The sequence below is a fragment of the Choloepus didactylus genome, chromosome 2 (assembly GCF_015220235.1).
Source record: "Choloepus didactylus isolate mChoDid1 chromosome 2, mChoDid1.pri, whole genome shotgun sequence".
NCBI lineage: Eukaryota > Metazoa > Chordata > Mammalia > Pilosa > Megalonychidae > Choloepus > Choloepus didactylus.
Genome location: NC_051308.1, coordinates 56,991,056 through 57,279,413, shown reverse-complemented (window position 1 = coordinate 57,279,413; position 288,358 = coordinate 56,991,056). Strand labels below are relative to the sequence as shown.

General features: G+C 45.8%; 4 protein-coding genes and 3 long non-coding RNA genes across 12 annotated transcripts; 4 read left to right on the top strand and 3 right to left on the bottom strand.

Annotated features, from left to right (window-relative positions):
* Window positions 1-36,370: 36,370 nt before the first annotated feature.
* On the bottom strand, window positions 36,371-40,140 carry LOC119526123. The gene is made up of 3 exons (XR_005215119.1): window positions 40,057-40,140; window positions 37,009-37,148; window positions 36,371-36,732 (listed from the first exon to the last, which is right to left on the bottom strand). It is a non-coding gene; the product is annotated as an uncharacterized LOC119526123 (long non-coding RNA).
* Window positions 40,141-40,323: 183 nt separating this feature from the next.
* Window positions 40,324-44,457, top strand: BTG2 (BTG anti-proliferation factor 2). Its single transcript, XM_037825011.1, has 2 exons — window positions 40,324-40,619; window positions 41,970-44,457. Exons 1-2 carry the CDS (start codon window positions 40,466-40,468, stop codon window positions 42,302-42,304), a joined length of 489 nt encoding a protein of 162 aa, XP_037680939.1. The 5' UTR covers window positions 40,324-40,465; the 3' UTR covers window positions 42,305-44,457.
* A 21,266-nt stretch (window positions 44,458-65,723) lies between these two features.
* Window positions 65,724-77,256, bottom strand: FMOD (fibromodulin). 2 transcript variants are annotated; one of them, XM_037825008.1, is made up of 3 exons: window positions 77,123-77,256; window positions 73,646-74,633; window positions 65,724-68,874 (listed from the first exon to the last, which is right to left on the bottom strand). In XM_037825008.1, exons 2-3 carry the CDS (start codon window positions 74,622-74,624, stop codon window positions 68,723-68,725), a joined length of 1,131 nt encoding a protein of 376 aa, XP_037680936.1. In that variant the 5' UTR covers window positions 74,625-74,633; window positions 77,123-77,256; the 3' UTR covers window positions 65,724-68,722. The 2 variants fall into 2 exon arrangements, with proteins under 2 accessions (XP_037680936.1, XP_037680937.1); XM_037825009.1 differs by lacking the exon at window positions 77,123-77,256 and having other exon boundaries at window positions 73,646-74,642.
* Window positions 69,910-180,985, top strand: LOC119526119. Of its 3 annotated transcripts, XR_005215116.1 has the most exons (6): window positions 69,912-69,946; window positions 92,783-92,855; window positions 108,188-108,356; window positions 131,954-132,043; window positions 162,653-162,743; window positions 180,581-180,985. It is a non-coding gene; the product is annotated as an uncharacterized LOC119526119 (long non-coding RNA). The 3 variants fall into 3 exon arrangements; XR_005215115.1 differs by lacking the exon at window positions 180,581-180,985 and having other exon boundaries at window positions 162,653-163,122; XR_005215117.1 differs by lacking the exons at window positions 92,783-92,855; window positions 180,581-180,985 and having other exon boundaries at window positions 69,910-69,946; window positions 162,653-163,122.
* LOC119526120 lies at window positions 173,870-236,972 on the bottom strand. The gene is made up of 3 exons (XR_005215118.1): window positions 236,940-236,972; window positions 234,907-234,989; window positions 173,870-173,914 (listed from the first exon to the last, which is right to left on the bottom strand). It is a non-coding gene; the product is annotated as an uncharacterized LOC119526120 (long non-coding RNA).
* Window positions 202,416-218,939, top strand: LOC119526116 (proline and arginine rich end leucine rich repeat protein). Of its 3 annotated transcripts, none has more exons than XM_037825006.1 (3): window positions 202,416-202,560; window positions 211,230-212,215; window positions 216,269-218,939. In XM_037825006.1, exons 2-3 carry the CDS (start codon window positions 211,246-211,248, stop codon window positions 216,442-216,444), a joined length of 1,146 nt encoding a protein of 381 aa, XP_037680934.1. In that variant the 5' UTR covers window positions 202,416-202,560; window positions 211,230-211,245; the 3' UTR covers window positions 216,445-218,939. The 3 variants fall into 3 exon arrangements, with proteins under 3 accessions (XP_037680934.1, XP_037680933.1, XP_037680935.1); XM_037825005.1 differs by having other exon boundaries at window positions 202,416-202,570; XM_037825007.1 differs by lacking the exon at window positions 202,416-202,560 and adding an exon at window positions 211,199-211,229 and having other exon boundaries at window positions 211,436-212,215.
* On the top strand, window positions 221,534-230,152 carry OPTC (opticin). The gene is made up of 8 exons (XM_037825010.1): window positions 221,534-221,626; window positions 222,889-223,126; window positions 223,914-224,034; window positions 225,620-225,778; window positions 226,575-226,777; window positions 228,176-228,271; window positions 228,802-228,995; window positions 229,927-230,152. Exons 1-7 carry the CDS (start codon window positions 221,535-221,537, stop codon window positions 228,970-228,972), a joined length of 1,080 nt encoding a protein of 359 aa, XP_037680938.1. The 5' UTR covers window position 221,534; the 3' UTR covers window positions 228,973-228,995; window positions 229,927-230,152.
* Window positions 236,973-288,358: the final 51,386 nt, after the last annotated feature.

Here is a 288,358-nt window from a genome sequence, read left to right as displayed (position 1 = left end):
AAAATAGTTAATCATTCCTTAGATAACAACCCTTCCCTTTTCAAAATATTGTGTGGTTTTTTTTCCTAATTGATCCTGCCTGATACATAACCCCTAACTCAGAGGCAAGGGCAAGTTGTAGGGACATTTCTTGGTTTCTCTACTCAAAATGGAAAGAACCAGTGAAATCTTGATGCTATGAGCTCCTCTGGGTATTGTACCAGGTTCTGGAATCCACTGAGAGCAAGAATAGCAGAATTACAGCTTGCTGGAAAGGGTATTACCTAAGGTGAGGTCACAGCAGGTGTCACAACAGGGCAGTTAAACCAATTGGGAAATGTGATTTCAGCATTCCATGAAAACTCTGTCTCCCTCCTGACTTCCGCCCCTGTGTCAGTGGGGTCCATCGTTCTCTTAGATCCTTGGCTGGAGATCATACTTCTGCTTTCCTCTTTGCTGACCTGCCTACCCTCCCTTGGCCACCCTTGCTGCCAGCGCCCTTGCCCAGGTCCTGATTACCTAGCCTAGGGTAGTGGCTTCTCCTCAGGTACTATCTTCCTTCACTCTATCGCTTCCTGACTGCTGGCTCAACCCTCACGTTCTTGGAGGCCCTCCCTGACCAGCTTGACTCAAGGCTTGCTCCTATTGTCAGTGCAACTCTTAAGGCACTTTCCTGTATGCTTCTCTTCCAGTGACTGATCTTTACCCCCTACCTAGGCTGCTTTAATGAAACCAGGTTCACAGTAGCTGAGGAAAAATGCTTATTTGTAAAGAAATGGCGCCCTCTCTTGGTAAATTTATATAATAGCTGAAATTTTTTCATCAGCTAAGGACCCCTCATTTAACCCCCCCAAGCAGAGAGTATCAGTGATATCCATGAAAACTTAGCTTTCTCTCTGCTCATCCCATTTTCTTAATATATAAAATTCAATCGACTGACCAACCATATTCAATCCATATTTCCACTGCCATCATACTAAGAGGTTCCTGATGCTCACGTCTTATGGATAATAACAATCTCTAACATTTATTGAACACTCACTATATGTATGCCAGGCACTATATTAATCTCTTTACCCACATCATATAATTTAATTCTTACAGCAACTTTATGAGGCAGATACTTGAGTCAGGTTCCCTGAAAGCAGAGCCTGGGACAGAGAATTGAGCGCATGTGATCTATTGAGCAAGTACCCTCAGGAGAAAGAGAAGGAGAAAGAACTACACAAGACCGTGGTCTCAGCTGCAGATGAGCATCAGCCTGATCCCATGGGGAGCTCTGTGGCATGAATTGCACCAGAGTCAGTCCTGTTGTGAAGTAAGGGGTTTGGCTTTTTGTGACCCCTGTGTCAGGCAATCCTTGGATGCAGGTCCCCAAGCAAGGCATCTCCCGTTCAGCCAAGGGAATTCTTTCGAGAAGGGGAGAGTTGTGAGCTGGGAGCAGCTGGGGGCTGGAAGCACCAGCCCAGGAAAGGAGATTTGGTCGGGACACCAATGGTGTCAACCACAGTACTGTTATTTCCACCTTACAAATGTGGAATCATGATCCTTCCCATTTGTAGATACTTTATAAATTTCACATTCATTGTTTCATTCAATGCTCACAATAACCCTGAGAGTCAGTGATTATAATCCCCATTTTATGAACAAGAGTTAGTGGATAGGGGACTTTCTCACACTAACCCAGCCAATAGTATGTCTTCTCTGTTTGTAAATGGCATCCTCCCAGATACGCAGCCAGCTGCTGTGGGACAGTGCAGCCTCTCCTCAAGGATGGGCTGTCTCTGATAATTCACTAGTGGGATCTTACAGTCCTTTTAACTCAGACTAAATCCCACACAGCCCTGATGCTGGCAACCTCCTCTTCTGAGATTAGGTAAGGGAAAAATATATCTCCTTATCAGGAGTCCCACGGCTTGCCTATCTGACATTTTTCTGGGTTCACAAAGCTCCCGCAAAACTCCCCCATGGAAAGAGGATAGGGCACCTTCAGCCTGTTTCAGTGGGTTTCCTTAGCTAGGGGACTCCACTCTAGAGGTGGCCCAGCAAACCAGAATGTGTTAGAGGAGTCCCAGGGCTACCTGCGTGCTGCCTTCACCCACCTTGAAGTGTGGATGTGTGGTGAGTCCTGTGACAAAAGGCTGGAGTGTCCTGGACTTAAGGGAGGTAGGGCGAGAACTTCTTCCTAGCCCCACCATGTCATTTCCAGCACCCTGTCAGGATCCTGGGCTTTGGCCGCCAAACTGTCTCCAGATACAGCTAAGGCCCCTGAGCAGTCCTTGGAATGAATAGGAAGAGTTGCATGGAACAAACTCCTCCTGCCCTTCTCCAACCCCCATCCCCATCCCCATCATAGTACCCAGCAAGGCTTCACACCTAAGAGCTGTGGAAGGACAGCAGGCGCACAAACAGGCAGCCTAGAAACACCACACTGTAGGGAAAAGACATGGGTTTAACATCTCACTGACGCAGGTTCAAATCCCTACTCCATCACTTAACTAGCTGTATCAGTTAGTAAGGGTGCAAATGAAAGTAACAGAAAACCCACAACAATGGTGGCCAAAATAAGGTAGAAGTTTGTTTTCCTCTCACATAAAGCCCAGAGATAGGGGTTGGTATGTGTCCCAGTCCCTTCCAGCTTACTGCCCTGCCGTTCCTAGTGGATGGCCCCCATCCTCATGGTCAAAAATGGCCTGCCTACAAAGAACAACATGGAGGGAGGGACAAAAAGAAAGATATAGAAATCTTAAGCACACCTCTCTCTTAAGGAAGGTGCCCAGAAACTGCTACATAACCCTTCTGTTTACATCTCATTGGCCAGAATTTGGTCACATGACCATAATCTGAGTGCAAAGGAGGCTGGGAAATGTAGTCTTCACTCTGAACAGCCATGTTTCTAGCTAAAACTTCTCTTACTATGATCAAGTAGTAAAAAGTTATGGAAGAACCAGTAGAGGCTTCTAATATACTAGATATGTGGCTTTGGACAAGTCACGCGATCTCTCTGGATATGGAGATAATGCTGCCATAGAAAAGTTGTGGTATTGACTGAAACTTCATAACAAAGCATGAAGCCCAGAACCTGCAACGTAGTATGCATAACCTCTCCTCCTTCTCTTCCCCTTCCCAAATAGTCTGGAATGTGCAGTGTTAGCCCTCATGCTAGCAAACGTGCCCGCAGTTCCTGCAGCCGGTTTCTGAGTCCTGTTCCCAGGCAAATTTCCAGAGTCAGCCCTGTCCCTGAAACCTGGTCCTCAGAGTAGCAGAGTAAGCCACAGTGACTGGACCACCACGCTGGAATCTGGGAAAACAGAATTGCTCAAGCCTGCAGAAGGAGCATGCTGTGTCCTGAATTCCCTAGGGAAGGGTCATTTTGCTGGGAGAGTAAATAGGAAATGCATCTGAAGATTGCAATCCAGAGCCCAGAGGGGCCCATACATTACTAGAGAAAAAAGAACCTTCACTCACCCACCCTATCTTTCTGATACTGCTAGTAAATTTGCGTGAGGGAAACACTAACAAGCCCCCACTGGAGCCCAGACCTGACTCTTGTCCTGATGCTAGAGGCTGAAGCTTAGGAGTACTGGAGTTTACACAGGGAAAGATCTTGGGTGCTCAAAAAAAGAGGGAAAAAAAAAAAGAGCAGCTCCATTGAAGAGGGCTCACAATGAGTCAGGCAAGTGTCAGCTCTTCACATACATCAGACTTGCTCAGGCTCTTCTATCAAAAGACTCCCAAAGGCAGAGTGACCCTTAATGGGTAACCTCTGTCCCCTGAGTTTCGAGTGAACCCAAAGCAAGTGACCATAAGTAAAAACATTTCTTCAAGTCTTGTCTTTCTTCTTAAAATTTCATTCAACGTTTACATTTTGCCTGTTTACTTCAAAATACATTTCTCTAATTTTTCTAGTAAACTAACATTCCAGCAAGATATAACATGTTTATCCTTTATCTTTACTTGCCCTTGGCACCATGTTCACGCTCCCTCAGAGTCACTGCATTATCCTATTTCATTCCTACACAGCCCCAATTGACAGATTTGGAAGCTGAGGTTCAGAGAAGTTAAGCAGATTGCCCAAGGTAACCCAGATAGTAACTGGTTGAACTGGGATTCAGATCCCAGCCCATGTAACTCCAAATCCTTGCCCTGTAATCATCATGTTACAGGAAATGGGTGTTTCTCTGGATGTGGTTTCCCCTTCTAATGGAGTTGAGCTGTAATTACCCACTGCCTAGTCATGGAACCTAAAGGATCTTGATCACATAGGGGAAACGTGGAGGAGGTGGCACCCTTAAGGAAGCTCTCTCAGTGAGGAGATTGAGCTTTTGGGACTGTTGGCCACTGAGTCCAGTGGTCATCAGGAGATCAGCCTAGCAAGGTGCCTAGAGACTGAGGGGGTCAAACGGCTATTAGCATAGGGCCAGGCTTGGGACTTGCCTTCATGCTCTTTCTCATATGGTCCTGGCAGCCAGGGTAGAGAGCCAGGACCAGATGTGAGTGGGGAGAGCCACCTGGTCCCTGGCCAGCAAACTCTGAGAAGAAAATGCTCCTTTGTGAGCTGCAGACAGTCCAGGAGAACTGAGACCACAGAGGCTGGGGGCCAAGAAAACTGGGACATGGACATTGTCACAAACTCTATGTTCTCTAGGAGAGAGAAAAGGGGACCCCTACTAGCAGGACAAGCAGGTGGCCCTAATAAACATGGAGATGCAGGATATGCAGGGAAGAGTGATACCAGAGACTCCTGATAAGGAAACTATGATCTGAGGACTGGATCCTGGCTCCCTGCCAGAGAAACCCAGCCTGGCCCCAGCTTCTAGAGTCTCCAACCTTTGCCCTTGGGGCTGCTTATAAATTCCACTTATAAATTCAGAGCTGTTCCCTGCCGGAAGGCAGGGATGTGACTTCTTGGTGGTCTCATCTGGCCTGTCTCCCTCTGCAGTGGGAGCTCTCCAATGGGAAGGCTGTTGCAGGCTTCTTCTCCTGAACCCCCAGTTCCTACAACCGCACCCCACACCCACCAGGCACTCATGGCACAGGTGTGGGCGCCCGCCTTGCCCCACAGTGTCTCTCTGACTGAGTATCCACTGAACCCCAGTGATTCCGTTAGTCCACAGTGCTCACTGAATGGGCCCCCAGTGGAGAAATGGATCCTTGTTCTTCAAAGGAGCTTCCAGCATCACGTGGTCACCTGAGGGCTGAATCCGTACCACAGAACCCGAGGACTGCTGTGCAGATGGGTCACATGCAGTCAGATGGTGTCAACGGTCCAGTGTTAGCCACTGTCGGAGACCGTGGTGGGGCGGGAGGCATGGGGCCTCGCTGCTCTTGGCCTAATGGAGATGAAAAGATGCAGATAAGGTCTCCCCGCACGGGTCCGGGAGGGCCTGGGAACACACAGTGGGCTCGTTGCCTCCTGACTGGTTCTACAGTGAAGGAGGCCAAGTCAGTGCTGGCTCCAATTTGCTGTGTGATCCTGGGCAGTCACTTAAACTCTCTGAGTCTTGTCTTTCCTCCCACAGCACAGGAAAATGAATCTTGCCTTTAGGGAAATGAACTGAAGTAAATCACTCGGCTTCCCTGGAAGAAAAGGAGAGAGAGGGAAAACACGAACTGTTTCTCATTCATTCGTGTGTCCCAACTGGATCCAGTACAGAGGAGGCCACAGTGCCCCCTACCTCCCGTTTATTTGCAGCCTCCCGTCCCGGCATGGGTCCCCAACTCACCAGCAGGGGGAGCCAGGCCTCTGTTCTGCCCGTGGGCTGCCCCGGCTGGGAGCTGGGCGAGTCCCATCTCAACAGGTGTGTTGCTCCGGGCAAGGTGTGTCTAGCAGCCCAGAAAAGGCAACCAGTTCCCAGAGGTCTGAAACAGCTGACTGTGTTTATTTAAAGCCAGTCACGATTTCCCACTCCGTTTGACTTCCTCTGGGTGTGTGTGTATGGGAGTACTTGTCTGCAAATTACTGTGTGTGTCTGATTGTGTCCATGTACAAGGTGGTACCGGAGTGTGCCGAGCAGCAGGTGGGCGCTGCCCCTGTCAGCCCATGTGCTGGGCTCCAGGCAGTGGTCAGGCAGTACGCTACCCGTGGAGAGGGTGCTTCTGGTGCTGGGGAAGGATCAGGAACCACTCGCTCCTGTGGTCCAGTCCAGAAAGCAGTCACTGTGTGTGCCCTGGAGTCTCCAGGGGCAGCCTCAGCCCCGGTGATCCCCGCAGCAACCCTTTTTCTGTGCTCCTGCTTTCTAGGTCAGTGTGGGGTCTGTGACCCAGGAAATCCTGGTAGCTTCTCTGGTCAGAAGAGAGGGGCCAAGGGGTTGTAAGAGCTCTTAGCTCTCCAACCAAGAAAGCAAAACAAAACAAAAGGCCTAGTCTTACTCAGAAGCAAGTATTTGCTCAAGACAAGTCAGTCAGCCTTGAGCTCTGGCCCCTACTGAGCCCCAGAAATGGACCCTGCCCACGGAAGCTGGTTCTGAGGCAGTAATTAGGGGAAGCCTGGCCTCTGTCTGAGAGGGAGATTCTGTCCTCACCCTCAGGAAACTGCAGAGAGAACAGGGTGCAAGATGAGATCAGGATGGTAAGAGAGAGAGGCTGGCAGCCTGCAGCCAGATGGAGCAGAGAAGATGAACTCAAATTGTGAAGTAGCTAAAGCTTGCTGAGGCCCTTCCCATCTGCCCCGATAGCCTCCCCCTTCTATCTTCTCCCTTTCCTAAACGTTTACTGAGGGGCCACCTTGTGATCATCCTTCTCAGGTTAGCGGTAGAGACACAGGAGTTTCTGGGGCAGAGAGGGGGCTGCACAATTTCCAGAGAGCACCAAACCTGAAGAAGGGCTCCTGACTGGGAGAGGGGCAGGGGTGGGGCAGGTACAGAGGCCTCCCAAGGCCTGAAGGAAGAGACTCCCACTGAGTCTTTAGGATCAAGAGAAGTTGTCTAGGCAGATGACAGGAGAAGGGCCCCACTGTAATCCCTGCCCTCCAGGGACTCCAGTGGTGCAGGCAGTCACACACACAGGCTGTGATAACTCAAAGCAGACTAGTTTACCAAGTTCTTTCACCTTATTCTGCATGGTAGATAAGAAAATGAAGGTCAGAGAAGTTAAGTAACTTTCCACAGGACACACAGCAGGACTTCTGAGTCCACACACCAACTTCTAGCCATAACTGGCTCTTGGTGTGCCCTCTGCCCCTCCCACCATCCCAACACCCTGAGGCAGAACCTTGGCGGAAACAACAGGGACTGTCTCAGCTTGCCAGGTCCGGATCTTGTTTTTGTTTTATTTTTCAGGTCACCCAGCATTGGCTAACATCTAGAGGCCCGGCTCCGCCAACCAAACACAGGATGTGGATGGGCAAGTAGAATACAAGCATGTTAATTTACAGTGAGTGCATATTTGCTGATTAGACTTGTGCTGGAAATTTGCTCCAGCTGTCCATTTCCTCCTGGTGATGTCCAGCGAGCATAGGGAGAGAATGAAAGGAGCGAGACTTTCCTGAAAGATTTCCCAATCTGTCCCACTAGGCTAAAGAGACCCTGTCACGTGCTGGGAAGTGTCAGGCAAAAGAGTGGCTCTGGAGTCACCTGGTTGGAATCTTAGCTCCATCAGCTCCTATCACTGTGTCTGTGGCAGATTACTTCAGCCTCAGTTTCTTTATCTGATAAATGGAAATAATCATAGAGCAACCCAGACAATTGTTGCGAGGAGCAAAAGAGCTGATGTCTGTATAATGACTAAGAGTCAGGACAAATATGAAATAAACTATAGCTCCTACTGCTTGTGACTGGCTGGAAAATTCCCTTTCTCTCCAGAAGGGATATTTACAATGATAGCTCTCTGGAAGCAGAGCTCTCTCTCCCCAGGTAAGCACTGGACCCACACTAATTCTGGCTATTTCCCTGCACCCTTCTCTTATCAAAGCGTCCCTCCAGACAGTCAGGTGCCCCAATAATTCATTGGACTATGACTTTATTTAGTGACATTGTTTTCCTGAGGATACTTGCTGTTCAACTTGAAGGATACATTCTCTGGTCTCTGGGTAGACTTGAAGACACTTTACCTTGCTTTCCTCAACCACACACCCTTGAGCCCTCCCTTGAGAGGCAGTTACCTAAGAACACAGCTTCCCAGTCCTTGAGACCCAGGGACAGCTTGGCCCTGCCACTCGCCAGTGGTATAGGACCGCAGGCAAGTGGAACCCCAGTTTCCTTGCCTGTCCATTGGGGCACACCCACTGTTAGCGTTGTTGAGTCAATTAGACTTGAAGTGTATAAACTGCAGCATCTTGCCCAGCACATGGAGGGCTCAATAGACAATAACTCTTCTGATATGTGGTTTTCACAAGCTTCAAATTCAGAGCCCTTGTCTATGAATTTGGGGCTCTGTGGTATAACTATGGTGTCTTGATGACAAGAGTTTTAAATGGATTGCTGTAAGAGTCCATGAGAGGGAAAGATAAACTTCACAAATGAGGGAGATGGGGGGAGTTCTCCTGCAGACAACTGGACCAGGCCTGCTATGTCACTTCCCCTCCGTGGCATGCACCCTTGGATCCCCCTGAGCCAGTGTCCATGAATCCATCTGGGGTGTGGGCTGCTCTGCTATGCCCCACTCTTCCCTTTTTCTGAGTGTGCACTCTAGGCAGAGTGTGGAAACTGGGAACAGGTTGAGAGAAGAGGACACACCTGCAGAGTGATATACTTCTCCCCATCCCCAGAACGTTTTCTTGCCTAGGGATCTGAAGGGCTGAGTGAGGCCTATGATGCCCAAGAAGAGTCTGAAGATGTTGGGCTGGTGGTGGGGTGGGGGGAGAAAGGCTGTCAGGTTGGGCAGGGAGGACAGACCTTTCTGAAAAGCCTTTCTTCTCTGATGACTGCTTCCAGCCGCTACTCCCACCCTACACTCTCTGTTCATAAACCCCCAAGGGAAAGAGGCTGTACCAAAACAGATCTTCTTGGGACATCCCAATTCACGCATGCCCTCCAAGAAAGCACAGTGAAGACTGCTCCATCTTGGAGCCAACTGGGTGCAATGAAAACATCAACCAGCTTTGAGCAGATAGGACAATCATTACCTTAATTTGCTAAGGCTGCTATAACAAAGTACCACAGATTAGTTAGCTTAAACAACAGGAATTTATTGTCTCACAGTTTGGGAGACTAGAAGTCCAAAATCAAGATCTTGACAGAGCCATGCTTTCTCTGCAGTCTGTAGCATTCTGGTCATTACTTGCCAGCAATCCATAACTCATACTCTACCTCTGACACACGGCAATCTGTCTCCTATTTCTGTCTCCTCATTGTGTCCAAATTTCCACTGCTTATAAGGATTCCGGTCATATTGGATTAAGGCCCTCTTTGACTCAGTTTGGCCACATCTTAACTAATAATATGTTCAAAGATCCTATTTCAAATAACGTGTTCAAAGATCCCTTTACAAATGGGTTCATATCCACAGGTGGTGTTAGGACTTAAATAAGTCTTTATGGGGGATATAATTCAATCTCTAACAGTCTATCCTCTGGATCACCAAAAGTCATGTCTTTTCAACATTTGAAATGCGTTCACTCCATCCCAACATGCCAAAAGCCTTAAGCCATTTCAGTAACAACTCCAAGTCCAAAATCTTATCTACATCAGTCATGGGTGTGGTCCATCTTTGGGCAAAATTCCTCTCCATCTGTGAAACCTAGAAAACAAGTTACAGGCTTCCAAAATACAATGGTTGGATAGGCATAGGATAGACATTCCTGTCCCAGAAGAGGGAAATTGAGAGGGAAAAAAGGGGCCATGAGTCCCAAGCAAGTCAGAAACCCAGCAGGGTGATTTCCATTTGCTTTCAAGGCCTGGGAGTAACCTGTGGCTCCAGGCTTGCGGGAGCAGCAGTCCCACCCTCTCTGAGCACAGAGCAGTGGCCTCACCCTCTCTGAACACTGGGGTGGGCCTGCTCACTACACACACCTGGGCTATGGTCCCTCTCTCTTGGCCTGAGGAGGTTCCTTCAGCTCAGAACTCTGCCTCCATGGTTCCATCCTTACGATCCTTCTTCTTTCATCATCCTGTCTGTCCCTTCAGTCCAGGTCAGCAATGTTTCTGCTGACACAAAATTCTTAAAAACCTTGTCAGTTGTGGTAGTTGAATTATGTACCCCTTCTAGACATGCTCTTAATCTTAATCCATGCCCCTGTGACTGTGAGCTCATTGTAAATAGGACCTTTTGAAGAAGTTATTTTTAGTTAAGCCTTGGAGAACCGAAGCAGGGTGGACCTTAAGCAAGATTACTGGAGACCTTATAAAGAGAAAGTCACAGAAAGAAGCTAGAAGCAGGAACTTGGAAGAGAAAGGAGAGGACATTGCCATATGTTTTAGTTTCCTAGGCTGCTGGAAGCAGATACCATGAAATGGGTTGGCTTAACAACAGGAATTTATTAGCTTACAGTTTTGAGGCTGAGAAAAACGTCCAAATCAAGGCATCATCAAGGCAATGCTTTCTTCCCAAAGACCAGCTGCTGGTGATCCTTGGCTCCTCTGTCACATGGCAAAGCACATTGTGGTGTCTGCTGGTGTTTTCCTTCTCTTTGGGGTTTTGTTGCTTTCAGCTTCTTGCTTCCCTGTCTTTCTCCCTCTCTCTGTCTGTATTCATTCCATTTATAAAGGACTCCAGTAATAGGATTAACACCATCCTGAATGAGGTGGGTCACACCTTAACTGAAGTACCCTCATCAAAAGATCCTATTACAATAGGTCCACACCCATAGGAACTGATTACATTTAAGAACATGTCTTTTCTGGGCTACATACAGGTTCAAACCACCACAACATATGACGGCTGGATGCAGAGATATAAGCCAAGGAACCCAAGGTTCGCCAAGAAGCTGGCACCAAAATACTACAGTCTTTGGGGAGAAAGCAGGCCTTTTAGTCCCCCAAAATGTGAGCTAATAAATTACTGTTTTTTAGGCTTATGTGCAGTATTTATCATAGCAACCTGGCAATGGTCTAAGACATTGGTCTTCTGTGCAATTTCTGGGGGTCCAAGCCATTAGACAAAAGGGTCTTTCCACAGATCTTCCCTCAAAAATTGCACTTTCATTCCTCATGCCCTCTGAGACAGTTGATTGGATCTATTAGTCTTATACCTAATCTCTTTAGCAAATGGTTCTTCAGCTACATCCTTGTGTAAAGCCCTGTCCTCTGGGAACTCATCTCACAGGAATGCGGGGAGGGCTCTGTTAGGGCTACTTCTGGCCCAGGCGCACAGCTCACCATCTGGATAGGCTGAGAATTTTCCAATTCATCAAATACTGGTTCCTTTTTGTTTAATAGTTCAGTCCTCAATTTATCTCTGTCCTGTTGCATTTTACTACAAGCAGTAAGGAGAAACCAAACTGTACCTTCCACACTTTGCTTGGAAATCTCATCAGCTAAATATCCAAGTTTATTGCTCATAAGTTTCACTGTTAATCCAACACTAGGTCATAATTTGCCTTTCCTCTAGTTTCCAATAACATATTTATAATTTCCTTCTAAGGCCTCACCAGTCCATATTTCTACCAACAGTCTCTTCAAAGAAATCTAGGCTTCTTCTATCATGCACCCCAAAAGTCTTCCAGCCTCTACCCATTAACCAGTTCCAAAGCCCTTCCACATTTTTAGGCATTTGTTACAATAACATCCCATATCACAGTACCAAAAACTATCTCAGTTTGCCAGGGCTGCTCTGTCAAAATACCACAGATGAGTTGGCTCAACATGAATTTATTTTCTTACAGTTTTGGAGGCTTTAAGTCCAAAATCAAGGTCTTGGCAGGGCCAAGCTTTCTCTGCAGTCTGTAGTGCTCTGGTGGTGCTTGTCTGCAATTCTCTACAATCTCTGCTTCTGTCACATGGCCATGTTTCTCTCCATCTGTCTCTTACTATCTCCTTCTTATGTCCAAATTTCCTCTGCCTATAAGGTCCCCAGTCACAGTGAATTAAGGCTCACCTAGATTCAGTTTGGTCTCACCTTAACTAATAACATTTTCAAAAATCCTATTTACAAATGAGTTCACACCCACAGGACCGGGGTTAGGACTTGAACATGTCTTTGTGAGGGCATAATTCAATTCATAATAATCATGAATTTTGTAAACAACAGTTTACAAAATTATTTCCTAGCTAGATCTTAATCCCTACTCATAACAGTCCAGTGGGGTAAACAGAGCAAATGTCTTTATCCCCATTTTACAGATGAGGAAACTGGGGCCCAAGAAGGAAGGGACCTTCTGAGATCACGTAATCCATATTCCTCACTCAAAGGACATTTGGAGAACAGAACATAGTTGTCTCCCAAGGCAGGTGAGGGCTCAGCCTGTCCCAGATTACTTGGATGGCTTCACTGACACATGGGCTCATTGTAGCTGCCTGGTGAGATGGTCCAAGGCCCAGAACTCCTGAGAGGAGGAGGGCACTCATTTCACTGGAAACCACACCTTGGTCCTCCCCCATCCAGGCCCTGCCCCACTGGGACAGGTCTCAGGCTCAGGAAGAGCTGCTGGAAACCTGGATTCTCCCCTGACCCAGAACAGAAGAGGTTATTAAGCTCTTACAGAGGGACGCTCCCTCTGTATGTGCCTGTGAGATGGAGTTTTTGAGTTTTCCCTATGTTTCACTGTCCCTCTGTTTTTTGCTTTTTTTTTTTTTTTTTAATTTTACTTCTTTTTATTGTTTGTTTGTTTTTCTCTAGGGCTGACAAAAAGGGAATTAAGCTGGCACAAATTTCTGAGCTGGGGATATGGAAAGAGACCTGGGCTGGGCTCTGTTGCTCATCAACAGAAATCCTTTGTAAACATTTTTAGCAGGTCTCCCCTTGCTGGGGCCTTGAAAATTGTTGTGTTCTGAACCCATACCTGGTGGCTCTGTGTTTAGATTTCTATATCTGTATATCTGTCTGTCTGTCTGTCTCTTTCTCTGACTCTGTGTTTGTCTCTGCCTCCCCCTCTCTATGGCTGTCTCCTATCTCTCTCTTGAGATCTAGATCTAGATCTACATAGCTGTATCTACATAACTATATCATCTATATCTATATCTCTGTCTATATCTATATCATCTATATCTGTATCTAATTTCTGTCTTGTCTCAGTCAGTGTCTCTCTTGGCCTTCAGCTCTTTCTCTCTCTACTAATCTGAAAGATCATGAAGCTGGACAGGACAAGGGTCATCATCTCATCCTTCTGCTGCCTCTGACTGGGTTGGTCTGTAAACCACTGGATGTGGATCAGGTCTTCAAACGAACTCCCCCTTCTCACCCCACTGGGAGTCAGTTCACGCTCAGCTTGCCTTTAACTATTCCACATTTCACCCTTTGGCCTCACTCATATCTTTCCTGCTGCAGTTCAGACAGTTTCTTTGGTATCCTGGGGGAATAATAATAAAAACAGAGGTCGTGGTCCTGGCCATGCCTTCTAAGTGGTGACCTTTGGTGTTTGATGGGACTGAACCTCGCTGGGAGGAGGAGGGGAGGGAGCACAGGCAGTCCAGGGAGTGTGGACAGGATGTCGTCATGGCCTGTGTGAGACTCCAGCCAAGTGCTGTTTATGAGTATATTTATAGATGTCCACACACACATACATGCATGGGGAAAGTACTGTTTGTTTCCTGGAATTGAGAACCTGTTCTCTTGGACTTGCCAGATTTCCCAAGGAGCATCATCCCCAAACATGGAAAACTATAGCTTTTCTCCCTTGCACTGTCCTCTACAAAAGCAGAAGACTTTGGAAAACACAGATCTGCTCGCTTCACTCCTTCCAGAGTTCCCACTATCCTCAGGGTAAGCTGTTTCCCAGACATACCTGCCCACCCTGCCAACTTCTCCATCTCATCTCCTGCCTCCCAGGTCTTCCCCCTCCCCCCACACTCCTCCCAAACCAAACCCTATACTTGCAATTCTCTGAGTATACCATGCCCTGTACACCTCTTTCCCTTTGCACGCATGGTTCCTACTGCCAGGAATGCTTTTCCATCCTTCTTCTTCTAGCAAAATCCTTCTCAGACTTCAAGACCCAGCCCCATCATCACTTCCTCTGAGGCGTCTTCTCTCACGCATCCTCCCTTGGGCACGGTTACCCACTTCTGGTGTGCCCAGGACTTGGTGCACTTATCTCACTCTTGTTATTTCTATTTACATCTGTCTCCTCCTCCAAACCATACGTTCTTCAAGGGTCAAGAACTGCCTCTTACTCATCTTTGCACCCCCAACAGCTGGCCCAGTGCCTGGCACAGACTAGGTACAGTTATTGAATAAATGGATGAGATTTCTAAGATGTAGCACCTAAGAGCTCAGGGCCTGCTTTTAGTCGAAGATTTTGTTTAACTACCAGGTCTGCCACTTGCTAGCTAGTGAATTTGCAAGCTACTTAGACTTTCCAAGTCTCAGTTTCCTAATCTGGAAAGTGGAATATAATAAAGGAACAGAACCTGTGTGATTATTGAGAAATTTTAATGATACTGCACATAGAGGGGTTTATACAGTGCCGGGCATATGTGCATATTTTTTTTCTCACAACCCATGTTTTGTCTATGAGCAAATCCTGTAGCCTCTTTCTTTAAAATATATTCAGAATTCAACCACTTTTTATCCTCCTACAGCTAATGCTCCAGTCCAAACCACAATCATCTCCCACCTGACATATTTCAGAAGCCACATAAATGTTCTTCCTGCCTCCACTCTGGTTCCATTTCATTTATTTTCAGCACAGCAGCCAGAGGCAATCCCTTAAAAATATAAGTCAACTCACATCACTCCTCTGCCAGATCCTCCTTTGGCTCCCCTATCTCACTCAGAGTAAAGCTCATTATGTCTGACAAGACCCTATACAGTCATGACCTAGTTACCTTGGACCCCACATCCTCATTCTCACCCTTGCTCTCCCTGCTCCAGCCATACTGACCTCTTTGCTGTAACTCAGCATGCCACACACAGTCCTGAATTCTGTTCCCCTAGAAATATTCTGTTGAGTCAATACATCATATCCAAGAAGTTCTGCTGGGGTCCATTTCCCCTCTTAGGTGCCCTGAGACCATGCAGATGAGAGCTCAGATTGCTGTAAAAGACAGGAACAGCAACATCCCAAATATCAGGGCTGGGCTCGGGCCACTCCTCACAGCCCCTGGGCAGTCAGACCTGACTCAGGAGGCAGAACCCCAAGCCATACTTCTGTCCTCAGACTGGATTTTCCCCTCCTTCCAGCCTGACCCAGCTCTTTCAGGTGGAGGGTTTGGCCGGGAACTCCAAGCTCATCCTTTTTTCTGAGAAGGATGGGCATTGGGCCTAGGCCTTGGGAAGAGGGAGGGGCGGGGAAAATGCCCGTAGCTAGAAGGCTGGTGAAACTGCTCATAGCTGCCCTTTATCTACTTTTCTTGGGATTCCCACAGGGCCTTCTATGGGTCAGTCAGTTTAATCCTTCTTAGATTTGGTTTCCCAAGAGAAAAATGCCCCTCAAAGGGGTTTGTAGTCTCACATTTCTGGGCCTGCCCCAGACATGCAATGTGAGACTGTCTGAGGGAGGGCTGGGCACCTGCATTTTATGGGTCCAGCGGGAATTCTTAGATATACTGAAGTGAGAACTGCACATCAGATGGTGACCTCCTTGGAGAAGGGATTGTTCTAAAATCATTCTAGAAGATCTCCCTGTCTAAAATCCCACTCCCTTCCCTGCTTTGCTTTCTTACTCAGCATTTAATCTAACATACCATATGCAATTGATCCTCTTTATATACAGATTCCATATTTGTGAATTTACTTACTTGCTAAGATTTATTTGTAACCCCAGCAGCACTTTTGTGGTCACTCACAGACCTGCGCAGAGGTACAAAAAATTTGGGCCACCTGACCTGTGTGTTCCCAGATGAGGTCGAACAAGGAGATGCTCTGCCTTCTTGTTTCAGCTTCCATACTCTAAACAAGTGTCCTTTGTGTCACAGTTAGTGCCATATGCTTTCATACTTTTTGTTGGTGATTTTGCTGTTTAAAATGACCCCCAGGTGTAGTAACGAAGCTGTCTAGTGTTCCTAAGTGTAGGAAAACTGTGATGTGCCTTACAGAGAAAATACGTGTGTTAAAGAAGCTTTGTTCAGGTATGTGTGAGTTCAATGACAATTCAATCACCAATATACATTAAATAAGGTGTCTTTAAACAGAAACACACATAAAACAAGGCTATGTATTGATCAGCGGATGAAGATGTTGTGACCAGAGGCTTTCAGGACCTAACCCTGCATTTTACCCAGGAGCAGTCGTTCAGTATTTAAGTCAGTGTTCGCAGAAATTTTATAGAACATAACATGAATAATAAGAATTGACCATATTTTACTTATTTAGCCTGTTTATTATCTGACTTGTCTGCTAGAAGGTAAGCTCCCTGAGGGCCTGGATTTTCATCTGTTTTGTTCACTGCTGTGTCCAGTGCCTGGAGCAATGCCTGGTACATAGTAAGTGCTTCATAAATAGTTGTTGAATGAGTGAATCCTTATCCCAAAGCTCTCTTTGGTAAGAGATCATTAGTGAGGGCATTTAGTGTGCAGAGGGAGCTATTGATCTCCTTACAGTGATACAGTCTCTGCCTTCAGGAGACTCACAGAGGCCCCAGACAGAGCAAGACACCAAAATTCCACATGAACTGATGATGTGCTACCCTACACATCTTCCATTTAGAAGGTGGGTATCTTCCCACACTCTTCCGCCAACTGATCTGAATATTGGACCACTTTGCACAGAATAAGGATGCATTTTGATGGTGCCCAACACAAGCCACATACTTGCCCTCCTCCCAAGGCTTGCTCCCTTTTGCCTTTACAATTCCCACCCATCATTCCGGGCTCCTTCTGCTGCAAGAACTTCCAGGACCTCTCCAGCCCAGTGTTCTCTCCTCTGGCTTCCAAAGAGCACCTGGGGTCAGTGCCTCATTTTAGCACATGACAGCCAGTGAGGCTGCTGCACTGTCAGTGGACCCTTTCAGAGGTGTCCTTCTTGCCTCCCCAAGCAGACTGTGAGTTTGCTGACAGTACAGACTCTTTTTCACCTTCGTTTTGCCTGCACCTAGAGCATGTCAGTTGCTCAATAAGTCCTTGGATTTACGAAGTAAAAGAACATGGAATCCAGTTATGTTTGGGGCTTGGTATATGCTCAGACCCAGAGAGCGCTCACTAGTGGGGTTTTCTTTACTACAGAGTACATGGCGATTAACCGCACCTGGGGGTCTGCATGCCTTGACTGATGTAGTCTCGGGGCCACAAGCCTCTGGTAAAAATAGCTAACATTTATTGAGTGTTTGCTGTTTGCGAAGCACTGTTCAAAGCACTTTGCATGGATTATCTCATTTAATTCTCATAACATTTTTATGTCATTACGATTATCCAATTAGCACACGTGTATCAGAGTCCATGTTATTATGGGGGCAAAGGCTATGAAGTAGTTGGTGGGGAGACCAAGCACGTAAGTTGGGGAGTAAAGGAAGAGATCAGAAAGAGGGGATGTCATCAGCATGGAGACCCCAGTGGCACACGAGGTAGCACGCATTTTTCAGAGCAGAAAGTCCTTTCTCTATCGTGCCTTCAATCCTGATTCCATTGACAGCAGGCTCCATGGGGTCACAGGAAAGCCCTTGGGGATTTCCCAGCCTCTAGATTTTCAACTCTCAAAACCCCAACCTAGGAGTCAAGGGTCCCAGCTTCATAAACATTTGCCTGAGATGCTGGCCACTTGTGGTCCATTCAAACCAGCTTTATTCCCACTTGAACTAGGAGTAAAATTATTATGAACTCACCCCTCCCACCCTCTGCCTGTAGAAGTCATTTTAGGAAAGGATCCTTCCCTCCTTCACTTTGACTCCCATCAGACAGGGGCAAGGCCATGTCAATCCAACTCACTGGGACTTCACTGCCCCTCTCCTGCCCCTCTCTCACACCTGATCTGCCAACTCTGTGGCCAGGAACCTCTCTTACCCAACTTGCCTTGGTGGTGAGCCCTCTGCCTTGCTCCCAAGCCTTTCCCTCTGTCCCAGAAACACTCTCTCCAGGGCTCTGAGCTGTGAGTGACACACCAGGAGACAGGGACACCGGGGTGCTCCTGGATCGAGAAAAGGTGAGAGTAAGGAATTGTGATAGGGTGTGAGAATGTCACAGAGTGGGAGATTCTGGCGGAAGACAGCAAGTCCATTTGCCTCCCTCCCAGCCTGGAAGGCTGGGCCATTAGACAAGGTCTGTAAATAACATCTGAGGGGCCTCCAGTGCTGTGTTTGAACTGTGACGTTCTGATCCCCAAATAGTCCTTGACTATCTGCTCCAGGCATTCTGTGGGCCCTGGGGGAAGGAGTGAGAACCTGTCCCTCCTCTCAGAAGACTCTAGAGCCAGGACCCGCGATAGGGACCCCCAGCTCAAGGATTCTGCTGGAGGTATAAGTGTGACCTTTGTGACACGCCTTTGTCCCTGGAATTCTCAAAGTCCCAGCTTTCAACAATTCATAAGAAAGATAAATAATGCTGTGTTTTCTCTCACTAAAAATCAGCAAAGATCCACGTGCTCAGTGCACACCAGAGTGGGCTCAAAGGAAATCTGTGTTTGCATCCACAGACATTTACCCCCTCACCCCACTGTGTTTTGGGTTTCCCAGGAGACTCTGAGAGAGTTTGCAGTGGGCAGACCCGAGTGGGAAGGTACAGAGGTGGAGAAGCTGGCCGGACCCGATACAAATGTGCAGTTGGGCTTTTGTCCCCGGTTATAAGTGTGCTTGCCCCCACCCCTCTCTGTTTCTTCCCACCCCTTCCACTCCAATAATCCCCTTCTCTCAGCAGACTAGAGGACTGACTCTGGCGGGTCTGCCATCTGCCACCTCCCTGCTGCCCCAGGGCCCTCGGCTGGGGTAATCTAAGCGGCTTGGGTAACCGAGATAAGATCCTTGCTGCCATTAAACATTAACAAGCCAGAGTGTGGGGCCAGAGTGCTCATTTGCAGAGAAACTCCCTGGCAAGTCCTTTGGGAAGCCGTTGGGAAGCAGGGAGACCACAGCAGCTGGGCCATTAAAAATGGATGGAAACCACCCTCTCTATGAAGGGGCTATACCTCTTAAAGTGGCAGTTCTCCTATGGGCCAGAGGGAGGAGGGGCCAGGACTCAGCAAAGGCCAGCAGGGTCCAGACCCTGAGAGGTTTTCAAAGTCTGAGCTATTTGTGCCCTTCACATTCTGTTAGTTGGGTGGAAAGACCACAAGCTCTTGAGTCAGGTGGACTTGAATTTGAGTCTTAGCTCCACCCTAGAGTATAGCTTTCAGCAACCTGAACCTTAGCTTGTTCATCTGCAGAATGGGCTTAATACTTGATAGGATGAAATGAAATAATATATACAAGCTATCTAGCACCGTGATGGCCAATAACTAAAGGTTAATTTACTCCTCTCTTTCCCCTAGAAGGGAGAATCTTTGGGAGCCTGGTAGGATCTTTTCCCTGCCCCAAGGGGCCTCCAGAGACCCTGGCATCATTATCTGTTCACTTTGTTTTTACCCCACCAGCCTGGGAGCACCTGGAGACAGGTATATCAGGCAGCATGGATTTTCTAGTACTCAGCTCAGTGACAGGTACATACTAGTTGCTCGAGGAATGTTGAATGGAACTAAATTGAAAGAAACCTTTAAAAGGACTCAAATGAGACCAAAAAATTGGAGGCAAACAATCGAAGGTAGAAGGAATTAGGGTCATTTTGCACAGAGATGATCATCATAGGCTGCCCAAGATCACAGAGACCTTAGAAAGGCTAATCCAACATCCTTACTTTATGATGAAAAAGACTAAAGCTAACTAATTAGTGGCAGAACCAGAGAGTTCACCAGGCTCATGACTCCCAGCACCACACTGGAGAGCTGGGGCTGGGACTGAGGGAGCAGGGCAGACTGATGTTCCCTGGCCAGGTGCCTGGGGAGGGTACGTGACTTACCCCCAGTCAGGTCAGGGTGAACCTGGACCCAGGCAGGTCTCATGACTTCCAGGCCAGCGTCACTGCCCCCAGGACACCTGGAATTTCCTGTTTGCCAGCTGGAAGTTTCTTAGATCTGCAAATTTTGGTTCTAGAAATAGTGTCAAGTACTTCCTTGACTCTGGGAGGTCAAGGATTAAGATGTGGGCGTGTTTGCAGAGGGATGAGGATGAGCCAAGGCTGACACCTGTCAGCCCTTTCCCTGCACAGTATCTGACCCACTGAATCAACCTGTTACTAAGTCCCCTGTTATTATGGGACCCTGGACTTCTCCCCCACAGAGCTGCCTCATGGCTTCCTCAGTGGAGTGGCCCAGGAACCAAGATGGGTGGGACCCTCCTCACCCCTGAGTGGGCCTCACCCCTGAACAGGGAGTCAGGAGGTAGGAGATTGGGTTCCCTATCTGGCTTTCTGATAATATCTTTACACCTGATTCCATAGGATCATTGTGGAGACTAAAATAACATGGTAAATGTGAAAGTTCTGGGAGATAAACATTATCATTTTAATAAATATTTGGCAGGCGAGGGAATGAATAAATCAATTAAGGGATACCTTGGCCAGGCAGGTTTCTTACATGGAAAAGGTTCTCAGCCACCCAGAGTGGCTGTATCATCCCTTGCTGTTGTTGAAGGTCTTATGTGGTCTTCATCGTCCATAGGCACCGTCTCCTTTTGCTGAGCCTGGAGTTCAGAGGCTGAAAGAAACATGAAACAGGGAGGATAGGAATTGAACAGGACAGGAGGCCCTTTAACATAAAAACTGGCCTGATTCAAAGGTTTCAGAATCAGGGAGAGAACTTCTTAGTGGTAGAGAAATAGACTAGAAGGCCTCTTAAGAAAAGTCCTTCGAATGACTAACAGCATTTATTGAGCACTAGGGGTTATGTATGTATTATCTCATTATTCACAAACAATTCTGTGTGATAGATAGTATTATAATTCTCACTTTACAATGAGGAAACTGAGGCACAGAGAATATTAGGTAACTTGTTCAAGATAAGATTTGAACAGAAGCAGTTTGACATAGCAGCCCCAAACCCCAACACTTGTTACACTATTCTGTCTCCGTCAAGAGAAGGCCACTCTGGGGGCTATTTGAATGAGGAAGAACTCTTGTCAGCCCTAGGGAAATTTCTCTGGACATTTGGAGGGAGATTCAAAACCCCTTCCCCAGTCCAGTCCTAGGTTTGTTTGATAAGCCAGGAATAAAGCTACCCGTGGCTCTTGGAAACTTCTGGTTTCCCAGCAGCAGGGCATTTGTTTGGCCAGGGCTTCCCACCTCAGAGGCTCATCTGCCCCAGCAACACGGACCGGCCCGACAGCGGGCAGCGCCCGTGAGCCAGTCAGACGGGAAGCTGCTAGGCATGTTTGCCCTCTGCCTCCTCTGAGAGGCGTGGGTGGGGCTGGGGAGGGACAGACTCAGCCTGCTGGGAACTGGATCCTTTACAACTCTCCAGCGGGCTGCCCTTTCTCTAAAAGGAGGGATTTCCCCACTCAGAAAGCCCCAGCCCCTCTCCTCAGGGCATGGCTCTGTTGGGTTCTGAGTTCCTCCTGCAGGCAGCTGCCTTTCATTACTCATCACTGAATCCTGCTGAATCCAAAATGGGCTTGATTTTCAAGGGACAAACATGCGAAAACCCTCTATGGCCAGAAAGCAATTTGTCTAGGAAGCCCTATGAGGTTGAAATAAGGCCTTGCCCCAAGGAGCGGTCTGGCTGAGTGCTCCCCCGAAACACACAATTCAATTCGGTGCCCTTAGTGAAATCCTGTGCTGGGGGAACAAAGAGGTACCAGCCATGGGTCGGTCATTGAGGAACAAGCAGGAACAAGGGGGCAGGAGCAGATAAGACAGGCACACAAACAATGGAAAAAAACTAGAGGATATTTTCCACATCCCCCCCAAAAATAGGTGTGCTTTTCTGTCAGTGCAATCTGAGAAAGTAAGCCCTGAGGAGACGGGGTGGAAGGGGCTCAGCTGCCCAAGGAGGGGCGTCTTTATTTGGGTTTGAGGGGTGGCAGGCAGAAATAACAACACGTGTGTATGTGGCAGCACCGTTTCCAATGTGCTCTCACGACCACACCACACAGATCCTCACAGCCACCCTGCCAGCAGGCTTCCGCCATCCTCGTTTTTCAGGAGAGAAAATGGAGGCTTGTGGCCTTGAATTCAGGGCTTCTGACTCACAGGCTGCAGTCTGCCTGAGGCAAAGTCATGCTAGATTCCCCTGAGGCAGGTCAACCCCACAGAAGTGAAACCTTGACTTCTATGGGGGCAGCCCCCTCCCTGCTTAGCGCAAGGCCCACTTCAGACACAAAGTTGTTGTGATAAGAAGTGTGGGTGGAGGGGGCTGCAGTGATGACTAGGCACTGATTGGCGGCCAGGCAGCAGGGCTTCAGGGACAGTAGCGGGAGCAGCCAGGGGCACTCTGGGGTCAGTGACCATGGGTGAGGCTCAGTGGCAGGAAAAGAGCTCCCAGGGCAGGAGGCGGGGACCTGGGGGAGGCCAGGGGGGCTGCTGCCAGGGAGGAGGGTCTAGGCTTGAGTGAAGCCTGATTGTGCCAAGGTCTTTCGTCATCAGAGGTAAGGGCGAGATAAAGCCACAGTCTGTTTTTAAACCAATCAACGAGGGCACAGCTGTTCTTTGTTTCCACTAAGCACAGCAGAAGAGGAAATGGGTTGCCTGTGGGGTGGGAGAGAGAAAGGGTGGGGATTTAGGTTAGTGCTTTAGTTGTGAGGAAGTGGAACTTGTTACCAAAGGACTTCCCTTTTTAGCCAGAAAGTTTGCTTTATTTCACTAAGAATGCCGTGGCTCTTTGGCAAGGACCAATGGACTACAGGGCTTTCGGAGGTTTCTCCCAGCCCTGGGAATTTAGAGTAAAACAAGTTAGCATAAGGTCACCCCAAGGAGATGATTATTTTGGGTTTTCTATGATGAGGCCAGCAGGAATCTGTGAGTCCTAACAATGCAGGACAGCCCCCTCTCTTCCTCCTCGCCTCCTTCTGTCTTCTGCTTCCCAATTTCTCTGTCCCAAAAGACAGAAGCCTATTTTCTCAAATTCTGTGGGGGCCACCAGCAGAATTCTGCCTCCATCACTGGGATTTGCTGATAGGCAAAAGGTAACTAACTTTTATCAAGCTCCTACTACGTGCCCTGCCCTGGGCTTGGCAGTGGGGTCACAAAGGTGAACAAGACATGTTTTCTGTCCTGAGGGGTTGTCTATTAGGGCAGTCAGAATTCAACAGTCGCCACAATTGTGAGGTAAAGATAAAGCCACCAATAGAACTGTGAACAAAGTACCCTGAGAAACTAAAAAGGGGAGCCTCACTATGCCTAAGAACATGGAGGAAGACTTGGGGCGGGGCTCGGAGCTGGGTGCTGAGGGAGAGAAGGGAGTGTTCACCAAGGGCAGGACGGGTGGACAGGGCAAGTTTTCAACGTGTTTTTACAATCTTTTAATTTCTTAATTCTCACAAGAAGGGAAGCCAGCCAGGAGGTATTCTCCCTATTTTAGTGATAAGGAAATTGAGGCTCGGAAGGGTTAAATGGCACATGTAAGGGCAAAACCAGATGTAAACATCTGTGCTCTTTCCTCAAGGCCAGGCTGGGATCAGGATGAAGGAAGAGTTAGCTGAGGTGATGAGGTACCTGAAGGAGAAGAAAGTTGAGAGGCAGGGGACCCCCAAAGCCAAACCTGGAATACCCCATGATTCTGGCTAACTGCTGTAGTCTCTCCAAGAGGACTTCTGTGGTTACTACTATTACAAATAATAGTAATAACAACTACCATTTAGTAGGTGTTTACTATGTGCCAGGCACATAGATATCATGGAAGGAATTAATACAGATGCAAAATGCTTTATCAACATTTTCTCTTTTACTCCTCAAAAAGAACAAATAAGGTAAGTACTTTTGTTTCTATTTTTCAGACAAGGAAATTGAGGTTTGGAAAGATTAGGAACTTGCCCAAGACCTTACAGTGAGTGGCAGAGCTAAGGTTCCATTTGGCTCCAAAGCCCACACACTCTACTGAGTACTGCCAGGACACAAACACCACTCCATCGCTTTTATTCTTCAACACCTTTGGCCAACGTCCACATTGTGTCTACGATGCTGGCTCCCAGGAAGGCCTCAGCTCTTCAGCCTCTTAAACTTTCAGGCTTATAACCATTTTGACCAGCCACCCATTGCAGCCTAAGCCTCAGGGATGGTGTCCATAGCCAAGGCAAAGTTGTCACATCCTTGGGAGATTCCCTGCTAAGGATGGTCACTCCCTCTTCCACATCCTCCATCTCTGCTCTACCAAAGTCCAGAGAACTTGGAGGTGGGGTGAGGTTTCCACTCAGACAATTCTCTACCAGGGAGAGACCCTGCTCTAGGGGAAGTAGAGAGAGAGGAAGTGGGGAGGAGAGTAGGTGGGTAAGCACTGTGGGGGCGAAGGGAGGGTTCAGGAGGCTCTGGGGACTTTCCCCTAAGCCCAAGCTCCTCCCTGAGGCAGAGCCAGCCAAGTTCCCTAACACATCACCCTGTCTGTGAGCCCTTCATTGGGTTTCAGATTCTTCCCATGCAGGCCATATTCATCTCACTGCCCTCTCTGCAATGCACCCTTTCCCTTCATCTTAGAACCCTTTTACAACATGCCCCCCCCTCCCCCCATAATTTCAGGTGAGACAAGGCAGAAGGCAGGTATCAGCACTACAACAGGCTTCATCGCAGGACAGCTGGACTCAGGGCACCATCCCTCCCCCATCAATCACCCCCCTCCCCTTTTGAAGACTCTATGAGGAAACATGGTCTAAATGTGAGCCCTGAGCTCTTCTCATTGTAGTTCTCTTGTTTCCTGGCCTCTGCCTAAGCACTAGGCCTCCAGAAACCCTCCTTTTTGAGGCTTCTTGGGATAGTCCACACCTCTTGTATTTGACTTGGCTGGGGCAGGGGTAGGGAGGTGGCTTCATAAATTGGATACTGTCCTTTACAGCAGGGCCTCTAATAATACTTTTGGGGGGTCTATGAGACACAAATGTCTTTTTTTTTTTTTTTTTAAACCAATAAAAAGACTGCGTTTCAATGAGATGTGAATGTCTTTCAACAGTCCAAGGCACAAGTTTTCGTCTCCAGAGTGAAAATACACATACATACACACACACACAACAGATGTACATGAAATCTACTTCCATGACACCCGGACACAAATACACAGGCTTCTAAACACACACGGACGCCCAAAGATGAAACACCCCAAAACACAAACACCCGTGCCCACACAAAAAGTGAGTTCGTGCGCATGCGGCCCGCGGGAACAGCCCTTCACAATCCCCCCCACGCACGACTATAAACAGAGCCCAAAGACGAGCCCACGCTGCCGGCCGCACTCCGGCCCCAGGTTGGGCCGCCCAGGCAGGGGTTAACGCGGCGGCCGGGCGGGCGCGGCAGGCTCCGTCCCCGCGCGCGGCGTCATTTGTTTACGTGCCGCGGCGCCCGCTCCTCCCGGCCGGCCGCTGACGTGGACCGCGGCGCGTCAGAGCCTCCGCTGACGGGAAGCGCCTTCCTTATAAGGGCTCAGACTCCGGCGCGGCCAGGGGGCGGATCCGGGGCAAGCAGGGGCCACAGCGGCGGGTTGGCCGTAGCAAGCTTTCCTCTTTCAAACAGTTCCCAAGAGGGCACCAGTTTGGAGGAAGGACGCTGGGTTTCCCATCTCCTGAAAGCTGGAGAGCCCAGGTGGGCAACCTTCCTGGAAGTTATCTCCCTGCATCCTCCCTCTCTGGGTTTCTCCAGAGATGTTCAGGGCTAGAAGGATGTGCAGATGACGAACTGGCCTTTAATAGATGCACTAAGATAGACCCTTAATGCTCGAGTCCCTAAAGGCCAAGGCCAGACTCCCCTAAAAGGCTGTCACGCGGAGGCCAGTGTGGGTAGTGGAAAGGGCATCTTTTCCTCTGCTCCTCTGTGGTGTGACCTTAAGCATGTCTCTCTGGGCCTCAGTTTCCTCATCCATAAAATAGCAAAGACACTTGCCTTACAGGGTAATTGTGAGGTTCATATGAGTGTTACAGTTTGTAAACTGTGAAGTGCTGTACAGAATTACTGGTGGTCACTTGCTGCAGAGGAGGAACCTGCTCAGCTGCCCCTTCTGAGGAAGGGAGTAGCAGAGACTCAGACGCTGGCATGGCTTTCAGAACCTGCTTTCCTGGGGCCTCCCCCAGCTGCAGTGGGAGTGCCTTTTGACACTGCTGAAAAGCTAAGTCTTTGTAAACAAAGTCATCTGGTGTTTATCTGCCTGCAATCCCACGGCTGTAGATGGCTGTTTGTTTTGGGCCTCTGTTAGTAAGCAAGTGGTGAGCATGCTCCAGATCACCCTCCCAATTAAACCAGGGAAGGAAGCCAGGAGAACTGCCGAAAGTCAGCGGGTGAGCAGGCGTTGTGTGAACGCCTTATGCAGTACCAATACTAGACATTGTAGGGGACCTGCCTGTCTTCTGCCCTGGTAATAAGACCTCCCTTCTTCCAAACCCAGCTCTGAACAACCCATCTCAACAGAGACGCTGCCTTCTGGCGCCTTCGTTCTAACCCCCTTCACTAACTGAGCATTGCTCCCCTGCCCATGGTTCTCTCTCTGATGGCTGGTTTCCTTCTGGATACTTTTCCCTCCTCAGGAACTTGGAGTTTTCTGAGCGCAGAAACCATTTCTCTCCAAACCAGAGTGCGGAGCTCCGCCCCCTGTACCCCTGTAAGCGGGAACCAAGTCTCCTCCTTCCTTTGATCTCTCTTGGACAAGGAGGACAAAAGGTGTTCAGATCGTGGGGACAAGTGATTGATTTATGACCCATATGTAAATGACAGTGAGTCACAGTGAGAGCCAGGTAGGGTAAATCTCTGCAGGACTCATTCTCTCACTCTTGCTCCCCACCCCTCACTTCCAGTGATCCCACCCAAACCCCTTGTCTGGGAGGGCTGTGCTAGGTCGTTAAAAAGCAGACTGCACAGTGGGCAGGCAGGTACCCTCTCTCTGGAGGTGGGCGTCCTCATTAAAAATTAAGGTACCTGAGGGTGACACCTAATTCCTTGCTCCCAATGGGTAGGTAAGCTGTGTGTCAGCAGGGGCCAGCTGCTCCTTAGGTACTGGAGAAAATTGGGTCAAGGCTTCATTCTGAGATCTATGGGAGAACCAATACTCAAACTCAAAATATTCCAAATTCCCCTGCGAGTGGGGATGGAGGCTGGGGAGGACTTGGATTCTTATCATTGCCTCTGCCTTTAAGCTCTTATTAGTTCGGTTTGGGACTTGTCTTGCTAACCTGTGAGTGCGCTTCCTGTTATGAAGATCTCAGCCCTTTTTCTTGCTTTCTACAAATGCATCATAGACTTTACTGAAGGTTGGATCTGTAGAGGGGATTTATACAGCAAAATGCAAACAACTTAAAAATTGAGTGTTGTGTTTTAGAAGCAAAATTAGTCCTTAAACTGGCAATTTCAAAAGTGATTCTGTGTAGTGCTAATAACCTTGCTAGTACATTTAAATGTTACATTATTCAAATTGTACACAATGCTTGCTACTGTTTTCCAGTGTTGGAATATTCTATATACTTGTGCTGTCCAACATAGTAGCCACTAGCCACGTGTGGCTGTTGAACACTTGAAATATGGCCAGTCTGAATTGAGGTATGCTAGATTTTGTAAAATTATTATGAAGAAAAAGATGTAAAATATCTCATTAATAGTTTTTAATATTGGTTATCTGTTGAAATGATAGCATTTTGAATGTATTAATTTAAATAAAATATAGCATTATATATTTTTAATTGTGTTGGGTATTTCTATTCTTGAAAATTCCCTTGGTTTTCTCTATAACATTGGCTTCAGCTCCCCACCTCACAACCCTTTATTGCACCCCAATATCTTAGCTCTCTCTTCTACCATTTCTCTTTTTTTGCTCCTCCCACTCATGAGCAAAATAATAGATTCCAATAATTTGGCTCTTTCTAACCCTCACCCACAACTCTGAACCGTTCTAAAAATTCGGTCACAAAGGTCCAAAACTTTTGCCTGTTTGTGTTCTTATTCAAAGAGCCCTTCCTCCTCAGCCTGGCAGGTCAGGCTGGAGGGTGGTGGTAGTGGTCTTCCTGAGTTAATACAAAGCTCTTTACATATAAGGATGCTTACAAAAGATTCCTCTTTGAACTCAGAATCTGGGGAGCAGGGGGTTAACTTTCTAGGAGCTTACCCATTCCCACTAAGATCATCATTCTGTTCCAAACTGAGGGCTTAATCTTCCCAAAACCCTCTTAGGCATGTCTCACAGCATCTCTCTCTCCATTGACTTCATGAGCTTTTGCCATGGGATCCACTTTGAGGACGCTGAGAACATCTGGAGCCACTTAACTATTTGTCTGACTCAGCGGGACCCAACCCCTGACCTCAAGGGAGTTCCTTAGTCAAGAGGAAGGGAAGGAAGCCCCAAGCTGAGGATAGAGGGAAACATGGAGATGATGCTGATTGTTATTATCCCAGCCATTATCCTGACCCTGATTACTCCCATTGTCATTATGGGCTCTTATTAAACACAGGCCCAGTTGAAGATGACACTACATACCAACTGATAATGACTTCAAATTCCTTGACTCCAATATTCCTACACTGAGATTCACACCATAAATTCCACCTTGAATTCAGTATGTGTGCTGGGGTGATGGGGTGGGATATTTTTCCAGGCTAACTTGAATGCTTTCTTATATTTTACAATGAGAACTATATAATGCATATATTTCCCTTTTTGCCTTGGCTTCCTGGAAGCTCAAAGATAAATTTAGGGGCCAATTGAGTAACTAACTCAAACCAGATAGCAAATACATACCTTTCTCTCTATCTCCTTCCTCTTACTAATTGGTTTAATACACACACATGTAATTATCCTCTTTTATATGTTCAGTATTTTAAACAGCTTCAAATTTTTGTTGGAAGTAGGCAAGGTATAAAATATAAGTAATAATAGGTAACATGTATTGACCACTACATGAGCTAGGCACTAGTCGAAGTACCATAAACTCATTTAATCCTCCCGACAACTCTGTGAGGTAAGTACTACTATTAACTTCATTTTACAGATAAGGAAAGTAGGGCACAGTAAGGTTTAATAACTTGCTTAAGATGGCACAGCTAGTAAAGGGAGAAGCTGGGACTTGAACCTGCTCAGTATGGCTCCAAGGCATGTGCTCTAACCACCACACTAGAGTAAATAAATTACAAGTTAGTTCAAAATCTTAATTATGAGCCATCAGGGTCAATTATCATCAGAACTGTGTTTGGACAAAGGGCAATTCAATGAGCAGCTCAGACCACCCATTTTAATCTAAAGAGAGACTCCTCCCCTGCCAACCTTATTCTTAGTGGAAGGAATGGAGGAAAAAGGATTTAGACTCCTTTCCCACTCTTCCCCTACCCTCTCCACCCCATCACCCCAGCCCTTTTTAGTGTCTTTCCTGACATATCCATTATCCTATCTCTGCCTTACTTTTTCCTTCAGTAAAAAGGAAGAATATTTCTTTCTTTCTGTACTACTTGCATGGAGATAAATAGTTCAACCAAATCAATAAAAATTCACCAAGTACCTACTGATGCTGAGGGCCAAAGTATTGTCCTAGGCACTAAAGTACAAGTGTGTAATCCCGTCTCGGTCTTCAAGGAATCACAGTCTCACAGGTCTATGCAATGAACTGTAACATAGGAATATTAGCCTATAGAGTTATAAACAAAGGTCTCTGAGAGCACAGAGGAGGAAATGATTAATTCAAATGGGGTAGCTTGGGGGTGGTGGTGAATCTGGGACTGCTTCCCAGAGGAGGTGATATAGAAGCCAGATCTTGAAGGATGAGTAGGCTTTTTAATGGACAAAGAAGTAGACAAAGGGAATTCCAGGCAGAGCAGATAACATGAACCAAGGCACAATGATATCAAATGCAGTGTGTTTGAGAAACACTGAAAATGGAGCTTAGAGTTTGGACCAGATTGTAAAGGCCTTGAAGGCCAAACTAAGAATTTGATCTTCTTCCTGCAGGCAACAGAAACCCTCCAAAGGATTTTAAGCAGGGGAGACACAAGATAAATCCATGAGTTAGAAGGATTAGAGGATGGACTGAGGAAAGGGCATGAAGGGGAGCATTTCAGGCAGAGAGACCATTTAGGAGACTGTTGTGTCCAAGGAAGATCTAATGGCCAGTAGCTTTAGCGACGATGATAGAAGATATTTCAAAAAGATGATTGACAGGATTTGGCCCCGAATTGGATATGGGGTATCAGCTCAGGAAGTAGGCCTCCTGTATATCTGTCACTGGATCAGGAGATTTCTCTCTTACTGGCAGGTGATCACATATGCCACGGGTGCCCAAGGAGCCGACAGTATAGGCCATAGATCACAGATTAAGGAAGAGAGGGTGAATCTCCTGCTCCAACACTCTCTTGTTACACATAAGCAAACTGAGGTCAGAGAGGTGGAGCAACAGGACTCGGGACTCCTAGTCCGATCATCTCTCCTCTGCTGCAAGCCCCTTGCATTGAACTGCAGGGATCAAAGGCACAGCCTCCCCTGGGTCTGCTCCCAAAGTGCAGCCAAGAAATAGTCTGGGCCCTGGGCTGCAGCTGGTTTCCCTCAGGCCAGTGCTGACCAGGAGGCCAGAGGTGGGAAGCTGCAGACTCTTCTTCAGCCTCTTCCCCATGTCCCCCTTTCTCCCCACTTCAGCCAGGTCCCGTCCCCCTGCAAGGCTGGGGCTGTCACAGCTGTGTTGCCAGCTTCCTGCCTGTCCCCAGACACTCAGCCCCAGGAGGCCCAGCCCCATTAGGCTCTGCCAAAACAACATCTGGGGAAGCTCCAACAGTCTCAGGGCCTCTTTTCTTGTTTTGTGTCTGGAGATGAAGGGGTTTATCCTTGGCCCCCGGGAGTGAGGATGAGGAGGGTTTACAACATGTCTGTCTTCTAAGTTTGGAAAAGAGGCAATAAATTCTGCTTCAGAACTGCTGCTGTCCCCAAGTCCATGTGTTCTCCTGGTAAGTTTCCGGCACTTTCGGTCACACCTTCTAGTACCACTGGAGAAGGCCCAGAGGGTGAAGGTGTGGGAGGTTACATTCTTGGGGGCCTCCAGGGTAAAAGACTTTAAACAAAAAGTTTCTATCCTTTTGCTCCTATGATAGACCTAGGGATTCACAGAAGCAAAAACACCTCACTGGGGACCTTTCCAGCCAAATACCAGTCTGGCCATCTGTCCCATGCCTCTCTCCCCTCCCTCAGCCCCTACCTCATCTCTTATTTACTCTCTGCCTCACTTATACCCTCAGCCATCCTTCTTTCCTGTCCTTCCCCTACCACAGGCCTGGCTGGCAAAGGAAAGTAAGGAGACCCAGAACATTCCTCTGCTCATAGACACTAGTGGGTCAGTAGGGCACGGCAGCTGAGAAGCACCCCTCAGGGAAATAGATGTCTTTGGGGGAGCAAATTCCCTCCCTAGCATGGTGCCTGGCATACAGTCAGCCTCAGGTACAAGCTTGATGAATTAAGAAGACTTTCCAGCCCTCCTTCCCAGGGGCAGGACAGTGAGTCTGTCTGAGCCAACACAATGCAGGTGACGTGCAGGGGATGAAGAGTTAGTATGAGGCACACAACAGGCCTTCAGAGCCGGAGCCCAGGAACCTCCCAAACCACGGAGGTCACGCAGGGTCTCCAAGGCAGTGGCTGGCCCCTGAGGGCAAAAGCGGCAGTTCCCTGGAGATTCTCTTCCTTCACCCTGCCCAGCACTCTAGGTCTCACATTTCAGTAGCCAACTCTCTCTCCTGGAAACCTGGGTTTAGCTGTCTTCTTTCAAGACCCAGTCAGGACAAAATCCTAAGTCTCTCTGTTTACATGGGTCACTGTATGAAGGGCAGGAACTCTCCTCCCCATTCTGCTGTGTACACGCTCTCCACTAGTCTGCTTCCCACCAGTTCCCTTCAGACCCTTTCACTGGGTCTTCTGTGCCCAGCAAAGTCCCTTCCAAATGCTTTCTCCACCTCCTGGCCTTAACTGAGACCTGGCTGTCCCCCAAGAGCCTTCTCAAGGGGAGGCTCTTTTTCTGTCACGTTCACATACACCTCAGGTTCAGGTAGGGGGAGGCCAAGTCTTCCCTGCTCTGCAAGACTTCTTCCTGAAGCTCGTGTTGTCCGGTTACACCATTATCTTTGGTCCTCCTGATGGTTCCTTCTCATTAACTGAAGATGTTGCCCCTATAAGGCCAAGGCTCACAGACTTTTTCTCCTCCCCAAACTCCTGCCACCATCTAAAGAAGCATCAACACCTGTGGGAGCAACGGAGCTCATTCTACCCCCTGGGCTCTCAGTCCCCTGGTGCCACGTCTCCAGCAACCATCCTCTCCACTCAGCCTCTAACACCCACTCACAGGCGAACACTCTGGATGCTGATACCAGCTCCAATGCTCACCACTGAATCTCCAGAGCCTGACACACAGAGATACTCAGTAAACATTCCCAGGTAAGTGAATGAACAAGGCTAATGTCACAACATGGGATCTGGCATAATGGAAAGAGCACCAGACTGGATGGAAGATCTCGGTTCTAATCCCAGCCCTGCCACTAAACAGCTGTGTGACCCTTGGAATCCTTTCCCACCTCATGGCTTCCATTTCCTCATCCTAAAAATTAAAGTTTATATGTAGATGATTTCTGAAAACCCTGATTCTGACAGTTGACAATAATTAGAACTTTGATTTATTAAGCATCTGTGATATTTAGAGACAGTGGTGAGCGCACTCTATATATTACTTCTTCCATACTCAATAACCCTGTGAAGAATTTACTCTCCTATTTTAAAGATGAGAAAATTGAGGATAAGAGAGATTAAAGATTTGCCTTGTCATATAGATAGCTGGTGGTATATCAGGATTAGAATCCAGGCTGGTCAACCCCCAAACATGTATGTCTAAATGAGTCTCATGTCTTGAGATAAAACAAGTCTCATGTTTACAGGAACTACTGTTTGCTCTTTTAATCTAGGCCTCTGGCTAGTGAAGGTCTCTTTGAGCTGGTGGGGCTTGCCTTTGGAAATCTGGCTGGTTCCACTCTTTGCATGGGTCTGCTCCCCACCCATTCAGCTCAGCAAACAGTTACACGGCAGGTGCTGCAGCAGGGGAGGTTGGAGGGGGGATCATTATAGGGGATAGACTGACAGGACTCTGCCCTCAAGTGATTGGTGGTCTGTGGGCAGATACATCACTTAACTCTGGGCCTGGTTTCTAAATGTGCCTCTAAGGCCAGATATGCTGAGTGGAGTACAGAAGCCACTGCATGAGAATTGCCTGGATTCTCATTACGAATGCAGGTGTCTGGACTCCACTGCAAACTACTGAATCAGAATCTCAGCGAGAGACTGCTCAGTCTGAATATTTACCATGTTCTCCAAGGGATTTTCAGGGTCTCTAAAGTTTATGAATTACTGTCCTAAGAAGTCACACAGCACATAGGGACTTGAATGCCAGTTAAGGGATTTTTAACTAATGCTGTATGCAGTGGTAAGCTACTGAAGGTTTTTAAAGCAAAGGAGAGACACGATTAGGTTATTGTTTAAGCAAAATTACTCTGGCAGGCAGTCTTCAGCGTGGGCTGAAGTGAGGAGAGACTAAAAGACAGAATACCAACCAGTTGGCTACGGCAACAGTCTAGACGGAAGGTAAGGACAAGGCCGGGAGGGCAATGCCCATGGGCAAGAGGGCAAAACCGGGAAAGGTGCTGCAAATGTAGACTCCATGGAACTTGTTAACTGATTATCAAGGGTAGGGTCAAAGATGCCTTCTGGATTGGGAGCTTGGTGACTAGAAAAAAAAAAGTAATGCTATTGAGAGAAATATAGAATTCAGAAGGGGAAAAGAAGGAAGGACATTATTTTGACTTGTTACATGTTAAGTTTAAAATACCAGAAAAATAATTTAAAGATATACAGTTCTCACTTGGGAAAAAATGGTTCAGAGCTCAGTAATAAAGTTGGGGCTAGAGATGATGCTCTGAGATTTATTCTATATCAGACATTGCAAATTCAAATACCTACAGGGGCAAGGCAGGTAATATAAATGAGAATTAAGTATAATTAAAAACTAAAAAACCCATGATAAATGGCAACCACCACTTGGTCTCAGCAGGGATCCATAGGGAATGCTGAGGACTATGGTAAACTAGAGGGCACACCTCCTGTCTTAGGGGCCTGTCACTGCCAAGGAGGAATGTGGGACAAGCATTAACAGATAACCCTGGTTTTCAAGATAAATCATAAGTTATACATTTTATATATTTTAAACATGATACTTCCTAATAGTTAAATGCTGACAACTTATTTTTAAAATGCTTAAGCACTATGGAGGCCAAACAATGCAAATTTGTGGTCAGCCCTGCCCCTCTTCCCCCCACACTTGCAGTTTGTGACTTCTGAGCTACCTGGAGGAGAGCACTGCAGCCATAGATGGGTAAATTAAGGCGAGAGTATTGAGCAAGCTGAGAAGAAAGACAGGGACCGAACTTGGAGAACCATGATCCTCCCAGGCCCCCAAGCTTGCCTGCAGGTGAACCCAGGGCTTAGAAAGGCCCTGATCGTTTTAGCCACTAGTGTCTGGTAGGCTTCCATGTTGGTGGCAACAAGTGAAGCCTACATCTTGTTCAGCTGTATCTGCTTAATCACCTGGAAATGGTGGGCAGCCACTGAGGTGCTAAGGCTTTCCAGGTTAAATGGCAGCTTGGGGAGGAGCCCGCAGGCTTCATGCACCACCCTCTTTGGCTCTCTTCATCCCCTCCTGCGATGCGCTGTACCTAGGAGTGTGTCCTGGCTACAGCAGGCATTTTGCTCACTAGATGCTCACTTTCCTATCTGGAAGTTCTTCCGTTGCCTAATTTAGGTGCTTTTTGTACAACTGAACCTTCTCTTTGCTTCTATCTTCAAGGAAAATGGAGAAATATGTTACTTTTTAGCTTTCAGATCATCTCCAGCCTTCAACAGGTTCTCAAAAAGGATCCTAGGGACTTGAAAGTCATTGTGATTTGCAATTAGAAAGCCCCTTGCTTATTTATATTTTACCAAGCCTTCTTTTAGTCCAGGTGGACTTCCTTTAGTCCACTTACTCTCAACCCTAACAATCTTTGCATTATCTATTTCTGTCCTTGTTCTCAGTTCACTTTGGGGTGGGGGAGGGGGATTAAAGACAAATTTTTAAAATAGCTAACACCCCACTTGCCTGCAATCCTCCTTTAAAAGTTTGAGGGACCATGGCACTTTCTTTGGTCCTTGATTCCTGTTCCTGATTCTTTTTTTTTTTTTTATTTTTTTATTTTTTTAATATTCATTTTATTGAGATATATTCACATACCACACAGTCATATAAAACAAATCATACATTCGATTGTTCACAGTACTGTTACATAGTTGTACATTCATCACCAAAATCAATCCCCAACACCCTCATTACCACACGCACAAAAATAACCAGAATAATAATTAAAGTGAAAAAGTGTGCTTCAGGTTTTAAAGCAGGGAAGGATAGTGAGGCATTTACCTTGGGCCCCAAATTTAAGGGGCACCAAAAAACTCAGGAAATAGTATTTGAATGCAAGGTTTTAAAAAATCAAAAGGAATGCAAAAAGTCCATGGTGAACAAAATATCAAAATTTCAGATACAGATAACATTGGTAATGGTGCCATGCCAAGCCATTTAAGAGCATGATGCAAAGGTAGAATATCAACAATACTAATTTTTTTTTTTTAGAGATAACAGTAAAAATAATGTTTATTGTTTATTTTCTGATTACAACACAAATATATGCTCCTTGAATAAAATTTGGAAAACATATAAAAGTTTCAATGAGAAAAAGTAAAAATTACATATAACCCAACTTTTTAAAGTAACCAAATTTCTTATTATATTTCACTGAGTTTTTTTTAATCTTCATTTTATTGAGATATATTCACATACCACGCAGTCATACAAAACAAATTGTACTTTCGATTGTTTACAGTACCATTACATAGTTGTACATTCATCACCTAAATCAATCCCTGACACTTTCATTAGCACACACACAAAAATAACAAGAATAATAATTAGAGTGAAAAAGAACAATTGAAGTGAAAAAGAACACTGGGTACCTTTGCCTGTTTGTTTCCTTCCCCTATTTTTCTACTCATCCATCCATAAACTAGACAAAGTGGAGTGTGGTCCTTATGGCTTTCCCAATCCCATTGTCACCCCCTCATAAGCTACATTTTTATACAACTGTCTTCGAGATTCATGGGTTCTGGGTTGTAGTTTGATAGTTTCAGGTATCCACCACCAGCTACCCCAATTCTTTGGAACCTAAAAAGGGTTGTCTAAAGTGTGCGTAAGAGTGCCCACCAGAGTGACCTCTCGGCTCCTTTTGGAATCTCTCTGCCACTGAAGCTTATTTCATTTCCTTTCACATCCCCCTTTTGGTCAAGAAGATGTTCTCCTGTTCCTGATTCTAAAGAATAAATCCCAGACTAGCTGGCCTGGAGCTGATCTTAAAATTAAAATGTACAACTTTAAGAGAAGATGATAGGGAACCACAAAAGAGGGCCTGGACATTACCCAAAGATGTTTGCAAAGTTATGAATATATTTAGCAGTATCTCCACTCTGATTAGGAAGTGAGGAAGAGGCATCTGGTCTTCCCTGGGTGATGTTTCTTATCAGCTCTGGGCAGCAGAGCAGGGTTGTCACCACTGAGGTCTGAGAAGAGGAAAGATCAAATTAGCATCTGCACCAGCCACACACAGACATAACTTGCCAAAATGTGTTCTCCCTGCCAAAATATGCATCCCAACAAAACACCCACACTCCAAACATTCTCCAATACATACCTTTATATTAAAAAATCCATATTTTCTCCCATCTACAAATATCCAAGCACACATACACATATCAGCACTTACACGCACTCAAATACAATGCCCTTCCTACTCACTCTGACACACACAAAGACCTTCAAAAAAATACACATCTCACAGTGTAGGAGTGAGCTGATGTCATCCTCCTGGAATAACTCAGCCCAGCCTCTGCCTGCAGATCGGCTTCACTCAGCCTCAGGTTTCTATGTGTGGTCAGAAACTGAGAGGTAACCTTGGCAACCAAGGCCTTGCAGGCACCTGTTAGGGAGACGGGAAAGAAAAAAGTCGTGTAAAATGATCTGGATGCTCCTGACTGGGGAGTGGAGGGCAAGGCCTGTGTGATGAGCCCACAGACAGGGCCAGAGCAGAGGTCTGGGCAAGGGATCCAGTTCTGGGGAGGATCTGGTCTGATGAGGGCAGCTTTGGATGCCTTGGGTCACTCTAGAATGGGACACACAGGCAGGCCATGCAAGTGGGTGAGATTGGCAACCACGACCAGAGAAACCAGTGGGTCTGGGGTCATGTGCCACAGAAGAAGCTTCTGATCCAGGCAAGGCATAAACTGAATTCCACCCTCACCACCACTACTACCATATCCATTCTTCAGTGGGTGCAGTCACAGTGTCAGGGCATATGTTCAAAATTCAGTTCAAGGTCTTTGGCCAGGGGGGACGAGAGGAGGAAGGGAATTAGAAGAAGAAGAAGACGGAGGAGGAGGAGAAGGAGTAGGTGGAGGAGAAGGAGGGGGAGGAAAAAAACAAGGAAGGAGGAGAAGAAGGAAAAGGAAAAGATAGGAGAGAAGGAGAAGGAGGGAAGAGAGGAAGCGCAGGAGTAGTTTTAGGAATTTTCAAAAGTTATTTGAACTATAATATATTTGGTCTAATAAGAAACTGACTTGAGAACCCAAATTCTAACTTGGGTACAACTCATTACTTGGGAAGTTTTAATGTGGGGTAAATTAAGCTGCTTCTCCTTAGGCTTGCATGTAGAAAGAAAAGAGGATGAGAAAGTGGGGAAGCAGCCCTCTGGTTCTTACGGATTATCAATGCTCCATATAAGGTTCTACATAATCACCAATTATGAGACTAGACAGACTCTGGATAACAAGGAAGCATGGTAAGAGTTCCCTGCTCCTATCCCAGCAAATGCAGACGGTTTCCCCCCATTCATTGCATCATCATCTGGAATACCAGCTCTGTGGGACCATGGGCCATGGGAACATCACCGGGGCTCCACAGTCTAATGGAAAGGACACTATAGTTCAAGTCGGAAGACCCGGTCCCATTTATGGCTCTGTAGAGAACTAGCTGTGTGACTTGGTGAATGGTACAAAAATGTACCCAAAGTCAGAGTCATATTTTCTAAGGAAAAAGCAGGTGATGATCTGTCAGAAGATTCTTTTCATCCATTTTGCTTGCAGGAGTTGTAGGGCCCAGAACACCAGAACTTGTCAAAGGCAAACCCAGGAAGATGTACAGTGTTTTCACCTACCTATACCTTGACCTGTTTCCCTGACTTTGTAAGTGGCTGACCTTGATCAATTCTGGTCTTGCTGATACTTGGCCTTTATGTTCTAATGCACCTCTAGGCTATCATGCTTCCAGTATCAGCCCTGTTTCCTGTAATATATCTTTTCCTCCTCATTGAGCAGAAGAGTCTCATCTGGCCTGATCCCAGCTTCTAGGAAGAGCCAACAAAGAGGCCAACTAGAAAATGTGTTTAATGCCAAAATTTTATAATTCCAGGGCATTCTGATGAGTTATATGAACATGTAGGACATATGAGCAGTACTTTAGGAATGGTTATCTATGAATAGTGGAAAGAGTGGTTTGGGAATGGGATTGGACAGAGCCCACTGCAATCATCTAGTTACAAAGAAGCAACAGGTCTTGGGACTGGATCTGAGGAGCAAAGTACAAGAAGCCAAAAGTGAGTCGGAGTTTTCTGGCTGCAGTGGCTGGGAAATGATGGTTTCTCTGACGGAAATGGAGACAAGGAGGGGAGATGGCTTTGGAGAAGACATTGAGTTTAGACTGACAGTGAGGTGGTGGCAGGACTTCCAATGGGAGGAACAGAGTAGGTGTGGGAGGAACAGGCTGAAAGGACACAGGGACAGACTGTCCAGATTTGAAAGTCAATTGTACAAAAGTAAAAATCAAAATGGACAAGCTGAATTGGCTTTCTCTGAGGAAAGAAAGTGGAGAGAAAAGAGAACAGGACTAAGGGCTTGGGGATAGGAAGGCATCCAGGGGAGCCACAGCCAGGGAAGGAGGCAGAGATTGCAGTGCATACTGTCAAAGAAACCGAGGGGGAGATGGCAATCAGAAGAAGGTGATCAGCAGGGCCAAACAGTACCTGCCCAGAGTACAAGGAAACTTTACAGAGGCCATGGGATTTGATTCATTTAACAAACATGTTATGGGGCATTTATGTATGCCAGGCCTTGTGCTAGGCTCTAAAATGCTGGTTAGGAAGTTATCTTCCATTCATCAGACACCTAAGGCATGCAGGCGATGGTGCCAGGCCCTGAGAACAGTCCTGTGTGGGGAAGAGGGAGGCTGAGGCTGCCTGGGTCCTATTCCTTGAACAAGCTTTGATCCTCTATGATGAAGGAAGGACAGCTGCAGGGAGGAGGGGGAAGAGGAGGGTATGTAAAAATGTGTACAGTTGAGTGCAGACCAGTTATTCAAAAATTTTGTCATTTAAAGGAAAGAGAGAACCAGAAAAATAGATTGAGGGGACGGAAAGATCTTGGCACACTCCCCTTACTTCCACCCCACCAGATAGATGAGACTGGGATGCTTCTAAACAAGAGAAAAAGAATTGCTGGAAAAGAAAAGCAGAACTTGTTGGAGGAGGTGGGGCTATTATAAAAGTAAATAGAAAATTCAGTACTCATTTCCGAAGAGCCAAGAGGAACCCACTCGGACCGGTTAAGAAATGGCCAAGTGGTGAGATAGTGACAAAGAGTCTGGGAGAGTGGTTCTGACGGTGCGTGGTTGGAAAACGCTGTGTGAGTCAGAAAAGGGAACCACTTGGGACAGGTAGTGTCGGTGAAGGCTTCCTGGAGGAGGTGGCCCCTAACCTGAGCCTTAAAGGATGGTCGGATTTGGAACGGCAACAGGTGAGGACATGCCCAGCGTAGAGCAAATTGGGAGCCATTTACCTCTACTGAGAGCTTTCGGCCCCCTCCCGGGCCCTTCTTTCTGCACCCGCCAACCTCAGCTCCAGAGCCCAGCTCGGATTCCCAGCACTGACGTCAGCGGGCGATGACCTCAGCGCCGACGAGGCCGCGGGGGCTGGGGCGGAGGCGGGCGCGAGTGGCTGCGCGCGGGGCGGGGCGTCGGGCCTGGCCCCCATCCGCTCGCGGCGGCCAATGGGCTCCGCCGACGGCTCCCCCGCCTCCGCGGACAGTATGAAAGGCGCGGCCCGCGGAAAGTCCGGGCAGAGCCGGAGCAGCGGCGGGGCGAGCGGGTCCTTCTGCGCGGTGCGTCCGAACCCTTCCACCTAGCCGCGCGTCCCAACCGGAGCTCTCGCACTGCGCCACACCGCCCGTGCCCCCTGAGTCGCCGGACATGAGCCAGGCCTGCTGGACCGGGAAGAGAACCGATATGCTGCCGGAGATTGCCGCCGCGGTGGGCTTCCTCTCTAGCCTCCTGAGGACCCGAGGCTGCGTGAGCGAGCAAAGACTTAAGGTTTTCAGCGGGGCTCTCCAGGAGGCACTAACAGGTGAGCGCAAGCCGAGGGAGCCTGCGGCCACCCGGCCTCGGCCCCCCTCCTTGCCTGGGGCGCCTTTCCTCTCCTAGTGCAGGGTTACCCACGCCAGTAGCTCCGGGCCTCGGTTTCCCTCTTCCGGCTCCTGGGGCGGCCCGCAGACCCCATCCCCAAGGGCCGGTCTCTCTTCCCCAGACCTGCGCTCTCGGGTCTCTGTTCTGATTGGGCTCCCTTCTCCGTTATCTGGGCAGCAAACCCTTGTTGGGTGCGATCCCGAGTCCCCGGCTTATGCCCGAAGAGGGGGTGCCTGCGGGTCACAGTGCGGACTCATCTCTCTCATTGCACCTTTGAGACCTTAAAAAACACTTGAGGTACGCTGAGGGCGACAGAGCCCGGCCGCCCGAAGTGTTCCTTGTGGGAGAAGTCTCAGTTGAGCTGTTTGAACAACTTAAGAGATCCTGCCGTGGTTCTTCCCGGCGGTGCGGTGCTGCTCTGTGCCTGGGCTAGTCTCCCGGTTACTGACTCGCTTGAAGTTGGCATCTGACCCCCTTTGAATTCTCTTTGGTTCCCCTTAGCCATCTGTCTCCTATTATGGTATCCAAGGGAGCCTCGGAGCTAGTAACTCTCAGTAACCACGCTCCACAGGGCATGTGTTGGAGTTGTGTGAAAAGAGGGAGGTGGACAACAGATAAGCAGTCCTCCCACTGGGAAAGACCTCTTTCTCCCAGCTGTTTCTAGCTGTTTGGCTGTGTTGTTGCCTGGTGGTACCCAACTGCAGTAACCAATTCTGAACATGCCTACAACATATCCTCTCTTCTGAGGAACAACAACCCATTTTTGATTCACTTAGCCACTGCTAAGGTTTTCTGATTCTGGGGCACACAGTGGGAGACCCAGTGACTTGCTGTTGACCCTGACAATGTTGAAGCCTTCGTGGCCTAGGTCCAGCCCCACATACCAGACCCTGTCACACCCCTCCCTCCTTAAATTGAAGATATGCCAAAAGCAATACACTGGCCACTACCGAGAGATCCAGTATACACACACACACACACACACACACACACACTGGCCACTATCAAGAGACCCAGTACACACACACACACACCCTACCGAGAGACCCAGTACACACACACACCCTGTCCTGGAAAGGAGATCTCTCTAGCTCTCATGAAGTTTTCTCTGCTAGAGTGGCAGGAGGATTTCCAGGAGGGTCCTGTAGCTCAGGAGAAACCACCTTGTTTATTTAACCTCACTGGGCCCCTTTCTCTCCTCCTGTCCCCCCATCCTGACCCCCATCTTGTAGAAGCACTCATGGCCCAGTTGCTCTAACCAGAGTTTCTCCCTCTTGTCCCCTCTCCACAGAGCACTACAAACACCACTGGTTTCCTGAAAAGCCGTCCAAGGGCTCTGGCTACCGCTGCATCCGCATCAACCACAAGATGGACCCCATTATCAGCAAGGTGGCCAGCCAGATTGGACTCAGCCAGCCCCAGCTGCACCAGCTGCTCCCCAGTGAGCTGACCCTGTGGGTGGACCCCTATGAGGTGTCTTACCGCATCGGGGAGGATGGTTCCATCTGTGTCCTGTACGAGGAGGCCCCGGTAGCCGCCTCCTATGGGCTTCTCACCTGCAAGAACCAAATGATGCTGGGCAGGAGCAGCCCCTCGAAGAACTACGTGATGGCGGTCTCCAGTTAGATCCCCCTTGCCCCCACCTCGGCACTCTACTGTGCTCATTCTGCTGTGACAACAGGCCGCTGCATACCTCAACCTGGGGAACTGTATTTTTAAATGAAGAGCTATTTATATATGTAATTTTTTTTTTTAAGAAAAGAGAAAAAAAACCAAAAGATTTTTTTAAGAAAAAAGTCCTTAAAGGGAGCTGCTTCGAAGTGGCCTCCCCAGGTGCCTTTGGAGAGAACTGTCATGCACTTGAGTCTGGGAGCCAGTGTGTGCCTATGGGAGGGGGAATGGTTGGGGGTGGGCCTGGCCCAAATGAGATGAGAGAAACTTGGCCAGCACCCCAAGAAGATGAGAGAGAGAGTAACCAAGGTTAGCAACTGTGAATGAGAAAGGTCAGGATATGCCTTGGTGCAGGAAGAGAGGCTCAGTTCAAACCTCTCCCTCTCCCAACCTGGACACCTGCATCCCTGAGCCTGCTCTTACTCAGGAGCATTCAAGCCTGGACTTAGCTAATACTATATTGCCTATTTTTCTTTTCTTTTTCTGATGAGATCCTGGGCAGAGAGTGAAAAGACCTCTCCTTATTTCTTCTGTTCTAAGCAACTTTTCTTGAAACCATGGCTTGTTTCTCCTTCTAACCTCAGGGGCCTGCAGATGTTGCTCCCCAGCCATCAGTCTAAAGCCTTTTGTTTTGGGGTTTGGGGGAGTAAGGCAGAGGTTGGAGTTCTTTTGGGGGTGGGATGGAAGGGAACTTTGCTTTGCTATATGCTGCTCTGTGTGTATGTGTGGCAAATAATTTGGGGGGTGATTTGCAATGCAATTTTGGGATCCAAAGAGTATCCACTGGAGATGTTTGTTGGCCAAAGCCCTTTTTGGAACCATACAAAAGTCCTGATGTTGCTGCTATTATCCCTTTGAGAGGTGACTCAAAAGCTACAGGGAACTTTAGGTCCTTTATTACTGCCTTCTTTTCAAAAGCACAACACTTCTTACCTCCTCTAAGCCTTTCTTTTTCCTTTCCCCTTCTGGTTTGGTCATGGAGCTACCCTCTTTTCTGGGATGAGAGTTCTCAGTCAGTGTGCAATATGGCCTTCTGGATCCCAGGAGAGTCTGGAGGAGAACTGGCTCTGAGAACCTCCTCCTGGTGCCCTGGTGGACTTTGGGAACCATCTCTCTCACTATCCTTGGGATTACGGCTGGCTGATCTGCCCTGCATGTACTCTTTGGCTAAGTGGGAGAGTGCCCCAAATTCTGCAGGACTCCCTGGTATTCCTGTAGGGCTGACACTAAAAGCCAAACCTGGGGCATTGTTTTATCTACCTGGTGCTCAGAGCGCCTGTGATAGAGGTTGCTGTCTTTCCCAGTACCATCCCAATTTTTCTGTAGACTTGTGCAATATTTACTGTTCTGGGTTGGAGAAAAATGGTAAGTTACACTGGGAAGAAGTCCTCTTCCTGCAGTTTCTCAGTGATGTCGAAGAGGGGTTCTCAGAAGGCCTTGAGTTTCCCAAACCTAATCACCTTAAGAAGGATGTAGCTAGAGCATCCGGTCAACTTGACTATCCTGCCGTTGGCCCTTAGTGAGGAAGCTTCCCCCCCTCACCTCCAGGCTCCCCTTCCCACTGCCAGGCCCCATTCTTGGGTTTCTTTACCAATTCTGACTCAAAAAGGTGCTATTTACTAAACACTCTCCTTCCCCATTCCTGCCAGTTATGCCTCCTGTTCAACTCTCCAGATTCTGTGATGCCTTCCCAAACCCTGCTTCCAGTTTTTATTGCTTTAAAGTTAATTTCGGGCCCCCAGGTCTGAGAGCTCATTTTCTGGCCTGTGGGTTGAAACAAAGCTGTGAATCACTGCAGATTGTGTTCTTGCCTCTTGTCTGCAAACAGGTCCCTGCTTTTTTAGAAGCAGTCTCACGGTCTCATGCTTAATCTTTTCTCTCTTCTCTTCTTTTTGATGTTCACTTTAAAAACCCCAGAGCTGGACTGTTGAGCAGGCCTGTCTCTCCTATTAAGTAAAAATAAATAATGGTAGTGTGTTTGTAAGCTATTCTGACAGAAAGGAAAAAGGTTACTAATTGTAAAATAGTGTTTTTATATGGAAGTATGTACAGCTTTATGGACAAGTGTACTTTTTTTTTGTTACTTTAATAAAAATGTAGCAGATGAAGTCTTGTGTGTAGAAGGTTAATTCCCATATCACTAATTTGCATTTCCCTCTCAGTTACAAACGCTTCCTTTGTTTCTCATAGTATTTCTCTTCAGTAGCACTCAGGAGACCAATAACATATGGCTGGTATAAAAGAAAAATCTAGTTGTGGCTGAGCTCTTTCCAAGCACCTCCTAACTTTCCTCCTTGGTTGCATATAGTAACAGGTCCTTAGGAAAATGCTAAAACGGACAGGGCTCTACTCTGAGCATTGCCTAGCCTGGCCACCCTGTTCTTGCTAGGCCTTAGTTTCACTCACTCATTTATTTACTCAACAAGCATGTATTGTCAGTAAATACAAGGCACTAAGAATTTTTAAAATAATCCAAACTCAATATGTTTCTCACAGACTGGGGGTGCTGAGCAGGTGACACCCAACTCCTTCCAGGCTTGGATAGGGTTGTTTGGTGAAATTCCTGTGAAGGTTCTCACCATCTTGGGCTGCCATTCACTACCTGCCATTCTTATCTTATTTAGATGAGAATAATTGGGCCTTGGGAGGTATGCACTGGAGCTGTATGTGTAGCTGAATGATTTCATAAGTTAGCTAAAAATCAGCAACTTCTGGCAGCAAACACTTGTATGAGAGCCAAAGGTTCGTTACCAATTTATAACTTCCTTTGGCTATATGGATAGAATCTATACAAAGGAAATAAGAACAGCCTTTACCATCGCCACTCTGGCTTCTTTCCATGAGGTTTTAACACAGGCTTCCCCACCCCAACCCCATCTGCTCGCTCAGCAGTTCCCACTGGAGGTCACAAGTACATTTTTGTCCTGGGCAAATTTTTCTTGGCCATAAGTGGGCTGTATTTAAACTAAATTTTAGACATGTTGACTCTTGAACAGTGGTAACTCCCCTCCCCTTCATTTCATTTCCTACTTCCATGACTTTCATCAACAAACATGCAGTTTGTCTTAGGTATGGAGGGTCAGATGTAAGTCAGGGAGCTGTGTATGGTATGTTTATATGAGGCAGGGGTGGGGATGAGATGGGCATGGGGAAAGCAAGGCTAGCTCATCTGTATCTAGAATTGGTTATTGGTGCTCACTTGTGTCAAAGGATTGTTATTTAAAGTAATGTCCCATTTTCGTTTGTAGCCTCTAATACAAATGTCCTAGGAAATCATTTATAAGGACCCTCTTTTATTGGATGTAAGGACAGGGTTAGGGTTGAAACATTTTATTCCTCCCGGAATGCTATTCTCTTTTGAGTATTTAGTACAAAGTCAACATCTATCTTCTTGGTTGCTGAAGGCCCCACTCATGAAGGATATTTCATTGTTTAATGGAAAGCCTGAAATTCAGGAGAGGTTGCCTGGAGGCTGAGAGAACATCCCTACCCCACTTCTATTTCTCCAAACCAGGGAAACCACAGAATGACAGATTCATCTTGAAGATGCTCTTGGCTCTAATTTTCCCTTAATTTACATGGGAGGTTCTGTGATTAAGCAATCCATTATTTATTTTAGAACTGGCCAGTTTCAAGAGGAATGGGGAGGATGCCTTGGCCTGGCTGGGGCTACAGGGGCTTTGGCCAGGAACTGCTTAAGGAGTTGCAGTTGGCTTTCATGTGTTCAGGAACCAGGTATTGGTTGGTCCACGCTGCTTCCAGCTTCCCCACTTGATAAACAGTGTCAGCCAGGGAGACCTGTGCTCTGTCAGCTATTTTTGGATGATAATGCACCTCCTAGAGAGTGTAGGCAAGGCCCTGGGAGCTGCAGATTAGGAGCTCATCCTAGCTCCTGATAAGGAGGTTTGGGTGGGGAAGTCCTTGATGCTGCAACAAACAAGCCCCAAGAGGAGGAAATCCACTTCTGTGGGGACTGACATCTGCTCCTATAGCAGCCTTTGGTAAGAAAAGAGTGAAAGACTCACGTGTCCTGACTTCCAGGCCAGTAACCACATCCCTGGCCCAACAAAACATGGTGCTCAAGAAAGAGAACTGGGCTGGGAGTGAGAATATATGGATTGTTCTTCTTGCTAACTGGCTGTGTAAATTTGGGCAAGCCTCTCAGCTTTTCCTGCCTTAGAAATTAGAGAGTTGGATTAAATGATCTCGGTTGCTTCCTTCAGCTTTTGATTCTAAGTCACTGGAAGGCAATTAGCACAATTATTATCATTATTTTCAGTTAGTTGAATTGAAGGGTCATTTGGGCTGGGAAGCGGAATAAGTAATAATTCCACTAATAATAAGTAATAATCTTCCCTTGCTTAGGTCAGACTCCTGCATGGTGAGGCACTGCACAGAGTGGTTAGGAGCTCAGGCTCTAGTGTCAGGCTGACTGGTGGGTTCTAAGCTTTAACCATCTATCTAGCTGCTAGCTGTGCAACCTAGGGCAAGTTACTTAACCAACTGGGCCTCAGTTTCCTCCTTTGTAAAAAGGGATTGAGAATAGAAGCCATGTCAAAGAGTTCTGAGGGTTAAATGAAATCGAGCAATTATCTGGAAAAGTACCTGGCACATTTAAGTATTCAATAAGTGAGAATTGTTCCAAGTGGACGTTAACCTCATTTCTTTGAGGGCTCAGAATTCATTCTGAGATCAAGGACGCTCCAGCATACTGCTAACTGTAAGGAAACCATTATTAAAGTAATAGTACCTATTAGTACCTCCAAGTACAGCCGCAGTTAACACAACCAAGCAGGCTATGACCTCTCCCTTAGAAAGAAGATTCTTCTTCCTCTGTTTGAGAGCCCTTCTTAGTGTCATATGCAGCCCATAGTAGGCAGTCTATAAACATCTGCTTAATGAATGTTTAGCTGAATCGATTTATGCCTGACTTCCATCATTCTTGCTGAAATGTACCGTGTCCTTGCTAGGCATCTGAATTCATTTGCTTCAGGGCAACTTTGATCTGATGGCTCCACTGGTTTGCTTGTGGATTAGTATCAAACTGGGCTACGTGTTCATTTGCACAAAAAGTGGGTGGGGAAAGGGATTTTCCAATAGCAACTTTGTTTACTTCTATTCTCCCCACCTGTGGAATTATACCCCAGTACTCCCCCTTCCCAGATGAGAAATAAATGGGGAAGCTTAATAAGGTCAATGAGTTCTGGAGAGCTTTGGCTTTCTCTTTGTGCCATTTCTTTGCAGAGCTGGCAAGAAAAAACATTTATGCTCAGTCTAAAAGGCTAGCAGGCACTGGATAATGATCTTATGCAAACAAGTATGCCCTGGACCTAGGTGAAGCCAGGCCTTTCCCTGTACTGATGGGAAACCTGGTTCTCTGGCCCCCAGCAACTCAAGTCATTTTGTTGCCAGCTGGATCCTGGCTCTCCCTGGCTCTACTACCCTCCACCCCCATTCCCGTAAACAAGGGCAGGCTTTAATTTAACTCCTGTCAGTAAAGCTGACAGGCTGCCCAGAGCTCATCAGATAAGAGGAGGTTGTAGTTGGGTGGGTTGGAGCAAGGACTACTTTATCAGCACCAGCAGGATGGGGACATTTAAAATTTGGCATTTAAAATTCAGAGGGCACCAGCGGAATGAGGGCGAGGCCAAGCAGTAAATGAGTGTGGAGGGCTGGACAGGAGTTGCAGTGAGTTTGGAGAACTCAAGCCTTGTCTGAAAGGGGCCTCTGCTCCTTAGCTCTAGCTCATCATGTAAGACAATAACATATATATATATATATTTTATATAATAAATATATATATAATAATAGATATTATAATTTCTTAAGAGATGCCCAAAATGTAGACTTTTATTTAAAATCTCCTTAAATTCTAATGATGGCAACTAAGTTTAAAAAATCTTAAACACTGTTTTTAAAAAACTGCATAGGCCACAGTTTATGACCTCTGATGATGTACCTGGGACCACCTGGGAGTGAGGATATAGGGGTTTCACACTCTCAGCAGCCATCCTGGGAGTTGAGGCTCTGCACTGGGCATCAATGGCTGGCTATCACCATGGCCATGGTCTCAAGGAAGAGGCAGTCCTACATGTTCCTGATAGAACAGAGAACACACACTGGACCTCTGCTTCCCCACAAGGATTATGCTAGAAACAGTTCTGTTTGGGACTGTGGCCTCTGTCCCTTTGCACAAGGAATGCCCTGCCCACCTCCTGCCCACCCACATTTGTCTGGTTAACTCTTGTCTCTCAAGATTCGGACCATCCAGGCGATTTTTAAGTGGCGCTTTCCCGTCCCAGTCTGGGAAATCCCCTTATTCCTGTGATACTCAGTTCCTACTTCTGTCCTAGCCCTTACAGCCTGAATTAAGGGGTCTCATTACAGCTAGACTATATACCAGGGACCTTGCCTGAACAGTGTCCGATGCTTGGTATGTGTTAGCGAATATTGGTTGAATGAACGAAAGTCAAAATTGCCAGAATATAGAGTGGATGCTAATGGATAAAAGGGTTTTAGATTGGAGTGGGAGAAAAATAATCAAGACATTCCAGGTCAGCTAGTGAGGGGTCTCAGCTCAAAATAGACTACCTGCCATTGCACCATCTTAAGAAAACTTAGTCCTTGGATTTTATAGGCTCTTAGGTGTGTAAGCACCTGCTATTGAAATGTAAATATCACAGAGAGGGGTGGACACACTTTAAATCATAATCTGAGAGAACTTTAGTTATCAATTAACTCCCTAAGTAGGTTTACCCAGAAGGTTATCACCTGGAGCTAAAAAGGCTGGGCTGCCATCAGGAAAGGGGCTCTGACCTGGGCAGCAGGGGAGGGAGAATACATGACTTCACAACTACTTGAACACTGATCCTGTCCTCCTCCCCAGTGTCCACTTGGAGGCCAGGGGCTGAATGGTGGAAATAGCACTGGACTTAGGAGTTGGGTCCTAGCTTCAGGTCTGACAATAACTAGTAATAGATGTCTTTCACAACTTGGACTAGTCCCTTCCATGGCAGAACCTCAGTTTTCTCATCTGTAAAATGAGTCACTTGTGCCAAATCTCTGTTTCTCCCATTCTGTTTTATTTCTGGCAAGCACATAGTCCAGGTCCCGTCACACTCAAAATACAGCAGGCTTCTCCCTGCCCTCTCTGCCCCACTACCAGACCGGGCCTGCAGCCTGGGACAACCACAAACTCCATTTTCATCATGCCGTTCCCTCCTGCTGCCTTTCTTTGCCATTCTAAATAACTAAAATGGGAATTCAAGGCTCTCACAATTTTTCCGACCCCAAATACCCTGTGCAACAGGCAGTCCATGCTAGGATGGTCAGTTCTCTCCTGCTCACCTTTACTTGCAGCCCTGCCCACATTTGCAAGTTTCTCAACAATTTATATGGTTCAAAACCACTTTCTTTCGGGACCTGAGCACCTACTGTGTGCTGGACACCCACTATTGCTGCGCTCCCTGCCTGGTGCTGTTATACACAGTAATTCTAACATAATCTCCACAAGGATATTATGAGATACTATTAACTCAAATTTACAGATAAAGGGAGCAAAGCACAGGTAGCTAGAAGGGTGTGTGTGTGTGTGTGTGTGTGTGTGTGTGTGTGTGTGTAAACAGGTTTAAAACCCAGGTAGTCTGTCTCTAGATCCATTCTTTTTCCCTTCACCTGCTGCCTCTTTGGGATGCCTTTCCTGAATAATTCCTTTTGATACGTGTTCTTACCTCAGGGCTTTTCAACATTTATACCTACGGTTTAAAACTCTTCATGCTTTTTAACACATTTCTTATCCCAGAGCCTCTTAACGATTTATATACACGGTTTATTACTGTTCACACTTTTATAACAAATACAGTCAGCATGTCTTCATGTATTGCTTTTGGTTGATGTCTGGTGGTTTTGCAAGCTTATGTCCCCTACACAGTTGTTATGTTACCATATGCAACTTCAAAGCAAGAACCTTCTCTTCTATCTCTTTTTATTCCCATGTGCTTGTCTAAGATTTGGAGTGGAGCAGGCCAAAGTACACTTGGCTGTTTAACGTAAAGATACGGGTGAGTAAATTGTAGTGTGCCCACAGGTGACTGTGGGGCAAGTACCCCTTCCTCACTGCTCTCCCCACCCACCCACTCATGACCTGAAAGGAAAATACCCTGTTTGGGAGTTTTCTAAAAGGCTGTAAGGGAACCATGTGGGCTAAGCCTGTCTGCATACGCAGTTCCCAGATATTGTCTACGCCCCAGCAAACGTGTTCTTTGGTGGATGCTGCTGGCAGGGCTTTGTTTGATCTTCTCTGTTAAGTCTGTTCAACCCTCAACCATAACAACTTGAAATAATAAGTAGTGAATAGTCAGGGAAGGAACACAGATATGGATGTAGATCTAGATAAATAAGTTTGGAAATAAATGGTGTCTTATCTTTGGAACGAACTTTCACACAACAGACAGATGCATTAGTTAAGGAGTCTGTCTGCTTGCCTGGACCATGAGTTTAAATTTACATGCTTTGAAGAGGCTCTGAACCTCTGGTTGGGGGAGGGGAGGATGACAGGGAGGAAAAGAGAGGGTTGGAGGTAAAAGCCCTCTGAGGAGACTTTCTTTTACAATTGTTCCTGTCCTGGCTCTAGGAACCTATGATAGAAGAGGGATGGACCCTTTACTGCGTGCATGTGGGGGTGGGGGTGGGTAGGTGTGATGGTGCATTTGAGCAACTCAGCTGTTAGTTCTCAGCAGCTGGTGGGTGCCAAGAGAATTACAATTAAGTGTCTGACCCCCTCCCCCTGCTTCTCCCTGGCTTAACTCCTCTCACAAACCCTTTCTTTTTGTGTGCAGTGTTCCCTTGCCAGCGGCCGGCTCCTCCAGGTGTTTCCTGTCCTCTTTGTTTGCAGGCTTGGTGGCTGAGGGCGGGGAGAGGGAGTCTGTTTTAGCTTCCTGTTAGCCAATGGCAGCCAGGGTGGGGGAAGCGGGTGCTCCTGTATCTGTGTAGAACCGACCAAAGGCAGCAGCTGCCTCCCAACACCTGCCTTTCTGGGATCCTATAAGCAGTAACAGGTCCAAGGAGCAAGAAGGTTTCCTGAGCAGGGCAGTGACTTCTGAAGGATCAGTGGGAGCCGTGTGGTCATCTCACAAGCAGAGTGTCCAGAAGCTCCCAACTCTAGTTTTCCTTTCCCTGGAGGATAGGGGTAAGGTCAGGGCCTGAAGTGTGGGTCACCCCAAGACCTCAGGGCAAAGCCTGGCTGCTCTGGAGTCTAATCCTTACTTGATATGCCCTGTTGCTGCTGGGTCACTCTCCACCATTCACCTGACATGAAGTGAATGGCATGACCAGGAGCTCCTGAGGCAAAGGCCAAAAATGGAAAAGGGCCATCTTGGTAGAGACTCCATTTTTTTACCTCAGACCTGAAACCGCTATATGCTTCCCATCTTCACCAAGCTTCCCCAACCCCAGCCTGCGTGGTTCAGAGACAACCACTGTCTTGGGTTTCTCCCCAGCCACTCTTCCCATGAAGGCAGTGCAGCATTTGCAGTTTAGTTTTCCCCATCTCAGTTGAAATGATACAATCATCTGTGCAATTATTTTATTTGTGTCTGTCTCCCTGCTAGGCGGCTGGCTCCAGAGAAGCATGGTTTGTGTATATTTTTGATGCCTTCTTGTATCCCCACCTGGTAGGTTTCTCAACAATATTTTAAATGAATGAATGGGATGTTAGCTCTTTAATCCTTTTCTGTCTTTGTGCTTGTGGTGGGCTAACAGAACAACACAATAATAAATAGCATTAGGGAACAGTCATCATGTATATAATCTTGTTACATCCTTGGAACAGCTCTGTGGGGTTGGTATTATTTACGTCTACCCTATAGGAGAGGAATCGAAGGCTCAGAGGAGGTTAAGCAAATTTCCTATGGGTACAGTGTTACTAAGTGGCAGAGACAGGATCAAATCCAGGACTGACTGAATAAACTGAGAGGAAACAAGAAAAATTAAGGCAGAATTGGACTCAGGATTTCTTCTATTGCTCCCTGTCACAGATAGCCCTCTGGTCTTTTGGTTTCCAAGAACCTTTATACCAAGCCATAGTTCACTTTGCAGATATCTATAGAAGATAAGAAATTTGGATCCTCAATCTTGCACATCTTTTATGCCTAAGCTAACATTTCCTTTGTGAAATCTTTGCCATTTATCCAAATCCTAAGTGTTTTTTAAGAAAACTTTCTGGGCTCTTATAGCAAGAAATCACAGCTCCACCTCTCATTCATGTATATGGCAGTGGTGTGTATGCGTGTGTGTGTCTTCCATGGATTTCTTTTTGTTTATATGTCATATTTCAACTTGAATATAAGCTCCTAGAAATCACCTCTGATATTGCTCAATATCCACCACAGCCTCTAACACAGTAGCTGGGTATGAAACTGACAGCAAGAAGGACTGGAGCACCAGGGGATCTAGACATTTCAGTGGGGTTTTTCTCTTTTTCTCTTCCCTTTACCCTTTGCCTCTTTCCATTTGGAGAAATCCCAGCAGACTGACCAGCCAGATGAAAAGCTTCACCCTAATGAGGAATTTCAGCTGCTGATTTCCCAGCCCTGGTGCAAAACACAGGAACTCCTTGTGTTCATTGTGACCCACTTCCTTTCTTGCCCAGCCCTTCTCAGGGTGGAGGCTTAGGTCTCAGTGACTTCTCTTGTTTTCATGAAAGAAAAATAATCTCCCAATCACAGTTACTACTTGACCAATAGGCTTCATCCATGGTACCTCCCAGAGGGGTAAAATGGAGCACTGATTTATCCTAGGAGATTCAAAGATAGCAAGGAAGATAGAACAGGATGTACAAGCACTTGTTAGAATTATAGTGCTATTTAATGTGATTATTATTATTGCTAGAGAGAGGATGTGGATCAATGCCGACCTTGAAATCCAGGGGTTGTATCTAGGGTCTGACACAGGGCTGATTTGCTAATGGCGGTTTGAAAGACATTTTTATGATTTTGAGTTTTCAGCCTTTTGTCTGACAGGCAGGCAGGCAGGCAATGAGTGTCCTGGAGTAAGAGATAAGTCCTCGTGGGAAGCATAGGGTGGGGGCAGGACAGAGGAGGTATGTGTCCTCAGGGTGTTGCCTGTTCAAAGGAGGTGATAGGATAATTACATATGAAAGTACATAAAACACTGACTACATGGGATTAAAAGCAAACTAAGGAATGATATGCTATACATAAGTAAGGGCTCAGATGTTTGCCAGAAAAATGGGATAATCACAGCTGGGTGAGGTTAGCTGAGCAAGGACTGGGAAAAAGAACTGTTTCAAGATATGCCTTTGGACTAACACATCTTTACTGCCTAATTCTAGACTGAAGAAACCCAAACCAGCTCTGAGTACTGGCAGCTTGGCCAATGCAAATGTCAGGTCAGGAGGTCAGGAGGCTGGACAGAAAAGCAGGGCTTGAGGCCAATGTTCCCTCTGCAGCCCCTGTCATCACCCCCATAACTTTGCATATGTTTTAAGATATAGGGAATAGTTCCTTTTTAATCTGAATTAATTTAGGTGTTTTAGCACCTTAATCCAGAGTTCTCCTTAATCCTCCCAAGTCAGGCTGGAGGAGAAGGGAGACAAAAATCTGAGATTCAGGAAGCTGGGGGCAGATTTCACCCTTACTCTCTAAAAAAAAAAAAAAAGATCTACCTTAGATCTTTCTAGTCTCAGTTGCCTCATGAAATAATAGATGTGAAGTAGTGGAAAAATGTTTAAAGTACCATACTCACTTCACCTCCTGGGAGGGTAGGTGTTTTTACCCCCAATTTACAGAGAGGAAACTGGGTCTCAGACAGCCTAGATGACTTGCCCAGAGTTAAACAACAGGCAGATGGTGAGCTGAGACTGGAAGCTAAGCCTTCTGACTCAAGTCCTCTTCTTTCCACCCAGCTTCCTAATGTTTGAAGGCATACATGGACATTTTGATGAAATCCCATTCTGAAAAAACTCAAACTTTATTATGTAGTGACAGAGCACCCAAATCCCACTCCTTTCCACCTGTCCCAGAGGCCTTGGATTTTCCATTTAACCCTATTTCTGAAGCGGTGAAGGTGAAGCAACGTCAGCCTGGTCAGGGGATTTTGCATAACGAAAACTTCAAAGCACAAAGCCCCAAACTACTGTAGCTTAGTGTTGCTGCCCTCAAATCAAGGTCTCTCTTCCCAGGGGCCCTGGCTCTATACAGAGCTGGCCAGAAGCCGAGGAGGAGCATGGGGATAGAGCCTTCCTGAAAGAGGACAGATGGGCAGGCTGGTCCCAGTGCTGGAGCTTTGAACAACCTTTTTGTTTTCCAGCAAAACATCCAGCGTTACTTCCCCTCTCACCTACTGCTCCTAGGCAGCCTCCCCACCCCCATCCTGGCTTTGGGCTGGCTCTGAGGGGCCGATGGATCTGGAGGGATGGGGGCCGTTCTCCTTTATTACTGGGAAACGATGAAAGGAGGCTTGCAACTGGTGTGGGGCAACTGTTGCCATCTGTCTGGTGGAACGTCACCAGGGAGGGTCTCTTGGATTCACTCCTTCATGCACCGCTGGGCTTGGGCCTTTTGTTTGGTTGGCTGGGGAGGGAAGCGGAGAGAGGGGGAGTGAGAGAAGCAGCTGCTTTGTGTCTGGACCAAATTTCAGTGGCCCTCTAGGGTAATTTGCATGAGGAAGCTGCCCCTGCCCCAAACCTCTCAAGTGATTGACAACTCTGACCCCCTCCCCTCTTCACAACCCCTCTCCTCCCCCTTTGGTCCGGGGTTAGGAGGAGTGGCCCCAGCACCTCCTCTGAGACTGGGAACTGGAAAAGCCACTCCTGTCCTCTCCCCACCCTCTGCTTCCATCCCTTTTCTAGTGTGAGGTGGATCTGGCTGGTATCTTCCTCCCACTTGCCTCCCACCTCCTTAACCCCAGCCTGAGAGAAATGAAATCCTAGTCTTGCTTCCTCCCCACCTCCATCAGGCCTTTACAGCTTTTTTCTTTTTGTTTGGTTTCTGCGGACTAGGCTTGGCAGGCAGAGGGGCCAAGGCAGGAGAAAAGGCCCATTAGCCGCTCCGCAGCTGAGCAGGAAAAGAAAGGAGCTGAATAGAGGCGGTGTGGTTGGCAGCCTTCCAGCCCAGCTCTAGGTCTTTGAATAACACCCTAGACCAGGGGCTGGGGGATCAGTGTGGGGGAGGCTTTGGGCCATTTAATTATTTAAAGGTCTCAATAAAAGCAGCTAAGTCCCTGGGGAAGGGGGAGGACAGGCAGATGGTGTGCCCAAGGAACAGGGAAATGGGTGTAGGGTGGGCGAAGATGGGGGTAGGGGGAATAGGAAACAAGAGGCAAGGGCTCAGAGTGTAAGGGGATGGGAAAACGGGAAGTGGATTGCCCTCTACACCCAAGCAGCACCCTGCAGATAGCCATTCCCTACACCTCAGCCTCTCCTTGCTGTACCTCTGCCCACCACTCTGCAACATCAACATTAGTGTCTACTCCAAGTAAGTGAAATACACAGCAAAGCTGCAAAGTTTGGGGATAACCACTTCACGTCTCTACTGGCACTTAGAGAAACTCCAGACTGATTTGGGTGACCAGAAGTGGACATATATGGGTGGGAGGATTTTGTGTGTGTGTGTGTTCTTTTTTAAATTTACTATTTTTTTTATTGTCGTAAAATTCACATAGCATAAAATTATCATTTTATCTGGCTTCATTTTATATGGTGAGACTATACAGTGAATCTTTTGGGAGCATTAAGTCAGGTAATCAAGATTCTGCTATTGGGGGCATGCACAGCTTCAAAAGGCAACCCAGCTAGCCTGCTTCTTTGACAGTACTGCAGGAAGGGCTATGTCTTGGAGAACAAGGTCAGAAAGGGCTCCCAGGTAGAAACACACTATCTAAATTTGAATCCAGCTCTGCCATTTACTAGCTCTGTGACCTCAGGCATATTACCTAACTTCTCAATGCCTCCATTCTATCATCTGTAAAATGAGGACAAACATAGTTTCCACTCACAAGATTAGTGGAAGGCTTGATTAACATACCTAGAGCACTTAGAAGAGTGCCTGGCTCACAGTAACCACGCAATAAATGTTATTAAATTATCATTATTATTACCATTACCAGATCAGGAGGCATCGCGACAGCTATGCAATGGAAACTGAGAGAAACCAGAGAATTTGGGAATTGGGTGAGGCCAAAAGAAAGTTTGGCCAGGGTGTAGATTTGTCCCCTCCCTTGCTCCCATTTGTAATGAGTTGTAGTTGGAGATGTGGTATTTTTCCTAAAATAATAGTCCCATTGCAGCCCTCTTTCCCACCTGCATCCCAGTCCACCTTGACCGGACTGAGCCAACAACCCTACGTCCTTGGGCTCTGAGACCTTCTGGCCCAGACTCCTGCTCTGCAGCACTTAGGCATTGCTGTTAGCCTATTTTACAGAGGGAAGGACCCGATCGAATGGTGGGGGACTTGAAATCGGAGTCTCCTGCTTCCCGGGGCCCTTTTCACTCTCTTCAGCCCCAGCCGGCCCGCGAGGTCACCCGGCATGAAGCGGTCCCTCGGCCGCTCCGCGGGCACACACTCGAGACAGCATCTTCCTTAGCCGTCTTTAGTTCACAGGTCTGGTCAGCCCCAAACATGAGCTGGGTTTGTTTTTAGAACCTTCCGGTGGAGGCAGTTCCTTCTTCCTCAATATGCCTTGGGGGGCAACGGAGGTGCCTTTCAACCCGGCCCGTCGCAGTTTAGGTGATTTCCCCAGTGGGTGCTGGAATGAGACCTGCCCAGCCCGGGTGGAGCCGCCCGGAAGAGGAGGCGAGGGTAGGCTGTGGAAGAGAGGGCAGGCAGGTGTCTGGCTCCCTCCCTTCCGGATACGGGCCGAGGGAGGAGCCCTCAGCCACCCACCCACGTCCCTTGATCGCCACAGGGCAGCTGGCTGGGACCTCGAAACACGACCCAACAGGCCCGCAAATCCGCTCTCCTCGCTCGGCAACAGCTTCGGCGACACCACGTTCGCGGGCTCTCAGGAAGCCCTGCCTTGGCAACAAGCTGCTGATTGGCTGGACCGGGAGCTGAGCGGGCCAATCAAGGCCCTCCCTATCGCGGGCCAATCAAGGCCCTCCCTATCGCGGGCCAATCAAGGCCCTCCCTATCGCTTGTGAGTTTGGCAAAGAATTAAAAAGAACGGGTGGGGAGAGGCGTACTAGGTGGTTTCGGAACCAAGTTGCTTTCCTGGTTGGCTGTGGAGGAACCCGGCCTTTGAGAAAGAGCGGGGAAGGCTGTTGTGCCTGTAGCACCCTCCCGCCACTCCCGCTTGCTGAAGGGCCCAAGGTCCCTAAAACCTCGGACTTTTCTTCATTTCTCAGGTCTCCTCGCAGCTTGACTGACTGCAGGTCCCGACCTAAATAATTCTAAAAGTTCTGGGTTTCTGAATCTCCCTCTAAAGTCTCTCTGGATTTGGGCATTTCCCCAAGTTTGATACTCGGGCCTTCCTCATTTTCTTTTTTTGTTTCTGTGTGCGCTCACTCCCTCCTATGGTCCAGTTACTTGAACTCTCCACTCATATTACCAATCATCCACCCTCTAAGGCCACATTCACCATCCGCTTCATTATATTGTAGCGATTGGCACGAGCCCCTCATCTTGGTAACAGATTATAGATTTTCTGAGAACATAAATTATATAAACTTTGCAAAAGAAAGTATCTTGAATAATTTTGCCCTCTCTGTACCTAGACTCTAAGAACCCAGCACAGAAGCACAGGTTTTAAGGCTCTAGCAACTGGTGATCAGGGTTTGACTCCAGCCTCTGCCACTTACTGGCTGTGTGACATTAAGCAACTATCTAACCTCTCTGAGCCGGAGTTTCCACCTACAAAAAAATGCTGTTGATGATAATAATGTCTATCTCCTAGCATTATTGTGACAAAAGCCCTGGCACATAAATGCCCAATAAATGATATTATTTTAGGTATTGATAACAAAGGAATGACTGTTTATTTCCTACATTTAATCTCAGCTTCCCATTCTTGGTTTAGGTGTTAAGGATAACCCTAGATTCTAGAAATTTAAAATTTTTATAAGTAAAAGACTAGATGACTTTTGCTTTTAGCTCATGGATTTGACCAAGGGAGAGGTCTCTTGACAACACTAGATTCCTCTTTTCCTCAAGTACTTTTCCTCAGATGCATCCCTTTCAAATATTTTAGAACAGCAGCAGCTTACAATAATTCCCATTGTAACAGGATTTAACATTTGCCTTTTTTCATGGAATCAGACCTGCATGGAGTGCCATACATGGTCTCTCCATATATCTATGTTAACATCAAGATGTGGTTGCAAAGTTTTCCCAAATGCCCTCTCCTGAAGTCCTTTCTGGTTGCCTGGAGACGCACTTCTTCTGCCTTCTCTTGCCTCCTACCTTCCCTCAAATATACACACTGGTGAGTGGATTTTCTTCAGTAAACAGAGACTGGTGCTTTAGTGCTCACAGACCCCTGGTGGCCATCCATTCCCACCACCTGCTGGACTCTCTTGATGTCAGAGTGGCCCTTGTGTTTTGCATTGCCAGGAACAAAAGCAACGATGTGCCTGGGGCACCTTGGTGGTACAGGATGGTGGGGACAGGGGAGAGGCCAGGGAGCACAAGGCCATGAGGTGTATAACTCAATGGGAGCCAGTATACCTGGGTTTCAGTGTTGAATGCATGCTTTTAGGGGCAAGTCAATTAAACATGCTAGGTCTCAATTATTCTACCATCAAAGCGGGATGAATCATACCTGTCTCCTTGCTATATAAATATTTTAGGAAGGGAAATGGGGACATAGAACTGAAAGTACTTTATATTCTTTGAAAGAAATAATTGGAAGTGGGAGCTATTAAATTCATTTCTTGCCACTGTTTTCAATAGGGCCCAAAAATATGATCCAACAGGTATTAAAAACTATGAATTTCGCTCTATGCTAACTATTGTAGGTTATATGGAGAAATTATATGGCATGATCTCTACCTTTGATGAACTTACAATCTAACCAGGACATTCACCTAACACATGAAACAATTGATAGATATGTGGTACTGACTGTGGGTTTATAGGGATGTTTCTCCAAACTATCCTATTTTGTCCTCCAGGGAAAGGATCATATGATGATGTGACAATGGAGCCAGTATGTGGAAGTGCCTCACCTACCCAGCATAACTGCTGGCCTCTTACCTCCCACTTTCTGTCACCAGTGGAGCATGGAGTCTTACAAACCATCCTTGCTGCTGCCTTTACTCCTGCTCACGAGTCATGGCCTGATTCTTGTGTCCTGGGCTTGGGGAGATGCCAGTACATGCATTGGGTTTTCTCTCCATCCCACCTTTGATGTTTGTTGCCCTTCATATCTGGTCATGTTGGTACCTGTTCCTGATGCTTGCTCGCATGCACCCTGCACTGCTGCTGCTCACAGAAGCCATCACAACCTTGTAGCTGCAGCCCGCTGTTCTGGAGTGGATCTTGGGTGGGACACTGGGGTGCTGCTCTTCCAACTACACCTGTCCTAGGAAAGATAGGTCACCTTTCCTCCTCCTTCCATAAGAGGCAGAAGAATGCTAGCATACCCCTTCTAATTTCTGCATTTGCCCTCCAGGCCTGATAGACTAGAAAAGATGCAAGATGCTCACTCCTGGGGCTGTGCCCCATTTAGGGAGACTCTCCTCTACACCCCTACCCCCCAGAGTTGAGACCTTCTTGGTGGAGGGAGCCAGTCTGAGATGGGGTGGAGGATTAGTTCTGTTGTTGTCCCCAACTGGGTTTTTGCTTGCTCAGCAGGCAGATTCCAGCTCCAGATTTACAGTTTTGGGCTCATGGACTTAGCTCCTTTCCTTCTTTGGGAAATGCCAACAAAGATTCAGCATAACTTCTGAGAAGGACTAGATCAATGTAATTGCTACCATCTTTGAAAATAAAAGATGAGACATGTAAATTCAAATAAAAATCAAATACCACCGTACACCTATCAGACTAACAAAGTGTTTAAAGTCTGAAACAAATTCGGTATTGTGAGAATGTGGGGAAATGAGGGTTCTCATATACAGTCGGTGTGAGTGTATATTTGCACCACCACTTTGGAGAGGAGTTTGGCAGAATCTAGTAAAGGCAAGTTGCTCACATTTTAGCACTCATCAGTTCTCTCTTAGGCATATATGATGGCTCATAGCTGCTGGTGATTTTGCCCCCCAGGGAACATTTGGCAATGCCTGCAGACATTTTTGATTGTTTTGCCTGGGGTTGCTACTGGCATCTATTTGGTAGAGGACATTGTTGCTGCTAAACATCCTGGATGTGCAGCCCTCCTTTCCCCTTCCTCAGCTCCACAAAAAATTATCCAGCCCTAAATGCCATTAGTACCTCTGTTGAAAACCTCTGGTGTATATACCTTAGGGAGACTTTCATAAGCAGACTCAAAGAGACATGTAAAAGGATGTTCATTGCATTATTTCTAGCACTAAAGTATTGAAAACCATCTAAGTGTCCCTCAAAAGGAGAATGGAGAAATAAATTTAGGTGTATTCATACAATGGAAAGTTACACAGTAGTTAGAATTTATGAACTGGAACTAAAAGAATCAGTATGCATAAATCTTGAGTGAAAAAACTGTGTTACGTAAAGTATGATGCCGTCGTGTAAAGTTTAAAGACCAAAATAACTCTCTGTTTAGTTTATGGATACATAAATATGTTAACAAGAGTATAAAAACACACCAACCTCAGAAGAGAATTTACCTCTGAAGAGGAAGGGGGAGAAATGGGATTTGGAAGAGGTAGAAGGGGACTTAAAATGTAGTTGTGACTTAATTTTCTTAGCTAAAGCATATATGTCAGAATGTTAACATTTGTTAAATCTGCATGGTAAATAAATGGGCCTTTGCTATATGTTGCTTTCTGTTCATTGTTGTAGCTTTGAAATATTTCATAAGTAATTTTAAAAAATGAAAGATTTAGACGCAGGGATATATGTGAGCTGTCTTCTGTCTGTACTGCCCCAGAAGGACATCTCCCTCCATTTTCTCTGTTGTTTGGTTTGGTGAATGCGTGATGCCTACCTTGGTCTATTTCTGCCGTTTCCAGGGCATCATCAACAGAGGGCAGGACCAGCATCATAGATGGGTCCTCTACAGTGCCTGGAGCTTGGGGCTTGGGCGATCTTCCATCTCCAAGCCCCTGGAAACAACTGTCAGACATCCGGGATGAAACTCTTTTAGTCTGCCTTGGGGGAGCCCCCTTTAGGTTGTGTAGAGGGGTGAAGTAGCCCCCAAATTCATGTCCACCTAGAACCTCAGAATGTGACCTTATTTGGAAATAGGGTCTTTGCAGGTGTAATTAGTTAAGGATCGAGATGACATAGGCCCCAAATCCAGTGACTGGTGTTCTTATCAGAAGTGGAGAGCATACAGAGAGACACAGGAGAGGGCCATGTGCAAAGAGAGGCAGCGATTGTCATGCTGCCACAAGCCAAGGAAGCTGGAAGAAGCAGTTCCCTAGAGCCTCCAGAAGGAACAGGACCATGCCAATACCTAGATTTCAGATGTCTGGGCTCCAGAACTGTTAGAGAATAAATTTCTGTTGTTTTAAGCCACCTGTTTGTGGTACTTTGCTACTGTGGCCCTGGGAAACTGGTACAGATGATTCCACAGATTTGAAACCCGACTCAAAACAGTGTTCCTTTCAGCAGAATGAAGGAATTCTAGAATAAGAAGAAGGAGGCATTTTCATGTGGTGGCCCTAATTTATATAATGACAGCCTATCCCCCCGTTGTGTCTTTGTGACCCAGCTCCACAAAGCTGTCATTGTGGCAGGTGTGGGGATTTCTGCAGCTCACAAAGTCCCTTCCATAGATTCCTCAAAAGGAAACTCTGCCGTTTGTTTGGTTGCCCAGCATCTGAGCTCTTATATTTCTTATGGGTAATTCCCCACCACATAAGACAGAAACTGACTCCTACCATGGAAGATGAGATTGTCGGATACTTGCTTTCCCAGTCTCACTTACACTAGAGCACTGGTGTATGACTAGGTTCTGCCAATTTGACTTTGAATTGAAAGTTGGTGGCATGTAAGAGCAGAGGCCTTGAGGAATCCACTCTGGTGAGGGTGGGGTAGTGATGGCAGCTACATCCAGATTCCACAACAGTGGTTCTCATGAGGCATCTGTTATCCAGTATTGGTGTGATCGATGCCAGTTCCAGTGTCTGGCCCAGGGCTGGTGGCCATGGTGTCTTCATGGACTGACCTTGGGCATTGTTTCTGACCACATGCCCTTCAAGTCTGGTTCCAGAGTCTCCCAGAGATCCTGTAAGCTACCCAATATCTGTCCTCCCCTATAAACAAACACAAATGAATGAATTTCCTTTATGCTTAAGTCAGCTAAATTCAGTTTCTGTTACTTGCATCCTAAGAACTCTGATTGACACAACCCTTCCTACCATCTGGTGGGTTGACTCCAAATGGTCCTTGGTTGTGTTGATTGCATGTCTTGGACTTCCCAGGGCACAATTTTCTTAAAATATTATTTTTTGTTCCCATGGATACATGTGTATTTATTGAAATGTGTTATAATTTTTGGTTCAGAAAATATGATTATTGAGGCCAACGAGAGATGTTTGTCATCCTTTAAAATGCCTATGGTTTGAGAGTCTTTGCATGTGAGGGTGGACCAATAAATACCAACCAACATGACAGCAGCATTAGTCAAAAGTCAAAAGGGTGTACTGGGCCCACTACCATGTTGCCATAATGATCCCCACTGATCTTGACTCACCTTTACTTCTAGGCTTGGAACTCATACCCCTGATACCATGGCCACATATCTAGTTCTACTTTGGGATTTTAGTGTTCTAACTTCTTCTTTGGAGTAACTCTCCCCACATCTTGTGCAAACTGCCATTTTTGGTCCTGGTATCTGTCAGATCTACCTCCCAAACTGCCTAAAAATGCTGACATCTGTTATTGTGTCAGCCTGTCTGAAAATCCTGTTTTGCCAAGACGTGTGGCTCAGTGTGACACCTGTGGAGGAGATGTGGGTGTTGTTGGGCAGAATGCAAGGCCAAGGCTGCTGGTTCTCTGCTTCTGGTGGGTTCAAGAGGGTTCGAGATTGAACCCATCTGCTTTCTAATACTTTGCTTATCTAGGAGGTCTTCTTATTTCCTCTTGAAACTCTGACCCATTTCCTGTTATTATTTCCTAAACTGGGTCAAATGTAATTTTGTCCTTTCTCCTCCAAGTGTAGCTGGCAACCTGGGGTCATGGGTGGGAATAGCTCATTCATCTTTAGTGTTTGCAGTTCCTGTTGGAACCCAGCATGATTCAACAGCGTCTGCTTTGGTCCTTTTGTCCATTTCAGCCTTTCTGCTCCAGTTTCCCCCCTTATTCTGTTTTCTGCATTGTGTGGTGCAGCCAACAACAAAGTTCGGTCTATTGTGTTGGCCCTTCTCACACCATATGTGGGTTCTGTCCCCAGGGTGTGGCCTAGTTTCCAGGAAGGATTGCTACTCTGGAAACTTGGGTTACCCCGGGGTTGAGCAATGTGTTTGCTCCATTGGGCACAACATCTTGACCTGGATCACCCAGAGGCTTAGCTAGTAGTGAGGGGCCATGTCTACCAGCCTCTGTCTGCCTGGTTGAGGCCTAGAACTTTCTGGGGGACTTTGAAAAGGACTACAAGGGATCCTGAGTCTCCTGATGACATATGTCAGTTGCGGACCCTGAACCTGAGTGCTTGGTGCAATGAATGGTTGAGCTAGTGAATAAAGTGGCTTGCCAGTCCCCCAGAGAGAGTGTACTCAGGGCTGCTCCTCTAATCTTTTCTGGCCATTCCAGCCCTCATCATTTCTCCCTTTTTTAAAAAAATGAAACTATATTTTGTCCATACATTTGGCACCTACATTGACTGTCTCATGAGTTCATAAATGAACTGTCTTTTAAATTATTATGGCAAATAATTGTTAGTCATCTTTATATCCATCAAACTACATAGCAAGTACCTTGAAAGCTTTATGTTAATTCCTTCATATTAAATGTACCAACCACTGACACATTATCTGGCTCCAGGTTTTGCATCTAGTAAACATTTGTTGAGTGGTTGAGCTGTGTTCACAGAGAGAAAAGACCATGATTTTTCCTTTTCTTTTTGCCTTCTCACTATGATCCATGTTTCTGCTTGTGTTTTCATGACTTAATTTGGATGGGAAAACATTATATCTGTATTTTTCATATATCTAACTGAACTTAGCAATCCCTTCGGTTATGAATTTAGGCCACAAACCACAGCAATATTAGCACTATCTGAAGCTTTGTCATCAACTGAAATCACTGATATTTTTATATCATATTGTTAATGAAAATACATCAAAATGCCATTTACACTCATTATTAGACCTGTTGCTAGATCTTGTTAGTTGATGCATTAATAAAAAGCATATGTATTACTAGATCACAAGTTTATATTATATTATTTTGATGACTGTATTTCAATGTAATTGGTTTCCTTTGTAAACTTAAGTACTTTATGCCTTTAAGAACAGGGTCCACGAGACTCAGTGATGAAGACCTCCTGGTCACATGTGCCTTCTGGTGCCCTGGCTGTTAGAGTCGAAAGGGGCTGGGGCTGACCAGAGCAGACTGGGAGAAAGTGGGCCTGGACGGAATCCTTCAAGCAAGGTTTCAGAAACGGCTCCGATGGTGCGAGGTGAGATGCTGCCCACTAGTGGCTGGAAGCAGAATTGTGAGATTGCGCAGTGTAGGACAGGCCCTTGGACTTGAGGGTTTGGGGTAGTGGTAGTTAAGTTTCTTGGTGCTTGTGTCTGAAATAAGAGAATAAAGGCAGTAGGTGGTTTGGCCCCTGCCTACCGTCCCAGCCTCATTGCTTGAACTCTCTCGCCTGTTCTCTGTGCTTCAGCCGTTTTCCCCTTTCTTTCGGTGCCTCCGACTTTCCGGCTTGCGGCTTCCTCCCGCGTTGGGGCATTTACACTGCAGTTACCTCTATCTGGCCGGCTCCTCCCACCCCTCCACCAGACAGCGACACCGCCCCTCTGGATCTTGGAGTATCCATCCCGGAACCTCCAGTCTAGGTCAGGCTCCTCGAATTATCCTCACGGGGACCTGTGCTCACATCCTTCAAAGTCCCTTCTCGCTGTGTAACTACCATCTTAGTGTGTTTTTGTTCAGTGTCTGTTACCACACTGGACTACAAAGCCTCCAAGGGAGGGACTGTTTGTTTTCTTTCTCCACGGTATCCCCAGTGCCTGCCCAGTAGCACTCAGTAAACACAGATTGATGAAGAGTGAATTTTAATTGGAAAATCATTTAGGACTGTGAATGCTAGCAGAATGCATTTAGGCCCACCAAAAAGAGGTAAAATGGTCTCTTTCCACTTACTCCTACCATACACCTAGTAATCCTGCTTAAAGCAGTAACACAGGGATCTCCAGGTTAGCATAGTAGAAATGGTAAAGCAAATTTGACAAGCTGGGGTCAAATCCTGGTCCTGATGTTTCATTACTGGGTGACCTGAGCTCTTAGTGCCTCTGTTTCCTCATCTATAAAACAGCAAAAGTGTTAGTTCTTATGGCATAGAATTATTAGGAATACTAAATGAGATAACATAAGAAAAGCACCTAGCACATAATAAGTACTAAACAAAGCCTGAGAGATGGTCCATTGTGGCTCTTTTCTTTGTAAACAATTGGATTTAGAAAGGAGGGAAGCCTTGTAGCAGGGCTGGGTGCTGTTCAGAAGCAAAACTGAGAGGCAGGGGATTGCTCCTTGAAGCTTGGACATACCCTCCGTATGTGTCTGGTTCTTGCCTCCTCTGCTTAGCGTTTCTCTGTACTTGGGCACTGAGGCTAGATGTGCTTAATTTGCTGTCCTTAAAGAGAGGCCTATGGTTAAAATTATGATTTCTTGCTGATCTTTTCATAAGCTCACATTTCCGCCTAACTTTTGCTCCAGAGACTTATAGCCAAATTAGTTTATTTTGCTTTAAGATGGAGTTGTGATACTTGCAACATGTTTGGTACAGAATTTGGCATGTATGAGTGCTCAGTAAATATCAGTTGTTATTTCCCAATAGAAAATGGATTGCTTGAAAGCACAAGCCTGAGGTGCACTCCTAACTTAAATGACATTTGCTCAGCACCTAGTACAACATCTGGGATTTAAAGGCTTTTAAGAAATGTGCATTGGGAGGATGAATGAAATAATGGGTGTGTGGTTGAATGCTTATTTCCCTCTTCCTGGCTCAACTGGGTTATGCTGTGCCTGGAAGCCCTCAGTTCTGCACAGTTACCGCTAGAGGGCAGGAGCAGTTCAGACAATATCCAGGACCAGGGCGATTTGGAATTACTGGGATGAAGAGAGAATGGTTGAAGGAGAAAAATGTTAGAAAGACTGGAAAAAAATAGTTGTTCTTTTCTCTTGGAGACTAAATGGAAGGGAATGTGTAGCTAATGGAATTGAAGTTAGACTTAAAGAAGAACTTCCAGAATATAAAGTTTGTTAAATGTTAGTTTGATGAAAAAGGATGATGAACTGACTGCCTCAAAAGCTTTTTTTATAGGTTACTTTCTATTTTTTTTTCTTTTTAACCCCTTAGCTAAAATGAGAAAGAGGGCTTTTCAAGTCCCAGGCCTATGAGACCCTACTAGATCTCCTACAACAATCTTCCTGTAGTCTGCCTTAAATAACTCCATTATTGCAGATGCAGTTGTAAAATAACTTTATTGTCTGGTTAGCTACCACTCATGCTTTTCCTGTAATAAGGATCCTTTATAGAGGCATGATGGTGTTCACATGCAGATGCTTTCTGAAGAGCCCTGGGGCAGGGGGCAGCCTTACCCCTTACATCAGAGCTCATTTGTTGAAATGAGCTGGTTTGGCTTTTGTGGATTTCAGGGTCTGGAACCAAGACCATAGTCCAAGGATCCCCTCCTTCCTTCTCAGTGAAGCCATTTCAAAGCACACCCAGCATCAGGGACATAATGGCATCTGGGCAGGGACCAGCCTGGGGCTAACTCTCCTCAACCAGTGCTTGCCCCTGGCTGCCCAGGTGGTTCCATCCCAACAGTGCACAAGGGAGTAGGTGGGTTAGGTCCCTGGCAACATTATCTTTCAGAAATGGGAAGAACTAATTGCTCTCTACTTCAAACTCTAAAGCAACAGGAATCTTAAGTAAAAAGGGTGTGTGTAGCTCAGAGATAGGAGAGCAGAGGGTTTTGTGCCTAGACCCAAGTGAGCATCTCCAGCCAGAGCTGGTACTTTTAACCCTTGCTTTAGGACAAATCAGTTAATATCGATTAACCACATCTTCCTCTTTTGTGCTAGCAGGCAGGTCCAGGACTGGTTGGAGCCTGTCTCTTCCATCAGGATATAGGAGCTTTCTTCTTGGATAAAAGGAGAGGATATACTATCTTGCTCATGCTTTGAAAATTACATGGCCTCCACCTTTGATGATAAAGACCCACATAGGATGCTTTGAGAATGCAGGGCGAGTGCTAGGCAAGAATGAACTTACTGGGACTACTTCCTCAGTTCCGCCAACTGGAACTGTGTTTGCCCACATTATGAATGTCAATGATGAGCAAAGTCTGGCATTTCCACTTCTGAAGTCTGATCCACCTTCAAAGAGCTCTCCAGCTGCTAAAATATAGCCCCATGAATTTATCTAAGCCTAACGTTGGTTGTCTCCTCCCACAACAGGCCATGAACATTGTCTTTATGTTGGTGCCATCCAATCTTCTGGTTTTCAAGGAGGAAAGTTAAGGAGGCCTAGAAGTATGGCTTCTCTCCACAGGTTGCTGGCAGATGCTCCCATAGAAGAGGCATCAGTGGAGGAAGGGTGAGTGGAGGAGGTGGACTTAGCAAGAGGCAGTTGGGCAACAGGAATATTTTGAGGAGCAACGAGTGCAAACACAGAGTAAGTGTATGACTAGACCAATGCCGGGGAGAGCTGCAAAGCGCTGCTCACAAAGAGAGTTGGGATTGTGAGAAAAGCAAGGTTATGTACTATTGCCCAAGCAACTTTTAAATTTCCACGACACCAGCTAATTGGGAAGATCTAATGGGTGGTGGAATTACTGGGGTTGGGGCTTCCAGGGATTACTCCTTCGCCACCACTTCTGTCCCTGAAAAAGAGAGAGAGCTTCTGCCTGTGTCCCTCAGCTGAAGACTGCCTGTCCCCTGATCCCACCTAACCCTGTCTACAGGGGAGAAGCCTAAAGAGCGAGCCCCTGGAGTTCTGTCACATGGTCTATCCCAGACCTTCCAGCAAAAGCCAAACCAAACCATCAAGCCAAATGCATTGGGACAGTGGGGGCTCTCCGCTGCGTGCCCTGGATGAGGCCACTCAGATCTCAATGAGGTTGGCGAGGCGCAGGCAGAGCGGCGCGTCCACCGGCATCGCGCTGCGCTTGATCTCATTCCCGTCCAGGCGCAGCACCTGCAGCTTGGAGAAGTTCATGACGTCCACCACGGTGCAGAAGCTGCTGATGGAGAACTCTGTGGGGACAAGAGGGGTAGGCGTGGGCGGGGAGAAACCAGATCAGGGATCCAGAGCCACAGAAAGGGAAACAGCCTCCATGTAGCTGCTTAAGATAAACACTTGACATAAGGGGCGGAACTTGTGGAGGAGGCAACGGGAGGCATTTCCCAGGACTGGAGTCATAACTACTTTGCACCACTAGGCGGAATAATTAGGGACAGAGGAGGGGCTCTGCCTGCATCTGCAGCTCCGCCTGCTAATCACCCATACCAATTTATATATTACTCCCCAGACCCTTGAACGTCCTTGAGTGTCCTTCCAGCCAGGACCTGATCTATTCCCATCTGTAGGCAGCAGGGGGCAGCAGAGGGCAGCAGAGGGTAGTAAGAAACCAACCCTAGCAGCTTTGAAGGGTTTATTGTTTTTGGAGAGGGAGGGCTTGGTTGAATTGCTATAAGGAGGACTGGGGAAATGGAAGGTTTAAATCTTGAATGTCTCCTGCCACTTTGTAGATAGAGAAAGTGGCAGGAAATTAAAGCAAAAAAGCTTGGGTCAATAGACGAGTGTCTTTGAGTGCCAGGGCTTTGAAGGGGTTGCTTGTTTCCATTCTGAGTACTGCCAAAGAAGTGAGTGGAGGCTTTGAGGTTAAAGGAGCCTGGAAATTCATCAACCACTGGGATTGCTGTGGACCTCAAACAAATAATTCCTTTGCCACCTACATTTAATAAAATATAATCTACCCCCTTTAAAAAAGAAACTCAAAAGATGTTCCCTTCTTTGAAAATATTTCCCTAAATCATGCAATCCTAACAGATAAAATAGTTCTTTTTGTTTTAACATAAATCTCTGTTGATATGCACCCTGTTCTCCCTCTGGTTTTCCTCAGTTGAAAAACTGGGTGTTCTCTGGATGAACAAACTGGTTCTCCCTCTGGTTGTCCTCTTGGACAAATTAACCACCTTTGTCTCAAAGTCTACTGAGTCAGTAACTTGAAAGGAAAAATCCAAGAGCTCAGCTAAAACTCCAGCAGGGACATTAAAAGTCACTGTTGAAAAGTTGCTGAAGCCTTGAAGAGGTGCCTTCAATGTGGTGAGTGAGGGTTCTGGGAAAGTTGCTCTGTCATTCTCTGCATAGCTGGTTTGGAATAAGTTTCCCATTGGGTCTGGGGTAGGCTCGGACACGTATGCACCCCCAGCAGCTGTAACACTTGGGCGGCCTGGGCCGCGGCTTGCTTTTGCACCCACCAGAGGCATTCCTCAGCCTGCGGCGGTGGTCAGGAGTTGTGAATCAGTCTGGGGCTGGGTGGGAGGAGCAGGAGGAAGGTTTTTCTTACTCTCTTCCTAGGGGCAACCATGAGGGCTCCACTTGGGGGATGTTATAGGTATGAAAATAAAGGTTCCAAGGAAAACAGCATGGAGAGCTTAAAACGGCTGATGAAGAAAGTATTTTAAAATAAGCATTAACTATTCAGAAGATAAAAAGCATTTAATAATGGGAAGTTTGATTGTTTCCAGTATTAATTAAAAACTGACCAAGGTGAGATGGGGTGAAGCTGCAGTAAATTAACATGCACCACAAAGAATGGAAGATCCAGGCCCAACAGATAACGAGAGACCGGAAAGAGTGGGGGAGTCTGTTCTTTCAGAGCATTCTGAGTGAGTAGAAGATCTGGAATACTTTTGGATGTTTCCTTTCTGGTCCCTGGATACAGATGAAATGGCCTCTGAGTGGGCAACGTGGGGGCAAAGAAGAGCCCAGGCCAGGGGCTGGCTCTAACGGCATTTGTGTATATGGGGTGGGGTGGGGAGAATAGCGAAGGGGCCCAGCTTAAATAGGGCTTCCAACCCTATAATATGCATAAAGTACAGTAATAGACTCTCTATCCCAGGCCTGGAAGCCCTAAGACTGTCTGCTAAAGACCCAGATCCCAACTATGTGTGTGCGCACGCAAGCACACACACATACACACACGTACACATATACACATGGGGTACATGGGGTATATATAGATTCCATCGATACGTGGGGCACTTTGATCCCCCGTGTCTCTTTCCCATGCTCATAAATAGGACAGGGCTCCTGCTTGGAGAAACTGGAGGACATTTTCCAGTCCATATTAGACACTGGCATAAGTCTTTCCAAATTTCTCCTGGTGTACCCGCCCTGCTTCACTGGATCCCAAAACTTCAGAATAACATTCCGAGCTGTGTTCCCTTGCCGTTGCCAGGCTGGAAAAACTGAGGAAGATATTTTTGGAAGAAGGAAGAGGGAGGGAGAGGACCAGGCCTTATTCCCCTACATGCCTTTTAGTTTCTGTTCTTTTAGCTCCTCCCTCAGAGGTTGCATCAATCCCACCTTCACAGCCCATCCCCACCTCTGTCAAGTCCCTGACTGTCTGTGCAGGGAGACACACCCCACCTTTTCCCCAGGAGAGGGGCCTGAGCTTGGGCTAGGGCACTTCCTGCCAGTGGTCTGAATCGAGACATACTCCTCACCACTTGCTGCCAAAGATGCCCAGCTCTAGGCCCTTTGATATCGGAGGTGGGAATTCACGGGTGCATATATTATCCAGGCTGGGTGACATGAAGAGATTACACTTCCTTCTCTGTGCTTCAGTTCCCCCATCTTTGCAATGCAAAAAAAAAAAAACAAAAAACAAAAACAAAAAAAACAAAACTGTACCCATCAACTTCAAAGTGGCAATGAAAAGAAATACTAAGAATAATAATTATCATGTACTGGTTTTTAAATTATGTGCCAGGCACTGGACCAAGCAGTTATATTAGTAGTTAAATTAGTATTAATTCAGTAATTTAAGAAAAACAATGAATTGGTATTATTTTGCCTAAAGGGAAGACTGACTGGGAGACAGAATAAATGGTAACTAGATACAGGAGATTTGGCTTAAATTGCAAAAGAAGGGATTTGGGGTAGACATTGAAAATTTCTAGGTGTTTGACTGAAGGGAGAAACTTCTTGCAAGACATTGGGACACTTTCTAAAGTAATTTTATTATCTGAGGCGCTTTTGGAAGACGTGGACCACCTTGTATTTGAACGGTGGGTGTGGTTCTGCATGAAGGCAGGCACGTGACAAGACGCTGGGATGAAGCCTTTCCCACCCCGAGTTTCTCTGATTGTACAGTTAGGCTGTCTCTGAGGACAGCTGCTCTTAACTGTCACATTTTTGGGGTCAAACTTTGATGAAGCATAGAATACAATAAGATATTTCTGATGTGACAGTGCTCTCTAAATCAGAGTCGGTGGCATGTAAGTAGTGGTGACTGCCAGGTGGAATGATAGACAGCCACGAACACATGTCAAACCCTTTGCAGCAGGCAGCATTTTAGAGACATCTTAGAGGGGAAAAAACAAACAAACAAACAAACAGGAATAAGAAGACCCCAAAGAAAGAGAGATTTTAAATAAAAAGCAGTTTGGATTGTACATGATGAGATCTTGCACTTCAAATTAGATGGCCAGGCCCCCCTTCACCTCGCCTGCCCAACCCTCACCTCCCATATTGTCCTTGGGGGTTGGCGCCTCTCTCACTCAGGAAGGGCTGTCCAGCTCGTTAACAACTTGCTAAATGACTGATCTGGTCTCTGAACACAGGGAGAGAGAGGACTGAGAGGGAGAGGATGACAGCAACTCAATCCCTCTCAGGGCTTTGATGGTGCTGTTTGCTCTCAGCAGGCTCTGCTTCAAAGCCTGTTCCCAGTGGTCATTAATGAGTCCTCCTTTCCCCAGACAGGACTGAGGTTAAAGGCTGACTCAGTCCCTTTCAGCTGGGATTAAGACATCAAAGGCCCTGGGGTAATGTCAGTGCCTCAGTGCGTTCTGAACACAAGACCCTGAGAGGAAAGGGAACTGACATTTAACTAGGTAATTCAATCTGAAATGAATATTTTAGCTCTTAGAGGCAGACGTAGTCCATTTGGTTCCTTCTGTCATTTGCAGGGAAGTTCTAGGAAAACAAGAAGCCCAGGGTCTCCCCCACCCACTACCACCCCAGGCTTGGTGGTGTCCAGGCTCAGTTACCCTAGGGAGGATCTCTGCCCTGCCACCAGGAGCTCCTTGTACTCCACGGAAAACTGACCCGAACAAGTACTGCCTTCAGCTCTGAGAGGCTGCACAATTTTGTCCACAAGCTGCAATGTTTGAAAAACAAATAAACACCAAAATACAAGGCCAGACTTTAGAGCAGGAGTAGAACATGTGGAAACAGAGGGACCATCCTCTTCTGGGTTGGTAAGTACAGACACCGTGGTTTCTCAGCAGCCCGCCTTCCTCCCAAGAGGGACCCTACAAGTTAAACTTAAACTCCCCTCTCCATTAACTGCCCCCTCCCAAACTACTCCAAACTCACCTCTCACTGCTCCTAAACAAATGACCCTTCCTCTCAGACACATACGTTCCCTGGCTATCCCCTACAAGTGACCCGTTAAATGACTGGTTCCTTTGTTTGTGGCAATACCCCTTCCCAGAATGGCTTTATCCTGCTTTCCTCCAGTCAATGCCCACTTACATTCAAGACATAGATTGAAACTTACCTCTCCTGGGAAATCTTCTCCCATGCCAACCCTTCCCCACTGAATTTTCTTAGCACTGCTGTTAAGTTTACATTTATGCTATTTTGTACCTGTATAGGTGGATAGCTTGGTTTTCAGGTTGCTTCACTTATACTTTGGTTCCCCTACTTTTTTTCTTTTGTATTCCTGCTAGTGCTCAGAACAGGGTCTTTCAAATGAAAAAGATGCAACTCCCCCTCCCCTTTTCAAGGTCTCACCATTGATCCTATTGCCTTGGAGGTAGAGGTTCTCCAGATTGGTGTTGACTGGGGGTATCTTCTGCAACTGGTTGTAGGAGAGGTCAAGCTCAAGGAGGCTGCTGGCATTGAAGGTGTTGGAGGCCAGGCCGTTGTTCGTGAGGCTGTTGTGGGACAGCCGCACATACAGCAGCTTGGGTGACCCCCGGAAGTAGCTGTCAGGGACGGAGTAGACATTGTTGTGCTCCATGTACAGCTGCTCAAGGGCTGAGGGCAGTCCATCAGGCACTTTTCGAAGGTGGTTGTAACTCAGGTCCAGCAAGATCAGTGAGCGGAGTCCCCTCATTGCACTGCCCACTTCCTGGATCTCATTGTGTTGGAGGTACAAGGCTGTGAGGTTCTCCAGCCCCTCCAGAGCATTATTGGGGACCCGGGAGATCTGGTTGTGGTCAAGATGGAGCTCCCTCAGGGATCGAGGCAGTGGACCAGGCATCCTGGTCAGGTTGTTGTGGTCTAGATACAGCCTCTCCAGGTGCCGCAGCTTGGAGAAGACCTTCTTACCAACCTTATCACTGGTGATCTGGTTGCCATGGAGAGCAATCCAGAGCAGTCCAGTGGCATTGTCGAAGACGCCTTCCTGGATAGAGGAGATCTGGTTGTTCTGAAAGTAGACATACTTCATGCGGGAGGGAACGAAAGGCAGGTACTTGAGGTTGCGGTTGTCACAGTACATGGCTGTGGGGAAGTTGGGTGGACAGTCGCACTCCTGGGGGCAGTCACGGGGTTCTGGTGGAGGTGGAGAGCCGTAAGCATAGGCTGGACCTTCCTCCACCCCATAGGGGTAAGGCTCATAGGGCTCATAAGGGTAAGGATCATAGGTATCGTAGTAGGTGGACTGCTGGCTGCGGAGATAGTGGAACCACCAGTGGGGGTCTTCATCATACTGAGCCCGGGAGAGGGAGCAGAGGCCAGCCAGCAGCAGGAGGGAGGCCCACTGCATTTTGTCTTTCTGTAAGATGGGAGAGAGAATAGAGCAAGCAGGCATGAGTGAGACTCTAGAGAGGCAGGATAGGGAAGCCTTAGGCTTTGAGCTAGGTGGATCTGACTTTAGTCTCAAGCATCTGAGAGCAGGAGACTTGCTCCTGCTTCCTCCGAGCCTCCTTCCAATGTCAGCTCTGTATACCTGTTCCAGCTGGACCTTAGCTATCTGGGGTAAGCTAGGGGACCAGTTGCATTTTCCACTAGTGATAGAGTCATAGAAAAAGAATTTTGAGATTCGGAAAAACTTGAATTCTGGGTTGGGGGTGGGCTGCATTGTTTTGCAGAGGTAGATCTTTAGGAGCCTCCAGAAACCTTGAGGTCCTATTGGCACAGCTGGAAAGCCCAGGCCAATCCCTGTAGTTGTGGTGGTGGCAGGTACTCTTCAGGCCTGAATCCACATCCAATTTGGACTTTCCAGGGAAAGAATATTTTCAAAGGGTCCAAGGAAAAACCCTCTGGCTCTTTCCATATCTCTGGGAAATCTCCAGAAGTGGCTTGAAACATCAAAGGGATGAGCTGAACTTCTTTGGGAAGATCTTTTGGTCTCTTGGGAAGGCTGGGGTTTCTGGTTTTGAGTCATTGGGGGGAGGGGGGTGGATCACTCTGCAACCACCAGCCAACATAGGGTTGGGCTACCTTCCAAAGTTCTGTTGTCTATAATAGTTTGGGGGTGAGAAAACTCTCTGATTAGCACTTTGTGCCACATGTGCAACTTGGCAGGGAAAAGGTCTTCATATAACGAGTACATATCCCTTGCAGAGTGGGGGTACTGACCCCTAGGTATGGCACTTGTCTTCTAGAGTGAGTTACTGAGTGCATGGAGCCTGAATTAGTTCACTTCTTTATCTTCTGTGGTGTCTAGTAAAATGCTAGCACTCCCCAGGCTCCACCAGGGATGTTATGCAAGACTCACATGGGGCAAAGAGAAATGAATGAAGAACACAGCAAAATGGAATAGGATTTGGAGACCCTTGTGTATATGCCCAAGGGAAAGTGGCTTAGGATTGGGATTCTGGCATCATCTCTCCTATCCTAAGCTCCCAACTTGCTCCAAGCGATAATACCTGGATTGCCAGGCTCCATATTTAGGTGCCCCACATTGCCAGGCAGCCTGTTGCCTTTGAGCTTGCTATGCTGGTGAGTTGATAAAGGGCAGGCTTGGTGAGAAATGTGGGGTGTGGTGTCATCTGAAGGACCCCAACTCTGACACTCAATCTAGTCACCTTCTGTCCACCATCTCTCCCAGACCTCTCTGTGCCCTGAAAGCAGGGGTCCCTTAGGTCCCTTAGGCCTGCTTTATCCTATCAGTCCCTGGGCTGCAGAGAAGCAGGCACCCTGGCTCATCCTCAGGCAGCCTCAGGCCCGAGACAAAGAGCTCACAGTGCTTCTGAGAAGCAGACCCAACTGCCCACTGCCTGGGCATGCCTCTGGGCCTGGCTCTGGCCAAGAGAGGAGACGGGTGGAGCGGCCCACTGCCAACAGTGCATTTTTCCACACACAGCCCAGGCTGCTCCAGGACCAAGGTGGCTGTCTGGAGGGCTGGCACAGTGAGCATCTGTCTCCATTTCTCCTTCCAGATTGGGCACTTTGGCAGACAAAAGCCACCTTCCTCTTCAAGACAGCTTTCCAGGGGCTGTGCACCCAGCCCACTTTGGCCTTTCCTTAGGAGCCATGATGGTTGAAAGGGTTTGGTGGGAGCTTATGCTTCTTACCCTACCCTCATCCCTTAGCAATGTTGCTCCAAGGTTATAGACTTTTAAATCACCCCCCTCTCCCCTGCAATGCTAGCGACCCTTCTGTGCTTAGAGTTTTGTAAAGTGGAAAGTTTCTAGGACTGGTGCTCTATGAGTTGGAGGGAGTATACTCAGAAGTAATGCTGTTTTCCCATTTCCCCACTTTAGAGAAAGTTCTCTCCCCCCACATCAGAATCAAAGAGGTCAAACCAGAAGCCGTCCCCTAACCTTCACTGGACCCCACCTACACCTCAGTCTATAACTCCCTGGACATGGCCAAATCTCAATACTTCTCTTTCTCTCCCCTTCACCCCAGCAACACACATACCCCCCCCCCAAATTTGCCCCCCATCCCACTCCATAGCAGCATTTAAGTACCATATCCTCTCTATAGGAGAGAGTGTAACAACATTCACAGCTAGAATGGTGGGCTAATGGGTGGTAGGGAGAGCTGGCTTCCCTAAATATCTGGTCCTTCCCTTTTTTCATGCCTAAGATTTGGAGGTTTCCCCTAACAACCATAAAGGAACTGTAGAAGGAAGGTAAAATGCTGGGATCCTTTTGCTTTATGTCCCCTCCAGCATCCTAGATCATTGTCCAGATGGGGGAGAATGAAGAATGGACTTCTCCCTGCCTGCCCCTCTCCCCATTCCCCAGCTCCTTTCCTTTATTTCCCTTATGGAACTACAAGGGACAAAAATTGAAGTAAAATAACTAAACTTACCTCAAGCTGAGTCTTTCAGGGAGTGACCACGTCTCTCTGTCTGGCCTCCTGGGGTTGGAGAACTATGAGAGAGGGAGAGAAAGAGGGAGAGAGAGAGGGAGGGAGAGAGAGGGAGAGAGAGGGAGTGTGTCTACTCAGAGTGTGCAAGGCTGTGCCAGACCAGGGGTCCGCCCCCAAATTCCTAATCAAATATTGTGAAGACAGGGGCTGAGTAGCCCAGATCCTGGCTTTTTCAGCTCTGCTATGGGGGCGGAGCTCACATTCAACCACGCAAAATCCTTCTGTCCGCCTGACGCTGTAAAAACCACCTTCTTTCCACTCATGTATCTTTTCTGAAGCATTGGCAGCTCTGGGTCTCTTTCTGCTGAATGAGTTAGTGGCATCCCAGAAGTTATTTGCACAGTCTCATATGAGGTGCCTGGCTTTCTCATTAAACCCACAAGGGCAGATGCAGGGACAAGGCAGAGGGAGAGCAGGATTTGGGAAGAAGGATCTTAATGCTTTCAGCAACCTAGCTGTCCCCTGGATGAGCTGGTACTCACCCTTCTTGGCTGGAGCATCCCCCCTGTAGGGAGGTGGTTCGACTAAAGTGTGGGAAGCACAACCTAGGACAGCTGTCTCTGCCTCTGGTTCTATCCCTCACCAGTGGAAGTGGTTTTTCTCCCAAAAGGAAGAAAACCTAACATATGTTGAGCACCTACTATGTACTAGCAATATGCACTTTCATTTAATCCTCACAACAGTCTTAGGGTTAATAATATTTACCTTATTGGGTTGTAGCAAGAATTATATGAGGTAATGTGTATGAGGCAACAGTCCTAGCACATAGCTGATGCTCAGTGTGACGGATTATTCCCATCATACCCATTTTACAAATGTCGAGTCCCTGAATGAGGGGAAGAAGGAGGCGGAGAAGCTGGAAGAAGTGAGACCAGGAAGGGAATTTTAGGCATGGAAAGAGCTTTGTTTTTTATTCTAAATGTTTGAAAAACAACATATTTTAAGCAGGGGAAGCACAGGGATCTGATTTATATTTTAAAAAGCACATGGGAGGGACCACTTTGAGGAGAAAGGGAGGCAAGAGTGAAACAGAGAGGCCCTTGCCTGAGAGAAAATGGAGGCTTGGACTAGTGCACTGGCAGAGGGAATAATATATTTTTAAACAGAGAACTAAAAAGTCTCACAGAAGGATAAGGTATGGGAAGTTAGGGATTCCTAGATTTTTGTTTTGAGCAACGGGGTTGGTGATAGCACCATTATCTGAGATGGGGAAGATGGTGGGGGTGGGTCAGAGTTGGGTAGAAAATCAAAGTTACATTTTGGATTGCAAACTTACCGAGATGCCTCTTGGGCATTCCCGTGGAGATGCATGCAGGCAGTTGGATATATGAATCCGAATTTGGAGATCAGGGGCTGGAAGAAAACATTTGGGAACTATAAAAATTGGGATCACATAGAATCTTGGTAACTTAGATGAACCCATGTGTCCTAAATGCTCTCTCCTCAACTAATTGGCTCAAGCCAACATCCAAAAAACACCCCTTTAAAAAAAATAATACCAATACCCCCTCAGATGACTTAAATCTGAAGAATTTACAGGCCTCAAGGCAGATGGTTGCTCCAATATGTTTGAGCTAGCAACTTAATACGTACGTTGTCAGAAAGAGAGGGGAAATGTCCTTGTCAGAGACCCACTTTCTTCTCCAGATTAAAAAAGACTTTTTAAAAAGATGAAATACAGTGAATGAACCTTTGCTAACCTTCTACTATAAAGTAGGTGGTTTACTTATGTCATCTCATTTAATGATCACAGTAGGTATTTTTCATTAGAAATAAGGGCTAAGTGGTAAAATAAGGATTTGAACCTTGGTCTACATGACTCCAAAGCCCACACACTTCCCCACAACTCTAGACCAGAGGTTTGGTGGAGCAGAGGGGCTGGGGGATTTCTGTCAGAAGAGGACTCACGAAGATGGAGCCCAGCTTACTATTGTGGTCCAATCTGCCTGAATCTGGGGCCAAGGGAGTGTAAAGATGGGGGGCTGAGGTACAATGCTTCTCTTCCTGACCTCACACTTATTTTATTTCAATTTAGTAAACATTTCTTGAGCATCTGCTTTGTGCCAGGCATGGTACTAAGTGGTGGGATTTGTAAGAAACCTTAGCTATAATACCTGCTCATAATAAAGTGAACCCTGATCCTATGAGTGAGGCAGTCTGGCCTTAAAGTGAAAATGGTTGTAAATAATGCACAGAAAACTTTTTCATCATTTTTCAGTACAGAAAGCAGTCCTTTCAATGGTCCTGGCAACTGGGCCTGGGAGACACTAGTTAGCCTTGGCAAATCCACCCATTGGGTATAGATGTTTTATATTTATTTATTTTTTTTTAATTCTAGCAACTGAATAAAACTGCACTTATTAACAATGAAAGTCAGTAGAGTCTGGGAACCAAATATTGACTGGGATTCTCTCCAGTCAACCTCTACCAAAAAGGCAATATCTCTATGTGGTTTGTTGACCATTTCTAAAGCAGTGAGATTTGTACCAGTTTTCTAGTCCTTCTTTTTCAAGCTAGGCCTGGGAGGAGGGAAGGAGGGAGTGAGTGACAGGGTCTAGGTCAGGAGACAGATCCAGGGAACCATCCACTGTGCAGAAGTTCCATTATCAACGGGTTCAAACTTCTATCTGAGTAATATTGCTCTGTTTGCCTGGTTCATGGATCCAGACGCTCAGAGCTTGGCTTACATAAACTCTCAGTTATGTCCCCCAGATTGTGGAGGGAGCCCATATGTGAAGGAGACCCAGCTGGGATACTGGCACTTTCTGGGAGACACCAAGCCAGCACTACCGAGCTACTAGACTGCAAGCAGAGTAAAGAGAGAGACTGTGTTATTCATTTCTGTATCTGCTAAACCCAGCTGGACACACAATGCCTGACACTTAGTAGGCAATCCATACAGGGTTACGAAACAAATTATATTTTTGTCTCCCTACCGAGTCTGCCTGTCTTCAATACCCAATTTTGGGTGGAATAACAACCACCAACTAGGCCAGGAAAACAATTAGGCTTTTAGGACAATCAGACTTTCCAGGGGTTCAGACCACTGCTATTTCCTCCCCACCCAGAAAAGTACAGGTTAAGCCACAACCACTAGGCAAAACTGATTGCCTCTGACACTGGACCCACACTGTCTGGGAAAGATGGAGTGCCTTCTGACTCAAATTCCCACCAGCAGACTCGGTGATGCTCCTGTGCTACCAACCTTTTCCTCTTCATCCTCCTCAGAACCCAAAGCCCTGTTTTTATAACACAATTCCAGACAACTGGGGACAGGGGCAAGACTGAAAATCCATCCAAACAGAATTCTTGAGTGGACATAAAGAGGTCAGAAGAAAAATGATCATGATGGCACAATCCAGGCCCTGCTGGCCCATCCTGACAACTCATGACACCAGAGAAGGATTTTTTTTTAATAGTGGAAAGTCTTGGCTACATTGGCACCCAACAATGGTGCCCTAAAGTATCCAAGGGGCATGGTTTTCTTTACTCCCTTGACACCAAGGGGTCATTAGAAGTCCTCACATGGATAGAATCCTCTTTCCAGAGGATGAGAACATCAAAGATGTTGGGGGCCGGGGAGGTGTTTGTTTTACTTCAACTATAGAAGGAGGAATACTTCGGGTTACAACTTTTAGGAGATGCACTGAAGATTTCAGAATTTCCTTTTAATGAGCTGTTTAAGAGCAAGACAGACAACCTTTCTCTTTTAATGGGTACCATCTCTTACTATTTTTTAATGTGTGTTTATTGGATGATTGATATTATTAATATGATAATGACAGGATGAATTCCAGTAGACCACCTTATAGAAAGTGGGTGTGTTTGAGTTGGAGGGAGGTTTGGTCAGGGAAAATGGCTGAGTAGGGAAAGAGGCAGAGCAGATAACCTGAAACCTGAAGGCTGGAGGGTTTGGTCAGAGAATCAATAGATGACATTCTTCTGGATCTGTGAATGAGTTAAGAAGTAATGGTCTTCCTCAGACTGAGCTGAGAGCTGTTAGAAGGAACTGATTATGACAGAGCAGTTCCTGGGGTGCTGGCACCTGCCACACAGGTGACATGGCTGCAGGTGAAACCAGGCCTAGATATCAGCTATAAAATGCCAGCTACCATTTCTGAGATTCTCACCACAATTGCATAAGGCAGGTATTAGCATACCCTTTTTTTTTTTTTTTAACAGATGAGGAGACCAAAGTTCAGAAAGGCTAATTAACTTAAGTTTGTACAGTATTAAGCAGCAGAGCTGGGTTTCTAAGTCTGCATGCCTCTAGAGTCTGAGTTCCTGTTTTGCTATATAGAACCTCCACGTAAAGGAAAAAGCATGGGATTGGAACATACAAACATGCTCAAATTCCAGCTCCGTCGCTTACTAGCTCTATGACTTTGGGCTAGTTGCTTAAGAATTAATGAGACTCAATTTCCTCATTTGTAAAATAATCGTAGCCCTGCGGAACTGTTGGAAGGATTAAATGAGATAAAGTGTATAGGCTTCTGGTAGGAAGCCCGGCATGTGGTGGCCTTCAATAAAGGCAGCCATGATCAGCTATTTTAGTAGATTGCAAGCTCCCTGAGGAGGAAGGCAGTGTCATTGTGCCACCTACTTAACAGAATGCTTAGCCGAGTGCCTGGCATGTATTAGGCCCTTTCTAAACATTTTTGAATAAATGAAATATGAAGAAGCTGGATTGCACTAAATGGTAGTATATTAGTTTCCTGTGGCTGCTATAATGAAGTACCACAAACTTGGTGCCTTGAAACAATCAAAATTTGTTCTCTCACAGTTCTGGAAGCCAGAAATCCAAAATCAAGATTTTGGCAAGGTTCCTTCTGGGGGCCTAGAGGGAGAATCTGTTCCATGCCTCTCTTCTAGCTTCTGGTGGTTGCTGGCAGTCTGTGGCATTCTTTGGCTTGTAGTTGCTTCACTCCATTCTCTCTCCTCCTCTGTTGTCACATGGCTTTCTTTCCTGTATGTGTCTCTGTGTGTCCTTTCCTCGTCTTATCAGGATGCAAGTGATTGAGTTTAGAGCTTCACCTAATCCAGTACACCTCATCTTAACTAATTATATCTGCAAAGACTTTATTTCCAAATAAGATCACATTCACAGGTTTTGGGTGGATGTGAATTTTGGGGAGATGCTATTCAAACTAGTACAGGCAGTAAATCTACTTTGGGAATTTAAAAAGATCAGAGAAAAGCTAGCCAAGAGGTAGGACATTCAGTGGTTGGAATCATCAAACCCACCAATGAAGGGAAAGAGAGGTGATTGCGAGTTCAGTGCAGACCATCTATAGACATGGAAACATATCTTTGGGGGATAGACAAGGAAATATCTTTCGTACTCAGGGGGTAAGGGAAAAGGTCAGGATCGAAGATCCAAGAACAGCAGCCCGAAAGAGGCGATGTCTTGGGTCCTTCTCAGACAGGAGTTATGAATCAGGTTCAGGGTGGAGGGAAGGTGGGCCAAGAATACCACTAACCCACAGTAGCACCATTCTGAACTACCTTGGGCTGTGGGGAGAGGTTAGCTCCTGCCTGAGGATGGATGGGGCTGATTCCTCAAGGCAAAAACTAGTGACATGTCCCATGGGCCTATCCAAGAAAGGAAGATCTAAGGACTTGGGTCTAGTTCCATTAGCTTCAGTGAAGACCAGCAATAGTGACCCCTTAGAATGTGTGAGATTCCTTGAACTCTAACTTCTTCTATTGTCTATTTACCTCTATATGGTCCCTATAGTAAAGTGACAGTTGAAGGAAGGAAGGAAGGGAAGAAGGAAGGAAAGGAGGGAGGAAGGAAAGAAGGAATGAGGTAGGGGAGAGAGAGGGGAAAGGGGAGGGGGAGAGAGAAAGAGAGAGAGAGAAAGAAAGGAAGGAAATCCACTTAAAAACAGAAGTTTAGGGAAGGCCATGTATTATCACTTTCATGGAAAGGGCATGAATTTTAAGTCTGACCAAATGGCTTTGAATCCAAGAAACCTTGAACATATTCCTTAATTTCCTTTGCTGACAGTTTCCTTAGCTGTAGAATTGGGATGATTGACACCTATCTCACTGGGTGGTTTTAAAACAATTTGTAAGTACATAGCACAGTATCCAGTACATAGTAGACACATAGAAAAATATCACTCCCTTTCCTCACCCTGTATGTTTGTCCAGGAAATGGTTGGTGTACCAGAGAGGAGGACCTTATGTCTTACTTTAAGGGAAGATCCTGAGGGAAGATGATTTCAGTAGGAAGTTGAGTGGTGGCAGCTCGGAAAGAAAACAGACTAAATTCTTGAATTGTAGGAAAAGACAGAATTGTGTATCCTGGGGGCTTAACAGGTCAAAAGAGTCTAGGTATTTGACAGTAGCAGCCCTCCATTTAAGGAAAATGGTTTGTAGCCCCAGCTGCACATTAGAACCATGGGGACAGCTTTGGAAAACACCAATACTCAGGACCCACTCCCTTTCAATGAAATCGAATCTCTGCAGATGGGACCTGGCACCTTTTTTATTGGTTGACTAGTGAATTTATATATGTGTTTTTTGTTTAGTTAGTTAGTTCCTCAAGGAATTCTAGTGTGTAGCCAGGTTTGAAAGTGGTATCTGGAGGCAGGCAGATGGGCTTGATGACCTCTGAGACAGTCTCTTCACATAAACATCTAACTCCAAAACAGAGGAACTTTTCAAACTTTTCTTTACAAAGTACCCAGAAAAGGAGAGGAAAAGAAATATGTACCCCTAAGTGATCAAGGGACATGATCCCAAGCAGTCCACTCAAGCTGAAATCTCACATTTGATGTTAAAAAATCATGTAAATTTTGCATTTTATTCCATAAAATATTCATAGAATGTTGCCCTCCCACCCCCACCCACCCAAAAGAAAAGCTCCTTGAGTGAAAATGGTGCTCCAGATGCACCATGCTTCTCTGGGGACTTTATGAACCCCCAGAAATCTACCAGATGCTGTCAGGTTTATGAGCACCCCAACATGGGCAGTAGTCTTAGGCTATTCACCTTGGCCTTGTGGGTAAGCTGGGAGGACTGCCCATGTGCCTCATGGGGATAATCCCCAGCTGTGGGGTCACCAGGGCAGGAACCCACAGACCCATCTCCTTGTTCTGCTGCTGTAGCATCTTGGGGTGAATGCACTATTGCTTCTTCCACAACTTTCTTGCTGGAGAAACCGCCAAACGGCCCACAGCCAGGCTGCTTGGTAAGCTTTGTGAAGAAATAAATTCCTTTGCCAATCCCCATGAGGTTGTATTTCTAAGGGAATTTGTAAGAATAGAAATTGTTTTGATCTTCAATCAAGATACAGAAAGATTCACTCCCTCCTCCCCCACTCCCACTTCTTAGATCTCCAACCACTTTAATAAACACACCCTTGTGGGAGAATTTGCTTTCGCTCCCACTTCCCTGTCAGCATCTGCCTCACAAGAAGTTCTCAAACTGCAGCCCCCTGAGGCATTTCTATCTGACCTGCTACATTTCCTTTGGTCCTACCCTTCTCTCCTAATCCATTGCCCCCTCTATCTCCAGCTTCCCATTTTATCAATTTTAACAGAACATCTTCCAGTTTTGTTCTGGTTTGAGGGGGCAACTGGGGTGTGGGGTGTAGGATTAGAAGGAGGGGCCTTCTATTCCAACATCCCAAATATGCTGACCTCACACTTTCTGGAAAACTAGAAGACAGAAACAGAGGGGATTAATATTTTTAATCTCCATGAAATGCTGAAACTGCTACAAATATCTCCATTTTACACATAAGATAAACTGAGGCTCAAATAGGTAACTAAGATTTAAACAAAGGCTCAGCTTTTTGGCATACAGTATGAATGAATGAATGGATGGATGAATGGATGGATGGATAGATGGCTGGCTGGCTGACTGGATGCATGGATGCCATAAACTGGGACTGAGGTCAGGGTTTTTTGGACCATTCTGACTGACATAGGGTCAGCAGGAGCCATTGTTATTGATCCCAGCCTCATTCCCCATCAGTAAAAAATACTGAAAGAGATTTCCTGGGGTCCTCACAGGCAGTCCAAACTCTTCATCATCCATGTTTCTCTTGCTGATGGGGCTTCGTCACCAATGGGAGAAAAGGGCAGTCTTGGGCATTTGCTCTGTGGCCTGTATTATAACCGACACTTACCTAAAGGAGTCAGCTGTGTTCACCTGGGAATGTTAGTTACTAAAGAGCTCTGCAAAGCCCAGCTCCAGAAACTCTGCTCCCAGGGTCTCCATCCCAGGTTCTAGAATGGTGGGACAGCCTGACCTGCACAACAGGGCTCCCTTACTCTGTCCTCGCCTTCCTCCAGAACAAGGTTTCCATGGAAACCAAACCTGAAGGGTACAGAGGAGAAGGGTCTTTCTCTCTTTTCTCCTTCCAGTATCCTTGCCTAATTCTTATTTGACTTTGGTCCTGGTTTTTACTGACATTGCTGAAGGAACAGCTCCCACAACTCTGCACCTGTGCCTAGAACACTGGAATTTCAGCAAAGGTTTGAGAAATTGCATTGAGTTGACAGCTGCCAGACATACCATCTTGTCTCAACAGGAGGGAACAGAGCTGTAGTCATGGCAAGGAAGGGAGGAGGGAAAGGAGACAGGGAAAGGGGAGATGGGGAAGAAGAGGAGAACTTCTGAGTTAGAAAGGCCTTAGTCTTCAGTTGGCTACTGTGAGTTTATTGGAGGAGAGGACCGAGTGTCACCAATTAGTGGGGTTTGACATGATCAGGTGCCATCATTTGGAAGGAAATGAAGAAGTGAAAGGTTAGCAGCTGGGTGATGTTTTTGCCTAGTCACAGTGTTCTTAGAGACTTGTGTCTGCAACCCAGAGCTGGGAGCCCTGTGGAGGCTCAGATCTGTGCAGGGACACCATCAGGCAGCATTTTAATTAAGTGGGAGAAATGACTGGGGTTCAGGCCCAAAGATGATGCTTTAATTAGCATCCTCTCCTCTGCTGTATGAGGCCCTCTTCCTAACTTAACACAGAGGAGGGATGGGAAAAGAGCTCCAGCCGGTTGAAGGTAAAGGAAGTTAGGTTGCGAATTTTGTTTTTAATTTGGATGCCACTCCAACTACAGAGGACCACCTTCTGATGAACCCTCTCTTCCCCTCTGCATTACCCACTCTCTTGTGCTGAGTGTTGAAATTAGTGAATGTGTGTTTGTGTGTATGTGTGTTGGGGAGGGTGATGTGCCTGCTCACTCCCCCTTCCCACAAAACCTCATTCAGTCTGTGGTCTGTGCCCTGGGGGAGGCCAACCCCATGGCAGCCATCGGGTTACGCAGAGTCCGTGGCTGCCAGCAGCTTCTCGTCAAGCCCCAGTAGCACCAGGCCTGGGGAAATGCAAGGAAATACTAAGGAGCCATTTCCTAAGGCCTCCAGCATCCGGGAGTTGAGTGGGCCTGGCCACCAAGTAGAGGGAACCTTGAGTGCTGCTGGCAGGGCCCTGGCAGCACCTGTGGTAACTGCAGCGCCAACCAAGGGCAAAGGAGCCCGGAGGCATGGACGCACTTCCGCTTGAAGCTCTGCGGTTCGGAGAGGCCACCTGGCTCCACTTGTCTGGAGCAATTACAGACCGTGGCCACAGGGGCAGCAAGATGGCTTATCCAGAGGTTGGTGACCCCTGCGTCCTCTGGGGGTTATAGCAGGGGGAACGGATGTAGGAGATCCAGGGGCTCCTCCTCGTTGGCAGTCAGCAGTCTAAGAAAGAAGCCTTTTCCCGATGAGCTTGCAGCACTGGCGCCTGTTCTCTTCCCACCCCACACACCTCCCTGTCCACCCAACCTCACTGGGATCTTCATTCAAAGTAATAAACCCAGGGTGATCGGCGAAGAAGGCCTGCGTACCAATCCTGGTATGCACTGAGTGGGAATGGGCTGATTTGGTTGCCTCTCCTTCCCCACTTGCCATCCATCCCTACCAGGATCTGGCTCCCCTCCAGGCCCCTCCAGGGACCCTCCAGAAGGAAAGTAGTAACCTTCAAGTGCTTGAAGAGCAGCCAGGGAGGAGTCGCCAGGGGAGTATGGTGCTATTAATTAGCTAAAAGCAAATTCTGACTGCACTGTACATAATATGCATTGCATTGTGGCGGCTGCCCCCGCGTCCACCCACACCAGCTGGCCTGCTGCTTGCTGTTGTCTCCTGAGCCTTTCTCACTGCCTTTCCCTGAGTGGTGATGAACACTGCTGTGTATGATGAGGCTGAAATGCTTAATAGGAAATCATTGTATTTGCTGATAATTCCCTGCTACCTGGGATGGGCGAATTAGGAACTCTCTAGGCACATTCACTCACTGTGGAGGGCTGCTCCCTGTGGGAACTGTAGACTTTGCAGAGCACCAAGACTGCAGGCACATCAGTGTATGCATAGATAACATATGCTGGTGCAGTCTGGCAGCAACACTGACCCAGGAGGCTGAATTCAACCATATGTAGTGGAGCGTGGCCGCAATATGCTTTTAGAGGAGCATTAAGGCAAGTTGTGCTTATCTTCTCCTATTTTAGAAGGGCATACTAGCTGGCGTGACATGTACCCCAGTGACTTTACATATTTCAAAGACTTTCCCATATGTTTTTTTTTTTATATTTCTTTTTTTTTTTTCATTTTTATTGAGATTGTTCAGATACCATACAATTATCCAAAGATCCAAAGTGTACAATCACTTGCTCCTGGGTACCCTCATACAGCTGTGCATCCATCACACTTAATTTTTGTTCAATTTTTAGAAACTTTTCATTACTCCAGACAAGAAATAAAGTGAAAGATGAAAAAAGAAAAAAAGAAAAGGAAACTCTAATCCTCCCCTATCCCTAACCAACCCCCCTCAATTGTTGACTCGTAGTCGTGATATAGTACATTTGTTACTGTTTATGAAAATATGTTGAAATGCTACTAACTGTAGTATATAGTTTGTAATAGGTATATAGTTCTTCCCTATATGCCCCTCTATTATTAACTTCTAATTGTATTGTCATACATTTGTTCTGGTTCATGGAAGTGATTTCTAGTATTTGTATAGTTGATCATGGATATTGCCCACCATAGGATTCAGTTTTATACATTCCCATCTTTTGACCTCCAACTTTCCTTCTGGTGACATATATGACTCTGAGCTTCCCCTTTCTACCTCATTCACACACCATTCGGCGCTGTTAGTTATTCTCACATCTTGCTACCAACACCCCTGTTCATTTCCAAACATTTAAGTTCATCCTAATTGAACATTCTGCTCATACTAAGCAACCACTCCCCATTCTTAAGCCTCGTCCTATATCTTGGTACCTTATATTTCATGTCTATGAATTTACATATTATAATTAGTTCCTATCAGTGAGACCCTGCAATAATTGTCCTTATGTGTCTGGCTTATTTCACTCAGTATATTGCCCTCGAGGTTTTGTCATCAACCCATTTTTTTTTAATATGGTTTTGTTCACTCACCATACATTCCACCCCAAGTAAATAATCAATGGTTCTCTGCATGGTCATACATTTGTGTTCACCACCTTCACCACTATCTATATAAGGGCATCTACATTTCTTCCACAAGGCAGGAGGGAGAGTCAAAGAAGGTAGAGAGGCAAAAGAAAGAGGAAAAAAAATGACAGCTAGGAAGCAACAAAAGGAAAAATAACCTTAAATCAAAGTAGAGTAAAGAGTCAGACAATACCACCAACGTCAAGTGTCTAACATGCCTCCCCTATCCCCCCCTCTTATCTACATTCACCTTGGTATATCACCTTGTTACATTAAAGGAAGCATAATACAATGATTCTATTAGTTACAGTCTCTAGTTTATGCTGATTGCATCCCTCCCCCAATGCCTCCCCATTTTTAACACCTTGCAAGGTTGGCATTTGCTTGTTCTCCCTCTTAAAAGAACATATTTGTACATTTTATCACAATTGTTGAATACTCTAGATTTCACCAAGCTACACAGTCCCAGTCTTTATCTTTCCTCCTTTCTTGTGGTGTCTCACATGCTCCCCACCTTCCTCTCTCAACCATATTCATAGTTACCTTTGTTCAGCGTACTTACATTGTTGTGCTACCATCTCCCAAAATTGTGTTCCAAACCACGCACTCCTGTCTTCTATCACCCTGTAGTGCTCCCTTTAGTATTTCCTGTAGGGCAGGTGTCTTGTTCACAAAGTCTCTCATTGTCTGTCAGAAAATATTTTGAGCTCTCTCTCATATTTGAAGGACAGCTTTGCTGGGTATAGGATTCTTGGTTGGCGGTTTTTCTCTTACAGTATCTTAAATATATCACATCACTTCCTTCTTGCCTCCATGGTTTCTGCTGAGAGATCTGCACACAGTCTTATTAAGCTTCCTTTGTATGTAATGGATCACTTTTCTCTTGCTGCTTTCAGGATTCTTTGTCTTTGACATTTGATAATCTGATTATTAAGTGTCTTGGCATAGGCCTATTCATATCTTTTCTGTTTGGAGTATGCTGCGCTTCTTGGATCTGTAATTTTATGTCTTTCATAAGAGATGGGAAATTTTCATTAATTATTTCCTCTATTATTGCTTCTGCCCCCTTTCCCTTCTCTTCTCTTTCTGGAACACCAATGATACGTATATTATTGTACTTTGTTTCATCCTTGAGTTCCGGGAGACGTTGCTCATATTTTTTCATTCTTTTCTCCATCTGCTCTTTTGCGTGTAGGCTTTCAGGTGTTTTGTTCTCCAGTTCCTGAGTGTTTTCTTCTGCCTCTTGAGATCTGCTGTTGTATGTTTCCATTGTGTCTTTCATCTCTTGTGTTGTGCCTTTCATTTCCATAGATTCTACTAGTTGTTTTCTTGAACTTTTGATTTCTGCCATATATATGCCCAGTGTATCCTTTACAGCCTCTATCTCTTTTGCAATATCTTCTCTAAACTTTTTGATTTGATTTAGCATTAGTTGTTTAAATTCCTGTATCTCAGTTGAAGTGTACGTTTGTTCCTTTGACTGGGCCATAACTTTGTTTTTCTTAGTGTAGGTTGTAATTTTCTGTTGTCGAGGCATGGTTTCCTTGGTTATCCAAATCAGGTTTTCCCAGACCAGAACAGGCTCAGGTCCCAGAGGGAAGAAATATTCAGTATCTGGTTTCCCTGCAGGTTTGTCTTAGAAAATTGCTCCACCCTGTGATGCCTCAGGTCACTGTGCTTTTCTGTTAGCCTATAATTCTTGACTGGTGTGAGGAGATATGGCCGTGTTCCCCTAGGCTCTGGGGTCAGGTTCTGAATGGAAAGGGCCCCACCCCTTTCCTCCTAGAGAAGACAGACCCCCCAGGTGGAAGTCATTAGCATTTCAATGGTCTCGCTCTCTGCTTGTGCTGTCTCCACCCTTCGCCGAGTCACAGCCCTGGAAACTGAATATGACTGGGGCTTTCTCCACTGAGCTGAAAAAGAAACAGATAGTCCCCTTCAGACCCAGTCCAAGGCGACCCTCCGGCTCTCCAAGGTCAGTCGTCACCCAAAGCCTCTGTCTGTTTTTTGGGAATGCATACCTGTAGTGAGCAGTTCACACTTGCTACTTAAAACCCCAGTTGGAGCTCAGCTGAGCTATATTCGCTTGCTGGGAGAAAGCTTCTCTCTGGCACCACGAGGCTTTGCAGCTCGGGCTGTGGGGGAGGGGGTCTCATGACTTGGTTCCGCAGGTTTTACTTACAGATTTTATGCTGTGTTCTCGGGCATTCCTCCTAATTCAGGTTGGTGTATGATGAGTGGATGGTCTTGTTTGTCCCCCCGCAGTTATTCTGGATTATTTACTAGTTGTTTCTGTTTTTTTGTAGTTGTTCCAGGGGGACTACTTAGCTTCCACTCCTCTCTATGCCGCCATCTTGCCCCGCCTCCCTCCCATATGTTTTTTATTTGATCCTCACAACATCCCTATGAAGTGGGCAGAACAGATATTAGAGTGCATATTAAGCATCCAGCTGATTGCATAGCACATAATATGTGCTCAGTAAATAAAAAATATTATTATTTTCAGGTGCAGAAACTGAGACTCAGAGTGGGGAAGTGACTTGCTCAAGCACACCGAAAGCAGCAGAATCAGAACTGAAATTGAGGTTTTCCAACTCTTGGTCGAGAAAGCCAGTTTTGGTTTCAGGAACTCAAGCGATAGCTTTTCCCCAGAAAACAACCCAAATAGAATGAATTTCTCTAGGGGCTCAGGGACCGGGCCTACCTTGGCCTAAGGAGAAGCAACAGATGACTGAGCAGAGAAAGCCTCTCTGCCCTCGGCACTGTCCTGCCCAGTGCCTCGGTCACGGCCTCCCCAGCCCAGGGGGAGAGTGGTGCTGATTGTAATCGACAGCTGAGCTGGCTGGGCTGTCACTTCCCTGAGCTCCTGTTGTCCCTCCAGAAGCCCTCATTTTGCTGCCTTGAGCCTCTCCCTGGGGCAGCCCCTGGAGGCTTGTCTACTACAGAACGACCCATCTGCGTCTCTCCTCTCCTCTGGGAGCCTGACTGAGCATGTTGTGTCTGCATCAGTGTGAATTCATCACCATCCCAGAGGGACTTGACATTGCCCTTGCTTCAGAGTGCAGGATCGCAGCCCAGAGGGGTTAAGTGACTTTCCAGAAGTCAGGCAAGGGAATGTCAGCTCAAATTCCTGGCAGGAGCTTTCTGAGTAGCCTCCATGCTCTTCTTCCCCTTTCTCTTGCCCTGTCCTCTGATAGCCAGAGCAGGAACGCAGACTCTTGGAGAAGAGAGAGGTCATAAACTGAGGCAGGAAGGACCAGAAAGCAGTGGGGCTTTCCCCTGCCTTTGGGCGAGATGAGGTTAAAAACCTGTTGATCTTGCTGCCTCCTGCCATCATAACAGGGACATCTCTGAGGGGAGGGAGGGAGGGAGAAGTGGCAGACAGGCTGCCCTGGGGGACTGGATAATTATTGTTTTGTTTCTTTAACCCATCCACGATCCCAGCCCTTGGGCCTATCCTTCTGCCCTCCCTTCCTCCCTCCCTTCTTGTTAAAAGTCTGTGGCTTAACTGCTTTTAAAAAGTGGCAGCCACTCCCAGCTTTTGTGGTTCTGTAAATGTCAAGACCAGTTGGGAGGATTTTTTTCCCCTCCTAAAGAAAGGAGAACCCTAGAGAGGCATAACTTCAGGGAAATCCTGAGTCTTAGGGACAAAACCAGTTTCTATCTTTTCCCTGCTTCCTCTGTTGATTCTTAATGGCACAAAAGTCAGAATAGGATGTGTAGGCCAGTAGAAAGGACACTGGCTGGGTGAAAGGAGGCTACCTTAGAGGAAGGAGAGAAGGGGGACTGGTTGGCAGGGGGCATCTGGGAGGCAGGCAATGTGCTATTCCTTGACCTGGTGGTGGTCACCTGGGGGGTTGCTTTCCTTGTGTTCTGTGCACTTTTCTGTACGTGTTACGCTTCATAAGAAATAATACTTTTAAGAAAGAGTCAGGATTTTGGGTTCAGTCTCAGCTCTACCGCTTATTTATTGTAAGATCTTAGGATAATTACTTTAATCTCTCTGGTCCTTAGTTTCCTCATCTATAAAATGGGATCAACAAAAAGTTGGATCAAGTGAAAACTTGGGTATTGTTGGTGCTTTGTAAATTATAAAGCATGATTCATGTATAAAATATTTTATTTTAGGGAGAGCCAGATGAAGGTGGAGATCAGCAAGAGAGTAAAAGCTGCCGATGGGAACTGAGTCAGCCAAGGAAAGGTCAGCAGCTGTGCTCCAAGTTTGGGGGACCGGGGAGGGTGGTATCCTGCATGGAGAGACAGGAAATCAGGACTCAAGCCCCACTTCTACAATTTGTGGCTTCGGGCATTCGCTTCTCCAACCTGAAGGAGAAAGGAGGTTGGAAACTAGATTTTGTTACATGTCTGTAATGTGATGTAAGGGTATTATGAGGTTGGCATTATTATCCCTATTTTACAGGCAGGGAGATTGAGGCTGGGAAAGTTACCCAATCACACTGCTAAGAAGAAGTGTTTCCTGGAATATGAGTGGTGATGGGGTTCAAATTCAACATAGTCAAAACCTTATGATTTCATAAAACACCAGAGGGCTGATTCCTGGTTCCTTAGTGAATCAGAGGAAAGGAGATTAAAAAAAATAAACAATGATTGAAACCAGAAACCAAGACTTGTACTGCCTTGTGGAAATGATTAAGACTGCTAGACCCTTGAGGCAGGATGTGCATCTATGTAATTTCCTCTGTGCAGCGGCCAGTTCAGCACAGAGCCTGTGTGCACTGAGCCCTGCTTTGGTCATGTGTTGTGGGCCACAAAAGATGGTATAGATGCAAATCTATGCCTGCAACTAGAGAGGTCAACAGCTCCAATCCTGAGATGCCCTGACCCTTGACTGGGTCATGACATAGGTTTCCATCTTGGTTTTGATATTGCTGCTGGATTGTCTGTGGGTGGTCAGCCTGCCCATGTGACCCTTCAGACTGGGAAATCCCCCGAGACTCCATCTGTGTGAGCATTCAGCACAGTCTGCCACTCAGGCATCTTCTAAATGCAAGCCCTGTGCTAGGGATGCGGATAAGGGGTTGGTTTTCCTGGTCCAAGGAATTGGCCCTATTTCCGGTGGACATTCCCTCTTCCAAACCCCCTGGCTAGCTCCTTCCCAGGGGCCCAGCTCCCCAGCAGGTGAGGATTGATCTTTTTTTGCCCCATCCCTTTGCTGGGGCCACGGCTGTGGCTGCCAACAGTTCTGGTCACAGCCCCAGGTGCAGCAGAAAGGAAAAACGCAGTGGTGTTTGCTCTTCTAACAGCTTTGAATAGAGCCTTTCAGAAGAGCTGCTGGCTGGCTGTCTGTCTAGTGGGCCAGCAGAAACTGCTGCCAGGTGTATCAACAGTCCTGGAGAACTTGTCCATTCTGGGCCCCTCCTTTCAACAGGCGAGTCTCCTAGAAAAGACTAAAGATGTCGCAGTGTTTTTGCTCTCTACCACTTCAGCTATGATGGATGTGCTCAAAGGGGTCACAGCTGGAATCAGAATTCTAGAGGATCCCTTGGATGGATGGCTCCGAACTTGAATCCACCTCAGAATCACCTAGGGCAGTAGTCCCTAGACTTTAGTGTGCATTAGATTCTTCGGGAAGGTTGTTTTTTTTTGTTTTGTTTTGTTTTAAGTCTTCATTTTATTGAGATATATTCACATACCACGCAGTCATACAAAACAAATCGTACATTCGATTGTTCACAGTACCATTACATAGTTGTACATTCATCACCTAAATCAATCCCTGACACCTTCATTAGCACACACACAAAAATAACAAGAATAATAATTAAAGTGAAAAAGAGCAATTAAAGTAAAAAAGAACACTGGGTACCTTTGTCTGTTTGTTTGTTTGTTTCCTTCACCTATTTTTCTACTCATCCATCCATAAACTAGACAAAGGGAGTGTGGTCCTTATGGCTTTCCCAATCCCATTATCACCCCTCATAAGCTACATTTTTATACAATTGTCTTTGAGATTCATGGGTTCTAGGTTGTAGTTTGATAGTTTCAGGTATCTACCACCAACTACCCCAATTCTTTAGAACCTAAAAAGGGTTGTCTATATTGTGCATAAGAGTGCCCACCAGAGTGACCTCTCGGCTCCTTTTGGAATCTCTCTGCCACTGAAGCTTATTCCATTTCCTTTCACATCCCCCTTTTGGTCAAGAAGATGTTCTCCGTCCCACGATGCCGGGTCTACATTCCTCCCCGGGAGTCATATTCCACGTTGCCAAGGAGATTCACTCCCCTGGGTGTCTGATCCCACATAGCGGGGAGGGCAGTGATTTTACCTTTCAAGTTGGCTTAGCTAGAGAGAGACGGCCACATCTGAGCAACAAAGAGGCATTCGGGAGGAGGCTCTTAGGCACAATTATAGGGAGGCCTAGCCTCTCCTTTGCAGCAACAGTCTTCGGGAAGGTTGTTAAAATACAAATGGCTGGGTCCCCTCCCCAGAGTCTCTGATACAGTGAGTCTGGGGTACAGTGCAAGAATTTGCATTTCCAGTAAGTTCCCAGGTGTTGCTGATACTGTTGATCTGGGACCTACACTTTGAGAATCACTGCTCTAGGAAGTTATAAATACAGATTCTCAGACCCCAATCAAGGGGATCCTGTCAGAATACGGTGGGGCCCAGGAATCCGCACTTTAACAAGCAGGTAGGATTTGCTGAAGCACAACGTTTGGAAACCAGTACCTTAGATCTCCATGATTAAGTCAGGATCCTAGGATTCCCAAAAAGGCGTATTGAGGAGGTGGGCTTCAAGCCCCTCTGGGGCAAGGACAGTGTCATATTTAGACATCTCTGTACTTGGCAGCAAGCAGCACAAAAGAGGTGCAAAAGGAGAGTTTGTTGCTGAGTGAAACCTGGGACTGCACTGAGGTAAATAGAGATTATGCACTTTGGTTTTTCAATAGGGCAGAACTTGAATATAGCTGGTGGTCCTGCTTAATTTCTAGGACTGTAACCAAATGCTAACAGATATAATTATAGTTACTGAATCATTATCTGAAGGCTTTCTAACTTTCTGATATATTGTTATGTAGCCAGAAGCAATTATCTGAAACTGTTGTAACTCACTGAACTGGAAACTAGATGTCCTGTTTCTTCACTGATGTTACTATATTTTATAACCGCATAATAACTCGTGACTGGACCAGCATGTATCCCCTTTTCTTCTGTTTCAACCCTGAAGTCTGGTACTCCTGTGTGTAGGCCCTCAATGTTTATTAATGAAATAACATCAGTCTAGAACTGACCAAGCCAGTTCTAATCAGAGTTAGCCTGTGCCTGACACATGCAATGGCCTAAATCTTAAACTTCATATGAGCTAAGCAAGTAATCAATCTGCACATACTCAGAGATTAGACTATCTCTAGACCTGCCTGCCTTTGAATGCTGTAAAACACTGAAAGTTTCCCCCGTCTGGGGAGACAGATTTGAGGAACTGTCATCCTGTCTTTGCAAGGCTAGCCTTTCCTTAATAAACTCTTTCTCTTCTCAAAATCCCAGTGCCACTTAATTGATTCTGGTGTGCATCAGGCAACAGGACTTTGTTCAGCATGATCAGGGGATGTTTCTCCACTTTGTTTAAGAGCCAGAGAAGACTCCTGCACCTTCTTTGCACCTTAAAAATTCCTCTTTTCCCAACTTGGGTAGAATAACACAAATTTCCCTCTGAGATTAGGAGGGAAAATGAGTTGAAATCATAATCATACTCAGCAGCTTCTTGTCATATTTGGGGCACAGACTGATGCACTGTAGCCCCTCAAGGGAGATAGGAAAGAGCTGGGCTCTGCCCTGGGGTGGGGACAGGCAGTTGCTAGAGAACCCAGCTGCAGGGGCTGAGAGGGGTCTAGCCTGGCAGGCAGAACACGGTGGGATGGGATGGGGTAGGGGTAGGGGGATAGAGCAGGTAATGGAACAGGAGCTCTTAGAGTTGAGATCCCAATGCAGAATGGCCAGGTTTGGAAATTGTGGCCATCCAGGCCTATGAGGGGGCCTTAACTGTTGGCAGGAATATGGGTCCTGGGGAAGAAATGGAAAAAGCTGGGAGAACAAATAGGTTTTGTCTCCCATGATAGGTCTGCTGGATTCGTAGTGGCTGTATGGAGCGCTAAGCAAGGGATGGGGTTTAAATCTGACTTCTGCATAAAAAGTAGCACGAGTGATGTGATTGATTCACAACAGCTACCATGGGTGCCTAGCAGGGATTTGCTGTCCCTGGGAAAGAGTAAGAGGGCCAGGATATTAGCTCCCAGAGGCAGGGATTCACCAGATCAAACTGTCACTATCAGACTGCGGGAGAGGCCTGGGTCCTTGGGCTGTAAGGTCCTTGGGCCTCAAGAATGAAGAAGAAAGCTGGTTGTCAGACCTGGGGCCCAGAGTCAGAGGTAGATAAACAGCCAGCCCTGGGCTTAAGCATCTTAAATCCCTCCTGCCTGGGACCAGAATTAGGACACAAGGACTGTACTGTGGCCCCTGCTGGAGTGGGAACCAAGGCAAGGCCACCTGCAGGGGCAGCTCAGAAGGACTTACTATGGAGAGAAGACAGATTGGGTTCCCTGGGGATCTCGAATCCTGTTGGCAGTGCTGACCTCTCAGCCCTGACTTCATCCATCCAGTCTCTGCTGAGGGACTGTCCAGGCCTGGACAACTCATTTGGGATGTGTCTGGGATCAGAAGACAAAGAAAATAACCAAGATCTGGGAGATACATTAACTGTTCCACTCTGTGTCCTGACATCTGGTGTTCTAATGGGAAAATTAATGGGTTGCCTCTGTCTCCTTCCTGACCTCTGTGGCCCTGGCCGGACCTCCTGACTTTATTGCTTCATCTCATCCTTCAGAAGATGATCATGCGTCAATTCAGAAAGTGCTTACCATCCATGAGTTCCCTCCCCTCCTCCAGCCTTCTTTCTGTCCCCCGTGCAATCCCAGGTTCCTGCTACAAGCCTGTGCACATTCCTATCTGAGGACAGAAGGGGTCATTATGGGCTCACAATTAAGTCCCTGGAGCTGCAGAGTGGAGTCAATTAGTATGCAAGGCCCAAACAAATATTGTGCAACAAACTGGGGAAGATGATCTGGTCTGAGGGTTCCTGGGCTCTCAGCAGAGCTGGCTGGAGGGAGGGAGCACTAGGGAGGCAGCCTATATAAGGACTCTCAAATATAAGGACTATGGAATGCAGCCTTGGGCTGGTGCCCAAGAAATAAAATCACCCCCCAGGAACATGTTCTTCCCCAGCCTGGCTTCCCGAGAAGCCTCTCATTTCTTCATCAGGTTTCCAGGATCTCTGTCAAAGTTCATGTCCTCCTCACTGTGCCACCAGCTTCCCTACCTCAGTGCAAGTGAGAAGTGGCCTTTCCAGCTTCTCCTCCCTGGTTTCTCCCACCTTCCAAGCCGAGACTACTTGAGGTCTTTCTATTTCAAGATATCTCTCTGTGGAAACAAACAGGAGGTAACAGAATCTTAGGGAATGTTCCCTTTACACCAGGAAGAAAAGAGGAATCAGGGCACTGACTGACCTGCAGAGAGTGAGTCAGTGCTACCTCCGGTCCTAACTTTTCTTGGGGGCACATTTGCACATCTTAAGAGGATTGTATAGTCCTTACAAGCAGGAGCAGTGTCTATACATTCTCATAGATCCACAAGGTCTAGTGGTGTCTGGAACATAGTGCATGTTCAATAAATATTTCACTTCCTCATTCCCTCGTTTTTCAACATTTCTTGACTGTCCCTATGTGCCAAGCATAGGGACAACAATGACAAACAGGATCACAGAGTTCCTGCTTTCAAGAAACACGAGTAGAGAAAGGTCTGAACACATAAAACTGCAAAAGAAGGTCTTGAAGTCATTAGAGGAATGGACAGTTTTAGGCTCTGGTAGGGTGGAGAGTTATCTAAGGCTTTCCAGGGAGCCTTGAAGGATCAGTAGGACCTTGTTAGGTGTCAGTGAAGAAATAGGGCATGGCAGACTTTGACAAGTCTTGGAAGAATGGATGGGTCAGCAGGGTGTCATTTGCTGAGTGACTGTACTGAAATATAAATAGAAGAGGGATTTCTTCCTCATAACTCCCTGTCTAACCCTCTTCATTATCTTCCTCTTGTTAGTGTGGGGGAGATTGGGGATGGGTGGGAAAGATGGAGCTCAACAATCCTTCCATCTTCTTCCTCTCAGTTTTTCTCTAGACTCCCGCTCCCTCTTCAACCCCCTGTTCCAACCCAACTCAGCCCCAAGACCAAAGAACATGCCAGATTTAGACATGAGTTTAATAGGACTTACTGACAGGAGATGAATCTTCTTGGTGGCAGCCAACTGAGGAAAGATGGAAGTTAGTGTCCCACAAAGAGCCGGGTAGGGGTGGGGTGGGGGTGGGGATGCCAGGGGGTGTTTTATAAGGGTTAGGACAAGGACATTCCATAGGGTGTGAGAACAGAGTTTTGGCAGGGTCTTGTGACATAGGGATGTGGAGATTTATTATCAATTGTGATCGGGGAGGGGAGTTTGGGTGCTTTGTTTACAATACCATTTATACATTCTTTACCCCTCTGGGGAAGACCGATGGCTTTTAACATCTGTCCAGGTCAAGTATGCGGCTATGTGTAATAACTAACTTTCACTGTGGGGGGAGGGGGCATGGGCCCTGGGTCCTCACACCTCCACACCTATTAAAACAGGGGAAAAGGCCAGTTAGGATGGGACAATAGTATGAAGTAATGGCTAAGTGCAGCAACTTTGGAATAAGACTTTCTGGGATCAAATTCAGGTTTTGCTTCTTGCAAGCTATGTGTTCTTGGGAAAACCCTCTCTATGCCTCAGTTTCTAACCTTTAAAATGGGGATAATAGTAGTACCTACTTGATAGGGTTACAGTGAGGAGGAAATAAAACGTGGAAGGCACTTGTAAGTTGAACCTAGCACCTGGTAAATGGCTAGTAAGTGCTTGTTATCATTACTGCTCCCACTTCTAGTCCTCTTATTATAGAATTATGATATTTCAGAGTTTCTCTGGAGCATCTCTTATTGCAGAATCCATAGGACTGACTTCCTTAAGCCAGCAGTTCCCAAAGTTTTGTGTGCATCTCAATTATCTGTGGAGCTGTTGACACAGCTAAGGGGACTCTACCTCTGGAGATTGTTGTTGGAGCCCAGGGACTTATCATTTTAACAATCAATCCAGGTGTTTCTGATGAATACCAAGCATTGAGAACTTTGCCCAGGCCATTTATTTCCCTTTTCAGGTTTAGGGATTTGAAATCCTTGCCCAATCACTCCTGCCCCTCAAGACTGGATTAATTGGGAAATGTGTTACCTTGGAGAAGCATACCTGAGGAAGGAATTTGAATATATTTTCATCTTGTTAGCTAAGCAGGAAGGGACAGGGACAATTTGGTGTAATGACAAAAGGTCAGTACAAATGACAAATGATGATCTCTGTAGGAGTGTGTTCCGGTTTGCTAATGCCGCTCTTATGCGAAATACCAGAAATGCATTGGCTTTTATAAAGGGGGTTACAAATTTACAGTCTGAAGGCCATGTCCATATTAAGGCTTCAACATGAGTATACCTTCACCGAAGGAGGGCCAATGGCATCCGGAAAACCTCTGTTAGCTTGGAAGGCACATGGCTGGGTCTGCTGATCCCAGGTTGTGTTCCAGTTCCTCTTTCAGCCCCTGTGCATTCTTCAAACTGTTGCTCTTGGGGCGTTTCGTCCTCTCTTAGCTTCTCTGGAGCAAACTCTGGGCTAGCATTTCCAAAGTGTCAGCAGAAGTCTGTTTTCAGTGGCCGTCTTCAAAATGTTTCTCTCAGCTGCTCTCCAAAATGTCACTCTTAGCTGCTCTGAGGTCCTTCTATTTATGAGCTCTTTTATAGGACTGCAGTGATTAAATCAAGACCCATGCTGAATGGGTGGGGCCACATCTCCATGGAAATAATCTAATCAAAGGTATTACCCATGGCTGGGTGGGCCACATCTCCATGGAACAACATAATCCAAAGATTCCAACCTAATCAACACTTATGTCTGCCCCCACAAGATTGCATTAAAGAATATGGCTTTTTGCAGGACATAATACATCCAAACTAGCAGAGTGTGACTGGGCAATAATTCTTTTACACCATGAACTTAGTGCTCAGTGCTGCAGCCATAATAGCATAAGTTGGAGTGGAGGCAGGGATCTGTTGTGGGAAGCAGTGAGAAGGGGCCTCTGAACCAGATTTCTTTACCACTTTGATAAGACCTGCATCACCTTCTGGCTCAGGATCTCTGGCTGCCCTCCTTGCTCCCTGCTTCCACCATACTTCTAGAGTCTCCCTGCTCACCCCATCAGGCTGCTTCCTAAAACTGCACTGTGACATGCACCCCACTAGTTCAATGTCACCCGCATCATGGAACTGCCTTTTAAGGACTTTGATAATTTGCTCCTTTTCCCTGACTAACCTTGTGCAAGATGGTTCTGCTCTGCATATCAGCTGAGAACTGGAGGTGTTCTTTAGACCCTAAATAGGAACAAAGAGACTAAGCCCAGAGGGGTTACAGTTGTGAAATAGGAAAGGGGACCAATGTCCTGGGGATGGCTGGAAGGAAACCATGAAAAGGCAATGGGCCTCTGGGGTGATGGCACCTGCCATTGAGAGCAGTTGACCACTAGGGAAATAAACCCAAAATAATGCTGTGGAGCAAGATGGCCAATAAATGATATCAGTTCTACCACACCCTTCTGCTCCAGTCAATCCTGGTTCTCAAAACCCACTGCAGCCTCAGAATGCTTCTCAAAAGAGTGCCCCAGAGACCACTGTCATGTAATTTGAATTGATGTGGAGATGGCACCTATTTACCATCCCTGTCTGGAAAAACAAACGAACCAGCCATAACAAGTATCTGATGAAGATGCTTCAGGCAAAACATGAAAAGTGAGAAAGGTGCAGGGTGGGCAGAGATTGGTTCCTCCCTTCGCCCCACTCCTGCCCCAGGCAAGCGGCTAGCCTACATTTCCCAGCCTCCTTTGTGACTCCCTTGTGGTCGTGTCACTGGATTCTAGCCAATGGAAGGTGAGAAGATAAGCAGCCCTTCCAGGCCTGGCCCATCAAAGTCTGCCATGCGCAGTCCTCTCTGATTTCCCTTCCCACCTCGGGAGCCAGGGATGAACAGTAAAGCTATAGGTTGTAAGGATTCTAGATTCTGACACTACTAGGAGAGCTCCTTGCCAATCAAAAATAACCATTTTGGACTTTCTGTGAGCAAGAAATAAACTTCTATCCATTTAAGTCGTGTGTATTTTTAGCTTATTTTTGTTATAGCAGTTAGAGTTACCTTAACTAATAGAGTGAGGGTAAGACTTCTAGGGTTCCAAGCCTGAGAGACCACCATTAAGGGAAAAGTAGGGACAATGTGGTGAAGTCTTAAGCCACAGGAACAAAGCTCCTTGTAAGGCAGGTTAGATAGGGAAGGAGAGAGGGGGTGGTGACCCTAAGACCCATAGCAAGAAGTTCCTTTTGGCACATACACCAAGCCCTCACACACCCAGTCCTCACTCGGGTGGGCACCTGAAATGAACCAATGAAAAGTGCAGCTCATCAATCCCTTATTAGCATAACCAGAAGGGGAAGAGCCCCTCCAAGTCCTTATAATGCAGGAATCCCAGCCTCAGAACGCTTCTCTTCCACTGGAAAATGCCCAAGGTCACCCCCTTTGAGCGTGTACTTTCACTGCACATTAAAGTTCTGGGCTGTACACACTGACGAGTCTTTGGATTCTTTGGCTAGTCCTCAAATTCTTTCCTGTGGCTGCATCAAGAACCTTCACATTGTCAGCCCCTGGTTGAGGTCTTGAACTTCTCTGAGAACTCCCAGGGCTGTTTGACATCACTTGCTTGTCCAGGGGTCCAGAAGGAAGAAGAGGACCTGGGAATGTTAGGGTGGGGGCAGAGTAAGGAAGGAGGGAAGGGAGAGTGTAGAGGAGTGTGGAGGAGGGGCAGACACCTGGGGAAGTTGAGAAACAGATTATGGGAGGGATTGAGCAGCTCTTCCACTGACTTCTCAGGTCTCCTGAGCGTCAGGACTCTTGAACTGCTATCTCCTCTTTGCAACCTCTCAATTTTGACACCACCGCTCTCCTCTAATTTGCCCCATGCTTCCTCCTATTTTCTGCTTTTTTGCCACTTTTGTGAAGAAGGATCAGAGAAGGCATTTAAGAAATGCCAGCCCCCAGAAAGAAATCACATAAATTGATCCAGATGTTAGCTGAGGGGAGGCAGCTGCCTTTCCTGTCTGCACCAACAAATGTTAAGTAATCAGTCACCCTTCAGGGTTTGTCCTGGGGGCAGGAAAGAAGGGAGAATTTATGATTGAAGGCCAGGAGTCTTAGCTGAGAGCTTGGTGCATTTCAAGGGAGAGATAACCTTCAGTTAAAAGCTGGCTTAGTGCTGATTCAAAGGGAAATTGAGCCAAGTGAACTACAAAGTAATTTCTGACCTTGGGAAAATGGAAGTAAAATCAAACCAGCCCCCAGGCCTGAAGGGACCCTTAGTTAATTAACGCTGTGCCTGCAGGTTCTGTTCACACTAAGATATTTAAAGGTACAGTGTTTACCAAGTTGTGGCCTCCGAGGGAGCATGAACGGTTTCTAGAAGGGGTTCAGGGACCTTCATGATAAGCTCCACACTTGCTCCTCTATCTCCTTAGTTCAAGCCTCCCCTGTCTGCTGCAGAGTGTACAGCTAGGGTACAGCAACAATACCTTGACTTCTTCAGGGCCCTTCATGAAGGAAAACTTCCAAGGGGTTAGGTCTTGGAGTTCCTTCAAATACAAGGCAAATGCAAATGGCATATTTTCTTCATAGAAATTCTCCGATCTTAAGTTGAGGCAGGCCTCTCTCTCTATCTAAGCCAACTTGGCAGGTGAAATCACTGCCCTCCCCCCTACGTGGGATCAGACACCCAGGGGAGTGATTCTCCCTGGCAACGTAGAATATGACTCCTGGGGAGGAATGTAGACCCAGCATCGTGGGAGGGAGAACATCTTCTTGACCAAAAGGGGAATGTGAAATGAAGTAAGTTTCAGTGGCTGAGAGATTCCAAAAGGAGCCGAGAGGTCACTCGGGTGGGCACTCTTACGCACAATATAGACAACCATTTTTAGGTTCTAATGAATTAGAATAAGTAGCAGTAAATACCTGAAACTATCAAACTACACCCCAGAACCCTTGAATCTTGAAGACTATTGTATAAAAATGTAGCTTATGAGGGGTAACAATGTGATTGGGAAAGTCACATGGACCACACTCCCCTTTGTCCAGTGTATGGATGAATGAATAGAAAAATGGGGGCAAAAAAAAAAAAGGCACCCAGTGTTCTTTTTTACCTTAATTATTCTTTTTCACTTTAATTTTTATTCTTATTATTTTTGTGTGTTTGGTAATGAAAATGTTCAAAAATTAATTTTGGTGATGAATGCACAACTATATAATGGTACTGTGAACAACTGAATGTACGTTTTGTATGACTGCGTGGTATGTGAATATATCTCAATAAAAATGAATTAAAAAAAAGTTAAAAAAAAAAAGTTGAGGCAGGAAGAAACAGAGAAGAATCAAGAAGAATTTCCTAGAAGAGAGTTATTGAGATACCATGTTGTTCTAGAACTACCTGGGAATCAGTAGCAACAGTGTAATATAAAGGAAAAAAGCAGAACTCCAAAGTCCCAAAGTTACGAAAATGTCTTTATTTCATCATTTTTTAGGAAAGACATTTTTCTGGGTACACACTTCCAGGTTGGGATGATTTTTTTTTTCCTCAGAATTATTCCACCACTTTTCTTCTCAGTATGATTCCACTACATTCTTGCTTCCATTGCTGCTACTGGGAAGTCTACAATAAGTTTTAAGTTATTCCTTTGCATGTGACTTCTCTTTTCTTTCTTACTGATTTTCAGATCTTCTCTTTGATTCTCTTTTTCTTCAGCTTCTTTGAAATGTGTCTAGGTATGAATTTCTTCTTGTTTATTCTGCTTGGTATATGTTGTATTCCTTTATCTATGGATTCATGTCTTTCCTCAGTTCTAGAAAATCATCTTCAAATATTGTCTCTCCTCCATTCACTTTCCTGAGATTCTAATTAGTGTTTACTCAGTTTTCTTCTTCTGTCCTCCATTATTGCTTAATGCCTTTTCATATTTTTTACCTCTTTATTGCTCATTATATTTGGGTCATTTCTTCAGATCTTTCCCCTAGTTTACTAATTCTCTCTTTGGCTATCTCTAATCTGCTGTTTAATCTATAGAGTTTTTAAATGTAATGATGTTCTAGTTTGCTAATGCTGCCAGAATGCAAAACTCCAGAAATGGATTGGCTTTTATACAGGGGGTTTATTTGGTTACACAGTTACAGTCTTAAGGCCATAAAGTGTCCAAGGTAAGGCATCAAGAATTGGGTACCTTCACTGGAGGATGGCCAATGGTGTTGGAATAACCTCTGTCAGCTGGGAAGTCACGTGGCTGGTGTCTGCTCCAAGTTTTGGTTTCAAAATAGCTTTCTCCCAGGATGTTCCTCTCTAGGCCACAACTCCTCTTGAAAATGTCACTCTCAGTTGCTCTTGGGGCATTTGTCCTCTCTTAGCTTCTCTGGAGCAGGAGTCTGCTTTCAATGGCCATCTTCAAACTGTCTCTCATCTGTAGCTTCTGTGCATTCTTCAAAGTGTCCCTCCTGGCTATAGCAGCTTGCTCCTTCTGTCTGATCTTATATAGTGCTCCAGTAATTTAATTTAGACCCACCCTGAATGGGCGGGCCAACACCTCCATGGAAATTATCCAATCAGAGTCATCACCCACAGTTGGGTGGGGCACATCTCCATGGAAACACTCAAAGAATTACAATCTAATTAACACTGATAGGTCTGCCCACACAAGATTACAGCAATGACATTTGGGGGTACATAGTACATTCAAAGCGGCACAAACAATCAATTTTTTTTACCTGTAAAATATCCATTTGGTTCTTTCTCAAACATGCCTGGTCATTTTTGGTAATTTCTAGTTTAGTGTTCATATTTGTCATTCCATTTTTTATTTCTTTAAATCTTCCATACAGCATGACTTTATATTATGTATCTGATCATTTCAATGCCTGAAGCCTTGGCCATGGATGGATGGCGGAGAGGGTCTAAATTCGTTGTGGTGGTATGCTTCTTGTGTGTACAATGATCTTTGATTGTAAATTCTATATGTCGTGAATTTTCTGCCTCCACTTCCACTAAACACCTCCTCCTCACAATAACTCCCAGCTCAGATTCCTGAGAACAACCACCTGAGTGCCTCTGTTCATCTTTATGAGCCAGAGCTGGCCAGACTGGAAATTGGCTGCCATTGGGTCATGTGTTCACCTTTGGCCCTCTCTTCTGTGCCCGAGGAAACAGAGTCACAAAGTCAGAAGGGCTGTGGGCAGGGCAATTTTCCTTAGAGGAAGTCTGTGGATGTGTTGGCTTTTACTTAAGATATAATTTACAAACTTAGGGTAAATGACAGAGCAAAGGGTTTGTTATACCAGTGTGTCAAGACATCATTATTGAGAACTGCTGACGACTGTGACAAAAAAAGTAGCTTAGCAGCTGTTACATAGGTGTTCAATAAATGTTAGTTTCCTACCTGTCAGAAATTTCCCAACCCCACACCTATAAGGACAGGTGACTTCCTGAGGTTCCCATCCAATTTTGGGTTTTCATGGAACATACATACACATCTAAAAGTACTCCTGATAATTGGAAGCCTTTGACATCCATCCATTTTAGCTCTAACCATCTATCTGTGAACAATTAGAAAAATCAGTTATTTCTCTGAAGTGGCAGAGAGCCCAAGAGCTGAGTTGGCAGAACTAGTCCAGACTAATGGTTAACAGCATGGACTCTGGAGCCAGACTGCCCGGATGCAAATCCCAGATCCACCATTTATTAACTGAATCACTTTGTGCAAGTGATCACCTCTTTGTGTCTCATTTTCCATATCTGTGAAATAAGGGTAATAATTATTCTTACATGGTTACAGTGGGGATTGAGTTGATACATGTAAAGCCCTAGATCCATGACATCATACTAAATGCCCAACAAACATAGTTTATTGTATTATGAAAACTTCTGGAGATTGTCTCCCATGATCCTACTTCTAATTCATCTCAGAGAACTATGAATCTCTTCTTAGAATCACCTGGAAGAGACTTCACAAATGCTTTAGAAAGTCTTTATTGTATCTCATGGCCCATAAAGAAATCAAGACATTCCTCCCTGGGTCTAACCTCATTTTGCTACAACAAAATCTCATGTCTTCTTTGTGTCTTCTTGTCCTTGAAAGGTAGAAGGGTATGGCTCTGCTGACCCTTTTCCCATGTGCCAAATGGATCCAAAGCTAGTGACAAGCTCCTTCCCTTTGAATGTGGGAATCATGTTAAGATGCTTTAGAGGCAGATGGCAGCAGCTGGAGAGAAGCAAGGGAGGTCTGATACACCCAAACCTGCCCCTTCAGTGGCTTTGACCTCCCATCCCTCCCTTGATGACTCTCCCTCTGAAGTATTTTCAGCTCAAATTGAGTAGTGAAATTTTGTCCCTAGATGAAACCAATAATCCTTATCATGACAGAAAAATGCAAATGTTTGGTAGTTTTCCATTACACACAAGGCTTGGGAGAACATAGGGAGTCTTTAAAAAGAAATGCATTTGAGTGTGGTTTTTAAAAAATCGTTTTCTTCAAAATATTTCAGTTCCTCTATTTTTAGACAATGATGACTTTCTCCAAGCATTTCAACCAGGTTTGCAAAAGTCACTGAGCTCACTCCTGCACACAATCACGTCTGCATATACAAGGCACAGACAGAGGAACACAAGTACGATTACACACATATAATCACATATACATTTAAGTATGCAGGCATCTATAAAATGGCATACACATGTGCCCATCTACACACACACCTGCAAGCATTCAAGTGCACAATAAATGGCCACACCCTAAAACATACATATGAACAAATAGAAACTAGTAAATAGAGCCTCTTATGCAGTGTTACTGGCTTATAATAACATGGACTGTATGTATGCAGTACATCATTAATGTAGTTAATTCATGTCAGTTTTGAGGAAACAATTGCATGGGAGAGATTTGCATATTTTCAGCGAGGACCAGAAATCTAGCTGAATTCCTAAACCAGCTAAGTAGCCCCTTCTCCTTCCTCTGTCCTCGGACCTCAATCTAAGTGAAATGCAGAGCTGTCAGTGGAATCTGGACTGGGGCAAATGGCCATGTCCACTATGAAAAGAGAAATAAATAGCTCCACCATTGGAAACAAGTGTCCAGAAAGCAGCAAGTTTATCCTGTACTAGTGCCAAGGAACAACCAGATGCTGATTACATCCCTGCGGGGAAGAGGGAAGGACGTTGCAAGCACAGACTAGGTCCTGTTGTAAGAGCGAGACGGGAGGGCAGGAAGGGAGGAAAAACTGAATCTATAGGCTTTCTCTTTATACCAACCAGATTCATAAGTTTTCTTTATTTCAGCTGGAACTCACATCACAGCTGCCCTATTTACTTACCTACCGGCTGCATTTCTTAGAACCAGTTTTGTTCCTGTTCAAAAGGAAACCAGGCAAAGTTGGGAAAATATTTCCTCAGCCAGCTCCTCAGCAACGCTGTCTGAGGGATTCCATCTGGCCAAGATGCTCTTCAAGTAAGTAAATGCAGCCTTGCTCTCTCTCGGCACAGAGCAGAGTGGACAGAGAGGACAGAGAGGACAGAGAAAATGGCAGCCTCCTGAGATGGACTGCCACTGTGGTCATTTTAACCGAGCTCCCTCAGGATCCTGGAGTCTAGGGCTGTGCTGGCAAATGCTTAACAACCAGCTCTCTGGGATGTAGTGAGGGATGATTTGCAGTGTTTGCTGTGACCTGATTTTGGACTACCAAAAGTGAATCACTGAACCTAGAGCTGGGAAAGGGGATGTCAGCATCCCATTTTATAGTATTTCCACCATGCAGAAACAATAGGTATAAGTAACCTCAAGAGCATAGGACACAAAGGAGAGGCTAGGCCTCCCTATCGTTGTGCCTAAGAGCCTCCTCCCGAATGCCTCTTTGTTGCTCAGATGTGGCCCTCTCTCTCTGGCTAAGCCAGCTTGAAAGGTGAAATCACTGCCCTCCCCCCTACGTGGGATCAGACACCCAAGGGAGTGAATCTCCCTGGCAACGTGGAATATGACTCCCGGGGAGGAATGTAGACCCAGCATCGTGGGACGGAGAACATCTTCTTGACCAAAAGGGGGATGTGAAAGGAAATGAAATAAGCTTCAGTGGCAGAGAGATTCCAAAAGGAACCGAGAGGTCACTCTGGTGGGCACTCTTATGCACACTTTAGACAACCCTTTTTAGGTTCCAAAGAATTGGGGTAGCTGGTGGTGGATACCTGAAACTATCAAACTACAACCCAGAACCCATGAATCTCGAAGACAGTTGTATAAAAATGTAGCTTATGAGGGGTGACAATGGGATTGGGAAAGCCATAAGGACCACACTCCACTTTGTCTAGTTTATGGATGGATGAGTAGAAAAATAGGGGAAGGAAACAAACAGACAAAGGTACCCAGTGTTCTTTTTTACTTCAATTGCTCTTTTTCACTCTAATTATTATTCTTGTTATTTTTGTGTGTGTGCTAATGAAGGTGTCAGGGATTGATTTAGGTGATGAATGTACAACTATGTAATGGTACTGTAAACAATCGAAAGTACGATTTGTTTTGTATGACTGCGTGGTATGTGAATATATCTCAATAAAATGAAGACAAAAAAAAACATAAATAATAAAAAAAAAAGAGCATAGGATAACAGTAAATTGTAATAAAATAATTAGCAAGTGATGAGTTTTGAATAAGTATTACCTTTGTTTTTAATGTGACTTAATTGTAAGTTTATAGAATTTAATTTCAAATAATGACTGCTTTTAACAACTGGCTCACAAAGTTCTGGAAAATCTAAACAATCAGTTTTTGGGAACCAGTATGACTGGCTTCAGAACATCACTGCTGGAGTCCCCCCTTTTACTTAGAGTCAGAGAATGAATGCTTTGGTGTTAAAATCACTCCCATTAGCAGCCAAGCCACATCACTAAGAGGGGTTTAGAGCAGGCTCCATTTCCTTAAGGAGATCTGTCTTCAGAAGGTGGAAACACTTGGTCAGGAGAGAACAGATGTTGAAAAAAGCCAAAAGCCATGTGGTTTTTATTTGTTCCATCCACCATGCATATTTGACCAGAACAGCTTGAAACAGAGTAGGAAGTTCCATCTTTCCTGGTCAGTTCTGAATCTTACCATACTTCATCATAGTCAAAATAATTGGAAGATCTCTGGTTTTATTCCCTTGAGAAACTTGTGCTCTAGGGATATTTCTTCGGCTGGTGTTCACTGGCATTATCTGGGTCTTGTGCTCTAGTCCATTTGCCTTTTCAGCAGGAAGGTCCTGGAAGGTCTGTGACTATGAGACTTTCTCTGTTTCCTGGACCCCACCTAAAGGAGTTGCGATGTTACTCATCTCCCCAAACTCTCTTACGGTGTTCTGGTTTGCTGATGCTGCCATTATGCAAAATACCAGAAATGGATTGGCTTTTATAAAGGGGATTTATTAGGTTATGAATTTACAGTTCTAAGGCCATAAAAGTGTCCAAACTAAGGCATCAACAAGAGGATACCTTCACTGAAGGAAGGCCAGTGGCATCCAGAACATCTCTGTCAGCTGGAAAAGCACATGGGCGGCGTCTGCTGGTCCTTTGCCCTGGGGTTGTGTTTCAAATGGCTTTCTCCAAAACATCTCTGGGCTTCTGTCTCTCTTAGCTTCTCTCAGCTCTCTGCTTGGTTCTCCTGGGGCGTTTCTCTCCAAGCACCTGGGAATCCTTTCTTATCTTCTCTGGCACAAACTCTGGGCTTCATCTCTTAGCTTGGCATCTCCAAACGGCCTTCTGTCTGCATCTCCCAGCGTCTCTGTGTCAGTTCTTAGCTTCTCCTGGGGGCAAATATGGGATTATATACCTTAGCACCTGTTCTAGTTTGCTAATGCTGCTGGAATGCAAAACACCAGAAATGGACTGGCTTTTATAAAGGGGGTTTATTTGGTTACACAGTTACAGTCTTAAGGCCATAAAGTGTCCAAGGTAACACATCAGCAATTGGGTACTTTCACTGGAGGATGGCCAATGGCGCCCAGAAAACCTCTGTTAGCTGGGAAGGCATGTGGCTGGCGCCTGCTCCAAAGTTCTGGTTTCAAAATGGCTTTCTCCCAGGACGTTCCTCCCTAGGCCTCTGTTCCTCAAAAATGTCACTCTTAGTTGCTCTTCTGATGTTTTTCCTCTCTCAGCTTCTCTGGAGCAAAAGTCTGCTTTCAATGGCTGTCTTCAAACTGTCCCATCATCTGCAGCTTCTCTCTCAGTTCCTGTGCATTCTTCAAAATGTCTCTCTTGGCTGTAGCTCCTCTTCAAAATGCCGCTCACAGCTGCACTGAGTTCCCTCTGCCCATCAGCTCATTTATATGGCTCCACTGATCAAGGCCCACCCTGAATGGGTGGGGCCATGCCTCCATGGAAATATCTCATCAGAGTTATCACCTACAGTTGGATGGGGCGCATTTCCATGCAAATCTAATCAGCACCAAAATGTCTGCCCCACAAGACTGCATCAAAGATAATGGCATTTGGGGGACATAATACATTCAAACTGGCACAGCACCTCTCCAAAATGTCTCTTTCAATTTCTCTGAGCTCCTTCTCTCTGTGAGCTCTCTTAAAGGACTCCAGTGATCTAATTAAGACCCACCCAGAATGGGCAAAGTCACACTTCCATAGACACAATTTAATCAAAGGTCTTGTCCACAGTTAGGTGGGTCACATCTCCATGGAAACATTCAATCAAAAGGTTCCACCCAACAAGATTGGATTAAAAGACCATGGCTCTTCTGGGGTCCATAACAGTCTCAAACCAGCATATATGGGAAATAGGCCTACATGAGAGACAATATCTTACCCAACTGGGGTCAAAGTAGGCTATACATCTGTACCTCTGATCTTCTGATTCTGGGCCTTATCAAAAATACAAAGATCCAGAAACAGCAAGGTGGTAGAAAGGAGTATAGGGAATGAAACTTGGGGGAAAAATCATATTAGTGGTGTTGCAGATTCAGGAACTAAGGTAGGTTTTACAGCTCCCAGCTGTTGCTAAAAGATATATAGAACATGCCAGAACAGGCAGATTAGAACAAGAGACAAACCTTCAAAGAATTTAATGGGTAGAGAGGTGGGAGTGAATGGGGCATTCATGAATAGGCTTGTTTCTTCCATTTTGGGTTGTTTTGGATGGCTGCCTCCAGGCACCATCACTCCCACAATTCTTTATCCCCATCAGGACCTTTGCTATGTTGGCCCTGAAATTTTCATGTCCCTCACCCCACTCCTGTCTTCACTTTCCTGCTAATGCAGTGTAGATTCTGTGGCCCTTTTGTGTAATCACTCCTTTGCACAAACCTTTCATCCTTGTCTTCCTTCAACGTACTTACCCAGCAAAGCCCTAGCCGTAGGACAATCCAGCTTTTGCCCATTCTGCACCATTCCCAAGCAAGTAAACATGGCCAAGGGAAAACCACAACTGCATGGATTGATCTTACCCTAAATGCAAAAGGACACGTTTCTAATAATGCTTCAGTATTGCCTGGAAATGCAGTTACACTTCCCTAGTCAGTTTGCACCCCAATCTCCTGCTACAGTGGATAGACCATCCCTGCTCCTATTAAGGCAGGTCCCTCCCATTAAACACTGGATGGATCCCATCTCTTCCTCTCTACTCAAGACCTTTGGTCCTGCAGTAATCCTTTCTCTTCTCTGAGACATCAATTATTTCCTCTCTGCTGGATCAAAACCTCTGCAGTGTGGAAGGGTGGGAGGGGGGTGGTGATCAGCTTATTCTCTATTTCTCTACCTTGTGTATCTCCTCATCTTCCCCTCCCTCACTTGGATGCTTCTTGTCCTCCAATGTTGGAGCTCAGAGAGAAGGAGGAGACGTGGGAGGCAGGAAAAGTCTTACTTGACTGGTAATGTCATAATAAAGTCCTGGGTGCACCACACAGACTTTTTGATGGGGTCCCATGGTTCCCCCAGACAGTCTTCTTGTTCAGGGTCCTCTTGTAGACAGCCCCAGACCCCATCCTATTCCAGATTCCATTCAGCATTTTACTCCCACATCATAAGAGTACAGCAACTTCCCAACACAGCTCTGTCTGCTCTGCTCTACCACAGCAGCTAGCTAGCTGGTCACAATCTTTTGCCTTTATTCCCTTTCCACCTATGGCTCTATTATGTTATTATGTCTATTACATCTACATCTAAGTGACCTCTTAAAGCCCCAATCACTTGGCTTGGTGTGAGGGGCAAGTGCCTCTTCCCCTCCTCCACAATACCACCATAAAACTTTTTCCAAAGGGTTCCACGTCCCCACCCCACCCCACCCCCATGCAATCTCAATTCTTTAATACCCTCAAGGTAGTTGGTGTGCCTAGGGTTGCAGAATGGGGTTTGGATATCTCTTTTGCAAGTCCTCCACAGATAGCATAGCACCCCTCTCTAGCCTGTAGAATCACTTTGTAACTATTCCTTTGTGCTTTGGGGTCACAGTCAAAACTGAGGGAGAAATCCATATCTATCTATAACTAAATCCGCATGATGTAGCATGATACAAAGCTTGTGGGTTGAGAGAGAAGAACAGTAGACACAAAGAAAGAAATGAGAGTAATTGTTAAGTCACTTTAATGATGGAACAGCCAAGCAAAAGCCCATGAACATTCTCCAATTTCTATTCCTCCTGAGACCTGGGTTCCCGTGTACATGTGACCCTACTTTTCATTTTTTAGTATGGAACTATTTTATACTTGCATAGTACTTTAAAAATTCAAGTCTTTTCAGATCTATTTTCTCCACTGTATATTAAATAATTATCCTAAATATTCAGACGATGTTGTTAAATATGGGTGTGGGTATTGAATATCTATATCCTGTCCTTAGTGGTGACCCCACTTCTTGAGGCAACTTGAATGAGTCTCTTTTCCTTAATAGCCCAGCCAGAGAACCCCCAAACTGGATTTGCTTCTCACTAAATGCTTCTCTCTAGGACTGCTACCCCAGCAGCCCCTGATTTCATTTCACTCAGTGCTGCACTCTGAAGCCAGTTCAGGGGACGATTGGGAAGCCATCAAACACAGGATCTAAAGCCCTGAAGAGGCTGAAGATAAACAACACAGTTTATCAGGTCTCAAGCAGGGCTAGTTGGAACCTCTTTGCCTAATATGTCCTGATTACTTGATAGGAAAGCACTATTTTTACATGACACCCAAGGGCAGGGGCAGGAACCTACTGGAGGATAGTGAAACCAGAGGAGAAGGGCCAGTTCTCTCCTAAGCTCTCCTCCCAGGAGGCATTCATCAGATGCGTTTTCATTTCAAGAGTTAAAGTAGATACTAAGTTCTGTCTTGAGATGGACTAGTTTCTCGTGACAGGCCAGAAAAATGTTTCTCATTCTTCCAAACCCTTTTCTACTTCTTATATTTTCCTCCTTTTCTTCCTTTCTGGTGTCATTGCCCCTGTTTCTACTCCACATTCTGTTGCAATTTTTGTCTTTTTAAAAAAGTCTTTGTGGGTAAGTATTTTCAATCTAGAAAGACCTTTTTGAAGTATGGAAACCGCTTGCCTGGATCTAGCTTTTCTGCTGTTGTTTGTTTTACTAAAGACATCCATCCGTTATTATCTTTCCCTTATGGTGTTTTTGTTCCTTTGAAGGTCATAGCTTTTAATTGCCTTTACTTCTTCAACTTGTTTACTTTTTATATATAATATTAAATTGTACTTTGTTTCTTGTAAAATATTTAATTATTTTTACTTTGACAAAAAGTTCTCAAATTACTTGTTTTAAGAATTCTTAAGCTTTTTTCTTTTTTGTTTTCTCATTTTCAAACCCCTGTTCCTGGCTTTAAAATTTTTCACTTTAATTTTCTTTTCTTCTCTTCCTGTTTTTTAAATGGATATTTTGTTTTATGATTTGTTGAAATGATAGCCATCAGGAAGGGTGGATGTAGGAATGGTAAGGGTGGGAAGAGCCAACATGCAGGAGGCAGTGCTGATGACCTTTCTGATCTCCCATCCTTCGGAGCTGCCCCTGCGGTCTCTCTCAGGGCCTCCAGAGGAGTTTCCTCCACCTTCCTCTAGTAGACATTTGTCCTGCTTTGAGGCAGCCCAGCACCTTAGGAGCGTCCTCTCTGTCATCTTTAGTATGTCAGCTCTCCTCTTCACACTTGCCACCCCAGGGTTGTAAAATCCAGGATGTTCTCCCTCTGGGCACTGCCTCCAGGTTTCTGGGCAGAGAGAAGGAGGAAGGAAGAAAGGGTGGTGTCTGTCAGGAAAGCACAGCCTTCCCCATAAATTCCCCAAACTCTTCTGTTTGTATCTTGTGGCCAGAAATGTGTCATGTGTGTATCTCTAGCTCCAGGGGAGCCTGTGAAAGTGAGAATAATATAAAACTCTCTAATTTTGTCAAGGCCCTTAAAAGCTTTTTGTTGTTGTTTTGAAAGAATCTCAAATTTATAGAGAAGCTGCAAATATAGTACCAAAAAAAAAACACTTTTTTTTTTTTCTGGAGCTATTTGAGACTACATTGCCAACTAATGCCCCAGTACCTCTAAAAAATTTAATGTATATTTCCTGCAAACAAGGACATTCTCTTACTTAATGCTTAACTACAATACAACCATGGAAACCAGGAAATTAACATTTGATATAAAACTATCTTTTAATCCCAGACCCCATTAATATTTCCTCACTTGTCTCAAGAATCTCTATAGCAATAGGATTTAGTTACGAATCATATGTTGCATCTAGCTGTCATGTGTCCTAGTCTCTGCTTCTGAAACAGTTGCTCAGTCTTTCCTTGACTTTCATGACTTTGCTACTTTTGAAGATTACAGACCAGTTATTTCGTAGATATCCCTCAATCTGGGTTTGCTTGTTTCCTCATTATTAGATTTAGGTTATGCATCTGTGCTGGTCTGGATATACTACATCCCCCAAAACACCATGTTCTTTGATGCAATCTTGTGGGGCAGATGTATTAGTGTTGATTACATTGGAACCTATTGATTGAGCGTTTCCATGGAGATGTGACTCAATCAACTGGGCAAGACTTCTGATTGGATAATTTCCATGGAAGTGTTACCCCACCCATTCAGGGTGGGTCTGAATTAAATAATTGGAGCCATGTAAGAAGCTGATAAACAGAAGGAACTCAGTGCAGCTGTGAGTGACATTTTGGAGAGCAACTGAGAATGACATTTTGAAGAATAGCTGCAGCTAAGAGAGGACAAAACGCCCCAAAAGCAACACTTTGGAGAATGCCATTTTGAAACATAAATTGGGAGCTAGCAGATGCCAGCTACGTGCCTTCCCAGCTAACAGAGGTTTTCCAAATGCCAGTGGCCTTTTTCCAGTGAAGATACCTGATTGTTGATGCGTTACCTTGGATACTTTATGGCCTTAAGACTGTAACGTTGTAACCAAATAAACCTCCTTTATAAAATAATCCATTTCTGGTATTTTGCATTCTGGCAGCATTAGCAAACTGGAACAGCATCTTTTGTAGAAATAGCACAAGAGTGATCTGTGTTCTTCTCCTTGCACTCTTTCAGGAGTGCTCGATTTCAATTTATCCCATTATTAAAGACGTTTGCTCTGATCTTTATGGTAGTGTCTGCCACGTTTCTTTATGAAGTCTCTCCTTTTTCCTTTGTAATTAAAAAGTATTTTGCAGGTCAGTACTTTGAAACTATTTAGATATCCCATTTTTCATCAAACTTGAACTTATTCAGTTATTTATTTATATTAGTTTAGGTCAGAGGTCAGCAGAGTTTTTGCATAAAGGGCCAGATAGTAAATATTTTAAGCTTTGCAGACCAAGAGATAAAATCGATGATATTTTGTAAGTACTTTTACAAAAAGGGAGAAGACAAATTTCCACAAGTTTTTATTGATGAAATCAAAAATAAGATAATAGAGTGCTTTTTTTGTAAAATGTGTCTACTAATGAGAAGCATGGAGTTCTTTTTTTTGTGGGTGGGGGGATAGATTTCACATAATTGAGCTCAAAGTTAGTGCTTCCTATCACTGAATAGATAGCAAATGTCCATCTGTATAAACTATTTTTAGCTTGTGGGCCATATCAAAACAGGCAGCAGGCTGGCTTTAGTCCATGGGTCATAGTTTGTGTACTCATGGATTCTCATTGCACTCGAGTTATAATCTGTTATTAACATTATTTAGTTTGATGCCCAAATTGTCTCTAACTTGACTGGTACAAACCCCTTCAAGTTGGGGTCTGTGTCCTTTTGACATGTTCCCATCATTCTTGGAGCGCTTCCTTGCCTTTGGCACAGGTTGTTCCAGATTTATCTTGTACTTTCCCCATCCCAGTCCCAGATGCAGCTGTTTCTTCACAGAGCTGTGATTTCTTTCAGTTGAGAATGGTCTTTAGGAGCTGAGATCTGGGTGCTGGGTGTACTTATTGCTACAGGAGCGTGGCTCTTCCCAGGGCCCCTCAGCAGACAAAGCTAGGAAATAGGTGTGTGTGTATTGATCAATACTTTCAGTTCCAATCCAACACCACAGGATTATTTTTAGTTTTCTTCCTCACCATATGTGTAGCTCCCCTTTCCAACAGTGAGGACCCTGGCTCCCGCTATTACTGTTTTCTTATTTGATCCACCTGCCCTGCAAGTAACCAATTTCTCATCCCTGTGGCTGCCCCTGTCCCTTGATGTGCCCTTCTCATCCCACTCGGGCTCCGTTATCCTTTTCCAGGCCACCCTTACATATGGACATCTTGTCACCACACCCAAGCTCTGACTCCCTGTGACGGTTAGGTACATGTGTCAACTTGGCCAGGTGGTGGTGCCCAGGTGTCTGGTCAAGCAAGCACTGGCCTAACCGTTACTGCAAGGATATTTGTGGCTGGTTAATAAACCAGAAAGCTAGTTTATTAAATCATCAGTCAATTGCATCTGTGGCTGATTGCATCAATGAAGGGCATACTTTCTGCAGTGAGAGAATTCCGCTGGATTTAATCCAATCAGTTGAAGACTTTTAAGGGAGAAGAGAGAGAACTTTCACTTCTTCTTCAGCTAGCTAGCCTCTCCTGGGGAGTTCATCAAAGACCTTCATCGGAGTTGCCAGCTTGCTGCCTGCCCTATGGAATTTGGACTCATGCATCCCCACGGTTGCATGTAATGCTTTTATAAAATCTCATATTTACAGATATCTCCTTGTTGGTTCTGTTTCCCTAGAGAACCCTGACTAATACACCCCCTATGCCAAACTGCCCTTTGATGTGGAAGCTCTCCTCACTTTGCTTGGGCTCTGACATCCCATGCTGGACAGACCCCTACCCCAACAGATGCCTTCTCACTTCCACTGGGCCCTGACAACTTTTGGGGCCATCCCCCAACACTGACAGCCTTCTCACCCTGCTTGGGCTTGACTCCCTACACCAGCATGCCTCCTACTCATGTGGATGCCATCCTTCCTTGCTCAGATCCCGGTACCCCATGCCAGATCTCCACCCTCCTCCATGCGGAGTCCTTCCCCACCCTGTTTGGGCTCTGACACCCATTGCTGGGCCTTCTGCTAGCATGGATGCCTTCTTGGCACCATATGCAAGGCCACCTGCCCCCACGTGGATCTCCTCCTTACCTTGCTTGGGCTCCAACTCCCTACACCAGGTCACCCCTCGCCTATCTGGGTGAGCACCCACCTTCCTGTGCCTTACCCAATGGCTTCAGGACTGAATTCTTCAGGGAGGGGAAGGGATAAGGCCACTCTTTAAAGTCTTTACATTTTTGCAAAGTTGCTCAGATCTTTTCTGTTTTTTTAAAGAAGTAGTAATAGTTAATGCTCATCGTGCTTACGAGGTACCAGGCATTACTCTAAACACGTTCCACTGAGCTCATATAATCCTCCCTGCCTCTCTCATCCCTGGTTTATAGATGAGAAGACTGAGGCACAGAGAGGATTAGTAACTTGTCCCACTTCACACAGCCTATAAGTGATGGAAGCAGGGCTTAGACTCAGGCAGATTCACCCCAGAGTCTGTGTTATTAACCACCATGCTCTACCACACACTGCACACAAAACTTGTAACACACAGTTAAGCCCCACAGTGCACTGTTCCTGACTTCATTCCCTTATGTCTCCCTCCAGAAAAACACTACAGCCACTTGGGGAACGTTACTCCTATGTATGTATTATGCTTTCATCACACATTTTGCATTTTTGCATGCTTTTCAATTTTACATAAATGATATTATACTCCATGTTTTATCTTATAAGTTCCTTTTTCTTTCTCTGCATAACATTTTTGAGATTTATCCATACTGCATTTATAGCTTTAGTTCATTTCTTTAAAGTGCTGTATAGCATACGACTGTATGAAGATGCCACAGTTATTTATCCATTTTCCTGGTGATGAACACTTAGTTTGTTTACAGCTTTTCACTGTTAAAAGCAGGACTGAAATAAACAGTTTTTGTCTTTTTATGCAATTGTTCAAGTTTCTTTAGGATATGTATCTAGTAGTAGGATAAAATGTGAATCTTCAACTTTACTAGATTTTGCCAAATTATTTTTCCAAAGTGATTTTACCAGTTCCCATTCCAAATAGAGGTAGCTGAGTTCACATGTTTTCATTTCCATGCCAATGTCTAGTATTGCCAGACTTTAAAATTTTTTTAGTCTGAGGGGTGTAAATACTCTTTTTTTTTTTTTTTCTAATTTGCACATCTCTGATTACTAGTGAAATTGAGCCTCTTTTCACATGAATACTGGCATTTGGTGTATAATCATTCTTACTGACTCTGAGGAGTTTTTAAAATAAATTATGGGTATAAATCCTCTGTTCAGCTATATTTGCAAATTATTGCAAATAATCTCTCCTATTCAGTGCCTTGTCTTCTCATTTAAATTATGGTGTTTTTTGTACAGAAGATTATAATTTTAAGGCAATCAAATTGACTTCTTTTATGGTTTACATTTTCTGCATCTTGTTAAAAAATTTCTTCTCATGAAAGTGACAAATATGTCTATATATTCTTCTAAACATTTAAAGTTTTGTTCTTAAAACATCTAGGCATCTACTCCACCTGAAATTTATTTTTGTGAATTTTATGAGGTAAACAGCTAATTTTAATTTATTCCATATGGATATCCACTTGTCTCTACATCATTTATTTAGAAGTCCATCCTTTCCCTGCTGATTTAAATGTCATCTCTGTTATTTATCAAGTTTCCACATGTGTGGTTCTGTTTCTAGGTTCTATAATCTGTTCCACTGGACTGTTTGTCCATCCCTCTATGACACCACACTGTAGTTTATAACAAGTCTTCATATCTGTTAGGGCCAGTCTCTCCTCCTTACGTCATGGACTTGGCCCTTGGCTTTTCCATACTAATTTTTAAATCAGCTTGTTAAGTTTTTTGTCTGTTAGCTTTTTACAACTTTATTGAGGTATAATTGACATAAAAATGACAAATTTTTAATATGTTCAATGTGATGAGTTTTGACATGTGTATATACCCTTAAAAAATTCTCAGCACAATCAAGAAAATGAACCGATTAGCTGTAGACAGTCTCTAAGATGGCCCTCGGTTGTCCCCATGTCCTAGTATTCAGGGCCTATGTAATTCCCCTCGTGGTAGGTATGGTGATTTGTTTCTAACCAACAGAATATGAATATGGCAAAGGTGATGGAATGTCACTTCTGTGATTATATTATATAACATTGCAATTTTATCTTGCAAGCAAACTTCCTTGCCGGCTTTGATGAAGCCAGCTGCTCTGTTGTGAGCTGTTGCCTACGTGGCAAAGAAATGAGGGTGGCCTCCAGCCATCTGCCAGTAGGAAAGAAGCTCTCAGTCCGATAATCCACAAGGAAATGAATTCTGTGAGCTTGGAAGCAGAGCTTCCCCAGTCAAGCCTTGAGATGAATTTGCAGCTCCAGCTGACACCTTGGTTGCAGCTTGAGGATCGACTACACCTGGACTCCTGACTGTGACTGGAAACTGTGAAAAAATAAATGTGTGTTGTTTCAAGTGGCTTAAGTTTGTCATAATCCATTATGCAGCAACAAATAACTAATACAATATCCATCACCCCCGAAGTTTTCTTGAGCCCCTTTGTAATCCATCTCTCCCTTCTTCCTTGACTCCATATCCAGGCAACCACTTGTCTGCCGTCTGACACTGTAATTTAAATTTCGTTTTCTAGCCCAGTGAGATTTTTATCCCAGTGAGACCTGTGTTACACTTCTGACCTACATAACTGTAAGAGAATAAATTTGTATTGTTTTAAGCCACTTATGTTTATGAAAATTTGTTGCTGAAAACTGATATAATTTCAATGAAGTCCTATACATCAATTTTTTCTTTTATATTTTGTGCTTTTTCAGTCCTATTTAAGAAATCTTTGTCTAATCCAAGGTCACTAAGATTTTTCTCTTTTGTTTTCTTCTACAAGCTTATAGTTTTAGCTCTTATATTTAGGTCTGTGATCCACTTTAAGCAAACCTGTATATGGTATGAGGTTCTTTTCTTTCTTTGTTTTTTTTTTTTTCTGCGTATGACTATCCATCTAATTGTTCCAGCACCATTTGTTGAAAAGATTATCTCCCCTCCCCCATTGAATTACTTTGGTACCCCTTTGAAAAATCATTTGGTCATGTATTGTGGGTCTATTTCTGGGCTCCCTATTCTGTTCCACTGATTATCTTTATACCAATACCACACTGTCTTGATTGATGTAATTTTATAATAAGTCTGGAAATCAGGTAGTGTAAGTCCTTCAACTTTGTTTTTGTTTCCAAACTATTTTGGCTCTTCTAGGTCTTTTTGGTTTCCATATAAATTTTAGAATCAGCTTGTCAGTTTCTACAAATAGGCCTACTTGGATTTTGATTGGGATTGTGTGATAGTGTAGGTCAATTTGGGTAGACTTGACTTCTTAACAATATTGACTTTTCTGAGCAATGAATACAGTACCTTCATTCCTGAAGTTTCTGGGCCATTGGTAGTCCTGCATGGATTGAGTTGTTGCAGTTTTCCATTGACTTTAATCACAGGGTATGGTAGTACTAAGAGATGCCCTAGGGGATCTCCTGTATTGCAGGCAAACTCTTCTTTACTTCCATTGTGTAGTTGCAGTCCTATATCCTCTTGATGGTCAGGATCAATCAACCCAGCCAGTACAGTAATCCACTTCCTTGCCTGTTGATTCAGAGGCATAAGAAGCCCAAAGTGGCCAGATAGTAGTCTGAACTTCCAGTTCAGTGGAATCATTGTTGTGACTCCTGGTGGAAGCACTCCTCCTTTCAGAACTAAGACTTGTAGATCAGCAGAGTTTAAGGTTGTGGAGACAGGAAGCAAACATAATTCTAGTGGATCACTAAGGGTAATAGTGAGTGGTGCCACTCCCATTTCTACCCCTTGATTTTTGGACCCATGAATCCTGCCTATGAGAGAAAGAGCACCATAGAAGGGATGATGATTTAGAACATATACAACCTCTTAGAGAGCACTGCCCAAGCCCTGCAAGGTATTGCCACTTAGTTGGTGCTGTAACTGAGACTTCAAAAGGCTGTACTGTTCTACCAATCCTGCTGCTTCAGGATGATGGGAACATGGTAAGACCAGAGAATTCCATGAGCATGTGCCCATTCCTGCAGTACGTTTGCTGTGAAGTGGGTTCCTTGATTAGAAACAATGCTGTGCGGAATACCATGATGGTGGATAAGGCATTCTGTAAGTCCACGGATGGTAGTTTTGGCAGAAGCATGTCATGCAGGGAAGGCAAACCCATATCCGGAGTATGTGTCTATTTCAGTTAGAACAGAACTCTACCCCTTCCTTGATGGAAGTGGTCCAACATAGTCAACCTGCCACCAGGTAACAGGCTGATCATGTCAGGAAATGTTGCCTTATCAGGGACTGTTGGTCTCCTCTGCTGGCAGATTGGGCATTCAGCAGTGTTGTAGCCAGGTTGGCCTTGGTGAGCAGAAGTCCATATTGACCCTATGTTCTCTATCCCCATGGCCACTTTGCTCATGAGCCCATTGGGCAGTGACAGGAGTGGCTGGGGAAAGAGGCTGACTTGTATCCACAGAACAGGGCATTTTTTCAACTTTATAATTAAAATCTTCCTCTGCCCAAGTTACCTTCTAGTCAGCATTCACATGGGATACTAACTTTATGTTTTTTGCCCACTCAGAAACGTTTATCCATATACTTCCTTCCCAGGTATCTTTGCCATCAATCATTTTCCTTCCAAGTTCCTGACCATCCAGCCAAACCATTAGTAGCAGCCCATGAATCAGTATACAAATGCACTTCTGGTCATTTCTTCTTTCAAGCAAAATGAACACTGCTTGAAGTTTATCCCACCAGGAGGATTTCCCCTCACCACTGTCCTTCAGGGACATCCCAGAAAGGGACTCTAGTGGTACAACTATCTACACTCAGTTGGTACCTGCTTATTGAGCAGAACCATCTGTAAACCAGGTCCAAGTTTTCTCTTACTCAGTCAACTGAGTGTAAGGAATTCCCCAAGAGGCCATAGCTATGGTCTGGGAAAGAGCTGGTAAGAGTGGGGGCCATGGGCTTTTGGGTTACTTTCTCATGTAAGTTACTTGTGCCTTCAGGACTGCTCAAGCCCTATCTTGTATATACCACTTCAATTTTATGATGGAGTGCTGCTGTGCACATCCAACTTTATGACTTGGCGGACTGGGCAACACCCAGCTCATGATAGGTAACTCAGCTCACGTGATAACTTGGTGGCCCATGGTTAAGTGTTCAGTCTCTACTATGACCCAGTAGCAGGCCAACAGCTGTTTCACAAAAGGAGAATAGGTAGCGGCAGAGGGTGGCAAGGCCTTGCTCCAAAATCCTAAGGATCTGTGCCATGATTCTCCTATAGGGGCCTGCCAAAGGCTCCAGGAAGCATGCCTATTTGCTCCTGACACTCACAGCACCATTGGATCTGCTGGATTATATGGCCCAAGTGGCAGAGCAGCTTGTACAGCAGCCTGGACCTGTCGCAGAGCCTCCTCTTGTTCCAGTCCCCGCTCAAAACTAGAAGATCTTCTGGTCACTTGATAAATGGGCCAGAGTAGCACACCCACATGAGGAATACATTGCCTCCAAAATCCAAAGAGGTCAACTAGGCATTGTTGCTCTTTTTTGGTTGTAGGAGGGGCCAGGTGTAACAGCTTATCCTTTGCCTTAGAAGGGATATCTAGGTATCTGGATACCTAGAAATTTTACTGAGGTGGAAGGCCCCTGTATTTTTGTTGGATTTATCTCCCATCCCCTGACACACATATGCCTTACCAATAAGTCTAGAGTAGTTGCTGCTTCTTGCTCACTAGGTCCAGTCAACATGATCTCATCAATATATTGGACCAGTGTGATATCTTTTGGGAGGGAGAGATGACCAAGTTCCCCGCAGAGAAGATTATGACATAGGGCTGGAGAGTTGATATACCCCTGAGGTAGGATAGTGAAGGTGTATTGTTGGCCTTGCCAGCCAGAAACAAACTGTTTCTGGTGGTCTTTACTAACAGTAATAGAGCAAAAAGCATTTGCTGGATCAATAACTGCATACCAGGTGCCAGGGGATGTGTTGATTTGCTCAAGCAGCAATATCATATGTACCGGTTTGTATACATTATGTCTCCCAGAAAAAGCCATGTTCTTTGATGCAATCTTGTGGGGGCAGACATATTAGTGGGGATTAAGTTGGAACATTTGGATTAGGTTGTTTCCATGGAAATGAGCCCCACCCAACTGTGGGTGATAACTCTGATTGGATAATTTCCATGGAAGTGTGGCCCTCCCCATTCAGCATGGGCCTTGATTAGTTTACTGGCACACTATATAAGCTCAGACAGAAGGAGCGGGCTTGCTATATCCAAGAGGGACACTTTGAAGAATGCACAGGAGCTGATAGAGGAGCTACAGATGAGAGACAGTTTGAAGACAGCTGTTGAAAGCAGACTCTTGCTCCAGAGAAGCTAAGAGAGGACACATACCCCAAGAGCAACTAAGAGTGACATTTTTGAGGAACTGCAGCCTAGAGAGGAATGGCCAGGGAGAAAGCCATTTTGGAACCAGAACTTTGGAGCAGACGCCAGCCACATGCCTTCCCAGCTAACAGAGGTTTTCTGGACACTATTGGCCATCCTCCAGTGAAGCTACCAGATTGTTCATGACTTATCTTGGACACTTTATGGCATTAAGACTGTAACTTTGTAACCAAATAAACCCCCTTTTATAAAAGCTGATCCATTTCTGGTGTTTTGCATTCCGGCAGCATTAGCAAACTAGAACACCATATCTAGAACAGCAGCTGCAATTGGAGTCACCGCCTGGTTAAGTTTATGTTAATTCACTGTCATCCTCTAAGATCCATCAGTTTTCTGCACATGTCAAAAAGGAGAGTCAAATGGGGATGTGGTGGGAATCACCATCCCTGCATCTCTTCAAGTCCTTTATGGTGGCACTGATCTTTGCAATTGTTCCAGGAATCTGGTATTGCTTTTGATTTACTATTTTGCTTGGCAGGGGCAGTTCTAGTGGCTATAAGGCAGCCACACCCACCTTTCTTCGGCAATTAAGTTCTGCCACTTCTTCTGCCAACCTGGGGTCCAATCATTCCCATTGTGTTTAAGGATCTAAGTGACAGCAGTTCCCACAGTAATATCTGACTTACAGAGAAGAGCAACCACAGAGCTCTGTAGAGAAGATGGAGTTAGGTTCACAAATTTATTCCTCACATTCCTGCTGCAAGGTGTGTTCTCTGGACATTCCTGAGGTGTGTGAGCAGGTCTTACATAATCAATCCGCTCTAACACTGCAATATCTTTAAGTCTTCGGATCTCCTCATCTACATTATACCAGGGCAGTTCTGGCATTTCAACCTCAGGTAATGCCAGCCACTTTTTAGTCTATATTTCAGCCAACCTCCCAAACTTCTAGAGCCCTTTCTAACCCCCCAGGCTACAACACTGAATCCAGAATCTCTGCTTAGTGAGCCCATATTAATAAATTCAGCCTGATTCAACTTTATATTCCTTCCACCATTATCCCACACCTTTAATAGCCAACCTCATACAAATTCCCCTGATTCTGTCTATATGAATTGGAAAACTCATGCAGTTTTTTTAGGGTGTATTGCACATCCTTGTAGGTCAGACTTCGTACCTCACCTTTTGGGGCCTGTTGGAACTTCAGCCTAGTTATATGTCTGGAAGAAAAGAAGGGTGGTGGGGGCAGGTCAAGAGAAGAATTAGAAGTTTCTTACAAGCCAACTCCCTCAGGACATGACACTGCAGTTTCATCTGGTGAAACAGTATTAACCTCTTCAGACAGAGGAGTGAGGACTGTTTGCTGGAAGGAGTTGATTACAGGTTTATCAGGCATAGCAGGGTTAAGCTCTGCAGGTAGAGAGTTTCCTCAGGGCAGACCATTACAGGTTTATCTGGCAAAGACTCAGCAGAATCTAGGGTTTAAATGTCCTCACCATCATCATTATCAATCCACATATCCCCATTCAATGTTCTCATTTTAACAGCAGACACCCTGCAAGGTTGGGTATTTAGTTTACATTGTAATTTAGCCACTCACACAATTGGAATCTTGGTCTGGTTTTCAGAAATCTCAAGTCTGTGGCTACATGAAATAAGATTTTCTTTCAGGAAACATATAGAAACTTTCATTTCCTTCATGTGTCGCTTAAGTCGCAAATTTGAAAACTTCAACTCATTCCTTTCTTTTATAACTGTATCCAGCATATTTAGCAAGAACTAGCCAATATCATTATACTTTTTAACTCCACAAAACTCTTTAGGTTGTCAAAAACACTCTCACCCACAGCCTCATCTCTTGTCAGCATTTGAGTAGCCCTATCCAGTGGCGATATTTTGCGTATCTCTATCGCCATGCCATAGACAATCAGTGCTCTCTTGATTATTGGAAATAAAGTCATTAGTGCCTTTGAATCTAATCATATCAAAGAACCCATTCCAAAAACCCAAGAATCAATGCAGAAATCTCATCCTTAAGATTCTGTTTCTCAAGAACCACTCCCAGTACCAAAGCTATATTATTCAGGATTCTCTAGGGAAACAGAACGTACAGGGGATATCTGTAAATATTATGGGATCTTTATAAAAATTGTCTCACTTGACTGGGGATGGATAAGTCCAAATTTCATGGGGCAGGCTGCAAGCTAGAAACTCCAATGAAAGTTTTTGATAAATTCCCCAGGAGAAGCTGGCTGGCTCAAGTAGAGATGGAAATCCTCTCTTCTTACTGTTGAAATCATTACTTCTCCTTTTAAAGTCTTCAGCTGATTGGATGAGCCATCTCTCATTGTTGAAGGTGATTTCCTCAGTTGATTGTAGATGCTATCAGCCATGGATACAATCAACTTACTGATGATTTAAGTCTATGAAATGCCCACACAGTAACAATCAGACAAGTGCTTTCTTGACCAAACACCTGACACCAAAACCTGGCCAAGTTGACACATTAACCTAACCTTCACACCCTTGATCCCATAACCCCACTCCAACTACTGCTCCATTTCTCTGTTCTTTACAGCTAAACTTCTTGAAAGAACTATTTAAACTTGCTCTCTCTTTTCTCTGTTGAATCCAATCTAATCAGGCTTCAGTCTCACCATTTCACTGAAACAGTTCTTTTCAAGGTTACCAATTCTGTCATAATGCCAATGGTTATTTCTCTTTCCTTATTTTATGTAGCCTCTTAGTTGGACATATTGACCATCCCCTCCTTCTTGAAACCCATACTTTAACTTGGCCTTTAGGAAATTACTCTCACTTCTCTACTCCTGCCTCACTAGCAGTTCCTCTCAGTTTCTTTCGCTAGTTCCTTCTCATCTTTCCTACCACTTTTCTATCTCTACTTACCCCCTGGATGTTCTGCTGGTTCCACTGCTTTAAAAACCATTTGTATGTTGAGGATTTCCAAAGTTAGACCTGCAAATTCAACCACTACTCTTTATTCAACTCCTATATTCAACTTATTATACATCTCCACTTGGCTATCCAATAGGAATCACAACATAATTCTCAAGCTAAACTTGATCTTCCTCCACAAATCTGAATATCTCATAGATTTCTCCTTCTTGATAAATGGCAACTCCATCCTAAAAAACACTAAGGTTAAATTTTGGAGTTATTCTTTCATTCTGTCACATTTCACATGCAGTTCATCAGCAAATCCTGGCAGCCTTACTTTCAAGTCCGGTAATTTATATACCAATACCACTCTAGTCTAAGCCACCCTCAAACTTTCCAACAGCTTATTTCATTCAGATGAAATTCAAAAGCCTTTATCATGCCTCATAAGGTCATTAATGATCAGCCACCCCTGTTAATTCACTGACTTCATCTCCTACCTCATCATCCCACTTCCCCACCTCCCACCCCCACTAGAATGCAAGCATCATGAAAACAGAGACATTGTTTTTTTCACCACTGTATACCCAGCAACTACAACATAGCCTGGCACATAGTAGTAACTCAAATATTTGTTGAATAAATGAACGCTTCATGTTTTTTTGTGTAGAAAAACAACTATTTGTAAGTTAAAATTCTCTAACACAAGAGTTAGGAATAACTGTCGCAACACACCTTGCAAATGATCATGACACAGCAGTGGGGTTACCATGACAGCATTGGTTGAGAATTATGGCCGTCAGCTATAAAATAAAATTATTTAAAAAGAAAACAACAGTAGCGGAAGAGAGTGACCAACAGCATCTGAAGCATCAGAGAGGTCCAAACTGGTAAGAACTGAAAAACATTTTTTTTGTTTAGGCGATTGGGAGGACTAGCAACCTTGAGAGCAGTTTTTACAGGTTGTCGGGCAGAAAAGCCAGATTGCAGTGGGTTGATGGTATCCTCTCCCTCACAATCCCGATTCCTCCCTCAAAAAACACCTCCACATCCATTGCAACTCTCCATTCTTACAGTCACACTGTCACAACTGTATACTAAATACCCCCCATGGGGCAGTGTCAGTCCCTGCCTTCCAGCAGGGATTAGCCTGGTGGAGGAAGGCTCAGGGAGCTCCCAGTCAGATGGATGCCTGTGTGCATGTATGTGTGCAGAAATAATAATCATTAAAAGACAAAAAAAAAAAGTAAAAAAGAAACAGGAATGACCCTAACGTTCAATAAATACTTGCTAAAGGGATGCCAGAAAGAAGAGGCAGATTAAGGGAAGGGAGGCAGAGAAACCATTTCCAGCTCTGAAGCACCAGGACTGACTGGGATGTGAAGTTCATAATTCGTAGCAAATAAATCCTGGAGGGCCCAGTCCTCTAACCCTTTCAGAAACCACTCTCTTTTCTTGACAGCTGAGTCCTTCTTCTTGGAGGCCTAGGCTAGGAAGGGTTCTCGCCAAATGTAGTCTGGTGCCCTGCAGCCAGGATGATGGATGGGGAGGCAAGAGTTGCTCAGAGCAGCTGAGCCAATGGGACTTAGCAGGGAGAAATATGTGGCAGTGAACACAGCCCTGTCTGTAGAGAGTGCTGAAGACCAAAGGACAGAACCCTGGAAGCACCAAACTTGTAAGGGGGTGCTTCACAAAGGATGCAGGGAAGGAAGTGTCAGAGAAGGATGGGGAAAACAAGAAATGTGAAGCATCGTGGAGAAGACATCTTCACAATGAGACAGGGGACAACAGTGACTATTGAACACTGCAGAGACTTCCCTGTTGTAAGGCTTTGAAATGTTCTTTAGATTTAATCATTAGGAGATCCCTGGGGAACGTGGGGAGCACAAAATCAGTGGAGAGAAGAAAGAAGCCAGGTTTCAATGGGCCAAGCAGCAAATGGAAAGTGAGGAATGGATACAGGGTCTGTAGGGTTGCAGCCAAATAAAAATACAGGATGCCCAGTAAAATTTGCGTTTATCTGAAATTTGAATTTCAGATAAATAATGAATAATTTTTAATGTAAGTATTTCCCAAATATTGCCTGGGATGTATTTATACAAAAAAAAAATAATTTGTTGTTTATCTGAAATTCAAATTTAACTGGGCATCCTGTGTTTTATCTGGCAACTCTTAACGAGGTGGCATATGGACCTCTCTCTCAAGAAACTTGGCTGGAAAGAAAAAGTGCTAGGGCCATAGCTGGAAGAGAACACAGGTTAATAGAAAGTTGTGCTTAGTGTGGGATCATCTGAGCAGACAATAAAGCTTTCTGTAGCATGTTTGGAGGCTAACGGAAGAGCCTTTGGAGGGTGAGACTGAAGACACAGTTGGAGGAATAGTTGATTATTTAAACCATCGGCCTCTAGCCACAGCCAGAAATCATTTTGCTGGACCCACCCATTAAAAAAAGTCAGTCTTTCCCCAAACTTCCATCCCACAAAAATGCTCAGAGAATACCAACTTCCAATTTGAATTTGCAAATGTATTGCTGCTGCTTTCAAACTATGTGAATTTAAAGAGGTCTCTAGCCACTACTTTTTTTTTCTTTTGTTCTATCCTTTTCTTGGTGTTTGCTAATGGACCACCATAGCTGCAAACGTTTTTCTAAACAGAGCAATCTACTTTGCCAATGTCAATATTTCTTAAAATTCTGTCACCACAAAGAGCCATTTTTAATAGCAAGGTTCCATTACCAGGTCAGGGCCACAAGTCTGGGTTTTTACAAGTGGATGAATCAGATTCAGGCAGTAATGAAGCTCATCCTTCCTCTTTTTCTATTTTTAACCTTGGTGCTAATAGTGAAGTTATCAAAGGATCTTTTGTTGGTGAAAGAATTATATCATCGTAGTCATCACATGACATATTCAACAGCTGTTCTTCTGCATTACACCAGTTTCCAGAGCCACATGTGGTTTGAACACTGAAAGACTGGTGTCCTTTTGCTTATTTTAGTTCCTTTTCCTCTAATGCCTTGGATTTCTGCCAGATTGGGATTTTGTCAGTCTGTTTCTGTGTCTGTGTAAAAGGCAGAAAGAGAGAGAAGTTTTTAAATTTTTTTCCCTTTCCACAAATACTAACCGTTAAGTCTATTGTGTTTCAATTTGTTTTGGGGCAGAGTCCAGCCCCCCAAGTCTAATTCTTTGCTCTGTTTTAGGCATGTGGACCCCACAGCAGAAGCAGCACTGTGGCTTCCACTGCCCTCTCCAAGAATGTGCCTGGCTGCTAATTCTGTGGACATCTCCTTCTTTACAAAAACTTTGAGACTTTCAGTAAGGAAAAAAAATGACAACATAAGGCTGCACAAATTCCCGTTCTCCCAGATTACTTGTTCTGTTTTAGCGCCAAAACAAGAGTTTGTCAGCTTTGTTGTAAAGAAGGCAGCAATGGACAGTTCCAAATACTACTTGTTCTGTTTCTGATTAACTTCATGTTTCACACAGAATCCATGTAGGTGGAGAACAATTACTTTGAACAGATTTCCTAAAGATAGTTCACAATTTTGCCTTTTGCTTCCTCTCTCATTGTACTCGGGCTAGAGCTTGGTCCCCTCTGCTCCCTGGTATTCGGGATTGGAAGGATGGAGGTTATATTTGGCATTTGCTTTCAAGTAAAATATCTACACCCAGGTAGTAATTCATGGCTCTCCTTCTTTCTGTTGTGCTATCTCAAGGCCTAGACAAATTCAGAAGGGGCAGAAACTAAAGCTGGGGCCAGGGCAGGGAAGAGAAGAGAAGTTTCTTTGGGGATCAAAATATCTGTTGAGTCTTCAATAGGCAACATTACTAGTGGTCCCCCTGTAGCCCAATATCTGGATGGACTTTTCCAGGAACCTCACCTAGAGGGTGAAGGTCTTAGACTAAGCCAGAAAGGACTTTGAAGACCCTCTCGTCAAGAGGTTTCTAGAATTTTTAATTTTGTGGTCCATTACAACGTGGAGGGAAAATAATATAAAAATAATGGGTTGGTTATCATTTTTATCTTGCCCATTGAGCAAATAAAATAATCATCTACTGTAATCATCATTTCAGTCATTTTAACATGAAAATATGAAAAACGTATTGTCTTAATTTATTCTTAGCTTAAAAAATGTATCCCAGTCTTTTGGTAAGCTCATACCAACAACACAAAAATACATTAAAATATGTGTGTATTGATCTATCACCATAATCCTTAACTTTTTCTTATTGCACAGGCAACTATAGTATGGTAATTAAGTACATCCGGGGCCAGAATACCTGAGTTCAAATCCAGGCTCTACAACTTATGAGCTGAAGAACCTCAGGTAAGTTACTTAACTTCTCTGAACCTCAGTTTTATCATTAATTAAATAAAGGTGATAATAATGGTATACATCTTCCCATGATTCTGAGGATTAAATGAGCTAATAAATGAAGAGCAGTTAGCATAGTACCTAACAGAGATAAAACATTCAGTAAATGATAGCTACTATTTTGATAATTTTGCTTCAGACCAATGTAGTCTTCACAAATTGGTTCCTGGAACCACTGATGGAGCAACTCTTTCCTTTTCCAGCTGATTTAAACTGAAGTCCAGAGTAGGCAGGATTTATCCAACTAAGGTCATGGCTAGTTCATGACTGGAACAGGACTAGAACTCCTGGCCAAGTCAGGCATACATTTTTGAGGTCTCCTAGAAATAAAGAGAATTTGGTACATGATAAAGAGAATTGGGGGAGGGGGTGGGTCAGGAATCAGTGGGTAAGTGCCCAGTGTCCTCTGTGGGGGGAGCTGGCACTTTAGCAGGGCACAATGACCAGTCTGGGAACCACCAGGAAGCCCAGCCACTGTTGCTCTCCTTTCACCTTCCTCCGACCCCAGAAAAAATGAAAACAGGAGCAGGTTCCTGCCTGGAGTACTCAGGGCTGAGTATTTTACAGCCAGGACGTTGGGGGGTGGGGGGTCCCAACATGGGATGGGGCAGATGAGTAACAATGCACTTGGCAACCCTTCCTCCTTCTGCCTTCAGTCCAGCCCCAGAACACCCCACGCAGCCTCAAAGGCCTGCCTCTTACAACTCTGCCGGTGGGCCTGCCTCCAGGACAGAGTCTGTTGGGTGGAGGGCCTGCCCCACCCAGTCACCAGACTCCAGAGAAGCCAGCGCCGGAAAGAATGCCCCAACACTATGAATGGTTTTTGCTGCTGTGGTTTGGGGGTCATTTCCCATTTCTTAAGTCGACACTGCCTCGGTGAGGGCTGCTGCATCAGGTGGGATTGCACTCAGTGGCTGGTAACAGAATCCACATCACTGTAGCTTTTTTCTTTTTCTAGAAATCAGGCTGCCCAGGGAAAGCTCCTTCAAGCCCTCCTGCTCCATCATCCTTAGCACAGGGCTTTCATCCTCGTGACTGTCTCTTGCTCACATTCCAGGCTGGAAGATGAAAAAGTAAATGACAAAAAAGATAAAAGGAAGGAATGTGATTGTTATCAGGAAATCAAAACTTTCCCATAAAACCTCCAGTAGTTTCTGCAGATGCCTCATTGGTCAAGCTGTGTCACTTGCTACTCCTAGCTACAAGGGAGGCTGGGAAATGAAATTGTTTGTTTGGGCAACAAATTGGGGTTTTATTAGTGAAGAAGGAGGGAATTGATACTGGGTAAGAAGCCTTGTCTGTCATAAAGGTGTAATCAGAACAAAATTGAGACATTTGCCACCCACTCTGGCCCCCAAAGTCTACTTAGGCAGGATCATGTTTAAAAGAATCACACATCCAGCTCTAGAAAAGCCCTAAAGCGTATATGACCCTTTACTGAAACTCTTGCGTGCATGTATAAGCTCACACAGTACAGCACCCAGGAAGCCTTTTTTTGCAAGCCTCTTTATACTTTTCTCTGCCTCCTCTCAATAGCTGCTCCAATAGCCCTCTTCCTGCAAAACAAGACAAACGAAAGAGAACAAAGACCAGCAGCAGCCTGGGCTGAGGCTGACCCTCTCTGCATGCCCTCTCACCCTTCCTCCATGTTTCCATGTTTTCCTCTCAGGCTTCTCTGTGCCGTTTCTTGTGGAAACAATTTTGGCTCTGGCTTTTACAAAGTCTAGATCTCCACCCATGACCCCTCTAAGCATAACCAAGGCTGAAAATAAAGAATCTGGGTGATGGAAAGTCCTGTAAATCACACTTTAATATTTTCCCCTGCTACCTAGGTTACAAACAATCCAATGTAAACTCAAGCCCTTTTGTAAAACATCTGCAATACCCTGTCAGGGGTCACTCAGGCCATGGAGTCCTGCCCCCTTCCATCTTCCTCACCCCTCATCTGTGCTGTCAGCTTTAATCTGAATTTCACTCCCCACTTTAAAACCCATCCTACTAACTTCAGACAAACAATTTCCATCTGCTCCTTCCCAGACCCACTTAAGGAGGAGGCTTTCTCCATCAATCTCACCTGGCTCCAAGCCAGGCCACTGTGCCATTCAGGTGAGCCCCTGGCTGATAATATTTTTATTTGTACTTGGACCACATGTCGGTTTTCTTTATATCTCTTGTCTGTCTTTCGCATCAGGCTGGGAGCAACCTGAGTGCTGGGCTGGGTTCCCATCAACCCTTTGGGACAACAGTTATTCTTTCCTCTTCTTTTTTTTTTAATTCTTTTCCCAGCTGATGTTTTTTGGGCACCTGCCTTGTGCCAGGTGCTAAGGTGGGTGCCGAGGCTAGGAGCAGACCCTTCCCCATCCTCCCTCAGGACCTGCCTCTCCTGATCCTTTTCCTGCCCCCAGACTGCTCTGTCTGATACACTGGGGAGACTGACCACTGTCTTGACAGATGAGGAAGGGGGGTTAGAACCAGAAATGAGCCCCCACTGCTCTCTTCTTGGACCCCAAGCTCACTCCACTCTGATGGCTCCTCTGAAAAACCACCGGCCTCCTCCCGGTGTCCCGGCAGCCTGTGTTACTGTTGGCTCTGCCTGCGTCTCGCACAGCCAGGCACTGAAGGAGGTTTTATTCCAAATGAGGGCAGTCAGCTAAGTTTCCAGACCAAAGATTTTTCCACTTCAAATTTTTCCTCTTTCCTTTTTTGCACAGATAACATTCATTTTGTGGAGAAGGGACGGACCCTTTCCTGATCTAAGGGTTAAAGCCTGGGGAGTACCTGGGGGTGGGGGTGGGTGGGGCACTGGCCAAAGTCCTTCTGTTGTGAGGGGAGACAGGGAGAAAGCAACAGGGAGGAGCTTTCTAGGCCCCAGGGAAGACAAAGGGAATAAGATCAAACCAGTGAAGGCCAAAGCCTTTTCCCCTTCCTACCCCACACTCCATCCCACGTCCCCCTTCAACTCCCTTTCTCATCTTCTTTTATCTCCTTCTCTTCCTTCTCTTACTCGTCCCTCCCTCTCCTTCCTCACCATTCATGCATTCCATCAGCAGGCATCTATTTAGTACCTTCTGGTATCAGACACTGTGCTGCTTGCAGAGACGACTGAGTCAAGACTCCAGGCTCCTCCAGAGGAGTTGTGGAGGGCGGGGCAGACCTGCTGACAGGCCAGGGAAGCTACATTTGGCAAAGAGAGTTACTGGTAAATCTCCTAGCACATTCAGGTGTGCAGGCAGCACATCTAAAACTGAGGAAACTCTGGGGATCAAGGAGGCAAGATGTGAGAAACTCCAAAAAGTACCCATCTGGTGTAGCCGATTCACCTATGTAGCTCCTCTCTCCTATCTCATCACAGGGAGGGGCATCTGAGTGGGGAAGAACATGGGCTGTACATACAGACTGCCCCATGTTCAAGTCTCAGATCTACTGCTTTCTGTGTGATCATAAACAACTCACTTAATCCTTTTGTCCTCAACTTTTTCTTCTTTGAAATGGGAAAAATAATACTGGTCTCACTGGATGATCATGAGGATAAAATGAGGTAATATACACCAGAGTGCTTTGCTTCAGGTGTGGGTTATATATATAATATTTTGACGAGAAGCCAAGAACCTTCACACGGTGGTCCCCGATTCATTGCCAAAGGCTACTGGAGGAAGGAGAGAACAGGGTGGGGAGACGCTGCTGCAGCTGGTTTAGGTGATAAGCGATTAGGGAGTGGTAGTGGGACAAGGATATGGAGGCCCAGAGGATTCCAACAGGACTCTGGATTGCTTTTTGCTACTGAAGTAAACCACCCCAACTTTATCTGGGCAGCCCTCTGGCTGCTCTTGGCAGGGGCTTCGGAGAGGCTGTGTGAGTCAGGTCCATGTGGCTGATGTGGGGAGGGAGGGAAGGTTGGGGGGGACTGATGCCCAGGCTGGGCCACGCTGGCTTGGAGAAATTGTTCCTGAAAGTCCCTGGCAGGAAGTGGGCTGCTGTGGACTGTTAACCTGCCATGCAGATCGACAAGTAAACAGTCTTCAATGAGAATCCCAGATGCCCTGTGCGTTCCAGAGAACCAAACAGTCCTTCCAGGCTCCAGGTAGGGGCCAGCTCGAGGAAGCCCTGCACATAAGCTGAGGCAGGGCTGCTGATCTCTCACCCCTCCAGCATCTGGATGGGGGTCTTGTCCAGGAGACCTCAGTATCTTCCTATAACCAGACAAGCAGTGTCCACACAGAGAAAAGGAGCCTGGCAGTACAGATGGCACAAATGTATCACCCTTCGCTCGGGGTGGGAAAAATCATTCTGGGGTCTGCTTGGGCTTTCTAGACAGAGCAAATGAGCTGGGCTATAGACATGGGTGACCATGTGGTAGGTTTCCGTGGATACCCCCAGTTTCCACCACAGTTAGATCCATCACCAGTCAGGGCACAGCTGGGTTTGGGAGGATGCCAGGTAGTTACTGTATATATGCTGGGAATTTATTGGCTTGTGCTGAGGAGGGGTGGAAAGGGAGGGGAGGAAATGGAACACATCTGGTGATCTGGTTTTTTGTTTTCCCACTCCCAGCTAAGGACCTTGGCTGATTTGGGAGCTGGAGGAAGAAGGCATGGAAATAGAGCAAGGGTATGGGAAAATAGGGCAAAGAGCACATGCCACATGGCTGGTTTGATCCTGGGAGGGATCCAGGTTTGATCCTCTTCTCCTCATGGAGTAGGAGAGGCTCAGTTTCCCCATCTGAAAATTCAGTGATGAAAAAGAGTGTGAACAAATGTACATTTAGCAGTATCTCCAACATGGAAACAACATGCAATCATATATCCACATGTAAATCTGAAGAAGCATATAAACATACATACCCAAACATGCATACCTTCAAACATGCATACCTTCAAGTATACTTTTAAACATAGCCATAAACTCTACAATGAAAACCCACACTTCCTTTCTTACACACACTGTCACTGAAATGCACATAGACTTGTTCATCAAGACCAGAGGAGGTCATGTTGCCCCTTAAGATCAAGATAAATGTGCCTCGAACCATCTTCATTCCTTGGATTCTGCAGAGTCTAATGCCTACCTCATGTTTTCTGCAAATAGCCAGAGGGCTTTCCTGACTTTGATTCATTGGTTGAGTTTATGGTCTTCAGCCATCCCTGATGACCATCCCTGCTCCACACCACCTCGGTTCATATGGAGAACACGGGAGAAACACTCAACAAGGCTTCTTGTGATGTATCAAACTTAGGAAGGTTCAAAGAAATGAAGAGATTTACATCATATCAATGCAAACAACTTAAAAGTAAACAATAGATATTTCTGTTCTTATTCTTAAAAATCCACTGGTTATTTTCATAGTTCAGGATCCAGATTTTTTCCACATTACTCAATGACTCTCTTTATCTTTTTCTCTGTCGTCTTCTTAGGAGCAAAACTAAATTCCTCTCATTTTCATTTATAGAGCAATTCAGCTCTCTCCAACCTCTATGCCAAAACTTGGCTTCTGAACCCCTGTAGCATAGCCAGAAACCACTGGAAACTCTGAAAATAGCCCCCCTGGCTTGTTGATTAAGATCCTAGATCAGAGGCCATCTGCTGCCCTCATTGTCCTCCATTAGGGAGTAGTTTATATTTTTCCAGTTAAATATAAATATTCAAATACACACTTAGATACAGAAACACAGAGCCCTCTATTCATCTTCTCCAAATAGATTAGACAGAAAATGAACTCATCTATACCATGCTCAGTAAGTTAAATCTAAAATTTCCCCCCTCACTTTCCACTCCCCACTTGTAGAGTTCCCAGGACTCTTCTCCCCCTGGATTTACTCATTTATAAAGTCAACATCACTGAGAGTCTGTTATATGCCAAACACTTTTTTGGGGGATGCAAAGATGAATATAGCAATGCCTCACAACTCAAAAGAGCTCAAATTGTAGATGGAGTGTCAGATAAGTACGTAAACATAAAATCATGATAAAATGAGATTGTGATAGAGGAAGTAAAATGTGCTATGAGAACACAGAGGAAGGGCGGTTTAACCAGTTTGGGGTGGGGGATATAGAAATTCATCACTTAAAGAAGAGGAGGCATCACTGTGGACCAAACCTTCATTCACTCATTCATTCATTCATTCACTATTTTGCAAAACTGTGCTAAGCAGTGAACAAAACAGAGGTTACTTGATAATGGAAGCTATAGGCTTTAACAAATATGTGAGTGTTCTGGAAAGCAAAGCTGAGAGTCAGGTAAACCTTTCTGAGGAGGTGACATTTAAGGTGAGACCTAAAAGGAGAAAAGAGTTAGCTAGCTGAAAGAGAGTGGGATCATGTTCAAGCAGAGGAAGGAACATGTTTGAAGGCCTAAATGCAAGAAAGTGCCTTTGAGAAACACAAAGAAGTTTAACATCATTGGTTCTAAGTGACACAGATGAGAGTGGTATGAAATGAGGCTGGGGGAATAGGCAGGGACCAGCCATATTAAGGAATTCCCTCTGACACACACACTTTATTCTAATACAGTAGAGTACAGAAGGGGGGTGGGGAGGGATCTTTAAGAAAGCAGAGCCTGGACTGGACACTTGGGTTCAACCCCATGGCTTAAAGAGCTTTGGGGTGAAGGTTGATTCTGAGCAGCATGTGGCTGAGTCTGGAAGCCGCTCTGGATCTAGTCACCCTGGAGGCATGGTTTACAAGGAGCAGGAGTGTAAGCTAACAGAGCTATAACCTTGGGTATACTGTAGCCAAGTGTCACAATGAAGGCATGAAATTCTCCTCCCCAAAGACCCTCCACTATGGCCAGTTTAGGGACGTGAATCAGCAAGGATATCTCTGCAGCAGCAGCGGGGAGGCATCAGGTGGGTATGAGACACAGCCAATGGCAGTGAAAAGGGAGAATCTGCTGATAACCTGGCATATTCTCAGATTCTCTCTTCTCGTGGCAATTGAATGCCAGATTGACTCCTTTGGACTGAATAGTTACTGTGTTCCTCAGGTTCAAAAGGGATTCTGGATATCATGCTAATTTGAACAGATTGGAGCTCAGGTGGTTAATGTGAATATTAAAGAGTCAGCACCTTATTTTTACCCCAAGCTGGTGAAGCTGATCGTACCAGTAAACTGAACTAAAGGATGAGAAGCCACTGAAAACTTTTAGGCAAGAAAATGTCAAGATCAGAATTACGTTTGTAAAAGATTACTTTGAACACTGTATGAGGAATGAATTAAAGGGTAGAGAGAAATCAAAGCCAGAGAGTCCAATTAGATATTATATTATTCAGCTTCAAGTAAAGAAATACTCAACGTAGCTTAAAACCTGTAACGACATTTATAGTTTACCATCAGGAAATAATGGGTATTAAACTCAACCTCAGTAATGACTGGGCAGCTCAGCAATATCATTAAAGACCCAAGTGTATGCTACCCTTCTGTTCTACTATCTTCCATGTGCTAGTTTTTTATTGTCTCGCTTGTCCCCTTGTGGTTTCAAGATGGCTGCCTCAGTTCCAGACACAACGATATTATTCAAGGCAGGGAGAAGGAGGAAGGGATAATGATACCCACCATCTATTCCTTTTTTACAGAAAAGCAAACCTTTCCCAGAAGCCTATCATAGATGTTTCTTTACATCTCATTGGTCAGATGTGGGTCACACTGCCCCTCAAACTGCAGATGAGGCTGGAAAATTGAACTTCTGGCTGAGAAGACTAGGATTGTTTATTGTAATTCAGTTTCTGGAGCCAGACACATTGTTGCCCAGAGCAAAATTGGGGTTCTGATAAGTAAAAAGGGAAGCAACTGCTACAGGAAATAAACAGTGATGGTCAGAGACAAGAGTTGATGGCCTGGAATAAGATGGTGGCATTGGAAATAGCAAGATATTTAAGAGGTGGACTTGCTGATAAGATGCAGGGCCTGAAGGAGGGGAAGGAGTTAAGGATGCTTCCCAGGTTTCCAGCTTGGATTATGCCATTTATTAAGACAGACGACATTGGGAAGAAAACAGGTTTGGGGGAAAATGAAGAGTTCACTTTTAGATATTTTGAGCTTAAGGCATTGCATGTATCAAGTGTTGATATCAAGTATACAGGTGGATATATCAGCTGGAGCTCAGGAGAAAGGTCTGGGCTGTAGATATAGATTTAAGAGTCACCAGAAGCCATAAGAGTAGGTGAATTTATTAGCGGTGATGCTTTGGGTTGCAAGGAAAGAAACATAACTCAAACAAGGTAAAGGAGGAAAACAAAAGTAATCGTTGGCTCATAGAGCAGGAAATGTATGGGATGGACCTAGATTTTGGCACAAGAATATTTGGTACTCAAATTTGGATGTTGGGTTTCTCTTCTGCCTGCAGCTCTCACGTTTGTTTATCTTTTACAAGATTACACAGTGTTTTCATGTATGTATTATTTCATTGTATCCTCATGATTATCTCCAGGCAGGTATCTTATTATCCCCATTTTAAAGATGGAAACCTAACCCTGAAAGATGAAGTGACCTGTCCTCACTCAAGAGAGGAACAGAATTTTGAATTTGCAGTGCACAAGGAACTCGGACCCTAAAGGTCCAGGACCTCTGCCGTGGGCAGAAGGGGCTTCTCTGTGCAACTGTGACTGTTCCCTTCCTGCTCTCAAATGGAGCATAACTAATGACAGTCTCTGTCACTGAACATTAGCAAAAACTGAAGGCCACAATGCAATATCCCAACATTTTTCTACTAAGTTCCCCAAATCACCACTCCCCATAGGTCCAGGGAACTGATCAAGTGGCTGACTGTTTAAACACCTGCCTCCCACCACATGACCACATTGCCTTCTTCCCACTTGGAAGGCTGTAGTCTCCACTGCTCCCTGACACCCCACCAGGCTTCAGCCAGCTCAACATTTTTGGTCTATTTTTTTTAAATTAAATTTATTTACTTTGTGACAATTGTAGACTCACATGCAGTTGTAATAAATAATGCAGAGAGATCCTATGTACTCTACCCAGTTTCCACCAGTGGTAAAATCTTGCAAAACTGTAGCTCAGTCTCTCAGCCAGGATGTTGACATTGCTACAGTCAAGATACAGAACATTCCTACCACAAGGTTTCCTCACATCGCTTTTGTAGCCACACCCACTTCCCTCCCACCCCACACCCTCCTTAACACCTGGCAGCCATTAATTTGTTCTCCATTTCTATAATTTTGTCAATTAAAGAATGTTGTATAAATGGAATCACATAATGTGCAAACTTTGGGGATTGGCTTTTTTCACTTGGCATAATTCTTTGGATATCCATCCAGGTTGCAGGGTTTATGAATAGCTGATTCGTTTTTGTTGCTTAAGTAGCAGTTCATAGTATAGATGTACCATATTTTGTTTAACCATCGAAGGACATCTGCACTGGGACATTACAAATAAAGCTGCCAAAAACATTCATGTGCAGGTTTTTGTGTGACCATCAGTCCTTTCCCTGGGATAAATTCCCAAGAGTATAAGTGCTGGATCATATAGTAGTTGAATATTTAGTTGCTGTTTTGGTTTTTTTAAGAAACTGCCGAACTGTTTTTTAGGGTGTTGACCCAAAGGCTATCTTTTTAACTGTTAGCCATTTTGATGGATGTGTAGTGATGTCTGATTGTGGTTTTAATTTGCAATTCCCTAATGGTTAATGATGCTGAGTATCTTTTCATGTGCTTATGTGCCGTCTATATATCCTCTTCAGCAAAATGACTCTTCATATCTTTTGCCCATTTCTAATGGGATTGTTTGTTTTTTTAATGTTGAGTTTGGAGAGTTCTTTATATATTTTAGATACTATTACTTTGTTGCATGTGTAGTTTACAAATATTTTCTCTCACTCTTTAGCTTGACTTTTCATCCTCCTAATAGGGTCTCAAAATTTTTTTTTTAATTAGAGCAATTGTAGGTTTACAGAATAATCATTCAGAAAATACAGAGTTCTCTTATATCACCCCCTTCAAACACAATATTCCCTATTATTAATCTTTTACATTAGTGCTGTACCATTACTACAATTGATGGAACAATATTATTATAATTATGCTATTACCTATAGTCCATAGTTTACAGTAGGGTTCACTCTTTGTGTTGTACAGTTCTAAGGAGGTTTCTAAAAATTTTTTAATCTGGTAACAGATTTACAACCTCAAATTTCCCATTTTAACAACTTTAAAATATACAATTCTATGGTGTTAATTATATTCACAATATTGTGCTGCCATAGCCACCACCATCCATTACCAAAACTTTTCCAACATCCTAAACTGAAATCTGTAACAATTAAACATTAATTCCCCATTCCCCATCCCTACCCTGGCTCCTGGTAGCCTGTATTCTAGTTTCTCACTTTATGAATTTTTATATTCTAATTATTTCATATGAGTGAGATCCTTTTGTTTGGCTTATTTCACTCAATATGATGTCTTCAAGATTCATTCATGTTATGGTACACATCAGAACTTTTATGGCTGAGTACTATTTCATTGTACATATCAACCACATTCATTTATCCATTCTCCCATGGATCAACATTTGGGTTGCTGCTACCTTTCAGCAGTTGTGAATAATACCATTAGGAACATCAGTATGCAAATAGTGGTTCAAGTCCCTGTTTTCAGTTGTATACCTAGAAGTGGAATTGCTAGGTCATATGGTAATCCTATATGTAACTTTCTGAGGAATTGCAAAACTGTTTTCTAAAGAGACTGTGCCATTTTACATTCCCACCAACAAAGAATGTCCACTTCCTCTCCAACACTTGTTATTTTCCATTTTCTACTAGTAGCCATTCTAGTGGGTGTAAAATGGTATCTCATTGTGGTTCTCGTTTGTATTTCCCTAATGTCTGATAATGTTGAGCATCTTTTCATGTATTATTGGCCATTTGTTTTTCTTTTCTGGAGAAATGCCTATTCAATTCCTTTGTCCATTTTTAAAATGGGTTGTTTGTCTTTTTTTATTGAGTTTAGGAATTCTTTATATATTCCTGATAATAAATCATTATCATATGTATGGTTTCCAAATATTTTCTCCCATTCTGTAGTAGTCTTTTTACTTTCTTGAAAAAGTCCTTTGATGCACAAAAGTTTTTAATTTTGATGACGTCCCAATTTTTCTTTTGTTGTTTGTGCTTTTTGTGTAAAGTCCAAGAAGCCATAGCCTAATACAAGATGTTTGCTTGTGTTTTTTTCTAGGGATTTTATAGTTTTAGTTCTTATATTTACGTCTTTTGTGGAGCATGAGTTTTTAATTTTTATGAAGTCCAATTTATCAATTTTTCCTTTTATAGAGCATGTCCAAAAACAAGTTTTAGAACCCTTTGCCTTAGCCCTAGATACTGAAGATTTTCTCCTATGTGTTTTTCTAAAAATTTTATAGTTTTATGTTTTACATTTAAATCTGTAATCTATTTTAAGTTAGCTTTTGGTCCAATTGCTCTAGCACCGTTTTTGGAAAAGGCTACTTTTCCTCCTCATTGAGTTGCTTTTGCAATATTTGGTAATATTTATGTGGGTCTATTTTTGGATTTTCTGTTCTGTTTCATTGATCTATGAGTCTATCTCTCCACAATTCACAAACAGTCTTCATTATGGTAGCCATATAGCAAGTCTTAAAATTGGGTAGACTGATTCCTCTCACTCTATTCTACTTCAAAATTGTTTTAGCTACTCTAGTTCCTCAGCCTTTCCATATAAATTTTATAATAATCTCATCTGCACCTATAAAAATCTTGCTGAAATATTGATATGAATTCAGTTAAACTTCTACATCAATTTGTAGAGAATTGACATCTTTACCTTTCAATCCATGAACGTAGTATGTCTCTTCACTTATTTAGATCTTCATTTATTTCTTTCATCAATACAGTATAGTTTACAACATGCAAGTCCTTACATGTTTTGTTAGATTTACACCTAAGTATTTGATTTTTAAGCAACTGTAAATGGTATTTTTAAAAATTCCAGTGTACACATTTCCATTACTAAAATGTAGAAATACAATTGATTTTTGTATGTGTATCTTGTATACTGCAACCTTACTCTACTCACTTATTAATACCAGGGATTTTTGTAGATTCCTTGAGATTTTCTATGTAAACAATCATGACATCTACAAATGGGGCAGTTTTATCTCTTATTTTTTGATCTGCATGCCTTTTATTTCCTTTTCTTGTCTTATTGCACTGGATAGAACTTCCAGTACTATGCTGAATTGGAATGATGAGAGGGCATATCTTTGCCTTGTTTCTGATCTTAGGGGGAAAGCATTCAGTCTTTCACCATTAATTATAATGCTAGACATATATTTCTGTAAAAGCTCTTTATGAAGTTGGGGAAGTTCCCCCTCTATTCCCATTTTTTTCATGAATGGATGTCATGTTTTATCAAGTGCTTGTTTTGCAATGATTGATATGATCATGTGATTTTTCTTCTTTGGCCTGTTAATGTGTTGTACTGAATGATTTTGAAATATTGAACCAAACTTTATGACTGGGATTAGTTCTACTTTGTCTTTTTATATTGGTGAATCCTTTTTGCTAATATATTGTTAAGGATTTTTGCATCTATATTTATGAGGAATGTTGATCTGTAGCTTTCTTTTTCTGTAATTTCTCTGGTTTCAGTGTCAGAGTAATAGAAGCTTCATAAAATAAATTGGGAAATGTTCCCTGCTAGAATACTGGCTAGAACTTCCACTACAGTGTGGAATAGCAGTAGTGAAAATGGACATCTATCTTGTACCGGATTGTAGGGAGAAAGCTTTCAGTGGGGAAAGTTTTCAGTGTTTTTTTCATATATGCCATTTACTGTGTTGAGAAATTTCCCTTTTATTCCTAGTTTTCTGGTGTTTTTATCAAGAAATGGTCCAAATTTTGTAAAATGCTTTTTGTGCATCAATTGAGATGATCAGGTGGTTTCTTTCCCTTCATTTTATTAATATAGTTTGTTACATTAATTAATTTTCTTATGTTGAAACATGTTTGCATTCCTGGGATAAATCTCCAATTGGTCATAGTGTATAATCCTTATAATGTGCTGTTGGATTAGGTTTGCTGATAATTTGTTGAGGAATTTTGCATCTTCATTCATAGGGGATATTTGTGTGTAATTTTCTTTTCTTGTAATACCTTTATCTGGCTTTGGCATTAGGATGATGCTGGCCTTTAGAATGAGTTAGGAAGTGGTTCCTCTGGTTCAATTTTTTTGTAAGAGTTTAAGAAGGATTGCTTTTAATCTTTCTTTGAATGTTTGGTAAAATTTTCCAGTGAAGCCATATGACCCTGGACTTTTCTTTGTTGGGAAGTTTTTGATTACTGATTTCAATCCTGTAATTTGTTATTGGACTGTTGATATTTCCATTTCTTTTTGAGTTAGTTTAGGTAATTTATTTGATTTTAGGAAGTTGCCTATTTAATCAAGGTTATTTAATTTGTTGGTGTACAGTTGTTCATAGTATCCTCTTATAATCCTTTTTATTTTTATACAGTCAGCAGTAAGGTCCCTGTTTGCATTTTTTTATTTCAGTTATTTGAATGCTCTTTGTCAGTCTAACTAAAGATTTGTTAATTTTATTGATCTTTTTCAAAGAATCAACTTTTGGTTTCATTGATTCTCTCTATTGTTTTTCTATTCCGAATTTCATTAATCTCTACTGTAATCTTTATTATTTCCTTTCTTCTGTTTTGGTTTGCTCTTTTTCTTCTAGTTCCTCCAGGTGTGATGTTAGGTTATTGATCTGAGATCTTTCTTCTTTTTCCATCCACTCTACTTATGCAGGGAATTACATTGATTGATTTTCATATGTTGAACCACCCTTGCATTCCTTTTATAAATCCCAGTTAGTCATGGTGTATGATCTTTTAAATATGCTGTTAGATTCAGTTTGCTAGTATTTTGTTAAGGATTTTTGCATTTAATATTCATACAGGAAATTGCTCTGTATTATATTCATAAGGGAAATTGTGATATCTTTGCCAGGCTTTGATACCAGAGTAATGCTGGCCTCATAGACTGAATTAGGAAGTATTCCCTCCTCTTGCATTCTTTGGAAGAGTTTGAGAAGGAATGGTCTTAATTCTTCTTTAAATGTTTGTTAGAATTCACCAGTGAAGTCATCTGGTCCTGGACTTTTATTTTGGTGGAAGTTTTAGTTTTTGTTTTTTTAATTGATTCAATCTCCCTAATTGTTATAGGTTTGCTGATGTTTTATATTTCTTCTTGAGTCACTTTGGGTAATTCATATATTTTTAGGAATTTTTCCATGTCTTCTAGATTATCTAGTTTGTTGGCATAAGATAGTCCATAATATTCTCTTATAATCCTTTTTATTTCTGTAAGGGCAGTAGTGATAGCACCACTTTCCTTTCTGATTTTAGTTATTCACATCTTTTCTCCTTTTTTTCTTTGTCAGTCTAGCTCAAGGTTTGTCAATTTTATTGATTTTTTTCAAAGAACCAGCTTTTTGTTTTTTTTGTTCTCTCAATTGTTTTTCTGTTCTCTATTTCATTTCTCTCTCTTCAACTCTTAATTACTTCCTTTCTTCTGCTAACTTTGGGTTTACTTTGTCCTGTTTTTCTAGTTTCTCAAGATGTGAAGTTGGTTATTAATTTGAGATCATTCTTCTTTTTAAATATAGGTATTCATGACTGTAAATTTCCCTCTAAGCACTACCTTCACTGCATCCATAAGTTTTGGTGTGTTATGTCATTGTTTTCATTTGTCTCTAAGTATTTTCTAATTCCCTTGTAATTTCTTCTTTAACCCATTGGTTTTTTAAGAGTGTGCTGTGAATAGGAGGAGGGATGGGGCAAGATGGCAGACTGGTGAGCTGTATGTTTTAGTTACTCCTCCAGGAAAGTAGGTAGAAAGCCAGGAACTGCGTGGAATGGACATCACAAAGCAATTTGACTTTGGGCATACTTCATACAACACTCATGAACAAGTCGAACTGCTGAGATCAGCGAAATCTGTAAGTTTTTGCTGCCAGGGGACCCGCGCTCCTCCTTGCCAGGCTCAGTCCCGTGGGAAGAGGGGCCGTCAGTGCTGGGAAGGAGAAGAGAGAACTGCAGTGGCAGCTCTTATTGGAAACTCATTCTACTGATCCAAACTCCAACACAGATAGACTGAGACCAGATACCAGAGAATCTGAGAACAGCCAGCCCAGCAGAGAGGAGACAGGCATAGCAAAAAAACAGCAAGAAAAACTCCAAAATAAAAGTGGAGGATTTTTGGAGTTCTGGTGAACATAGAAAGGGGAAGGGCAGAGCTCAGGCCCTGAGGCTCATATGCAAATCCCGAAGAAAAACTGATCTCTCTGCCCCCGGATCTTTCCTTAATGGCCCTAATTGCTTTGTCTCTTAGCATTTCAATAACCCATTAGATCTGCAAGGAGGGCTTTTTTTTTTATATCTTCTTTTTTTCAGTTTCTAAAACAATTACTCTAAGAAGCCCAATACAGAAAGCCTCAAAGACTTGCAATTTGGTCAGGTCAAGACAAGAGCAGAACTAAGAGAGCTCTGAGACAAAAGGCAATAATCCAGTGGCTGAGAAAATTCACTAAACACCACAACTTCCCAAGAAAAAGGGGGTGTCCGCTCACAGCCATCATCCTGGTGGACAGGAAACACTCCTGCCCATCGCCAGCCCCATAGCTCAGAGCTGCCCCAGACAACCCAGTGTGACGGAAGTGCTTCAATTAACATGCACACACCACAAAACTGGGCATGGACATTAGCCTTCCCTGCACCCTCAGCTGGTTGTCCCAGACTTGGGAAGGTGGAGCAGTGTGAATTAACAAAGCCCCATTCAGCCATCATTTCAGCAGGCTGGGAGCCTCCCTACACAGCCCAACAGCCCAGAACCACCCTGGGGAGATGGCACTCACCTGTGACATAGCACAGTCATCCCTCAACAGATGACCAGGGGGTGCATGGCCTGGAAGAGGGACCCATTCGCAAGTCTCAAGAGCCATACACCAATACCAAGGACTTGTGGGTCAGCGGCAGAGACAAACTGTGGCAGGACTGAACTGAAGGATTAGACTATTGCAGCAGCTTTAAAACTCCAGGAACACCAGGGAGATTTGATTGTTAGAGCCACCCCCCTTCCTGACCGCCCAGACACACACCCCATATACAGGGCGGGCAACACCAACTACACATGCAAGCTTGGTACACCAATTGGACCCCACAAGACTCACTCCCCCACTCACCACAAAGGTAAAGCAGGGGAGAACTGGCTTGTGGAGAACAGGTGGCTCATGGACGCCACCTGCTGGATAGGTAGAGAAAGCGTACTCCACGAAGCTGTAGATCTGATAAATTAGAGATAAAGACTTCAATTGCTCTACAAATCCTAAAAGAACCCTATCAAGTTCATCAAATGCCAAGAGGCCAAAAACAACAGAAAATTATAAAGCATATGAAAAAACCAGACGATATGGATAACCCAAGCCCAAGCACCCAAATCAAAAGATCAGAAGAGACACAGTCCCTAGAGCAGCTACTCAAAGAACTAAAGATGAACAATGAGACCATACAATGGGATACAAAGGATATCAAAAAGACCCTAGAAGAGCATAAAGAAGACATTGCAAGACTAAATAAAAAAATAGATGATCTTATGGAAATTAAAGAAACTGTTGACCAAATTAAAAAGATTCTGGATACTCATAGTACAAGACTAGAGGAAGCTGAATAATGAATCAGTGACCTGGAAGATGACAGAATGGAAAATGAAAGCACAAAAGAAAGAATGGGAAAAAAAAATAAAAAAAAATAAAAATGGACCTCAGGAATATGATAGATAATATAAAACGTCCGATATAAGACTCATTGGTGTTCCAGAAGGGGAAGAAAAGGGTAAAGGTCTAGGAAGAGTATTCAAAGAAATTGTTGGGGAAAACTTCCCAAATCTTCTAAACAACATAAATACACAAATCATAAATGCCCAGCAAACTCCAAATAGAATAAATCCAAATAAACCCACTCCGAGACATATTCTGATCACACTGTCAAACACAGAAGAGAAGGAGCAAGTTCTGAAAGCAGCAAGAGAAAAGCAATTCACCACATACAAAGGAAACAGCATAAGACTAAGTAGTGACTACTCAGCAGCCACCATGGAGGCGAGAAGGCAGTGGCACGATATATTTAAAATTCTGAGTGAGAAAAATTTCCAGCCAAGAATACTTTATCCAGCAAAGCTCTCCTTCAAATTTGAGGGAGAGCTTAAATTTTTCACAGACAAACAAATGCTGAGAGAACTTGCTAACAAAAGACCTGCCCTACTGGAGATACTAAAGGGAGCCCTACAGACAGAGAAACAAAGAAAGGACAGAGACTTGGAGAAAGGTTCAGTACTAAAGAGATTCGGTATGGGTACATTAAATGATATTAATAGAGAGAGGGGAAAAATATATATGACAAACATAAACCAAAGGATAAGATGGCTGATTCAAGAAATGCCTTCATGGTTATAACGTTGAATGTAAATGGATTAAACTCCCCAATTAAAAGATATAGATTTGCAGAATAGATTTAAAAAAATGAACCATCAATATGTTGCATACAAGAGACTCATCTTAGACACAGGGACACGAAGAAATTGAAAGTGAAAGGATGGAAAAAAATATTTCATGCAAGCTACAGCCAAAAGAAAGCAGGAGCAGCAATATTAATCTCAGATAAAATAGACTTTAAATGCAGGGATGTTTTGAGAGACAAAGAAGGCCACTACATACTAATAAAAGGGGCAATTCAACAAGAAGAAATAACAATCATAAATGTTTATGCACCCAATCAAGGTGCCACAAAATACATGAGAGAAACACTGGCAAAACTAAAGGAAGCAATTGATATTTCCACAATAATTGTGGGAGACTTCAACACATCACTCTCTCCTATAGATAGATCAACCAGACAGAAGACCAATAAGGAAATTGAAAACCTAAACAATCTGATAAATGAATTAGATTTAACAGACATATATAGAACATTACATCCCAAATCACCAGGATACACATACTTTTCTAGTGCTCATGGAACTTTCTCCAGAATAGATCATATGCTGGGACATAAAACAAACCTCAATAAATTTAAAAAGATTGAAATTATTCAAAGGACATTCTCAGACCACAATGGAATACAATTAGAAGTCAATAACCATCAGAGACTTAGAAAATTCACAAATACCTGGAGGTTAAACAACACACTCCTAAACAATCAGTGGGTTAAAGAAGAAATAGCAAGAGAAATTGCTAAATATATAGAGACGAATGAAAATGAGAACACAACATACCAAAACCTATGGGATGCAGCAAAAGCAGTACTGAGGGGGAAATTTATAGCACTAAATGCATATATTAAAAAGGAAGAAAGAGCCAAAATCAAAGAACTAATGGATCACTGAAGAAGCTAGAAAACAAACAGCAAACTAATCCTAAACCAAGTAGAAGAAAAGAAATAACAAGGATTAAAGCAGAAATAAATGACATAGAGAACAAAAAAACAATAGAGAGGATAAATACACCAAAAGTTGGTTCTTTGAGACGATCAACAAGATTGACAAGCCCCTAGCTAGACTGACAAAATCAAAAAGAGAGAAGACCCATATAAACAAAATAATGAATGAAAAAGGTGACATAACTGCAGATCCCAAAGAAATTTAAAAAATTATAAGAGGATACTATAAACAACTGTATGGCAACAAACTGGATACTGTAGAGGAAATGGACAATTTCCTGGAAACATATGAACAACCTAGACTGACCAGAGAAGAAATAGAAGACCTCAACCAACCCATCACAAGCAAAGACATCCAATCAGTCATCAAAAATCTTCCCACAAATAAATGCCCAGGGCCAGATGGCTTCACAGGGGAATTCTACCAAACTTTCCAAAAAGAACTGACACCAATCTTACTTAAACTCTTTCAAAACATTGAAGAAAATGGAACACTACCTAACTCATTTTATGAAGCTAACATCAATCTAATACCAAAACTAGGCAAAGATGCTACAAAAAAAGGAAAACTACCGGCCAATCTCCCTAATGAATATAGATGCAAAAATCCTCAACAAAATACTTGCAAATCAAATCCAAAGACACATTAAAAAAATCACACACCATGACCAAGTGGAGTTCATTCCAGGCATGCAAGGATGGTTCAACATAAGAAAATTAATCAATGTATTACAACACTTTAACAATTCGAAAGGGAAAAATCAAATGATCATCTCAATAGATGCTGAAAAAGCATTTGACAAAATCCAACATCTGTTTTTGATAAAAACACTTCAAAAGGTAGGCATTGAAGGAAACTTCCTCAATATGACAAAGAGCATATATGAAAAACCCACAGCCAGCATAGTACTCAATGGTGAGAGACTGAAAGCCTTCCCTCTAAGATCAGGAACAAGACAAGGATGCCCGCTGTCACCACTGTTATTCAACATTGTGCTGGAAGTGCTAGCCAGGGCAATCCGGCAAGACAAAGAAATAAAAGGCATCCAAATTGGAAAAGAAGAAGTAAAACTGTCATTGTTTGCAGACGATATGATCTTATATCTGGAAAACCCTGAGAAATCGACGATACAGCTACTAGAGCTAATAAACAAATTTAGCAAAGTAGCGGAATACAAGATTAATGCACATAAGTCAGTAATGTTTCTATATGCTAGAAATGAACAAACTGAAGAGACACTCAGGAAAAAGATACCATTTTCAATAGCAACTAAAAAAATCAAGTACCTAGGAATAAACTTAACCAAAGATGTAAAAGACCTATACAAAGAAAACTACATAACTCTACTAAAAGAAATAGAAGGGGACCTTAAAAGATGGAAAAATATTCCATGTTCATGGATAGGAAGGCTAAATGTCATTAAGATGTCAATTCTACCCAAACTCATCTACAGATTCAATGCAATCCCAATCAAAATTCCAACAACCTACTTTGCAGACTTGGAAAAGCTAGTTATCAAATTTATTTGGAAAGGGAAGATGCCTCAAATTGCTAAAGACACTCTAAAAAAGAAAAACGAAGTGGGAGGACTTAGACTCCCTGACTTTGAAGCTTATTATAAAGCCACAGTTGCCAAAACAGCATGGTACTGGCACAAAGATAGACATATAGATCAATGGAATCGAATTGAGAATTTGGAGATATACCCCCAGATCTATGGCCGACTGATCTTTGATAAGGCCCCCAAAGTCACTGAACTGAGTCATAATGGTCTTTTCAACAAATGGGACTGGGAGAGTTGGATATCCATATCCAAAAGAATGAAAGAGGACCCCTACCTCACACCCTACACAAAAATTAACTCAAAATGGATGAAAGATCTCAAAATAAAAGAAAGTACCATAAAACTCCTAGAAGATAATGTAGAAAAACATCTTCAAGACCTTGTATTAGGCAGACACTTCCTAGACTTTACACCCAAAGCACAAGCAACAAAAGAAAAAATAGATAAATGGGAACTCCTCAAGCTTAGAAGTTTCTGTACCTCAAAGGAATTTCTCAAAAAGGTAAAGAGGCAGCCAACTCAATGGGAAAAAAATTTTGGAAACCGTGTATCTGACAAAAGACTGATATCTTGCATATATAAAGAAATCCTACAACTCAATGACAATAGTACAGACAGCCCAATTATAAAATGGGCAAAAGATATGAAAAGACAGTTCACTGAAGAGGAAATACAAATGGCCAAGAAACACATGAAAAAATGTTCAGCTTCACTAGCTATTAGAGAGATGCAAATTAAGACCACAACGAGATACCTTCTAACACCGATTAGAATGGCTGCCATTAAACAAACAGGAAACTACAAATGTTGGAGGGGATGTGGAGAAATTGGAACTCTTATTCATTGCTGGTGGGACTGTATAATGGTTCAGCCACTCTGGAAGTCAGTCTGGCAGTTCCTTAGAAAACTAGATATAGAGTTACCATTCGATCCAGCGATTGCACTTCTCAGTATATACCTGGAAGATCGGAAAGCAGTGACACGAACAGATATCTGCACACCAATGTTCATAGCAGCATTATTCACAATTGCCAAGAGATGGAAACAACCCAAATGTCTTTCAACAGATGAGTGGATAAATAAAATGTGGTATATACACACGATGGAGTACTACACGGCAGTAAGAAGGAACGATCTCATGAAACATATGCAACATGGATGAACCTTGAAGACATACTGCTGAGCAAAATAAGCCAGGCACAAAAAGAGAAATATTATATGCTACCACTAATGTGAACTTTGAAAAATGTAAAACAAAGTAGACAAATAGAGAGCAATTAAGGAAGGGGGAACAATAATTAAGGAAGGGGGAACAATAATCCAAGAAGAACAGATAAGCTATTGTAGGTAAATTTAACGTTCTGGGAATGCCCAGGAATGACTATGGTCTGTTAATTTCTGATGGGTATAGTAGGAACAAGTTCACAGAAATGTTGCTATATTAAGCAACTTTCTTGGGGTAGAGTAGGAACATGTTGGAAGTATAGTAGTTATCTTAGGTTAGTTGTTGTATTCTTACTCCTTTGTTATGGTCTCTTTGAAATGTTCTTTTATTGTATTTTTAAATTTTTTTTATTTTTTTATTTTTCATATGGTTGATTTAAAGAAAAAAAGTTAAAAAAAACAAGGTAAAAAATATGTAGAGCCCCCTTGAGGAGCCTGTGGAGAATGCAGGGGTATTGGCCTACCCCACCTCGATGATTGCTAAGATGACCACAGACATAGGGGACTGGTGGTTTGATGGGTTGAGCCTCTACCACAGGATTTACCCTTGGGAAGACTGTTGCTGCAAAGGAGAGGCTAGGCTCCCTATAATTGTGCCTAAGAGCCTCCTCCCGAATGCCTGTTTATTGCTCAGATGTGGCCCTCTCTCTCTACCTAAGCCAACTTGAAAGGTGAAATCACTGCCCTCCCCCCTACGTGGGATCAGACACCCAAGGGAGTGAATCTCCCTGGCAACATGGAATATGACTCCTGGGGAGGAATATAGACCTGGCATCATGGGATGGAGAACAACTTCTTGACGAAAATGGGGATGTGAAAGGAAATGAAATAAGCTTCAGTGGCAGAGAGATTCCAAAAGGAGCTGAGAGATCACTCTGGTGGGCACTCTTATGCACAATTTAGACAACCCTTTTTAGGTTCTAAAGAATTGGGGTAGCTGGTGGTGGATACCTGAAACTATCAAACTACAACCCAGAACCCATGAATCTCGAAGACAATTGTATAAAAATGTAGCTTATGAGGGGTGACAATGGGATTGGGAAAGCCATAAGGACCACACTCCTCTTTGTCTAGTTTATGGATGGATGAGTAGAAAAATAGGGGAAGGAAACAAACAAACAAACAGACAAATGTACCCAGTGTTCTTTTTTTACTTCAGTTGCTCTTTTTCACTTTAATTATTATTCTTGTTATTTTTGTGTGTGTGCTAATGAAGGTGTCAGGGATTGATTTAGGTGATGAATGTACAACTTTGTAATGGTACTGTGAAGAATTGAATGTATGATTTGTTTTGTATGACTGAATGGTATGTGAATGTGAATATATCTCAATAAAATGGAGATTTTAAAAAAATAAATTAAAAAAAGTGTGCTGTTTAATTTCCACCTATTTGTAACTTTTCCAATTTTTCTTCTCTTATTTGTTTCTCATTTCATTGCATAGTGGTCAGAGAGGTTATTTTTTATGATTTCAATATTTTAAAATTTATATAGACCTCTCTTGTGCCCAAACACACAGTCTATCCTAGAGAATGATTGTGTGCACTTGAAAAGAATATGTATTCTGCTGTTGTTGGGTCAAGTGTTCTATACATGATCTAGTTAGATCTAGTTGGTTCACAGTTGTTCAGGTTCTCTTTTTCCTTACTGATCTTCTGTTTAGATGTTCTATCCAGTGTTGAAAGTGGCATATTGAAATTGCCAACTATTATTATATAACTGTCTATTTCTCCCTTCAAATCTGTCAATATTTGCCTTGTATATTTTGGGGATCTGCCACTTGGTGCATATATGTTTGTTATTGTTATGTTTTCTTGTTGAATTTATCCCTTTTCAGTATATAGTGTCGTTCTTTGTTCCATGTAACAGCTTTTGACTCAAAGTCAATTTTATCTAATATTAGTGTAGCTATCCCAACTCTCTTTTTGGTTACTATTTGCGTGGTATATTTTCCATCCTTTCATTTTTGACATATTTGTATCTATGAATCTAAGATGGGTCTTGAGTAGATAATTTATAGTTGGGTCATATTTCTTCAACCATTCTGCCTATCTTTACCTTTTCACTGGAGAGTCTAATCCATTTACTTTTAAGGAAATTACTGATGAGGCAAGATTTACTTCTGCCATTTTGCTATTGAATTTTGTAAATCTTATATCTTTTTCATCCTCCTTTCTTCCATTTCTGCCTTCCTTTTTTGTTTAGATGATCTTTATAATGAACCATTTTGAATCACTTACCCTTTCCTTTTGTGTAGTTATTTTAGATATTTTCTTTATGGTTACCATAGGAATTACATCTAGCATAATAAACGTATTACAGTGAAGTTTGTGTTCATTCCAACTTGACTTCAATAGCCTACTTGTACACTGTACTTATATCTTACCATCCCTCCTTTTAATGTTCTTGCCACAAATGTCACAAATTACATCTTTATGCATTGTGTGCCCAGTAACAAAGATTTATGCTTGTTTTTTGTGCATCTGAATTTTAAACTTTATAAGAAGTAAAAGACAACAATACAAAGAAAAATGAAACAATACTGGTATTTGTATTTACCCATTTACCAGACATCTTTTATTTCTTCATCTAGGATTGAGATACTGTCTAGTGTCCTTTCCTTTCAATATGAAGGACTTTCTTTAGCATTTCCTGTAAGACAGGTCCAGTGGTAATGAACCCCCTCAGGTTTTATTTGTCCAGAACTGTCTTAATTTCTCCCTCATTTGTGAAGGAAAATTTTGCCACTTATATTATTCTCAGGTAACAGTTTTTTTCTTCTTTCAACACTTTAAATATGTCCTCCTGGCCTCCATAGTTTCTATTGAGAAATTGGATGTTAATCTTATTAAGGATCCCTTATGTGTGACATATTGCTTCTCTCTTGTTGTTTTTAAGATTCCATCATTGTCCTTGGCATTGGACAGTTTGTTCATAATGTATCTCAGTGCAGATCCATTTGGCTTCATCCTGCTTGACATTCATTGAGTGTCTTGGATTTGTATATTTGTATCTTTCATCAGATTTAAGAAGTTTCCTGCCATCATTTCTTCACAAATTTTTTCCTGGCCCATTATCTCTATCTCCTCCTTCTGGGACTCCTATGATGTGTATATCAATATGCTTGGTATTGTTCCACAGTTGCCTCAGGTTCTGTTGACACTTTTTTCATTCTTCTTTCTTTTTGCTCCTCAACCTGAACAATTTCGTTTGTTTTGTCTTCAAGTCCACTGATCCTTTCCTTTGCCTCCTTGTGCCGGTTTGAGTGTATTGTGTCCCCCAAATGCCATTATCTTTGTGGTCTTGTGTGGGGCAGGTGTTTTGGTGATGGTTGGATTTGCTTGGAGTGTGCCCCACCCAGCTGTGGACAATGATTCTGATGAGATGTTCCCATGGAGGCGTGGCCCCGCCCATTCAGGGTGGGCCCTTATCGGTGGAGCTATATAAATGAGCTGACTCGGGGGGGAAGAAAGAGAGTGCAGCTGGGAGTGATGTTTTGAAGAGAAGCAAGCTTGCTAGAAAGGAACGTCCTGGGAGAAAGCCGTTTTGAGGCCGGAGCTTTGGAGCAGATGCCAGCTGCCTTCCAAGCTAGCAGATGTTTTCCGGATGCCATTGGCCATCCTCCGGTGAAGGTACCCGATTGCTGATGTGTTACCTTGGATGCTGGTACCAGAGAAGTGGGGTGCTTTTGCTGCTGAGTTTGCAGATACCAAACATGTTGGAACGGCTTTTTAAATGGATAAGGAGGAGTTTCTGGAAGAGTTGTGAGGAGCTTGATAGAAAAGGCCAAAACTGCTTTAAAGAGACTGTTTGTGGAAATATGGACTTTAAAGATACTTCTGATGAGGACTTGAGCAGAAATGATGAATGTGTTGTTGCAAACTGGAAGAAAGGTGATCCTTCTTTTAAAGTGGCACAGAATTTGGCAAAATTGAGTCCTGGTGTCAGATGGAAGGAAGAATCTGGAAGCAACAACCTGGAATATTTAGCTGAGGAGATCTCCAGACTACATGTGGAGGATATACCCTGGCTTCTCCTTGCAGCTTATAGTAAAATGCGAGCAGAGAGAGATAAACTTAGAACTGAACTCTTGGGTTCAAAGAAACCAGAAGCTGATGGCTTGGAAAATTATGAGCTTCCAGGGGGTGGAATTCCAGAAGCTACAGCCCAACGTGAGGATATAACCAAACATGGAACCCAGCCGCCATTTCAGTACAAGCCAAGATTGGAAAAGGAGTTATCCAGAAAGGATTTGTGGAAGGTCCTATTGTCTAATGGCTTTGACCCCTGTGTGCTTCATGCAAAGCCAACAGAATTTTTGCGAGATCTTTATAGACAGAGCCATTGCCGGTCTGGACTGGAGGAGACAGACAAGGGAAAAATTAAAGGAAAAATCTCTTCAAAGACAGAGCCATGGAGGTTGAGGTCTGGAGTCAGGAGGTCTGGGGCTGGGAGAGCGGAGCAGCCCACATGCATGGAAAGGGTGAGTTTGCCCTGGAGGTTGAGGGCGGGCTTTCCGCCTCGATGCTCTGGAAGGGTTTTGCCACCTCAGGTCCCAGAGAGGGTGGAGCACATTTCCAGGGAATTGAGGAGAGCCTGGCTGCCACCACACTGTTCTGAAGGGGTTGAGCGTGTGCCCCGGAGATGGAAGGGAATCCGGGAGCTGCCCCGAGGTTTGAGGAGGGTGGAGCCGAGAAGGTGGTCTCCCCAATGTGTGGATATGTTGGAGCACTCACCCAAGTGTTTGGAGAAGAAACAGCTGCCAAAAAGGCCCTTGGGAAGGGTTAGGCTCCCACTCTCTCAAGCCCCAAGGATGCAACATTGTTCTGTAAATGACTCTCGGTCTTTGAAATCTAATGCAGTTTGTCCTGCAGGTTTTAGGAACTGTTTTGCTCCTGTTAACCCTGTTTTCCTTACTGTTTCTCCTTATGGCAATGGAAATGTTTATCCTATGCATGTCTCTCCTTTGTATATTGGAAGCACATAACTTGTTCTAGGTTCACAGATCCACAGCTAAAGGAAAATTATGCCTTAGGACTGACCATGTCTAAATTGATTTTGATGGGATTTTGTACTTAACTTTTGTTACTGAAATGATTTAAGTTTTTGTGATGTTGTGATGAAATGAATGTATTTTGTATTTGGAAAGATAATGTCATTTTGGGTTCTAGGGGGTGGAATGTGCCAGTTTGAGTGTATTGTGTCCCCCAAATGCCATTATCTTTGTGGTCTTGTGTGGGGCAGGTGTTTTGGTGATGGTTGGATTTGCTTGGAGTGTGCCCCACCCAGCTGTGGACAATGATTCTGATGAGATGTTCCCATGGAGGCGTGGCCCCGCCCATTCAGGGTGGGCCCTTATCGGTGGAGCTGTATAAATGAGCTGACTGGGTGGGGGGAGAAGAAAGAGAGTGCAGCTGGGAGTGATGTTTTGAAGAGAAGCAAGCTTGCTAGAAAGGAACGTCCTGGGAGAAAGCCGTTTTGAGGCCGGAGCTTTGGAGCAGATGCCAGCTGCCTTCCAAGCTAGCAGAGGTTTTCCGGATGCCATTGGCCATCCTCCGGTGAAGGTACCCGATTGCTGAGGTGTTACCTTGGACGCTTTGTGGCCTTAAGACTGTAACTGTGTAGTGAAATAAACCCCCGTTTTATAAAAGCCTATCCATCTCTGGTGTTTTGCATTCTCCAGCATTAGCAAACTAAGACACTCCTCCAATCTGCTCTTGAACCCTTCTAATGAATTTTTCACTAGTGTTATTGTACCTTTGAGTTCCAGAATTTCCATTTGGCTCTTCTTTATAATTTCTATCTCATTATTGAAATTCTAATGTTGTCCACATATTGTTTTTCCTAATTTCGTTTAGTTCTTTGTCCATGTTTTCCTTTAATTCATTGATCCTACTTATGAAAGTTGTTCTGAGAACTTTAATTAGTAATTCCAGAGACTGTGCTTCCTCCAGAATATTTTCCATCCTTTTTTTTTTTCCTGTGACTGGGCCATTCTTTTCTGTCTCTTTGTATGTTTCAAAAATTTTTGTTATGTACTAGACATTCTGAATATTATGTTGCAGTCACTCCGGAAATCTAATTCTCTCACTCTTCAGTCTGTCAAACTAAGAAAAAGAAGGAAAGCAGTGGGGGGGGGGGGGGAGGTGGAGAGAGAAAATACTAACAAACAGACAAAACATTCACACACACACACACAAAAGAAGAAGAAAAAATTTGAAATACACTCCATCTTGTTATATGCTAATGGAAAACTAGAAGCTGCTGCTTTCAAGGTCAAAATCTACGCCTCCATCCCTATTCATTCCTCATGATCTGCCTGACCCAAAAATATAAAGCAGAGAAATAAAAAAACCAACCAACCAACCAAAAAAAAATAATAATAAAAAGAAGAAATGGACTGGCTCTCTACATCCCTGTAGATGCTGGTGTAAGGCCAGAAGACACTGCTTCTAAGAGAAACTGAGGCTGGCATTTGTGCTGGGCCCTCAGGGATCTGCCAGACTAAACAACAGAAGAATGAGAAGAAGAAACCCAATCAATTAAAAAGTGCACTGGGTCTTTAAGACCTGGTAGATGCTGGTGTGATGCCAGAAGCCACTGCTACAAAGAGGGTAGTAACCAAGGCCAGAGACTATGCTGTGCCCTCAGGGACCTGCCAGACCAGGAAATACACACACATAGAAGGATAAAAAACAACAATATTTTCTCTTTACATGCAAGTTGATGCTGAGGGGATGCTGGAAGTGCTTCTGCCCAGAGAGCCAAAACTGGCCTTGAGCTTCTGTGCTGCTCCCTCAGGGATCCTCCAGACCAAACTTGATCCTGAACTCCAACTTTTAGAGGATCTTCTGCCACACCTAGAATCTAGGCCTCATGGCTGCAATCACAGCCGTTTCCACAACTACTGCCATGGGGTTGAATGATGGGGGCTGGCCACTGGTTTGTGTTTTGACTTACAAAAGCTGAACTCTCAGCAGCCTCTCACTTCCGCTGGCACTCTTGTAGTTGTTCTAAATGTCCTTTCCAGGGTTACCACCTAGTTAATTCCAGTCTATTTTTACAGCTCTTTCATTTTTCTAGTGGAGGAACAATTTGTAAAATGTCCTACTTCTCCATTTTGTTCCTGTGCTCCTCTCTTTCTTCCTTTTTAATGTGAGTATTTACTGCTATAAATTTCCCTCTGAGTGCTGCCTTTGCTGCATTCCATAAGTTTTGGTATGTTGTGTTAACATTTTCATGTACCTCAATGTATTTTCTACTTTTCCTTGTGATTTCTTCTTTGAAAGGTTAAGAATGTATTGTTTAAATTCCCACATATTTGAAAATTTGCCAGTTCTCTCTCTGTTACTGGTTTCTAGCTCCATGCCATTGTGGTTTGAGAAGATATTTTATGTGATTTCAACCTTTTAAAAATTTATTGAGACTGGTTTGGGACCTAACATATGGTCTATGCTGGAGAATGATCTGTGTGCAGTTGAAAAGAATGTGTATTCTGCTGTTGTTGGGTGAAGTGTCTCTATATGTCTAGTTGCTTTACAGTATTGTTCAAGGCCTCTATTTCCTTACTGACTTTCTGTCTAGATGTTCTGTTCATTAGTGAAAGTGGTGTATTGAAGTCTTCTACCATTAATGTAGAATGGTCTGTTTCTCCCTTCATATCTGTGGATGTTTGCTTCATATAATTTGGGGCTCTGTTTTTAGGTGAATATATGTTTATAATTTTTATATCTTATTGATAGAAGTCTGCCACTAACCAGCTGTGTGAATTCTCCAGTTCTCAGTCTCTCTTCTATGGAATGAAGGATTTGAGCTGGATCAGTGATTCCCAACTTTTTAACCATCAAAAAGAAGGACCCTCATATTTTTAAGATTTTATGTACCAAACCATATTTGTCAATTAAATAATTCATTTTCCTGCAAGAACACTGGGTTGATATAATTCTAGCCAAAAGCAAACAGAAATCACCTTTTAGCTTAGCCTATTCAGTCTTACCACAGGATGAAATTTCCATTTGGAAAAATGAAAAATGTCTCTCAGGTACCCATTATCTTTGAGGACCCCTAGTGATCCAAGGATCACCTAGAGTCACAGGCTTAGGAGATCCCTAAGGTCCAATTCCATCTTCCATGATGCTGGAGCCCTGAGTCGCTGGTGAGCCCATGGAGCTGCCCTTTCCTTCCTGCTTCCAGGCTCCGTTGGACTCCCAGTGCCCAGAGCTGTCTCCTTTCCTTTATGAAAAACAGCCTGCCCAGAAGGCACATTCCTGCTGGTATGAGGACATGTTTGCCCTGTATGCCTGCCAGCCCTCCTCAAAGGCATTCTTCATCTACCCACCCCACCTCTCTCCTAATTCCAGGAAGGAGCTCCTCACCTCAGCCTTCATCTCAGCTCTCCTGGTGCCCTCTTCTGACCCGAGAGACCCAGAGGCTCTTGCTCTCTGACTGACGAACAAGCTCTGATCCCCTCAAGTAACTCCATCTAGTGGTAAAAAGTAGAAGGGCAAAAGCTCTCAATCCAATTTAATCAGTGCTGTAACGGAGCATCCAATATGCTGGTGGAGCATGGAATGATCAATTCTGCTTGAACGTGTGGAAGATCAGGGGAGTGAGGCAAGGTAATAAATGAGCCAGGGCCTGAAGGACAAAGGGAGAACAAGGTATTATCCTAAGACCTGTCTGGGAAAGGAGAGTCGGCTGGAACCTGAAGGACAGGGCTTACATGCTGGTTAGCAACTCCACATTTGCCTGATGACTTTATGGCCTAGCCCTCCTTCTTTCCTTCCTCCCTCCCTCCTCTCTCCCTCCTTTCCTTCCTTCCACAAATATTTATTGAGCATATTTTTGTGCTCAACACCCTGATAGCTGCTGGGAAACAAATATGAGTAAGACATGCCCTGCCTTGAAGCATCTCACAGATTGGTGGGGAAGACAAGTAGAACAATTTGCCCTGCTGGAGTGTGTGGAATTGCCCTCCTGCCCAGACATGGTCTCTGCAGGACAGTGGGCCAGGTGATGAGGGAGCCAGCAGCAGAGAATGAGAACCAACTGAAAAAGTTAAGTTTAGCTGCAACAGGAGACAGTGATTGAAATTCTGAGGAAGGCAAATGATGACAAGTCCCCTGACAGCTGGTAATGACAGCCACGAGGTAGAGCTGCTCTGCAGCGCTCATGGACGTTCTCAGCCAAAGCAGGTCCCTCCCACATACTCTACAGTCCTTTGTTGTTACTTCCTGAAGAAACCCTTGAGTGAGATACAGCCATCAGCCTCTTACCTGATATTTGATTATTATGTTCTTCTTCCCACCAACTCTCCTCCTAGCTTCAGGCTCTTCCAGGCTGCAATGACCAGCACCGAGATGGAGACACAGAGGCCATGCAAAGGACTGGCGGATGCTGACTCCAGCCCCAGGGTGTGTGATAGCCCTTTATTTGACTCCTCCTAGAGGTCCCTGAGATGTGTCTATACACAGCTGGGGAGGGTGCTGTACCTATGTTGTGGTCCCCCGGCTTTCTTGACTGGAAATCTAGCCATCTGTCTTCAGAAAGCCTACTTAAACCAGTGGTTCTCAAGCTCAATGTACATATGAATTACTTGGTAAGCATGTCAAAAATACAGATTTCTGAAGCCCCTCCCCAAAGATTCTGATTCCTTGGGTCTGAGAGGAGCCCAGGAGTCTGCATTTTAACAAGGCACACAGGTGAATCTGATCAAAATGATTGGCTCCCAACCACATTTTAAACATTAATTTTAAATAAATAATAAATATAGGCCTAGGTTTTTGTCCCAGTTCTGCTACTAACATGACCTTGGGCAATTCATCTCACCTCTCTAAATCTGTTTCTTGCCTAAACATGAGGCATGTCACTCTCAAAAAATTTTGGTTCCAACGCAGATTGAATAAAATTCTCATGCACTTACACTTTAACATCATTTCAGGTTAGCAATTTTCAACCAAATTTTAGTGTTCATCTTCTGAGAAATATAAAGGGTTAAATAAGTAAATAAATAAATAAATAGGGTTTATAGTTTTCTTCTTCTCTTTCTTCCATCCCCCCCCAGCTCTCTCCAGGCCAATCTTGCAGGTTGGCAGGGAGAATTAACCAAGGTTGATTTGAAAAATTGGAAACTAGAGAGAAAGGATACCTTTCTACATTTTTTTTTTCCTATTCTATGGCCTGGGCAGGTTGCCAGTGTTAGGATCTGACAGTTGCTGCTCTCCCCTCTCTCCCTGCCCTCCTATTTATTTGCAAGCAGGCTTGTTAGGGAAATTCATCTCTAGAAACTACCACCTGGAAAAATACTGCACAGCACACATGGTGAACAAGGAGTCATTAATGTGAGAAGGCGACTTGGCTGGGCACCGGAGGAACAAGACCATTCAGTTCAGGGACTCGGGTTACATCATCCAGTGGTACCAAAGGCGCGTTGTTGTGCCTGGCCTGGAGGGAAGCCACACATACCTGGCATTGAGCGTGTCCCTCCACTCTCCACTCTCCTGGAGTCTGAGGGGACCATGGAATCAATGGGCTATTGCTTCACAGGGCTCCTAGGTTTGGCTTTCCTTGCAGGCCTTTGCAAAAGGCCAGGGTCACCTTCACGTTCGGCTCCCTCCATGGACGGAGCCCAGTGGGTGCTTAGAGAGCAGGAAGAGAAGGAGAGAAACCCACAGAAGCTCCCTCAGGGAGCTCTCAGCCTGATGGGGGACCCACCTGCCCTCAGGAAGCCAGGAAAGAGAGCTTCCCACAGGAAGAAGGCCCACTAATGCATGATGTCAGGGGTAAAGGTGGGGCCTGCAGAAAGCTTCTGAGGGGCCCCAGTGGGTGGGGCAGAGAACAAATTCCACCAACCAATACAGAAGGGGTTGTTCTGTCCAGCACAGACCAGAGTGGGGGGTGGGAGCGAGGGTAAACTTTGAGAGGAACCTGAAGGAACCCATATGGGGTCAGTGGGAAGGACAGAGGACCACAGGGAGTAGTAATACCCTGCCTTCTGGCCCACGGTGTAAGCTCACATTCTCTAGTCCGAGGTTGGGGGATATGATAGAGTGGTTTGGAAAGAAATAAGATCATAAAGTGGTGGGGCCTCGTGGACAGAGGGCTGAGTGGTGGCCTGTGCCCTAAGCCTGTCACTGGCCAACCAGTTGACACTAAGTGACCTTGAGCAGATCCCTCTGGCCCTATCTCTCAAAACTCAAAGCCAGTGCTTGATTTGGGAGGAGGGAACCAGGGCGATGGAGGCTGGATCAGCCTTGGGCCAAGGCAATGCCTGGCTGTACCCCCAGCTCCATCTCAGCCCCAGCTCTGCATACTGCTCCTTCTCCCAAGGCGAGGGGCTGCTCACCAAGGGGCAAGAGGATGGCAAAAGCAACACACGTGGGTGCTTCTGTAGCTGTAAAAATGAATTAGCATTCAGCACACAACCTTTCCCTCATCAAAATAAAAAAAATTTTTTTTAGACCTGACAGGCTTGGTGCCAAGGGCTGCAGCTAACAAAATGAGATTTAACAGGGATAAATGTCAGGCCCTGAAGTGAGGTTTAAATATCCAACTGCATGAGCACTGAAGGGTGGAGACAAGGCCTAGACATGGCTATGTGGAAGAGCTTGTAGGGTTTCCGGAGATGGTGAGCTGGTATGACTCAAGGAGCCTGTGAAAATGAGCATTCACCCTTGGGCTGTATGAAAGATAATGGCTACAGTGTGCTCAGTACAATCTCTTATTATCCCTGAAATAGTGGTATGGGGTAGGTGCCACCCTATTATCTCCATTTGGCAGAAGAAGAAACTGAGGCACAGAGTTTTGTTTTGTTTTTTTTTAAGTAACTTATCCAGGATCTCACAGCTTATAAGTGGTGGAGCCAGAATTAATCTGGACCAGAACACTGAATGCTCTGGATGGAAGCATAAAATTTCAGACAAGGGAAGCAATAGTCATTCTCTGCTCTGTGCTAAGGGAACCCACTTTGGGGATCTTCTATTTTATTCTAAGAGCAGCACTCCAAGTCTTCATCATAGGAAAAACAGAGCACATTCAGAAGAAGTTGTTTAGGAAGGTTGAATGAAGGAAACATCCTCCTTCCCTTGCACTGTCCATGCTCATCTACCCAGGTGCTCCAGCCAGCAACATGGGGAGCCATCCTTGATATCACCATCCACTGCCACCATGATGCCATCCATCCTTGACACCTCACATCCATCCCCCAACATCTACGCATCACCAGCTCCTGAGTCACACCAAGCTTGCCAGCCCCTAAAACTCTGAAAGCTTTCCTCCACATGCCAATCCTAAGTCAAGCCTTCTACCTCCAAAACACATCCCACTTGACCCACTTCTTTCCATCTCCATGGTCATTTCTCCATTCCAAGGCCCCTTCAGCTCTCAGTGCAATCACTTCAGACTCATCCAAACCTCTCCTTTTGTTCACTCATCCACCACCAAACCACCCTCCACACAACAGCCAGGGTAATTTTTAAAACCAAAATAAGATTGTGCCGTTTTGCAGCTTAAAATCCTTCCATATTTCACACTCTACTTGGAATAGGATCCCAAATCCTAAATCTGGCCCTACCTAACCCTCCAGCCTCTGCTCTCGCATCCCCTCATCTACCGGGTCTAGACACATTGGCCTGCCTTCCATTTCTGCTCTGTGCCACCCTCCTCCTTGCCTGAAGGCCTTCACACATGCTGTTCCCTTTGCCTGCAAAGTTCTCTCCCAGCCCCCAGCTTCCATGGCTGCTTCTTTGCATCCTTCAGGTCTGGGCTCGGATGTCATTTGCTCATACAGACCTTTGGCGTCCTCAAGTCCCCAGGTAGCTCTGCCCTGTTACTCTCTCACACAGCATCCTGTTCTTTGATTCCTGACACACTCTGATTTCACAGCACAATTTGAAATTATGTATTTATTTGCACATTTACTGTAAATTTCATGAATACAGGGACCATTTGGTTTTGTTCACATAGCAAATCCATGGCCTAACACAGAGGTTCATGGTAAGTGCTCAGGGAATAATGAGCAAATGGAGGGACTGGAGAAGAGGAGTTCAGGGACCCAGGAGAGCTGTCCACACATGAGAGCAGGGCTGTGACCTCTGTGTCCCTGTATTTCACAACTGAGACCAGTTTATTTAACAAACACTAACATGGCACTTACTATCTACCAGCATTCTATTAAATATTGATTCAATTACTCAATTAGTCTTCATAACAGGCATAAGAGGGAGACAGTATTATTACCACTGTTTTGCAGATAAGGAAACTGAGGCACAGAGAGGCTAAGTAACTTGCCCAAGGTCCCACAGCCAGTAGGGGGCGGAGTCAGAGTTTGAGCTCGAGTCCATGCTCTTAAGCACCTCAGTATGCTGCCAGCGTGGGGAAGCTTCAGGAAACTGCTCTCTGCAGCAAGAGAAGATGCCACTCTCCAACAAAGCTGCCCCCATGCCAGGGGCAGGCCCCTGAGGCATGAGCACCTGGTCAGGCAGTGCGCTGGGAGGGATTCAAGCAGGACGGGATTGACCTCTGGGGCCTCCGAGGCCTGAAGCCCCATCCTTGGGATAAAATGAACGGATGAAGTCCAAGTGCTTTGAAAAAGTTTGAATATGCTGCCTGAAAACAAGGTCTGGTTGCTTTCCCTAGGCTGCCAGGACTGGAATATCAATAACGTATAGTCAGACTGAAGGTCGAGGGACATGGCGAGCCAGAGAGACACTTCATGCTAAGAAACCTGTGACTTCCCTTCTCGCCCTGCCTGCCTGCTCTCCATCCCTGCCCTGTCCTCCTGCCCGATGTCTGAATCCTTCCCAAACTCCTGGAAGGGAGAGGGTAGAGCAAGGGGGAAAGGCACAGGAAGCCAGCCAACACACAGAAAGTGCAGGCTGCTCTTAAAGAAGAAGGGAAAAAAAAAAACCCTCTTGATTTATGAGACTTGATCTGTGTTGGAAGTCTGTAGATTAACTGAAATCCTTTGGCCCATCCGGAGGTGACTCGCCACTGGGTTTGTTTTCCAGGCAGATTGCCTCAGCAGGCCCTGTAATTCTTCTGGCAAACAGACCAGTGCAGTGCCCAGGATGGGGGGTCTGGGGCAAGGAGGAGAGCCAGTCGCGGGAACAGAAGGCCCTAAGGGTCTCTTACAGTTGTCCAAGGGGTGAGGAACGCAGCCTCGACAAGCACTGCTCCCCCGTCCCACTTCTCCCCAGAGCAGGCAGTGGGTTCAGCCAGCCAGCAGGGATCAAGTCTGAAGACTTAAGCTAGTTGTTTGGCTTCCAGCTTGCGCAGGACTCCTGCAGGAGCCGATAACTTTGTGTGGGGAGGAGAGATAGGGGCTCCCCAGAGGCTGGCACCAGGCTCGGCTGAGAGGTCCACGTGGCGGCGAGTGGGGCTGGGGCGGGCAGTATCGGGAAGACATCATGTCAGCGTCCAGCTGAAGACAGAGAAACAGGGGAAGGACAGGGAGAAGGGAGGAGAAGGAGAAAGGTGGAATAAATTAGGATAATATGTGTTATCATAATAAGCATATGAATTAGGGAAAAGAAGGAGGATGAAAAAGGAAGAGAAGAAGCTCTTTACATCCTCTTGGAGTGTGAAATAGGAAAATGGCCCCATCCTAAAGTGCAGCAAGAGTTGGATTCAACTTGAGCTTCCTCAAGTTAGCCCTAGCTAACTTTTATCCATTGGCACAAGTTACACAGCAAAAAGCCTTCCTTGGAAGCTCCAAGGAAGGATTTGGAGAGCAGGGAGGGAAGGACCTTGATCAGTGCAGGGAAGGGGCTAAGGGACCTCTCAGAGACCCCTCTAAGTAGATGGTATGACTTTCTAAGAACCAGGGAAAGAACAGGGAAGCCAGAATAATTTCCAAGAAGAACTGGGAGCGAGGGGGAAGGAGTGACATTTGTTGGGGGCAGACCGAGCAGACATAGCACTAGATGTTCAGCAGACGTTATCTCACTTATAATTCATTCGTCAGCCCTCCATGCAGGTGCCATTCTCTCTCTTTTACAAGTGAATAACTTAATTGTTGCACAAGGCTGAAAGTCAGTTGAGTAGCAGAATGGGGATTTGAACTCAGGATTGTTCCACTAGGCTGTTTCTTGGGCAAAGGCAGTAGGAGGCTTGATGGAGGCAGAGGAAGACAATAGAGTGGAGAGAACACCAAGCCTCAAGGACCATGGTCAGACATCTGGATCTAACATGCAGGAGATGTCTTGTGGCCTTGGACAAATGGTTTCCACATTGTAGTCTCAGTTTCCCATCTTTTAAAATGAGGCTTGGGTTAGGTGCTCTCTAAAGCTTTCCCTTTTCTAAGCATATAATGTTTACCTGGGAACCTGCTTCCCTCTGACTGCAGTAGCTTTCTTATTTCCTACTTCTGTTATTATGTAACATTCTGGGCGCACACTCTAGGTGTGGATACACCTTCCTACAACCCATTCAAGATCGAGGGTAGAGACTGGAAATTACAATGACACCTTCTCTGAGTCTGATCAATTAATATTTAATTAACTAACTAAATAAGCAATTACTTATTAAACGTGGTGTGGTGTTTAATTTGGTGATACAAAGATGATTTAGACTTAAGCCTCAGCTTCACGGATCTTACAGGCTAATGGGAAATCTACACCCACACAGGGTGTTTGCCAAGCGTGATCAGAAATCTAACGGGTTATAGAAAAGCTTTGCAAGCCACGTCCACTTCAGCCCAAATGCTTCCACTTAGAGCTGAGAGTGATTTACGCGAGCCGAGGTCAAGGTTGTTTTGGACTGTGTGATCTTTGTTTTGACGGCCGTACTTTGGCCCCCTTTGATGCGACTGCCTCTGACCCTGGCGGCCCCGTTGCTGAAGTCAGAATCAATCTTCTCTGCCTGGTGGCTGGCAGTCTCTGGGGGAATCTGGTGACTCCAACACGGCCAGCCTAGGGGGGGAATCAGACAAGGAATGTAACAATTCTCGGTAATAAGTATGGCATGGGGACACGTAGAGAGCTGTGTGGCTGTGCTTAGGACTAACCCAGACTGTGGAAGGGAAGATTCTCAGAGAAAGTCATCCCTGATATCAGGAGCAGTGGGGGTGACAGGTAGAGGTGGAGGTGGAGGGCCTTTCCCGGCAAGGGGATAGGAATGACTGAAGACCTGGAGAAGAGAAAGCAAAAAGCTTGTTTTGGGGATTGCAAATAAATAGTTGAACCTGCTGGAGGAGGAAGAACCAGGGACTTGTGGTAAGAGATAGACTGAAGTGGTTGGCAGGGCCAGATAAGAAGGGTCTTGTAAGTCATTAGGGGGCTTAGGCTTTATCCTAAGAGTAACAGAGGAGTTTTTCTCTGCCCTATCCAGAATACCCCTTCTGTGGACATTCCCCTTCCCATCCTTTTTCGAGAAGGCTCCCAACTGCCTAAGATAACCCCCACCCCCCTTCTTGTCCTATGCAAATACCCATCCTAAGTCCCTGTTCAGATTCCCCTTCCTCCAGGAAGCCTTCTTGGATCACCTCATCCCATACATTCATCCAACAAATGTGTACTGAGCTCCTCCAATGGGCCAGGACTGTGCTAGGCACTGGAGTACAACAGAGAACAAGCAGACATTGTCCCCACCCTCATGCAGCCTATAGGACATGGTGATTTAGAACCCTCAGTAATATCTCCTCCTCTGAACTCCTTGGCAGGCCCTGCCAATGGGATTGTCAAGGACCCTTGAATAAGCCCAGACTCCTCTCTCCCCTTGGGTGGATGGCTCCTCAGGCAGAGATGGGGTCTTCCTCATCTCTGCATTCTGGAGGTGGCTGGCACGGTGCTAGGCACTTGGGGATGCTCAGCTCCTATTTTAGAGATGGCTGGCTTTCAAGCAACATTAAGAAAAGTGGAAAGTTCTCGCAGCTTACACCATCCCTTTCCCCATTCTCTGCAGTCCCAGCACAGTCCCTCTGCAGAGAAGAGAGATGAAAGCTCCAGCTGAACCTTTGACCCCAGGATGCAGAAAGGGAACAGAAAAAGGAGGAATTAGGAGGGGAAGAAACGCCCAGGCAGGATGCCAACCCCTGATACCTTGGGCCAAGCTGGGGCTCGCAGTCCCCTGTGTTCTGGAATGCAACAGGGGCTTGCCAGGGCATCTTAGAGTGGCTCCACCCCAAGCCACTGGCTCCTCACCCTGGACAGAGCCACGGTGGCAGCTCCTCCTGAGCCTTCCTTCCTCACAGTGCACTGGTGCCCCATGGTGGACAGAAAGTAGGCCCTGATCGCCCTTCCTCCCTGGGGTTGTGTCCCGTCAATGGAGAAAGCGCAGCAGCCTTCATCCCCATGGCATGTTGTTCCCTCCTTGGCATGCGGGTCGAGCCTTGGGCACGGTCCCAGGAGCCTGCACTAGAGCTCTTCCTTCAGTGTGTGGCCTCAGGCCTGTGATCTCTGGATTTTTGCCCGACAGCTCAGCATGCTCATCATCAGGACAGGCCGACCCCTGCCCTAGCCCTGTCCCTGCATCAGCCTCCTCCACCCTGTCCTGCTTCCTCAATCAGGCAAAGACTCACCCCTTTCTGCTGGACATATTCCAAAGCAGTCTTAAAGACAGAAACTGGGTTATCTGAGATCAGTCTAAGTGCCAAGATTAAGGCTGGGGTACCCTGTGTAATCCTCCCTCCTACAGGGCATGGGGATGGGGGGGCGGGAGTGACGATGCCAACAGAGGCCGAGGCTTCTACCCTGTCTGCAGCTCATTGTCTCCAGATATCATCCTCTGATCCAGGAAGAGACCTGCAGGACAGAGTCAGAAGGAATGCAGAACCAGAAGCCTCTGAGGGTGGGGGTGTGGGGATGAGGCAGAGGCTGGAAGAGGAGTGGGGTTCCGCTAGGGCAGAGTCAGAGCCCTAGAATGCCGTGGAATGGAGGAGCATTAGTTATTTTTATTTTTATTTTTTCCCCACATTTGCTATGTGCAGCCACAGGAAGGAGAAGTTTCCAGAAGCCAGTGGGTGGATAGCCCTTCCCCTTATGGCTCATCCTTGGGCTTCTTTGCTTGCCCCTCACCTCCTAGGGTACGAGCCTCTTGGAGGGACACTGCCAACATCCTACCAAGGAGGCTAAGCTGCAGCTAAAGAGAGAAGTGCTGCAGGACAACACAAGGGAGCAAGAACCAAGCCTGGAAAAGGTCAGGAGGAAGCAGGGCCAGAGATCAGGGGGAAGTAGTAGGAGGGCAACTTGGAGAGATCAAAGTCTAAGGAACATTCTGATCCTCAGATCAACAAGAGGAGAAAGTGAGCAGGCACTGAGTTAACCCAGAGGGAAGGGAGGGTGTGAACATTCCCTGAGCCCCATGTGCCTTCATGCACATTTTATTTAACCCTCGTTGCAGCCCAGAAAGGATCCTTGTCCTCTTTACAGGAGACTGAGCTTTTGTAAGGAGTTTAAGTAACTTGCTGGAGTCCCCGTGACTACTAAGTGGTGGAGTGGTGATTTGAATCTAGATCTATCTGATTCCAAATGGGTTTCCTAACACTGTCAGTAGTTATCTGAGAGGAGGTAAAACTGGATCAGTGTTGGCAAGAGGACTTGAGCTGCAGAATTCTAGAATCTTAGGACTGAAATCAGGGTCTCCTGCACTGATTCTGCCCCCAGGAGAAATTCGATTTCAACCAGAACAATGTCATGCCTTAATTAGGTAGCCAATTAATTTTGAGGAGAAGTCACAAATCCAACCTCTTTCCTTCCCTCCCTATAACATTTATGGGGCAACTACAACCTGTCAGGAATGCTGTTAAGTCTGAAGAATAAACAGGAATAAGATCCAGCCCCTGCCCATGGGGAACTCACAATCCTTTGGGAAATTCCAGGAAACTGATTCAGCTCTTCAGAAACACAGACACACACACACACACCTCACTCTGGGTTCAGTTCTTTTTGCTCTGTGTTTTTCCTCCCTGGGGAGCTGAGCCTCAGTCCTCAGTTCATCTTCAGGCCCAGCGAACCTCCTGCTTCTCTCTCCAGCCCCAGCTCCCGCTGCAATGTCAGTCAAGCTTCTGCCAAGCCACTTCCCTCCCAGAGCTGCTCTGGGGTCCACAACCAGAGTGGTCAGTGATGCCGCAAATAAACAAGGCTTCTGCAAGCCCTGGGCCTTTGGGCTCCTCTTGCATATCTGGACACAGCTGGGCCTGGGTCAGCCTGAATTTTCGAGGTCATAAGTCATGCTGACATCCAAGCCTGGAAACAGTGAAAAATTCCTTGGCTTCCAAGCCTCTTCCCTTCACAGCCATTGACCAAACCGTCTCATGTGCACAGAACAACACACCACACCCCATTCCTCTCTGCTATGAAATCACAGTGCAGCACTTAAAGAGTGCTTCCCACATGGTCCAGTCTCAGAGCGGTGTGCCATCGAATGAGCTCAGCGCAGCAACCAAAATTTATTTCAAAATAACTCACATTGTTTCTGGGCTTTTTCAAATACTATGAAGCGGATGGGGTGGGTCAGAGCAATATTCCTCAGAATCCTATTTTTCCTCTCCCTTTTATTTCTCTACATACCAAATCTGATGTTGCAACTCTCCCTTCCAAAATTCCTACCTCCCAAATTCTGTTCTAGCCCTAGCCACACAGCCCTTCTCCTTCTCTCCCTTTTCCTCCTGATTCTGCAACACAAAAGCCTAAAGCATACAGTCTGGCAAGGCAAGATCCTCTCTGGAGTGGAAGAAGCTGCTGGTCGAGGCCAGTATCTGCTTTCCTAGGTAGACGAGAGGGCAACAGCTAGGAATACTCATATAGTAGTAATTTTTGCCCCATCACAATAGCTGTCATCTCAGGTGGCCCTTTGGGATCATTTCAAACTCTGGCTGGGCAGAACAATTTCCAGACAGTGACTACACCTCCTAGAATATTCTGGTCAGCCCTGATTTAAAATATTTTGTTCTAATTCCAGGCTACAATGAGCTACTGTTAATCAAGCATCCCAATTTTGAGTTAGGAAAAATATGGTCGCCATATGTCTAACCCACCTTTCCTTTTAGCAACCATAGTATTTCCTGATTGTATTAAACACCTGCTATACTGCTGTCGATTCCATCAGTTTCTGCTTGGTCACCTAGAGACTGTAGTTTTCTTAGGGTCCCATACTATGTCTATCCTCATTCTATCCTAAACCTCATGAGTTGGTCTAAATCAGTTAGCTAACGCTGCATAACAAATCACTTCAAACCTTAGTGACTTAAAACAACAGCAATCAATTATTATCTCTCATTGTTTCTATGGATTAAGAATCTTGAGTGGCTTGGCTGCATAGTTCTGGCTTGGCTCCCTTGAGGTTACAGTCAAAATGTTGGCCAGGGTGGCAGTACCTGAAGGCTCGATTGGGACTGGAGGATCCACTTCCAAGCTGGCTTATTCAATGGCTGGAAAGTTAGTGCTGGCTGTTGGTGGAAGGCCTCGGTTCCTCTCCCAGGACCACTCCATGTAGCCCAGGCTTCCACACAACGTGGTGGCTGGGCTCCAGAGGTGCACATCTTGAGAGAGAGAGCCAGGCAGAAAAGGAACCCTTTTCTTGACCTCACCTTTGGAAGTCACATGTATCACTTCTGCTGTGCTTTGGTGGTCAGAGCAGTCACGAGCCCCTGCCAGATTCAAAGAGAAGGGAATGTAAACCCCACCTCTCAGAGACAGGAGTATCAGCCACATTGGAAGAAGAGCATAAGGGATAAATCTATCAATGTGGCCACCTTTAGAAGGTCCAAGGTGTCACAGGTGTTACGTGCCCAAATCAAATGCTCATTGTCAAACTTAGTAGTTACTGGCATCTGGAACTAAACAGTCACATCACAGGGACCTTGAGACAAAGAAGAAAATAAATGCAGGGGTCCTAATTCTTCACTCCTCCCTGAATCCACACCCTTTGCCATGAAATCTCATAGTGACTTCCTGCCCTGACTCTGCCTCTGATCACATGACTTGTCTTGACCAATAGGGTGACAGCAGATGTGCGGCAAACAGAGGCTTGGGAGAAAGTCTTGCACATTTCTGCTTGGGCTCTTGTATCTCTGCCTTTGCCATGAAAATAGCCCCATGCTACCTGTTGGAGGAGATGGGAAAGGTGGAGAGGACACAAGTTGCCTCAGTTGCCCCAACCAAAACCAGCTGACCCATGGATGTGAGCAAGTCCAGGGATGAGGAGCAGAACCTGCACACTTTGCAGGTTGCAGACTTATGAGCTAAATAAATGCATATGGTTTTAAGCCCCTTGAGTTTTGGGGGTGATCAGGCATGCAGTATATTCGAGGCAATAAACAGCTGGTAGAGCTCTTTCCTTATGCTTTCATGGTAGGACCTTCTTGAGCTGGGAGCCAGGGTCTTGTATTTTAGTTCTGGCTCAGTATCTGTGGTAAACAAATAATGGCCCCCAAAGATGCCCATATTCTAATCCCCAAAACCTGTGAATTTGTGACCTTCCACGGCAAAAGGGACTTTGCAGATGTGATTAAGTTAAGGATCTTGAGATAGAAAGTTTAAACCATATTATCCAGTGGGCCCAATGTAAGCATAAGGGTCCTTATAAGAGGAAGGCAGAAGGAAAAAGGGAAGGTAAGAGGATCAGAGTCAGAAAGGGGGTGTGATAGCAGATGCAGTGGCTGGAGTGATGTGCTCTGAAGACGGAGGAAAGGGCCACAGCCCAAGGGATTCAGGCATCCTTTGGAAGCTGGAAAAGGCAAGGACAGGGAATTCTCTCCCAGAACCTCCAGAAGAAACACAACTCTGCTGACACCATGATTTTGGTCTGTGAGGCACATTTCAAATTTCTGTTCTTCAGAACAATAAGGGAATAAATTTGCATTTTTAAACCCACCAAGTCTGAGGTAATTGTTATAGCAGCAATAGGAAACTAATATAGTATCTAGCAACTATGGCCTTGAAACAGTCAGTTACTGCTTTGGGCTTCAGTTATTCTTCTGGCAAATGGGGATATGTGGTAGGTAGATGAAAGATGGTCAAAAATTCTTTGCTGTTCTTCTTTATGCTGTCTGGGCAAACCTTAGTGGTTTGCCTGACCAATAAAATGTGGCACAAATGAGGTTCTGGGACTTTCAAGGTTTTTAAAAAGAAAAAAAAAAAAAAAAAGCGCGGTCTTCCTCCCAGGGCTCTTGGCACACTCTTGGGGAATGTAAGAAGTCTGACTACCCTGAGACTGCCTTGCTCGGGTTGAGCACCCTGATCAATAGTTCCTGCTGAGTCTAGCTTTCCAGCCATCCCTGCCAAGATGCCGGGCAGTGTTTGAAACTGTCTTGAACCCTCCAGACCAGCCCATTGCCTGGTGAGTACCTACCTGCCCTCAGGAAAAGCCATATGGAACCAAAGAATCTCCCGGGCACGCCTGCCCCAGTTTCTGACCCACAAAACCAAGAGATATAATAAAATGTTTTTTTTAAGTCACTAGTTTATTACACAACAGTTATTACAGCAATATATTCACCACAGTTTATTACAGCAACAGTTAACTGGGGCAGTATGTTAATACCTGCCCTGCCTCCCTCATGGGGTGGTTGTGAGTCCCTACTGAGATAACTTGGTTTGCTCAAGGACTCTGGAAAGTGAGAAGCTGAGTTATCATCACACAAAGGCAGAACCACTGGTATGAGAGAGGATAGGTAAAACCCCCTAACCAGGTAGTATTGAGGACAAGATTGAGAAAGCTGAGGTTCAGACAGGGCGATTGCCCAAGGTCCCACTACCCAGTGAGCAGGACTGGGAGTTGGGAGGGTTGCTTTGCTGACACCTGGTCCATTGCTTTCCCTGCAGTCCCCACTGTCTCTGAGGATGCTTATCCACTCCACACTCTACTCTCTGGACATCCGCGGGCAGCTTTCTTTGACCAAACTGTTAAGTGCCACATGTAGGAAGGAACAATCGGAGCAGCCAGCCCCAGTTTTAAGCCAGGCCTGGCTCCCAGGCAGCTGGTTACCCTCACCCAATCTTTCTCTGAAATTTCTAACCCCAGAGAGTCACTTCAGACTCTTCAGGGAGGTCCCAGGAACTAAACTGTGGACAGGTGTCCACAGATGGACTGGATGTAGAGCCCAGCTTTCTGCTCAGGTGATGGCTTGGTTCTCCTCTCTCTCTGTATTATTCCTTCCATTGGCCTCCAGGCACGTGGCAGCTTCCCTGGGCGTTGTCAGCCGGGGCTCTGTCCCTGTCCCACCCTGCCGTTTCCCTGGAAGCTGGTGGGCTAGACCTGGAGTTTGGTGGGGTGGACTGGCGAGTATGGTTCAGCAGAAGGTCAGGCAATTAGAGCATCTAGATTTGGAGTTGGGCTGGGACAAGGGAGAAGGGAGGAAGTTTTTGATGTAGTCCCAACCTGCCAACTCATTTACTCCAACTTCCTTTTTCCACAAGCATTTTGCAACCACAACCTCTACATCTGTATCTACCAAACATAGGAATAGCTACACCATTTTCAACAATGGAATTTTCAACCTTTCTCCAAAGGTGCCATCAAAAATTTTTAAATAGATTTTCCACCTCCCCTCTTTTTTTGCCCTAGTCTAGTTATCTGCCCAGCTTGACATATGCTACCCATCTAGGAAATGGTAGAGTAGGAGTTAAGACTGCAGGCTCTGGAGTCAGATGGACCTGGGTTTAAAGCCCAGCCTGCCTCTCAACAGCTATATAGCCTTGGGTGAGTCACCTAGCCTTTTTAAGCCTGGGCTTTCTTTTCTGAAAAATGGTAATAAAGATCATCCCTACCTAAGAGGGCTGTAACAGAATTAAATAAGACAGACCATGTCAAGGGTCTGGTGTAGAGGGAGTGCTGAAAAAGTGTTAGCTATTATTAACTAGACTCTCATTGATTAGCTCCAAATAAGTCATTACATAACTGACTTCTTCCCTGTTTCTTATATGGGAGACAAGAAGCTGGGGAGACAGGGAAGGAAGCCTTGACACAAGGCATTTCTGTCCTCTGTGCCCACTCTGGGCAATGTCAGAGGGCATGGGTAATGAGTTCAGAAATATTCCTAAATTTGACCAGAAACCCTGGGGCTGGGGGTAAGTTATCAGTGTCTCTTTTTTGTTCATTTCTCTGCCCTAATTACATATTTTCCCATCTCAGTCTCTTACATGATCAGGTAGGAGAATATTCTTCAAGGCAAAGCTTGGAGAAAAAAGAAGGATTTTGGAGGGCTCAGGCCCCATTTAGAGAATTGCAAGATTAAGGTATATGCCCATCTGTGACCGTTCCTGTGGGTGTACTTGACAGGGGAAGGCACTGGAAAAAATGCAGAATGAAGTCATGCTTCTAACTGAGCAGGCTACCCCCTGCCTCAGGCAGTCTGACTTGGCTGCCTGTACCGGCGGGTTAGGTTAAGTCCCCAGTTTCTTGGGGACCTGAGCCAGTGATTTATGGTCCAGATAATCTGGAAATGCTATCTGAAGTGTAACATCCTTCACCCCTCCTGCAGCCAAGGCCCTTTTCTCCATTCCATGGTGTCGAGACAGTGAGCCGAAGGTCACCAGTCCTCCTCTTCCCCAGCAAGTATGGTTTCCAAGTTTGTGTACACAGCCTGTCCCAGTGGGAGGCCTCTGATGGCACAAGTTTCCACGGCTCCACCTTGCAATTTGGTGAGGAAGGGGCGTGGTGCAGACTCGCAGGGATGCCCTTCTGAGGGGCTGGGGTGAGGTGGCTGTTCTAGACGTCAAGACGGCTGGGGAGTTAAATGCACGAAGGTCAAAGCACCCTGTGTCTGGAATTTCCTCTGCGCTCCTCTTATTAGCAGGCACCAAAACAAACGATGTTCATGACCCATTACACCAACCGAGGTGGTGACAGCTGTGAAACTGCAAAACTTTTTCCATCCCCAGCCCCTGTTCTGGTAACTTCCCTCTTCCATTGCTAATTCCAGTTTTTCCATATTTGCCTGAGATGAATGAATGACTAAATTCAAGGGACTTTTTTTTTCAGTGAAATGTTTGGAAAATGACTGCTAGCACAACAATAACCCTCTTTCTCACCACTAACCCCCTCTTTTTTTTTGAAGGGAGTGGGGATGGAATAATTTTTTTCTTCTTTTCAAAAGACTCAGGTTTGTAGAACAGTGACCACCTGTATTACATTTCTATGACATTCTCATTTTTAAAAAGTCAATTGTTTAAATCTATACATAAATATGATTTTAATTTTATGAATCTTGGTTCACAAACTTATGTATGCAAGAAATTCACTTTCCTTAACTTAATTTCTACTTTTACCCTTCATTCAGTTGGGCTGGCAGAATCTTAGACTCAGTGAATTCAGGTCCTAAACCCCCTTTCCCCAGGATTGTGTCTGTCTCGTGGGGTGGACCCAGGATCTGATTCTCAATGTCACCTGTTTGCCCAAGCATCCTCCAAGTCTCCCTCGGTCCACCATGTCTCTGTCAGCGATTCATTCTCTCAGATTGAGGCAAGACACCCCTTGTTCCTGCCTGTGGTCCCTTCAGGCTGAGGGCACTCTCCATTGCTTCTCTGCTCTCAGGGGTGATTCAGGCATTCCACTGCCCGCAGGAACAGTCAGGAGCTTATGGAAGACCTTTACCTGCCAGACATTCTGTGCCGTATTTCTTCCCCTGGAGCTTCTTGCCTCTTAGAACAGTCCCAGTATATAAAGTCAGGTTCCTCTGTTCTTGAATTCCACTTATCTCTCTGGGATTCCCACATGCTCTCCCCCATTCCTGGGGCTCAGCCTGGTGCTGGTGAAGCAATGGGTGCAGGGCTGACTTCAAACTCTTCAGCATCTGTGCTCACTTGCCTTTGTATCAATCAGAGTTCTCCAGAGAAACAGAATTAATAGAATACACACACACACACACACACACATACATATGTACATACACACACACATATATATATACATACACACACACACATATATATACACAGTGATTTATTATAAGGAACTGGCTCCTGTGACTGAGGGCTGGCAGGGTCTGAATTCTATAGGCAGGCCGGAAGCTGGAAATTCCTGTAAGAGTCATGTTGAAGTCTTGAGTCTGAATTCCTTAGGCTGGAAACTCAGGAAAGAGTGGAGGATGGAGTCTTGAGGCAGAGTCCCACCTTATTCTGAGCCCTCTGTTCTTTGCATTTAAGGTCTCTAACTGATTGAATGAGGTCCACCCACATTATTGAGAACATCCTCCTTTACTTAAAGTCAACTTATTGTAGTTGCTAATCCTATCTACAAAATATCTCCACAGCAACATCTAGGCCAGGGTTTGACCAAACAACTGGATATCATAACCTAACCAAGCTGACACATAAAATCAAGCACCAAAATCCTCTCCTCCACCTCCTCCCTTCCTCCACATCTGGGAAATCCCTTTCTAGCCTGAGTTTTAGGAGTCAATCAGGGCAGAGGGAGACAAAACTTACCATATTTCTCTAACAATATTTCTCTCCCAAATCTTTAATCTATTTTATCTAATCTAAGGGTACTAAAGGGGGCAGATACTGATGTTTGCTCTGCTGATACAACTCTGCCCTGAGGCAATGAGCTGAGAAAGGCCTGAATTTGGGGAATGCAGGGGAAAGGGGGAAAGGAAATAAGAGGGGGAAAAACATAAGTTAACATTCAGAAGGTTTTCCTGTCCTGCCTGAAGACTCACAGCTTTTCAATATGGTGGCCACGTGTCTAGTATTTTCCATGATAGTCCCCAATTTGAGTAATTGTATCCTTTAAAAGGAAGCCCTTTGTTAAATCTATAACTATATTTCAATTGCATGCTTTTGCAGGGCTTTCCATATAGATACATTAAAAAGTACAGGTGAGGAGTGGGTGGGAGAACCCCAAACACTTCCTCAACTCATGGGCGGAAGGAAGGCTTCCCTGACAAGTGGATGTGTCCGCGAGCCCATTTCTGCTGATTGGACTAAGACATTTCTCAGAAGCCCTGTCCAGAGAAAGGGGGAGTGTCCCTGATCACCTCCAGTTCTTGAGGGACAGTGAATGTACTCTGCGGTTCCACAAGCCTGCCAGAGCAGCTAGCCCCTCATCCAGAGAACTGTGGAATCCCATGAGGTTCAAGGACTCTTTCCAAAATGGTCTCACAAGCTGGTTATGCCTGAACTTGCAGTAGTTACAACTACACCTTTCACTCCTCCCTCATTTTGTCCTTGCTCTTGTCTCTTGTCCCCAAGCTCAGCATCCCTGACTTTCTTAGTTTAGAATGAGCGTTTGCTTTACCTAGAGAGATGCTCTTAAAGTACAGGTGTACAAGTCCCACCAAGCATGATTCTTCTCTGCTTTTCTCACCCCACAGGCTGTCCCAGCTACAACCATGACTTCTACCACCAGGCTGCAGATGACCCAAGTCTGTCTCCAGCCTCCATTTCTCATGTGAATTCCACACCTGTACACTCAACTGCCTACTGGACATTTCCACTTAGATCTCAAATTTGAAACACCTCAAAAGTCAACTTGTCCAAAAGTGAAGTCCTAATTTTCTGCATAAACCTAATCCTCCTTTGTATTCTGCATCTTGGTGTATTGTGTTTGATAGTGGTTTCCAGTCTCTGTGTGCCAGTGGATGAGCTTCTGGGGCTTTCTGTGAGTTTCCTGAAATAGCATACAAGATTTTGCATGCATACACATAGGTAGTTTTTACAAATCCTGACTGCAAAGCAAAATGATCACTGGTCTACAAAGTCAAGTCCAAATGCCTTTGAAAGACCCCTCATGATCTGGCCTCTATTTCTCTGGGCTCATCTCCTGGCACTCCCTCCCCAGACCCAATCCCCACATCTCCAGAACCTATGCTCCATGCACCCAGAACTCTTGCAGGTCTTGGAAAATGCCAACAATTTAATGTGTGCTATTCTTTCTACCTGAAAGGCATTGCCTACCCTCTTTGCTGGAAACCTCAGGCAGCACCTCCTCTGTGAAGACCCCCTTGCTGAGCCAGGCAGAGCCCCTCCCTTGTGCTCTCACCTTCAGATGGGTACAGGCAGCCTCCTGTACCCTGGGTGTGCTCCTTTTAATAAAATACAGATGTTCCAGCCCTGCCTCCACCCCATGATTCAAAATTGTGAGGGAGGAAGCTCCCAGAGGACTCGGAGGCACACCCTGCATGGAGAATCACAGCTGTAGGGCTTTCCTTTTGTGTTCATAGTTCCTAGATGCACTAGAAAATGAACACTTTAAAGGGGGGGCTCTTGTCTCAGACAAGTCTCTAGTCCCCGCAGTACTTAGAAGAGAGCCAATGAGTAGTAGTATAAGCAAACCCTGATAAAGTGTTTACTATGTGCCAGAAACATGTACTAACTCATTCAGTATTCTCACAATGTCCCTCTGAGGTATGCTATAAATCCCTCAGATTTAGATGAGGAAATGTTTGATGAATGAATGAATGAGGAATCATGATTTCAAAGAAGCTGATTGTTTTAGGGAAATCTGAATGTGATTTATTTCAGAACATGACTTTATTTTCAGAATAAATCCAGATTTTTTAGCTAGTGAGTGTAACATACTGTTATGGATTGAATTACATCCCCTACAAAGACATGTTCAAGTTCTCACCCACGGTCCTGTGGATGTGAATTCATTTGTAAATAGGACCTTTGAAGATCCTATTCGTTAAGGTGAAGCCAGATTTCAGCCTGGGTGGGCCTTAACCCAGTCAGGCAGGGGTCTTTATAAGCAGAGGAATGTGGACTCACACAGTAGGAGTCAGGAGTGGAGATGGGGAAACAGTGTGTGACAGAAGCAGACATTGAGTTACGGACTGCTAGCAGCCACCACTAGTGCTCTATAGACTCTGGAGAAAGCATGATCCTGCTGGCACCTTGGTTTGGGACTTCTCGTCTCCAAAACTGTGAGACCATAAATTCCTGGTGTTTAAACCCACCAGTCTGTAGTATTTGTCACAGCAGCCCTGGCAAACTAAGACACATAGGTTTCTAGTTGTCCCTTAAAACCGGTCTTCCCCTGCCTTCTTGGAATAAAAACTACATTTCCCAGCCTCCCTTGCAGCTGGGTGTGGCCACTGGAATAATTTCTAGCTAACGGGATATAAACAGTGGTGGTGTCTGCTACTTTCTGCCTAATAGGCTCTTCCCTTCCCATCTGGAAGTTGGTATTGGGGGAGCCCTCTTATGCCTTAAAGACAACGACAACAGCTAGGGAAGAGGCAACAAGAGAGAAAGAGCCTGGGCACCTAACAACTTTGTGGAGCAGACTGTCATACTTTATATGCCTGAAAGAAATAAACCTCTGCTTTGATTAACATGTTTCTATTTGGGATTTCTGCCGTAGCATGTGAATTTATATCCTAACTGATACGTTGATGCCTTAGTTTGGACACTTTCATGGCCTTTGAACTCTAAATTTGTAACCAAATAAACCCCCTTTATAAAAGCTAATCCATTTCTGGTATTTTACATAACAGCAGCATTAGCAAACCAGAACAGTAAACTGAGCACCCCACTCAAGAGACTTAGAACAGCTTGACTGTTTCACTTACTGAGTCTAAAAAATATTCCCCATCCCCAAGTAAAATAACTCCAGGTATCTGAAATGGATCCTGTGAATAAAATTGCCCTTACATTTTTATGCAGAGCTTATGGTTATCCCAGCACTGTTATCTAGAGAGGTGGCATAGCAAGAGCTTGAAAGGATCCTGAACTAGACCAGGGTTCAAATCCCAGCTCTGCCACTAACTATAAATTCATAGGCAAGCCTCTTTTTTTTTAAATTCATTTTTATTGAGACATATTCACACACCATGCAGTCATACAAAACAAAGTATACATTCAATTGTTTACAGTACCATTACATAGTTGTGCATTCGTCACCAAAATTAATTTTTGACATTTTCATCACTAAACACACAAAAATAATAAGAATAAAAATTAAAGTGAAAAAGAACAATTAAAATAAAAAAGAACACTGGGTGCTTCCCCCTCCCCCCCATCTATACAAAAACTAGACAAAGTGGAGTGTGGTCCTTATGGCTTTCCCAATCACATTGTCACCCCTCATAAGCTACATTTTTATACAATCGTCTTCAAGATTCATGGGTTCTGGGTTGCAGTTTGATAGTTTCAGGTATTTACTGCTAGCTACTCCAGTTCACTAGAACCAGAAAGTGTTGTCTAAATTGTGCGTAAGAGTGCCCACCAGAGTGACCTCTCGGCTCCTTTTGGAATCTCTCTGCTACTGAAGCTGATTTCATTTCCTTTCACGTCCCCATTTTGGTCAAGAAGATGTTCTCCATCCCACGATGCTGGGTCTAGATTCCTCCCCGGGAGTCATAGTCCATGTCATAGGCAAGCCTCTTAACCTCTCTGTGCCCATTTCATCACCCGTAAAATGGGAATAATAGCACCTACCTCATAGGGCTCATGTAAGGAGTGGATGAGTTACTGTACACAAAGTGCCTACAACAGTGTCTGCCACATAGCAGGGGCTGTAGTGTGGGCTGCTCACTAATTAAATTGTGACTGTCATATGGTCTCAGGTGATTCTCACAATACTGGGAACACTGGGAAGTAGGTAAAAATCTCTCTCCTTTTCACAGAGAGGAAACCTGGCTCAGAAAAGTCAAAAGACTTGCTTTAGGCCACACAGCTAACCATTGACTGTGCCAATGTGGCGCACGGGAGCCCTGAGATCTAGCCTCCCTGCCATCCCTCCTGAGGCAATCCTGTGGCCTCCTCACACACTCCTGAGGTCTCTCATCCCGCCGTGGACCAGGGGGAGCCCACCCCGCCACACTCCTGTCTGCCTGGGCTCCTGCAGGAACCCCATAGAAGCAGGCCGGAGCTGCAGCTCCCACTGGCCTCTCCCGGGGCCAAACCTGGCTCCTATAGATGGTCCCCTGACATCAACCCACCAGGGCCTTGCTGGCTTGGCAGCCGTGGACCAGCACAGAGGAGCCTTGTCAGAGGGGCAGGTCACAGGCCCCAGGACCCTGTCCCTGAGACATCCTGGTCGACGGGATGTGCCGGGAAGGGGATGGGATGGGGGCCTTGGACAGGCTGGAGACCGAGAGGGGATGGAGGGCTTGCTGTCTGGACAGGAGCCAGATGTTTTTTGAGTGGCAGAGAATATGTGAGCGGGATCCTCAGGCCAGGCCAGCCTGTAGGGAGACACATCAAGAGCCCTTGGGAGGTGCTTGTGTGAATGGGTGTGACAGGAATGCTAAGTCTTTTGGGGTGTTTGCGGCTTTGCAGCTCACATAGGCCCTTTAAGGATGTTCCAAAAGTCTCATAACCACCCTCAGAGGTAGGTATTGTTATTATCTCTGTTTACAGATGAGGAAATGGAAACTCAGAGCTCCTCTGACTCCAGGGCAGAGGCCTTGCTGCTAAGCTCACCATTGGAGAAGACACAAACCGAAGCCAAGGAGACCAGGCAGGCCCCAGCCACGCGGATGAGTGTAGATGGCGGGGAGTGGGGTGGGGACTGGCTGGCAGGCACGACTCAGTTCCTGCTGATTGATGTCAGGTGGGAATGTAGCCCCAGGAATGCAAGATCTTTGTTTTTTTCCAGAGAAGGCAGAAATCTGGATTTTTTTAAAATGTGAAATTACCCATTTTTTTTTAATGTTGGCAACTAATTTAATTTCTTTTAAAACGTCTGGTGGGCTAAACAAAACACATTCTTGGGCTAGGCTCTGCACCGGGCTGCCAGTTTGCAGACTTGGACCCACAAGTTGCCTCCAAAATGCCAGTAATGCTGGAGTTAGTCCCCACCCTTCCCACACAGTATCCTCACAGAGCCTGACATTTTACCATTAGCAAGTCACTTTTTTGCATTCATCTCTTCCCCCAGGGTGGGTCACACACAAATTAGTCTACGCTAGGGAGTTAGTGAGGAATTATTTTTTGAGTGCCTGTATGTCAGATTATTTTTTGTTGTTATTTTTAATTTTATTTAATTTTTTTGTTTTGGATTTTTTTCTACATTTTGGGATTTTTTTGTGTTTTTTCCACTTTATTTCTTTTTACTTTTTTATTGGTTTATTTTATATGTCAGATTCTATCTTGAATTTGGAGGATATAGGATATAACTTGACACAAACAGATAAAATCTCACCCTCATGGAGTGTATAATCTAATTATAGAGAGACAGATCATAAAGATAAATTTGTAAAATATATAACATGTTAACTGTAAGTGCTAAGGAGAAAGGTAAAGCAGAAGGGAGGGTTAAGAAGTCTGGTCCAGGGATTGCGATTTTGTACAGGGTGGTCAGAGACAGCCTCACTGCAAGGGTGAAACTGATAAAGACCTGAAGGAGGGGGAGAGAGTGGGAAGAGCCCCCCAGGGAGACGGAATGGCCGGTACAAAGGCCCTGAGGCCCAGCGGAGGGCCCTGGAGGGCAGGAGCCACAGTGGCTGGGAGGGTGAGTCAAGGCGCCAGTAGCAGGCTTGAACAGGTTAGGGGAGAGGGGCGTAGGGAAGCCAGAGCACCCAGGGCTTGGTTTTTACTCTGAGATTGGCAGCCAGTGGCGTTTGAGCAGAGGAGAGGCAGAATTACTCTCGCAGCCGTGTTGAGAATAGACTGAAAAGAAGCAAGGAAGGCAACAGGAAGACCATTTAAGAGGCTGTTGAAACAACCCGGACGGGGGAGTGAAAGCGGCTGGGACCAGGCTGGTGGCCGTGAAGGTAGCAAGAAGCCATCAGATTCGGAACATGTTTCATAGGTAGACCCAGTGGTGTGCTGGTAAAGGTTTAACATCTGGCTCATTGAGGGTGGTGCCTGGGTTCCATGGAGTAAAAACTCCTAAAATGGCTGATTTCAAGCTACTAACAGGATGTCAACTGTCTCGCAAGATTCCTAAAAATTTAACAGTTGGCTCTTGAGAGCCAATATGGATCAGCTCCAGTGAAGCGCTGGGTGGCCCTAACAGAATGTGCTAAGGGATTGGATGTGAGAGATTAGAGAAAGAGAACAAAGTGCGTTCTACGGTTTGGAGAATTGGAGTTACTATTTATTTAGATGGGAAGGAATATGATGGGATTAGGTATGGGGGGATCTCTCAGAGGTCTCAGTTTGGGCATTATAAATTTGAGAAGCCCATCACATATCCAAACGGAAATGTGGTTTCAGTTGGATATAAAGTCTGGAGTTCAGGGAAGACATCCAGGCTGGAGCTATAAATGTGGGAGTCATCAGAATATACATTGTATTTAAAGGCAAAAATCTGATTGAGATTATCCAAGATGTGATTGTAGGCAGACAAGATAAGATGACGAAGGACCGAGCCTGGGAACTCTGACATTAAGACAATTTCTAGTTTCCCAGGGTTGGTTTTTTTTCAATCATGAATTTTGTCTAATACTCTAAATTACAATTACACTAATATTTGCTCTCATTATTTCCTTTCTTCTACTTTCTTCAAATTTTCTTTCTTTTTTCTGAACTTCTGATGAGGAATGCTTAGCTCATTAATTTTTAGCCTTTCTCTTTTCTATTATACACATTTTGCATCCATAACTTTTCCTTCAAGTACAGCTTTAGCTGCCTCTCACAAGGTTTGTATGTGATGTTTTCTTTATTATTCACTTCAAGGTATTTTCTAATTTCCACTATGATTTCTTACCCATGAATTATTTAGAACTGTTTCTTAGTTCAAAGCATGAATTTTGTAATTAATTTCCAGCTTAATTGCATTGTGGTCAGAGAATATGCTTTGTGTGTTCCTAATGCTTTGAAATTTGTTGATATTTGCTTTATGACACAGTACATTGTTGTGTCAAATGCCTCTAATTCACAACCTTTCAGCCTCCACTCTGAGGTCAAGCTGCAGCTGTCACAGATATTTCCATAAGAGATTTGACTCATCTCAAGATGACAGCCTCTTGCATCAAACAAGCCCCTTATCTTTCATTTCCTGCTCCACTGCTTCTTGATATTGCAGGCCTTGTTGGGAATTTGCTTTTCTAGGACACAAGCAAAGATCAGAAGTTCAGAGGAGTTAATGTCCCCAGGAGCAAATGTCAACCAATGGGAGATGAAAGCCAATGGACTTCCCTGGTCCATCCTCAAGGGGGCAATTCTGAGAGGCATTCCATATGCCTCCCAGTAGGTCCCAGGTGGGATCCAGCCCCGGCTGCCCTCAATGGCAACATTGGTAGCACACCCTTATATTGGCTTTCCTCCTTCCTTCTCTCCCTCAAGTCCTTTGCTTCTGCTCCCTGGGTAGCCTTCCAAATAAACAACCTGCACAGAAATCCTTGAATCAGGCTCTACTTCGGAGAGGAACCTAAGCTAAGACGAGCATCAGTTTATGTCATCATGTCATGTGCACTTGACAAGAGCATGTGTTCTGCAGTTATTGGTTGCAGAGTTCTGAATATGCCCATCCAGTGGTTGCTAACCATGTTCATTCAGATCACTTAATCCTCACTGACTTTTTGTCTGCTTATTCTATTAGTTGCCGAGAGAGGTGTGTTCAAATCTCCCATTATTGTTGCAGAAGTGCTATTTCTTCTTGTCATTCTGTCAGTTTTGCTTTATATCCTGGGGGGTTTTGTACTAGGTGTATTCAAATTTTAAATTGTTGTTTCCTCTTGGTGAATTGGAACTTTTATCATTGTGTAATGATCCTCTTTAACTCCAGTAATATTTCCACATCCTTATATCATACTTACAGCCTTTCTGTATCCTTATATTTTAGATGCATCTCTTGTAGACAACAGGATTTTAAAAATCTAATCTGACAATTTTTGTCATTGAACTGAAGCATCACTGTATATTTAGTGATATCATTTCAATTATATTTGTCCCACTTACTCTGTGTTTCTTTTTCTCCCCTTTCCTGTCTTTCGATTGATTATTTTTTATCATTTCATTTTCTCCCTTAGTGGTTTAGAAGTTATACACTCCATTTCTATTCTGTTAGTGGTTACTTCAGAAATCACAATATGTTTATTTAATTTATCAAAGTTTATGGTTATTTAATAACTTAGACTTTCCAAATGGATTAGAAGATTTTCATGCCATTTATGATTTTCATAATATTCTTTGGGTATTTTAATTTTATCTTTTATTTTTAAACCTCACAAGACATTATTATCACTGTTTTATGCAGGCAATGTTCATCTATACTTATTCACATATTTGCCACTTTATTTGTTCTTATTCTTTCTTGCCTCTCAGACCTTCCATCTGGGATCATTTTCCTTTTTTTCTGACGTTAATCCTTTAGAATTTTCTTTAATGACAATCAGCTGGTAGCAAACTCCCCTTTATGTTAGTTTTACTTTATTTTTTCATCTGAAAGCACCTATATTTCATGCTCATAATGTATTTTTGCTAAGAAAATAATTTTTTTCCAGTTATTTTCTCTCAGCATATTGAATTATTTTTTTTTTCTTTTGGGATAAACTCTTTTCTCTGGATGCTTTTTTTTCTCTTTCTCTTTTCTTTTTTAATTGATGTAATATTGAAATACAGTGATGTGCTGATCTTAACTGAATTACTTGTTGAATCTTTAAAACTTTTCACCCATCCCCACCCCCACATGGTATCCAACAACCCTATCAAGATATGAATCATTTGCATTAATGCAGAAAATAACCTCTGTACCCTTCAATCAATACCCACCCACACCATATGCACCTCTGTTCTGATTTCTATCACCATAAATTAGTTTTTTCAGCTCTTAAAATTTATAAAAATGAAATAAATCAGAAGGTACTCTTTGGTACCTACACTTTTTGCTCAAAATAATGTTTTAAGATTCATCCACGTTGTGTGGATCAGGAGTTCACTCTTCTTATCATTGAATTTGACATCACATGGCTATGTCACAGAATGTTCATCCATTTCCCTCTTGGTGGACATCTCTGGATGCTTTTAATATTTTTCTTTGTGTTTTAGTTTACTAAAGTTTCATAGTAATATGTGTGGATGTGGGTATCTTTTCATCCTGCTTGAGATTAATCTGTCTTCTTAAATTTGTGATTTGTTATCTTTCATTGGTTCTGGAAAATTCTCAGCTGTTATCTGTTCACATATGGCCTCTTACACAATTTATCTCTTCTATGTTTCTAGGATTCCAATTAAACATATATTCATTCTTCTCACTCTGTCCTTTACTTCGCTTAACTTTTATAGTTTCCACCTTTCTGTTGTTCTGTGCTGAATTTTAGATAATCTCGTCTATCTTCTAGTTCACTAATTCTTTTCAGCTATGTCTTTTGGTCTTTTTTTTTCTTTTAATTGAACTGATTCTTTCTAGAAGTCTGAATTGGTCCTTTTCTAAATATGTCACTTGTTATAGTTTCTTATTAACTGCAAATATTTTCAAACATGTCTTTTATTTCTCTAAACATAGAAAACATAATTGCTTTATAGTCTGTCTGTTCGTTACAAAATCTGACATTTTTGCAGATTAGTTCCTCTTATTTGTTGTATCCATCTTACTCATGGTGCCTATTCCCTTGTGTATTTGGTTATTTTTTTGTTTGCTGCTCATTATACTTGAAAAATAATTTAGTGGAATAACTTGAGACCTAGGGCATGAGGTTGCTTTCCTCCAGGGAATTGTGCTTGTTCTGTTTTGTTTTATTGCTTGTGCCTGGCACTGTGGGCGGTTCAAATCTGGGACTCCCTTAAATCAAGTTCAAGTTCCCTGGACCACCCATTGATGAGAACTCTGCCAAATTGTTATCGAGCTGGTATAATTTGGTTCACCTTTACCCTGAGGGTGTAGTCCTTTGGGATCCTTGCTTGTAGAGGGAAATGTCCCCTGTCTTCTTCAAGTGCTGACCTTTGATTTCTATCCTCTTTGCCCTTGCATGCATCAAAACAGAAGTTCATGTTTACTAGGGTTAGCAAATCCTCAGTTTCTGCTTCTGGGATTTCCATTTTTCCTTTTCATTTGGCCTGGTTGTTTCCTTCTCTCTTACAATCTCTTTTGTTACTTCTTGTTTTTTAGAATTTTTTTTTTAAATTTCATCTATCAGTTTTATTTGTTGTTAATGCTAGGGCTGGTCCAAATAAACTAGTCCACCATTGCAGGAAATCGGAAATCCCACTGAATATTTTAAGCTGGATGGGGGGCCAGGGGGGAAGTGATATAACATGGATCTTTTAGGGGTGATAGGAATGTTTTACATCTTAATTGGGGTGGTGTTTACATCGGTATATACATTTGTCAAACCTCATCAAACTGTACACTTAAAAACGGTGCTTTTTATTGTATGCAAATTATTACTCAAAAAGTTGATTTAAAAAGAAAGAAAAAAAAGATCTCTATTGATGCAGAAGTGATATATAGAGGGGAAAGAGGCCCTGCACGGGCCCCGTTTTCAAGGAGTTCAGGGCCCGTTGTGAGGCTTAAAGACTGGGAGTGGGACCAGGAGGGTGGGAGTGAAGGAGGGACAATCCCAAGGGGGGAGCAGAAAAATGAGTGGGCCTCAAACCAACCCCATGGGCTTGGGACAAGGGAAGGACCTAGGTCTTGGTGGTGGGCAGTGTTGAGGTGGGACCAGGGAGCTGAACTGAAGAACTTGGGGAGCCCTTGCAGAACATCAGGGCAGGGCCAGAGGAGGCACCTGGAGCTCTGTGAGGCCCTAATGGAGAGGAAGAGAGCTGCTGGAAAGAAGTGCCAAGATGGATGGTTTAATCCCACTGCAACGTGGTGGCTAATGGATTTCATATCCCCTCCCTGAGCTCAGTCACAAGAGGAACTAAAAGATTGGGGGAGAAAGGAAGAAGTGGGGAACAAGAGAGGAGAATAAACTGAGCAGTTGGAAGGCGAAAAAAAAAGGAGGGAAAATGGTAAGCTACATGAATAAGAGATAGGAAGGAAAGGAAGGAAGGAAGAGAAAAGAGAGCTAATGGGGAAGATAGAGTGAAGAATAGAGAAGAAAGGGCAGGAAGAGGGAGGTGAAAGGATGGGCTCAAGGAAAAAGGTCAGAATTTAGCAGCCTCCACAAACCAAATTACCCCTTCGCCCACTTTGGCAGCAAGGGAGAAGCCATCATAAATCTGGTCTTGGAGATAGCTGGCTTCCTCTCAGTCCCCCAGATTTTCTCTTCCTCCCTCTGCCCACTTCTCCCCACACCTCACCACATCCCTCATTTTTGCCTCCAGAACAAACAGGAGAGAGGGTGGCTGCCTGCCCAGAGAGCTACTGCATTCAGAAGGAGCCCAACAGATGAGTAATGCTAATAATATAGTAGTGCTAATGACAACACCCAGCCATTTACCAAGCACCTGTCTCCAAGGAGCCCAAAGCTCTCTTCAAATCCAAGTTCTGCTTAAGATGGGACAGGAGGAGGCTTCTCTGTCCTCCAGTGAGGATCTGCATATAGGAAAGGAGCCTGAATTCCAACATGAGAGAGGCAAGTTAGACCAAAGGAAGAACTTTCTGACAAGATCAATTCTGCTTGAAGTGCTTGATTAACAATGATTGTGAAAATGAAGGCATGGTGGAGTGGAGAACCTAAATTTCTGGAGATCTCTAATGAAAGCGGAGCCACCACTGCCTTAGATTGCCTCGCCTCCACTCCCCACATCACCCTTTGCTAATTTTTTGTCAAGCCCTGGCCCGTGGAGCAGACAGTCGGGGCTGCCAACCACCTTCCAAAACATGTTTTGCCTTTTTTGCCTTCATTCTGTGGCTTGGCTTAACTGGGCCTGAAAATTCCCCACACCTGGGGTGGGCCAAGATGGGATGCTCCCTTGCTAGCATCACTGTTTCCAGCCCACAGGCCCGGCTCTGTCCTCGGAATGGCCTTATGGGATGAGACAGTAGCTCTGAGTCCCTGAGATTTGCAAGGGGCAGCTTCCAGAGGACTGTATGGAGCAAGAGTCACCAGGAGGCCATGGTGTGGAAACTCTAGAGGTCTTGCTGCACAGCCCCTAATCCCAGTGCCTCGCAAGAAAGGGCCCCCATGATGGTCTTCTGGGATTGGGGATGGCTGCATCAGTTCACCTCAGAGGTGCCTGGATGGAGGGCGTGGTACATTTGTGCCCCAGTAAATCATTTCTCCTGCCCTCTGCCCTCAGCCCAAGCTCCCTTGGCTCAATCCCCTGCTAATGGACTCCAAGGCCAGCATAAACACTACAAAGGAAACAGTGTCTCTTGGCAAGGACACCTCATAACAATGCTCTAGACCCTTCGTCAGAGCTGTTGGATGAGCCACAGCCATGAAAAGTATTTATCCTTTATTCGGTACCTTTGGGGTCAGACGGTCATTAGGGGTCTCGGCCTTGATTGTCTGGTCTAAGTCTGTAGTGCTTGTTTCAGATGGTGGGTCCACTCTTAGAGGAGAAGAAAGCAAATCTCCTGGTTGCTCCATGCAGCACTTAGAACAGCCCCAAAGGCCACCTGTCCCTTCTGGGGCACTGGGGAGGGAGAACAAGGATGAAGCCAGGCAGAGCCCCCTCGTTCCCACACCATCAACTGGGAGAATCCTTCTCTCCCTACCTTGGGAAATGCCTGATGTGATGGAGAGACCCAGTCTCTGCCTTGGGGCATGTCAATCTGATAGGAGCTCCCAGTCTAAAGAAGGAGTCAAGCCACAAACAGAGCAGACACAGGAAGACCCAGGAAGAAACCATAGACAGGTGTGGGAGTGGGGGGCAGAGTGAGCTGTGGGAGCAGAGGGGCTCAATGGGTCTGCCCGGGTGGGGTGGGGTGGGGGCACCTTTCCTGGAGCAGGGGCCTTTACCGATTTCAAGGACAGGGTGGTGGGTCAGCTCTCTAGAGCACCAATCCTGGGTGTGGAGCAAGGGGCTAACAGCTATCACACAGCTGTGTGCTCTCTCCCTCAGCCCTGTGTCCCCCTGCCACAGAAGCCTCTAGATGTGGGCAGGAGTTCATGCCTTTGTGAGGCGTTGCTTTTGAGATTCTGCAGTAGCAGTTCCAAGCCCAGGAAGCCAAGCAGGGAGAAAACAGAGCAGAGTACGTTTGCGGTTTTGGTATTTGCCTCCAGCTGGGTCCTTTCACTCTGGAGGGAGGCTCACAGGCTCAGAGGGGAGCCAGGCCACGTGGCTGGGCCCCTGAGCCCTGTGATCTGATGGTGAACAAGGCCAGGGCTGTGTATGGGTAGTGGAGAGGGGATCTGGGGGTGACAGTGGGTTGGGGAGAAGGGAAAGCAGGCACCCCTCCTGAGCTGCAGGCCAACCAGTCATTTTCCCACACTGGGCAAGCAGACCATAATGAAGGAGAAATAAAGAGAAAGGAGGCCTAGGCTTGGGGGTTTAATGAAAGGAGTGGGCGAGGGTCTGTGACACCTGTTGGGAAAGACATGGTAGTTCTGTTATTTCAGTACAAGCCATGAGCCAGGCCTCAGGAGACCAGAGTTCCAACCCAACCTGACACCAGTGATAGTGTGGGCAGGGACCAACCATATTCATGTTTTATTAAGTACCACCCCCACACACACACACACACATGCACACTCACAGACAATAAATAGATCAGAGCCTGTGGATTACCATTCATTCTGCAAGCATTTATCAGTATAGCAGAGATAGCATAGACATTGGAGCCAGGCTGCCTGGGTTCAAATCTAGCTCTAGAACTTTCTGACTGTATAGTACTCTGTGCTTTAGTTTCTTCACCTGTCAAATGGGGATGATAATAATAGTACCTACTCCTCAGGGTTGTTGTGAGGATTAAATGAACTAATTCATTGTAAAACTCATGCATGGCATTTAGCAAGCCATGATAAGTGTTAGCGCTTCTGACCATTATTATTTATCTGCCAGATACTTTGACAGGAGCTGGATGTTGAAGACCCTCCAGTCCCACAGAGGAGATAGACATGGAAATAAGCAGTAGCTGCACTGTGCAGTAAGTTGAGTAACAGAGCTTTAGCCTAGGGGAACACAGGCGAGGATAAACTGACTCTGCCTGTGGAAACCAGGGAGAGCTTTGCAGAGGAGGTAGTGTTCAATGTGGGCCTTGCAGGGTGAATAAGAGTTCCCCAAATGGAGAATAAGTGGAAGAAGGACACTTGAACCTGGACTGGGTAAAGGTTAGGGACATGAAGCCCTGGGTACCATGATCGCACAAGGCTGGTTCTTAGGTTCTGCAGGAAGGAGGGCAGGAAATGAGAATGGCAGAGTCAGACTGTCAGTGGCCTTGAGTGTCAGACTAAGGCATTGGAATTTCATTCTGTGAACAACTGAGAGATAAGCAGAATTTTCAGCAAGGGAATTACATGGTTACGTTTGTGTTTGGGGAGATAACACACTTGTTGGCTCATGGGAATTAGATTGGAAAGTGAGAAGGCTGCAGCAAAAAAATCAGGAAGACTTTGCAATGACCCAGGCAAATACAAAGGAGGAGAAACTATTCTAGTGCTTCTAGGCTCAGTGCTGGATTGCCACTAAGGCCAGGGGGCTGGAATGTGAAGGCCTACTCTGTGCCAGAACTGTGCCAGGTCCTGGGGCTCCAAACAGGAATCAGATTCAGCACAGGCTCATGGGAGCTGGTAGAAGAGGCAGGCGGGAGGACAGAGGAGGGTAGTGAAGTGGCATGGGCCCGGAGTTGAACATACCCTGGGGACTGTGCCACATGTGGACGGAGCGGCCATCACTCCCCAGGGTTGAAGAGGAGAGGGCTGTCTGGTGAGGCATCTAAGAAGCTGTAACACCTAGGGGAAGAAGGGCTTCCTAAACAGAAGGAGCTGTGAGCAAAGATAAAAAGATGTGAAATAGCTTGGGGCCTTCTAGCTGCTGTGAGATGGTCATGTTAGGAGTCTAGAGTTCGAAAAATGAGGCCAGAGAGGTAAGCAGGGAACAGAGCATGGGAGAGGCTCATATGTCATGCCAGGGAGTTTGGGGCTGCCTCCTATAGGCCTGTAGTTCTCAGCCAACAGTGTGGATCAGAATCGCTTATGGTGACAGCCTTTAAAAACACAGATCTCCTGGAATCAGCACTTCTGGAGGTGGGGCCCCAGGCACATGTAATTTTAAGTGGTCTCTGGTGAGCCTGACCAGCACTGTGGCCTTAGAACCAAGGCCCTGGGGACAGGGGACACTGAAAGTGCCTGGACAGATCCAGGCCTTAAGGAGAGCCAAGCTACCACACTAAAGAAGGTGTTAATAATAGGATGGTATATGGGAACTCTGTATTTTATGAATGATTTTTCTGTAAACCTACAACAACAACAACAACAAAAGAGGCAGGTTGGGGAGGAGTGCAGGGGGTGAGGAGATCTGAGGCTGGGAGATCAGGGAGGAAAGCAGTGCCACGGCAGGAGAGAGAGGGAGCCAGCTTTAAAAGCCACTGAGGAAAAAGAGGACTGGCCAACTTGGTGAGTCCATTCGGGGAGAAAGAGAGAGAGGAGGAGTGTGTAACTTCCTACTCATTTTAAGGACGAGAAGCTAAAGCCCTGAGAAGTGGTTCTCAACAATTTCAAGTATGATCTCTTTTCAATATAATTTTTTAAAAAAATGTATGTGATGGTAATGTTCCAGTTTGCTAATGCTGCCAAAGTGCAAAATACCAGAAATAGATAGACTTTTATAAAGGGGGTTTATTAGGTTACAAATTTACAGTTCTAAGGCCACAAAAGTGTCCAAACTAAGGCATCAGGAAGAAGTACCTTCCCTGAAGAAAAGGCCAATGGCATCCAGAACACCTCTGTCAGCTGGGAAGGCACATGGCTGGCATCTGCTGGTCCTTCTCTCCTGGGCTCCAGTTTCAAAATAGCTTTCTCCAGCATGTCTCTGGACTTTTGTCTTAACTTCTCTCTCTCAGCTTCTGTGCATCCTTGCTTGTTTCTCCCAGGACATTTCTCTCTGAGCATCTGGGGGTCCTCTCTTAGCTTCTCCAGTGTCTCAGGGTCCTCTTTAGCTTCTCCGGGGCAAACTCTGGGCTTTATCTCTTAGCTTAGCATCTCCAAACATCTGGGTCTGTGTCAGCTCTGAGCTCTCTTCAAAATATCTCTGTCTTTTATCCTCTCATAGAGGAAGCCAGTAAATGAATTAAGACCCACCTTGAATGGGGGGGGGGTCACATCTCCATGGAAATAATCTAATCAAAAGGCCCTACCCACAATTGGGTGGGGCATATCTCCACAGACACAACCTAATCAAAAGATCCCACCCACAATAAGTCTGCACCCGTAAGACTGGATTAAAAGAACATGGCTTTTGTAGGGACATAATAGATTCAAACCAGCACAGGTAGTTAGACTTGAAGGAATTAAAAAATACCCAATGACATGAAGCTAGATGGATTTAGAGATGATTTTAAAGAATTTATGCTTCATTCATCACACCAACATGGAGATACATCAACAAGAGCATCAGAGACAGAAAGATTTGGATTCAAACCTCTCTGCCATTATTAGATGTGTGACCTCAGGCACATTATTTACCTGCCTTGCCTCAGTCTCCTTACTTGAAAATGAGGATTAGGGTTGCACCTGCCTCCTTAGCTGTGTGAGGATTAAAGAGTTGGTATGTGTACAGTTAGAAGAGTTCTTGGCATAGAGTAAGCCTTAACAAACCTTAGCTATTATTGCTACTACTATTCTGTTAAAAGGCGATGTGTGGCGCACGTGTGGATGTGGGGTCCCTGTGAGGTCATATGTGGTGAACCCTGGCAGGGCTGCCTTGCTCATCCCCTCCTAGACCTTGTAACATGGGGCAGAACTTACTGCATGTAGCCCCCGACCACTCGTGATCACAGGCTGCAGTGTGACCGTGCCCATTGGAGGCAGTGTCAGTATCCAAAAACCTGTGGGTCCGGAGCAGGCTGGCATTGGTGCCTTACTCAGAATTATCTCTGGAACCTGGATAGTAGATCCAGGGGCTATGGCTTGCAAAGGGCAAGTTCTACAACATAAAATTTAGACTGGAGTTGCAGGATGATGTGATTGTGGGGTGCGAGAAGCATCCCAGAACCTAGGAGGACTGGAAGGCAGGCCATTGCCTCTCACCTGCCCCAGCTCCTTCAGGACCTGGGGACTCCAGAAACCATGCTTGCGAACGTCCCCTGGCCGATGCAGTCCAGTATCAGCAGCTGACAGTGCAGCCTTTGCATCCATTGCCGTAAATACTGATGTCTATAACATTTATGCATCAGCGTGGTCATTTTCACCAAATCCCTAGCCCAGCCCTCTCTCTGCAGAACGGTTCAGGTGGTCCACAAGTTGACAGCCCCTGCACAGGATCATGGACAATGGGCTGAAAATGGATTTGGGGGTCTCCAGTCTGGCTCTTTGATTTCCCCCTTCCCTGTCTTTGCATCCCTCCCTTCCTCTCTGTTGAAGCAGGCGGACCAGTTCTATGTTCCCTGTCTCAGGAGAGGCAGGAAATGAAAGCAGCCTGCAAGTATCTTTGGCTTCATCTTCCACAAGCCTGAGCCTGTGGGGGTTTCTGTGCATTGACACAAAGTCCTGGCCAGAAGTAAGGAGGACAAGGAAACTTCTTTCCCCAGAGAAAAAATGTCCCCCCGCTGGGGTCAAGTCACAGGAACTGGTAGGGGTTCCGTGGGGCGTGAGAGAGGGGACCAGGGCAGAGTGCCAGGCCGCCAGCAGGACTCCAGAGAGGAAGCGACAACCCTGCAGAAGGTTTCTGTCCCCTACATGCAGCCTGGAAAGTGACAGCGAGTGGCTGGGCCAAAAGGGCCATGCAGGCGGGTGGGGTGAGGGGGAGGATGTGCCCTGCAGCATCCCGGGTGGAGCTTAGCCAAGAGCCGTTTGCATTCCCCACCACCACCCCCTCCCAGGGCCCTTGAGCTGCTGTGCAACCCTGGGGCTTACCACAAAGGACTGAAGTGGAGTTTTCTACTGTCCCAGGGAAATGAGTGCTCAGTTAAATTATGAACTGAGGTATTTCTTTCTTTCTCTACTGAGTTAATAGACAGCAACTAATAACCTGCAACACACAAATGAGAAAACTGAGGCTCAGCGGGGGCGGGTAAGTAGTAGCTCAAGGTCCCCTATCTAGCATGGAGATGAGGCAGGACCAGGGCTAGAGTCAATTTTGTGAGATTCCAAACCCAGCACTGCCCACCTTAATTTATTCAAAAAATAAATACCATTTTAAATGGGGATGTATGCACAACTATGTGATGATACTGTGATCCAGTGATTGTATACTTCAGATGGTTTGTATGGGATGTGACTATATCTCAATAAAACTGCATTAAAAAAAACATTTTAAAAAGCAAGTGACAGAATCTCCTTGTTCTCCTTAAATTTGATGAAACAGACTCCTACTGAGCACCCAGGCGTGCCAAGCCCTTGGTGGGTGCTGTGGGTTGTGCTGTGATGGACAAGATGCTGTCTCTGCCCACCGGGAGCCCTCTCGCCCCAGGCAACCCAGACCCCCCAGGCTGCACGGTGGGGTTAGCGACCACAATCTCTCCCATATTACGCATTTGCTCAGACCCCCAGCCACCCTAAAACTGTGAGCCCCAGCTGCTGAGGGGTGACGGTCCATCCCAGGGCCAGCCTCTGGGGGGCCTGATGACCACTGGCCAGTCTGTGCCAAAACCCCTCAGGCCCTCACTACTCCTTCCCGGCAGAGACTTGGGAGACGGCAACAGGGAGGTGAGAAGCCTGAGTCACCTCCCTTCTGTATTTCTATGGCAAGGATAATATACAATCATGCCCTTTCTTCGCTTGCTTTAGTCACTCACTGCTTTGCAAGGCAGCAGTTACTGTGCAGGTCAAATAAGAGGGGAGTCCCTAGGATGGGATTTCAGCCTGGGTGGAAAGTGTGGGCAGATCCAGCCTTTCTGGAAACGTAGCTGAAATCCAACACATTGGAGTTCACCTTCCTCCCCTAGCTAGCCCACCCTGCATTTTTCTGTCCCCAACCATCTGCCCCTAGCTCTCCCTTAGGAGGAGGCAATGCAGAAGTCTGGAATCTTGACTTTCTACTTCTTACCCCAGCATTCACATCATACTGTCCCTGACACTACAAGTGTTCTCTGGCCATACCAGGAAGAGATACGTACCTCCCCTGGGGTGAACTTACACCCACTGGTGTCCCCTGAGACTCTGGGAGGATAGGGGAAGCCCCTTCTGAAGGAACCACAGAGTCTCAGGGTCTGGCTGTGCGAAACCAGCGAATCACAAAGTGTCCTTTCAGCCACGGCTCCCAATGAGCCTCATGGTATCCTGGGAATACCCTGGAAGGGAGGTGGGGCAGGGGTATTATTTTCCAAGTACAGATGAGGAAACTGAGGCTCAGGCATGTTATGAGACCTGCTCGCCATGTATCTGGATGGTAGACACACTGAAATTTTAACCCAGGTGTCCTGATTCGAATCTCAAGACCTCGGCCTATTGTAGATTGAATTACATCCCCAACATAGGTATGTCCAAATCCTAACCCCTGTTACTGTGGATGTGAACACATCTGTGAATAAGATCTTCAAAGATCCTAGTGGTTAGGATGAGGCCAAACCGAGTCAGGGTGGGGCCTTAATCCCATATGACAGTGAGCAGGAGCGAGGAAGAGACGGCTGGGAAGAGAAGCGGCCATGTGACAATGGCAGGGATTGAGTTACGGGTTACCCACAGATCACCTCCAGAACACTACAGACTGCAGAAGAAGCCCGACCCTGCTGACATCTTGACTTTGGGCTTCTGACCTTGAAAACTGTGAGCCAATGCATTATTGTTTATGTCTGCTGGCCTGTGGTACTTTGTTACGGCAGCCCTGGCAAACCAAGACACTGACCAGCACAATATTGCTGGAAAAGAACTTAGAACAGCCTCTCATTTTAGAAATGCTGAATTGAGGCCCAGAGAGGGAAGTAACATTTCCAAGGGCACACAGCTTGTAAGAGTCAAAGCCAGGTTCCAAGTACTCAGCCTCCTGGCTCCCAATCTATAGCTTATTTTGTCTTCTGTCAAGGAGATAAGAAAGGCCTATTTGTTGAAATAACTTAACACCCTTCTCCTTTCTAGCATCCCCAATTTGTCTCAACTCACTTCCGTTTCTCAGCTGTTGCCTCTAGACCAGGGATTGTGAATTAAAGTGTCTTCAAGGCCAGGTACATAACTGAAATAGGTAGTCCAGGCCCTAGACACTAAGTTAAGACATCACTGAGGGATGAGGACTGTGTTGAACTATCAGGTGCATACCCTACTTAGAGGCATTCAAACCCAATTTTTTAAGAAAACAAATGCTTCAAGAAATACCAATGGGGTCTATAGGAGTGGGGGGCAGAGATGAAACAAGATTGTTGAAGCTGGGTGTTGAGTGCAGGAGTACAGGGGGTTATTAATAGTGGTCTGTGTGAATGTGTATATGTTTTAAATTTAACATGATAAAAGTTTTTTTTTTAAATTAATGTGCTGCCAAAAAAAAAAAAAAAAAAAAAATGGGTCCTTGAGTTATATTAGGCCCACAGGCCATCAGTTAGCAAAGCTCTTCTCCAGACATTCCTGAATATTCCCCTTCTCATCTCTATCCTTCATTCCAATTCTTTCTTCAGAGTCTAGGGGGTGGGGGTGGGGGTGGGAATGAGGAGGGAGGAAGGGAAAATACTGGCTTGGGAAGGGCTTGGGAGTTGGTCATCACTGATGCCCAAGAGCACAGACTCTTGGGATTTGGATTGATCCCATAAAAACAGGTGCAGTTCATGCCGCTTGCACCTTCCAATGCTCTGCTCATGTTCATTGTGCCCCGGGCAACCCTCCTGCCCTTCATTGTCTCTTGCTCACCTTTCTTGCACTCTGCCTATCACCCACCACACCAAGTATCCCAGCAGGTACACATCAGCAGGCTGCTGTCCTCAGCCTGTGGAGTGGGACATAATCCGTTTGGATGAAAAATGAAGTGCATGAGTGTCCTGGCACCTCATGGTTCATGGGAGTCTGAAGAGCAGCTGTGCTGACTTCCAGCAAGACCTCCCCAGCAGGGTGTGGGGAGCATATGTTTTGAGTGGAAAGAGGATGGAAAAAGATGGTATGGATTTTATTTTTCCTCCTCCTTTTCTTAGGCAGCTTCCCATTCACCATCATCCCTCTCCTCAACACTCCCATTTTGCCAAAGTTTACAAAGCGCTTTCACATTTTTGTCATTGACTCTTCCCAAGCCTGTGAGGTAGTTATCCCATTTTATAGATGAGGAAACTGAGGCTCTGCATGATCATCTTGCCCAGGATCTCATAGCTTATAAGCAGCAGAGCCCAGAGCTGCAGATCCTAATTCCTATGCTTTTTCTTCTACTCCATATTGAGGGGGTGGGGGTTTGCTTTGCAGCTCTCCATGGACCTGAGGGTAGAGAGAGTAAATATCATTGAGTTTTCTAAGTAGTCAACTCAGGTAGCAGGAAGTTTTGATGGGCTGCTACTTAACTGCAATTGTGTTGTTCTCTACTTGAGGAGCACTGTTAAAGGTAATGGTATTGCTTGGTTGGATCTTCTGTGGAGGTTGACATGGACAGGGGAAATTTGGATTTCTTCATGCACGGCGTGATGACCAACCAACCCCCAAATCTCACCAAAGTGTGATATGGAGAAGCTGAAAGAGGACACTGGCATTGTCCACATGAGTTAGGGACAATGACTTTAGGTCTTATATCAAATCTTAATTCAGCCTTAACTTTGCTGTGTGACCCCAGGCCAGACTTCTCCCTCTCTCGTCCTCTGAGCCAGCATCCTCCTAGCAGCCAAACCAACACTATCCCCCCATGCCAGCTCGCCGTACAGTGAGACTCCACTCCTTCAGCAACCTCCTAGAGAAAGTGACAGCAGCTGGTTTGTCACTGCTCAGAGGGAACATCCCAAACCCCTCACCAACTTGGGAATTTAATACAAGGGGAGTAGTGGGCATCAGAAGCAAGGCAATTGTTGGGAAGAGGGGATAAACAGGCTAGCACTGGACCCAGACATCCAGCCCCAGCCTTGCACAGAGGCTGCTTTTCATGCCTTTTTCCTCTGTTAATTTGGCTTGTTTTCCAAACATGGGTCAAACAATCCCCCTCTAGAAGCAGCAGAAGGAAATGTTATTAGAAACGAGTCCGTTAGTGGGCATGGTGTGTGGATGAAGGCTTTGGGAGATTTGGCTGCCAAATAAAGACTTTATTGTTGTCATTCCTCTTTTCCCAAGTTCCCTCCCTCTCTCCTCTGCTCTCTCCCTCCTCCCCTCCCTTTCTCCTCCCCTCCCTCCCCCTAACCTAACCTCCCCACCCCAGTAGGATCTGGTGGAAGAAAAATCAGGCAAACACAAGCACACACGCACCACCACCAGGAGCTCACAAGTTGTAGCTGGCTCTCTGCTACCACAGCTCCACCGAAGGGTGGGGGAGGAAGAGGAGGGAGCCTTCCCAGGACTAAACCCAGAGCAGAGAGGAGAGGCAGGTGTGTTCAGGTAAGCCCAGCCGGGAGTTGGGTAGGAGTCATGGAACAATCCTTCCTCCAGCAATTTTCCACCCTCTCTGTCCAACCTAAGTTTTTGATCTAGTCTCTATCTTCTCTCCTTCCTTCCTTCCTTCTTTCCCCTCCACCTTTTCCTCCTTGCAAATGAACTCAAGTTCAGTCTTGCACATTTCCTTCCTATAGCCTCTTCCTCCTCGTCATCATTACCATTCTAGACTCCTTTATTTGCTTACTACAAAAGTTAAACTTTTCTTGGTACAGAGGTTTGTTGTAGCACGGAGCTATGCTGCACACAGAATTTCTACAGATCAGTTGTTTCCATAGAAACCAGACTCCAGAATCTATTTCTCCACCTTTCACACATTGTCTCTCACACACACACACACACACACACACACGCATAATCACGCAGAGGCTGCACCTCACCATCACCCCCCCCACACACACACGCACAAATACGCACCCTAAGTCAAGGCATCCTGTCCGTTCCCCTCCACTCTGACTGATTCCGGCATGCAGGGCTAGACCTCACGGGGATAGACACCAGCAGTCACCCCCCCGCGCCCCCACTCCCACCGCCCCATCTTGTCTCGCCCTCTCACACACCTCCCCAGCTGTAAGAGCAAAAAGAAAGTGCGTCTTCCCGCTGAGATGGCAGAGCCAAAAAGAAAGTCATGTGCCCTGAGTCCAGGCTGTGCAGGGAGGAGACGAGTAAGAGCAAGAGCCAAAAGGATTTCTTCATCCTTTAGAGCTTAATTGGACAGGAGAGAGAAATAGTGGCTTTCAGACCTTCACAGTATCTTCCTCACAGCTCTGGGTTTCTCTGTCTCACAGGTCCAAACCACTTGGCTCTTGGAAAGAAAGGGAGGAAAGTGACCCGGCTTCCAAGCCTTGGTGGTCCTAATTCCAAGCTCTGGGGGACAATTCATGTTTTCTTTTTTCTAAGACAGCCAGAAAACATCTATCTTTAAAGCCATTTCTAAATTATCACAAGCATTCAGGTTGGCAAGGGTTCCTTTTTAGTAAAGAAAAATGATGCCAGCTCCTCAAGCTGTCAGGGAGGGGGGAAACTAAAGTGGGCAGCAGAATGGGTGGGCCCTTCCCATCTCCCCAACCCCCCATCCCCAACATACTCCATACTCCAACAGTAGAGAGTGAGGTTCCAAGGCAAGCGGGATATGGGCTAGATCTGTGCTTCCAAACCTAGTTGATCTTCAAAATCACCTGGCAGAAAGCAGGAGGGCAGAGGGCTTGCTAAAAAGACAGATGTCTGGACCCCTCACTCCAGACATACTGAATCGAGACCCAGGAATCTTTTGGCGTTTCAGTACTTCAGGGGATTCTGACGGTCGGGAAGGGCATGGGAACTTGCACCAGGAGACATGAGGAAGACTCTTGCTGTGACTGAGGAGCCCAGGACTCCTGGCCGAGTTAGCTGAGAAGAAGGGCTGTATGGGCAAAGGGTCATCTGATAGAGGAGCTCCAGGAGGCCCGAAAATGGGCCACTGATTCTTTGGGGAGGGGCAACCGGGATGGAAGAGAGGACCTGAAGGTCCAGGGACACTCCATTGTGAGCTCTGCCCCTCCCTTCTTGCAGGCACTGGGAGCCATTTGCTGAGCCCAGAAAGGAAGATAACCCCCAGGATAGCGCCAACATCGCTCACCTGCTGTTCTGCCCACCCTGGGCCCCAGGAGCCCTGTGCTAGGCCCCCTCTCCCTCTCTTCTGGATCCCCTCCCCTCCTGCTGAGCAGCTTTCTGTTCTGATGGGCTTTCACAGATGATGGACTGAACAACAAGCCCTTCACTCCCCATTCACCTACCCAGTGGGCAGCCCCATTTACTGGGCATGTGAGGAAAGTGTTTCAAGGCTGGAAGCGGCAAAAAAAAAAGTCAAGGGCAGAAAGTTGGGAGGGAATTCATGGATTGCAGTGGGATTCCACAGCCAGCCAAGGAACAGAAGATCTGGCACCTTCCCTGGCCAGCATCTCCCCTCACCAGCTCCTGGGGGTGGGGTGAGTGAGTTGGAGGGAGGGAGTGAGCTTTCCCCACAGGCATGGAATGTCCTATGGTCTCTCCAGGACCCAAGTGTGGTCTCACAGGCTGCACAGGGGAGGAAGTGGCTCAGTGTGGAAGAGCTGGGGAAGTCAATGAGCCAGTCAATGCTGCAAGGATCTCTGCCTTCCCGAGAGTGGGGCTGCCCTCTAGCCAGGCCAAAGAGCAAGAGACCTCATTTCAAATAATAATGATAATAATAATAATAATAATAATAACAGCAGCACAACAACAACAATAGCTTCACATTAACTGAGCATTCACTTTGTGCACATTAACTCATTGAACCCCAAAACAATCTGATTAGATGGTTTTATCATCCCATTTCATAGATGAGGAAACCAAAGTTGAGTGGAGGAAAGAGGTTATCCAGGTAAGAAGTTGAAGAGTTCTAGGGTCAGGACCCAGATCTATACCACCCAAGGCATCAGACAGATTCTTTCTGACTTCCGTCAGAGGTTGGAGATGCTAGGGGATGGAAGCCCAGAGGAGATGGTGTGATAACGGCTGTCAGAGAAGAGCCACCCCATCCTTGCTTCTTCCCCATACCTCAGAGTGGAAAGCTTGGTCTTCTGGACTAGTGGCCTAGGGCCAAAGAAAACTTCACTCTGTTTATACTTTGCCTGTGGTAGACACTGGGGAGACAGATGGTCTTTCTCTAATAGCGTTATATTTATTTTTTGCTGTTTTTGATCTGCAGCACATTTTAAAGTTGCTTATCACACTTGCTTCTGACAAGAACTGGGTGAGGAACTTAGGGAAGACTTTGGAATCCCCATTTTATAGGTAAAGAAACTGAGGCTCATAACAGTGTCACATCACTAGGCAGAGGTGGCAGGGCCAAGAACCCTAGACTCTAGTGTACCACAATGCTCTCCTTACCCTCCCAATCAGGCTCACTCTTTCACTGATCTGACCCCCAGGAAAGGAGCAGTTGCATCAGTGGTGTGTTGAAGTCATCTCGTCCCAACACCCACTCCATGGATTCCCCAGGCCCACACCAGCCCTCCTGGGGGCCTTGGAAGGGTCTCAGGGCAGCTAGAGCCTTGGTGGGCCTGGCTTGCTCCTCAGATGGGCAGAGACCACCTGATTTTCCCTGCTTCCAACTTCTTTCTAGGCATCAGGAAGAGAGTAAAGGGGACATTTCATTTAGAAATTGACATTTAAAAATTGACATTTAGAATATCTAGAAATTGGGTTTAGAACAGAAAGAAAGGAATGAAGAGAAAAGGCCATCCCGATGCCCACGGGCACGGCTTTGCAACAGGGGGTGGCCCCCTACATCACAGCAGGGCAGCCAGCTGGGTCAAGCCATGGAGGATTAGGGGTGGCCAACTAGGCGGGAAATCTCATGAGAGAGAAGTATGGAGTGACCTTGGTGCTAATCTCACCTTAATCCTGAGAGGCAAGCCCAACTTCTCTCTTAAACCACCAGCCCCAATTCCAAACTCTTTAAGCAAAGCCATTTATCCTTAAACACACACCTAATGACTTCACAAGCCCATCTGGACCTCAAACCCAGCCCTACCCTGAGCCTAAATATTACACCTAGTCCTGGGTGTTCTGATCTTAAAAGAATGAAATTCTTCGGGGAAAGGACTATCTTATTCTAAAAATCAGAGTCTCTCCAGAGAATCTGCTCTTTTATAAACAAATAAATGAATAAAATAAAACCTCTGCCATTGGTAGAGATATTCTACCCTATAACCTACCTTCACATGTGTGAGCTCATTTGATCCCCATGTAGGGAAGGAGCCTGGGGCCTGGAGAGGAGTCAGAGCCAGGATTTGAGCCCAGATCTCCAATAGCTGGAACTGAAATAGGAGTTTGAAATGCTTTTAGGAAATGTTCTTAAATGGAGAGGGTGAATTTGGAGTTGGGTAAGGCAACAGCTTTTCTCCTCCATGAAGCAGCATCTCCTTGAGAGTCAGTGCTGGAGAAAAGGGATGCTTAAAGTTGATCAGTGTACGTGGTCCACAAACTTTCAGTGATTGAGCTGGGGCCCAGTAGAAAGTTTGTGGAGGCTGGAGGTAGGGAAGGATTGTGCTTGAACAGGCATATGAAATTTTAAAATGCAAACAAACAAACAAACAAAAATACACACCAAAACCCCACATACAATCTATTGTGAGAGAACTTATAAATGGACTGAAGGTTCTGGAAGACAGACATAGAGAGTGTGGCTTTCAGGGCTTTATGGGAGGGACTATGACTCCCTCGGAGTCCGGGGACCTGGGGCTTGCCTCACAGACTCTTGTTTCAGACTTGTGACCTCACAGGGCATTGCCAGAGCAATTGCTGTGCTGTAGGAAATTTCCCCCAGAGGCCAAACTGCAGCAGGGAGGGGCATTGCCCGATGAGAAAAGCCTTAGAAATGAACGCTGCTTTCGTAAGAAAAGAAACACACACGCGCACACATACATACGCACACATACACACACAGAGAGAATGGTTCTAATTCAGCTGCAGGGCAAAGAGAAGGGAACTTGAACCAACCCAGTTTCCCCAGGGAATAGGCTCCAAGGAGCTTTTCCTAGGGAACCTCCTATTGGCTCCAGGAAGGCTTTGGCTGGCCTTTCGATGTTTAGAACGTAAAAGGGTCAGAAGTTCTGGTAGGAAGATAAGCCAAGTTCCCCAGGGGTCTGGTGCTGGAGACAGGGAGGAGAAGGGCGTGTATCTTCTGTAGATGAGAAAGAGTGCCCTGGGGGAGCTATCACTGACCAGCCAGTGGAGACCAGGCCTGTGCAGACATGGGAGCTCCTGAGAAACCCACCCCAGAAACCCACGCTAGCTGAGCCAGTTGCCCGAGTCACCATGCCTCACAGAGCAGTCATTTGCTCGATACTCTGGGCAAGCATTGTTTGCCTAATTTGGTGTCCAGTACGGCTATCTGCTTCAGGTGAAAGGGCAATGAAGGGAAAGAGGAAGACTCCAGCTGGTGCTGAGCAGCCTCCTCGGGCCAGGGCTTCTCACACAGTGAGGGAATCCTGGCTTATATTGAGTCTTCTGGATGGTTAGAAGATAAAGAAATGCAACAACAACAGAAAACAGTATTGCAAAAGATGGGGCTTTTAAAAATGTTTGTTTTTAACATATTAATGCTTTAACTACCCCTTGATTTATATGCAACATAACTGTTACGCTCAAGAAAATTACAGGACTTCTATTAATTCGTAGTTCACAAATTAGAAGTGGTGGTCTGGCATCTGGCAACAAGACTTAAGTTTAAAGTTTTACAACAGACATCTTCTCTTTCCAGTCCTTTCAGTGTATCCTTGAGATGGTTTTCTCCTCTACTGGAATCTGACTGCAATGCCCTTTGTGACAGGAGGCCCTGGGAAAATGTACCCCCTGGACCCCCTTGGAGACATCTGTCTGGGAAGAGACCACCTTAGAGTGGAGAAGCAACAGAGGCTGCAGGATGGTCTCTCCCCTCCTTCTTGCCCTCCTTTCCATCCTTCCCATATCCAGCGTACCACATAAGGGCTCTCATACATGCACATAGATGATATGCGAATGTGAGTTTACTTATATATATGGTATGGGGAGAGGAGTGTGAGTGTATGTATGTGTGCAAAAGGCACGGTGGGACGCCCTCAGCCCATCCAGGTGTTAAACTCTGCTTTTTCCTGTTTCTTGCCACATTCCACTCCTCCTGAGCATCTGACCCAGGACTAAGCAGCTGGTGAGAGGCTTCTGTTGTCTTCCTTTGATCATAACCCCAAGAAGCCTGGCATTAGGTCAAGCAAGGGAGGAGTGTAAGCTGATATGTGCTCTCAGGAGGGGCAGGAGGCCATGCTCATCACAACTGTAAGAGGCAATATGGAAACAGGGGCTCTAGTTAGAGACCAGAAGGGGTATCATATGGAAGATGGTCTGCAGCAGGGGGGTACAGGGCACCCCATCCCTGGACCATGCCCAGCCCAGGCCAGGGAAGGAAACCTGTGAGAGCTGCCCCTTTCTGTTTGCTGCCTGGACTGTTGAGATTTCCCCAGCTTCAGTTGAACTCGAACCACCCTACCCTGTCTGGGGATCCATCAGGGCATGGAGATCCAGCTGGCAAGCAGAGCCACAGAGGATTGAAACCCTGTTTCTTAATGCCCCTCCTGGAGCTCCTCTTTCCACTTGCCTGTGCAGCTACCATGAGCACCTGGAATCCCAGCGGCTCATCCTGAGAAGGGAGGGGATAGGCCAAGTGTGTCTGTGGGTAGCCATTTGGAATTGGCCATGTTCGAGCCCACGTGTACCCTGGGAGCCAAGAGTAGGCCCACCATGCATCCATCCCAGCCTCTGCATGAGTCCACCACATTCCAAATCTCCCCCTGGATAAATGATGGCCCCTGCAGTGACGTCAGAGGGATGAATCTCAGAGGGGCTTCCCCTTTCCCCTACCAGTCTCAGGCTCCCCCATCTGCTAAGTGTGGGCTGATACCAAATCAACAGGTGGCCAGGAGGCAGCCCCTCCTCGACAGGACATAAGAACACCCCACCTCCCTCTTGCACACTTGGCTAAAAATATTGCTTCTGTGGATAAACCTTCCCACTTCCCCATTTGCCCACTTGTTTCAAAATGAAACAAAACACTATTACCTACCAGACCTAATTACTCAAATGTGCCAGGAACTTACCATACATTACCTTAAGCCCTCAAAACGATCTGGCAAAGGCAGGTCTTGTTCTCTTTTTACAGATGAGGATACAGAGATACTAAGTAACGTGCCCAAGGACACACAGTAAGGAAGCAGGGGAACATGAATTCAAATCAAGCCTTAAGAGATTTAGATTTCACCTGATCCTCTTAGACCCCTCAAGCTGGCGTCTATCCTTCCCTCTGTCTCCACATATCACAGGACAGTACCTTCTCCAGTTACCCATATTCTAAAAGGCCAATGGGAAAGGCAGTCCTGAAGGAGGCTTCATCTCCCCATTCCAATATGTCACTGAGGCTAGCAGGAAGTTCATCCTGATATCCCACCTCAATACCGCCAACTTCAGTGGATATGGGAATCAGCAATATTAGGTCATAAGAACTAAAAATGCTTTCCTTACATCTTTATCTCTTCCCTATTTATTTTCTTTGGAGTTTCCACATCTGGGGAGAAATTCTTGGCATGTCTCCTGCTGGTTAAGACTTGCGTGCTTGTCCCGGTTTGCTAATGCTGCCGTTATGCAAAATACCAGAAATGGGTTGGCTTTTATAAAGGGGGTTTATTTGGTTACAAGTTTACAGTTCTGAGTGTCCAAACTAAGGCATCAACAAGATGATACCTTCACTGAAGAACAGCTGATGGCATCAGGAACTCCTCTGTCAGCTGAGAAGGCACATGGCTGGCGTCTGCTGGTCCTTTGCTCCTGGGTTGTGTTTCAAAATGGCTTCCTCTCTCGCAGCTCCTGTGAGACCTTGCTTCTCTCTCCCAGGGCATTTCTCTCTAAGCATCTGGGAGTCCTCTCTTAGCTTCTCCGGGGCAAACTCTGGACTTCATCTCTTAGCTTAGTATCTCCAAATGTCCTTCTGTCTGCATCTCCAAGCATCTCTCAGCATCAGCAAGCATCTGGGTCTGTCGGCTCTTAGCTTCTCACTTAAATACTCCAGTGAACTAATCAGGGAACCACCCTAATGGATGGGGCCACATCTCTATGGAAATAATTCAATCAGAGTTTCCACCCTAATCAACAGACTAATCAGTCTGCTGCAATAAGATTGCATTAAAGAATATGGCTTTTCTGGGGGGACATAATATATCCACACTGGCACAGCATTCTAAGCCAAGTGCAGGAGCAAAGGAGAGGGGCAGCCCAAAGCATCAGAGAATAGGGATGGATATCCAGGTGTCTGCAGCACTTTCCTTCCTTCCCAAGATCTCCAGGAGCTCTACTTTGGAAGAAAGGAGACCCAGGTTTTTGTCCTGGGTCTGTGTTAAAAAGCTTCCAGGCCTTGGCAAACCAATTCCTCCCTCTAGTTCTCAGTTTTTTCAAACAATAGGTCTGGGCTTGAGTGGTGGATTTCAAACCATATTTAGTAATGAAACTTTTCTTCCAAATGAATTATCTGGCTAACCTCAATATATAAAACAGATAAAAACAGAGCTGCTCAGGTTGACACAGGAAAGGATTGGGGGTGCTCTGTAGAAACTTGGGCCCCTACGTAGCACAGTTTGAAAAATATCACATTAGAGGACCAGTAAGGGCCCTCCCAGATTTTACACTCCAGGACTCCATAGTTCATATATCCTACCATCCCTCTTAGGAAGACAGGAATGATTTTTTCATGATACAGATGGGGAAACCAAGTGCCAGAGAGGTTAAGGGTCTTTCCAACAGCCCCAGGACCTCTGACTTATAGTCCAATGTGCTTTCTGTCGGGATGGCTCACCCTCAGCAGAGCAGGCTTTACACCTTATGTGGCGGGGCCTCTGGGCGGGGGTTCCTGAGCCTCAAGCTGTTGTTACTCCCTCACCCACTGGGTACAGGCAAATAAGGAGATGCTTCCACAGGTCCCTTGAGCACTACCCCATCTCCCTTGGAGCCAGTCCTGGCCGATGTGGCTGCAAAGACCTGAGCCCAGCAGGCTAACAGCCTCCTATGCCTCCTCCTGCAGGTGAGTCACCTGGATCATGAGGTCGTTCCTCTGCTGGATCTTCCCACTTCTGCTCATCTTGGCCTCGGTGGCCCAAGGCCAGCTAACAAGGCGACCACAACCCAGACCCAGGCCCAGGCCCAGACCCAGACCCAGGCCCACGCCCAGCTTTCTTCCACCTTTTGAGCCATCAGAGCCCACTGACCTGCCTCCCCCACTCCCTCCAGGCCCTCCATCTGTCTTCCCTGACTGTCCCCGGGAGTGCTTCTGCCCCCAAGATTTCCCATCTGCCCTCTACTGTGACAGCCGCAACCTACGCAAGGTCCCCATCATTCCATCCCGCATCCATTACCTCTATCTTCAGAACAACTTCATCTCTGAGCTCCCACTGGAGTCCTTTAAAAATGCCTCGGGTCTGAGATGGATCAACCTGGACAATAACCGAATCCGCAAGGTGGACCAGAGGGTGCTGGAGAAACTGCCCAGCCTGGTGTTCCTCTACATGGAGAAGAACCAGCTGGAAGAGGTCCCCTTGGCCCTGCCCCGGAATCTGGAGCAGCTGAGGCTGAGCCAGAACCAGATCTCCAGAATTCCAGCTGGCGTCTTCAGCAAGTTGGAGAACCTGGTGCTCTTGGATCTCCAACACAACAGGCTGAGTGATGGTGTTTTCAAGCCTGATACTTTCCAGGGCCTCAAGAACCTCATGCAGCTAAACCTGGCCCACAACATCCTGAGAAAGATGCCACCCAAGGTCCCCACTGCCCTTCACCAGCTCTACCTGGACAGCAACAAGATTGAAACCATCCCTAACGGCTACTTCAAGGGCTTCCCCAATCTTGCCTTCATCCGGCTTAACTACAACAAGCTGTCAGACAGGGGACTCCCCAAGAACTCCTTCAACATCTCCAACCTGCTGGTGCTCCACCTGTCACACAACCAGATCAGCAATGTGCCTTCCTTCAGCAACAAGCTGGAGCACCTGTACCTCAACAACAACAGCATTGAGAGTGAGTGGGTGCGGGGCTGGGGTGGGCGGGCCCGGGGCAGCACATGTAGACCCTTGCTGCCTCTACCCTGTCCCTTAGGCACTTGACTCTCGTTCAAATCTTGACCATTTACTATTTGTGGAACTGTATGTGCGACCTTGAAAAGATCTCTGGGAAGTTTCTTGATAAATACAAAATGAGAATGGTGAGAATACTTTCCATCACAAAGTTGGAAAGTTTAATACAGATAAAGCATCTAGTATACCATGCTTGGCAGGTAATAAGTTTTCAAGGCATGTTAATTTTTTGCATTCCCTTCTTCTTCCTCCACCCCTTCCCATCAGCCTTGGTTTCTTTGCCTTCTGGATCTATAGGTTGGTTAGCCATGTAATATACTCCTGGACATCCTCATAAAAACAGAACAGAGATTTAAATGCCCACTCTGAAACATCCTTGGTAGGCTGTGGAACAAGTCAGTAGCTGTGGGAGGAAGCTTCTTCCCAAGTCTAAGCCTTAGTTTTAAAAAGTCTGTAAAAGGTATACTTGAAGAGGCAGTTGTATATTCAAGGTTATGTGTTCTAGTTTGCTAATGCTGCCGGAATGCAAAACACCAGAGAAGGATTGGCTTTTATAAAAGGGGGTTTATTTGGTTACACAGTTACAGTCTTAAGGCCATAAAGTGTCCAAGGTAATGCATCGACAATTGGGTACCTTCAGTGGAGGATGGCCAATGGTGTCCAGAAAACCTCTGTTAGCTGGGAAGGCACGTGGCTGGCATCTGCTCTGGAGTTCTGGTTTCAAATTGGCTTTCTCCCAGGATGTTCCTCTCTAGGCTTCAGCTTCTCTTCAAAATGTCACTCTCAGTTGCTCTTGGGGCATTTGTCCTCTCTTAGCCTCTCTGGAGCATAAGTCTGCTTTCAAAGGCTATCTCCAAAATATCTCTGTAAACTGCAGTTCCTCTCTCAGCTCCTGTGTGTTCTTCAAAGTGTCCCTCTTGGCTGTAGCTTCTGGGATTCCACCCCCTGGAAGCCTGGAACTTTCCAAACCATCAGTTTCTGATTTCTTTGAACCCAAGAGTTCAGTTCAAAGTTTATCTCTCTCTGCTTGCATTTTACTATAAGGTGCAAGGAGAAGCCATGCTATATCCACAACTTTTAGTTTTGAAATCCCATCAGCCAAGTATCCCAGCTTGTCGTTTTCAACTTCTGCCTCCCATCCAACACCAGGACTTAATTTTGCCAAATTCTCAGCCACTTTAAAACAAGGATCACCTTTCTTCCAGTTGGCAATGACATAGTCATCATTTCTGTTCAAGGCCTCTTCAGAAGTATCTTTAGAGTCCATATTTCCACAAACAATCTCTTCAAAGCAGTTTAGGCCTTTTCTATCAGGCTTCTCACAATTCTTCCAGAACCTTCCCCTTATGCATTTAAAAAGCCGGTCCAACATGTTTGTTTGGTATTTGCAAATGCATCAGCACCCCACTTCTGGTACCAAAATCTGTTCTAGTTTGCTAATGCTGCAGGAAGGCAAAACATCAGAAATGGATTGGCTTTTATAAAAGGGGGGTTTATTTGGTTACACAGTTACAGTCTTAAGGCCATAAAGTGTCCAAGGTAACACATCAACAATAGGGCACCTTCAATGGAGAATGGCCAATGGTGTCCGGAAAACCCCTGTTAGCTGGAAGGCAGGTGGCTGAGGTCTCCTCTGGAGTTCTGGTTTCAGAATGGTTTTCTCCCAGGCCGTTCCTCTCTAGGCTTCAGCTTCTCTCCAAAATGTCACTCTCAGTTGCTCTTGGGGTGTTTGTCCTCTCTTAGCTTCTCCAGAGCAAGAGTCTGCTTTCAACAGCTGTCTTCAAATTGTCTCTCATCTGCAGCTACTCTCTCAGCTTACGTGCATTCTTCAAAGTGTCCCTCTTGGCTGTAGCAAGCTCGCTCCTTCTGTCTGAGTTTATATAGTGCTCCAGTAAACTAATCAGGGCCCACGCTGAATGGGCGAGGCCACACCTCCATGGAAATCATCCAATCAGAGTTATCACCCACAGTTGGGTAGGTCGCATCTCCATGGAAACACTCAAAGAATTACAAACTAATCAACACTAATATGTCTGCCCACACAAGATTGCATCAAAGATAATGGTGTTTTGGGGGACATAATACATTCAAACTGGCACAGTATGCAACTGGTAAAAATGAGGCAGCCAGGAAAAAAAAAAAAAAGCTTGCATGCTGGTGCTTTCTGAATCTACCTTCAAGTTGTATTAGACAGTGTATGTAAAGGAGAATTTGCCTAAGCTATGTTTACAGGGTTCTAGGCTTGAGGTATAGATGGCAGCCCAGGAATGGAGGCTGGGAACCACAGGTCTGCATTTCAGTCAAAAATGTCAGCCCTGACCATGGTATCAGCGGAAGAGTTTAGAAACAAACGAGAGAATATTATCTGGCCCTTGAACAAAATCAGGCTACCTTCACACCAGCAGTGCAGCAGCTGAATGAATGAAAGGGTCAGGGGGAAAGAAAAGGGCTCCCAAGATAATATTAGGAATCCTGAGTTTACAACCCAGGGGATGAGAAGGAGCTGGTTGAAGTTTCTGCAATTATGAACAAATAGGTGGGTGAACAGACCTGTTTGCTGATCTGGGATGGTTATAAGAAGTAGGTAGAGGACGGTTTCTTTAAATCTTTAGACAAACAAATTCAGGAAAAGAGAAAAGTGGCCTAAAGTTACCCTGCAGTAGAAAACTGATAGAACACATTAGCCCCAGGAAGCTATGTAGGCTAAAATACAGACAGAAAGCATGTCTCAGGTAATAAGTGGCTAACAGGTCTCTACCAAATTGTGGGAGACCAGGCTGCCTAGGTGATATCTTCAGCCTTCCAAAGTTAAAGTCAGAAAAATTACACCCCACCTGCGTGTGTCCGACCCCAACCTACCTGCCACCTGTGTCCTGGGCAGAGAGAACGGGCTGAGGGGGACCCAGGGCAGTGCAATGATTTCATTCTCAGCTATGACCTGTACTGTCCTTTACAGTCTGCAAAGTGCCTTCCCCACATCCTCACATCTGATGGATAGTGCAGGTACCACTCCCTCCATTTTACAGATTTGACTGTGAAGGTGATAAAGGCTGAAAAGGTGATGGCCCAAAGTCATGACACCCATAAGCAGAAAATCCAGGACTAGGATCCAAGGTTTCTATTGCCTATGCCAGGTTCTTTTTGCTACTCCAAAGATTTTTTTTAAAACTCTATAGATGATAAATGAGGCCAAGTTTAGGGAGGAAAAAAATCCATTTAGAAGAACATCTGGCCTTACTGATGTTATCTAAGAAGAAGCAATAGAGAAAATGGAATTTCAGGACCATAGACACTTTAGAATCAATAGGCTCACTGGGTCCCTGGGGACCCCCTATCCTGTGCCTCCCCCGATCCCCTTACCTCTTCTTGTCATCCCTATGTCAGTTAATGTAGCCATCCTCTGTCCATCTTCATGTCCAGAGTGACTCTCACATCCCCTCCCATCTCATGCCACTCCATTTCTTCTGTACACTGTAGTTAGATTCATATCTCCACAGTATAAACCTGATCACATCACCTCCTGCTCAACACCATTACTAGGTCTAGAGAGTGAAGCCCCAGCTCTTAGTGAAATACTTGAAACCTCCTATGATTTGGCCACAACTTACCTTTCCATGAGCTTTTTTTGCCTCCACAACTTCATTAAAAAAGTCCCTCTGTCAGAAACCACTACCACCACCCTGGGTCTCCACCTGTTGTCATCCTACCTATCCCAGCTCAAAGTTTACTTCCTCCATGATTCTCCTGGAGTGAATTTCCGATCAGAACAATTTCAACTTAATTCATTTTACAAATGAGTAAACTGAGCCTAGAGGTTGGAGTGACTCACCCATCCATTGTCACTCATTTCCGAAGTCAGCCAGTTCCAAAGAGGAGGATTCTAGAGACTTTACTCTCAGTTGTCCACCCCCTTTTCCTCTGCCATCCTTTGCCTCCAGCCCCTTTCTATCCTGACCAGCCCATTCACCTGCTGACTTCTCACCTTCTTTCTCCGTAGAAATCAACGGGACCCAGATTTGCCCCAATGACATAGTTGCCTTCCATGACTTCTCCTCCGATCTGGAGAATGTGCCACACCTGCGCTACCTGCGGCTGGACGGGAACCATCTGAAGCCACCCATCCCGCTGGACCTCATGATGTGCTTCCGCCTCCTGCAGTCTGTGATCATCTAGGCTCTCACTCTGCTCCTGGATCTCCTTCTGGCCAGACTTGAATGCTAGCAGCTCAAGCACCTGTGCCCACCATCAGTTCTCTCTCTCTCCCTTTCTTGCCCCCAGCTTTGCCCTTCTCATCCCACCTTTCTGAGGCAGGGAAAAGACATACACTCTATTGCAGCCTGCAGCCTCTGGAGTGAGACCCAGTTCAAAGATACCCACTGCACACCCAAACATCTGGCCTTATCTGGTCTCCCTTTGCCCCGGAAGCACAGATGTGTGTCTAAGGACTTCCTACCCCGCCTCTCTCCTCCTCCACCCTTCTCTCTGGAGTGCACCTGGATTCTTGGTCCTGGCTATGGCAAACAGAAGATGGTCAGGGGCAGCCTGAAGGTGAGGCTGGGAAACCCCTCTGGAGATGCCTCCTCGGTGGGCAGAGGTAGCCTCCTCCAAGGATCCCTCCTTCCAAAACTGCCGCTCCACCACCCTGTTCCCTGGACCAGACATTGGTCTGGTACTCTGCTGGCCTGGGCTCTCCAGAAAGGATGGTAGGGAATGACCTTTAAAAATTAGATTAAGCTAGGTTCCTGCAAAGGCCAGCATGTGGCTATCTTGCCAGTGAAGAGTCGGGCACCCCTCCTCCTTCTCTGGGGGAACACAGCCCACACCCTACTGCCTGAGTCTCTATATGCCAAGAGTAAGAGCAGAGAGGGACAGCCAAGGAGCAGAAGAATGGTTCAAGGAACTAGGAATCAGCTGGGTGGGAGTCAGAGCCCAGAGATGGGCCTGGCTGGGTACAAGATCGGACCTGCAGGCCCCCCTTGCCTAACTCCCGTCAAGACGCTAATGCCTTGGGGAACACAGTGTTCAGGCCACCAGCCCCGCCCCCGCCATCTGTTCTCTGTCAGTGTGGATGGCCCAATGGTTCCCACCCCCAGGGAGGCGGTTCCTGAGAAACAGTGTGTGTGTGGGTGTGTGGGGGTGGGTGGGCGGAGCACCTGGAAATCTCCCAGAAGCCTCTTTCAACAATTGCAAATTGGCCTCTGCCTCTCAGACACATCGGTGACACCTGGTGGCTGGTGGAGGTCACAGCTGGCCCCAGCCGTCCTCCTCACCCTCTTTCTGATCTGACTTTCCAAGGTCAAGGAACCAGCATTAGGTTCAGACTTGAGAGAGCCGTGGGCGGCATGGGTGTTTTTTCTCTCCTGCAGGGTCTGAAGGCACAAGGTACAGAGGCCCTGAGGCTGGGGGCTGACGAGTGAGCACCAGTGGGAAACCTCTGGGAGCCCTGTTGAGGATACAGTTCCCATTTTGCTGTCTGATCCTACTTGCTCTGGGATTCCCACATCTGGAAATGGAGGGGTGAATAAGATGTTCCTCCGAGGTCCCTCTAGCACTCATGTTCCGAGCCTACAGCTCCCTCTTCAGACTGTGCTCTAATGCAAAGCAAGTCCTAAATATGACCCCTTCCCTTGAAGTAATTTATTCCCTGTACGGACTGCCCCTCCCCCGGAGGTGCCCCACCCTCCCTGCCTGGCCCGGGGCAGTGCCTCGGCTGGTCTGCAAGAGGAGCCTGGGGGCTGGCTGGGCTGCCTCCCCTCACCTTCCCCTTCCCTCTTCCTCTCGGGGATGCTGCCCCTTCACAGCCTCCCGCTCCCTCATCCATTCCTGCATGTGTGTCGGGAAGGGGCTGCATGTTCTAGAAATGAGTAACACACAGTGTTGACTCTCAAGTTAGGATGGGAAATATTCCAGAGGTCTTTTTAAAAATTAGATTAAGTTTGGCCCCTAACTTCAAGAAATTCCCATTATACTTTCTCACCTTTCTCTTTTACTAATTTACAAAAAAAAAAAAAAAATAGGGCCTGTTTTATCATAGCCTCCTTTCTCCCATACAACTGCCTCATTCTTCCTGGCTACAGCTGGTTTCTCCAAGGCTCCTGCTTAGAGTCAATACATTAATGTGGTTGTAAGCAACCTGGTCATGTGGCCTGGATGAGTCCCCCCACCCCGCTGCCACAACCACCACCCCACCACCCCACCTTATTCACGCCTGGCAACCTCAGCCCCTGTGACGAGGCCCTCAGGGGAGCATGACTCCTGGCTCCCAGGGAGAGGGGTCAGTCCCCTGCTCCTACAATTCTGAACTGTTTTGTTTTAGAAGCAACACAATCGCCATCATCCCATGCCCCATCTAGAATAGTCTAATCCCTCCCTTGCTCCCAGCCGCTGTAGGCCAGAGGAGACTAGAATTAAATTGGCTTTACGGCCCCCACCCCACCCCACACACACCATATGCTGGTTTCCCGTGGATTTAAGGAAGCCCCTTCCTCCATGCGCAGGTTCGTTCCCTCATTGCTGATGCATCTACATATATGTGTGTGTAAGTAGGTATGCATGTATGTGTGTGTCCTGTACATGTATCTATTCCCCTCGAAGTTCACAGTAACTTTGTGAAAATTTTCACATTTCAACACGCTTTACAGCAGAGGAAATAAAGTACTATGAAAAACGCCCTGCTTGAATTTGACAATGTAAACAGGTTAAGCATAATACCTTCAAGTCATCTTGCCATTCACCCTCCAACTCATAACTGCTCCTAGGAGATGGATGAGAAAGGATCCTATTCTTAAGCAATTCCTAGGAAACTATTCCAAAGTGTTTTCTTGGTGAGTTTCTCCCAAATTCACAGCCCTTATGAAAAATTATTCCTAAAATCAGACCAGAAATCTGATAGCTATATTTGAAGCCCAAAGTTCCAGGTTCTTTCAACCCACAGATGGCAAATCATCAAGGGTCTTCTAGTTGCCCAGTGCTGAGCCAGGCATGGAAAGACACGGAACAGTTGCTGTTCTTGCCAAGGAAAGCTGGAGAGAAGCAATGTACACACCGAACAGTGGAAGGGCTGTATCGAGGACAGAGAACAGAGAGCCAAATAGTCTGGAATGGTCTACAGACCATGTAGAAGTTCACAGAAGGGCAAGAATTAGAGCAGCTGGGATTCTCTCCTGGCCTTCCCCAGGGTGAAGACTGCCTGATGCTCCACACCACCCCCCCAAACTCCTGCTTCAGTTCAGTTCAGCAAGTTTCATTGAATACCAACTGTGTGCTGGGTTCCCAGCTAAGAATTCAAGGACAAATAATAAACACCCCATGCCTTTGAGGAATTCGCAGTTTGGTAAAGGGAAGAATCCGTAAATTACTTCGATGCTTAAGTGTTTGTAATAATGGTGTGTACAAAGAGCATGGAGGAGAGGGCCTCTGCCTCTGCCTAGTGGAAACCAGAAAGGCTCCTGTCGGTTGAGTGGGATCATAAGGGATGGAAAGGATTTTTCCTAGTGGAAGAAGGAAAAAAGCACTTAACAGGCAGTTGGGAACTGAGCCAAAAGGGAGGAAGGTTTGAAATAAACTGGGTGTGTGTGTATGTGTGTGTGTGTTTGTGTGTGACAGAGAGAGAGAGAGAGAGAGAGAGAGAGAGAGAGAGTCATGTTCCGGTCATGGAGTGATTAAATCCTCAGCAGGGTATGTGTCCCTGTGTTACAAGAAGCAGAAGGGTTCCAGAACTTTCCACATCTGCCTCACTCCCTGCCTATGAAAGGGGCAGCAACAGGGTCAGCTGGCCAGACTTCTGTCCACACCGCCTGCCACCTCCATTCCATCAACATGCCTCGCGCTTCTCCTAATGAGAGATTAGGATTAGAACGCCTCTCCCCACCCCCTTTTCCAGGCTCTCTGGGAGCTTAGCTGCCTGGAGGAGCAGCAGGAGGGTTAGACTGCTTCCCACACTGATGACATACACATATGCCGTGGACCCTGCCTGAAATCCTCGGGAACCAGAGCGTGTGACCAGCAAACATGTGAAAGCAAGAGTAGCTGTCGGGAGAGGGTGTAGGGTGTGACCCCCGTGTCAGAGGTGGCTCCTCGCCAGGGGGTGCGTGGGGGCAGGCACATGCTCAGCAGCAAGGCTGGCTGTGCGTGTGACCATGGAGCTCTAACAGCGTGTGGGTGAGGACCAGTGCAGGGCGGGGGGTCCAGCAGGAGACGAAGAGCAGGAGTTTGAGCAGAAGTGTGGGCAGGCGGCAGGCATGTATCGTGGAGAAAGGGGGGAGAGAGGCCACGAGCAGATGGCAGGGGGAATGAATGAACACTTGCATTTGCTTTCCTCACTGAAAATAAATGGGTGCGGTGGGAGGGGGGAGGTGCCCAGGCTGGCCGTGGAGGTAGAGGGTCTCTGGCTGCAAAAGCTCGGGCTGTGGAGAAGATGGAGGAGCACAATCCAGCCAAACATGCCATCTGCCTCCTGGGTGCTCTCCTGGTTCCAGGGCTATCTCACCCTCTCCCAGCAGAGCCCCTAATGATGTCCCTCCCCAGATGGGGGACCTGCCAGGGGCACAAGAACATCGTTGCTCTGGTGGCAGGTTCTGGGGCTCAGTGAGCCCCCTCCCACACCAGCTGGTGCCCACGAATGCTGAAGGCCAGGCACTGCCCCTTTGGACCAGGCAGTCATGTCTGCCCTTTGACCTGGTGTGCCAGTGCAGAAATGAATTCTGCCAATGCCATCTGCTGTGTGGGCACCAAGACACATGGTCTCCAGGCTCAGGGGGGATGAGGTGAAGAGAGGGAGGGTCAAGTGAATCAAGGAAAACCTTCTAGCTTGGGAGTCAGGAAATCTAGGCCCTGGTCCTGGCTCTGTGGCCCCTCATCTCTGTGGGCCTTGCTTTCATCATCACAATAAGCAGTTTGGACTAGTGATCTGTAGGGGGCCTCACAGATCCCCCCAGCTCGGATTCAGTATCTGAGCAGTCATGAGGGGTGCAGGCTGGCAGAATCTTGAGGAAGACATTTTAGCCTCCACCCCCTGCCTTTAGCAAGGACTTGCTCCTCAGTGTACTTGAGACACCAAGGAAAGGAGAGTCTCTCCTGAGAAATACACTTGCCAGAGTGGGGTGGAAGTCAGGAGCAAGGCACTTCTCAGCCCCTGAGGACTCCCTGCAATGCCTCCTGCTGTTTATGATCAGGATGTCTTTTGCTAGGATCCAGCCACAGCTCCTGTCCATTTTCTTTCCTCCAAGCAGATGGAGAGAACTTCCTATATCTTCTTCATGATCATGATCTGTGAACTTGAAGATGGCTTTCAAACCCTACCCCATCCTCCAGTTGTCTTCTCTTCGAATTACCCAGGCTCTGGACCTTCCCTCTGGTGACTTTTGTTCAATTCCCTGAGCTGGGGTCTCTGTGGTGGGGTGGTGGGGCTGCTGGAGTCCCTTGGTTCTACCTCTTTTTCTCTTTGATTCTATGAAGCTGAAGCCTCCTCACTGGCTGGAGGAAAGAAGCTTGAAAGGCAAGCTCCCTCCCTCCACCTCCCTACCTCACCTTTTCCAAGGGTACAGAATTTGAGGGGTGGGGCCCTCCCTTAGGGAGTGGAAACTAGCTGCTCCCTCAAAGACATGGCCTCATTGGGAGGGCAGGGGCTGGAGAGAGAGAGAGGGAGGGAGGAGGGAGAGAGGTAGCAAACCCAGTAAGAGGGAGAGGCAGAGGGGGGAGGGAGAGAGAAAGAATTTCCTCTCATCAAGCAAAGACCTCCTGAGGAAAGAGGAGGGGAAACAGCTGGGCATCACCATGGCCTGGGCTGAGTGCGGGACTCAGTGCTGCCTCCCCCGATCCTGCTTCCCATCCACTCTCCAGAGGGACTATCACGGGTAAGGTTCTTGGTCTGAGGCCCTGGGCCCATAGCTTTGTGAATGAGGGGAAGGCACCGGGGCAGATGGGGAGTGAGCAGGGAAAATGAGTGGAGCTCAGGCCTCAGGACCAAAGAAGTTGGAGGTGGCTTCTGCCTGGGCAGTAGACTTTGTCTTAGGATTTAATTTCATTTTTTTAGGATTATATTATTTGGTTTAGGGTGAGGTATGGGAAGTAAAGTGAAGTGACTCCTCTTGCTATCTATCCCTTTTGCCAGCAGAAATTAAGAAAGGGAAAGTTGCTACAAGAAATTTAAGCCTTCGTTTTCTCTCTGTGCAGTTGGCTTTGGGGGAGGGTTGTGTTTTCAGGAATACACTGGGGATGACTGTGTGCATCCCTTGTTCACGGGGATGTACAACCACCACATCCACACCACACACATGTCAGTGTGTGGGTGAGCATTTAAGGAGACTGAAGGAGGGTGGCAGTGAGAAGGGGCTAGCAAGAGACATGCTGGCCCATGCTTCCCCGCCAAGACGTAGTCCCAGTCTAGGCACCTTGCACCTGTAATGAGGTACTGAGTACTCAAGTGTGTGTAATGGCATAAGAGTCAGCAAGTGGCGGAGTGGGAACTGGGGTGAGTTTATTTATGGGCAGTTCCCACAAAGCTTGAGAGAAGAGAGAGCCCTTCTCCTCAAAAAGCTGCCCTTTCTCTTGCTCACTCCCCAGGACTGGGCATTGGCTGAATTCAGCCCCATTCTCATCCCCGCCCCCATTGCCCAGGGCCCCCATGAGGCTCCCAGCTCTCCTGGGTCTGCTGATCCTGGTGCTACAGGAGGCAGGGGCAGCTTCTTTCCCAAGGAAGGAGAGGAAGAGAAGAGAGGACCAGAGCAAAGTGGAGGGCGATTCTCACGCAGTTCTGCACCTGGTCTGCTGTGTTCTGAGCCTGGACAGCCACGGGGACATCACTGACCCGAGCAGCTCTGAAGAGCTCACAGACTATGGGGACCAGCTCCCGGAGGTGAGAGGGGCACCCCTGACAAGCTGCATTCCCTGTGGGAACCGGGACTCAAGCACCTGGCCCCTCTCTCACCACCTCTTAATACAATCATCTCAGATCTCCAGCTCTGTGTCTGGGTAAGGGAAATTCTTGTCCCTCTTTAGGAACTTGTCACTTGGATGGGACTAAGAAAGGGGACAACAAACTTTCAATTTCTTTGTTCCTTTGAACCAACCTTAGTAGGACCCCTTAGAAGCTGCACACCACCTCCCTCTGCCTCCAAATACAAATGTCAAGTACCACGTCTCAGCGGGGTGGGGGTCAGCAGTGTCTTCATATTCTCCCTCGATAAAGAAATGTCACAAACCACCCCACCACCACAACCACCATTTTCTCAGACTTTGTTCCAGTCTGAAGTTCTTTCTCAGGGCTGGCCTTCGGCAGCATGGGGTTCAGACCCTGAAGCCTCCCCTCTTTTGCTGTGGAACCTTGGTCACCGTGGAGCAAAGCAAAGAGTGCCTGTCTGGGAAATCCAGAGAACTGGGTTCAAACTCTGTCTTGGCCGCCAACTAGCTCCTTGATCCCGTCCCTCCCCTCTCTGGGCCTCGGTTTCCTCATCCATATAATGAAGACGTTAGAGCAGATGCTCCCTAAGGTTCTTCCCTGCTCACTCCTTCTGCTTTCCCTCCCTCCCTCTCCATGGTGACTCTTTGCAAGGTTGAACTTGGTCATTGAGGCTCCCTGAGGCCAAGGTTAGATCCCTCTCAGGCAAGAGCTGCCTACTGAATGCTATGTGTTATGTCTCCAGGTTAAAAAGACAAGCCTGGCTCCCCCAACCAGGATCCACCCCACCCCGAGCACTATGGCTCCAAGGACACCATCTTCAGTCCCCCTTACGCCGGGCCTGCTGGGTTCCCCAACCAGCCACGGTAAGTGCACAGTCACAGGGTCACAATATCCATGGGTGGTAGGCTAAACAGCCATGACCCAGCACCAGGCGTATCAAGTGCCCCATCGTCAGGCGTATCAAGTGCCCCATCGTCAGGCTAGGGAATGAAGGATCAGGGCTCGCTCCTACCGGCAGGGAGAGGAGTGAAATAACAGAAGAGTGGGGGGAAAATCAAAGGGAGGTTGGCTGTCCCTAGTACTTTTCCCTGATTACACAAATTGAGTAGGAAGCAAAGAAATATAAGAACTCTGCTCTGCCCTAGCAAAGTCACCCTACCTTAATTAATAGCATCACTGGGGGACCAGGTTGAGAGGTAATTAGATTGGAGACAATTAAAAGCCTGTAGAAAAGAATAAATAACTTTGTGGCTGTCACTTAGCATGGGGACAAATGAAGTTACACAGCTTCCAACTTTAAATTCCCACCTTAGCAGCTCTTTTCCCCCTCCTTCAGTGTCTCCTATGGACTGGGATGCTGGCATGGCTGGCAGTAAGGGGTTGGCACTCTGCTGGGAATCAGAAACTGAGGCAGAGGAGGGATGAGGTTAATTCTGGACTCACTCACCCTCAGCTCCACTGTTTTCCTCTTGGGATGTTTGCCTTGGGTGGATCTGGGGTGTATTGGGCATCAGCAGAGAAAGCACTTCAGTCAGGAAATTGTGATCTCTAGAGATACAGAATCTCAGGCTTGAAGAGAGTAGAAATGTCCTCAGCTGGAGGAAATTCAGGGCCTTGGGATAAGAAGGGTGCTGAGGCCCCTTGACCCCCCTATACCACCAGTAACTGCTAGTAAAGACTTGCCTCTTAATATCGGGGCTGTCTCACTGCCAATGGATTCCATCTTGAGTTGGACTAACCCTGGTCTCCCAATAATCTCTAACCCTTGTGACAGCAAATGATGGAAACTACCTGCACTCTTCAGCTATTTGAGCCAATAAAGTCTTCCCATCTTCTTAAAGCCAGCCTGGGTCGGATGGCTAACCTAGGTCTCATGACCCCTAGACCCCGAGATGAAGTAATGGAGAACAGGGGAGGCCTGTCTCCCAATGGAAAATGGGGGTGCTGATACCATAAGAACAGGCAATGGGGGTGCTGGGCAGGCATTACTTCTTGGAGCCACACAAAACAAGTCTGACTCTTCACCTGCAGGGCTGTCAGCAGAGCCAGCAATGGCTGGCCGTTCCACTTCATTCTGATTTTCTTTCATCTTCACTGCACCTTTTGGTGCCACAGAAGAGACCCATGGATGTCCTAGAAAAACCCACACAGGCTCAGAAAAGTCCACAAAGGACCAGGGACTGATGAGAGCACTGGAGGGTGTGGGCTGGGCAGTAACTGAGAGTAGATCTCCTTCTCTTAGGTCAAGGGCTGAGTGACAGGCAGGAAGCAGGCAACAGCCCTGTCTGGGGGCATTGTGCCAATTGGTCTGGGCAGCAACCCGCAGGCGTTCAAGGGGCAAAAGATGGCCATGGCTCAGACACTCCCCAGGGTGGTGGGCATTGGCCCCAGAGGCTAACGGGAGTCTAACTGGGGGTCTCCCTTTCTTCTGTCTTCCACCGGGGCCAGGCCTGCACACCTGCCTCATCTGCGTATGCCTCAGTTCCTCTGTGTACTGTGATGACGCCAACCTGGAGAACATCCCTCCTCTTCCCCAGACGACCACCTACCTCTACGCCCGCTTCAACCGCATCAGCCGCGTACGGGCCGGAGACTTCCAAGGGCTGAGTATGTGATGCTCTGGGAAAGGAGGAGAGTGGGCTGGCAGAGGGGACCACACAGGACCCTTCCCCAGGCACCCAGCCGCATGAACGGCCACCAGGCACAGAGCCCACCTCTCCCCTGGAGATTTCCATCTCTGCATCTAAGTGGAAATGCCTTTCCTTGTCTTGCTAATTCCTTTCCTTGGAGATACTGGAGACAGAAGTGACCTGTTGTCATTTATTCTCCCAAAAGATCTGAGAAGCTGGGAAGGGCATGCTCTGATCAAGCATCCATTTCCAGGATCTCTGAGCAGCTGTAGTTCTGCATACTCCTGGCCTCTGGACAAGACCAGGCCAAATCTCTCTAGAGCATGGATGCTGTTGACAAGTTTGTTTGTTTGTTTGCTTCTTTATGCTCTACGTCCCGATTCCTGGGCTCTGGTCCAGAATCTACCACTAATTATCCACTGCCTTTCTGAGCCTCAGAGTCCTTCTGTGCAAACTGACAGGCAGAGGTGGGGGTGGGAGGGACCCAGGAGTTCCTGGGCCTCATGGCTCTAGCTCTCGAACGGCTTCTTCCAAACCAATCCAAGGTGGGCTATCACCATGCAGGACTCTAGGGAAAGGCATTTCAGAATCCAAGAGCTTTTCCAAGGATCCTCCTGGTATGTAATGTTATTTCCTCTGGTTTGGACCTGGTGCGAGTGGAGAGCTGGTTAGCATTCCCTTATTTGAGGGGAACGGAGCAGGGGATAGAGGCAGTAGAGGGCTTGCAAAGATAGTTTGTTCTGGCACTCTCATTGTTCTCCCACGCCCCTCAGCAAAACTGAAGAAGATTGACCTCTCCAGCAACGACATCTCCTCCATCGATGATGATGCCCTGCACTTGCTGCCTGCCCTGCAGGAACTGATCCTTCCAGAGAACAAGCTGGCAGCTCTGCCCATGCTGCCCAGGGCCATTGAGTTCCTGGATGTCCGCCGGAATCGGCTCCAGAGCTCAGGGATACAGCCGGAGACCTTCAGGGTGAGTCGGGGCCACTGTCCACACACCCCCTTACCATCTCCCCCCTCACCCCACACACACACCTCAACCCTCATGGAATATCCCTGCTCTCACCTTGTTGCCCCATTTTTTTCATACCTCCCCATTTGTTTTTATTGATGGTTCTTTGGGTTGTAAGAAACTGATTCTAACTCAAGAGGCAGACGGCTTACAGCATACTATCTTTTCCACAAACTAAATCATATTTGGAAGTAGTGAATATACCAAATCAAATCAGAAGTATCCCTCTGAAACAGGGGTAAGGGTACAGAGGCATGCCTGGCCGCCCCCTCCCACCCCCACATTCCCATCCCCAATACCTTCTGCCTTTCCACTCTTCTCCTGTCTGCCATGGCCCTTGAGGGAATTTATAGAACACCATGTCAATACCACCAGTGTAGTGGAAAGAGCCCTGGATCAGAAGTTGGAAAGCTGCTGTGTGACCTTGGGCCTCGTGTTCTATCCCTAAGTGAGGAGGTAGGGTTCCATGATCATTAAAGCCCGTTGCTGCTGCAGGCACAGAAGCAGCCTAGCTGCCTCTGTATTAGGACACACCTCTTTGCCTTGGCACAGGCTGTTTCCAAGCCCAGGATAAGGCATGGGCTTCGGAACCAAGGGAGGCTGGATTCTCGGTGAGTCACCTCACCCCTCGGATCCTATTGTCTCATTTGCAAAACGAGGGTAATAACACCTACTCAACAAAGTTGCTGGAGGACTTAATAAGATAGCATTTACAACTGCACAGTAAGACCCCACATACATAGTAAATGCTTGAGAAATGCTGGCTATTATACCTCATTGCTCTCCAAGCGCCCCCTGAAGGCTTCTTTCTCTCTTCCCAACTCCATCTTTGATTAACCCCACCTGATTTTGATAGCGCTGTCCCACTCGCATCCTCAGTTTGCCTGTGTACCCTTGTGGTTCTCGTCCTGCCAGATCTGGACACCTCCTGAACAGCATGAAGTCTGACCCAGGATTAGCACTGACAATTTGACATTTGGGAAAATACCTTCTGATAGCAGAGATGTTGAGACTGAGCCGAAATATCCCCTTGTCCTTCCCTCCATCCTCTCCTGTCCTGTCTGGTGCTCTGTCCCCAGTCCCATCCACAGCTGACTGGCTCTTTCACTCTCCCCCAGCCGGTTGCCAGCACCTCAGTGGCAGCAGCTTCCCTTCTGCATCCGGCTGGAGTGATGAGCCCCGGGAGCTCCTCAAAGACCTGCAGCACCTGCACAGGGCCTGGTGCACGGCTGAGGCTAAGCAAACGCTGAATGAGCACATGCAGTCACCTGGCTTCTGGCCTCAGCAGGCGCCCACCCCCTCACTGCCAGGGTCCAAGCAGGGCCCACCAACCTCCTATGTGCTTTGCCTCCTCCATAGGTGCTGGAGAAGCTGCGGTTCCTCTCCTTGGCAGACAACCAGCTGGATTCCATCCCCAGGCCCCTGCCCCTGAGCCTGCGCTCACTACACCTGCAGGTAAGGGACGCACCAGGTGCGGGGGCATCAAACAAAGCACAGAGGATGGAAGTTAGAGAACAGGAAGCACTGTGTGGCAGCGAGAGATGTGAGTCTTGGGCAGGACTCAGGTCTCCTTTACTGGTCATGAATGAGTAGGTCTTGTCTAGATAGTTTTCAATGGTCCCAGTTTGTTTTTCTCCCTTTTCCTCCTTCTCAACATCTGTATCCCACCTCACCCACCTGCTTGTTCCTTCTCCTTTCCCTATTCTCTGTCTCTCCTCCCTTCCCTTCAGTCCTGCCTTCCATCCTCTCTCCATCTCTTCCCTCATCCCTCTCGATCTCCACCCACCCCCACTCCATCCATTCAACCTCCATGTGTCTCTTCTTTTCACCCCTTGCCACATGACTTTGGCATCTATGTGCCTCAGTTTCTCCAGGTGCACAGGGTAGGCAGAGCTGGTGGGCTGGCTGATGACAGCCGCTGCCTGCAATGCTGCCTGAGTGCAGACCCTCTAGGCAGAGGCTGGGCAGTGGTGTGCTCTTTCCAGAATAACGTGATAGAGACCATGCAGACAGACACCTTCTGTGATGCTGGGGAACACAAGCACCTCCGGAGGCGGCTGGAAGACATCCGCCTGGACGGCAACCCCATCAACCTCAGCCTCTTTTCCAGTGCCTACTTCTGCCTGCCTAGGCTTCCCACAGGCCGCTACACCTAGCTTTGACACCTCCACTCCTCTGGGTAAGTGTCCCAGTGGGCCCGGGCCTCCAGGCCATAGAGCCCAGTCGCCCCATCTCTAAACAGTGGTCTTAAGTGCTGATATTAACCAGCTTCATAAGCAGCTGCAGAATCACCCCTACACACAAACACACACACACGTAGACTGAGAGAGAGAGAGAAATGCCCTACAAACTCGCGTTTCTCCATTCCCTTTCCTTAATAGCTTATGGCTCCTGGCTCAGAGAATAGCAATGTGTACAGCAAAGCTTTTTTTCTCATATTCCCCACCCCTCCTACCCACTGTGAGCCCAAGGAAAGTCATGTAAGAGGAAGAGGACAAGGAGAAAGAGAAGGAAGAAGGGGGAAGTAGGAAAGGGGGAAAGGATTGCGGGGAGTAGGTGGGAAAAGAGGGAGGAAAGAGAAGAAGCAGTGGTGTGCTGGAGCCAGCTCTTATTAGGCTGGCTATTACATTTCCCAGAATTTTGCAAGCCAGTTTTTAAACACAGACATCCTTAAAAATTAAATTTTATAAACTGCAAGTAAATATGTTATATTGAAAATAATGTAATAAATATTTAAACTTCCAATTATTTTATTCCCAATTTTTTCACTATTGAAGCTATTTATATATCGCTTGTATCTGTGTGTTGGAAACAGTATATAATGGTAGCTACTACTCGTCTTTTCCCAACTCTGTGGTCAATGACATCACACTGGTAGTTCAAAATTGACCATGGAGGGAGTATGTATACCATGGAAATCGGCAAATGCTACAAATCAGGAGGGCTTTGTTTGTTGTTTGTTTGTTTGTTTGTTTGTGTTTGTTTTTTTTGAGAGCTGGTTGTGAAGCATTTACCAGCACAGCATTGAGAAGGGCTGGCTATTTAAACTGGACCCCACCAGTGAGGGTGGGGTTTCTATGGGGCCTTCCGTAATTTCTTTCTCTTCCTAGATCAGGGATTCCTGATGGATTTGAAGAGAGCCATTGATGAGAATGGAGAACCGACGTGAATCTTCCCCTGCGCCCTCCTTGTAGCTCCTCCCTAACCCCTGGCCCACTGGCTGGCCTCTGAGGGGGGCTCCCACCAGCCTGTTTCCCGGCCACCCCAGTTTCGGCTCTTCCCAGTCTCTCTTCCATGTTCAACCACCAGAGGGTGAACTTGTGCAAAGATAAATAAATGCAGCAATCCCTCACCTGCAGGCCCTCTTGGATCCAGGGCTGGGCCTGCTGTGCAGGGTGGACGGGAAAAGGGGCCACTGTTATCTAGCAGAACTGCTCCTCAAATTAAAGGGAGGGAAGATGTCACCTTTCCCTGCTTCTTATAAGGAGATATTGGACAAGGGGGATGCAAGAGATGGGTGCTTCGATCAGGAGTTGCCTGAGGCATAAAAGAGGATGACGTAAGCAATTTGTTTACTTATTCAACAAAGGTTTTACTGCGCACCTGCCCGCTATGTGCCAAGCACTGTGTTAGGTGCTGGTGATAAGATGGTGCACACCAGAGACACACTCTTCCTTAGGGAGCTTAGAGTCTAGTGAGGAAGTCAGGCATTAAACAAATAATCACACAAATAAACTGCTAGTGCTATAAAGGAAATATAGAGAACACTATGAGAGCTTATAAGAGGGGGACCGATTCTAAGGGTCAAGAAGACTTCCTTCCAGAAACCTGAAGGAGCAGGAGTTAGCCAGACAATAAGTTGCCAAGGCAACCACACAAGGTCCCCGGTGCTCCCCGAGTCTGGCAGGGTGCTGTGTTTCTTGTGACCCACCTGGAAGGGAACCCACAGCCCACCTCTGTCCAGGCCCTCTCCAGGTTCTCTGGATTCTCGGGACAGTCCTGCAAAGCAGGCAAGTCACGGATTATTATTTTCATTCTTCATATGAAGAAATTGAGAACTAGAAAGGGGAAATGACTTCCCCCACCTTGTATGGCTGGCTGAGGCGTTGGGTCCAAAACTTGATGCACACAGACTGTGCACTGGGAGGGTGGTGTCTTTTAGGTGGTGAGACGTGCCCTTGGCCATTGCTGAAGGGTCTACCCCTCTTTCCTGGGGATCTCAAGAGTCAGGCAAACCTGGCCCCAGGGGAGACAAGGAAGGCTGTAAGCTGGTAGCTCCTTGCCTTCAGCAACAGAGCTCTCAGTGTAGAGTTCTTGCCCATTTTTTCCTTTCTCCCTAGGAATTTGTGACAGCAACAGCTACCCCTATTTCTCTCTCTGTCTCTGTCTCATCTACCAGTCCTCTCCCCTTCCAAACCATATCCTGCTTTATCAGATTAGGGCAAGACCTAGGCAGACAACAGCTGAAAGCCTTAGGATCCCCAACTGCAAGAAATCCTGGATTAAAGGAATCCAAGGAAAAAAAACACAAAGGGGGGTTTCCAGAACTGGAGAGCCTTGGTGCTAGAAGCCACACCACACCCAGATGCCCTGTGGAGAATCTGTGCTGAGTGCAGAAAGTCATCTGGCCTCTGCTCAATTGTGGGAAAGGGGGCTAACAATTCCCAGACACGTGGAATTTGTCAGGCACTATAGCAGACGCCCTGATGTGCATCATCACACCTTACCTTGTTTAATCCCAACAACAAACCTAGATGGAAGGGTTGGTCATCTCTACACTGCAGATGAGGAAACTGACACTCATGAAAGGGAAGTTGCCCAAATTCACGCAGCTACTGAGTGACAGAGCCAGGATTTAAACCCAGGTGCAGCCGCCCACAGAGTCTGAAGTCTTGCTCTTACCCCATATTCGAGTGTGGGCACTACTTTCAAGGCCAGTCAAATGAGGCAGGCTCTAGGCTGGCCTCTCGGAGGTCATCTCTGCTGCTCTGGGTAAGACCTCCCCAAGGGCCGGCTGCCTCTGCAGCTGTCTCCTGACTAATCCCCATTTTTGGCCAGGAAAGCCCAAGGAATAGAATTCCCTTGTTGACCATCCCCCAGAAGAAATTCTGAACAGTGCATCTGTCCCTTAGTCCCTCTGTGATCCAGGTGGGAAGGAAGGAGGGGGCGAGAACCCCAACTCAGTTCTCACAGCTGTTACACCTTGATGAGACGGAGCCAGGCCTCGTCCTTCCCAGGGATGGAAAGGGGTGCACGCGGAGCAGCAAGCACCTCTTTACCTGGAGTGAAAAGCAAAGTGGGATCCTCCTGTTCTGAGGAAAGGTAAGGACAGCAAGGGCAGATGTGAAGCAGCCCTGAGGAGAAAAAAGGATGGAGAGCAGAGAGGAGGGGGCTGCAGGGGTCCAATCAGGCTGGCAGGCAAGGCCGAATGCCTCTACTGACACCAGCTTGCAGCCTTGGATTTGATTAAAATTCACCTATTCCAAGAAGCCACTTACTCCTAACCCTATACATCCTGGTCCTTTGTGGCCAGTCGGCAGCTGTGTTTGAGCTGGGTGAGATTTCCCTTACCCGGTCTTGCTCTCCGGAGGCTCCCTGGTGGCTCTCTGGCCAGCCCTGTCGGAAGGGGAGCATCTCCCTCCTCCGTGGCACACCCACAGGCTTCAGGAGGGGTCTTGCTCCAGGAAGATCCCCTAACCTGTTCTGCAGCAGAGGGGACGGGGCACGAGTTCCCTCTTCCCAGGGACAGGGAAGGGGTGAGTTTGCAATGGTTGCCCCCTCCCTGCCCCCAGCTCCGTGCTTCTCGCTGTCCCTGAAGGTCTCCCAGCAAGGCCCAGCCCAGAGGAGGCTGGCGAGGTGGGCGAGGTTGCTTCTTGGGTTCTGCAGGGCTGGAAATAAATCCACTTGAGGAGCCAAGGAGTGTTTCCTCACCCTGACCTTGCCTGGGCTCCCTTCCTGTTTCCCTTTCCCTTTAGCTTCCTGCCTGGGAATAGTAATCTCTTAGGTTTATGCTGTGAATTTGCACTTTACCAAGCTCTTTTGCAGGTGGGATCTGCTCTGACTGTCCCAACAACTCTGTGAGGAAGGTACTATATCCCCACTTGACAGATAGAAAACGAGGCGAGTCTCGGGGAGGCTAAGTGATTTGCCCGAGGGAAAGATGGCATATATAAAAACAAGATGGGGCAGTGGGTTAGTGCCCAGAGGTGCAAGGACCAGCAAAGACAGCCCCCAGCCATGCCAGAGGGCAACACCCACAGAGCCCGGGCTCCAGGCCTGCATTCTCAGGATGCCCATGAGGTAAGGAGGTGATGGTGATGGCTGTGGCTCTCAGCTCGGGAAAACCTCAGGACTCAAGGACACGCTGCCCCACCCCGGCAGGCGCATGGGCAGCTCAGCACCCACCTATGTCTGTGTCCTTCTTGCTTCTGAGCAGAAGGAGGGAGGGAGGCAGACAGACATGAGTGGACCCGGCTCTGCCCCGCCCCCCCTCGCTGTCTGGATCTCTGGGCTCTCTCCTTCCTCCTCGCCGGCCCCTCCCCTCTCCTCCCAAGACACCAGCTCCATCTTGCCTCTCCTTCTTCTCAAGGTCGCCTCTCTCAGGCTGGGCGTGCTCCGCATCCTGCCCAGCCGCCACCTCACACACGTCCCTGCAGGTCTCCAGCCAGCTTGGTTTCCATCTGGACCAAGGATGCCAGCTTCTCTCCCCAACCCTTCTCCCTCCAGGGAGCCAAAGAAGCCAAGGGCACCACCTCCTTCCTGCCTCATCTCGATAAAATCCCCCAAAGGCAGGCCTCCTTGTTTTCAGAACAGCCTGTCCAGCCCTCTTCCCAGGCGTGGCAAGCCTGTGGCCCTGGACACACGTGTACACACTCTCCTGCACGCACTTCACCAGCCCTCCCCTTTCCTCCCCTCTGCCCCTTTCCCCTTCCGTGCTCCAGGCACCAGAGCAAACAGCTTTTAGCCTTTTCTGGCACCACTGGTCCCAGCCCTGACTTCTGGAATCCTTTGCCCTCCGTATTTTGATACACAGCTCCCACGCAGGAGGAAGTAGAAGGGCTTTATGCCAGGGCCACCTGCAAAGGAAGTGCCGGGCACGGGACCAAGCACTGGACTGAGGCAAGAGCCCTGAGTTCAACTCCCTCCTAGGGCTGCCTTGCTAGGGAGTCACTTCAGCACCTTCACTCTGCCCACAGCCTTCCCCCGGGAGCTCCTCAGTCCAATTGTGGGGCCAGAAGCAAATCTAAGCTCTAGGGGCGTTGGTGCCTGCCCAAATCCCCGCTGCATTTCTAGTCTAACAGCAAAGCCCAGCCCTCTTCTACTGGTTCCCTGTAACACACACCGACACTGACAAAGAGAGAGGTATTGAATGGCAAAGGAGAGAAAAGGGAAGTAAACACAGAAAATACAGACAGCCCAGAATGAGTTCTGGTCTCCTAAGCAGAGGTTTCTGATTCCAATCAACTGCAGCCTGACCCTAATGCTGGCTGAGCTGGGAGCCACTCTGATCCCTTCTCTGGTCCATGCAAAAGAGGGAAAACCCAAGCCCTCTAGTTCCCTTAGACCCGGCACTGAGGCCTGCCAGCTTCAGAGCGAGGGACACCCATCCTAACCCACCCTGACGCGGGAGGTAACAACTCTTGAATTGCACGCGGCCCATAATAGATGCCTCCCAGGATTCCCACCATGCAGTCTCAGGAGAGGTGCATCCTCCACCCGGGACAGGCTCACAGCACCCAGCAGCTGCAACGGCGACAGCTACATGGGAGCCGTGTCCTGGAAGACAGACAAGGTGACAGGTATAACCTCTGGGACAAACAGTGGGAGGTGAGCCTCTGGCCCTCAAGGGAAAAGCCAGGGGAACCAGGGGCAGTGGGATGCGCCGAGAAGACGTGGGGCCACTGGCAGTACATGAGGTCCCTGGCTCTGGGTTGTCCTGAAAAATATGAGCCCAGAAAGATGCCAACAGCCCCCATGCTAGGAACGTTCTGCAAAGTAGGATGGCATTAAGCAGATGTTTCAAGCTAGAGCATCCTGCAGAGGAGGAGGAAAAATGTAGTCTTCTAAATCAGCTTTACACTTGAAATTACCTTGCGAAGGTAGACGCCGCCCCTTTGAAGAAGTCAGTCTGAAAATAGGATCATTTTTAAGGTCTGCAGATCAGGCATCATCCCTGCAGAGATTATGGGGAAATAGAGAAAGATAGGAAGCTGGCAGAAACTTAGTATTTCAGGAAATTTCTTGTCCTCCACCCAGGCCAGCCTTTACGTAATGCGAATGGTGGTCTCCCCTAGTTTGAAGCAAAGCCCAGAAGTCCAGCTACCCAGTTTCCATTCGTAGAACACTGTGCCAGGCCTTGTTCTAGCCCTTTGGATGCCTTCTCACAACTCAAAGAGATGGGCACTACCCAGATTTTATAGAGGAATTCAGAGAGGTTAAGTTCCCTGCCCAATGTCACACAGCAAGTAAGAGGCAGAATGGATGTTCAAACTTGGCCTGACTGATGGGCGATTGACACATCTTCTGTGCCGTGCATCGCCTCGCACTTCTCAGAGGAGTCTTGCACCTGGAACACCCTCAATGAACACTGCCAGGCCAGCTCCGCAGCGTCGGGGGCGGCGGACCTGTTCCAGAAATCTGGCCATTAGTGGCTCCTTTTCTGCCCTCTGCTAACTTCCCCAAATGGTGGCAACCGCACACCTAGATTTCCCCTCCAAGCTTCTCCAGCCTCTATCTCCTTTCCCACACCCACCCCCCACCTTCCTATCTATTGTCTCTGAGCCCAACTTCTTGGCTCCTGAGCTCGTACGCATCAATTTCTTTCCGCTTCTCTAACCCTGAATACAATAGGCTCCTTCCTACTTGTTGGTAAACAGAATTACCAGCTGGAGTGGGGTGGGTTCCAGGCCAGGTTTGAGGTCCCTTTGGATTCTCTCTCTAGCTACAGTCTTTTCCTAATGGGGACGTGACCTCCTGGAGAGGTGAGAAGGGTGACCTGGCCCATCCCTGCCTCCCTCTTGCCTGCCCCCCTGCATTCTAGAGCACTGAAGCTTGCAAAGGAGTACCAAACTTGCACCCTCTTCCCTTCCATGGAGTTCTGGAACTGTGTATTCATCTGTCAGGAACACTGGAACAGGAGTGAGAAAGTGTTTGTGTTGGGCCATCACCAAGAGAGTTCCTACCTCCTCACCCCCAGGTGAAGTTGGGTGGGAGAGTAGGGGGCGGGGTGGGGTCTGAGGATCCTCTGTGATGGCTGTGAAGAAGCATTCATGCCCAAGCCCGAGGTCTCCACCCCAGAGAAGGAAGAGCACACAGCCCACATCCTGCACCCTCAGGCAGAGCAGGAGACTCAGCTCCAACATCCCGAGGCTTGTCAGGGATCTCCTGATTCTTGTCCGGGGGGAACCCCAACTTTGCATGAGATTCTGAGTCTGTTTTCTGAGCAGGACAGAGAAAGAGCTCCTGAGTCTGCAGGGCCTGACTATAAAGACACACAGAGCCGGGCCCTGGTCTCAGCCTTAACCATCTCTACAGGCCTTCATTGATTCTTTGGACTGGTTATTTAAGTGCCAGGCCCTTGGGACTCCACAATAAATAACTCCAGGCAAGGCCCCTGTTCTCAGCAGGAGATAAGGCAGGAATAGAGTAGAGACCTGAACAATAACGAATAAACAATGTTATTCAGATGGGAGCACATGCTGAAAGACAACAGAATGGGGTAGAGAGGTGGGTGGTGGCAGAGAAGGGTGGTGGAAACTGGTGAAGTTAGGCAGTCCAAGAAGGAGCTGAGGTGTCCACACGAGAAGGTGTGGCCATGTGAAACGTGAGGGGGGCGCTTTCCAGGCAGGGCGAACAGAAGGAGCGAAGGTCCCGAGCAGGAACCAGTGTGGCAAGAGTTAGAGGAGAGAGGAGGCCCCTGTGAGCAAGCAGAGAGGAGGCAGCAGGCCCTGAAGATGACGACCTGGTAGTTTTTGTTCAAGGCGCAGCAGATCCTTCTCCAGGGAACTCAAACACCCTCACCCCTTCTCTCCCTGTTGGTGATGCAGAGAAAGCAGGGAAGGAGAGAAAGGAAGCGTGACTCACAAACGGGAGGGTGACAGTGACCAGAGCAAGTATTCCTAACCTTTTAAGGAGGAAGGCTCTGCTGCTTGGCGACCAGGCCCGGGTAGGTTAATGGGGAAAAGAGGAACTGACGTGAAGGAGGGAGGCAGGAGCTGAGGGAGGAGGGGGAGGGTTGAGAGCAGGAAACCCTCCTGGGCTGGAGCTCCAAGAGGGGGAAGAATGCAAGCAGCTTCCAGGAGGTGTGGGACTCAGAGGACAGGGGGGCAAAGAGTGTCTGAAGGAAGTTTGGTTGGGTTTAAGGCAGAGTCATTACCATCTCCAGAACACTTTCAGTTAAGAACCTCACTATGTCTCAAAGCTTTCTCAGTCAGATTTCTGTTCCTTTTGGTTTTGTCTCTCACTTGAGAAGTGCCTCACGGTATAAGCAGGAAGGCCTTGCTTTATTTGGATTACAGGAGAAGTGAAGGGAGGCCTGGGGGGCTGTTCCGAGCCATTTGGGTGCTCTGTTATCAGGAACTCCAGTATTCCAAATCCCAAACCGTGCAGAGGGCACTGAGCTGGACGCCTGGAGAACTGGGCTCCAGCAACTCCTCGGCCGTGAACCTGCTGTGGGCCTCAGGCAAGTACCTTCCCTCTCTGTTTTCTTCCCCTGGCCATGAAAGGACCGGATGAAATGATCTCTAAGGTCCCCCCAGTGTGAGCAGTCTGGGAGCCATGATACCACAAGCTCTTTTATGTTCTTCACAGGGGCATGACTCTCAAGAAGGCATTCAGAGCCATGAGAAGATGGGCTTAGAGACCAGCTACTGATCCTCAGAGCAAAGTCGCCCAGAAGGGCCTCCCTGGAAGGGCTCCACCTGATCACTGTGGCAGGCCACTCTGCTCCCCTCAGGCTGCTCTGGCTCCCCCACTTTCACACACGGCTCAGGCCCAGCCACCTCAAAGAACCTCCCCCCCTTCTCCAGGGACCAGGGTCTCCCAGGGCCTCCCTAAGCAGAGAAAGGGACCAAGGGGCCACGTACACTCCTCCCCAAGGAAGGACTCTGTGACTTCAGTGGATGCAGTAGTCCCCCTGGGAAGCAGAAGAGACCCCTCCCCTTCTGGAGAGGACCTGGGGTGACCCACGACCCTGGGAGAGCAGATTTCAGTCCCTCGGCCCCTTCTCACCCTGCTGCTTCAGCCTCAAAACTCTGCCCTGCCCTTTCCTTCCCTCTTTCCTTCTCGCTAGCTTGATGGAGCCTGTGGATAGCTCTTTTAACACAGTGCCTGCTTTCTCATGCACAATAAATGCTTCCCCACAGAACCTGCTGAGCTTTTCCACCACATTAGTAATCAGCACACATAACAAGAGCTTTCTCTTCCTCTCCTCCCACGCACTCTCTCTCTCTTTCTCTCTCTCTCTCCTCTTTCTTTACCTATTCCTTCTGCCTCTTCCCCACCTATCAGAGTCACCACCACCTCCTGAGAAGCTGGGAGGGCTTATCATCAAATCAGGCTTTGTCATAAGAAAGATGGGTTTATTTTCCTCAGTTTGAGAAGGTGCTGACAGGAGCAGCCCGAGAAAGGGTGTTTTGTATATTCAAAGTCCCCCCTCCCCCTTCCCTGTGCCTGTGCCTGTATCTGGCACTATTCTCTAATTTCCCTCCAACGCCGATCCTGGGACCTGCCTCTCGGGCCCTCCGGTCGTCTGTCTTCCTATCCCTTACCTGCGAACCCTTGCCCACAGGACCCATCCACCCCAATCATTCATTCATTCATTTCATTTTGCTCATTCAGTAATTTATAATCATTCCTCTTATGTGCCAGGGATTCCAGGTGCTGGGAGATGAGACACATGGGGGTGGTGTGTGCACAGCGGCACGAATAAACTATCAAAATACAAAATACAAAGCCGTCACTGCGGAGACGGAGGGACGCAGGCACGCAGCATTACGGCAGCCCGGGTGGAGCGGCGGACTCGCGGTGGGGGAAGGGGTCAAGGGGGTCGTGCTGGAACGGTGAACCTCCGGCTGAGTGGGATAAAACGGGTGGGAGACGGGCCTCCAGCGCACGGCCCAGCAGAACCAAGGCCTTTCGGAGCCAGCAGGCCGGGCATGGCAGGGCTTGAAGGGTGAGCAAGGGGAGAGGGGAGACACTGGGAGAGGTGGGTCAGAGGGGACAGAAGTGTAGGCCACGTTAAAGGAGCCCCAGCGGGGATCACGAGGTCAGATTGGCATTTTAGAAGTCCACGTGGTGACCCCATGGAAGATAGATTTGAAGGGGACGAGCCTGGGGTGGGGGACTGGTCAGGCGGTCAAGACTATATGAATTAAAAGAAAGATGTGAGTTCTGAGTGAGAACAGCGGTAGTGGAGATAGACAGGAGACGTGGCAGGTGTCTGAGGAGCCATCCAAGGTGGGAATACGAAGCAGTTTGATGGATGTGGGACTCTCCAGCAGAGGGAAGAGCTGAATCCAGGAGAGGATGTGAGATGGGTTGCTGAGCACAGCCCCACGGGTACTGGGGCAAGAGGTAGAGATGGGGTAGGAGTGGGACAGAGAACACTGCTTGGGAAGAGGACAGGCCTGGGGAATGTCACCACAAATGTGACAGGAAACCAGAGAAGCCGGTGAATCAAAAGGAGCGACCAGTGGCCCAGAAGGAAGGAAGGTGGGGAGTAAATAAGAAAGGAGTTGGGACAACCCTCGTTCACAGTGGAGACGTTCTAGGCACACGTGCTGCAAGCTGCCCATTCAGTCAGGGAATGGCATTGCTCCTGGTGACCGCTCTGTGAGCATCCGGGGCCCACTGTGCCTTCAGAGCTTGAGGACACCCTCTCCCCCTCATCTCCTGGATCTAACTGGAGAAAAACTGCTCCACTCATCCTCCACCACACCCTCACCGCCCACACTGAGCACCTGGGTTCTGATTCAAGAGGCACCGCCCTTGTATTCAGAGAGCTCCCAGGCTACTGGGGGAGGGAAGGTCACAAAATACTGCCCCCCATGAAAAAAAAGCAACCAACAAGTGAATTCAATGAGGAATGAAACTAATATCAAATAAATGCACACTAAAGGGGTGCCAGAGAGAAGAAGCAGACTCAGGAGGGAAGACAGGTACACCCTCTCCAGCTCTGGAGCACCAGAACTGAATGGGATGTGATGTCTTATAATTCATAGCAAATAAATCCTGGAGGGCCCAGCCCTCTGACCCTTTTGGAAACCACTCTCTTCACTGACAGCTGAGCCCTTCTCCTTGGAGGCCTAGGGTAGGAAAGGTTCTTCCTAGATGCAATCTGGTGCTCTGCAGCACGGATGATGGATGGGGTGGCAAGAGTTGCTCAGAGTAGCTGAGGCCAATAGGGCTGAGCAGGGAGAGAAATATGATGGCAAAGCAACTCCAGAACAGAAGAGACTCAAGGACTGAATGGGGCTGGGGTGGGGTGACTGGATCCCTGTCCCAGCCATTTTCATTTACCTATCTGGCTCTCCAACAAAGTCCTAAATGACAACTAGGTCCTAATGACCCAGAGAGGTTGGGGACAGCTGAAAGGGGAAGGTGAAAGATCAGGGGTCCAAAGGATCATCTCTTCCCATCTCTTCAGGGCCATGGATGTGGAAAGCTCTTAGGGTGCATTGAGAAGTGGCTTGCTAGCAACCGAGTACTGTTCCCTGTCCCAGTATCCCAGTGCCCCAGAAACAGGCAGGTCCAGCCCCAGACTCTCCTGACATAGATACAGGCTCCCATCCAAACTTGCTCCTTTGGGGAGACGAGACACTGGGGCCAGCAGCTAGCAGAGGAAAAGAGAAATCTCCTGGGATTCAATCCAGTCAGGACTCCCTCCCAGGGACCAAGGTAGAAAGGAACTGTGGCGGATATTTCTGGCAGCTGAACCCTGCAATTTAAACTGCCTGGCAGGCTCGGCAGCCCGTAGGTGTGACGGGTAAGGCCCCAGCCTACTCTTTCACCAGCCCTTTAATTCCATTTGTCCAGGCCCCAGGCTGCACTGTACTCCCTTCCATGTACCCACAGGACAGCAGGGATGCTGACAGGTTACTACTGTCCTCCCACTCCCCTCAGCTCTGGATGGGGGGCGGACAAAGAAGCAGGAAGTCATAGGAGCCACCCTCCCTTGCTAACAGCTAATGTGACCAGATGCTGGACATGGGGAGGGGGCAAGGCAGGGGAATGCTGCCCTGGAGGCAGGGGCATTAATGGTCTCCCTGGCTCAAGAGACGGAAGATGCATCATGGGTTGGGTAACTGAACTGTCCCCCTTTCTTGGGGGTGCTCATAAGGGCAGTAGGGATTACAGGGCATTGCTGTGCTCAGGACCCCACTCCTTGTGGTCCATTTACTCCTAGGTATGGGGGCTATGCTGATGAGTCCAACAGGCACCCTGTCCAGGGGAGTCTGTAGCCTGGAGACCATAGCTGGAAGCAGTAATGCTCTCAGTGAGAGATGCAGAAGCTCAGGAGGGGGAGGCTGCGCTGGGCTGAGAGGCTGCATGGAGGAGGCGGCATGTGACCTGGCATTGCCCCTCCTCTCTCACTCAGAGAGCCAGCTCTCATGGGCCGTGGAGGGCAGCGCCCACACAGTGCAGTTTGCACACAGTCAGAGCACAACACCTGTTTGTAGAAAGAAGAAAAGGCTGTTGAAGGTGAGAGTATGTTCCTGAAGGTGAAAAGCACACAGGCGGCTCTCCCTGGTGGGCTTGCCTGCCCTGCTCCCTCTCTCCTACCCCTTTATCCTTCATTCTCTCCCTTTTTCCCGTGTCTACCTTGCTCCCCTCCTCTCCCCCAGGCAAGCCCCTATTAGAGACTGGGATGTCCTCCAGATTCTCTTCCCTGAGCGGAAGAACCGGGGCCCTCTCCTTGGGCTGTGGCACCCAAGGCGTCAGGGAGCTCATCAGAGAAGCCAGAACGAGGCTGCTGCCCTGGACACAGGCAGAATAGCACTGTCTACCTCCCCGCCCACCCCATCCTCAGGGTCCTGGAGCAACAAGGCAGCCCCTGCTCCTCAGGAGGCTCCAGAGGCACCTCCACCTTCCACTCTCCACCCTTCTCTGCCCAGCTGGGTGCCCCGTGCCTGGGGGATGGGTGTCTGAGGACTGCGTGGACCTCTGCCCACCCCCAGCCCCTCTGGTGGGGTCAGCTGATGAAGACCTGATTGTAGGAGCAGAAAGAGGATGGGGTCTTTATTTTCTCCCTCCCCCCGCTGGCCTGCAGGTCACTGTGGAATTTCTGGACGCAAGGCCACCACTCCCATCGGACGGCCCTCTCCTTCCACTGGGCTCTCTCCAGATTCCAGGCGTGGCTTCTCCTTTGCACCCTCCCCCTCCCCCCCACTGTGGCTGGTCCCCGTAACCCGCCTGGTTTGAGTATGCCATCTGTTTCCTCCTGGACGCCGACTGATGCACACCTTGCACCTGCTGTCCTTACAGCAGGAGGAAACGGGAAAAGATGCCTTAGACTGCAGCCTCTCCCCGAACAAAACCTGGTCTGGTTAAATCATGGAGACAAACCAGGCTTTTAACTGAGTTCTGTCTCTGGGTAAGTTACCTCCTTTGGTCTCACTTTCCTCATCTGTAAAATGAGGGCACTACCCCCACCTCAGGTTGTTGTGAAGGTCAAATGAATGATGCAGCACACAGTGCATTATTTGGCACAGGGAACTTGACAAACAAAAGCCGTCATCACTGGTCTGTGCCCTGAGCTCTTCTTCGTTGAGTTCCTTTTAGGGCCCAGCCAGCACTGAAGGTGCAGGGCTGTTTAGGAGCCTCTGAGACTGCAAGACAGCTCCTGGAGGGGTCCCAGATCCCTTCCCCCTGGAGCTGCCCTCCTCCCTTGAAAGGTTACCTTCCCGCAAGTTCTCTACCTTCCTTCTGGTGCCATAGAAACAGCAGAGGAGCAGCAGGGTTGTGCATGTGTGTGTATGTATGGGGGGCAGGGGGTGGAATTTAGCAAATACCCTTTGTTGGAATCACAACTGGCAAGACCGCCAGGGCAGGGACTGAAGGCAGCCTGCTTCTCGGAGGCATTTCCAAGTTTCGCAGGAGAAGCTCTTAATGTCTGTTCATTATCATAACCAAGATCGTAGCGCAGATGCCTTTCATTTCCATGCTGTCAGCTTCTGTGACTCATTCGCCAGGTCTCAGGGTGTATTGGGAGGGATGGGGACCATGTGGGCCCAGATGCCCCACTTCTCCAGCGGAGCTGGAGCCCTAAGCCCTCGGGGGGTGCCCTACAAATCCAGGTGACAGCAGCGACATGGCTGCTCAGCCCGCAACAGGCCTCTGCGTGCTGACCCTGGGCCTATCATGTCCCCTGCCCCTATCCCAAGGAGATGCTGCAGCTGGAAGGACACAAATTAGGGAACTGGGACCCATGGGACATCCACTGTGAGCCAGTTGTGAGCTTAGGCACCTCACAGGCACCGTGTCATCTGATCCATACCCCCAATCTGGTACTATCTCCATTTTACAGAAAATCTAAGGCCCGGAAAGGTGATGTGCTTCATCCCATGACACGTAACTAATCAGCCGGGGTCCAGCCCTCCCCTTCCCCCCTCTCCCCAGACCCCCTCCTCACAATGGACTTTGCTGGGTGCTGCATCTGGGGGTTGCAGGGAGGGGTGATGGAGGTCAGTCCACAGAGGCAGGCTGGTGGTGGCTGGGCCAGAACAGCAGAGGAGGTGATCAGTGCACAGGGTGTGGGGATGGGGGCTCAGAAGCATCTGGGCTGGGGATAGCCCAGGAGAACCCTCGGGTGAGAGCTGATCTCTGAAAGACCCCAGAGGAGGGGCGCATGGTGAAACAGCATGGAGAAAGAAGCAGAATCCAATAAAAGAAAAATAGGTCTGGCTCCAATAGCCAAAAGAGACCTGGCCGTGGGAGCGAGACTGCAAGATGCAGCGGGGAGGCGGGGCCGAGGCCAGAGACCGTGCCCGGAGCAGGTGGGCGGCACGTGGCCTGGGGAACTGGGAGATGCTGTTGGAAGCCTGGGAGCCACGTGTGCAGCTCTCCCCACATGACCTCAGCTCTGACAGCATCGCCCGCCATTGCATTACGCCCTGCGGTGCCTCAGAGGAGACAAGGAAAGGGGGAAAGAGAGGGAAGCCAGGGAGGGAGAAGGGATGGGGAGGGGGTGCCCAGGAGGCTCACTGACATAAGGGACTCGGAAAGGAGAGGGGCCAGTGTCAAAACACCACCAGAGCACCAGCTCTGTGCCCAGGTAAAGTCCCATCCCCTTTCTGGGCCTCGGTTTTCTTCTTTATAAAATAGGGAGACTGAACTGCAGGATTTCGAAGGCCTTTCCAGTTCAGATATTTAGCAACACTATACCTGGGACATTGCCCCTCCTGGCCCATTTGGGGGCAAGCAGAATTCTCCAGTGTCGACCAAGTCCTGCTATCATTTTTAGCTGTTTACGTGTAATCCGCTTAATATTTTCAGGACGACTGAAAAATGTTCACATTCCCCATCCATTTGTTTGTGGGTTATGAAATCCATTTCAGTCATGTTTAATATCCTTGATTTATTAAATTTTCACTTGACGTTTATTAGCCACTTTGCCTCCTCTGCACCTGCTGTAAGGGCTTCATGTGGCTATCGTGACTTGCACAAACTAAGCCAGGAGACATGATGGCATCCTGGGCAGTGGGGGAGCACCAGGCACCAGCCAGCAGCCAGGCCCTGGGGCCTCGAGTGTCCTGGGGTGGTAGTAGACATGGGCTTCAACCAACCAAGGTGGCATTAGCCTCAACTGCCCAATGGGAGAGAGCCCTGGAGGGCATGCCAGGAGCCAGAGCTGACACCCAGGGCACAGGGCCACGAGGGCTCCTTCCCCCAGCCCAGGGCCATCACCCAACTCCAGAGCCCAGGCAGTCTCAGTCTTCTTTGGCTCAGGCATGTGCAATGAGCCTGAAGCCCATGGAGGATCTTCAGTGGCTTCATGGAGCAGCATTGGACCAGGCAGGGCTGCCATCAGCAAAGGCCTGGAAGATCCTGATGCTGCTGGTCTCTGGAATGGGATTTTTCTTACCCTACAGAGTATAAGATCTGGGTCCAAATCAGCTCTGTCCCTCCCTAGGTGAGTGACCTTGGGCGAGTCGCTTTGCTTCTCTGAGCCTCATTTTCCCCTGAAGAATGGGTTTAGCCGTGTGCCTTGGAAAGGCTGACATGAGGATTAAGGGATGGCATGTGGGCAGAGCACCTAACACAGAAAACATTCATTCCCTGTCACCCTCACCCCAGCCCTGGAGAAATGGTCAGGATGTCCTGGCCACAACCCAGGTAGGCTACTCCCATCTTCCCACCCCCATCCCTCATCACTGCTCCTTACCTGGCTCCGCAGACCCCCTACACTCTTCAGCTCACCCCTCAGTACTGACTGGGAGGTACGTGTGACAAGGAAGCTGGATGACCAAGGAGAGAGGCACGAAGGAAACCCTGCTCTGGTTAGGGGAGGAGGGCTGATGGTGTATCCAGCAGAGCCAGACCCAGCCATGCCCCACTGGAGAAAACTGCTGATCGATGGGCCTCTGCTGAGGGAAGCCCTTGTGGTGCCGTCCCCCTCCCCTCCCCCATTTCCCTGCCACCAGACAGAGGCAGGATGCTCCTGGGCTAAGTGCTCTGTGTAACTCTGGATCCCTGGGGAGTCGCCTGCCTGGCTGTAAAGGTCCTGCTACCCACTCTGGACCCCTCCTGGGGGACCTCAGAGGCTTGTGTTACCAACAATAGCTTCAAATCCCTGGATTAAAATGCTGCAGCTGAGAGAATCAATAACCATTGGCAGCTGAGCCTCTAATAAGTGTAATAATCACCATTAAGAAGAGTGGGGGAGTGAGGATGGCTGGTAATATAGTGATTATATTAATCTGCCTCCAGCCCGACCTGCATCTGCCTGCTCTTGGCAGGCTCTCGCCTGGAGCCCATTGGGAGGAGCAGGCTCTGCCAACCCGTAGCCAGCAGCCTGGCTTCCCCGTGCTCCCAGCCTCTGTGGGTGCTGCAGCCCCCGACACCCACTTCTTCCACTGATCTGGATAGAAGTTCCCTGCTTGGGTGGGAGGAGGCAAAGGGGATCTTGGGGTGAGGAAGATAGAAAGAGAGAAGGATCTGAAGGGTTCCATGTTGAGAGTCGGTGGACCACAACTCTCAGGCTATCTGGGGTTTGGTGTTCAGGCTTCGAGAGTTTCTCACAGGACCACTTTTTGGTTAATTTATTTCACAGAAACTTGCATGGTGTTTACCATGTGCCAGGCACTGTTTTAAGCATTTTGCAAATATGAACTGATATAATTCTCATAACAACCCACAAGGTAGATGTTCTCGTTGCCCTCATTTTGCAGATGAGGAAACTGAGTCACAGAGTTGGTTAAGCAGCTTGCCCAAGGTGACCCAGTCTAACATGGCACATCCAGGACTTGAACTACGTGGTCCAACTTTACTGTCTGCACACTCGACCCCTCCACTATACTGTTTCTGCCACCCCTGGGCTGGCACATAGTAGACACTCAATAAACAGTTATTGGCTGTCTGGAGCACCAAGCTATCCTACTTCCCCACACCCTCACTCCTAGCCCCTCTGAATTATGACATTTTTCACCCTGCCCCTGCCTTTTCTTATACTTTGTCCCTCCTTCCAGAGTCTGAGGATGTTTTAAAACATTTTTCTAACAAGCGCTGGTGAGAAGGAAAGAGGATTTGGCTTGTGGCAGAGTGCCCCGGCCCCTTCTCCCATACTTTGGCTAAGTCGTGAACTGTGGCTAAGCCCTCCTCCTGGCCGTGGGGATGCGACACCAACCCAGAAGCCCCTCAGTTTTTCTCTGGTGACTTACTTGCCTGGACATTGCATGAGCCCCACCTGCTCTTAAAAGTCTAGAAATAAGTGAACTGGTTTGCTCCACATCTACCTCCCAGAGTGGATTATCAGAAATGGCCAATCCCACCTCATCCCCCTGGAGCCCAGGCACCTAGCCATCAGAGAAACTCAGCATCGCTGTGCAAAATCAGGCACACGAGATGTCACATTTGTATTATCTCAGGCAGTTTAACTGGTTTCCCCCAGAACTGCAGCTCCCCCAGTTCAGATCAATATTGAGGAGAAAAGGGATTGGGATCTAGGACTGTCTTTTGTTCTTATTTGTCCTACTATGTGTCCTGTACCTAACACAGTGCCTGGTGAGTGTGTGTATGTGTGTGTGTGTGTGTGTGTATACTTCATGCTATGAATTAATGAATATTTTGGTCTCATTCACTATTTCATATTCCAAACTCCAGAAAAGTATTCTATTTAAATGAATTGGGTTTTAGAAAAGTGAATGTTTTTAAATACATTTTTAGTCTTCAACACATAGATTTTGGGGCAGGTGATCCTAATTTACTTATTCTCTTGGGACTGATCATACAGATTATTTCAAATCTTTCATTATTATCAATAATGCTGCAAGAAATATATGTGTGTAAATAGATTTTTGTGTATTTAAGATTATTCCCATGGGCTTGCTCAGAATCAAGAATTTCTGGGGGAAAAAATAACTTGAACATTTTTAGACTTTTTATACATGTTGCCAGTTAACTATCCTAAAGGATTTTAGCAGTTTATATATTAAACGTTACATTCCACCAGTAATGTATAAAAGTGCCCATTTCACTGTATTCTTACCAGCACTGAATGTTTTTTTAAACGCATTGCTAATTTGTTAGGCAAAAATCGATATGTCATTGTTAGGCTAAAAACAAATTGTGGCGAGGCGGGGCAAGATGGCAGACTGGTGAGCTGTATGTTTTAGTTACTCCTCCAGGAAAGTAGGTAAAAAGCCAGGAACTGCGTGGACTGGACACCACAGAGCAATCTGTCTTTGGGCATACTTCATACAACACTCATGAAAACGTGGAACTGCTGAGATCACCGAAATCTGTAAGTTTTTGCGGCCAGGGGACCCGCGCCCCTCCCTGCCAGGCTCAGTCCCGGGGGAGGAGGGGCTGTCAGCTCCAGGAAGGAGAAGGGAGAATTGCAGTGGCTGCTCTCATCGGAAACTCATTCTACTGATTCAAACTCCAACCATAGATAGACTGAGGCCAGACACCAGAGACTCTGAGAGCAGCCAGCCCAGCAGAGAGGAGACGGGCATAGAAGGAAAACAACACGAGAAGCTCCAAAGTAAAAGCAGAGGATTTTTGGAGTTCTGGTGAACACAGAAAGGGGAAGGGCGGAGATCAGGCCTTGAGGCGCATATGCAAATCCCGAAGCAAGGCTGATCTCTCCGCCCAGGGCACCTTTCCTTAATGGCCCTGGTTGCTTTGTCTATTAGCATTTCAATAACCCATTAGATCTCTGAGGAGGGCCGTTTTTTTTTTTTTTTTTTTTTTTTTTTTTTTTTTTTTTTTTTAAATCCTTTTTGCTTTTTCTAAAACAATTACTCTAAGAAGCTCAATACAGAAAGCTTCAAAGAATTGAAATTTGGGCACGTCAAGTCAAGAGCAGAACTAAGAGAGCTCTGAGACAAAAGGCAATAATCCAGTGGCTGAGAAAATTCACTAAACAACACAACTTCCCAAGAAAAGGGGGGTGTCCGCTCACAGCCACCATCCTGGTGGACAGGAAACACTCCTGCCCATCGCCAGCCCCATAGCCCAGAGCTGCCCCAGACAACCCAGTGTGACGGAAGTGCTTCAAATAACAGGCACACACCACAAAACTGGGCGTGGACATTAGCCTTCCCTGCAACCTCAGCTGAATGTCCCAGAGCTGGGAAGGGGGAGCAGTGTGAATTAACAGAGCCCCATTCAGCAATCATTTGAGCAGACTGGGAGCCTCCCAACACAGCCCAGCAGCCCAGAACTGCCCTGGGGGGACGGCACTCACCTGTGACATAGCACAGTCATCCCTCAACAGAGGACCCGGGGTGCACAGCCTGGAAGAGGGGCCCACTTGCAAGTCTCAGGAGCCATACGCCAATACCAAAGACTTGTGGGTCAGTGGCAGAGACAAACTGTGGCAGGACTGAACTGAAGGATTAGACTATTGCAGCAGCTTTAAAACTCTAGGATCATCAGGGAGATTTGATTGTTAGGGCCACCCCCCCTCCCCGACTGCCCAGAAACACGCCCCACATACAGGGCAGGCAACACCAACTACACACGCAAGCTTGGGACAACCAATTGGGCCCCACAAGACTCACTCCCCCACTCACCAAAAAGGCTAAGCAGGGGAGATCTGGCTTGTGGAGAACAGGTGGCTCGTGGACGCCACCTGCTGGTTAGTTAGAGAAAGTGTACTCCACGAAGCTGTAGATCTGATAAATTAGAGATACGGACTTCAACTGGTCTACAAACCCTAAAAGAACCCTATCAAGGACAGCAAATGCCACGAGGCCAAAAACAACAGAAAATTATAAAGCATATGAAAAAACCAGACGATATGGATAACCCAAGCCCAAGCACCCAAATCAAAAGACCAGAAGAGACACACCTAGAGCAGCTACTCAAAGAACTAAAGATGAACAATGAGACCCTAGTACGGGATATGAAGGAAATCAAGAAGACCCTAGAAGAGCATAAAGAAGACATTGCAAGACTAAATAAAAAAATGGATGATCTTATGGAAATTAAAGAAACTGTTGACCAAATTAAAAAGATTCTGGACACTCATAGTACAAGACTAGAGGAAGTTGAACAACGAATCAGTGACCTGGAAGATGACAGAATGGAAAATGAAAGCATAAAAGAAAGAATGGGGAAAAAAATTGAAAAACTCGAAATGGACCTCAGGGATATGATAGATAATATGAAGCGTCCGAATATAAGACTCATTGGTGTCCCAGAAGGGGAAGAAAAGGGTAAAGGTCTAGGAAGAGTATTCAAAGAAATTGTTGGGGAAAACTTCCCAAATCTTCTAAACAACATAAATACACAAATCATAAATGCTCAGCGAACTCCAAATAGAATAAATCCAAAAAAACCCACTCCGAGACATATACTGATCACACTGTCAAACATAGAAGAGAAGGAGCAAGTTCTGAAAGCAGCAAGAGAAAAGCAATTCACCACATACAAAGGAAACAGCATAAGACTAAGTAGTGACTACTCAGCAGCCACCATGGAGGCGAGAAGGCAATGGCACGATATATTTAAAATTCTGAGAGAGAGGAATTTCCAGCCAAGAATACTTTATCCAGCAAAGCTCTCCTTCAAATTTGAGGGAGAGCTTAAATTTTTCACAGACAAAGAAATGCTGAGAGAATTTGCTAACAAGAGACCTGCCCTACTGGAGATACTAAAGGGAGCCCTACAGACAGAGAAACAAAGACAGGACAGAGAGACCTGGAGAAAGGTTCAGTACTAAAGAGATTCGGTATGGGTACAATAAAGGATATTAATAGAGAGAGGGAAAAATATGGCAAACATAATCCAAAGGATAAGATGGCCGATTCAAGAAATGCCTTCACGGTTTTAACGTTGAATGTAAATGGATTAAACTCCCCAATTAAAAGATATAGATTCGCAGAATGGATCAAAAAAAATGAACCATCAATATGCTGCATACAAGAGACTCATCTTAGACACAGGGACACAAAGAAATTGAAAGTGAAAGGATGGAAAAAAATATTTCATGCAAGCTACAGCCAAAAGAAAGCAGGTGTAGCAATATTAATCTCAGATAAAATAGACTTCAAATGCAGGGATGTTTTGAGAGACAAAGAAGGCCACTACATACTAATAAAAGGGGCAATTCAGCAAGAAGAAATAACAATCGTAAATGTCTATGCACCCAATCAAGGTGCCACAAAATACATGAGAGAAACATTGGCAAAACTAAAGGAAGCAATTGATGTTTCCACAATAATTGTGGGAGACTTCAACACATCACTCTCTCCTATAGATAGATCAACCAGACAGAAGACCAATAAGGAAATTGAAAACCTAAACAATCTGATAAATGAATTAGATTTAACAGACATCTACAGGACATTACATCCCAAATCACCAGGATACACATACTTTTCTAGTGCTCACGGAACTTTCTCCAGAATAGATCATATGCTGGGACATAAAACAAGCCTCAATAAATTTAAAAAGATTGAAATCATTCAAAGCACATTCTCTGACCACAATGGAATACAATTAGAAGTCAATAACCATCAGAGACTTAGAAAATTCACAAATACCTGGAGGTTAAACAACACACTCCTAAACAACCAGTGGGTTAAAGAAGAAATAGCAAGAGAAATTGCCAAATATATAGAGACGAATGAAAATGAGAACACAACATACCAAAACCTATGGGATGCAGCAAAAGCAGTGCTAAGGGGGAAATTTATAGCACTAAACGCATATATTAAAAAGGAAGAAAGAGCCAAAATCAAAGAACTAATGGATCAACTGAAGAAGCTAGAAAATGAACAGCAAACCAATCCTAAACCAAGTAGAAGAAAAGAAATAACAAGGATTAAAGCAGAAATAAATGACATAGAGAACAAAAAAACAATAGAAAGGATAAATATCACCAAAAGTTGGTTCTTTGAGAAGATCAACAAGATTGACAAGCCCCTAGCTAGACTGACAAAATCAAAAAGAGAGAAGACCCATATAAACAAAATAATGAATGAAAAAGGTGACATAACTGCAGATCCTGAAGAAATTAAAAAAATTATAAGAGGATATTATGAACAACTGTATGGCAACAAACTGGATAATGTAGAAGAAATGGACAATTTCCTGGAAACATATGAACAACCTAGACTGACCAGAGAAGAAATAGAAGACCTCAACCAACCCATCACAAGCAAAGAGATCCAATCAGTCATCAAAAATCTTCCCACAAATAAATGCCCAGGGCCAGATGGCTTCACAGGGGAATTCTACCAAACTTTCCAGAAAGAACTGACACCAATCTTACTCAAACTCTTTCAAAACATTGAAAAAAATGGAACACTACCTAACTCATTTTATGAAGCTAACATCAATCTAATACCAAAACCAGGCAAAGATGCTACAAAAAAGGAAAACTACCGGCCAATCTCCCTAATGAATATAGATGCAAAAATCCTCAACAAAATACTTGCAAATCGAATCCAAAGACACATTAAAAAAATCATACACCATGACCAAGTGGGGTTCATTCCAGGCATGCAAGGATGGTTCAACATCAGAAAAACAATCAATGTATTACAACACATTAAAAACTCGAAAGGGAAAAATCAATTGATCATCTCAATAGATGCTGAAAAAGCATTTGACAAAATCCAACATCCCTTTTTGATAAAAACACTTCAAAAGGTAGGAATTGAAGGAAACTTCCTCAACATGATAAAGAGCATATATGAAAAACCCACAGCCAGCATAGTACTCAATGGTGAGAGACTGAAAGCCTTCCCTCTAAGATCAGGAACAAGACAAGGATGCCCGCTGTCACCACTGTTATTCAACATTGTGCTGGAAGTGCTAGCCAGGGCAATCCGGCAAGACAAAGAAATAAAAGGCATCCAAATTGGAAAAGAAGAAGTAAAACTGTCATTGTTTGCAGATGATATGATCTTATATCTAGAAAACCCTGAGAAATCAACGATACACCTACTAGAGCTAATAAACAAATTTAGCAAAGTAGCGGGATACAAGATTAATGCACATAAGTCAGTAATGTTTCTATATGCTAGAAATGAACAAACTGAAGAGACACTCAAGAAAAAGATACCATTTTCAATAGCAACTAAAAAAATCAAGTACCTAGGAATCAACTTAACCAAAGATGTAAAAGACCTATACAAAGAAAACTACATAACTCTACTAAAAGAAATAGAAGGGGACCTTAAAAGATGGAAAAATATTCCATGTTCATGGATAGGAAGGCTAAATGTCATTAAGATGTCAATTCTACCCAAACTCATCTACAGATTCAATGCAATCCCAATCAAAATTCCAACAACCTACTTTGCAGACTTGGAAAAGCTAGTTATCAAATTTATTTGGAAAGGGAAGATGCCTCGAATTGCTAAAGACACTCTAAAAAAGAAAAACGAAGTGGGAGGACTTACACTCCCTGACTTTGAAGCTTATTATAAAGCCACAGTTGCCAAGACAGCATGGTACTGGCACAAAGATAGACATATAGATCAATGGAATCGAATTGAGAATTCAGAGATAGACCCTCAGATCTATGGCCGACTGATCTTTGATAAGGCCCCCAAAGTCACCGAACTGAGCCATAATGGTCTTTTCAACAAATGGGGCTGGGAGAGTTGGATATCCATATCCAAAAGAATGAAAGAGGACCCCTACCTCACCCCCTACACAAAAATTAACTCAAAATGGACCAAAGATCTCAATATAAAAGAAAGTACCATAAAACTCCTAGAAGATAATGTAGGAAAACATCTTCAAGACCTTGTATTAGGAGGCCACTTCCTAGACTTTACACCCAAAGCACAAGCAACAAAAGAGAAAATAGATAAATGGGAACTCCTCAAGCTTAGAAGTTTCTGCACCTCAAAGGAATTTCTCAAAAAGGTAAAGAGGCAGCCAACTCAATGGGAAAAAATTTTTGGAAACCATGTATCTGACAAAAGACTGATATCTTGCATATACAAAGAAATCCTACAACTCAATGACAATAGTACAGACAGCCCAATTATAAAATGGGCAAAAGATATGAAAAGACAGTTCTCTGAAGAGGAAATACAAATGGCCAAGAAACACATGAAAAAATGTTCAGCTTCACTAGCTATTAGAGAGATGCAAATTAAGACCACAATGAGATACCATCTAACACCGGTTAGAATGGCTGCCATTAAACAAACAGGAAACTACAAATGCTGGAGGGGATGTGGAGAAATTGGAACTCTTATTCATTGTTGGTGGGACTGTATAATGGTTCAGCCACTCTGGAAGTCAGTCTGGCAGTTCCTTAGAAAACTAGATATAGAGCTACCATTCGATCCAGCGATTGCACTCCTCGGTATATACCCGGAAGATCGGAAAGCAGTGACACGAACAGATATCTGCACGCCAATGTTCATAGCAGCATTATTCACAATTGCCAAGAGATGGAAACAACCCAAATGTCCTTCAACAGATGAGTGGATAAATAAAATGTGGTATATACACACGATGGAATACTACGCGGCAGTAAGAAGGAACGATCTGGTGAAACATATGACAACATGGATGAACCTTGAAGACATAATGCTGAGCGAAATAAGCCAGGCACAAAAAGAGAAATATTATATGCTACCACTAATGTGAACTTTGAAAAATGTAAAACAAATGGTTTATAATGTAGAATGTAGGGGAACTAGCAGTAGAGAGCAATTAAGGAAGGGGGAACAATAATCCAGGAAGAACAGATAAGCTATTTAACGTTCTGGGGATGCCCAGAAATGACTATGGTCTGTTAATTTCTGATGGTTGTAGTAGGAACAAGTTCACTGAAATGTTGCTATATTATGTAACTTTCTTGGGGTAAAGTAGGAACATGTTGGAAGTTAAGCAGTTATCTTAGGTTAGTTGTCTTTTTCTTACTCCCTTGCTATGGTCTCTTTGAAATGCTCTTTTATTGTATGTTTGTTTTCTTTTTAACTTTTTTTTTCATACAGGTGATTTGAAAAAAGAAGGGAAAGTTAAAAAAAAAAAAAAAAAAGAAAAAAAAGAAAAAAGACAAACAAGGGGAAAAAAAAAAAAAAAAAAAGATGTAGTGCCCCCTTGAGGAGCCTGTGGAGAATGCAGGGGTATTCGCCTACCCCACCTCCATGGTTGCTAACATGACCACAGACATAGGGGACTGGTGGTTTGATGGGTTGAGCCCTCTACCATAAGTTTTACCCTTGGGAAGACGGTTGCTGCAAAGGAGAGGCTAGGCCTCCCTGTATTTGTGCCTAAGAGTCTCCTCCTGAGTGCCTCTTTGTTGCTCAGATGTGGCCCTCTCTCTCTGGCTAAGCCAACTTGAAAGGTGAAATCACTGCCCTCCCCCCTACGTGGGATCAGACACCCAGGGAAGTGAATCTCCCTGGCAACGTGGAATATGACTCCCAGGGAGGAATGTAGACCTGGCACCGTGGGACGGAGAACATCTTCTTGACCAAAAGGGGGATGTGAAAGGAAATGAAATAAGCTTCAGTGGCAGAGAGATTCCAAAAGGAGCCGAGAGGTCACTCTGGTGGGCACTCTTATGCACACTTTAGACAACCCTTTTTAGGTTCTAAAGAATTGGGGTAGCTGGTGGTGGATACCTGAAACTATCAAACTACAACCCAGAACCCATGAATCTCGAAGACAGTTGTATAAAAATGTAGCTTATGAGGGGTGACAATGGGATTGGGAAAGCCATAAGGCCCAAACACCACTTTGTCTAGTTTATGGATGGATGTGTAGAAAAGTAGGGGAGGGAAACAGACAGACAAAGGTACCCAGTGTTCTTTTTTACTTCAATTGCTCTTTTTCACTCTAATTATTATTCTTGTTATTTTTGTGTGTGTGCTAATGAAGGTGTCAGGGATTGATTTAGGTGATGAATGTACAACTATGTAATGGTACTGTAAACAATCGAAAGTACAATTTGTTTTGTATGACTGCGTGGTATGTGAATATATCTCAATAAAATGATGATTTAAAAAAAAAAAGAAAAAAAAAAAAAAAAAAAAAAACTAATTGTGGCAACTGGAATTTAGTGGAAGGAGGGCTGAACTTGGAGTCAGATCTATATTTGGAAGGTGAGTATAGAGCAAAATATACCCTCTAAAGAGAACAAATAGCCGCTATCCTTTCAAACATTTAGGCCCTAAGAGGGGCCGGAAGAATGAAAACAAAGGGAAGGAAAAGAAATCAACATTTGTTTACTGGGAACTGCTCTAGGTGCCCTATATCTGTTCACAATTATTGGGCTTTAAAAAAAAAAAATCTCATTTTAAAGATGAGAAAACTGAGAATGAGAGATATTTAGTAACTTTTGTAAGGTCGTACAGCTGATCAGTAATACTAACGTTTGCTAAAATGTATAGACCCCTAGCTACCTGCCACACACTGTGCTAAGTACTTTACACAGATCATTTACTTATTGCCTCCCCAAATCCCCATGAATCTGGTCCCACTTGGTTCTTTTCAACAGAATTCCCCAGATCACAGGACCCAGATGCATTCCTGGCATCCTGCCACCACGGCGAGCCCTGGGCCTGGTTACATGTCTACATCAACTCTCACAGCCCAGTTACCCCATTGCAGCTACATGTTAGCCCCTAAAAGTCTCCTTCCTTTGCTTGGAATGTCCTTCCCTATTCCCCCATCCTTTATTGGCTTGGCCAACCCATCCATAGGAATCAGCTCAGAGTCGGCTCTGACTGCAGACACCTCCCCGCCCCCCACCGGGTTTGAGTGTCCCTAGATGTCTCTACAGAGCGCTTAGCAGACTGTGTTGTCATCGTTCATGAGTCTGTCTCCCCAGCTATGACTCTTTAAAACCATCTCCACATTCCTTTACCTTAGCACTCTAGCACATAATAGGTCTCAGTAAATGTGTGAATGAATGCATTTGCTGCTATTCAAACCCAGATTTGAGCCATTTCAGAGGCTGAGACTGAGGAATTTTCAACAAAATGAGCGAAGCCAGGCAGGAGAAAACACAGATTTGGAGTCCTAGATTCTCCTCCAGGAGATGACTCTGAAATCTCTTGGGTCAGCCCGTGATTTTCCATTCTCCACAGCTTCCCCTTGAGACCAGCAGACTGTCTCCTAAAGATCTTTGGGGTGCTCAGGAGGGAGGCTCTATGGAAACATAGAACCTTCAGCCTGGTGGGAGGGCAGTAATTAAATTTCTCTGCTAACAAGCTCATCCCGGAATGGCCTTCCCTCCAGACGGGTCCTCTGGGAATAGAGACCTGGTTGTTTTCTGTTTCTGCTGCCAGAACCAGTAGCTGACTGCAAGGGAAGTGAGAGGGATCCGGAGGGAGCTCTCCAGTCTGCCTGTGGCCTGAGACAGGTTCTCAGCAGAGGCTGGGCAAGCCCTCAGGACTGCAGGTGAGGATTCCAGCCCCCTTCCCATCAGAAACGGGCCTGCTCCTCCTACCACACCCCGAGCACTCAACACTCACAGGAACCCAGCAAAGCAACGACATCAAAAAAACATTAAAGTGACTTACTGTTTAATATTTGAGTCATTATTATGAGAAGCATCAGAACTCTTTTGGATTTCCATACTCTTAATATATGTTTGATTTTAAGTTACATGGGGATGCTGGGGCTGTTGAGGAAAGAACCATAATCCTTTTAGGGCTCAGGACATCCTAAATAGCTTACTCCATCCCTGGCAGGCCTGGAGAGGATGCTGTGGATGGGAGCCATTTTGAGGAGGGATCGATCAGGGAAGATTTCCTGAAGTAGGATGGGAGGTGGACCCCAGTAAAGGCAAACCCTGGGTGAGGCCTAATTTGCATCTCTCATTTGGCCTATAATTGTGCCTCTCCCTCCTCTCTGGGACTGGATGGCCACACCAAGGGGCCGCTGGGGACAGGGGCAGCTGCCCTTTGCCCCGCCACAGTCTTGTGGGCTAATTGCGGACACTCATATTTTTATGAGCTGCTTCTCCCACATCCCAACATTTCATCTTTGGAGAGGAAAGTTACCAGAGCAGGGGCAAAGAGGAGGGTGAGGGGCGGGGTGGGTTGAGGGTGGGGAGGACAGGTTCTGTCTTGCCAAATCAGGCTTTCAGCAACAGAGTGTTTAAGGATCAGGATGAAAAATTAAAAAAAAATAAGACAAAACCAGCAAGCCAATTACTCTAAAGGAGCTTTCCTGAAAGCAAAGGGGGAAAATCAATATTTAATTCAGACTTCTATTGATTTGCAATTTGGGTACCACCCTCAGCACTTGCCTTTGCTCAGGTTTCCGGGTGAGAGATTATAGAGTCCCTTACAATGGATACAAAGTGCCTCAGGGAAAGGAGAACTGTGATGGGAGAAAGAGAAACTAGGGGCTTTCCCCTTGAGTCAATATTCCCCATCTGCTCCCTTCTGTGGCTCTGGGCACCTCCCTGCCTGAGAGCTCCGGGAGTCCCAGACTGAGCGTGAGATGGCAGCCTCTGAAAGCCAGTGCAGAAAGCATATGCAGGCCGTCATTCATTCCTCTGCCTCCAAGCAGAACAATCCAAATCCTCCCCAAAGAGTTGTCTGCACTTAAAGGAGAAAAAAAACAAAACAAAACCTTTATCTATCTGCGTCAAAAAGGCCCTAATTTTTTAAAGATGCAAACTGAACAATCTAGGGCTAAAAAAATCATGGTATTTCTAATATACTAAATAACTTCAGAAAAAAAAAAAAGAACATAAAAAGACCAAAAAATCTTAGAAAAAAAACCTCAAATCTTCACACAGTCCCTCCCTTTTGATTCCTTGGACCTTCTAGCTAGTTTAATCAATGTTATGTCTAGCCTAAATCCACATTGCTGCAAATGAAGCACGTACCATTCTGTTCTAACACTGGTGGACATGGAAATCAGCTGCTCATTTCCGGCCCCACCCCCTCTCCTGTCCCCCAAAGAGACAAGAAGGCAGTGACTCTGTGCTCCAGGAGAAATTGGATATCACCACGTGCTGCTGTAGGTGTCAGTCAGCCACTCGACAAATCCTTGTGGCACAGCTGCCCTGCTGGGGGAGGAGGAGAGTGTGAGGGTAGGGTGGAACCAGAACGGAGGAAAACCAGAGAAATATGATTTTAGCACCTCAGCCTTCTCTGCCAGCACACAGTCTAAAATGGGGAGATAAACCCAGAGCACCAGGATCAGAGCTCCAAGTTCCCAGTAATTGGCATATGTATGTAAGTGGAATAGGCAAGTGATAAAAAATAATTAAATAATTAAAAATAAACGATACACATAGCTCCTCTCCCAACCCTTCAGAACTTGTTACAATGCTTGGTGCACTTTTTCATCCATTGCCCAAATTGATTATTGTTCAGAACACACAGAAATGGTTGGGCCTGCAAAGATTTGTCCCCATTTTACAGATGAAGACACAGAGGCCTGGAAGTTGTATAAACGAACAGTGCGGAGTAGTTAGTGGCAGCAATGAGACAGGACTGGGGCCACCAGCCACGCCGCTGATCTTGCCAAGGTCTGGCTGCTTGAAAGGGCTTCTGCGCATGCCACAGCAAATCCAGCTCACCAAGTGAGGCCCCTTCCTCCTCTCTCAGCCCAGCAGCCAGCGCAGCCTTTGTGCACCCATCCCCTCTTCTCAGAACTTCTCTGAAAGCCCCCAGAGACCCGCCAACTCCGAGGCCATCCACCTCCGAGGCCCTCCATCCTCCAGGGACCGAGTGGGCCCAGCATTTGTAGGGGAGTGTATGGCCTGGCTCCCCAGGCTGGCTCCACGTGGGGGGCGTTCAGGGGGCCATTCGATTGTAAAGCCCCCAGGCTCCTCTTTGGCCAGGAGGTTCCTGTGCTCTCACCTCTCCTTCCCAGCCTCTGGAATGAGCCAGAGACGCGGTCTGCCTGCTTTCCCTGGGAAAACTGCCACCACCCACACACATCCCTTGCGGTTCTCTTTCCCTGCAGTAGGATACTGTCTCCCCAGTTCCTAGTTCTTTGACACCCCTCAGAACATGCAGATAGAACATTTTCCTTATTAGGATTTTACTGCTTATCGCTCAGGGGAAACGCATAGGAGATAACAAAATGATCAAGGAAGGGGAAATGAAGGCTCCAAAGTCTGCAAGTGTTTATATCGTCTGGTCTTTCCTGTCTAAAGCTCTTTACTGAGATAGTAACCAGAGGCCCTGTTTACCTCCACCCTCTGGCGGTGTTATCCCTAGTGGACCCATGACCTACATCATGCAAGGCCACACCGATTCCTTCCCTCCTGGTGGTCCTTTTTCTCAACACTTAGGCCTGAAAAAGCAGTAAAAGCAGACCACTTCCTGCCCCTCTGGGTGATACTTGGTTCATTAACTTTCTGTCCTTCCCAAAAATGATTCTCCTGCAGCATTTCTGTATAAGGTATGCAACCTGGGCCAAGTCACCTCACCTCTCTGATCAGCACCAGGTTCCTCACTGGGAAAGTGAGGCTAGAAATACCCCCCTTCCCAGTGTTGAGATAATGGACCTGAAAGTGCCTTATACAAGGCAAAGGGCAATGCTATTCTCAGCTATTTATTGGAGCTAAATAAAAAAAACAATCAATGCCTCTCATTAATAGCTCTAATTTATTGAGTACCAACTAGGTGCTGGTTACTCTATTTGGTTCTTTAAATACATTATTTCCAATGCAAACAAAAACAGCAAGGAAGTCACTGATACCACTTACAGGTAAGTTGTGTAAAGCATTCAGCTAAGTGGTGGAGCTGAAAATTGAACCTAGATGTGGCTGCTGACAAAGTTTGGGTTTTTTTCCCTACATCAGGCTGCCTTATAGCAAACCCCTATCTCAAGCTCACTCTTCTGTTGCTGGATTTATCACATTGCATTTGTAATTTGCTTGTTTATAGGTCTGTATCATAGGCATCCATGAGGACCAAGATTATGTATCTTGGTTTTGTTTGTAGTATCTGGTGTATGCTCCAATTCTGTGATTAGCAGACATTCACTAAAAGTGTTTGTTGACTGAGTATGTGACTACAGCTATTCACCCAGACTCATTTCCTCCCCACCCTGTTCAAAGGCCCACTTAAGGGGGTGGGGGTGGGGGAGTGGATAGGAGGCAGTATTGAAGAATAGAGCACGCAAGCGCCCTGCCATCCTCTGCCTTGGGGGCTCTAAATCTAGGAGCTGTCCCCAGAAGCCCTCTCCTTCCCAAATTTCTAAGATGTCATACATATTCATAATGGGAGAAAATGCTGAAAAGAGATATTTATTTTGTTTATTAAACTGGCGTCTCAGCAAATTTACAGAAGAAAATGAATGTCTGTTTCCTCTGGTGCTTTCATCGTCTGAGAACTGAATTGATGGTGCTCCCAGCCTGTTAGGGGGGAGGGGAGCAACGAGATCTGGGCCATCCCCTAACACGAGAGTCAGCCTGGGGAGATGGCACATCTGTGTCCTCAGGCAGCTCCCCGGGGAAAGTCAGGCTCCACCAAAGGAGGAAGATGCCCACTGGGGCTGGGGAGGCTCAGTAAAGGGCACCACTCTGTTCTCTACTTAAGTGGAAAAATTAAGGAGACATAGACCCAGGAATTACAAAGATCGAGATAGCAAAAAATAAACCATATCAACAAAACATTCAGATGGCTCTGGATGTATGCCTTGTTAAGAATTATTCAAAATTGTCCAAAACTTGGAAATAATGAAAAAGAATGACTGCCTGTCCTCTGAGTATTATAATAGATGATTGTCAAACAGGCCCACCAAGCCATATTCAATTTAGGGGAAATGAATCTTTGCTGGACTCCATAGTTACTCTATGGACCTAGATTCTGTAAAAGTGTCTGGTAGATGTTTGTCAGGCAGAGGTGCAAATAATTTCTGATTGGTAGAAAAGATAACTGCAAAGACTATAGTTGTATTGCACTGTAAGGTATTAACCATTTTTGCATCTAACTTATAAATTCATTTCAGTATTCCTTTCTCAACTAACTATGTAAATCTCTGTTCAACAAATGCTCTTAGAACCAGCCTTAGCATACTGCTGGTTCCTCATTAATGAGTTAAGTAGATCTTTGATGCATTTATTCTGCATTTGTGTGAAAGTAATGTTTTTAACTCTTTTGAAAATTATGCCTTGGCCCATCCCCACCCCCAAACAACTAGCGTGTTCCTCAGGATCAGAACACACTCTGCTACGCACACCACATAGCAGAGAGAACAGTTTAGAGTGCAGATTGCATAGGAGAATCCTTGAGGGACTCATCGCATAAACTCAGCTCCTTCTTCAAAATCACCATGAGGTCAGCCACACCCTTGCTCCTGAGGTTGAATGAGAGAGGGCTGGGGCAAGAGACCAGGATGGTTACTCTGTAATAGTTCTTACAGGAACAGGAAGAGTGGCGACTATCCCCACCTAGCAGGGCACAGTGAGCGAATCAGGCACAAGCCCGATAGGAAACTGGCCACTTGGCTGGTGGCCAACGGAGGGAGCCGTGCAATGTACCTTTCCTGCTGGCTGTCAGGGCTCCATTTGCCTAGAGGATGAGCCTTCTGTGATCCACAGCTGGGCACACCCAAGCCCAGGAGCAGCTGGAGGTTCAGGAAGGGAAGCAGGGTCTCTGATTCCTCAGCCTGGACGACCCTAAATATATCCTTCCCACGGTCTTATCTGGGATATCCTCAGGTCCTGGAAACTCTAAACATGGCCTAGCTTTCAGGGGAATTAGCCCAGCCATATTGCAGATGACTGTGGTCTCAGATGGCTGTATTTCAGCACTAAGCAGGGAAAGGAAAGAAAATATTAATTTAGGACCTTTCATGGACTGGGTACTGGGTAGATGCTTTTGTATATTTTATGACAATCCGGTGAATGAGTACTTATTATATGGTAGATAAAGAAAATAAAACTGAGGCCTAGAGAAGCTAAGTGACTACAAAGATCACAGATCTAATTACTATAGAGATGGGATCAGAATTCTTTTCTGTGGCACACCTATGTTCTTTTTTGTTTGTTTTGTTTTTAAATTCATTTTTATTGAGATATATTCACATACCATGCAGTCATACAAAGCGTACATTCAATTGTTCACAGTACCATTATATAGTTGTGCATTCATCACCAAAATTAATTTTTGACATTTTCATTACCACACACACAAAAATAATAAGAATAAAAATTAAAGTGAAAAAGAACAATTAAAGTAAAAAAGAACACTGGGTGCCTTTTTTTTTTTTTTTTTTTTTGCTCCCATTTTTCTACTCATCCATCCATCCACTGGACAAAGGGGAGTGTGGTCCATATGGCTTTCCCAATCACATTGTCACCCCTCACAAGCTACATTTTTATACAATTGTCTCCAAGATTCAAGGGTTCTGGGCTGTAATTTGATAGTTTCAGGTATTTACCACTAGCTATTCCAATTCATTAGAACCTAAAAAGGGTTTTCTATATTGTGCATGAGAGTGCCCACCAGAGTGACCTCTCGGCTCCTTTTGGAATCTCTCAGCCACTGAAGCTGATTTCATTTCCTTTCACATCCCCCTTTTGGTCAAGAAGATGTTCTCCATCCCACGATGCCAGGTCTAGATTCCTCCCCAGGAGTCATATTCCACGTTGCCAGGGAGATTCACTCCCCTGGGTGTCAGATCCCATGTAGCAGGGAGAGCAGTGATTTCACCTGTCAAGTTGGCACACCTGTGTTCTTAACACCAGAGCACCTCTTTCCAGCAAGCAACTGTGACAGCTGTTTGGTGGCCAAGAAGCCTTGGGTGGTGACTCCCACCTCTCCTGGCTCTTGGCTGGTCCGTACCTGATAAAAACTCTCTTTAGGCCCTTCTATCCTCCACAGCCCCAGTGAGTGTTTCCACTTCTCATCCAAAAGCCTTGAGGGTCCTATTCTAGCAATGGAGAGGGTACATGTACAGGAACAGCCAATCTTTTTTCTCCCTCCCCTAACCCCAAGTAAGGAAGACTCAGATATAGAGGCAGAGAGGAGGAGGACAAGTAGAGGGAGAAGGTTAGCATACAGAGAGAAGCAGCCCACCACCTGCTGCCCCTCTCCCCCTCACCCCAGGCAGCTCACCTGCAGCAGCTCCAGCCAGGGGAGGTGCTGTAGCTGTAAGTTGGAAGCTGTTCCAGTTTGCTAATGCTGCCATTAAGCAAAATACCAGATATGGATTGGCTTTTATAAAGGGGTTTATTTGGTTACAAAGCTACAGTCTTAAGGCCATGAAGTGTTCAAGGTAAGGCATCGACAATAGGATACCTTCACTGGAGAAAGGCCCCTGGCATTCAGAAAACCTGTTAGCTGGGAAGGCATGTGGCTGGTATCTGCTGATCCCGGATTGTGTTCCAGCTCCTCTCTCAGCTCACGTGCATCCTTCAATATGCTGCTCTTGGGGTGTTTTGTCCTCTCTTAGCTTCTCCAGAGCGAAAGTCTGCTTTCAAAATGTCTCTCTAAGTTGCAGCTCTGAGGTTCTTCTGTTTGTGAGCCCCTTTATAAGACTCCAGTGGACTAATCAAGGCCCAGGCTGAATGGGCAGTGCCACACCTCCATGGAAACATTCAATCAGAGGTCACATCCTAACCAAAGGTGTCACTCACAGTTGGGTGGGTCACATCTCCATGGAAACACTCAGTCAGAAGGTTCCAACCTAATCAACATTAATACCTCTGCCCCTATAAGATTGCATTAAAGAATATGGCTTTTTCTGGGGGATATAATAAATACAAACCAGCACAGAAGCTTTGGGGCTGTACATTTTAATTTATAAATGGGGACAAGTTGGATAATTTAACATGACTCAAAAGACTTATTCCCTAAGAGTGATCAGAAAATAATAAGACTGTGTGAGTTTCTATGCAGGAGCAGAGAGGGAAATCTCCCAGCTGAACAAATTGTAAAGAGAAGTGGGAGAAAAAATGAAGTCACTTTGTGATTATGGTCTTTGAGTCTAGAGCATACAATGTCCACTTCACACTTCATACATGCTAAATGTGATCTGTATTTGATTTCCTTCCTGCCCCACCCCATCCCTTTCCCTGTCGAGTTCTACCCTTTTTTAAGGACAAAGCCAGCCTTTTCCATATCCCTAGAGGTTTGGCCACCAACGGCCAGATTTTTTCATCTCAGTCTCCCAAACCCACAGCACTGACCCAGATATAGAAGGGGCCCTCCAACAGTATTTGCTGAATTGTTTTTGAATAATACAAATCTTAAGTACCATTTTTAATGTTTTAGTAGCACTTCATTGTAGGAGTATTTCATATATTATTTAACAAGCTCCTATTATTGAACTTTAGATTGCTTCCAGTTTTTCTCTATTGTAAATAATACTTCTGTGAACTTGATTGTACACAGTGCTTTTTGTGTTCTGTTGAATTATTTCCTTGGCATAAATTTTCAAAAGCAGGGTTACTCATCAAAGGCATGAACATGTTTGTAGCTTTCAAGGACTCTAGCACTTTGGAGCATTATCAGCATTGAATGAGTGTACCCATCCCTGAAAGCCTCACCAGACTGCAATTTATCAACATTAAGTCCCTGAATCCTGAGCCAGAGATGCTGCTTATTTCCAGCTCTTACCTATTTCCCCTATACTTCAGGGATCTTCCCATCCCCATTACCAATGCAATCTACCTACCAAAGTTCTCATATACTTCTATATCCCAATAAAAATTCTCTCTCTCCAGGAAACCTGCCCTCATTCGTCTTTCATGGCCTTGATCCTTTCTCTTCTTTGCCTTTTCTTATACTCTACTCTCTTTGGACTGAGTTAGTCCCCAGGTTCTTAGGCAATTGTGTGCTGTAAAGTAGTGGGGGTTGAGAAGGCCTTAAAAGGAAGATTCTGGAATTCCTGCTGATAAGGGCAGCTTGGATTCAAATGTTGAAATGAGATAAGTAAAGGAGATGTGCTTGGTGGTACCCAAACCGGTAAAGCGTGTCAAGGTGGTTGTGGAGGCTGTGAGCATGCTGGGGGATGGACTAGGGATAGAAGTGGAGCAGGTGGTTCCAAATGACCAGCGTCCAGGGTGCCAATGAGGGGTGAGGATGACTGGAGTCCTGTCAGGCAGGCAGGGACCAGATAACAAAGGATTTGGCACCATGCTAATGAGTTCAAATTTTCATTAGAGAGAAAGAGGGAGCCACTGAAGGGTTTGAAACAGGTGAGTGACTTGATCAGATGTGGTACTGGACATACCTGGCAGCTTTGTGGGGGATGAGTTAACAAGGGGAAATAGTAAATGCAAAGAGGTCTGTTCAGAGGCTGTTCATATTCCTCTAAAAGACACATGCTCAGGGCCTGAACTAAGGGTCCTCAGACTTTTTGTATGTGCCTGCATCTTCCTTATGTATCTCCTCACTCTGTAGCCCACGCTCAGTGCCCAGAGTTGTGCACCTCAACACGCGCAGATGTGCAAGGCCCCTTCCGAAGCACTGAACCCGGGGAAGGGAGGACCCAGGGGGAGAAGGAGCCATAGTCCCTTGCCTTCAGGGAGTTTCCAGTCTGATGTGAAAGCCTTAGAAGCTACAGAAATATCGTCATTCATTCCAAAGGCCTTAGAAATCATCCAGTTCAACATTCCCATTTTACATATGGGAAGATTGAGGCTCAGAGGAAGAAAGTGACACAAGACTAGAATTAAGATCTCCTGGCTCCTGGTCAAGGGCATTTTTCATGGAGGATATTTCCCTGCTCTTGGGAAACTTCCAGCTGAACAGGGGAAGCCCTGCATGTGGTCAGAATGCCAAGGTACAGGTACAGAGCCCAGACATCAGCACTGTGGCTCCCCAGCATAGACATGTTCTTAATCATAATTCATTATGATTGTGCATGGGATATTTGAAGACGTTATTTTTTATTTTTTATTAAGGTGTGGCCCAGTTGAATAAGGGTGAGCTGAGTACTGGAGCCCGTATAAAGAGAACTGGGAAGTCACAAAAGCAAAATGGAGAGGACATCCCCATGTGACAGAAGGCAGACATAGGAGCCAAGGAACCCCAAGGACTGCTAGCAGCCAGCACCAGAACGTGCAGACTCCAGGAGAAAGCAAGACTTGCCGATAAGTTGGTTTTGGACTTCCAACCTCAAAACCGGGAGCTAATAAATGCTTGTTGTTTAAGCCAACACCTTGCGTGGTATTTGTCATAGCAGCCTGGCAAAACAAGACAAGCACAAACTGTGGGAAGCATACGGGTAGGGAGCAAACAGTGATCAAACACCTCGTGTGACCCGGGCATGGCTCCCCCTCCAGGCACAAAGTCCTCGCCACTCAGGACTCCTGACATGGTAAGGCTCACAGCTGGGACTCAAACCAAGCCGCTGAAGGCATATTCTCACCAGGGCGCCAAGCTGCCCCCACTTTAGAAACACAGAATTTTAGTGGGAAGGGATTTGGTGCGATGGCAGGAGAAATTCATAGTACGGCAGAAAGAACATGGAATGGAGAAGCACAAGATGGTCTTGTATCTCATCTCTATTCCTGCTCCATGGTAGCCATGGACTTTGGGAAACTACTTAACGTCTCTCAGCCTCAATTTCCAGCAAAATGAGGCTAAATCTGCCCCGCTTACCTTACAGAGTGTTGGTGATGCTTAAACAAGATAACGTAAGAGAAATCCATTTGTAAACTATAAAGCAAGCTCCGTGTCAGTGAGAGGAAGCCTGAGATTTGGCACATTCCCCAGGCATGGGTAAGTTATAGCCCTGCAGAAGTGAGCATCCCAGTTGCATTGAGAGGTAGCCTTCGCTGAGGACTTGGAGCAGTGACTGACAGAGCCAGCACCTGTGCTTCTGGGCTCCATTTTTCATGCAGTTAAATACCTCTATAACAGAAGCATTTGCCAAATGAGCAACTTTCATGGGAGCATTTGCTACCCATTGTTTGTAATAAGCCTCTGAAAGTCAGAACTGGCTTCTCCATCTGAAACAGAGATCATGGCCCATGTCCAGCTCATGTGAGGTTAACAGCAGACAATTTGGGAGTCTGGAGGTGAATCCTGGCTCAGCCACTTACTAGCCATGTAGTTTGGGAAACTGCCTAACCTCCCTGACCTCCAGTTTCCTGAGATGATGATGGTAGAGCAGTAGACATCCTCCCATTCAGCAGGATTGGACTAGTGGTTAATAGGTTATTTTTTTAAGTCACTTGAAGCAAGAACTCATAAAAATGATGCATATTTACTTTAGGCACTTAATTTCCACTTAAAATAGCTCAATGTACATGAACATCAATCTTTGGATGTAGGCCCAAGTCTTTGGGGTTTGCTGATTGGAGTTCCGAGATGACTTTCTTGGATAAATCACAAATAATAATGCATAGTCTATGATTTCTTCAAAATGGAGCAAGAGCTTAAGGACTCTTTTTTTTTAAATTCAGTTTTATTGAGATAAATTCACATATCATACAATCATCCATGGTGTACAATCAACTGTTCACAGTACCATCATATAGTTGTGCGTTCATCACCCCAATCTATTTTTGAACATTTTCCTTACACCAGAAAGAATCAGAATAAGAATACAAAATAAAAATAAAAAAGAACACCTAAATCATCCCCCCATCCCACCCTATTTTTCATTTAGTTTTTGTCCCCGTTTTTCTGCTCATCCATCCATACTCTGGATAAAGGGAGTGTGAGCCACAAGGTTTTCACAATCACTCTGTCACCCCTTGTAAGCTACATTGTTATACAATCGTCTTCAAGAGTCAAGGCTACTGGGTTGGAGTTTGTTAGTTTCAGGTATTTACTTCTAGCTATTCCAATACATTAAAACCTAAAAAATGTTATCTATATAGTGCATAAGAATGTCCACCAGAGTGACCTCTTGACTCCATTTGAAATCTCTCAGCTACTGAAACTTTATTTTGTTTCATTTTGCATCCCCCTTTTGGTCAAGATGTTCTCAGTCCCACAATGCCAGGTCCAGAGTCATCTCCTGGAATCATATCCTGCATTGCCAGGGAGATTTACACCCCTGGAGTAAGGACTCTTTTAAAAAAAAAAAAAAATTGGGGTATAGATTTCTTTAGGTGTTTATAACTTAGTTCCCAGGATTTTACCATTGTTTCTTCCAAACATGATTTGATGGCAAATTTTGAGGGGCTCACTTTTATAAGTTTTCCAAAGCATTCAACCCACTTGTATTAGTTAAGGAAATGCTATCTGCTCTAACAATTGAACCCAAAAAAAGGTATAGTGGTTCAAGCACAATAGAAGTTTATTTCTCATTCATATAAAAGCCAAAACAATTGCCCCTAATTGGTGAGCAGCTCTCCTCCAAATATGATTCAGGGACAGGGGCTCATCCACCACATTTTGGCTTTGCTGCCTTCAATATAGTGCCTCCAAGGTTACTGTTTTCAAATGCATAAAATGAGAAGGAAGGAGGATGGCAAAGTCACGCCCTCTCCTTAATTCCCTTAACCTAGAAGTCTGCATATCACGTTCCATTGGTGAAGACTAGAAACATGGCTCCACCCAATGCAAAGCACTCTGGGAAATGTCACCCAGGTATGTGCCCAGGAATTTCAGGAGACAGGCTCTGTGTCTCAACTTTCATAAAAACCACCCCCTTTATCTTTGTATACATATTTCATTGATGTATATCAGTGCCAAGATTGAGAAACTCTGATTTATGTAATGTGTGATCAAAATTACATAATTACAGCAATAAGAAAATTACAAGATCCAGTAACAAAAACAACTTTGTAAGAGCACAATTCCATTGATGAAGCAGAAGTGCACAAGCATCTGGAGAGTGGCCAGCCTCGAGCATTTTGGATGCTATGGACATCACTCAGTGTGTTTTATGGAGGAAAAGAAGAGCCTCAGTTAATTGGGTTAGTGAGCTGATTTAGTGCAAGCCTATTGAGAGACCTTCTACAGTTCTGACCTCCTAGGGTTGTTGGAAATATTGATGAGATAATCTATTTAAGGTGCTTTCTATCATCTCTCAATAGTCGACCTCAGGACTATTGACATTTTGAGCTAGATAATTCTTTGTGGTGGGGAGCTGTCCCGGGTACCATAGGATACTGTCCATCAGCATCCTGTCCTCTCCCTGCTAGATGCCACTAGCAGCTCCCCAGTCATGACAATCAAAAATGTCTCCTCTCATTGCCAAATGTCCCCTGTAAGGTAGAATTGGGGTTGAGATCCATTGTTTTATATGGCACCTGGTACTTATCGGTAACATAATATTTTTGTTCCCTTTACCCCTGCATCCCCCATCTCCACACTTTCCACCCAGGAGTCCTCTGCTGTGGCAATGGGATGAGCCCATAAGAGCAACGGCCCTCTTCCTCAAAAGTGGGAAAGGAAAACTTAATAATATATTGAATTCACGTGGCATTTTACTGGCTTTTAATTGCTTGTCCACGGGTGCTAAAAAAATAAAATCACCCTCTGAAACTTAAAATAGTTAAATTCATATGTGATGAATGTGGGACTTGTTCCAACCCAGCTTAGCCCTAAGACCAAAGGCATGGAAGTGGACATGGGTTTAACTGGGACTTACTGACAGGAGATGATGGTCTCACGGTTCTGGCCATGGAAAGTGAACTGCTCAAAAGAGGGAGGAATAAGAGGGGGGAGGCTTACAAAAGTTTGCGACAACAGAGATTCTTGTGAGATTTGGTTACAAGGTCTCACGAGATTTGGTTACAAGGTCTCACGAGATTTGGTTACCAACAGTGATGAGGGGAGAGAAGTTTCAGTGCTCCCCCCTAGGGGGAGGGGCCTGTTGCTAGGTCATGTGGGTGGCTGCCCATATCTCACAATGGAGGAGGGGTCTGGGCGGGCCCTGGGTCCTCACTATCCACCCAACAGATTAGTTGATCGTAGGACAGACATAACAGAAGAGACGACAGAACACTAGAAGTCCTTCACATAGAGATCCTGATTTTTCGAAGCATTGAATTATGCCTGGACAGTAGGGTGCTCCGCACAGTCCAATTCACAGGGGTCTCAGTCTAAGGAAGGACGGTAGCACCTGAAGATGGCAAACCCAGCATTGGGTTCGGCTGTTGGCACGAGTTATCACTGAAGCCCACTTTAGAAAGGTGTTTGCTAGGGCACTACAGGCAAAAAGAAAGATGTTTATGGGGAAAAATAAGGGGTAATTACATGCTGGAGATCCATCAGTTGATAACAGGTACCAGACAGGGGAACATTATCAGGAGGTTTTAATACCAGACATTCCCCTTCTGCAAATTTTGAGCGTTTTCTACCATTACATCAATTGTCAATGTGGGCATAAGAAGGGTACACATAGTCATGCATAAAGTTCCCGTGGGAATAGGAGGCCCCAGATTGGTGATAAAGATTTTAACAAACATTTAGAGCTTATTACAATATTTTGGGTAACTCCTATTCACCAGGGACTTAGGATTCCTAACCAACATGACTGCATAGGCTAGTGCCAAGGCCAAAGAACCTCATTTTCTCTGTTTTGTATGGTCTGAGGCACAGGCAACAGCAAGTTATTACCATTCCCCCTTTGGGGCTGCAAAGCAGCTGGCCCTTTAACTTGGATTCTCAATGTTTGCATTGGTCCCACCTTTAGCATTTCAATGGGAGCAGGTGCAGTAGCCCTAGCCCTGCCCCATTGTATTTAAGCAAATTAAGGCTTAATAGAGCCTTTTTTTTTCCAGTGCTGCAAGGACCTTTTATCATCTTTTAGCTGTTCCTTTAACAAACCATTCATTCTTTCAATGAAGCATGCACCTGTGGGGTTATAAGGTAGATGTAAAGTCCACATTACATCATAGTCCATAGCCCATGCTTGGGTTCTCTGATCACTGTTTATTTGTGTAGGTGTACCATACAGTGCATATACTCTTTCTAAATAAAGGTTGGTGGTCTGCTACTTGGCCTTCCACACCAAGAAGGCTAACAAAAGTCCTGTAGCCGTGTCCACAGCAGTAAAAACATACCTCGAGAGCAGAAGGGAACTGATGTAGTCCATGTGTCCCATCTGGTGTGGTAGCCTAAGTGGTTGACACAGGGAACATGAAAGGCACTCTCTAGTGATGTCCACTAGATGCTGGCAACAGTTACCTTTTGTCGTTGGCAGGCGTCCCAGATGTCTTTCCACACTTCTTGTCCCCAGAAGGGGCCACCTATAATTGTCCATTGTTCTTGCTTCCAGGTTGCCATCCAGGTCCCTTTGTAAACAGCTCAGCTGTCTATACACATGGTTAGCACGTCTCCTGGTTCATGCACTATTACCATCCACACTGCTCTTAACTTAGCCCATTGACTGTTTTGCATAGCACCAGTCTCCCACCATATAGTGTTAGTATTTGGTTGCACTGCCACAGCTGTCCATGTGGGAGACTGCCCGCTAGTGGACCCATCAGTGGACCCAGCAGTGTACCAAGGGCAGTTCAACAGCTTCCTCAGGTGCAGCAACTTTAGCTGTTGAATCGTCTGTAGAGGACACTGTTACAAGAATCTCATGCATTTCTGCACTCAGAGGTCTGGTATTGAAAATAGTGCACTGTAGCAAGTATGCTTTCCATTTGCATAGTGTGCTTGGTTGGGCACTGCCAGAGCATGTCTTAGAAGCTGTGTCAGTTATCTGCCCCTGAATAGGGATGGCCATTTTTAAGGTGACTGAGCATTTTTGTGCCTGTCCCTCCACTTGCAATATGGCATTATATGCAGCGCACAATTGCTTTTCCAGGGGCCTGTATCTCAGTCCTGCGCTTTCTATATTGTCACCTCTGTCAGCTGGGAAGGCATGTGACTGGTGTCTGCTGCTCCTTTGCTCCTGGGTTATGTTTCAGCTCCTGTGCATCCTTAGATTAGCATCTCCAAACATCCTTCTGTCTGCATCTCCAAATGTCTCCAAGAAGCTCTTAGCTTCTCTCCACTATGTCCCTCTCAGCTGCTCTGAGCTCCTTCTGTTTGTGAAATCTCTTATAGGACTCCAGTGATTTAATTAGGACCCACCTTGAAGGAGCAGGGTCCACATCTCCATGGAAATAGTCTAATCAAACATTTCCACCATAATCAACAGACTAATCAATCTGCCCCCACAAGATTGCATTTAAAAATATGGCTTTTGGGAAGACATAATATATCCAAACTGGTACAGATAGCCTTTCCTAATTAAGACATACAAAGGTTGTAAATTTGGGCTAAGTGAGGAACAAAAGATCTGTAATACTCCAAACCCCAAGAAAGCCACTAGTTGCTTTGGCGTTTGCAGTGCAGGGAAACATGGTTGTTTCTTAGATCTTAGGAGCAGTAGTGAGCATGTTATGATTACATTCCTTCACTTATTCACTACTACATATAAAATGCCAGTAGTGAGTGTTATTCACTGGCCCTAAGAGGTTTGCTGCTGCACACCACCTCTGGGGTGGTGGCCATCATCCTCATATGCTTCTCCATTGTAATGGTGCTGTCTTTCCTGATTGGGATCATAGTCCACCATTTCTACCTGATCCATTTCATCAATTTCTTCTACTTCTTTCTTCTCAGGTAGGATTTTTTCCAGCAAAGACAGTTTATCAGGAGAGAGAAAGCCACTCTCAGGAAAGTTTACCGTAAATTCAACAATTAGGCAACCCTTTTCATATGGCCTATGATAAATTGACATGCCTTCATTTAGCACACACTTGATGTCTCCAGGCTTATCAATATGACCTGGATGAGAGGTGATAACTATGTTTATCAACTACATCAGAAGGTATAGTTTTGTTTTACCCAATCATACAACACTTAAGTCTGAAAGAGTTACTGGCCAGCATGATATTCTCAATGTAGTGAAACAGAGTTACGCCTGCATGACTTTTTCACTTAGCCAAATCTTTTGCCACGAGACCAAGGCAGATGGTTGGGCTATGCACATAGCCTTGGGGAAGCACAGTAAAAAAGTCCATTGTTGGCCTCCCTAGGAGAAGGTGAATGCAGGCTGACTGATTTTCCTAGGGAGAATCTAAAGAAAGCATTAGGAAGATCCAATCACTTTATATTGGAGGCAGAATTCCCCTATGGTGGTTTCCAGTGAGGCTTTTTTTTTTTTTTTTTTTTTTTTTTTTTTTTTTTAATGCTTACCATTTTTAATCTCCAAGCTCAGTAAAAAAAAAAAAAGGATTTTAAACTACACCTCCGCCATCTCTCTGCACCCAGTCCTTCCCTCATAGCTGCCTTAGGCGCTTAGGCCTTGGGGACAGGGATAGGTGAGACAGAAAGAAAGAGGCTTGGCTTGCTGAACTTGGATTTTAAAGTTTTGAATCATGGCAGTGGGATTTAGGGAGTTTCTTGCCCTTCTTTTAATTATTCCCAATTATTAGATTTATTTCACTTAAAGCTGTGACCCAGACAATTGGAAAATGTCCTTGCCTTTTCCAGAGGCAAACCCCTGGCAGCCCTCTGCTGCCTTAGGGAAATTCCAGGGGTGATTTCTTTCTTTTTCTTTTAAATTCAGTTTTACTGAGATATATACACATATCATACAATCATCTGTGGTGTACAATCAACTGTTCACAGTACCATCATATGGTTGTGCATTTATCACCCCAATCTGTTTTTTGAACATTTTCCTTATACCAGAAAAAGTAAAAATAAGAGTAAAAAATAAAAGTAAAAAAGAACACCCAAATCCCCCCCACCCTGTTTTTCATTTAATTTTTGTCCCCATTTTTCTACTCATCCATCCATACACTGGATAAAGGGAGTGTGATCCACAAGGCTTTACAATCACACTGTTACCCCTTGTAAGCTACATTGTTATACAATTGTCTTCAAGAGTCAAGGGTTACAGTTTGATAGCTTCAGGTATTTACTTCTAGCTATTCCAGTACATTAAAACCTACAAAGTGTTATCTATAGTGTGTAAGAGTGCCCACCTGACAGGGGTGATTTCCTTTTAATATCCAGGTTTGTTTACAGTAATTACAAAAGCTTTGAACCCTGCTGCCCAGAGGGTTTTTTTTTTTTTTAACCTGCAGGTTTCTGTCTTTCTCAAGACAGTCTGCTGTAGCTGACCATACCACACATCTTAGCCAGCTGACTGCAGCACAATCAAGCGAGGGGATGACCCCTCCCCACAATGAGAAAGCAGGCCACCCCAGATTCCCTTCCTAGGACTCAGGCCCATTATGGCCAGTGTCTCTTTGGTCCTCCTGGCTGGCTCGCCAATTGTTCCAACCCAGCTTATCCCTAAGACCGAAGAACACACCAGTCACGGAGGCAGACATGAGTTTAATTGGAACTTACTGTTCCAATTACTGACAGGAAATGATGATCTCATGCTTGCGGCTGGCCATGGAAAGTAAACTGCTTGAAAAAGAGAGAGGAATGTCAAGGGAGCAGGCTTATAAGGTTTGTGACAATGGAGTTTCTTGCAAGATTTGGTTACAACAAGGTCTCACAAGATTTGGTTACTAACAATGATTAGGGGAGGGAAATTTCAATGCTTCCTCCCTTGGCGGAGGGGGAGTCCTGTTGCCTGGTCATGTAGATGGCTGCCAGTATCTCATAATGGAGGATAGGGCAGGACCCTGGGCCCTGGGTTCTCACAGGACTATTATGAGATATTTTCTGGGAAGTATGACTAAAATGTTTGGAAATGTCCAAGACTCCAGTCAAAGAAAATTATGTGTAATTTCAAAAAGGTATAATTATAATTTGTTGAAGATAAACTTAAATGTACTCTTTTTAAAGAGAGACTGTGTAACAGAGGTAGGGCATGATCTACTTGTTTTTGTTGTTTGTTCTTATGAACCGCTAAAGAAACATCCTGTACCCATACATTGTTTATGATGGTACTCATGTATGTTTTTCTATAGGATGAATTCCTAAATATGGAATTAAAATGAGACATTTCACATTGCCTTCCAAAAACTTGTTAGGAATTTAGATTTCCACTTCTATCAACAACATATATAAGTGTCCATTTCCTAGAAGTCTTAATGATATATTATTTTGTTTTTTAACTTTAGTCAATGTGATTGTTAGAAAACGATAAGTTGTTCTTATTTTAGTTTGCAATCCTTTGCAATAGCTGGTGAGATATGTTTATAAATTGTATTCTCTTATAAACTACCTACTTAAAGAATTGGAATTGAGTCTTAGCAACTTTTTAGATATAGTTGATGGTAACTTTACTGTGCTCTATATGTTGCAAATATTTTCTTCCAGTCTTCTGCTTTTCTTGTAATTTTGTTTATGATGTCTTGCTTAAAAAAATAAAAAGGTTTAATATTTTCATAATATGAAATCTGGTTATCTTTTCTTTTATAACTTCTGGCATTTATTCCTTACATTCAAAAAAACTTTCCCTGTTACCATGCTATTTCTTGTATCACTTTGATAATTTGGGTTTTTTTCTCCTTTTGTGGTGTGAGGTATAATCTAATTTAATTTTTTTCTAATTTATTATCTTATAATCTCAACAATTCATCCCCAATGATAGGAAGTGCAACCATGATCATTTACCAGATACCTATTTATACAGAGTTTCTGGGCTCATCCATTGCATTTATTTATTTATTCCTGTGTCAATACCTGTTTTAATTACTGAAGGTTTATGGTGTGTTTTGTGATCCTCTTTATTTGTCTCTTTCACTATTTCTTGGTATTGCACATTTCCTCGCCCAGATAAACTTTAAAGTCTGGCATTGTATTTTGCATTGCAAACAAATAAATCGATGCTCTGCTTCTAGAGTGTAGCAGTTCACTTCTGGCTGGTGCCTGGGAGCTGGGGAAGGGGTGAGACTCCCTGACATGTTTGTTTGAATCAAGCATAGAAGCACATTCTTTCCATTGAAACCTGGTAGGCTGTCTGTCAGATTGTTCTAAGGAATTCTATTGTTATAGCCCAGGGTCAGAAATTTATTGGGCCAGACCACCTCCTAAATGCTTGGCCTGTTAGGTCATTTTGAAACAGCAGTTCCACTGGTCTGGATGACGACTTCTCCAGAGTCTCTGTTGCTTAGCAACAACTTGGGCCACACCCAACTTACCCTTTTAGTTCTTCCTTATTCTACCCCAGGGGAAAAATGAATCTCCTTTCTCCAATTTGCCTTGACACTTAGACCTTTGCTATCTGCTTGCTGTCAAGATCAAAGAATGTGTTTTGCCATCGAGTGCATCATAACATTTATTTGCTGGGGATGCAGTGGGAAGCTCTTTGGTGGGTGAGAGTGGGGTAGGTTCCCTGCTTCTCAGTCTCCTCCTTCCAGTTATGCACAATTCCAGTTACCAGGATCCCTCTCTTTCTAATGAAGGCATTAATTTAGCCACAGAAAGTGCATGGCAGGGAATTCTACCTTTGCAATTTGGCAAGACAAATAATTCTTGATATAGACCCTAGCAGCTCAGAGCATCCAATACTGGCAGAGCAGAAAGGTCTTTGCATAAAACAATTTACTACGTAAGTGTTGGTTTCCCCTCTATGCTTTCAACTGTGCAGCCCAGACTGGACTTTGTCTCTTTCTTGCTGTACCATACACAAGACTGCAAGAAAGAACCAGCGCATTCAGGTAGTAATGATTTGCAGCTGCACAGTGTTTAGGAAATATAATTAAAAACAAAATATTCTGCCTACCCAGAAAACCTCTGCATAAAGATAGAAGAAAAAGAAACACAATTTTATTATTAAATAAGCACTAAGCCAGAACATTGCCCCCAAAAGCTTTGACCTCTGACAGCCAGACCTTGTCTAGGTTTTGAAAGGCTGAGGGTGACTCAGGACTAAAGGCCACTGGTTACCCGTTCTAGAAGGCAGAAATCATTCAGAATCCCATTCCACCCCATATCCTGCTCAACTCCACAACCCATTCCATATTTGCTGTCAGACTACCGATTATAAACACTCTTCTTGAGACCATGTCATGCCACATGGTGCAATGAATAGCACAGGTGTGCTGAGGTTATGCCTTGCAGGTATTTGGATTTTCTCTCTGCAATGGAAAAGTTTGGGAAACATTGTAAAGGGGAATTGTTTGATTGCAAGAAATGAAACTCACTGGAGCTTGCTTTAGCAAAAAAAAAGGGGATTTACTGAAAGCCTACAGAGATGTTTCACAAAACCAAGAACAGGAAACCAAGAACTGGGCCTCAGGAAGGATGGGAACTGGCAACCTCTCTCTCTCTCTCGCTCTCAACATTCTACTCCCCAAAAGACTTTTTCTGTTCAGTTTGCTTTCTAGACCAAATGTAGCTGCCTCAGACCTGAGTTCATAGAACTTCTCAGTTCCAGATGGTTAGGATCTCTGAGCCCTCATTTCAAAATCCTGAGAGAGAGAGACAATTTAGTTGGCCGAGCATGAGTCAGATGGCCTCTCTAGCTGCGCCTGGTCCAAAATGCAATTTCCTGTTGAAAAGGAGACAAAAGGGGTTAGGATAGGTCTGGGCAAGGCAGAAAAACTGACCCACGTGTGCACCTTGAAGATTTAGAAACCTATAGGGCTGAGGCCCCATTTATGAAGCCTCTGGGTAGTGAGTTGCTGGCCTTCCCAAGGGACTCCTTCACAAATACCCAAGAGATGCATTCAGTTCTTAAAGTCCAGCCATCCCAATGGAATCAATGAAGAGCAGGAAGGGGAGAATGGCACTCAGCCTCTGCTGGAGGCAGGGAGGACTAATACTGGGTAGGTGGTGTCTTGGCTGCATCCGTCCTGGAGTATACAACAATTTGGTATTTCCACTAGGAAGAATTTGTTGAAATTCCTTTTATTTGTCCTGCATCTCTGGATCTCCTCTTTCTATGGAGTACAACCCTGACATTCACAGAAAGGGTCAAGCATTTTTCGTGGGAGGAGTGGAAAAGGCCTGGACTCCTTTCAAAGCAATCTCTAGGGTAGAGTCATGTGGGGGAAGTATAGGCCCTGAGGTCACCAGGAGTGGGAACGACAGTAACTGTTCCTGGAGAAAATTCCGTTCTCCTAAGGACAGGTGTATCCCAGATCTCAGACATCACAAGCAAGGGAGGTGCTTGTTAAAATGCAGATTCCTGGTTTAGCCCCAGAAAGGTAGTCAGGGAAGAGAGCTGGTTATACAAACTCCTTTAGATTCTGGAGTCAGGAAGTCCCAACCCTGGTTTGGTCACTTGTCAGCTGTGACAGCAGTCAAGCTACTTAATTTCACTAGGCCTCAGTTTCCTCACCTGTCAAATGGGAATAATGATACCTCCTAATAGAATTATAAAGAATTCTTTTTAAAGAATTTTAAATAAAATAATACATCGGAAGCACTTAGCATAACAAGTAACACATAGCTAATGTAGGACAATAAGTCAGCAATTGATCAGGTTAACCTTCTGGGGAAAAGACAAGAAAACATAATGCTTAAAAGTCCCCAGCAAGAAGATAATCATGGAGATAAAATAGCTGTGAGGAAGCATTTTTGCAAATCACAACTGTTCTATCCACCCTTGTGCTATCAAGATTTCCATTCTGAGAGAGGCTTTGCTCACCATTATTACACAAATCAGCATGCAAATGTGATGAGCAAGGAAGAAACAAAACCAGTGGATAAAGAAATGTGATAAGAGGACAGAACCAGAGAAAACACAAATATAGGAAAGAATCTAAGTGTCTAGAACTTTAGGGCTGAAAGGGGCCTCAGGGAGCAGCTGAGAAGCAGATTATTAACAGAATCTTCAGATTAGCTTTTTTCCCTACATCTCTTTACTTTTTGCCAAAGATAATATTCACTTTGATGTTGCAAAGCCCTATTTTGCTTTTTGTGTTGCCTCTCTCCCTAATTGAATGTTAGGCCAACCTTTTGTACTGGCAAATTGGTCTGACAAAAAGAGCAATATAAATTTCGAAAATACAAACAAACTTCCCAGCTCTGGAGCTCTCCTTCGACTCAAATGTTGGCACAAATAATTTAAGGGCAGTGGAGTTCCTCAAGTGCAGAGGGGGGCGGAAATTTATTCTTCTGCTACTGAAGAGAGAACTGTGTCCCTGTGCATTTGGGGGATGGAGGCCACCACTCCCCAGAAAAACCAAGCTCCTTGCTAGACCCTGTTTCCAGACAGCTCTGCACTGAGCTGAAAGCTGGTGCCTCTTTCCTGAAAGTGTGTCTCAGCAGCAGGGTTGTGCTTCCAGGTGCCCTGCCTCTTGCGTCACCTGAGACCTTTGAGCCTCTGGTAACCATGTCCCAGGCTTTTGAGAGCAGTGAGCCAGGATAATGGGGCTTGAAGGGCCAGCGCCCAGCAGGACACACAGTGCCAGAGAGGAAGCCCAGCCCTGAGTTCCACGTGACCCATCCTGATGGCCCCTCCTGGGCCTGCCCTGCAGGGACCCTGCCCCACACTTCCCTGCTGCCATCCAGGAGCGGTCTTGGCTATGGATATGGAGAGCCAGGGACATCTGCCCAGGGCCTTTTCAGGAGGACCCAAAAGGACTTGCTTCTCTTCCATTCTCATCTGGTGGGAAAGGAATCCTTGCAAACTGCAAGGAGGCTACCTTTCAAAGTCAGCTTGTTTCAGCAATCACAACCTGATCATGAAGGCTTCATTATTCTCCCAGGCAAAAGCACACAAACACACCACAGCCTTGCCCTGCAAACAGACTATTTATGGGGTGTGAGATGCTCTAAGTTCCAGGGTTTTTCAGCCAGCTGGTGAGAAAAATTTTGGGTATGCAGTGAGTGCCTCTCAAAAAATTAAATCAGTCAAATATTCATTACACAACTGATCTCCAAGCCTATAGAGTCATTGATTAATTTATTTAAAATGTAATTGCTCTGTTATCTGCCAGGTGCTGGGTTAGATGCTGGAGTGGCCAAGAAGAGTAGGACATGGCCCCTACTTACAACTTGGGAAGACAGAAACTTAACAGCTTACTCTAATGCAATGCAATGAAGGTTGCAACTTGTGTTAATTTGATTTCAACCTTTGAGCAGAAAAGGACTTAATAGTTCATCGGATCTAAGAACACTTCAAAAATTCAAAACATGGCAAAGGCAGGGATGCAACGGGGCCTCAAGAACAAATGGCACCCCAGATTTGAATAGTCAGACTGTCTCCCTTGCTTCTCTCTGCTTCTGCTGCATGTTCAATTCATTCTCTCTCAGTAAAGACCAGTTATATCCACATGTTGGAAATCAAGGCTTCCATTGGTTTCTGAGCTCAGTCCCAAACTCTATCTCCTGAGAGTATTCCGTCCTTTCTTCTTGTCTGGAAAAGCCCGGGAATGGCTTTGATGGTCCATTTTGTATCACTCCTTCAGCTACTGAGATGTGACAACTGACCCTTCAGCAGCTGGCCCCAGCTGGCCCCTCCCAGATCCAGGGCCCTCCTCACGGGTGCACATGCCTCCTTCCTCTTTCCTTCCTCAACCCGAGGATCAGGAGAGACAGGGAGGAGAGAGCAGTGGTCTTGGACCTGGCATCTTCCAGGGGACAAGTGGTCTGACATAGAACAAGTCACTTCTCTTTGGCCTTCCCTCTAGGCTCAGCCCAACTCAGGCAGTGTGAACCCACCACACATTTCCCTTCCATAGACAACCCCCTCCCATTCCCAATTTCTCACCACCCCCTAATAAAGCTCTCCCTGGCCCTGGCAGGCCTTTCGGCCTAATGAAGCCACCTGACCCCCACAACCTCTTTCTGGCTGGGGCCGGCCCAGGCTGGATAACCCCCCCTCCCCAAGCCACACCTTCTTAATAACCCCCTGAAAGAGGAAAGCTAACTAACAACCCCTGGGCTTTGATGAGCTGACCCTGCTTTTTCCAGTCACAAGGGCAGGCTGAGGCCAAATTTTCCATCCAGGAAGAAAGGCGGGAGCGAGGGCAAGCCAGGGGAGTGTGGGGTGGCCGCCTGGGCCCGTCTGCCTCCCACCTTCTTTGGTTTGAATTAGTGGGCGCCTTAAGCAAGAACAGATGCAGCCAGGTTCTCAGAGCTGGGCCAGGCACGGCTTGGGGAGCTGGGTGGAAAGAAAGGCAGAGAGAACACATTTCCCTTTTAATGAGAAACAGACTTGAGATGGGGGAAAAAAATGAGAATTATAGAAGAATGAAACCCCAGAAATCCCAGGAGAGTGGCTGGAGGCCTGCCCAGCGTGCCCTCCCACGGCGGTCTGGCCCACCACCCCTCCCAGGTCCTAGCTCCTGCCTGCCACAGGGGTGGGTGCTTTGTGAAGAGAACAGCCACATCCACAGCACAGCCCTCTTCCAGGTCCTCTTTCCCTCCAATCCTCCCCACGACCCTGCGAGTAGCTAGACAGGAAGTACTAGCCAACTGATCAGTGAGAATCCTAAGGTTCAGTGAGGCTGAGTGATTTGCTCAAGGCCAGCAGGAGGGAGTTGAGGAGCTGTAGGAGCTGGGGATGTGACAAAGTGTTGGGATCACTTGGTCCCCCCAGTATGCAAGGGATTTGCATGTATTTGCCTAAGTTATGCATCAGTACAGACTCTTGCCTATATTTAGATGTAATGAATTAACTTTATACTTTTAAAAAACTGAGAAGGAGGCTATTTTAAGGTAGCCAAAGGTTACCTATTCATGTATCATGCATGCAAAGCTGTGTGGAGAATGACAGTGATACAAACAATCCCACAAGCACTTAGGACCCCAGAGAAAATTCTTTTTTTTTTCCTTTTCCACCACCAGAGCAGAGTACCCCTTCCTCATTTTAGAAGTAAGAAAGAACCCCCCTCTCCCAATGCAACCTGAAGGCTGTGGTGTTTTTTGACACTTAGAGAAGCCCTGGCTGGGTCTGGAGGTCAAAGGGATCAGGCAGGGGAGTAAATGAGAATCAGGACTTTAGTCTGCTAGGAATGTCATCTCTTCTCTTTCTCCTTTCCAGTCCCCCTGCCTCGAGCTTTTGACAGGTTGTCTACAGGAGAGGGCCTACCGGTCCCAGGTCCTGTGCCAGGGGTGAGGGTCACAAAGATGAGGAGGACTTGCCCTTGACCTCAAAGTTCTCAAGACAGAGGCATAACATGATCACATCAATATAAAACGATACGTGAGAAGACAGAATTATTGTCCAGGCACCGTGGGAGCACAGACGAGAGCGCTTGGCACAAGGAATGGAGGTGGGAATTCAGGGAAAGTTCCAGGAATAAAAAACAAAACAAACTGAGATGAGTCTTAAAGGATGAGTAGGAGTTGGGGGTGGAGGCTGCAGTAGGAAGGTGACACCGGTGTTCCAGGCAGAAGGAACAGCAGGAGGATGGCAGGGAGGCATGAAATAGCAAGGTGGTGAGCGAGGCTGGAGGTTTGGGCAGGCACCACACTGAGAAGGACCTTGTGTGTCTGCTAAGGATTTGAGCGTTATCTGCAATGGCAGTTTTTAGGCGAAGAAGGTGTCCTTTACATGGGTGCTGCCGGCGGCACTGCAGGACTCGCAGGCTGGAGGGGGAGGCCAGTAAGGAGACCGTTGCAACATCCAGAAAGGATGAGGGAGGGTCTGAGCAAGGGCACTGTCAGCAGGGGTAAGAAAAAGGCAGGTCTGAGAAATACCTAGAAGGTTAATCAGCAAGACCTGGTGAGTTGGATATGGAGGGAAAGAGGAAGGAGGAAATAGGGACACCCAGGGGTCCAGGGTGCCTGTGAGGTTACACTGATAAGCATTGTTTTTGGGGTAGAAGAGCCCTGGAAGCCAGGGAGGATTGGGCTGTCGGGGAGGCAGGAGAAGAGCACAATCTTTTGCAATTTTTTTTTTTTTTTTTTTTTTTTTTTTGACATGACCAAATAGAGCTGTTAGGAGACCTCTCCAACTGAGGAACTTCCTCTGATTGGTCCAAGAGTGGAGACTTTGCATCTCCAGCTGCTTTAAAGTTCAGGCAACATCCTATAGTCTCTTGAGGATTTAATTCAATTCAACAAATGCTTATTGAACAGCTACTGGCATAAGGGAAAGGGAGAGAGAGGAGATCTAACAATTATTGAGGACTTAAATTATGTTAGTAGAGTGTAAATGCATTTGCAAGTAATCTCATCTCGAAGCAAATTCCCCTTAGCTCTTAGAGGCAGGGTCATTACTTCCAGTAATTTGTCCAGGTTTGGGGTGGTAAGTAACAGGCAATGCCAGGAGGCAAACCCAGAAATAGTGCTCTATCTCTAAGATGCCTTGTTCCTCAATGAACCAGGGAGGATTCCAGTGACTGATACACAAACTATTTTAAGCAAAAGAAGGGGAAATGCATTGGCTTATTTAACTAAAAAGCACGTAAGCTAGCTGACTGCAGGCACAGCTAAATCCAGGAGCTCAAATAATGCTATCAGCTCTCTCTTGCACTGGCTTATAAATTAGTAAATCCATCTCTCTCTCATTTATGTTCATCTTGACTCATATATAAGGCAGCATAGCAAGAGAGTTTTGAGGTCCTATTAATATGGATTGAAATCTTGGCTCTAACAATTAACCAACTGGGTGACTTTGGACAAGTTGTTTTAACTTCTTCTCAGTGTCCCTGTTTCCTCATCTGTGAAATGAATATAACAATAGTACCTACTTCATAAGGCTCTTGTGAGGAGTAACAAGAATTCACACAATGTGCTTAGAACAGGGTCTTGCACAAAGTCAGCACTCCAAGATGTTAGCTGTTTCTATTTCTCTCTCTGCTTTTTCTAAGGTAGGTCTTATTTCCTCCTATTACAAATACCTTCTTCCATGTGGCCAAGAGGGATGGCCACAAGTAATTCCATTTTAAATCATCCCTAAAGACAGCTTTCAATCTCAGCAGAAGAAAGGTCCGTCTCTGCATGTACATGTAGCAAATATCAAGGCAGATGCTGATTGGTCCCACTTAGGTCATGTGCCTGTGCCTGTAGCTAACTCTGAAGTCAGAGGATGGAGTATTCTCAGGGCCAGCTTGCACTTTTTGCCCAACTTTGCAGTGGTGGAGGCGGGACACCATTTGGTGGAAGTGGAGATGGAAGAAGGAGGATTCCTCAAAAGAAAGGATGCTAGAACAGAAAACAACATATATCCAGTGCTCTGGGCTAGGGGCAGGGAGATAGGTAAGGCATGACTTCCTCTCTATGGGAGTTTCCTTCCAAGTAGAGAAGAAGAGGCAAGGATATATACAATAATACTCAAAGACAGACTATGATAAACAACATAAGAGAAAGACAACTAAGATGCTCTGCAAGTCTCAGGAAACAAATCACATCTGGTTGGGTAAATCAGAAAAAGTTTCATGAAGGAGGTAGCATTTGAGCTGGATTGTGAAGGATGGGTGGGATGTTGGCTCATGGGAATGGTGCCCGTTCAACATGAGCAATAGTAAAGTGACAATATGAAGTGAGAAAAGAAATCATGAAAGATAAGGCTGGAAAGTTGGCTAGCAACAGCACACAGAGACGCAGGCTGAACTCAAGAATTGTTAGCTCAGGGGCTAGAAGGGAAGCAGCTATATATAGGTACTTAATTATTAAGACTGAGGGCAGGGTGTGCATGGCATGAAAGACAACTGTGAGTCAGATGCTGAGATCATTGAGAGGGTCCTGGAGTTATGGGCATCATCAGCCAGGATAGGGAGAATCCAGGATGAGCAGATGGACAGATGGCAAAAATTTTTAAAGAAGGGTCTTAATTCTTGATCCCCTACAGGATTCCTGTGAACTCCAGTTAACCCAAGTTGGGTTTCAAGAAATAATTTTATATCCATATTAGTTGTGCAACCATTCATTCATTTATTCACTCATGCATTTAATATTTCTTGGGCATTGTACTGGGCTCCAAAGACATGACAGAATAAGACCTGGTCCCTGCCCTCAAAGAGCTCACTGTCTGGTGCATGTTCATTTCTGCTAGTCACATGCTGTATATTGGTTATCTGTTATGCGGTTGGCTCTCTGCTGGGTTAGACATTCCATCAATAAATGTTTCTTGACTGATTAACTGTATCTTTAGCCTCAGCCTCCACTTGGATTGAGAAACTTTAATGAAATAATTTATTTTCAAATCTGTACTGTTTTGCCAGATAGTCTGGAAGTCATGGTGGGGAGCAAGGAGGAAGCTGAGCCCTCTTCATGACAGAAGCAGCAGCTGCCATTGGAAAGTGCTGGCAAAAGTCTGATTCTGCCAGAGGAAATGTCAAATTTCATGTGGGGAAGAAAGGGAAATGATACAAGATGAAATTCATAGTAGAGGAGCGTCCAAATGGCCCTGTGGAAGTGGCTAATAGAGGGGCTGAGGTGGAGGGGGCATGGAAATGGGAGGTGGGCCCTGGGATGGGGTGATGATGACTGTGCTGGGTCTGAGAGCTCAGAGACAGAGACCAGAAGGAAGGGTTTGTGCTTAGAGTAGACAAGACAAATGCAGGAGGCTGCAGGTTAGGAGCTGGTGATGGGTGAGTGGGAAGGGAAAGAGCTGAGGGAGAGAATTTTATTGTAGCAGGTGTGGGGAAATAAAGTTGGCCGAGAGTCCTTTGATACTCTGCCTATCAAGAGTGAGATCTACTGCCCCTCCCTTTGTATCTGGGCTGGACTGTGACTGCTTTGGCCAATAAAATACAACAGAAATGATGCTCAACCAGCGTGGTTGATTGAATCATGTCCCCCAACAAAGGCATGTTCTTAAGCTTAATCTGTGTTCCCGTGGGTGTGAACCCGTTTGTAAATACAGTATTTCCAAGATGCGTTATCAGTTAATGTATGGACTCATTTGTGAATAGGATCTTCTAAAATCCTATTTAGGTGTGTCCTAACTGAATCAGGGTGGGCCTTAATCCATATTACTGGAGGTCTTATAAAGAGAAGCCAGAAACAAGAGAAACATAGAGGAGAAGACCAAGAACATCACTATAGGACAAAGGCAGAGATACAAGCCAAGGAACCCCGAAGGATTGCAGCCAATCAGCACCAGAACACCACAGACTTCAGGGAGAAAGCATGGCCTTGCCGATACATTGATTTTGAACTTGTAGCTTCCCAAACCATGAACCAATTAAGTCCTGTTGTTAAGCAAACCCACTGTGTGGTATTTGTCATAGCAGCCCTGGCCTAGCCTTTAAGATGGCTGACAGCTTCCTCCTTGTTCTCCTGGAGCCCTGAGCAAGTCTGTCTTCAACCCTGATCACCAGGAGTCGTAACTCAGTCCCCTCACTACTGAGGTCCCAGCATCTTTCAGAGCTGAGCCCAGACAGGGTACCATAGACACCAGCACTGGTATACTCTTCCCCCCACCCTCCTTGGTTTCCCAAAGCTGCTGACTTTTTCAGCTACAGTAGGTTTTACTTCCAAAACACCTCCCAGTTATGATTTTCTTGCATCCTAATTGGGAACACATCTCATCCTGCACTTTCCCCTGGCAGCGCATTTGAATTGTCTTAGTGTAGCCTGAGTCCACATCACTTTCCTCCCCTAAAACCTCAATCCTCCTTGAATAGGTATATCCAGGTGGGCAATGGTGGGTTCCCCTGGTCCATCCTGGCACTCATATTTCTGAGATAAGAGTGGGCTACAGGTTTGCCCTTTTTCTTCTGTCCTCCAACCTGGCATGTATGATGCATCCCTTGAAATCCAGTTGTTGCCCCCAACTGCTTCCGCAGGTCGTTAATCTTCCCTCAGTTACTTTCTTCTCTTTCTCTCTTGACTCATATTCTGGATCTTTCCAAGAGATCCTTAATCCCTCTGTGGAGCCTTTTATCTTCAGTGATGAACATTCTATGAAGTGATAAATACAAACTGCATGGGGTGATGGGGGATAAAAGAGGGGCCAAAAGCGGGAAGAATGGCACCTTACCTGGCTGTGGGCTTATCCCCACCCTCCCCTCACCCCATCTTCTCCTGGAAGACCAGCCTGGCCCAGCAGTTTTCTCAGATGGAATAGGGTAACACTCATTCATCATTTGCCCAAGTCCGGGCTAGGAGTAAGAAGCCACCAAACCCTTCCCATTGTACATACAAGGGAACTGAGGAGAAATTTACTTTGCCTAAGGTCTTAAAACTAGTTATATAGCACCCACCTCTCCTAACTTCCAATCAAGCTCACTTTTAACTGTATTATTTTGCCATGTCTGAAAAGGCCATGCATCATGTCTCCCAAAGGCATGTGATGATATTTAGACTAAATAGTTTATGGAGTGCCAGGTCCTTGGCTTGGTCCTGGAAATGCTGAGATTAAAGGAACACAGTTAATCTTGCTCTCAGGAAATTGACATTCCAGTGGGAAAGGAGATGCTAATTCAGTCAATTAACAAAAAATTTTTATGAAGCATCAACCATGTAAAAGATGTATATTAGGACCTGTGAAAAAGATGAAAATGAATGAAACATGATCTCTGCCCTCATGAGCTTATGATCTAGTAGAAGAGATAAGACACATACAAGTGAAGAAGCAACTAGCAATTAAAAAGCAGAACACAAGTGCTGTAAGAGGGCTAAGGGGTAAGTGCCAGGGGAGGTTGAGAAGGCTGGAATGGATACATACCCCCTTATGACTGAGCACCCCCATTCCAGAGAAACCCCCCCATGGGTAGGTAAAGAGATACAGATGCGATGTCACTGCAGCACAGTTTGTTGTGCCTGGGAGTTAGCAGCACCCTAGGAATGGATAGTAAACGTGGTGTGTGCATATGTTGGAACACTATGTTGTAAAAAGCACACATGGCAACATGCAAGATCTTAAATAACTACCACTGAATGAACAAAGAAACAATAGGATGTAGAGCACAAGCCAATTATGTAAATTAAGAACACATGCACATCCACAAAATACCATGAATATTTTTCCAAGTATACAAATATCTTTCAATCAACATATGGAAGGCAACCTGGAAGAATATATATTTGATGCACTGAAGTGAGTGTCTATGGCAAAGGTGTAAGAGAAGTGAGGGTGGGAAATAAAATAAAGCCCAGGCCTCTCACAGACCATGACTAAAGGAATAAGATTAGCTCTGTAAATTGAAGCAGTAAAAACAAAGTTAAGAGAAATAAGGGGCCTTTCCCTTTGGGGAGAGGGTTGGGACAAGTTGCTCCATGAAGGAGATGAGCCACATGCATCCAGGCAATTACCATG

Bases quoted from the DNA above. Each gene is read 5' to 3' on its own strand.
- OPTC (XM_037825010.1), top strand. From the start codon at position 221,535: ATGATCTGTGAACTTGAAGATGGCTTTCAAACCCTACCCCATCCTCCA. The intron at 221,627-222,888 runs GTGACTTTTGTT...CCCATTGCCCAG, and splicing joins GGCTCTGGACCTTCCCTCTG to GGCCCCCATGAGGCTCCCAG. The intron at 224,035-225,619 runs GTAAGTGCACAG...CACCGGGGCCAG, and splicing joins GGGTTCCCCAACCAGCCACG to GCCTGCACACCTGCCTCATC.
- LOC119526116 (XM_037825006.1), top strand. From the start codon at position 211,246: ATGAGGTCGTTCCTCTGCTGGATCTTCCCACTTCTGCTCATCTTGGCC. The intron at 212,216-216,268 runs GTGAGTGGGTGC...CTTTCTCCGTAG, and splicing joins CAACAACAACAGCATTGAGA to AAATCAACGGGACCCAGATT.
- FMOD (XM_037825008.1), bottom strand. From the start codon at position 74,624: ATGCAGTGGGCCTCCCTCCTGCTGCTGGCTGGCCTCTGCTCCCTCTCC. The intron at 68,875-73,645 runs GTGAGACCTTGA...TTGTCCCCACAG, and splicing joins CCAAGGCAATAGGATCAATG to AGTTCTCCATCAGCAGCTTC.
- BTG2 (XM_037825011.1), top strand. From the start codon at position 40,466: ATGAGCCAGGCCTGCTGGACCGGGAAGAGAACCGATATGCTGCCGGAG. The intron at 40,620-41,969 runs GTGAGCGCAAGC...CCCTCTCCACAG, and splicing joins TCTCCAGGAGGCACTAACAG to AGCACTACAAACACCACTGG.